This window comes from Tamandua tetradactyla, chromosome 3 (assembly GCF_023851605.1).
Source record: "Tamandua tetradactyla isolate mTamTet1 chromosome 3, mTamTet1.pri, whole genome shotgun sequence".
NCBI classification, from domain to species: Eukaryota; Metazoa; Chordata; class Mammalia; order Pilosa; family Myrmecophagidae; genus Tamandua; species Tamandua tetradactyla.
The window spans coordinates 145660275-145908346 of NC_135329.1; the positions used below are offsets into that span (position 1 = coordinate 145660275).

Sequence of the window (248072 nt, forward strand, 5' to 3'; positions counted from 1 at the left end):
ATACACACCTTATTTCTGTCTAGAGTTTCATCACAGGCAGCTTCAGAGTCGACATTTCTATCAACAGTCTCTTCAAAGCATTTGTATTAGTAAGGGTTCTCTAGAGAAACACAATCAACAGGGAATACTTGCAAATATAAAATTTGTAAAAGTGTCTCACGTGACCGCAGGAACGCAGAGTCCAAAATCCACAGGGCAGGCTGTGAAGCCGACAATTCCCATGGAGGGTTTGGACGAACTCCACAGGAGAGGCTCACCAGCCAAAGCAGGAATGGAACCTGTCTCCTCTGAGTCCTCCTTAAAAGGCTTCCCATGATTAAATTAAGCATCACTCATTGTAGAACACACCCCCCTTTGGCTGATTACAAATGGAATCAGCTGTGGATGCAGCTGACGTGATCATGATCTAATCCTATGAAATGTCCTCATTGCAACAGACAGGGCAGCACTTGCCCAATCAGATAAACAGGTACCACAACTTGGCCAAGTTGACACATGTCCCTAACCATGACAGCATTTTATGCCTTCTCTATCAAGCTTTACACACCTCCTTCAGAATCTTCCCCTTATCCATTTAAAAAGCCATTCCAACATGTTTGGTATTTGCAAACCGCAGCAGCACCCCACTCCTGGTACCATGTTGTATTAGTTAGGGTTCTCTAGAGAAACAGAATCAACAAGGAACACTCGCAAATATAAAATTTATAAAAGTGTCTCACATGACCATGGGAATGCAGAGTCCAAAATCCACAGGGCAGGCTGTGAAGCTGATGATTCCAATGGAGGTTCTGAACAAACTCCACAGGAGAGGCTCACCAGCCAATGCAGGAAGAGAACCTGTCTCCTGTGAATCCTCCTTAAAAGGCTTCTGGTGATTAGATTAAGCATCACTCATTGCAGAAGACACTCTCCTTGGCTGATTACAAATGGAATCAGCTGTGGATGCAGTTGATGTCATCATGATTTAATTCTATAAAATGTTCTCATTGCAACAGAAAGGCCAGCACTTGCCCAACCAAACAAACAGGTACCACCACTTGGCCAAGTTGACACATGAACCTGACCATGACACACCCCAAAGCACAAGGAGATGTATCCTCTGTAGTGCTCATGGAGTTAAATAACACACTCTTAAATAGCCAGTGGGTCAAAGAATAAGTTGCTAGAGAAACCAATATCTATCTGGAGATTAATGAAAATGGGAATACAACTTATCAGAACTTATGGGATGTGGCAAAGGCTATGCTGAAAGGGAAATTTATTGCCCTAAATGCCTATTTTTAAAAATAAGAAAGAGCAAAAATTGAGGACTTAGCAGCATACCTGGAGGAACTTGAGAAAGAACGGCAAACTAAGCCCAAAGCAAAGGGAAGAAGAGAAATAACAAAGATTAAAGCAGAGATAAACGAATGGGAGAGCAAAAGAACAATAGAAAAATATCAATAAAACCAAAAGTTGATTCTTTGAGAAAAATCAATAAAATTGATGGGCCACCAGCAACCCTGACCAAAAAAAAAAAAAGAGAGAGGATGCAAATAAACAAAATTAGAAATGAGAAGGGGTGCATTTTCACAGACCCTGAAGAAATAAAAGAAATCGTAAGAGGATACTAAGAACAACTATATGCCAACAAACTAGACAACTTAGATGAAATGAACAAATTTCTGGAGACACACAAACAAACTACACTGACTCAAGAAGAAATAGAAAATATCAACAAACCAATCACAAGAAAAAGAGATTCAATCAGTCATCAAAAATCTTCCTACAAAGAAAAGCCCAGGGCCAGATGGCTTACAGGGGAATATTGTCAAACATTCTAAAAAGAACTAATATCAACCCCCCTCAAACTTTTCAAAAAACTCAGGAAAAAGGAACTCTACCTAACTCATTTTATGAAGCTAATATCATTTTAATACCAAAATTGGATAAAGATGCTATAAGAAAGGAAAACTACAGGCCAATCTCCTTAATGAACATAGATGCAAATTTCTCAATAAAATATTAGCAAATTGAATCCAACAGCACATTTAAAGAATTATGCAACATGACCAAGTGGAGTTTATACCAGGAATACAAGGATGGTTCAACATAAGAAAATCAATTAACGTAAATCAGCACATAACAAATCAAAAAATTACATGATCATCGCGATTGATACTGAAAAAGCATTCGACAAAATTCAGCATCTTTTTCTGATAAAAACACTCCAAAAGATAGGAATCAAAAGTAACTACCTCAATATGATAAAGAGAATATATGAAAAAATGATAGTCAGCACTGTACTTAATGGAGAGAGACTGAAAGCTTTCCCCCTAAGATCAGGAACAAGACAAGGATGCCCACTGTCACCACTATTCAACATTGTGCTAGAAGTTCTAGCTAGAGCAATAAGGCAGGACAAAGCAATAAAGGCATCCAAACTGGAAAGGAAAAAGTAAAACTCTCATTATTTGCAGATGATATGATACACTATACTTGGAAGATTCTGAGAAATCTACAGCAAAGTTACTTGAGCTAATAAACAAATTCAGCAAGGTGGCTGGATATAAAATTAATGTGCAAAAATCAGTAACATTTCTATAAACAAGCAATGACCTAGCTGAGGAGTTAGCTAAGGAAAAAATTCCATCCAAAATAGCAACTAAAAAAAATCAAGTACTTAGGAATTAACTAAGAATGTAAAGGACTTGTACACAGAAAACTATATAACATTGCTAAAAGAAATCAAAAGAGATCTAAATAGGTGGAAAGACATTCCCTGTTCATGGATAATAAGTTAAAATGGTACCAAAGCAAAGGATATTGTTCAGCCCTGTGGAAAGTACAAAGAGAATTTCAGAGAATATGCAAGCTCATAGGTACAGAAATTAGAGTTCAGGTTGCCGGGATAGGAGGCAAGGGGAATGGGGAGTTAATGCAAAATGGGTGTGGGTTTCTGTTTTGGAGAGATGGGGAAGTTTTAGCAAGGAAAGTGGTGAGGGTACCACAACACTGTGAATGTGATTAATCCCACTGAATGGCATGCTTTGGGTGGTTGAGATGGGAAAGTTTACGCTGCATATATGTTCCCACAATTAAACAAAAAAAAGCAGCTAAAGAAACAATGACAAATGACAAGTAAATTCAATACATGGTCTTGCATGGGATCTAACAAGGGAAGAAAGAACATTATTAGAACATACAAAAAATTGGAATGTAGGCTCTAAGCTTTCTATCATTATTAACATTCTTGAACTTGATAACTGCGCTTAAGGTGGTTACATAAGTGAAAAATCCTCATTCTTAGGAAATGTACATGGGAATATTTGTGTACAAGGAGCGTGATGTATAGAACCTACACTCAAGTGTTCAGAAAATGGATTGACAGACAGATGGTTAGATAGATAGATGGACTGATAGACTGATGTATAGTTAGTACGATATGAAAATGTGACAAAATATTAAAATTGGTGGATTTGGGCATCTGGAGTTCTCTGTATGGAGTTGATATTTTTTGTAATTGTCATGTTAGTTTGAAATTGTATCAAAATAAAACATTTAAAATTTTAAAAGCAGATATTAATAAAGTAAACAAAACAAAACTAGAAAAAAGTATCCTTTGATTAATCTATGATGGGAAAAAACTTGAATGGGGTGGGGCAGAAGCGCTGGTGAGGATTGACTGGGAAGTGGCATGAAGGAACTTTCTGAGGTGATGGTAATATTCTATATTTTGATATGGGTTTGGGTTACATTTGTCAAAATTCAGCAAATACGATCTGCAGATTTGTATATCTCATTGAAGTGAATGTTATAGCCAATGGGAGGTAAACTATAAACAAAATGTTGAACTCTCACTAGTGATACGTTGTTGAAGGGTTTAAGGTGAAGTGAACTGATGCCTACAAGTTACTTTGAATTGCATAAAGAAAAATAAAAAATAAAAAAATCCAGCATGGATAAAAGGATGGATGTGTATAAAGAAAGTACAGTAAAACATCAACAGTAGAATCTAAATGCTAAGATATATAGGCTTCATCTTTGCTGTACGTTTGAAATTTTTCGTAATAAAATGTTGGGGAGGTACATGTTGAAATACTTATGGTTAAAGTTACGTGATGTCTGGAATTTGCTTCAAAGAAATGTGGGAAGAGGCTATGTGTGAGAGAGTTGAAAAGAAAGAATGACCAAGAGTTCCTAAGTGCTGAAACTGGTGATGGGCACATTTGGCTTCATTTGACTGTTCTCCCTACTTATGTGTATTTGTTTGAAATTTTCCATAAAATGTTTCGAAAATGAAAAAGAAAATATTAACACTGAATTGGAAATGATTTTTTTTTAAACTTTCTCCTAATTTCTATTTTTTGGCAGATATGACTCATATTATTTTGGGTTAAAAAAATCTTTTTAAAATAGCAATAAGCAATACATTTTACCCATTATGTTCACTACAGTAATGGGCTCCCTTTTAGAGATCAAAGTGGCAATTGTGCTATCTCATTAAATTTAACTAAAACTGTGCCTAAAATGGAGACAGCCCAGTTCCTATTTTAAAGGTTTTCTCATTATGAAGCATCTCTAAGGAGTTCCACATTATTAAATCGTACCTGACCCTGGTTTCTGAGGTGAGCGCCTAACAAGAGGATATTGCAAAGGCTGGTACTTTTGCTGTCATGGCTGAGCTCAGTTTGTGGAGTTCACCTCCCCACCTCCATTAGAGAGTACAGGGAATTGCTCCCCCACAGGAGCCCAGGTTTTCTGTCTCCAGAATCACTGCTCCTACTTCTTTCCATATTGCCTTTCTAGCAAAATCTGGACAGAACCTTTAAGCCAAAAAAAAAAAAAAAAAAAATCACACCTTTGAAATTTCTCAAAATGCAATTTCTCCTATATGTATCCTATGTAATAAAACTTGATTCAAAGAAACACCCCCACATTCTTATGTTTAGCCAAACCACCTCAGGCTTCACAATGAGGCCAAAAATACGACAAGACCCGGCTGTGCTCCAAAATCTCCTGTCCTTCCTGTTTGGCATCAAAAAGAAAAACTCCCTCCCCTCACTGCTCCTTCCCCTTGGCACTCTCCCCCCACCCCCAACTTTCTTGTGGTATTTCAAAACATTTCCTTATAAACCTGGATAAAACCTCAACAATCAAGACTATGGAAAACTGTTAGATTGCTTCCTGAAAAATTTGAAACCTAAAATGAGTTAGTCCTTGGGTGTTTGATTTGAGTTTTGGATGAAAGCCTAAAATGACTTTCTTTTGCACTTGAGCTGGTTTGTCCACACCTGTGTAAGGGAACCTCACTTCCCTTGGTGGAAATAGTATTGCTTATTGTATTGAAAGTATTTTAAGCTTTTTGATATTAAAGACCACTCTTTGAGAGGCAAGAGATGTACCTGAGCGATGGATAGCGAAGAACAAAGTGTGGGGAAAGAGTGAACAGCCAGAAAGGACTTCGTGGTTCAATGACTGAACATCCAGGGCTGGATGCAGGCACGTGGGCACCCATCTTCCTCAAGCTTGAAAAGCACCTGGTAAGAGAGTAGCCAGTAGACACAAAAAAGACAGGACCATGAGGGAGCTGCCAGAGAGGACAGGTGCAGGCCATGCCACCCAGAGACCATGGAGTTTGCCCTTAGCCCCTTGATAGCTGGTAAAGCACTGGATCAAAGAAGGGGCTCTGGGACCAGAACACCCTTAGTCTGGAATCTGGCTCCTCCGCTTTCCAGCTGGATGGCGTTGAGTAAGTAACCTGACTTCTGCAGCTGCAGTTTCCTTACCTTTATCAAGCACCTCATAAGCCAGGCCCTGCTTGCAGAACCTATATTTAATCTTCAAGACAACTATATGTGTAGATACATTACTATTCCCATGTTAAGAATTTAAGTAAGGGTCTCAAAGTCACATAGCTAAGTGGGGTCATCAGGGAAACCATGAACTTGACAGGGCGATTCCCAAGCCTGCTCACTCACCCATTCAGCTCTCCTACCTCCCTTTGGGGTTGCAGTGCAATTATGGAAGGTCATGTGGCCCTCATGTCCCCGAATGTCAGAAGACAATAGCCAAAGGAACTGGCCATGTTCATCTAAGAGTGGAACAAGAATGAACAACTTGCCCATGACTAAGTTTAAACATAAACCAAACTAAGAAGAGAGAAAAGGGCCAGGACTCAGGGCAGAGGTGGGGGGTGAGGGGAGTGGACAATGACTTCCAAAGTCTGGGACCACAGGGACCGCCGAGAGATGCCAAAGGGGTCTGCCAGACCCTAGCAAGTAGGGGCTGACAGGAAGTGCTTCTGCAGGGGGTACCTATTCAAGTCAGGAAAGGTGACCAGCAATCTCAGAAGTGGCACCAACCTAAAATTGCCTAAAATCTGAGAAGGCTGGACAGAATAAACACCACAGGCAAAAAATAGAGGTATTGTCACAATGCCTCCTAGAAGAGGGGTTTGGAGAAGAAGCCCAGCCCCATTTGTGTTTCAAGATAAAACTCAGGAAAATGTTCAAGTGCTATTTCTTGAGTCCGTGTTTCTATCTGAAGATTTGCTACCTGTGTCATCTCCCTGGAGAGACTAACATTTAAAAAGCCCTTAAAAATAAAAAATAATATGCATTTATTTCAGTGAAAGAAAGGAAAGCGGATGGATAGAAAGAGGCATCTTGCTTTGAAGACAGCTTTGGGGGAGGAAGTATTTGGAAATAAGGGAGATAAGCAGGCCAAAACCCTAGTTTACAGGATTAAAGAAATAGATGGGGAGCTTGCTGAGACTGGACGGGGGTCAGAGGGGGTGGACAGGGCCTGTGTTCCCTGACTGTTTAGGTAACCGCTGGGTGACACCCACAAGGCCTGGAAAGGACCGCCGGCAAAGCTTAGCACAGAAAGAAAGCAAAAACAGGTTGCTCTGGGTGACCACAAGCCTGGCGGAGCCAGAGCATGGTCCAGACTGAGGCTTTCCTAGGTGCACTGAGTCACGTTTTCATCTACACAGAGCCAGCCCCTGGTGCATCTCCATCCTCTCTCCACCTCCGTCCCTCTGAGGGAGATGCCAAGGAAGAGGAAAGCCTCTCTAGGTCTCTTTAAGACTAGAAGGAGATCAGAACTGGGGCCTGCACAAAGGGGGAGGTAGTTACAACTTGGATGAACCTTGAAAGCATTCTGCTGAGCTAAATAAGCTAGCCACAAAAGGATAAATATTGTATGAAATACGCTTGTATAAAATATCCAGAATAAGCAAAGTCATATAGACAGAAATAGATTACAGATTACCAGCAGCTACAGGGAGGAGGGAATGGGGAATTATTGCTTCATATGTACAGAGTTCCTGTTTTGGTTTTTGTTCACTTTTATTTCCTATTTTTTTCCTTTTTTTTTTTATTAGAGTAGTTGTAAGTTGCAGAAAAGTCATGCAGAAAGTACAGAGTTCCCATATAATTCCCCCCACACACACACAATTTTCCCTATTATTAACATTTTGCATTAGTGTGGTACCTTTGTTACCTTTTGATGAAACATTATTATAATTATTTTAACTGCCATCCCTAGTTTATATTAGGGTTCACACTTTGTGTTGTATAACTCTATTCTGAAAACATATATACTACCTAAAATTAATCATTTTAGCTACTTTTTGTATACATTTCAGTACAGAATTTCCTTTTTAGGGTGATGAAAAAGTTTTGTTAATGGATGATGGCGATGGTAGCATAGCCTTGTAAATGTAATTTATGCCACTGATTGTATGCTTAAAATGGCAAATTTTTTGTTACATGTATGATACATGTACCATAATAAACATTTTTTTTAATTGAGAAGGCAGCCTAGGGGCCTGGGGACTGACCCTAGGACCCACGCAGGGAGACCAGGGGAAGTGAGCCCACAGAGGACATGTCACCCACCAACTTCCATGCCAAACAAAGCAAGACACAACCCCCCACCCCCCAGCACTCAGGCTTACTCCAGCTACCTCTCCTGTTGGTGCCCAGCAAACTGTGCCCTTGATCAGCACGCCACTCACCACCCTCTCTGACGCTTCACTGGGAGATATTTCAGCACCCAATGAGATGGTACAGATCCATCAGCCTCCTCCATATTTCAACTTTCCTTGTGAAATCAGAGGGTACCCAGAAGCTGAAGAAGAGATGGGGAGAGAAGATGTCCCCCTGGCAGTCGACAACAACCAGTCCAAAGCCTTTGAGGTGAGTGGTTAGAGGCACCCCCAGTTTTGCCTGCAGTACTCAGTGGGAGTCAGCCTAAGTTTCATGATCTTCAGACTGAAACGACAAGACGAACTTCTCTTTGCTAATATCAATCCCCTCTCCTAGTTTGACTGTCATAACTATTATTAAAAGACCTTCACCCAACGAGGGAGGATCCCAAACAAAAGAGAGGACAGAAATCAGAAAAATCTGCCCTGCTGCATTTAAGCCATGGGTTTTAGTTTCCTAGGATGCTTTCAACTTAAACGATGGGAATTAATTTATGGTTTGAGACCAAAAAAACACAATGTCCAAATCAAGGCATCATCAAGGCATCGCTTTCTCCCCAAAGGCTGTGGAGTTCTAGGGCTGGCTGCTGGCGATCCTTGGTCCTTAGCTTGTCACAAGGCAGTGCACACGTGGCGTTTCACAGTCTCTCCCTTCTCTTTCTGGGTTTCATTGATTTCAGCTTCTGGCTGCTCTGTCTGTGGCTTTCTCTCTCATGTCTGTATTCATTCCATTTATAAAGGATTTCAGTAATAGGATTAAAACCCATCGTGATTGAGGTGGGCCCCACCTTAAATGAAGTAGCTTCATCAAAAAATTCTACATATAATGGATCCACACCCACAGGAATGGATTAACTTTAAGAACGTGCTTCTCTGGAGTACTTACAGTTCCGAAACCATCACACCATGCTTTGAAGTCAGCCTTTTTACTTGGTTATTTAGCAAATGTCAAAAACAATGTTTTACAAATACTAGCAATTACACCAAAGTTATATATTCCAATTTCTGAAATGAGGTGTAAATGCAAAGGACCAATTGAAATAAAATACAAAATGTGTTGTGTCTTCTTAGCATTTGAAGTGGTTGTTTTTGTGTAAAAGACACCACTTATTTAAAATGGATTTATATAGTGGATTTTAAGTGATTTCCCAATTCCACAATGCCAATAGAGAACTAGAAACATAGAAAAACAATGCCCACTTCTCTCTGCTTACAAAGCCTTGTTTGGGACTGATTTCTTCATCAAATATTGGAAGAATTGGAGATTTCAATGGGAGAGTTGGATAAACCTACAAAAAGAGCCAAGCAAAGATGGATCTATAAAACCCAGTGTGCAAACACTGAGATTCATACACAGGCACAGCAAAATAACCACCATCAAATGCTGAGTGTTTATTCTTGGCAAAGCAAAAAGCATCGCCTGGGCAGTGATTGCCCTCTTGGGGAAAAAGGAGAAAAATTCCATGTTGACTCTAGCCAGAAAATTTCCTTAAGGATAAATACATATATTTACATAAGTATCCATATTAATAATGTGGTTCAAATAGACAAATTCATATGAAAATTTCTACAGCAATAATTTTTGAGGCTGACTGCATTTTTCCCCCAGCCAAAAACAAAGTTCTGCCACCATTCTCCTGCCAGAAAAAAGAAGCAAATGATTAAGAATACATTTATATATATATATTTCTAGATAAAAATGCAAAATATTAGGCTAAGCTGAAAGCAAACTGACCTCTGTTGTAACAGGAGACAATTTAACATAAAATTTAAGGTCCTTAGAACTCAGAAAAACCTGCCTGGGGACCCTAGTTCTCTTCATTGTAAAACTCTGCATTAGGTCTCCTTCTGCCCTAGTTTCTTCATCTATAAAGGGGGTTGTTATGAGTTGAACTGTGTCCCCTAAAAAAATGCGTTGAAGTCTTTATCCCTGGTACCTGTGAATAAGACCTTATCTGGAAATAAAGTCTTTGCAGATATAATCATGTTAAGATGAGGTCATGCTGGAGTAGGGTCGGCCCTAATTCAATGCACCTGGTGATCTTATAAAAAGAGAAGAGACACAGACAGGGACACAGAGAGGAGGAGATCAAGTTAAGACAGCGAGGGAGAAATTGGAATTTAGGCAGCTACAAGCCAAGTAACGCCAAGGACTGTCAACTGCCACCAGAAGCTAGGAAGAGGCAAGAAAGGATTCTTCCCTGCCTAGAGCTCTCAGAGGGAGCATGGTCCTATTGACACCTTGATTTGGGACTTCTACCCTCCAGAACTGTGAGAAAATAAACTTCTGTTGTTTTAAGATGCCACGTTTGTGGTATTTTGTTATAGCAGCCCTAGAAAACTAATACAGGGAACAATGATTGTATCTTCCTCATAGAATTGCCATCAGAAGTAAGAAAGATATTCAGACCTAACACAGTGCCTCCGTGAGATACCCAGATTGAATACATGCATTTAATTCATTTCTCTCCCAAAAGAAATAAAATAGATAGAAATTCATGAGGATAAGGAATGTGAGAGAAGAGAGAATAATGGACAAGAAATGTCAACAAATTTTAGGGAGAGACAGAAGCAGACAGAGGAATGATAACTGGCTCGACAGAATTTATTTAGCAAGGGATAATGGTGAGAAGCAAGCTAACTTGCTCCCACATAAAAACTTGGGGATTGAACAAAATTTAGGGATTGACAGCCAGGGGCCTAGAAAGGCATGGGCAAGGCATGAGCTGAAAACAGGAAGATTAAGTAAAAGGCTGAGGTGGAGTAGGTGGAATGCCAGATTTCCTCCTGACCCAGGGGAGTTGGAAGCTATGATCCCTGGAGAATGAAGGCAGAGAGGCAAAAAAGAGGGTGGCAGCAAGTGATAGAGCTAAAAATGGGGATTGTAATAAAGTCTGCACGCTTATGGGCAAGTCCCAGGCTCATGTCACTGCCCTGCTCCCAGATGCCGAATGCCTGGCGTATGCTCTCATCATTTCCCCTCCAGGCCCCCCCAACCTCCCAGCAGAAGATTGAAGGACTCAAGTTTGGAGAAACTGAACAGCCTTAAAGAATAATCCTATATTTGGGAGTCCTCCCCCGACCCATAAAAACTCTACCTCACCACCCAGTCACTTTGGAGTGAACCCAATCCCATTGTCAAGCCCTAGTGCGCTCACTCAGAGGTCCCTACCAGCTTTTTTAGTGCCTCACCTTTGAATACAAATGAAGACCGAAGGACCACCAGAAACGTGAAGTGACCCTCCAGCATGAACAATAGAAAACAAAACAAATGGGAGAAAAGGAATTAGAGGGACAGGTACAAGAAGGAACCAAGGGGTTTTGTTTTTAATCCTCAGAAAAAGAGAAGATATTGTAGCCATGGAACAGTATTTAAACAATATCTCAATACTTTTTAAAGAGCAACAATTATAGAACATTTATTATGTTATATATAATAACATATATATAATATAATAACATAATAAATGTTTTATAATTTATAAATATTGTTATTCTCATTTTTGTTACCACATGCTCCCAAAATGACCGCCCACATGAAGATGTCTTTCCTCAAGTTCACACCACTTCCTTTACTCTTTTTTTTTTTGGCAATTATTTAAGACCTGTATTAACAGTGCTTGTAGTTTGTTGACTCTTTTTTTTGAAAAAACGAAGTCATAAACTTTTATTACAAATTTAAAAATGAGGCTCTTTGGGCAGGCCACGGTGGCTCAGCAGGTAAGAGTGCTTGCCTGCCATGCCCGAGGACCCAGGTTCGATTCCCGGTGCCTGCCCATGTAAAAAAAAAATGAGGCTCTTAAAAATCTCAACGTGCCCAGATACAAAACTGTTTTAAAACCTTTAAAGGTATAGTGAGAAAAAAAACAAGGCTTTTTAAAAACCACTTTTGTCAGGTAGGACATGAGATTTTGCTGTTTTGTCCAGAGTGATGTTCCGCCCGATGAATCCCAGAGTGATTCAATCAGTGAGTGGAAAAGTATCTGCAAAGCCCCCTTCGGGGAGTGGTGAGAACGGGGAGAAATTCAACTTCCCCAAGTTGAATTCTTGATATTCTCACAGCAGGGTGGACAACCAAAGCTATAGGCTGAGCCCCCAGTCTTGGGGTTTGTTCACATGAAACCTAACCTTGCAAAGGATAGGTCAAGTCTACTTAAAATTTAGGCCTAAGAGTCACCCCCAAGAGAGCCTCTTTTGTTGCTCAGATGTGGCCTCTCTCTCCAGCCAACACAACGAGCCGTCTCACCACCCTACCCCTCTCTATGTGGGACATGACTCCCAGGGGTGTGGACCTTCCTGGCAACGTGGGACAGAAATCCTAGAATGAGCAGAGACTCAGCATCAAGGGATTGAGAAAAACCCTAGAATGAACTGACACTTAGCATCAAGGAAGGGATTGAGAAAACCTTCTCCACCAAAAGGGGAAGAGGGAAATGAGACAAAGTGTCCATGGCTGAGAGATTTCAAACAGAGTCAAGAGGTTATCCTGGAGGTTATTCTTATGCATCAAGCAGATATCATCTTGTTATTCAAGATGTAATGGAGAGGCTGGAGGGAACTGCCTGAAAATGTAGAGCTGTGTTCCAGTAGCCATGTTTCTTGAGGATGATTGAATAATGATACAGCTGTCACAATGTGACTGTGTGATTGTGAAAACCTTGTGTCTGATGCTCCTTTTATCTACCTTGTCAACAGACGAGTAGAACATATGGAATAAAAATAAATAATAGGGGGAACAAATGTTAAAATAAATTTAGTTTGAAATGCTAGTGATCAGTGAAAGCAAGGGGTAAGGGGTATGGTAGGTATAATCTTTTTTTTTTCTTTCCTGTGTTCATTTTATTTCTTTTCTATTGTCTTTTTTATTTCTTTTTCTGAATTAATGCAAATGTTCTAAGAAATGATGAATATGCAACTAAGTGATGATATTGTGAATTACTGATTATGTATGTTGTTTTATTTTGTTTATTTTTTAATTAATAAGTAAATTTTTTAAAAATTCAGTAAACCTAAAAAAAAAACAAACAAACACTTTTGACCTTACCAGAAAGATGTCTTTAGGTAAAAATAATAAAAGCCCCACGCTGCATGGATAATGCAGATAATTCTAGTTATCTAGTCGATGGGCAAAAAGCAAGCACTTAACATCTTCAGCACCAAATTTTTATTCTTCACTTACTGTTGGAATTTCATATTCACTTCTTGTTGGATGACTAACCAGGATGGCGCTAGAGATGGTAATCTGGCATGGGCTCCGCACCATCCTGCTCAGCCTCAGAACCGACGAATTCTCAGCTGGTGGATCAGCTGGCTTTGTGTTTTTGCCATCTCGTGGTTTAGGGTTTCTGGGCGTCTTCCTCCAGAACTGAAGTCAGGGTAGTACCGACGTTGAGGTGGCCGCTGCTCTCGGGGCTCACTCCTTGATTTTCCGTGTTGTCATCACACTCCTCTCTTGGCTGCCTTGGGCGAGGAGCACCCCTGCGGAATGGTAGGCTGTAACCCCATAGGGTGCCTCGGCGCTCCACCTTGTTCTCCCACGCCCTGGCTGTCAGCACCTTCCATCGCTTCTCCCTGCACGGGTGGGTTGGGATACTGTGGTGGGTGTCATGGGGCCGCCGGTGGAGAGAGTGGGAATGGTCGCCTGCCATGGCGCCAGCGTGGCTGGGTCCTGTCCTTCGGGCACTCTCTCTGTTCCCTCATTCCTTTCCTACTCTCGCTATTCTGGAAACTTTGCTGGTCATTGCATGGAAGACCCCAAGAACGTGGATGCTGTCTGTGACGGTCACGGTCTGTGGCATGTCTCCTGCCTTGCACTGGATGTCCACGGGGCCTGCCACCTCTGCGCCTCCGCCTGCTTTCCTCCTTCCACGTCGCACCGCACTGTCTCTCCACCTTCCACGCTGCAAGGTACATCCTGGGGTGGGGGTGGGGGTTCCTTATTTACGGCAGTCTGCTGGACACATACCTCTTCCTCGGTGTCATTCCTGTTGATGAAACCATGCTCGCAGACATGAGGCTGCCCGGGGTGCTGGGCTTGGTGTCTGGGGCGCTGGGCTGGGCCTTGCAGCTCCTCGTTGCACAGACTGCGGCTATGGCCCCTCCCGGGGTGTGACGGTAACTAGGCTGCTGCCAGCGGTGGGGGGTCTCAAGCTCAGGGCTCTCTGGGGTCCGCTCTCTGCTCCCACTACTGATGGAACTCTTCCTTTGCTCTTCACCCTCCAGCCCCTCTGGCCTCCTCGCTGTTCCTCAAACAGCAAGCCCACGTTTGGTCCTTTTCACTTACCTCTGCCTGGAGAGCTTCGCCATTTCATTAGCACATCTCTAGCAAGAGAACTTCCCTAACAACCCTTAGCTAATTAGAACCTCCTCTTAGACTCACTCTTCACCTTCATGTTGCTTCATTTTTCCCACAGCAGTTAGCACTATATGAAATTATAGCCAGTCCTCATTATTTGCAGACTGCTTATTTGTGAATTCACCTACTCACTAAAATTGATCTGTAACCCCAAAATCGACACTTGTGGGACTTTTGCTGTCATCTGTGGACATTCATATACCAGGGAAAAATATGGGTCACCCAACACATACCTTCCCAGCTGAACAAGACAACCGTCTTCCTTCTTGCCTCAGCCCTCAAAAGACCAAGGGTCCTTTTCACAGTATATTTAGTGACATGTTTTCACATTTTTGCACTTTTTGTTGGCAATTTCACTGTTTAAAATGTCTCCCTAAGAGTCTTCCAAAGTTAAAGGTGCCGCATCACCTTATGCTGGTGGGACCTGCGGGCAGACAACCGCCATATACTGGGCAGGGTAAGAGAAACAGAGTCCAGAGACTTCACAGGAAAGTCTTTCAACCTGCTGGGTCTCACCCTCAGGGAAACTGATGCAGGTAACTCCTTCCCCCTGATAGGAGGCCAGTTTGTTTGGGAGAAACTGGCTGGGGTCTATAATACCAACGTAGACCCTCCTAAGGTGGGGGGGGGGAGGCACCATACAAGCAGGGCAAGAAACAAGAAAACAATAATTGAAAAATTCTCCTCTGTTAAACAAAACCTAAGCTAGAGATTCAGAAAAACCTGAATTGAAAGTCAAAGAACAGATAGACAACAAATAAATCCGGCAAGAAAATGCTAGGTAAGAGAAGTGAAAGCAACTCCAGAAAAAACTAATTAAGGTAATTAAATATCTAGATACCAGCAAAAAATAACAAATCACACTAGGAAAATTGAAGATATGGTTCAGTCAAGGACACAAACCAGCAATTCAAATGAGATACAGGAGCTGAAACAATTAATTCAGAATATATGAACAGATATGGAAAACCTCATCAAAAACCAAATCAATGAATTGAGGGAAGATATGAAGAAGGCAAGGAATTAACAAAAAGAAGAAATGGAAACTCTGAAAAAACAAATCACAGAACTTATGGGAATGAAAGTTACAGTAGAAGAGTTGAAAAAAAACAATGGAAACCTACAATGGTAGATTTCAAGAGACAGAGCATAGGATTTCTGAACTGGAGGATGGAACATCTGAAATCCAATAAGAAACAGAAACCATAGGGAAAAAAATGGAAAAATATGAGCAGGGACTCAGGGAATTGAATGATAATATGAAGCTCACAAATATACATGTTGTGGGTGTCCCAGAAGGAGTAGAGAAGGGAAAAGGAAGAGAAAAACTAATGGAGGAAATTATCACTGAAAATTTCCTAACTCTTATGAAAGACTTAAAATGACAGATCCAATAAGTGCAGCATACCCTAAAGAAAATAAATCCAAATAGACATACTCCAAGACACTTACTAATCAGAATGTCAGAGGTTAAAGAGAAAGAGAGGATCTTGAAAGCAGCAAGAGAAAAGCAATCCATCACATACAAGGGAAACCCAATAAGACTATGCATAGATTTCTCAGCAGAAACCATGGAGGCGAGAAGACAGGGGGATGATATATTTAAATTACTAAAAGAGAAAAACTGCCAACCAAGAATTTTATACCCAGCAAAACTGTCATTCAAAAATGAAGGAGAAATTAAAACATTTTCAGACAAAAAATCACTGAGAGAATTTGTGACCAAGAGACCAGCTCTGCAAGAAATACTAAAGGGAGCACTACAGACAGATACAAAAACACAAAAGAAAGAGGTGTGGAGAAGAGTGTAGAAAGAAGGAAAATTAGATATGACATATACAATCCAAAAGGGAAAATGGTAGAAGAAAGTAATACCCATGCAGTAATAACACTAAATGTTAATGGATTGAACTCCCCAATCAAAAGACATAGACTGGCAGAATGGATTAAAAAACAGGACCCATTTATATGCTGTCTATAGGAAACACATCTTAGACCCAAAGATAAACATAGGTTGAAAGTGAAAGTTTGGGAAAAGATATTTCATGCAAATAACAATCAGATAAAGCAGGAGTAGTTATACTAATATCCAACAAATTAGACTTCAAACGTAAAACAGTTCAAAGAGACAAAGAAGGATACTATCTATTAATAAAAGGAACAGTTAAACAAGAAGACATAACAATCATAAATATTTATGCACTGAACCAGAATGCCCCAAAATACGTGAGGAATACACTGCAAATACTGAAAAGGGAAATAGACACATCTACCATAATAGTTGGAGACTTCAATTCCCCACTCTCATCAATGGACAGAACATCTAGACAGAGGATCAATAAAGAAACAGAGAATTTGAATATTACAATAAATGAGCTAGACTTAACAGACATTTATAGGACATTACACCCCACAACAGCAGGATACACCTTTTTCTCAAGTGCTCATGGATCATTCTCAAAGATAGACCATATGCTGGGTCACAAAGCAAGTCTCAACAAATTTAAAAAGATTGAAATCATACACAACACTTTCTCAGCTCATAAAGGAATGAAGTTGGAAATCAATAATAGGCAAAGCACCAGAAAATTCACGAATATGTGGAGGCTCAACAACACACTCTTAAACAACCAGTGGGTCAAGGAAGAAATTACAAGAGAAATTAGTAAATATCTTGAGGCAAATGAAAATGAAAAAATAACATATCAAAACTTACGGAACGCAGCAAAGGCAGTGCTAAGAGGGAAATTTATTGCCCTAAATGCCTATATCAAAAAAGAAGAAAGGGAAAAAAATCCAGTAATTAACTGTCCACTTGGAAGAACTAGAGAAAGAACAGCAAACTAACCCCAAAGCAAGCAAAAGGAAAAAAATGACAAAGATTAGAGCAGAAATAAATGAAATTGAGAACATGAAAACAATTGAGAAAATCAATAAAACCAGAAGCTGGTTCTATGAGAAAATCAATAAGATTGATGGACCCTTAGCAAGATTGACAAAAAGAAGAAGAGAGAGGACACAAATAAATCAGATCAGAAATGGAAGAGGAGACATAACCACTGATCCCACAGAAATAAAGGAAGTAATAACAGGATACTATGAACAGCTTTATGCCAATAAATACAACAATGTAGATGAAATGGACAACTTCCTAGAAAGGCATGAACAACCAACTTTGACTCAAGAAGAAATAGATGACCTCGACAAACCAATCACATGTAAAGAAATTGAATCAGTCATTAAGAAGCTTCCCAAAAAGAAAAGTCCAGGGCCAGATGGCTTCACATGTGAATTCTACCAAACATTCCAGAAAGAATTAGTAGCAATCCTGCTCAAACTCTTCCAAAAAAATTGAAGAGGAGGGAAAGCTACCTAATTCATTCTACGAAGCCAACATCACCCTCATACCAAAACCAGACAAAGATATTACAAAAAAAGAAAACTACAGACCAATCTCTCTAATGAATATAGATGCAAAAATCCTTAACAAAATTCTAGCAAATCGAATCCAGCAACACATTAAAAGAATTACACATCATAACCAAGTAGGATTCGTCCCAGATATGCAAAGATGGTTCAACATAAGAAAATCAATTAATGTAATACACCATATCAACAAATCAAAGCAGAAAAATCACATGATCATCTCAATTGATGCAGAAAAGGCATTTGACAAAATTCAACATCCTTTCCTGTTGAAAACACTTCAAAGGATAGGAATACAAGGGAACTTCCTTAAAATGATAAAGGCAATATATGAAAAATCCACAGCTAATATCATCCTCAATGGGGAAAAACTGAAAACTTTCCCCCTAAGATCAGGGACAAGACAAGGATGTCCACTATCACCATGGTTATTCAACATTGTGTTGGAAGTTCTAGCCAGAGCAATTAGACAAGGAAAAGAAATACAATGCATCAAAATTGGAAAGGAAGAAGTAAAACTCTCACTGTTTGCAGATGATATGATACTATATGTTGAAAACCCTGAAAAATCCACAGCAAAACTACTAGAGCTAATAAACAAGTACAGCAAAGTGGCAGGTTACAAGGTCAACACTCAAAAATCTGTATTGTTTCTATACACTAGTAATGAACAATCTGAGGGGGAAATCAAGAAACAAATTCCATTTACAATTGCAACCAAAAGAATAAAATATTTAGGAATAAATTTAACTAAGGAGACAAAAGACCTATACAAAGCAAACTACAAGAAATTGTTAAAAGAAATCACAGAAGACCTAAATAGATGGAAGGGCATACCGTGTTCATGGATTGGAAGACTAAATATAGGTAAGATGTCAATTCTACCTAAATTCATTTACAGATTCAATGTGATACCAATCAAAATCCCAACAACTTACTTTTCAGAAATAGAAAATACAATAACCAAATTTATCTGGAAGGGCAGGGTGCCCCAAATTGCTAAAAGTATCCTGAGGAAAAAAATGAAGCTGGAGGTCTCGCGCTGCTGGACTTTAAGGCATATTATGAAGCCACAGTGGTCAAAACAGCATGGTGCTGGCATAAAGATAGATATATTGACCAATGGAATCAAATAGAGTGTTCAGATATAGACCCTCTCATCTGTGGACAATTGATCTTTGATAAGGCAGTCAAGCCAACTGGGACAGAACAGTCTCTTCAATAAATGGTGCCTAGAGAACTGGATATCCATATGCAAAAGAATGAAAGAGGACCCATATCTCACACCCTATACAAAAGTTAACTCAAAATGGATCAAAGATCTAAACATTAGGTCTAAGACCATAAAACAGTTAGAGGAAAATGTAGGGAGATAGCTTATGAATCTTACAATTGGAGGTGGTTTTATGGACCTTACACCCAAAGCAAGAGCACTGAAGAAAGAAAGAAAGAAATGGGAACTCCTCAAAATTAAACACTTTTGTGCATCAAAGAACTTCATCAAGAAAGTAAAAAGACAGCCTACACAATGGGAGACAATATTTGGAAATGACATATCAGATAAAGGTCTAGTATCCAGAATTTATAAAGAGATTGTTCAACTCAACAACAAAAAGACAGCCAATCCAATTACAAAATGGGAAAAAGACTTGAACAGACACTTTTCAGAAGAGGAACTACAAATGCCAAAAGGTACATGAAGAGATGCTCAACCTCCCTGGTCATTAGAGAAATGCAAATCAAAACCACAATGAGATATCATGTCACACCCACCAGAATGGCCATTATCAACCAAACAGAAAATGACAAGTGCTGGGGAGGATGTGGAGAAAGAGGCACACTGATCCACTGTTGGTGGTAATGTCAAATGGTGCAACCACTGTGGAAGGCAGATTGGCAGTTTCTCTAAAAGCTGAATATAGAATTGCCATATGACCCGGCAATACCATTGCTAGGTATCTACTCAAAGGACATAAGGGCAAAGACACAAATGGACGTTTGCACACCAATATTTATAGCAGCATTACTTACAATTGCAAGGAGATGGAAACAGCCAAAATGTCCATCAACAGACGAGTGGTTAAACAAATTGTGGTATATACATACGATGGAATATTATGCAGCGCTAAGACAGAATAAAGTTATGAAGTTTGTGACAACATGGATGGACCTTGAGGACATTATACTGAGTGAGATTAGTCAGAAACAAAAGGACAAATACTGTATGGTCTCACTGATATGAACTGACATTAGTGAATAAATTTGGAATATTTCGTTGGTAACAGAGACCATGGGGAGATAGAAATAGGGTAAGACATTGGGTAATTGGAGCTGAAGGGATACAGACTGTGCAACAGGACTGAATGTAAAAACCCAGAAATGGACAGCACAATACTGCAATACAATTTTGTTAAAACACTGAATGAAGCTGCATGTGAGAATGACAGAGGGAGGAGGGCTGGGGACATAAATGAAATCAGAAAGAAAGATAGACATTAAAGATTGAGATGGTATAATCTAGGAATGCCTAGAGTGTATAATAATAGAGACTAAATGTACAAATTTTAAAAATGTTTTTGCATGAGGAAGAACAAAGGAATGTCATTACTGCAGGGTGCTGAAAATAGATGGTAATTAATATTTTAAAATGTCACCTTATGTGTGAGACTAAAGCAAAAAATGTTTATTTGGTACAAAATTTATATTTTGACTAGTGCATTTCCAAATATAACTTATGTAGATAGTTTGATTGAACACCATAAGTACTTGGAATCTCAGGTAGGACATGAGATTTTGTTGGTTTGTCCAGGGTGATGCCCCGATGAATCCCAGAGTGATTCAATTAGTGAGTGGAAAAGTATCTGCAAAGCTCCCTTCAGGGAATGGTGAGAACGGGGAGAAATTCAACTTCCCCAAGTTAAATTCTTGATATTCTCACAAGCAGTGTGGACAACCAAAGCTATAGGCTGAGCCCCCAGTCTTGGGGTTTGTTCATATGAAATTTAACCCCGCAAAGGTTAGGTCAAGTCTACTTAAAATTTAGGCCTAAGAGTCACCCCCAAGAGAGCCTCTTTTGTTGCTCAGATGTGGCCTCTCTCTTCAGCCAACACAACAAGCTATCTCACCACCCTCCCCCTGTCTACATGGGACATGACTCCCAGGGGTGTGGACCTTCCTGGCAACGTGGGACAGAAATCCTAGAATGAGCTGAGACTCAGCATCAAGGGAATGAGTAAAACCCTAAAATGAGCTGAAACTGAGCATCAAGGGATTGAGAAAACCTTCTCAACCAAAAGGGGGAAGAGTGAAATGAGACAAAGTGTCAGGCTGAGAGATTCCAAACAGAGTTGAGCCGTTATCCTTACACATTGAGTAGATATCACCTTGCTATTCAATATGTAAGGGAGAGCCATGTTTCTTGAAGATGATTGTATAATGATATAGCTTTCACAATGTGGCTGTGTGATTGTGAAAACCTTGTGTCTGATGCTCCTTTTATCTACCTTGTCAACAGACAAGTATAATATATGGAATAAAAATAAATAATAGGGGGAACAAATGTTAAAATAAATTTAGTTTGAAATGCTAGTGATCAGTGAAAGCGAGGGGTAAGGGGTATGGTAGGTATAATTTTTTTTTCTGTTTTCGTTTTATTTCTTTTTCTATTGTCTTTTTATTTCTTTTTCCGAATGGATGCAAATGTTCTAAGAAATGATGAATATGCAGCTAAGTGATGATATTGTGAATTACTGATTATCTATGTTAATTTTTATTTTATTTGTTGATTTTTTTAATTAATAAATAATTTTTTTTTAATGTGCTTTGGCAAACTGCTTTTCTGAAAAAAAAAAATGTCCCCCCAGCGTCGTGCTAAAATGCTGGTTGGTGTTCCTAAGTGCTAGAAGGCGATGGTATGCCTTTTGGAGAAAATACGTGTATTAAATAAGCTATGCTCACGTATGAGATAGAGTGCTGTTAGCCATGCATTCATTGTGAATGAATCAACAATATACCTTACATAAGATGTCTTTAAACAAAAGCACACTGAAAACAAGGTTATGCATTGATTAGTTGACAAAAAGTGCCATAACCAGAGGCTCAAGAAACTAATACTGTATTTCCCCTAGGGACAGTGGTTCAGTATTCACTAATTCAGTGTTCATTGTGACTTTATCGAACATAACTAACATCAATAATGAGAGTTGATTGGATGTGATTTTTATATTGTATGTCTCTTCAAGCTCCAGGAAGGGCAAAGGGCAAGACCCAGCACTTAACACAAGCCTTATACATTGTGGGTTCTCAATAAACAGTCAGTGAATGGAGAAAATAAATAAATCTTCATTACGTTAGATGTAAAGGTATGACTGCAAAGATATTCCACGGAACACAGAATTCATCCTTTTCTCTCTTCGAGGAATCAAAAGAACCATGAACAGTGAAGATTCCACTTGGGTTGCTGCTTACAATATAAATTATAATTTATTTTTCATTTAATCTCCTGAGTTCTGGGGGAATGAAATATAAGCTCTATCATTATTTACTATTAAACATGAATGGTAAAACTGTTTATGGTCATGGTAAAAATTAATGGAAAAATGGGGAGGCAAATATTCTGATAAAATATGAAAATTATTTTCTAAATTTAAAAGAAAGTGATTTAAAGAGAGAAGTATACACTGCACACGCAGGCCTTTAATTGGGCAAGAGTTCAAATTTAAACTCCCCCTGTTTCAAAGTTGCTCAGAGGGATGGGCAGGTAAAGAAAGCCCAGTCTTTAGCAGCCTGGAGATTGATACTTTTCTATTTTTTTTTTTTTTAACACCAGCCATAACCATAAACAAATAAAAAACAACACAATTCAGGTGTTTTTTTTTTAATTGTTCCAAATTCTTCAGCTAAATCTCTTATTCAAGCTGATGTTCCCATGTAATAATCCACCACAGAATCTTTGCGCTTGGAATACATCAGTTTACGGAAGAGAAACTGAAGCATAAGGCACAAGCTGTCTAAGTTTACAGAGACTGACGTGGCCCTTTGGGTTCTCAGGACTCCCAGGCCCACTGTTGTTTCTGCTCTGCCACTGACTGGCAGGAGTTAGCTGTCCTTGGAGCCCCAGCCCACCTGGAATGGGTGTATAATGAGACATGAAAAGAGGCAGCAGGAAAACAAGACAAGATAAGGAGTCTGGAAAAACCACAGATTCAAAGCTCAGGCTCTGGCCAACCAAGAGTTGAAAATGCAGCACACCCATGACACCCTTAGCGACAAATTCTACAACCCTTTGCACCGCTAAATGTAAAAATGTTTATACAGTTCCCGAATTTCTCCTGCATCACATTTGTGCAGAGGCATGTCTTGCACATATCATCATTTCCAATTAACCACCTTCTTATTTTTCACAGAATAAAATGTTCTTTCATTTCATGGCCACTTTTAAAATATCTTTTTAATCACTTCATGAGTTCTGAATATATGCAAGGGCAATATACAGAGAAAATAAGTATGGCCAGAAACTGCCCCCTTCCTATCTCTCCAAAGCATCCATTCTTTCTCCAGTGTCCCTTCTTGAGTAAATGGTACCACCAACCCAGTGCCCAAGCCAGAAACCTGGGAGTCCTGGTTTATTACTTCCTCCTCCTCTCCCGCTAAGATGAAATCACCAAGTCCTGTCCATCTGCTAAATCCCTCTTGAATCCAGTCTCTTCTCTCCTTCTCCAAACCCAACTCTAGAACAAGCTATTATCATTACTTGCCTGGACTACTCCAATGGCCTAACCAAGACTCCCCACATTGATTTTGCCCCCTTTATTCAATTATCCACACATAGCCAAAGTGATCTTCTCAAAATAGGAATTAATTGAATCATGTCCATCCTGCTTAAAATCCCTCAGTAGATGATCATTGCATGAAATCCAGACTCCTTACAATTTCTCTAGGCCATCACAATTAGTAGGCTGGTCGGTCAGTCAACAGTTACTTGTTGAGCACCCCAATAACTGCTGAACCAACAGCCCCTGCCCTCAAGGAACTAACATTCTCATCGAAAGACAATTAACTTGGAAAGAAAAAAGATTATTTCAGTTAGTAATAATTGTAAAGTTCAGATAAATGATGGAAAGAATGACATAAGCTAAAGTCGTAGCGAATGACTGGATAGAAGATGTGAGAGAAAAGACCTCTCTGAGGAGGCAAGAATTGAAGTGAGACCTGAAAGATGAGAAAGGGCCAGGTGTGGGAAGACTTAAGGAAAGAACTACAAAGGCTCTGATGTGAATGCAATCTTGATATATTTCAGGAACAAAAGAAAGCTTAAGTCTAGTGGGAAAGGTTGGAGAGAAATGGTCTGAGATACAATGGTGGCTTGGGCCCATGCATATTTGTAGCAGTGGAGATGTTGAGAAGGATGTATTTTGGAGGTGGAGCCAATGGGAATGGCTGAAACAGTTGATGTGGAGGTGAGAAAGAAAGAGGAATCAAAGCTAAACCCTCTGTGTGTGGGTGGTGGGGCCTTACTGAGATGGGTTATGCATAGGAGAAGCATATCTGGGGAGAGAACCAACAGGTCTGTCTAGGCCAGTTAAGTGTGAAGTGTTAGCCATCACGTTATCCGCTGACTGATTTTCCCAATCGCATTCACCTCCTGCACTACATTCAGCTACGCTGACCGTCTTTCCATTCCTCAAACATGAAAAAAACTCTTTCTTGCCTCTGAGCCGTTACACATGCTGTTCCTTCTACCAGAACTCCAAATCTTGCATTATTTCCCTTTTCAACCTTCAGGACTCAGTTTAAACATCTTCTCTTCATGAAGGCCTTTTCTGACTACCTCATCTGAATTAGGACCCCCGCCCTCATTCTCTAACCTAGAACTCTGTTTCCTTCAAGGGACTTGTAATATATTATGATCATCCATTGGCTTACTTTTATAATCTGTCTTTCTATGTAGATGCAAGGCACATAATAGGTACTCAATAAAAATGTATTTAAATGAATGGAAGGAAGAATATAGGATTTGGATTGGAAAAATGGGCATTCTAAGAAGGAGCAATTTAGGCACAGAAGTGCATATGGGAGAAGGTCAGGGAACCAGCCTGACTTCTTTCCCAGCCCAGCCCTATCTCAGTCGATTCATCTTCAAGTCCACAAACTCTTCTCTAGAAATAACACGTTAGTCACCTACAAAAGTTTCAAGATCAAAGAAGGTACAAGGCTTAATTTTCCATGCCCCTGGCTTCCCAGGGTAGCCCCTCATCACCAAATTTTTCTGAAGGCCAAAAAGGCAGCACAGACAGCCTTTGGTATGCGCTGAAGTTTAAACACAGGAGTGGAGTTGCAACAGACAGCACTGAGAGGACAACAACTCCAATCACCTTAGGCCTTTGTGATTCATGCTCAAAATATCCTTCTAATAGATTTTAGCCTTTTTTTTAGATTTACAGAAAAAATAAAATAATACGGAGAGTTTCCATATACCCCACACCCAGTTTCCCCTATTACTAGCATCTTACATTAGTATGGTAAGTCATTACAATTAGTGAACCAATATTGACATGTTATTATTAACTAAAGTCTATATTTTATTCAGATTTCCTTATTTTTCACCCAATATATTTTTCTGTTCCTCTGGCCCATACAGGAGAATGCATTACATTTAGTTGTCCTGTCTCCTTAGGCTACTCTTGATGTGATGGTTTTTCAGATTTTGTTTTTGATGACCTTGACGGTTTTGAGGAGTACTGGTCAGTCTTTGGAGAATGCTCTTTTATTGGGATTTGTCTGATATTTTTTCTCATGATTAGACAGGGGTTATGGGTTTGGGGGAGGAAAATCCCAGATTTACCATTTTCAACACAATATATCAGGCCTACAAACTGTCAGCATGATACTACTGTTGATGCTGACCTTGATCACCTGGCTTAGGTAGAATTGGCCAGGCTCCTTCACCATAAAGTCTCTCATTTGCTTCCATTCCACACTGTTCTCTTTGGAAAAAAGTCATATGTAGCCCACACCTAAATAGTGGGGAGTTATGCTTCTTGTTCTTGAGGGCAAAGTATTTATTTGAATTATCTACACAGGAGATTTGTCTCTTCTCCCCATTTACATATTTACTTAATCATTAATTTATATCAATATGGACTCTAGGATTTTTATTTTTATACTTTGGGTTATGATGCAATACAACTTCATCTTATTGCTTAAATTATTCCATCTTTGGCCATTGGAAGGTCTTTCCGTGGCTCTTTTCTCCTTTTGATATACCCTATTGAAGTGGGTTGGAATTTGGTTTCTTCATTTTATTTTTTTAGCACTTCCTTACTTTCTGGCACTATATGATGAAACCTGTTTTTATATCACACCTTAAGCAGGACTTGGCTTAAGGCAGCCCCAGAAGTAATAAAAAGGGAGGCCTCTGCTCTTTATCCATGGAAAGGATATTATAAATACCCAGAAAGAGGTATTTCTGGACTGTTTGACTCTGTGATTCTATATGATTCTCTATTTTGACTCTCACACTGAGCTCTTCAGTCAGTTGCCAAAGGGGGCATGAAGCCTCAGGGCAAAAGAAGCCCTATGAGGAGCACTGAAATGGAGTCAGAAAGACTGGGCTTATCTGTGGCCTCTGCACCAGCTGAATGACCCTGAAGCAGGTCACTCCACATCTCTGAGTGGCAGTTGCTTCACGTAGCCCTTGGAGGACTTTGTGAAATTAAAGGTCACACACCTAAACACCTAGCACAGTCCTGAGCCCAAAGTAGTTGCTTAAAATCAGATTAAACACATAGAAGAGTGAGACAGCAGGTCCACTCAAAAGGAATCTCAGTGTTGGAAGGAAGAATAACTGCTCCAGTTTCTCCAAACAGCCAGCATGCCATCAATTCAAAACTGAACAAATGACTCATGAATTCTAATCCATTCTTCTAGTCTCAGCTTCACTCCTTCATGCTGGGAGGCCAAATTATAGTATTTTATTATTTTACCTATTTACTGTATATTTTATTTATCTCTATAGTGCTGCCTATTGGGGGCATTTTTATTTTCAGAAGCCCTACTTGTCCGTATCAGCTATTTGTATTCTTGGTAAAATCCCCAATGGCTCTGATATAGTGCTCCCAAATTTTGAGAAGAGTTCTAGGTTGTGTTCTTGTGACACTGCTTGCCTCATTAATCTGGAACTGAGCTTTGAAATCCCACTTACTGTTTTGGTTTATATGTTCTCTCAGTACTTTTTTTGCCAGTCTCCAGAATCAGCATTTCTGTTACTGGACAAGTGGCTGCTGTGGTGGCACCCACCTACCAGCCACCAGCTAGATAACAAAGCAGGGCTGAATAAATGAAGGTGGGTTGTATTGAACTTCTAAACCTGCCTCAAATCAGGAAGGAGCCTGTGCTGCAGTTGGCTGTCCTCCGGGTGAGCCCCTTGTACCCAGTGTGAGTTGGTGTCTGGCATTCCCTTGCTTGATCTAAACTTCAGGTAGTCAGTGCCACTTATGTCTTGCTCACTGTTATCTCCTTGGAGTCCAACACAGTGCCTGACACATAGTAGGTGCTCAGTAAATATTTGATGAATGAAAGAACAAATGAATGATTTTTTCCATAAAGCAGGCACTCCGGCTTTTCTTTCATTTCCTGGTAGGTGCAGAAGAGATGCTGTTTTCCTTACTCCAAAGATTGGCTCCATTTTATATGATCTGCCGTATTGATTGTCATCTAAAAGTGAAAGGCTAGGAAGCAGTGTTTCCAGTCAAGACCCTGGAAAGGAAAGAAGGAGAACCAAAAAGAATTTGAGTAAGAAAGAGAAATACTCTCCTCCTTCTCCATTGTACTTTCCCAGCCATCCATACCCAATATATCTTTTAAGGCCCAGCCCCTGCCCAGTGCCAAGTTGCATCTCTTCCGCAGAGCCTTTCCAGTCTCACTGACTCATCTTCCTCTAAATCTATACCATTAAAGACACATGAGGCTTATCCATACAACAGACATACTCTCTGAAGATACCACTTTGTGCTGTAACCATCTCTTTTGTAATCCAATCTTCATGATTGCTTCACTTTTTATATATTTATATCTTATCTTCCCAACTACATTATAAAGTCCTTGACAGCAGAGACTGTGTACCATATTTCTTTGTTACTTTCTCTACCGTGGAACCACCTCTGACCCTGGGTTTCCCACCTCCATTTCCAAGGCAATAGCCCAGTCGCTTCATTAGCTCTTAAAAAGTGGGATAGAGGAGAGTGAAAGAGAAGATTAGAGAAGGGAAAGAGAGAGAATTGGTCAAGGCATAGAACATAGAAAGAGAGAATCAAAATAGAAAGAATTGAGCCAAGACAAGCTCTGAAAATAGGTTATGTCAAATTTCACTGAAATATTGTGTATCAAAAACCGAGTGCTGCTAAAGAAAAAAAGGTAACCAGTTTAACAATCTCTCTTGCTGCCTTTCTCATATACATTCACTGTGGGGTAGTGGGATCCCCTTGATGCAATCTCAAAGGACCTGCCTTCTTCTGGAGTTTCATTGAGTTAAATATTATTTGAAATAAGTAGACACAATGACCTGGAAATTGAGGAACCATAGGTTTTTCAAGTTGGAAGAGACATAAGAGATATTTAAGGTTATGAAAGTAAGGTTACAAATTCTGACATCTCTGGGAATGGTATGAAAAATCTAGTATAAGCCTGTGTAAACTTCTCTGGGAAGAGAATTTATAACTCCATCAGATTCTTTAAAGGGATGATGCTGCCGAAGAATTACAGATCACTGCATGGCTAAAACCAATGGTACAGACCAGAAAGTTCTGACCCAGAAATGTTAGTTAGCTCATATGCACGAGGAAGTAGAGCCGGGTGGTAAGAAAACCGGAATTACAACCCGATTCTCCTGATTCCTGGCTGCCACTTCTTCCACTGCACTTACACCCACCCTTCACTCCCCCCACCTTTTTTGTTATAAAGAGAGTTTCTCTGTGACACTATTTGCTCTAACAGGATTTGACCTGTGCTGTACTGGAGCTTTGCTCTCTTACATTTTAAGTGTCTTCCATTTGCCAGCTTTCCTTCACCCTAACGATGCCCACAGAGATGTCATTTTCTCACTTCTCTTTTTCTATTATCACCTTATCTGGCCTTTCCCGACTCTCTTTTCTGCTGCACCAGGCGTGTCTCTGGGTGCTCTTTTGTCCCCCGTCCTGATTTTATGAGAAGTATTTATTTCCATGTTTTCTGTATTTGCCTGGATGTATTCTTACCGAGCTGATGGTAAAACTCTTCTGTCTCAGCAGGAAACTGTTGCTCACAGCAATTACACCTGCTGTCTTCCTTTTCATTTTCCTTCAGCTCTTGATGAAATTGCATTTCCAGAGACCCTATGAATTCTTTCTTCAACTCTCACATAACTCAGTGTATTCAGCCATTTCTTTTCTATCCGTTTTTTGTTGTTGTTTGGTTGGGCATTTGGCTCATTTTCTCTCCAAATCATTTGATGGCTATTTTATCTTTCATTTCTCTCGCTCTATAGATGGTCTGTTGCATCCAAATGGATGGCTTAAGACACAGTCAGATTTGGTTGGTTCATGTATCATGAACTACAGAATGAGTCTGTGAAACTGCTGGTTGTTTGTTGTTTCTGTTTTGCTGAGTTTTTGTTTGGGGGGTAATTTTTTGTTTGCTCTTTTGGAGGGAAGTGATGTTAATTAGGGCTAAAGTTTGGAATTTGTTCTTTATATCCTTTCTACCTTAAATGAGTTTTTGCCCCTTAAGTAAAACTCAAACTCTGTGAGTGTGTGTATGTGTGTGTGTGTGTGCGCGCACACGCGCATTTTCAGGAAATGATTCTGAAGAGAAATGTCCTTTGGGACTAAAACATGGGTTTCCATATTTTCTTTATAAATTAATCAACACTTCAGGATAGATTTTCAATTTTACTCCCTCCCTTCACGTACCCCCCAGCCTCACCCCTCTCCCCGTCCTACCTCTAAGGTTAAAAGTCCAGCCCCAGAGAGAAGGCTGGCAAAATTAAGGCAAAAATCAGGCCCTTGCATGCCCTGCTAGAGTTCAGAAGAGGCCAGTGAGTCATGGAAAGGGGTTAGAAGGGAGGAGTGCAGTTACTTTTGGAATGGGAAACAGCCCCAAAGTAACTCAGAAACTTAGTGGTCCTTTCTTTGGGCAATGAGACTATTGGATAGCGACTGCCTTACAGAGCAAGTAAGAACTGATCAAGTGTAGCTGAGCCACTGTTTCTTGGGACAGGGAAGAGACAACTTCATTGTAAGCCCCATCGAAGAGGCAGGGGTGTAGAGATGGAGAATACAGAGCCTTTGCTATTTTCTTGACAAGCCAGGAGATGGGGCAGGGCAGATTCCACAAGAAGATGTCACAGTGACCCCCTCTGAAAGGAATTTGGGAAAGCAGAGGCAGCAAGGCAGGGCCTAACATCCTTAGGTCCATCACTATGGCAACTATGTGCATCTCGCTCATTCTCCTCAGGTGCCATGTGCACAAGAACCTTGAACCCTGCCTGGGGGTGCCTTCAAAGTTTAATCAATGTGTAGAATGTACTTTTGCAGTAATTGAGAACACAAACTGGCAATGTATGCAGATAAAATCTTGGACTGAATGGGTCACGGTGTGCAGCCTGGAATCTGGAGCAACTTCCTGCCTGTAGGGCCTGGAGAGAAGACTAGCAGAGACCATCCTGTGCCTTCCACGTAAGAAAGAACCTCAGTGGAAAGTTAGCTGCCTTTCCTCTGAAGAACTAAGAAAATAAATCCCCTTTTATTAAAAGCCAATCTGTCTCTGGTGTGTTGCATTCCGGCAGCTAGCAAACTAGAACAGAAGCTTTGAAAGATAGCATAAGAAGCAAAAACTGGACTGGAAGTCAGAAAATGGAGCTCAGATGCAGGTCTGCTTTTCACATGGTATATGTCCTTGGGCCAATTCCTGAACTTCACTGGTTCTCAGCCACCTTATCTGTGCAATGAAATGGTTGAACCCTATCAGTGAGAGCAACCATTTTTATCGAGGGTTAGTTCAAGAAAATGAAATATGTCAATGGGCCAAATGTGTTCCTTTGTTCATTCAAAATGAAAATCGTTCTGCATTTTGTGATCCCTATGGCCATCCCCCAAAAAGTGAGTATTAGGACAGTTTTATTTTTTTAATAGAATATAAATGATAATATAACCATTGCTTTTACTCTATTAAAATATTAATATCTGAACATTTTTTAAGAAGAGGCAAATAAAGACACAATTTTATAATCTTTCAATCCTTACACCTGTGTAAATTGTACCTAAATATTCACAGAGTGCATTTCATGGCCAGCATTTCATTCCCTCCACCAAGGCACCCTGAAAGAAGAGAAAAATTATCTCTCTTCTGTTTTATACATAGAAAAATTAAGGCTAGAAGTGACTTTCTAAGGTCATTAAACTGGAAGCAGAATTGAGGCTAGAAATGAGTTCATTATATACAACATAGTATAAATGTGATTTCTACATTGTATAAAGAATTATGTCAAAATTCAGAAGATCTGCATAGCTCAGTGACCAATGTGTGGTATACAAAATTGTGCACAGGTAAGAGATTAACTCAAAGTGCAAGATACATCAATGGATTTTAATGTAACAGAATATTTAAAAGTTCACTGACATAGTTTCAGATTTCATATTGTTACTAACTTTTAAGAAACTAGTTCTTGGTGAGTTTTGGTGTGGTAGCTATGATTATCTGAAAAGACTGTTGTTTCTGTTTGCTAAAGTTGCCAGAATGCAATATACCAGAAATGGATTGGCTTATATAAAGGGAATTTATTAGGTTACGATTCTAAGGCCATGAAAATGTCCAAATTAAGGCATCAACCAGAAGATACCTTCATTCAAGAAAGGCCAATCACATCTGGGGTTTCTCTATCACACAGGAAGTTACATGGCAATGTCTGCTGTCCTTCTCTCCGGGCTTCTGGTTTCAAACACTTCTCTCCAGCATTTTCAAGTGCCTGCATTGAGGTGTCTCCAAAATGTTCCCCTCTTAAAGGACACCATTAAGCTGATTAAGACCCACCTTGAATGGGCAAGGGTCAATTACCATGGAAACAACCTAATCAAAGGCTCCACCCACAATAGGTCTGCACCCACAGGATTGGATTAGAAGAATATGGCTTTTCTGAGCCACATAACAGTTTCAAGTGAGCACAATTATTATAATACTTCTCCCTTTTGAAATTACATGTCTATGTGAGGCTGGATTTTATTCTTATATTTCAGCCAAAACAACATATCCCAACAGATGGAATGCAGAAGCAGATAAGAGAATCTAGCTGTCTTCTAATAAGCCAAACATGAAAAAGATTCACAAAAATGTAAAACAATGCCATTCTTTTCACTAATTTTTTTTTGTTTGGGAAATTAGAGCTTTTCTTATATTTAAAAATGTGTTATCTATGTTATCATGTAATGGGTTTCTTGCTGCTATTTTTAATGAATTAAAAAATAAATATTTAAAATTTTCCTTGGTTTTAATTTCTAGTATGGTAAGTATGGATAGATAGAATCCATATTAACAAAATCTCTTTGGGGTTTTCTATAATTTTAAGAGTATAAAGAGATTCTAAGACAAAAATATTTAAGAACTGCTATACAAAACACTAGCTATATTAATATTGACAAAATAGATCGCTTTTTCCTTGCAGGCTCCTTTATTGTGTCTCCTTCACCTATCTCCTCAGCCCCCATCAAATTTAAGATAAAAATCATCATGAACTATAAAGAAGGCCACCATATAATGATTAAAGATTCACTTCACCAGGAAGAGAAAACAATTCTAAATTTGTATGCACTTTAAAAAAAAATGAGGCTCAAAATATAGAAAGCAAAAATATACATAAAGTATAAAAATTGGAAAATCCATCATTGCAATGGATTTTCATTCCGTCTCTCTCAATTATTGCAAGGTCAAGCAGGCAAAAATGAGAACAGAGATTCTATTAGTCAGGGAACTGACAGAAAGGAGAAGCAATACTCCAATGAGGTGAGGGGAGAGAGTTTAAAGATGACATATTCACAAGATATGGGCAAGGTTAAGGGGCACCAAGCCAGAATGGATGGTGAAGCACCTACAGGACCAGCAACAGCAAATGTTACATCCTCCAGGCCTACAGAGCAATGAGGAAGGGGTGGTCACCAAAGCCAATGCCAGCTGCAGCTCAAGGAGGGGGTGCCTGACCAACAACATGGCATTTGACAGAGGGTTGCAAACTTTGCCAAAACGGCCGAGCAAAGAGGGAGCTGGACAAGCGCATACTCTGACCTTTCTCCCTATCTCTTACCATTGTCTCCAATTGCCTAAACCCATGGAAGCCAAGGGGGAAGGAAGTCTTTGATAAAGTCCATACAGATCAGGATTCTGAAGCACAAAGCAGGGAGGAAGTATGCAGAGTAGATCTGGAGGGACAAATGGAAAATATCCAGCACAGATACAAACAATTTGAACAATATGATTTTTAAGTTTGGTTTGCAAGACAAAAATGGAAGCCTGGATCCAACGATGAATGATTCATTCTTTCCACACACACATGGAACATTTATAAAAATTAATCTCAATTCTAATCCAACCAGCAAAAGTTTCAGCAAATTTCAAAAGCCACATTAAACAAAATCCTGTCCTCTTACCATCATACCATATTACAATTCAATTGTAGGAAATAGAAGTCAATTACAAAAAGATGGAAGCAAAACCTACAGATTTGGAAATTTTCAAAACAAATATCTAATTACTCATGGGTCAAATAAAATATTCTTGAAATTTAGATATGCTCAGAATGTAATGATAATGAAAATGCTACATTGGAAAATTTGTGGATATAGCAAAAAGGTACACAGAAGGCAATATATACCCTTAAATGCCTATGATTGAAAATAAAAAACTATCAAGCAATGAGTTAAGCATCCAATTTAAAATGTCAATAAAAACAAAGTGGAAGGAAAGTGATAAAAAGTACAAAAACAGAAATGAATAAAATGGAAAACAAAGATAGAGAGGACCAACAGAGCCAGATATGCGTTCTACAATAAAACTTAAATAAACAAACTCCTTGGGAGACTGATTTTTCAAAAGCGAGCAAGCAAGAATACACAAATTGAAAGTTTCATCTTTGTTTTCTTCTTCATGGCCTCAATTCCCACATCTCCAATCTCCAGCCAACATCTTTTTGCTTTGTGTGAGCTAAAAGGGTCCATTTGTAATTTCAGCCTAAATGAGCAAAGAACAAAACAGACTTAGTGACTGCACAGGGTCTGTTGAAATTCTGCAGTCTCCACTGCATCTCCTGAGCAGACCCTAAGCGCACTAGGTATTTATGTGAGGGGACTGGAGAGCAGGCTTTGCTATCTGTTATGGATTGAACTGTGGCGCCCAAAAGACATGTTCAAGTCCTAACCCCCAGTCCGGTGAATGTAAACAGGATCTACGAAGATGTTAATAGTTAAGATGTGGCCAAACCGCATTAGGAAAGGAAATTTGAGCACAGACAGAGTCAGGACAGACAGAGATGATAGCGGCAGAGAGTGAGTTCTATCACCACAAGCCAAGGAACGATGCCATGGATTGGCAGCCACCCACCAGGGGCCAGGGCAGAGGCATGGAACCGATTCTCCACTTTAAGAGAATGCATGACCCTGCTGGACTTCTAACCTCCAGAACCATGAGATTAAAAATTTGTTGGTTAGTTATAGTAGCTCCGGCTAACTAAGACATTATCTAACAGGGATAAAAACAAGGTAAAGGTACGCTGAGCTCCTGAAGTGGAGGAAAAATTGAAGTGAAGCCCATGGAAAAAGCCATGCCACCCAGGGAAGCTAAACAAGCAAAAGGCAGATCAGAGACCTGTGTCATTATGTTATCTATAGTCAGTCTGTCCTCACTATTCATGAGGTGTGTGAACATTGCACTCAGGTGGGATTTGGGGGTGCCGAAGGGCTCTCCATAGAGACAAAAAAATCTTTTTGTTGTGCTGTTTGAGGAATTTTCTTTTGGTTTTTGTGTTTTCCCATTTTTCTTCTGCTGCTGTATAATACCTTTTCTACAGGGATCATAAAGCCCTCACAGTGTTCAGTCATCTTTTCAAAATGGAGGACCGTTTACAGGCACTGTCACAAGATGTGTGGACCAGAAATAAAGCACTCGCCCAAATCATCCAAATCCCAGGGTTTTAGATTCATGGAAGACTGTGAAAAGTGAAAAATAAGAACTGTGAACCAGGAGCAGAGTTGTTTCCAGCTTGATCATTATAGTGGGGAAATGGCTTCTTGAAACCATGGGTATGGAATTGAGGTTGGCATAGGATGGAGGAGCTATCACACACCGTCCATTATAAATTAGGAATATTAACCTTTTAACTTTCAAATAGATCTATTTGTTGTAAATGGATCTCCAACCATCGTTGAATAAAGCCTTAAAATGGAAATACAATAGTTCATGTTTTTGAACCACAAGCGAGTTCAAATCCTTATGACGCTTGAAATGATCAGTCATTATTCTTCTGAAAGTATTCTATACAGTTGGAGAGAAATCCCTGCATTCCAATTTATTAGCAATTCAATTCCGAATATAATTGAAAACACTGATAGTCTTCATTCAAACAAACATTCTCCAAAGAACTCTTTCATTCCCAATTTTAATTAAAATAGCACTCTAAGAATTGCACGTTCTGTTACTTTACACATCCTCTTGAAAACAGAAATGGACTAAAACTGAAAAATCGATGCTATACTTATGGTTATGATTTTACAGTTCTCACCCTAGTCATTTGTAACCATCATAAATAAATGAAATATGTGTCTCTACTTATTTAACTTCTAAGGAAAGTGACCGCCTTCTTTCTCCAGTCATTTCTGCAACGTAGTAGAGCCCTGACTTTAAAAATGTGTTTTCTTCTGCTTTAATATCTGTGTATTAAAAATGGTCTCCATGGACCATTCCTAGTCTTTTCTATATTTTTATATTAAACTTGGATTATTCCGTGTATGCATAAAGCTTACTATCTATGCTTTTAAATTCTATGACACAGAAATCAGAAAAATATTTATAAATAATCTCTGAAGAACTTACTCAGTAAATATGGTGCATAATTATTTCAGTAACTGCTCTAAGATTTGTGTTATCTTGACATCTGTATTCCTACTATCTGTCAAACCTAAGGCACAGATAAGTAATGATGAACTAGGCTAAAGCTTATTACACAAGACTATAATTCTTCTAAGGAGTTACCATAAGCAAAATACGAATGTTTTCTTGTTCTGACCTATTTTTCCTCCTTCAAAGCCTGAGCTTTATTCTCATTAAAAATTGTAATGTATTTCCATGATAAGTCAAACTGCAAATGGTTAGAAATACATGTGCAGGTCTGCACTCAGGGTACAAGAGACTCATTTTATTTACATAAAAGCATGACTCCTGTGCAAGACTAATAAAGTATTTTCACCCAAAATTGCATAAGTATAGTATGTAAATGATGTGTAAATTAAGTACTCCCTGAATAGACATTAAATGGGCATTAACAGGGAAGACATAACATTCCATCATTTCAATGGTCCCAACCCAAAGGTACTTCTAAGTCACTTTGACACAACAGCATGTGACAGCTTCACATGCATTGTTTCAGGTGGCTGGGTTAAAACTCAATAGAAAAGGGCAAATGAAAATGCAAGTGGAAAAGAGCAAATGAAAATAGATGCGAGGAGTCACAGATCGCTGTAGGCCCTTAACCCCAGACAGCACAGCTCATCTCCTACCCAGATTGGGCTTGTGGACTCGGTCCACAGGAAGGAGGGAGGAATGGGTCTGGATTTTATGTGGCTTTGCTTTAAGTGAATGATGAACAACTGATATGGAAATAGGCCAATGAGTTAATTTTACGTGTAAGTCCAAATTCTGGGCAATGTTTGTCCAGACACTCACCCAAACCCAGTAGCCGCCCCTTGGGAGAGCCCAGAGGGAGCAGACTTGGGAGCTGCTGCTCCAGGCCGTGTCTCCCCTGCTGAAGGTGTGCAGGATGAATGGCTAATGATTTATCTTTCACTGCAGGGGTTCAGAATAAAGACGTCTGCCTTTTGCCAGCTAACGTCTAACACTTGTGTATTTTTTCCCAACAACAGCCCAACTTCAGTCTCAACACCTCGTTCGCACCGTGAAATGGATCCTATCTTATTGTGGCAGAAACAGAATCAGCACATATCTGGTGCCTACTAAGCCCTTGAACATGGTAGGTGCTCGGATACATTTAAACAAGTGTCCCTTGAGTTGTTAAGGAACAAATATCTAAATGTTGGCATCAAGAAACATATATCCAGGAAATTATTTCCAGGAAACATATCACACACACATACATACTCCTCAATATTAGCTTATTTTCAAAAGTAAATCTTTATTTTCATAATTTTTATGACACTTCATTTTTAACATTTAATTTAATGCTCTTTAATAGGTACATACCAACACTTAATTTCACCTTTTCTTAATGTAAGTTAATGTTCTCTCCTATAACACAGAGCTGCTCTGAGGGCGTATTAATGCAATAGCTTCCGTGTGGGTTTACCAAAACGCTTGAATTGCAGGGGGGATCTGCTTTTATTTTTAATCTGCTTTTGTTTCCTTCTTTGTTGTTTGAAGATTTCTGTCTCCCTGAATGAGAGAGCTCTTCTCCCAGCTGCTATCGCTTCTCCACATGATGTCTGCCTTTAATACTCTTCCTTCCTCCTTTCCCCAACCCTCACCCCATCATTATATTTTTCTGCTCCCAAACCCTTGTGAGAACTGCTTATTCACTCATTGTGCCATTCTACAAATCTTCAATGAGCCTCTACGATGAGACAGACACGGTCCTGGAGGAAGCCTGGAACATGTTCCTGTAGAACTCACACCCGTTGGTGGATACAGACGTCAGTCCAGGAAGCTCACAGGTGAATGTAACATCATCTCTGAGAAAAGAGGAGCGGGTGGTGTAATAAGAAACTGGAATCAATCTGGGAGGTCAGGGAACACTTCTTTGAGGAGGTGATGGTTGAGCTGACTTCATTGGAGTTAACGAGGGAATGAAGGGCATGGGGAGCTTTCCCAGCAGAGGGAAACACACATGCAAATGTCCTGTGGTAGGAAAGAACATAGAGAACCCACAGGATAGAAAGGCAAGAAGGCCCAGACTACTAGCTATTTTGCTTTCCATTTAAAGAGCAATGGGGAGCCTTTAGGGGTAAGTGGGGTGGGGGAAAGGGTGACAGCAAATTTGCATTCTGAAAACACCAACCTGTTTGCAGAGGAGGCTGTTTGGGAAACGGGCAGGTGTGAACACTCTACAGGAGTCTGTGGCAATAAATCCAGGGAGAAATGATAGTGGTTTGGACTAAGGCAGGAGTTCTCAATCAGGGCTCTCCAGAATTCTGTGAACTTGGATGGGTAAACAGATACATCTTTTCACCAACCTCTAATCAAAATTCAGTTATTTCCTCCATATGAATGTAGATAACAAACCATAGAAGTATTAGCAGCACCTGCAACTTGGTTACTAATAAGAATCACAGGTGTTTTCAGATCACATTACAGTTGCTCAAGGTTATACCAAGACATCATTTATACTCATCACCATGTCAAAATTACTGTAGTTACCAGGCCTGCCGCTGTACCTTACATAATGCATGAATAAAGAACCATAGATGACTTCAACTCAAAAATTATAATATTTATAATTGTATTTTTTTTTTAAAGTATTTTTTTATTTTATTATTTTTTGTTTGTTTGTTTGTTACATGGGCTGGGGCCGGGAATCGAACCGGGGTCCTCCGGCATGGTAGGCAAGCACTCTTGCCCGCTGAGCCACCGCGGCCCGCCCTATAATTGTATTTTAATTTAGGTTTAGGTTTCCTCCGTAATCCTACATATTTTAGTTAATGCATTTAAAAACTTTATTCTGAAAAGAGACGCATAGGCTTCACTCTTCATTGCTGAGTTTCCCATTACACAAAATAAGTTAAGAACCCCTGAGGTGAAGAGGAGTGACTGTCTGAGAGCTATTTAGAAGGTCAGCGTGGCCTGACCTGGAGATGGATGGGTGTGCCTGGGATAGTTTCTTGGGGTCTGGTTTATGCAAGTGAATGGACCATGGAGTCTTTCCCAAGGAAAGGAAACACTAAAAGTGAACCTCAAGAGCCACCAAGGATAAAGTAAAAGGCCTGCAGTGAATGAACTTGGGAATATCTTGTCTGGCCATTGAGGCCTTTTTTAACTTTTTTATTGTATAATATAATATATATACAAAGCAAAGAAATAAAAAAGCAGTAGCTTTCAAAGTACTCTTCAACAAGTAGCTACGGAATAGATCCCAGAGTTCGTCATGCGCTACCATACAATCCTCTCAACATTTTTCTTTCTAGCTGCTCCGGAATACAGGAGGCTAGAAAGCTTAGATATTTTTTTATCACCACAATTGACTTTTTTCTTTCTTATTTGTGAATAATAACACATATACAAAAAAGCAATAAATAAAAGCACAGCACCACCATTAGTTGTAGAACATATTTCAGACTTTGACATGGGTTACAATTCCACAATTTTAGGCTTTTGCTACTAGCTGCTCTAAGATACTGAGACTAAAAAGAGATATCAATTTAATGATTCAGCTATCATATTCATTTGTTAAATCCTATCTTCTCCGTATAACTCCACCATCACCTTTGATCTTTCTATCCCTCTCTTTAGGGGGTTTGGGCTATGGCCATTCTAAATGTTTCATGTTGGAAGGGACTGTCAATAATAAGGGGTAGGGAGATGGAACTATCTGATGTTCTGGAGAGGCTGGGCTAGGTTTCAGGACTTATCTGGTCCAGGGACCCATCTGGAGGTTGTAGGTGACTGAAAAGTCACCCTAGGGCATGGAAACTTCATAGAATCTTATATATTGTCCTAGGTGTTCTTTAGGATTGGCTGGAATGGTCCTGGTTTGGGGTTGGCAGGTTACGATAGGTAGCAAGTTCTAACTGAAGTTTGCATAAGAGCAACCTCCAGAGTAGCCTCTCGACTCTATTTGAACTCTCTCAACTACTGGTACTTTATTAGTTACATTTCTTTCCCCCCTTTTGGTCAGGATGGAATTGTTGATCCCCTGGTGCCAGAGTACTGAGGCCTTCTTTTTCCTCACTTTCTGGTTCTAGTCAAGTTGCGGATAGTTGAGAAATATTGGTAAGTTGCACATCACCATGAACTGACACAAACATACATGTACACACACACACACACACACACACAGGAATCATTATTCAAAAAAATTACAGGTTTCTATTCACAATTTCAGTTACAAACTATTGTTAGTATTCACAAATGAACAGTTTCTCTTTATGACATGTTCTCTGTATCACAAATTGTCTTTTTTTTTTTTTGGAAGCGCAGGCACCGGGAATTGAATTCGGGTCTCCAGCGAGAACTCTGCCACTGAGCCACTGTCACACTGCCCACAAGATTGTCTTTTGATTGAATTTCTTTTCTTGGAGAACTGCAGTTCTCATCAAAACCTTTATTTAAGCAATGGTTGTAATCACACAGTCTTCCTTCCCTGAGTCCCAGTCTACAGTCTATTTTACACCAAAAGAAATTCTACTATTGCTTCTTTGAAAAAACAGAAATGTCATCAACCCAAATATTTTCATTATTTCCATTTCTACACAAAAGCAGCATATTGACTTTGCCAAAACAATTAAACAAACTTAAAACGTGAGTCATTAGCCAAATAGTTCCCTTCATGACTTCATGCACACCTCCTGCCAGCTGTCCCATCATGCATCTGCTGAATTCTGGGCAAGGGAAGGATTACAAGCCGAGGAGTTTAAATTGAAAACCAACTTAAATTACTTTGTTTCAAAGGCCTTGTCTTCCCCCAATAAAATATGCCTTCATTGCTGTTTACTTTCAAATATGTATAAACATTCTAGATACTAATGTATTCAGGCTAAAGTTTCAATATCAGAGTCAGGGAGTTGAACTATTGGTTTACCCTGAGCTGGGCAGAACTCAATAGAAATTCTCTTATTTTCTGCCGTTTTCTTTTGTCTGTGGAAGGAACACTCGAGGCAAGAGTGAGTTCAAAGGGCTGGTAGTCGGTTTTCCTTATCCCTACCACTCTCAGGCAGACGTGCAAAATATACCAGCATTTTGACTCTTGCAATGATTTTTTTCCTGTTCTTTTTCTTTCACTAGAGCCTCAGCCCTCTCCTGCAGAAAATCCCAAAGGAATCAAAGCCTTGGCAGTTTTACTTTTTAAGCTCCTCCCCCAAGTCAAGAACTCTGTGATTTACACAATGCTGAGTGAGATCCATTTCCGATTTTCCTGCCTTCAAGTTTATAGAATTTAAAACAAAATGTAAATATTTTATTGGATTAATATACCTATTCAGTGTTCTACAAAAATGAAAAAGAAATTGTTTTCTAAAGAAAGTAACTGCTATAATAGGCTACTTATTGAGGGAGCCATTCTACTCTGTACTGCAAAACATTTCAACAAATGTTTTTGTAGCAAACTAGTTTGTTTTAAAAGATATTTTCCAGAATAAGGTCATAGGACTGCCTGGCAGCAGAACAAACTTGGGTTGCTATGCAGATTTCTCATAGTTTTTTTTCTTCTTCTTCATCTTCTTCTAATTTCTTGTTAGACAAATAATATAGAATAAATGTTGAAGAGGAGAGTATTTGGAAAAATATTGTAGAGTACTCGTAAATATTTGCCTCACACAGACAATGTGATCTACTTTCTAGGGCAGAGAAGGCACATTTGCTTAACTTGTTTTATCTAACGATAGCAAAACAAATCTGCATGTGTTAGAATTCTGTCAGCGGTTTGTTGCAAAGCTGCAAAAACTTAACCAGCAAAAAAGAAAGGAAAAGATTGTCTGATATAACCAGGCTGCAGGGGGGACAGAGCTTCGTGAACATCTGAAACTAGGACCCCTAACTTTGTCAGAGATTTCTTTCTCTCCCTCTCTTTCTCACCCCTTCTCCCCTCTGCTTCTCCCTGCCAGCTGGCTTCGTTCACTCCAATCACCTTTATTTATCTACCTAATGAGCCACTCATAACTCAAATACTTACATCTTCTTATCTTCAAGGTAAAAGAGGAAAGAACCCCTTTTTCCCAAAAATGCCAAGAAAGACCCTGCTCAGCCTTCTCAGGCCACATGCCCATTCGCAGGCCAATGATTGCTGCCAGGGAAAGTGGAGCCAGGTTTGCCCAACTCTTACTGGCAGAAACCCTGGAGGAGTGCAGTGACAGGGAGTGGAGGTCAATTAGAAAAAAAAAAGAAAAAGTGCAACTTTCTTCTGAATCGCACGTTCGATCAGCAGTTTTCCAAAACATGTTCTCAGAACAATGGAGGGGTACTAAGCAAACAAATAAACTCTCTCTCTACTTATGTAGTTTTTACTATTTTACCAGGTAAAATTTTGCCTAGGTTTGATATTTCACATGCCAGAAGAGCACCTTAAATTATTTATTTCAAAGGCCTTGTCTCCCCAAAATAAAATTATAATTGTGTGAATCGTTAATAACGATAAAACAACATATAAAGGAAGGATTCTATAGTAACATTGGGTGAACTTCCCCGCACCCCATTTCTAGCACCTATAATTCTCCGATACTCAAGTAGGTCTTTCTGGAAGTAAAACAAAACACTGATGTTTTCTTTTTCTTCTCATTTATAAGAGGCTACACTAATAATTTTGGAGTACAGTTAATGATCCTTCCACATAAAAATAACTGCTCTAAATTTGTTCTAATTCAGCAATGTAAGCAGCGCCCAGGAAACTAAATGAAAGTGCCATAAGCTTGTGTTATTAGTAGACATGGCTATTTTCTTCTTGCATAGATAACTGTGCAGATCCTTTTCTGCTCATTGTTGGGTTCCACAACCAATGAGCGCACGGGACTGTGAATCAGAGCGGCCCAGTGCCACCAAGCAAGTGGCATTTCCTTAGGCGAATTACTTCACCACAATGGACCATTATTTCCTTGGCTATAAAACATGATAGGTTTGGAGTAGATAAACTTTAAGGTGCTTTCTAGCTCTAAAATATGCTAATTCTAACAGAAAATAGCTTATCATAATTGGGACTTAAAAGAGCCATTTTTAAAATCACTTAAAGCCTCAATATAGATAATCTCACATTCATTAAATCTTTCCAGAGCCACTCACCATTCTTTGGGCTGAATGTCAGGGGTACAAGGGAGCACATTTCCGTCCTTGTGCTGGACGGGGGAACCAGGTGTGTAACCAGCTAATTCACGTGCCCTATCACACTGTAAGGGCTCTCGGGAAGTAGCCAACTGAGAAAAAGGGGGCAGTGACTAAGTCTACCTAGGGACGACCCAGAAGAGGAGTCACTGTTCAAGACAAGTCTGGAAAAATGAGTAGGAGTTCAGATCATCTTTGCAGAAGGTCAATTTGAAGGAAGAAAATCTGGGCAGGGGAGAAAGTAGGTACCAAAGGTGCCCAGAATATTCAGGAAAAAGAAGGCTGAAGGGACTTTCTTCTGTTGTCAGAAAGAGCTGCTGAAAGACGGCACCCAGGAGCTAGGCTCACCCAGACCTGCCTTATAGACAGCTCTCTCACAGCAGGGTGAAGGGCGGAAGGGGGAGGTGGGCCTGAGGGCGGGGGACTGAGCCACTGGAAGTGGATGTGTTAACAGTCCATGGAGCTGATGAGGGAAGGCCTGGTTAAGGCAGCGGCAGGAGCAAGGGAGAGAGGGGACAGGAGCTACCAAAGAAGGAGGTTTTCCAAGCCACATGTTCGGAATTACATTTACCTTGTGTGTGGTTTTGTGTTTAATGTCACTGAACCTTACTTTCCTTACCTTCATAATGGACACAAAACTTCACAGATATGCAGTTAAAAATAAAATGAAGTAATCCATTTAGACCACGCAAGACAATATAGTAAAGCTCACTAAATATAAATCACCATCATTTTTATCATCATGCACTATTACCCAATCCTCCTTGAGAGGCAAAAGGAGTGAGCTGAGCTGGCCAGTCTACCCTGTGTTGAGATGAGGTTGTGGGCTGGGGTTCAGCGGGCAAAAGGACCCTTAGTGACCAGGAGAGTCCTTTGGGTCCAAAAAGTCAAAGCTTAAAAAGCCAAAATCTGCCATCAAGGCTAAGGGACTTCAGAGCCAGAAATAAGAAGCAAAGGAGGGAAGGCCAGGCAGATGCAGGAACACAGTAGGAAGCTAAGAGGAGGTGCTGGAAGAAGAAACCAGGTCCGGTACAATTGCTGCTGAGGAGCACAGGGTTTGGGTGGCCCCAAAGGTAAGTACAGTTTCTAGGGCAAGACAGAGTAGAGCAGACCCCCTTCACCATCACCCACCAGTGACCTCAGGGACACCCCTCAACAGCAGATGGGGAAGCCTGTAAAGCACTCTTCACTTTCAAGAAAGAGAAAAACATCAAGCTTTCCCCTGAACCCTCAAGTTTCAAGGAGCAACTTTCCATTCTTCTGGTCATTCTCCTCACCTCAGACTGAAGATGTGAGGGAAGAGACCATTGATCAAACAATAACAGCCTTTGAACTGACTTACCCTGCGCCAAGCTTTGCTCTAAATGTTTTCCTGTATTGATCCTAATATTAATCCTTTAATCCCCACAAACCCTATCATCCTCCTCATTTAACACACGAGTAAAACAAAGCTCAGAGGTTATGAGTGACCTGCCGAGGCCCGGCCGTGCGATATCAGGGCCCCTCCTGAACCACCCATACTGCACAGTCTTCTGCTAGGGAGACCCTGGAGGCCCCAGGCAGGCAGTGAAACCCAGACAGAGGAGGGACACCACTGCCTCCAGGAGCAGAGGGGAACTGGGGAAAATTAGTAAGGTTGGAGTTGGGGGAGGAAGGGAGTTGAGACTCAGCCTATTCTGAAAAGACTCTGAAAAGCCATGTTCGGCTGATGTGAAAGCATTGGAGGTCCAGCAATTGGAAGGAAACATGAGGTTGAAGATTTCCTGGAAGGGAGCATGGCCCTGAGAGCCTGGGAGAAGGGTGGTGATGGGCAGTGTCCTATTCAGGACTGGGCTTCCCAGGACAAGTGCTCCTTACCTAAGAAAACCAACGTCAGGGCTCTGACCTTTTTGAATGATGAGTTTTGGGGTCCAGCACAATATTCTTGGGGTCCCATTTCAACATTTGCCTGAAGAGAGGGTGTGCACCAGTACTTGCTAATTAGAATGGCCCCATTCAGCAGCATGGACATCATCACCTGGGAGCTTGGTAAGAGACAGACTCTCAGCCCCCACTTCAGATTTACTGAATCAGAATCTGTATTTAACAAGATCCCAAGTGACTCGCCTGCACTCCAGGGTGCGGGAAGTACTGCTCTAGAAGGCAGAGGCCCAACCCCAAAGCTGCTGTTCAACCTTAAAGTTACTTTGAACTCTATTGGTCATTCTCCTTGAGGCATGAATCTCTGGAAAAAGAGAAAAATGCCCAAGTCTGGCTCAACAATCCTAGCCTTAGCCCATATTTCAAATTGGAGAATAAAAGATGAAACAGGACAGTTTCTTGATGTTCTCTGAATGGCACCAGAAGCCCATCCTAGCATGCAGCCCTGTGCAGGTGAGTGTTCCTATAACACATTCTGTGTCCTCGGGGTGGGGTTGCCTCCACCATCCAGTCATTACTGAGAGTCCCCTATGTGCCAGGCACTCTTCTAGCTGTGGGGACACCACCGTGATCAAAACAGGCAAAAATTCCTGCCTCTAAGAAGCTTACATTCTAAAGAGAGGGGAAAATAAATAGAATTAGTAAATATATATATATATATATATGTGTGTGTGTGTGTGTGTGTGTGTATATATATCTCATGCTAGATGTTTTAAGTGGTATGGAGGAAAATAAAGCAGAAAAGCATAAAGGCAATGTCAGTGGTTGTTTGCACTTGAAGACAGGGGGTGCAGGTAAGCTTCCCTGTGAGATGACATAAAATCAAGACCCAGAGATAAAAATAAATAAACAGATAGATAGTTTTGGTTTTTTGCATGGGCGGGCACTGGGAATCGAACCTGGGTCTCTGGCATGGCAGGCAAGAACTCTGCCCTAGATAGATAGATGGATAGAATAAACCAATAAATCAAGACCCAGAGTAGGTGAGGAAGCATGTGAGACAGTTATCTGGGGGAAGAATGCTACAGGCAGAGGAAACAGCCTGTGCAAGGGGCCTGGGGCAGGAGTGTGCCCAGTGCGCTGGAGGAACTAGGAGCCCTGTATGGCTGGAGAGGAATAACCAGAGGAGTAAGAGAGAGGCCAGAGAGTCAGCACAGCCCCAAAACCTTTGAGGCCATGGAGACCACAGTAAAAATATTCACTTTTACCACGAGGGTTTTAAGCAGAGGAGTGGCATGGTCCGCCTTCGGTTGTAGCGGCATCCTTCTGGCTGCTGGGTCAAGAATAAACTGAAGGAGCAAAAGGCAGAAGCAGGCAGAGCAGTTGGGAGGCTACTGAAAGGGTCCAGCCAATAAACAATGGGGACTGGGCCAGGGTGATACTAGTGGAGGTGGCGAGAAGTGGCTAGATTCTGAATCATGTGTGATGGTAGAGCCAAGAGGATTTCCTGGCCAGCTGAATGGGGGATGACGCCAGAGGTTTTGGCCTGAGTCTCTGGAAAGATGGAGCTGCCATCATGTGAAACCGGGAAGGCAGCCGGCCGAGCAGGCCAAACAAAGGGGTCTGGAGCCACAGAGGGTAGTGCTAAGTGCTCAAGGAAAAACACGTGTCATGTTTTCATTTCATATGTTCTCCAAGCAAATGGTTTTCATTTTCAGTTGGAAAGGGAAGTTAGGTGTTCCCTTCTGCCCTACTTAAAAGGATAAACTAAACGATCGGATTGCCAAATCCTTGCCAACTGGCAACAGTGAGCTGGCACCAAAAAAATTTGAGTTTGTACTTGTCCTGAACACAGAAAAACAGTTAAGATCCAGTTCACTGCAGTGGAAACTGGAGGCTGGACTGGACCACGAAATGGGTTTGAGGTGCTGCACTCTTCCCCACCCTCATCTTGATAATCTCAGTATGAGCCTTTGGTGAACGCCAGCTGGACTGGGCGTCTCTAGTCGCAGAGAAGAGCCTGCAGGGAAACCCCAGGGCACGAGGCGTCCAGGCTTCATTGGCAGTCAGGGTGAGAATTTGCTGATTCAATTTATAAAAATTCTTCATCTAACTCTTATTAAAATGTATAAGCAATATGCTGAGGCCACCTGACATGCAACATCTGGTCATTCTTTTTTAAAAAATTCACTGAATTTATACACAGCACTCTGAAGAACGTTTAGCTCATGTTAGGCAGTTTTGGGGTTGGAATCCTTAAAAATCATCCATTAAATGACTTTGCAGATGGTGAAAAAGAGTCTCTACATTAGCTGCAGTTGCACAATTAGGGGCAGAGCCGACCCAGAGAGCCCCACCTCTCCTGACGCCGTCCAAGTGGTGTCAGCCGCAGTGGGCCCGGAGAGAGTGACGCTTCAGCTGATCGGAGAGAAATGAAAGTTGAAACTCATTTCCTTAAATTCATAGTTGAAATTTTATATGAACGGGAGTTGTATCACTCTCTCTGGAAACTTCCTAAGTCCCTAATTATTATTTTGACAAGTGAGAGACTTTAGCTCTTGCATCTGCCTCCAGAGGATGGTCTAGAGTGACCGCCCTTCGCATCTGACCCCACTTGTGATACTCAAATACTGTGGGTTTTGTTTGTTTGTTTGTTTGTTTGTTTGTTTTGTCTGTGCCTTAATGTAAGAGGTGTGAAATTTCCCATTATTTTTTATGTTTTGCTTTCTGGTAATAGCCTCATAAGAACATAGACATACTGGTGACCTCACTGCCCAGCCTACCAAGACCCTGACTATTTTTCATTTTTCTCAGAAGGAAAGCTTGGCTGAGCGTTGTCTTAGAGCCAGCCTGCCTCCACTTCAGTGGCGAAGGGAAGCTGTTCAGGTTGGCAGGCCAAGAGCTCAGAGAGTGCTCTCTGTGGGAAGAAAGAGAACTTCCCTTCACTGGGCATCGGCCCCATGAGGCCCTGAGCCTGTCAGGAAGCCTCAGGTTCAGGAAGGAAGGTGACGACTTTCCAGGGATTAGATGGAGATCGATTTCCTCGTGGTCAATGGTTAAAGTTGCTCTGATGCTCAGAAATGTTTCTATTGTTTCTGAAGTTTTTCTCTTTCCTCGTTTCCATGCATTTTGTTAATCTTCTAGGTTCATTTTTTCTATCTCCTTAGATATAGAACCTGTGCAATGTTAGCGTGAAGGACATGTTCGATAAAAGTGTATTAATAAATTATTGTAGGTTAGACGTTAAAAAGCCTCGTGACAAAATTTAAAATGATCACTATCCATTGTTGGCTTTAATGAAATATTACAGAGTAATTCTCTAAGTAGTAAGAAAATAGTAATGGGTTCACCCAGTAAAAACAAAACAACAAATATTTACTAAGTTGTGGTCTTTTTTGGGGGGGGGTGCATGGTCCGGGAATCGAACCCGGGTCTTCCTCATGAAAGCCAGCGTTCCAACCACTGAACCACCCATGCACCCCTGGTCTTTTTTTTTTAAGTTTCAATTTACTGAGACTAAATGCAGCAGGTATGTCCAATGTGTATGTCCAATCAGAAAGGTGTGTATAATATATAGAATATTTGCTTAGTAACCCACAGAATGACCAAAAAGAAACAAAATGGCAGAATTCTTCAGTCACTGCTTCCCATTATATTTTTTTATCCAAGGATGATGTAAACTACACTGAAATTACTATAACATTTGGAACTCTGGCAAATCTTTCTAACTAGAAATATAAAAGCATAAATTAGATGAGTTTACATTCTTTGTACCACTATACACTCTCAAGAGATTTCAACTGTACACCAAGTATTCAATTTCCTTGTAGAATTATTTAGTTGAAAGTTTCATCTCTGCTCCTATCTGTAAGCTTCTTCTCTATCTCTTTCTTTTGGTGGCAGGGCAGGTGGGTGGGAGGTAGGGTATACAGAGAATCATGTCTGATTTCATATGGATATGCAATCAATATTAACCCAAAATAAACAGTAAGTTCTTCATTTAAAAAAAAGAAACTTCATTACTGTTCGTACTCTAAGCAGTCACATGCAAAAAAGGCACTCTAATACCCTGCACATTAACTCTATCAGTTTCTAGAAGTTTTCACCAAGACAATACCATAGGAAAAACACCAGCCTGGATTCCTGCCCCTTTTGACACACAGTCCCAACCCCAGTTTATCCCACCTACCAAATGGCTAGCTAAGTTCCTGTCAATGAGCTTCAAAGAACGTTGTGTGTGTTTATAAGTAATATTCCTGATGCTTACACAATCTCCATTTCTTCACGTGTATTGAGTTATAATAACTGTCCTTTGATATGTCACCCCTCCAGAACTGCCCAGTGAGCAATGCTGCATGCTACGCGAAGTCACAAAATTCCTTGATTGGTGTATGCAGAAAACTGCACACCTTCGCTAGCCCCTTCGCAGTTGGGCAGGGTCATGTAACTTGTCCTGGCTAATGATACTGTGCATGGAAGGGAATGTCATTTCTGGATGAAGCATAGAAACGCCCGCGTGGGATCTTCCAGGACAATGAGGAGACAGCAAACTCCAGATGGTGCAGCAACCGGAGGGCAGAGTCTCTATTATCCTGCATTCCTGAGAGACTGAGGAGCAGAGCCCCAGCCAACTTAAGTGGAACCTACAACAGGAGCTAGAAATAAATTGCTGCTGTACTAAACCACTGATCTTGGGAGGTATTGTTTGTTTCCACAAGATCCCAACATATCCAGTGGCTTTGGTTGAGGTTGTTTCTGGGCCACCTGAACCAAGTATTTTCCCTGCAAATGTTCTGCTCTGTCTCCTGCAAGCACCACTCTCTGGCCCTGGGAAAAGACACATGAATTTAGTTGCATAGACCAAGAATCTCTCCAGGAGGTGCCTTCTACTTCAAGAAACACCCCTTCTTCTGGCCCATCTTGCATAGCTTGTGTGCTCTTCCCAAATGTGTTCATGGATATTCTTGGAAGACAATTGCTGGTAATCACTGTGTAGCTGGACTCGCTTGCAGGACCTTCCCCCCAGGAAGCCCATGCCGAGACGCCAGCTCCCTCAGGAAGTCACCCTATTCTTTGCCCCCCTGGCTCCTCTCCAGCTCCTTCACTGAATTAAATTCACTGCCTGTTTTTCTAAAAGCAGACTAAGATTACCTCGGTCGTTATCAGAGATGCTTCTTTGTTCCTCTGTTCACCATTAAACATCCATAATTCTGCATTTGCTCTCTCCCGTACCATACAGGGAGCTGGCCACTTCCACTGAGAGCAGAAGCTGAAATCTGAAATTCACTCCTGCAGTCACAGAATGATTCCATATATTTTATTTCATATTTTATATATTCTATCTAACTCAGGCAATGCTTGTGCAGGCAGACGCTTCCAGCTAAAACTCTCCCATACTCCACTTCTGATTTTCCAGGGTTTTCTTGTCTATTTGTTTAAGCTTGCCCCTGCCAGTTATTTTTAGATTTGATTTTACTCCTTGGAAAAGGCGAGGGGTGGGGAGGGAATTTGTTTTCTTTTTAATTAAAAGCAGATGACAAAGACAACTCAGTCATGGAAAAGAATAGGAGCCAATCTGTCTCTCCAGCTCCCCTCCGTGTATCAGCCGGTGAGTGAGCAGAGCCACAGCGATGCTAATCGAGTCTCCCTTGCCTCTTCTGGAAGATACAGATTATCTAAGCAGATGCCTTTAGAAAGCTACACATGCTGGTCTTCCCTTGCATTCCTCTCACAGGACGATTGTATTTTAGAACTGAAAGGGAGCTTCTAGGCCTATCTGCAAATCAGCTATGAGAAGCCCAAAGTCCAGAGGAATCAAGGAATGTGAGTGAAATGCTCCAGCCTTTTGAGGCCACGCTCGTCCTACCTGCTGAGCACTGAACCTGTGCTGAATCCATGCTTCTCAGCTGCCCTCAAACTCAAAACAGACTGAGAGCTCCTTCAAGGGAGGGATCCCTGCCTTGTGTGTTCTGTTCCTCGAGTCTTCGGGAACATGGGTAATAATGCACACTAAATGTCCATGGGGAAGCACTGGGCTTTCATGCACCCTTCCATACGACTGTGAGGTTTTTTTCACCTCCTTTCCAACTACATATTATTTTGTTTTGTTTTTTCCCTCTTTCAACCAAATTCAGCCTTGTGAATTTATATGAGCTTGGGCAGCTCATTTGCTTGCCTGCTTGTTAACTCAAAGACAGTCTAATTCCAGATTTTCTTACAAGACTTCATTGAGATTCAGACTTCAAAGTTGCATTATTAAATGTGTTTACAATTAAGATGTGCTACTAGCATACATAATAATTCAAAAGGTCTGGTCTCTGCTCTCCAGGTAACTCAGACTCTGAACAAAATACAGCATTTGTTATGGTCATAACACGGAATATGACTTTACATTGTTGAACTTTTGCCTCCTTTCCTTGTTTCCCAGAATGTAGGAGGAAGGTCGAGAGGTGGGAATGGCCAGATGAAATCACTTACAGCTTATCAACGAGACTAAGCCAGGAAAAGCCTGATGAAGACAAACTCCCTTATGTCGTATGGTAGACAGAGAGAGCATGTGTCCTGGAATTTCTGTCATACTCACTGAGAAAATCAGTTACAACTCTTGACTTCAAAAGATAAACCCACCCAAACTAGCTTGAGTAAAAAGAGAAACACACTAGATGGCTCACATCCCTATATGGGAAGAGCAGGGATGCCATTGGACATCAGAAGCCGTGAGAACCAGGGACCCAAACGTCCCCAGCAGGCTGTCCCTTCCTCTCCCCTGCATTTCTCTGTGAGTTGACTTTATGTCTCCCAGGTCTGCTTTGTCCAGGTACTGAACCACAAGCCCTTCCTCAGCCCCAGCGAAACCATCAGGGAAAAATGAGCTCTCGACCCCCAATTCCAATTTCAAAAATCCCTAGGAATGACTCTGCTGACATGGTGAGGGTGAGATACCTACTCCCATCCTTGGATGTTGGGCCTTTTTCAGGAGAGGGTAAAGAATTGAGGACCCTGCAGTTGCCCTCATTCACATTTCAACAACGTGGGACAAAGAGCAAGTTTCTTAGCTTCTCTGAGCCTTGGTGTCTTCATTATTAGATTGAAAAGCCAGTAGGAGGGGGCAAAATAACACCTTTTCAAAGAGCTGTCGATCATTATACATAGATAGCCAATGTCAAAGGCCAGGGCACTATCTGGTATATATGAGGCATCAATAAATGTTCCAAAGGGAGCCTAAAGTCAAGGAAGAATTTAGCATGTAAAAATGAAGAGGAAAATTATTTGGAGCAGAGGGAACTGAATGTGAAATGCTATACAATTCAGAGTAAGAGGCACTACAGGAGTTGTTAGATGGAGGGTAATGGAGCCTTAAATCATTTCCACCATAAATCACCCACAAGATCCGCATTCTAGAAAAAGGGGCCAGCATTAGCTATTGGGAACCTGGAATGTCAAGTTGAACAATTAATTTGTAGCTGTGAGACCTTCTTTACTATCAAGGGGAAGATTATTTCAGTCAAGTAACATTTTAGGACCAACATAAAAAGAATTGTAGAAGATTTGGATTTTGATGAACTCTGAGGAGCAAAAGCTACATTTGCTCATATTCTTTATAACTCTTTGGAGGCAGGCCAATAAACATACCCAGCTGGGCAGTAGGATAACTTGAATTTACTATAAGTTCTGAAAAAAATATTCCCTATGTTGTCTTCCGTCAGACATTCATCCTTAAGTTCTATGAGAGGAAAAATAGACTTTTATATTATGCATTTCTTAGGAAAGATTACTATACCAATGGACTTTGAAATCAATAAAATTTCCAGTTTTTCCAAAGCTTGAGTTGACTTGAGTACAACTCAGATTTGGTGTTTCTACGTTTAAATCGATTTGACTCAAACTGACATTTTTCTTGATATAATAATATGGAAAGTAAGTGTTAATGGTGTCACAGACCCAAACTCCACCCCCTCTTGTGGCACTTCATCCCTGTCTTTGGTATCCCCCATGTAAATGACTGTGTTGTCTAACAACTCACCAGAATTCAGCTACCCCAAATTTCCATTTCCCTAAACACAAGTGGGCTACTGGTGGCCAGCCCCTTCACACCTGGGGTGTGTGGCACCTTATACAGTTAAACGTGACCACTTGTCAGGCTCATTCCCCCACCATGAGCTTTGACTCTACCCAAATCCTGGCTCAAAGACTCACCATCCCTCCAAGAAGTCTTCTTTTACTGCTCCAAGACACAGTTACTTTCTCCCCTAAGCTCGTACTTATTGCATCAGCACTTTGATCTTAATCGAAGCATTGAAATTTAATTTTTACATCCCTGTATCTGAGATCCTGCTATGTATTTGTTCTGCAATACCCAGTGCCATGCTGACGCATGGTAGAGACTCTATAAATACTTTTTTACTGCATACATGAATAAATGAATGCATTAATGGAATGCTTTTCCACACATCTTGGATGATTTGGTCTATGAAAATTGAGGTCTACGTCAGACTCCAGTTTAAGAGCAAACTTGGCTCAACTTTGTCAGTTATTCTTATAACAAGATTGCCTCCTGGATTTGGAGATCAGCATATGGAGACACACTGAAACAGGATATCCTTAAGGGATGACATGGAATTGTGGCCAGGCATAAGGGTAGGAGGAGGCAGGAGATAGACAAGCATCCCAAATCCCCGACCAGGGGCTGAGAGAACTACATTCTATTCTTGGTCAATCATTAAGCCTCTGTGATCCAGACCAAGTCATTCACTCTCCCTGAGCCTAAAAAAATGCATAGGTTTCTACCAATGCCTATAGAAGATCACCACCTCTTCATCAACAGAGCAAATTCCTATGGGGGCTCTGGAGGCCTATTGTAATAGGCCTATTGTTGATAAAGCACAAGACTTGCCACCTGTTCTAGTTTGCTAGCTGTCGGAATGCAACACACCAGAGACGGATTGGCTTTTAATAAAAGGGGATTTATTGTGTTGGTTCTTCAGAGGAAAGGCAGCTAACTTTCCACTGAGGTTCGTTCTTACGTGGAAGGCACAGGATGGTCTCTGCTGGTCTCCTCTGCAGGCCCCTGGGTTCCAACAACTTTCCCCGGGGTGACTTCCTTCTGCATCTCCAAAGGCCTGGGCTGAGCTACGAGTGCTGAGATGAGGAATGCCGAGCTGCTTAGGCTGTGCTACATTGTGTTCTCTCATTTAAGCACCAGCCAATTAAGTCAAACGTCACTCATTGCAGCAGACACGCCTCCTAGTTGATTGCAGATGTAATTAGCAACAGATGAGGTTCACGTACCGTTGGCTTATGTCCGCAGCAACAAGATTAGGTATGCTCACCTGGCCAAGTTGACAACTGAATCTAACTAACACACCACCCAAAGAGCAAAAACACCTGTAGACTGGAGGGCTGCTGGGATAATCATGACAACTGTGGACAAGGCCATCAAGACCACCTTCAGAATTAGGGCAACATTTACTTATAGAAAAAGAAAGATATTTTAAAGGCACATTCACGGAGTTCACTTTATCATATGCCTGAAGAGAATCAACCAACCAGAGTGGGAAATATGAGAAATTTGGTGAAATTTTTTCTCTTTAGAATCTACCCAGGAATTCTTAAACACATATGATCTTTTGGAAGAAATGGGAACAATACAAACACATATTATTATGATGGCAATATTTTTAAAAATGTTATTGGAAGTAATTTCATTCTCCTTTTATCATGACACCCCAGAGAACAGAAGGGCTTGGAATCATATGGAACAAGGAATTCATAGGGTATCAGAAGAGAAGACATGGAGGAAGTCCCAGGAGCATGGAGGAGTAGGACAAGCAGAGGGAAAGAGATGGGAGAAAAGGGAAGAGATCTAACACTTGGATACTTGTTCTCTAGTTCCCTCTTTGGGCCAAAAGGCAGGCAGGAGAGTAGATGAACTCACCAGAGCAGTTATAGGAAATTCCAGAACAGTTGTTCCAGCTCCTTCCAGGTCCCCAGGCACATAATGGAAAGACTTCAAGCTTCCCTTGGGGGAGCACTGCAGTGTAGCACCCTGAAGCAGTAGGTTCAATATCAATTGCAGTAGGACAGGTGGAGCCTAGAGAATGTCAAAGTCATACTTCCCTTTCCCTCAAAGCCAAGGTTGGTTTTGAAGGTGTCAAAGACAAGTTAGGGAGATTGATTTTGTTTAGGCTACTGTAATAGGGAAAGTACCCAAAGTCTGAAGATCAGGTCTGAAAATCAGTGTCTTTGCAGGGTGGTTTTGACTTAGACTTTTATAGAAAGGAGTAGACAGTTACATATGGGGTGATTTACAGTTGGGGCTATTTTGCAAGCAGGGGAAGTCTCAGTTATCTGAATAGAAAAGTTTTTTTCTCTTTGGTTAGCTAGTTTCAGGGGAAGAAACAGTTCTAATCTTAGCTAATCAATCATGAGATAAAGAATCAGAAGTTGGTTGGGATTGGGGAAAGGTCTCTGTCTGGCTTTGTCAGAAGATCAAGCAAAAGGGTAAAGGTCTGTGTTTGGCCTTGTCAGTAGAATCAAGCAAAAGGGTGAAGGTCCATGTTTGGCCTTGTCAAGGGGATGCTTAGACTTTCTATGGACCTTCAAAAGGCAAGAGAAGATATAGTCCAGACACAGGTTGACTCACCAGTACCCCACCTAACCTCATCTCCTGGTATATGGAGAGAGATTGCCCCAAGGACTCTCCGTAAAGAGCCTGTGGGATAGAATTGCACTAGGGCAGGGGAAGTGGCTATGCCTGTGTGCCTGAGGAAATGGCCTACCCAAGGACCTGCATAGACACCAGCTATCCCTCCCCCTATACACTATATACCCAAGTATCCTCCTACAACAGAAAGCATCTTGGCTAGAGGAAGGGAAAGGAGAGACTGAGCGTTTTTCAGTAAGAGCCTGAGTTAACTGTTTTAACCAGGAAATATGAGATTTCTGTCTCTAGCTTTCAAATTTAAATATATCCCTGGCCCTTGGATCACCTGCCAAATGGGGTTCAAGAATAAATGGAGATCAGTTATGTTCTATAAAAAGAAGCCCTGTAATGCTGGTCAAATTAGGGCAAGAGATCCACTGCTTTAGCTAAGTCATGCCACTCTGTCCATTAGAGGACCCAATTCTGCCTATCGCTTAGTTTGGGATGAAAAGAGGGGAAAGCCCTAAAATATGAGAAAAGAACACTTTCGGCATCTCTCTATAAAATATATCCATTTCACCCATTCTATTTTGATAATTACCATCTAAACCACTAGTAACCCCCAAAATCTAAACTCATGTATTTACTATTCCAACATGGACTTGTGGGTCAGGCTCTTCAATTGATATTAATTATAAGACTGCATTTTCCCCAAAACCCTGAGGATATGAACCACCAGGTACCTGTTAACAAAAATAAGTCTATAATTCTTGTGCATCAGAGGGCATTATCAAGAAAGTGAAAAGGCAATCAACAGAATGAGAGAGTATATTTGGAAACTCAGTTCTGATAAGGATTTAATTCCAGAATACACATAGAATTCCTGCAACTCAACAGCAACAGCAACAACAAAAACAAAAACAAAACAAAACAAGCAACCCAATTAAAAAATAGCCAAAGGACTTAGATAGACATCTCTCCAAAGAAGATTTACAAATTGCCAATAACCACACAAAAAGATGTTCAACATCATTCACCATTAGAGAAATGTAAATCAAAACCACGATGAGATACCACTTTAAACCTGCTAGAATGACCATTATTTTAAAAAACAGAAAATAGCAAGTGTTGACAAGGATGTGGAGAAATAGGAACTCTCTTACATTGTTGATATGAACGTAAAATGGTTCAGCTGCAGTGGAAAGCAGTTTGGTGACACCTCAAAAAGCTAAACATGGAATTACCATGGCTTGGCAATCCCACTTCTAGGTATATATCCCAAAGAATTGAAAGCAGGAATTTAAACAGATATTTGTATACCAATGTCATATCAGTATTATGGAAAGCAAAAAAAGTGGAAGTAACCCAAGTATCCATCAACAAATGAAAGGATAAACAAAAATAAACAAACACACACAGTGGAATATTATCCAGCTGTAAAAGAGGAATGAAGTTCTGATACATAAGACAACATGAATGAATCTTGAAGACATCAAGTTGCGTGAAATTAGTCAGACACAAAGGGACAGATATTGTATGATTTCACATATTAAATAGCTGGAAAATGCAAATTCTTAGAGACAGAAAGTAGATTAAAGGTTACCAGGGGCAGGGGTAGGGGATAGGGAAGAGGGAGTTAATGATTAATGGGTAGGGCCTTTCTGTTTGGGTTGATGGAATAGTTTTGGTAATGGATGGGGTGATGGTAGCACAACATTGTGAATGTAATTAACACTTCTAAATTGTATACTTGGAAGTGGTTAAAATGGGAAATTTTGTGTTGTTGTATATATGTTACCACAATAAGAACTTTAAAAGAAAAGTAAGTTCAGACTTAATCCCTAGAGAGTGTGACTCAGCAGGTTGGAATAGGATCTAAGAATCTTTGTTTTTCACACGTAACACAGGGAATGTTGGGAAACACTGTTTCAAAATAGTGGTTCTCAAAATATGGTCCCTGGATCAGCACCATCAACATCACCTAGGAACTTATTAGAAATGTAAATTCATAGACCCACCCTAGTTCTACTGAATCAGAAACCTGAGGGGTGGGGCCCAGCGATCTGTGTTTTAACAAGTCCTAGGGATGACATTCATGCACATTAAAGTTGAGAACTGAAAATGATAAGCAAGTCATGACAAAAGTTTCTTATTTTTACAACTAAATACCACTCACCAATCCACACCCCACCTACAACCAGAAAATCAGCAAGAACTTATCCAGAAGCTATCTCTGTGCCAACACTCTATTAGGTACTATGAGAGTGGTTCCCAGACATTGCTGCCTATTAGAATCACCTGGGACATTTGAAAGCTCTGGCTGCCCAGATGGCCCAGAAGATGGAGCCCTTCAGAATGTCTGGGGATGGGAACCAGGCATCAGTAATTGTTAAAGAACTCCAGGTGATTCCAATGAACAGCAAAGTGTGGGAACCATAGTCATAGTGTTTAACAGAGCCCCGGAGAGCAGACATGCCAGAAAAACTAACAGTTTAAAAATACAGAGAAGTAACAGACTGGGATAATAGACAGATGGCTCATCAAGAAGCTTGCTTCCTTTCTTTTTGGCCCAACACCCTAACGTCTTCCTTGTTCTAACAGCCTCCATGGCTTTCTTCATTTACCCACTACTTCAAAAGAAGCATTTAGGAGCATGGGCATGCAAGAAGCAATCCTTTATGAGGAATAAGACTTTTGCTTTCCCAAAAGTTGCTGAAGGTGAGGCATGCAACTAAATGAATGAACCTTGAGGAAAGTATGTTGAATTAAATAAGCCAGAAATGAAAAGATAGACATTTTAATGCCTAACCAGTATGGACTAACTATAATGTGCAAACTCTGAGAATTGAACTTGAGAGCATAGGTTATCAGGGGAAAGCTAATTGTAAAGGTTCTGAGATTGTAAGCTTTGATAGCAGTCATATCTATTCCACAGTTGTAACTGTTATTTCTAAATTCTGAGATGTTGAGCTCTTTGCGTGTAACTTGGTCATTCCCTGGAACTTCAGGTATCTGTGTGACACCTAAGACTTAGAGCTAGATTTCTGCAGCTGTGAACATCAACATTACCCCATACAGTAACTGCTGAAAAAGAGATCAGACTTCAATTAGAGAAATGAACAAAGCTGATCTGGTTAGGATGAAGGTAAACCAGACTAAAAGGTAAAGTATGATATTGACTGTATTTTAAAACTTCATCTTCTATGTGAGACCAAAGAAAGAGATGTTTATTTGATGCGAAATTTATATTTTCCATAGCACACTATCTAATTTAACTTGTACATTCAGTTTATTCAAACACCATAATTACATGGAATCTTGAATACAGAGTGATATCTTGTTGGCTTATACAGATAAATATGATGCCCTGATATATCCCAGAGTAATTTGGACAGAAAATAAAAAAGTATTTGTGAAGCCCCTTGGAGAGACTGGGGAGAAAAGAGGAAAAATTAAACTTCCTCAATTGGGGAATTCCTGATATTCTCACAAGGTTTGGGGACAACTAATTTAATAGGTCAAGCCCTCGATCTTGGAAATTGCCCCTATGAAACTTATTCCTGCAAAAGAGAAGCTAAGATTACTTACAGTTATGCCTAAGACTCACCCCCAGAGAACATCTTTTGTTGCTCAGATGTGGTCTCTCTCTCTAAGCTAATTCAGCAGGTGAACTCACTGCCCTCCTGCCTACATAGGACATGACTCTCAGGAGTATAAATCTCCCTGGCAATGAGGGACCTGACTCCCAGGGATGAGCCTGACTCTGGCATTGTGGGATTGAGAAAGCCTTCTTGACCAAAAGGGGGAAGAGTGAAATAAGACAAAATAAAGTTTCACTGGTTGAGAGATTTCGAATTGAGTTAAGAGGTCATTCTAGAGGCTGTTCTTATGCACTATATAGATATTCCTTTTCAGTTTTTGATTAGCTAGAGGAATATGCCTGAAACCATTGAACTGTAATCCCAGAGCCTTGATTCTTGAAGATTTTATAACTATATAGCTTTTAAGGTGTGACCGTGTGATTATGAAAACCTTGTGAACTGGCTCCCTTTATCCATTGCATGGACAGATGAGTAAGAAAGTAAAGTAAAAAAATGAACAACTAATAGAGAGAAATAGGGCATATGAAATTTTGGGTGTTCTTTTTTTACTTTTATTTTTGTTTTTATTCTTATTCTTATTTTATTGTTTTTGGAGTAATGAAAATGTTCAAAAATCAACATGTTCAAAAATCAACATGCAGTGTCTTCTCTACCCAGGGAGCAGTTCTGCTTCCAAAGCCCCTCACCCTCTGAAAATGTATACCTGTACATCTCCTCTCCCTCCCTGGTCAGGAGCACCTCTAAGCTGCTGAGTGGACCATTTTCTGTAGTGTTGCTGAAATAACCTGAGATACTGACAGATGAGAGCCTCAGCAGCTTGGCAGCCCCATGTTCCTTAACCTCACATATCCCCAGCAGCAGCTTCCAAACCAGCACCATTTCAAGGGATATCAACACAGCAGCAAAGTTTATTGGGGCTGTGACTGCCACAGTTCAAATGGCTGGATCTGGGGCTGGAATTGGAACTGTGTTTGGGAGACATGTAATTAATTATGACAGGAACTCTTCTCTGAAGCAGAAACTCTTCTCCTATGCCATTCTGGGCTTTGACCTCTCAGAGGATAGGGCTCTTTTGCTTGATGGTGGCTATGCCTGTTTGATCTGTTGTGTACCCCAGAAAAGCCATGTCCTTTAAACCACATTCAACATTGCTGGGTAGTATATTTTTTATTGTTTACATAGAGATTTGACCCACCTAACTGTGGGTGGTAACTTTTGATTAGAGGGTTTCTATGGAGATGTGGCTCTATCCATTCAAGGTGGAGTTGCTTACTGGAGCCCTTTAAGAGGGAGCCATTTTGGAAAAAGCTTAAGAACCATCAGACCCACAGAGCCAACAGAATGGGCAGAGCCTCAGGGAAGCCACTGAAGAAACCTGGAGAGAAAGCTAGTAGACATCACCATGTGCCTTTCCAACTGAGAGAGAATCCCCAAACATCATCAGCCTTCTTAACCAAGATATCTTTCCCTGGTTGCCTTAATTTGGACATTTTCATGGCCTTAGAACTATAAATTTGCAAGTTATTAAATTCCCCCTTTTAAAAGCCATTCAAGTTCTGGTATATCACATTCCTGCAGCTTCCAAACTAATACAAATTTTGGTACCAGAAGTGGGGTGCTGCTGTGGTTTGCAAATACCACAATGATGGAATGGTTTTTAAATGGATAAAGGGAAGTTCTGGAATAATTGTGAGGAGTTTAATAAGAAAGGCCTGAATTGATAGTTATGTTTGGCTTTACATTTTGTGAAAACCTTAATGAAATGAAGAATTCCAAAGATAATCACAAACACACACAAAAATGCTAAATTGCTTTGAAGAGATTGTTGGTAGAAATGCAGACTCTAAAGATATCTTTGATGAGGATTTAGACAGAAATGAGGAATGTTCCATTGCAAACTGGAAGGAAAGCAACCCTTGTTTAAAGTGGCACAGAGTCTTGCAAAATTGTGTACTGCTGTTGGATGAAAGTTAGAATTTAAAGGTGACAACCCAGGAATCTTAGCTGGGGAGAATTATAAATTAAATGTGGAAAGTGTGGCATGGTTTCTCCTTGCAGCTTATAGTAAAATGTGGGAGGAAAGAGATAAGTTGAGAATTGAACTCTTGGGTACAAAGAAAGCAGAAATTGATGGTCAGGAAAATTCTGGGCTTCCAAAAAGTTAGACCCCAATGAATAGGGTCCCACATGAAGATTTAAGCAAACATGAAAGCAGACAGCAATTTCAGAAAAAGCCAGGATTGAAGATTGAGTTATCCAGAAAGGATTTATGGAAAGTCCTTTTGTCTGATGGGCATCATCCCAGCATAGCATAAAAACCAACAAGAGGGCCGCGGTGGCTCAGCGGGCAAAGTGCTTGCCTGCTATGCCGGAGGACCTCGGTTCGATTCCCGGCCCCAGCCCATGTAACAAAAACGGAGAAACAGAATACAATAAAACAAGAAAATGTTTAAAAAATGTTTCCCTTTCTTCCTTCCTTCTATCCTTCCTTCCTTCTCTCTGTCTTTCCTTTAAAAAAAAAAAAAAAAAAAAAAAAAAAAAAAAAAAAAAAAAAAAAAAAAAAAAACCAACAAGAGTGTTGTGGGATCTGTATAAATGGAGCCACTGCCAGTCTGGACTAAAAGGTTCAGAAAAAGGACAAAATTAAGGAAAATGTTTTCAGAGGCAGAACCATGGAAGCTAAGGTCTAAAGCCAAGAACTTCAGAGAGTAGACTGACCCATACATGTGGAGAGGGTGAGTTGGCCCCAGAAGCAGAGGGTGGATCTTCTGCTTCATTGCTCAGGAACAGTGTGCCACCTCAGGTCTTGGAGAAGGTGGAGCTAAGAAAAAGGTGGTCTCAAGTCCCTGAAGGTTGCAAATTCCATGCCAGCATTTGGAGAGAGCAAGGCCACTGCATAGGTCCTTGGAAAGGGAGGGACTGCTGCTTTCCAAAGCCCCAAGGATATGACTCTCAAACTTTGACATCTAATGGCATTTGTCCTGCAGGTTTCCAAAACTATTTGGGTCCTGTGACCCCTGAGTCCCTTCCAATTTCTCCCTACAGAAATGGGAATATGTATTCGATGACTGTCCCTACTTTGTATGTTGGCAGCAGATAATTTGTTCTCAGTTTTACAGGTCCAGAGCCAGAGGAGAATTTTGCTTGAGGACAGACCATGCCTATAGCTGACTTTGATGAGATTTTGTATTGTTTCTGACTTTGTATTGCATTTGTGTTGTTACTGAAATAGTTTAAGGCTTTCTGATATTGTGATGGAAGGAATGTATTTTGTATTTAGAAAGAACATGTCTTTTGGGGGTCCAAAGGGTAAAATGTCCCAGTTTGAATCTGTTGTGTACCCCAGAAAAGCCATGTCCTTTAATCTTCATTCAGTATTGCTGAGTGGTATCTTTTTTATTATTTCCATAGAGATGTGACCCACCCAATTGTGGGTGGTAACTTTTGATTAGATGGTTTCATGGATATGTGTCTCCACCCATTCAAGGTGGGGTTGCCTACTAGAGCCCTTTAAGAGGGAACCATTTTGGAAAAAAATTTTAGAGCCCACACAGACAAAGACCTTTGGAGATGAAGAATGAAAATGCCCCTGGGGGAGCTTCATGAAACAAGAAGCCTGGAGAGAAAGCTAGCTGAAGTCACCATGTGCCTTTCTACCTGACAGAGAAACTCTTAACATCATCAGGCTTATTTAACAAGATATCTTTCCCTGGTTGCCTTAATTTGGACATTTCCATAGCTTCACCTCAGTTTGGACATTTTCATGTCCTTAGAACTGTAAATTTGCAACATCAAATTCCCCTTTATAAAAGCCATTCCAATTCTGGTATATTGCATTCTGGCCACTTCCAAGCTAATAGTGGCCTGTCTCATCCTCTTCACCATGTGAAGTAGCCATTTCCTCCTCCCATAATTCTTCCTTCTCCTGTGTGTTGTCTGCCCTGTGTGTTCCTTTTCCTATACCTCCCCAGGCAGCCTGGAGAAAGTGGTTGGCTCAGAAAAAGACAAATAAATACTATATTAATTTTTAAAAAATCAACTGTGATGATGAATTCACAACTATATGATGACAATGTGAATCATTAATTGCATACTTTGGATGATTATATAGTATGTGAAAACAACTCAGTAAAATTGCATTTAAAACATAACTGAAGAATTGAGAACATACCACCATCCTCTTGAATGCTCCCCAAGACTCATGTAGAAGTGGATAATTCTGAGGAAGAAGGATAAAAGAAAAGGCTCACCCAGCTCTCAATGACCTTTCAAACAAGCTTGAGTACTATTAGCATTTTAATTAACATCTGACATCTGACACCCTAATTGGGTTTGGTAAATAGCGACTGAGAGCAAGACTAGGTCCTTGATGGAGAATGATGGTGTTTAATTCTCATGCAGCAATCTCCATTTTGTAATGGATGATCTGAGGCCAAGGGAGGTGGGTTAACTTGTCCCAGGACACAGCTGTGAGTGGTGGAAATATAATTCCAGATGGAATGTGAATGGGAGGGACGAATGATGTGGGAGGGTGGGGAAGAAACTGAGAGCAGAGATTGGGGTATGTTTGAGGCCTGCTGGCATCAGAACCATAACATTGTGACGTACTTCAAAAAATGATCTCACCACTTGGTGTAATACTGGCATGATATACTGGAGCATGGGGGTGGGATGGGGGTGCCTGAAAACTAACAGCAGTCATGGTAAGGAGAAAGCAGGTAAAGAGGGAACAGAATGGGGACTTGGGCCAGTGGCCATGTACCAACCCCAGGGATGGATTTCCCCCTTGAAACAGCCATGTGCAGCTATATTTGTGTGTACTGGTGAACTAAGAGCCCCGGTGCAGATACAGAGCATTGGGTTCTTTGCGGTTTAGTAAATTTAAATTTTTAAAAGACCTTTGGCATCCACCTTAACCCATCCCCAATAAGATCCCAGATATCTCAACTTGGTCAGGAGCACAAACACATTTAACTGCTTCTGTGAGGATGAGACTCCCCAGCCCCCAAAAAGGCCATCCTCCATGCTGGATCTGGTATCTGATGCAAACCATTGCATAGCAAAAACCTGATGGGCAGTTGGCAAGCAGAGAGAGGAACAAAGTCCTAAGCCACTACAAAGATTTATCTAGAATTTCACATTTGAGCAGGGAAAAATGTACCCAAAATATAACTAGCTCATTGATTCTCTGTTTTCAGGCTGCTAAGCAAAAGTATCACAACTTCAGAGAAAAAGTCATCCAGTGAGAAGGGGGAAGGCTGCGGTGGGGGTGGAAAGGTGGTGGGAGACCTCAAGGAAGGTCCCAGGATCACCACAGAACTGGGAGTCTCAAGGGACTACAGTGAAAACAAATCAGAGGATGCAGCTTCAAACATGTTAGCCAAATTGGGGATTAAAAATTTACAAAGAAAAATATAGACTGATTATATATTGTCTATGCAACACTATGGCAATCATTTTGCACAGACATATGGAAATCAGAGAAAAAGAAAAAGGAGGGGTATCCAGTGCCAGGGACTGGATCAGGCAAGAAGTTCTGAAACACTGGTTTGAATTAAAAAAAAAAAACTTTTTATTTTGTAATAATTTCAAACTTATAGGTCAGTTTCAAAAATAATACAAAACACATGCTGAGCAAATCCCGCGAGCGGGGGTTCTGGGAGAGCGCAGAAGAGCGAGTCTTGACTTCCTGGAAGATGGCGGCTTGGTGGGACGCGCGGATCTTGGTTTCTTCTCCAGGACACCTACTAGGGGAGTAGAGGCGATGCAGAAGGCGCCCGGAGCCACGACGGGGATAAAAGAGACAGCGTACCCCATCCTGGAACGGCTGGCTGGCTGAGAGAAGCAGCTCGGGTGAGATCGCCGAGGCGCGCGGGCCTTACCGGGCGGGGTGGGAAGCGGCCGGAGTTACTCCCTTCCCCCTTCCCGGGCCGGCTGGGAGAATTGGAGAGGCGGTCCCCTGAAACAAAGACGGCTGGCGCCCACACCACACGCAGCCCCCGGACCAACTGAGAGAATTGGATCGGAAACCCCCAGGCCGCGGAGAACGGTGACGGGTGGGGGAGGCCCCTTCCAAACCCGTGACTCCCGGGGAACGTGCACTCTCTCTCGGGCGGGCCGCTGCCGCTGGCGCCCTCCCACCATGCTTGTTGCCCAGGGCCGACTAGGAAATTCGGACGGGCTCTTTCCCTGGCTGCGGCGACCAGCAACCCTCCCTGCGTTCGGACCCCGGGCCGGCTCAAGCCGTTTCGGCTAGCAAACCCCCAGGACGGCGAGAGTTTTCCAAAGTTTAAGGTCCCACAGCACCTTTTACTGGTGGGACCCGCAGACAAACGGGTGCCACAAGCGCCACCTACTGGGCAGGATAAGAAAAACAGAACCCAGAGATTTCACAGAAAAATATTACAACCTTGCTGGGTCCAACACCAAGAGAAATCTGAATAAATGCCCAGACGCCAGCAGCAGAAGATAACTGTCCACGCTCAAAAGATTGAGAATATGGCTCAGTCAAAGGAACAAACCAATAGCTCAAATGAGACACAAGAGCTGAGACAACTAATGCTGAATATACGAACAGAAATGGAAAACCTCTTCAAAAATGAAATCGATAAATTGAGGGAGGACATGAAGAGGACATGGGCTGAACATAAAGAAGAAATAGAAAAACTGAAAAAACAAATCGCAGAACTTATGGAAGTGAAGGGTAAAGTAGCAAACATAGAAAAAATAATGGATAGCTACAATGATAGATTTAAAGAGACAGAAGATAGAATTAGTGATTTGGAGGATGGAACATCTGAATTCCAAAAAGAAACAGAAACTATAGGGAAAAGAATGGAAAAATTTGAACAGGGTATCAGGGAACTCAAGGACAATATGAACCGCACAAATATACGTGTTGTGGGTGTCCCAGAAGGAGAAGAGAAGGGAAAAGGAGGAGAAAAACTAATGGAAGAAATTATCACTGAAAATTTCCCAACTCTTATGAAAGACCTAAAATTACAGATCCAAGAAGTGCAGCGCACCCCAAAGAGATTAGACCCAAATAGGTGTTCTCCAAGACACTTACTAGTTAGAATGTCAGAGGTCAAAGAGAAAGAGAAGATCTTGAAAGCAGCAAGAGAAAAACAATCCATTACATACAAGGGAAACCCAATAAGATTTTGTGTAGATTTCTCAGCAGAAACCATGGAAGCTAGAAGACAGTGGGATGATATATTTAAAATACTAAAAGAGAAAAACTGCCAACCAAGACTCCTATATCCAGCAAAATTATCCTTCAAAAATGAGGGAGCAATTAAAACATTCTCAGACAAAAAGTCACTGAAAGAATTTGTGACCAAGAGACCAGCTCTGCAAGAAATACTAAAGGGAGCACTAGAGTCAGATACAAAAAGACAGAAGAGAGAGATATGGAAAAGAGTGTAGAAAGAAGGAAAATCAGATATGATATATATAATACAAAAGGCAAAATGTTAGAGGAAAATATTATCCAAACAGTAATAACACTAAATGTCAATGGACTGAATTCCCCAATCAAAAGACATAGATTGGCAGAATGGATTAAAAAACAGGATCCTTCGATATGCTGTCTACAGGAAACACATCTTAGACCCAAAGATAAACATAGGTTGAAAGTGAAAGGTTGGGAAAAGATATTTCATGCAAATAACAACCAGAAAAGAGCAGGAGTGGCTATACTAATATCCAACAAATTAGACTTCAAATGTAAAACAGTTAAAAGAGACAAAGAAGGACACTATATACTAATAAAAGGAACAATTAAACAAGAAGACATAACAATCATAAATATTTACGCACCGAATCAGAATGCCCCAAAATACGTGAGGAATATACTGCAAACATTGAAAAGGGAAATAGACTCATATACCATAATAGTTGGAGACTTCAACTCACCACTCTCATCAAGGGACAGAACATCTAGACAGAGGATCAACAAAGAAATAGAGAATCTGAATATTACTATAAATGAACTAGACTTAATAGACATTTATAGGACATTACATCCCACAACAGCAGGATACACCTTTTTCTCAAGTGCTCATGGATCATTCTCAAAGATAGACCATATGCTGGGTCACAAAGCAAGTCTTAACAAATTTAAAAAGATTGAAATCTTACACAACACTTTCTCGGACCATAAAGGAATGATGTTGGAAATCAATAATAGGCAGAGTGCCAGAAAATTCACAAATACGTGGAGGCTCAACAACACACTCCTAAACAACGACTGGGTCAAAGAAGAAATTGCAAGGGAAATTAGCAAATACCTCGAGGCGAATGAAAATGAAAACACAACATATCAAAACTTATGGGACGCAGCAAAGGCAGTGCTAAGAGGGAAATTTATTGCTCTAAATGCCTATATCAGAAAAGAAGAAAAGGCAAAAATTCAGGAATTAACTATCCATTTGGAAGAACTGGAGAAAGAACAGCAAGCTAACCCCAAAGCAAGCAAAAGGAAAGAAATAACAAAGATTAGAGCACAAATAAATGAAATTGAAAACATGAAAACAATAGAGAAAATCAATAAGGCCAGAAGTTGGTTCTATGAGAAAATCAATAAGATTGATGGGCCCTTAGCAAGATTGACAAAAAGAAGAAGAGAGAGGATGCAAATAAATAAGATCAGAAATGGAAGAGGAGACATAACTACTGACCTCACAGAAATAAAGGAGGTAATAACAGGATACTATGAACAACTTTACGCTAATAAATACAACAATTTAGAGGAAATGGACGGGTTCCTGGAAAGACATGAACAACCAACTTTGACTCAAGAAGACATAGATGACCTCAACAAACCAATCACAAGTAAAGAAATTGAATTAGTCATTCAAAAGCTTCCTAAAAAGAAAAGTCCAGGACCAGATGGCTTCACATGTGAATTCTACCAAACGTTCCAGAAAGAATTAGTACCAATTCTCTTCAAACTCTTCAAAAAAACCGAAGTAGAGGGAAAACTACCTAATTCATTCTATGAAGCCAACATCACCCTCATACCAAAACCAGGCAAAGATATTACAAAAAAAGAAAACTACAGACCAATCTCTCTAATGAATACAGATGCAAAAATCCTCAATAAAATTCTAGCAAATCGTATCCAACAGCACATTAAAAGAATTATACATCATGACCAAGTAGGATTCATCCCAGGTATGCAAGGATGGTTCAACATAAGAAAATCAATTAATGTAATACACCATATCAACAAATCAAAGCAGAAAAATCACATGATCATCTCAATTGATGCAGAGAAGGCATTCGACAAGATTCAACATCCTTTCCTGTTGAAAACACTTCAAAAGATAGGAATACAAGGGAACTTCCTTAAAATGATAGAGGGAATATATGAAAAACCCACAGCTAATATCATCCTCAATGGGGAAAAATTGAAAACTTTCCCCCTAAGATCAGGAACAAGACGAGGATGTCCACTATCACCACTATTATTCAACATTGTGTTGGAGGTTCTAGCCAGAGCAATTAGACAAGAAAAAGAAATACAAGGCATCAAAATTGGAAAGGAAGAAGTAAAACTATCACTGTTTGCAGACGATATGATACTATACGTCGAAAACCCGGAAAAATCCACAACAAAACTACTAGAGCTAATAAATGAGTACAGCAAAGTAGCAGGTTACAAGATCAACATTCAAAAATCTGTAGCATTTCTATACACTAGTAATGAACAAGCTGAGGGGGAAATCAAGAAACGAATCCCATTTACAATTGCAACTAAAAGAATAAAATACCTAGGAATAAATTTAACTAAAGAGACAAAAAACCTATATAAAGAAAACTACAAAAAACTGCTAAAAGAAATCACAGAAGACCTAAATAGATGGAAGGGCATACCGTGTTCATGGATTGGAAGACTAAATATAGTTAAGATGTCAATCCTACCTAAATTGATTTACAGATTCAATGCAATACCAATCAAAATCCCAACAACTTATTTTTCAGAAATAGAAAAACCAATAAGCAAATTTATCTGGAAGGGCAGGGTGCCCCAAATTGCTAAAAACATCTTGAGGAAAAAAAACGAAGCTGGAGGTCTCGCGCTGCCTGACTTTAAGGCATATTATGAAGCCACAGTGGTCAAAACAGCATGGTATTGGCATAAAGATAGATATATCGACCAATGGAATCGAATAGAGTGCTCAGATATAGACCCTCTCATCTATGGACATTTGATTTTTGATAAGGCAGTCAAGCCAACTCACCTGGGACAGAGCAGTCTCTTCAATAAATGGTGCCTAGAGAACTGGATATTCATATGCAAAAGAATGAAAGAAGACCCATCTCTCACACCCTATACAAAAGTTAACTCAAAATGGATCAAAGATCTAAACATTAGGTCTAAGACCATAAAACAGTTAGAGGAAAATGTTGGGAGATATCTTATGGATCTTACAACTGGAGGCGGTTTTATGGACCTTAAACCTAAAGCAAGAGCACTGAAGAAGGAAATAAATAAATGGGAACTCCTCAAAATTAAACACTTTTGTGCATCAAAGAACTTCATCAAGAAAGTAGAAAGACAGCCTTCACAATGGGAGACAATATTTGGAAATGATATATCAGATAAAGGTCTAGTATCCAGAATTTATAAAGAGATTGTTCATCTCAACAACAAAAAGACAGCTAACCCAATTACAAAATGGGAAAAAGACTTGAACAGACACCTCTCAGAAGAGGAAATACGGATGGCCAAGAGGCACATGAAGAGATGCTCAATGTCCCTGGCCATTAGAGAAATGCAAATCAAAACCACAATGAGATATCATCTCACACCCACCAGAATGGCCATTATCAACAAAACAGAAAATGACAAGTGCTGGAGAGGATGCGGAGAAAGAGGCACACTTATCCACTGTTGGTGGGAATGTCAAAGGGTGCAACCACTGTGGAAGGCAGTTTGGCGGTTCCTCAAAAAGCTGAATATAGAACTGCCATACGACCCAGCAATACCATTGCTAGGTATCTACTCAAAGGACTTAAGGGCAAAGACACAAACGGACATTTGCACACCAATGTTTATAGCAGCATTATTTACAATTGCAAAGAGATGGAAACAGCCAAAATCTCCATCAACAGAAGAGTGGCTAAACAAACTGTGGTATATACATACGATGGAATATTATGCAGCTTTAAGACAAGATAAACTTAAGAACCATGTAATAACATGGATGGACCTAGAGAATACTATGCTGAGTGAATCCAGCCAAAAACTAAAGGACAAATACTGTATGGTCCCACTGATGTGAACGGACATTCGAGAATAAACTTGAAATATGTCATTGGTAACAGAGTTCAGCAGGAGTTAGAAACAGGGTAAGACAATGGGTAATTGAAGCTGAAGGGATACAGACTGTGCAACAGGACTAGATACAAAAACTCAAAAATGGACAGCACAATAATACCTAATTGTAAAGTAATCATGTTAAAACACTGAATGAAGCTGCATCTGAGCTATAGGTTTTTGTTTTGTTTTGTTTTGTTTTGTTTTGTTTTGATTTTACTATTATTACTTTTATTTTTTTCTCTATATTAACATTCTATATCTTTTTCGGTTATGTTGCTAGTTCTTCTAAACCAATGCAAATGTACTAAGAAATGATGATCATGCATCTATGTGATGATGTTAAGAATTAATGATTGCATGTGTAGAATGGTATGATCTCTAAATGTTGGGTTAATTTCTTTTTTTCCGTTAATTAAAAAAAAAAAAAAAAGAGAAGGGATAATTGGAGATGAAGGGATACAGACTGTACAACGGGACTGGATATAATAACTCAGAAATGGACAGCACAATACTACCCAATTGTAATGCAATTATGTTAAAACACTGAATGAAGCTGCATGTGAGGTATAGGTTTTTTGTTTTTGTTTTTTTTTTGTTTTTTTTCTTTCTATTATTGTTTTAATTCTTATTCTGTTGTCTTTTTATTTCTTTTTCTAAATCGATGCAAATGTACTAAGAAATGATGAATATGCAACTATGTGATGTTATTAAGAATTACTGATTGTACATGTAGATTGGAATGATTTCTAATTGTTTTGTTAATTCTTTTTTTAATTAATAAAAAAAAAAAAAAAAACACATGCTGAGAACTCCAACATATCCTCCCCTCTCAGAAAACCACACTGACCAAGTTTACTACTTTGCTACATTTGCAGTATCATTCTATCTGTCCATCTATTTTCTAAACATTTGAGACTAGATTATAGATATATATTCTGTTCTTTGAGCACATACTTCCATTTACATTTCCTAAGATCAAGGCTATGCTTTGATACCAACGTAACTTCAGTACTAAATACAAACTGTGCTCCTATACCCCTCTGTCTCTTCACTGTTTTGTAGTTGTCAAAAATTGCATATTTATATAATATGAGTCTCAAAACACTTATTTCTCATAGCATTTTATGCATTTGCCTTTTAGATCCTGTAGGAAGTAAAAAGTGGAGGTACAAACTAAAGATACCTTTGTCAGTACCCTTACCAAAGATCTTTATTTCTTCATGTGACTTTAATCAATTAACTAGTGTCCTTTCCCTTCAAGTCAGAACTCTCTTTAGCATCTCTTGTAGGATTGGTCTAGTGGTGATGAAGTCCCTCAGCTCTTGTTTATCTGAAAATGTCTTAATCCCTCCCTCATTTCTTAAGGACTGTTTTGTCAGATGTAGAATTCTTGATTGGTAGTTCTTTGCTTTCAGTGCTTTAAATATGCCATTCCACCGCATTCTTGCCCCCACAGTTTCTCATGAGAAATTGGCACTTGCTTTTACTGAGGTCCCCTTGTACATGATGTGTTGCTTCTCTCTTGTAGCTTTCAGAATTTCCTCTTTCTCTTCGGTATCTGACAGTTTGATTATAATATGCCATTGCATAGGTCTGTTTGGTTTATCCTGTATGGAGTTCTTTAAGAATCTTGGATGTGTATATCCATGTCTTTTGTTAAATTTGGGAAGGTTTCAGCCAGTAATTCTTTGACTATTCTCAGCCCCTTTCCTTCTTTCTCTCCGTCTGGGACTCCCACAGTGTGTATATTGATATACTTTATGGTGTCCCACAGATTTCTCAGGTTCAGTTCACCTTTCTTCATTTTTTCTTCTTTCTGCTCCTCAGACTGGATGATTTCAATTGTCTTATCTCCAAGTTCACTGATTCTTTCTTCTGCCATCTCTAATCTGCTGCTGAACTTCTACAGGGAATTTTAAAATTTTCTTTACTATGGTCTTCAGCTGTATTTGATTCCTTTTCATAATTTCCATCTCTATAATGATATTCTGTTTGTATTCATCTATCATTTTCTTGATTTCATTTAGTTCCTTGTCCATGTTTTCCTTTAGCTCTTTGAACATATTTAAGATCATTATTAAGTCTTTGGTATGTCCCAGTTCAGGTCTTTCTCACTGATGGTTTCTAATGCTTTAATGTTCTCCTTTGCCTGGTCCATCACCTCTCATTTCTTTACATGTTATATAATCCTTTGATGAAACCTGTACATTTTTATATCTTAATGTGTTATTGCTGGAATTTAGTCTCTGAAACATCTGTTCTCTAAGCTTCTATCCAGCTACTGTTATGATAGAACTTCACCGAAATGTCAGTAGCTAAGGAAGAAAAAAGAAACAAAGAGAGAGAAAACACTGTTCCCAGTCTTTGCAGATTGACCTGTGCAAGTGCTTTCCTTCAGGGCTTACCCATACAATGAGTTTAGAGACTACCTCAAAGACAGAGCATAGGCCTCTCCCATCTTTTCTGCACATTTGCTTTTGCCTTGGGCATATGCATGTGGCCTTGGGAATTCCCCTGTTTACATAGAATGTCCTCTTTTCTCTAGAAAACAGTTCCCTCACACTCCCAGGCACTGCACTATATGTCCTATAACCATCAATCCCTTGTCCCAGGCAGCCATTTGACTGTTGTGCTCCCACAGTGTTTTGTAGGAGTATTCAGTGAGCTGCCTTCTACATTTAAGATAAGTTCTGGGATGGTGACTTCCTCATGTCACCACCACACAGATTTGGCTAGACATACATGCTCTCAGTATGCGCACAAGTGTTACTGTGTTCCCTGCTCTGCATTTCTCTGAGAGTACACCAAAATAAGCTGGTGAGGGGTGGAGGAGGTTTCCACCAGGTACTACAAGACCCTCTCACTTTTAAGTAGCCCTCTCCTTGATTTGGTACTTGCCCTTTTACTATGATCCCTTAACTGTGTTCTGGAGCTTTGAGAAAGATGTTTCTGCCAGTTCCTACTTGTTGTTCAACGGTTCTGTCTGATGACAGAGTTCTGAAGCTTCTCACTCCACTGTCTTGATAAGGGAAGTGTCTCAAGATGAGCCTTTATCTTTCTACATGTGAGGACACTGAAGCACAGAGAGGAGAGGTAAGTAGCACCTGACTGTATATTTAATAAGTGGTGGAGCCAGGGTCAAAACTAGATAGTCCGGCTCTGGGCCTCATGTTCCTAGCCAGTCACTACTGCCTAAGAAACTCATATCTTAGGGTTAAGGGAAATCATTCTATGAGATCTGAAGCATTCAAATAACACTTCCCCAAAATGATGAAGATAATAGGTGGGGGAAATTTTCCAACTCATTGCCCATACTAATGGACATAGTGTATTGTAGCATTAGAAGATAAACTGGCTGGTCCGAAGGTAGTGAGTTAAAACCAGCACCATACGTGATTGTGGTGCTCACTCAGCTGGGGTGGTGCTCTGAGACAGTCCACCCACAGAGGCTGGTAGAGTCACCTTCCTGGTGTGGTGGGTTGCTTGGTTGAATTTGGTGGGCAGTGACATCTTCTAGTACACGCGTGTCTGGTTGCATAGATTTCTGATTAATATTAGCCATATTTAAATATATTCACCCAAAAGGAGGGTAGCAGCTTAAAAATATTCCTGCACAGAAACTGCTAATTGTACTTTTCATAATAGAATTAACTTCAAGTGATTAAGAAAATGCCAAAGCTGGTACTTCTTCTTCTAGGACAAGCTCTTGTCAGCCACATTACAAGAAACTGTAAAGACAGTCCTATCTAGTTGGGTCTGAAAGAAGAAGGCAAAACAATTTTGAAATTATTATAAAATCCTTTGAATCATGGATTTCAGCATTACAGTGACTCTTGAACTGATAATGCTCTAAAAGTATTAAGGAATAATAGAGGTACAGGTATCTAATTTATATATAAGTAAATTAATAAACAAACATTCATTAGAGGGTTGTCCTTAAATTTTTCATTATGAGGATGGCTAAATGAAAAAAAATTGAGTTCCCTGGATTAAGTGACAAAGGTCTATATATTTGAATTTCAAGTGTGACTTTGAGCTTCCTAGCAGCTTTCAAAAATGAGGGAAGGCAAGAAGAATGAGAAGTGCACAGTTAGTACATAGTTCTTATGCTGAGAAAGGACAAAAATATTTCCTCAAGTTAAGTATTTCTCAGCTTAAAAAAATTTTTTTTTAATGGGGTCTTTCCTATGGGGCCCAGGTTGATATAGTGGACAGTAGCCTCAAAAATTTTCCCATTACACGTGCTGCATGAGTGTCATATGACTGTTTCACAAAAGATTTTGATCAATGTTAAGGGCAAAATGTCCAAATGCAACTTGGGGGTAACAGTTCAGCAAGGGACCCGGACAACTTAATCCATGGTATTCAGCTTCCTGATGGTTCAACCAAATTCAATTCAATAGGAATATCCTTCCACAAATTTCACTTTTCTCTCAGTGGGGATTTTGATGGGAGTCAGCTAGCAATTGTTTAGCTTACATTCTCTGATGAGAATGTGGAGTGTTGATTATCTGAGTTGCTAGCTGGGGGTATAGTCTCATGTTAAGAAATTAAACAGAGAGATAGTCTTTTTGAGAAAACAATGTTGTTCAGGGATGCCTTTGACTTGGGTGGAGAATCATCCCACCTCTGCCTGGAGGAAGTACTCAGGGCAAAGCCAAGTTTGCACAACCTGGAGCCAACAATAGTACTAACTTTGCTTACAACAGAGTCAGTTTATCTTCTGTAACTGACTGTGAACAATCAATTGAGATAACTCACTACCTTCGGACCAGCCAGTTTATCTTCTAATGCTACAATACACTATGTCCGTTAGTATGGGCAATGAGTTGGAAAATTTCCCCCACCTATTATCTTCATCATTTTGGGGAAGTGTTATTTGAATGCTTCAGATCTCATAGAATGATTTCCCTTAACCCTAAGATATGAGTTTCTTAGGCAGTAGTGACTGGCTAGGAACATGAGGCCCAGAGCCGGACTATCTAGTTTTGACCCTGGCTCCACCACTTATTAAATATACAGTCAGGTGCTACTTACCTCTCCTCTCTGTGCTTCAGTGTCCTCACATGTAGAAAGATAAAGGCTCATCTTGAGACACTTCCCTTATCAAGGATTTGTATCCCTTAGAAAAGCCATGTTTTTATCCTTATTCCACTTTGTAAAGGTAACCATTTCTTCTAATCCCTATTCAGTACTTTAGGTTGGAAACTTGATTAGGTTATCTCCATGGAGATGACTTGCCCTCTTGTGGGTATTAAGCTTTCATCAGATATAGATGTGACTTCACCCATTCAGATGGATCTTGATCAGTTTACTGGAATCCTTTAAAAGAGGAAGCATTTCAGAGAAGTCTTGAGAAGGACATAGCCAGGAGAAGCAGAGAGTTCACAGCCAGTGACCTTTGGAGATGAAGAAGAATGCCCCTGGGGGAACTTCATGAGGCAAGAGGCCTGGAGAGAAAGCTAGCAGACGTTGCCATGTTTACCATGTGCTTTCCCAGTTGAGAGAGAAACCCTGAACTTCATTGGCCTTCTTGAATGAAACTATCTTTCCCTGATGCCTTAGATTGGACATTTTTTAGCCTTGCTTTAATTGGGAGATTTTCATGGACTTAGAACTGTAAACTTGCAACTTACTACATTTCCCTTTTTAAAAGCCATTCCATTTCAGGTACATTGCATTCTGGCAGCTAGCAAACTAGAACACATATTAAGTATCACTAAATCTTAACTCCTCTCATTTTAGGATGAGAAACAACTAAGTAAACTTTCTGATGTGTTTTTATACCATGATTTCACGTACACATTCCACTTTGGATCTCATCCATCTGTACCTCTGTCTGTTTTTACCTTTTCCTGGTCCTGCCCTCCTATATTTATGGTTTTCTTTGCCCTCCTCTTTATTCTTATTCATATTAACCTTTTTTTTTTTTTAATCTGGGTTCTCATTAAATCATTTATGGAATGAGAGTATACTATCCTACATGTTGGGAACAGAATGGATATGTGAAACTGAACAAGACTCTTTCTATTAATATGTGCATTGTTACTTTAGCTGATAACTTAATTGAAAATCTGTAGTTTGGGAATCTTCCATGCACCAATGTCTCCAAACATTTCTAATTCATGTTCATTGATTAACTAGTGAAACAGAAAAATTTAGACTTTAATAAGATGGTAAGTATCTACTGAATCAAGACTGAAATTGGTGGAGTAATTAGGATTAGTTTTTGTGATAGAAACCTTCAGAAAACTGTGACCTTAACATACTAGGTGTTATTCTTTCATGTAAAAAAGTCCAGAAGAAGGCACTCTAGAGCTCCATGAAATTGTCTGAGATTCAGCCACCTTCTGGTTATGCCTGGGGTGTGATCTTCATCCTTGTGAAGATGGCAGCTGGAGCTCCAATTACCATGTCCATTTTCAAGGCTGAAAGCAAGAAGGAGGAAGGGGGATGGCACCCTAAGGAGGCACCCCTCAGAAAACACCCCTGGAATGGCCATGCAATATCCATTCCCCTCACATCACTTTGGCCAGAATATGGTCAAAGGGGGGGCTGGAAATGTAGGCACTAAAAATCAGGGGAGAATGGATATTGAGATAACAACCAACAGCCTTTGCCATGTAAGCTTTAATATTGAGATTTCCATTAGCAAAGTATAGGGATCCAATATTACAGATACACTCAGGAGAATTCTGATTCTAGGCCATCAGGTTATAACTTGTTACTAATCTTTTTTTTTTTTTCTATTCAAGGACCCTTTGTCTATCACTACCCAGAGGTATTTAAAACAAAAATCACCTCAGAAATGCATCAGACATTGCACCCATTCTGGAAACCATCTCTGTAAATGACAGTTAATATTAGCCACACTATTAGGCCACACTGAAAGGCAGACTTTTTCAGTCTAAAAGAAACTGCCATTGCTTTGTACAATAGGTGTCTTCCTAAGAAGTTGTTATATATCAGGTTTTATTAACCTTATCTTTCTTCAAAAGCCATAGGAAAGTTAGCTATTTAAAGAAACCTACAGAGAACTTTGAGGGGTAGACTTCCTCCTTATAATATGAATAATTGCACCCAAATAAACCTGTCTCTGAAGTCAAAAGTTTTTCACTTACCAGATTTTTCTAAGGTAGGACAGTCTCACTGACAATTTCAGTGGACTAAAAGCCCCTTAAACAAACCCAAAGTGCAATTCTGATAACAGATCATCATTTCCCTTTTTGAAGTCCCATTTCAGTCACTGTCATGTGTTCCCTAGTGGAGATCCTATCAGGAAGATAGTCAATGGGTTTTTGCTTTTTTCCCACAGAACTGACTTCATCAGCAGGAGATGTGAGCAGACACTGAGTGATGATATTGCTTCTGCTGCTGAACGTGAGTCAGGGAGAGAATCCATTGTGCAATGACACACATTTCTTAACTTTCAGATGGCAAATGTTCAAAGTTTAAGAACACTCAGCTGTCACTCTCCAGAGTAAGATGGGCAGTGATCCAGTGATGAGCTCATGCTACATCAGTGACTTCGCATTCAAACCAGGTAAGGCTGTGCAGTTTATAACTAATCAGCAAGGGTGCTTCAAATAAACAGGTTCTCTTATTCTGGGCCTCATCCTCTCTTACCAAACTGGAATGCTTATTTGCTTGCAGTTACCAAAAAGCCCAAGAATCTGGATAGTTTCACTGAGCTGAAAAGTAAAACATGCTGGGTGTGTGTGCATATTTGAGCATGAGTAATGGAATTGCCACACCAAAAGGTGTTGTTCTGGAAAGTTGCCATGTGAGCACAATCACGCACACCACAAGCCATACCTCTAGCCCACAAGTCGGAGAGAGAAGGACCTCTTCCTCTGTTTTATTTTATTTTTCCTCTCTGAATTTTAAAGGAAAGAGGAAAATTATAAAATCAGGAACCTCATATCCCCCGGGACATTTAAACTTAAGCTGGCCCAAGGATACCCATGTATCATGGGCAACAATTTCACCCTGGCAGGGAAATAGACTGAGTGACTTAATGGATATTTTCCATCTCTAATTTCCATGATTAAAAGAAAGAGGTTGAGAGGGGTACATGTGGAGCCTATTGTGAGTTTGCCAATGAATCCTAATTTAGATCAAAGAGAGTCTATGTGACACTGAACCATAAACACCCTAGCTTGCGTTACTTCAAGGAAGTTGTTAGTGTGTCCCCGGTGGCTATTACGTGACGCAGCTGAGCTCTATAGCCTGCACCCTTTAATTACTAATATAGAAGAAAATCCCATATAAGAGGGAGGAATGTAAATGAGACCTCTGCTCTTTTGAACATTTTATGCATTAGCCAAATTAAAATTTGCTGTGGACTTTGGTTTCCCCTGATCACTGTTGATAGTGATCATTTGGCTCTTGGGATTAAACCTGTCTTTCCAAAAATTATTTCCGATCAGTGCCCAGGTTTCAGATCTTTATGTATGGTTTGCATGAGACATGGATCATCAGAACCAGATTGGAACAATTTCTTTGAAGTTTTCAAAGGTAGGAAAGAAATCCTCTTTCATTCTCATCTTTCTTTGTGCTGATCGTGGCTAAACAGCAGGTTGAGGGGGCTGCGACTGAGAGAGGGGTACCTGGAGGCCAGAAGCACAAGAATCCCACCACACTCATGCAAATGGACATAAAGCTTCTGTGCAAAGAGGGCCATGGTTTAGGGACGTGGGTCCGGAACAGTGAGCATGACCACACACGTTGAAGTGGGGGTGCCCATACTGGGTTTTGAAGCATAGTTTCAAGATGAGGAGAAGCAACATGTCAAGCTGAGCAGCACAACCTTTTTTTTTTTTTAAGTTAGAAAAGGTTTTGTTGTAACTTCTTAAATTTTTTTTGTGAAAAATAACAGATACACAAAAAAAACCAATAAATTTCAAAACACATTGCAAAAAATCAGTTGTAGAGCAGATTTCAGAATTTGGTGTAGGTTACAATTCCACAATTTTAGGTTTTTACTTTTAGCTGCTCTAAGATACTGGAAACTAAAGGAAAGATCAATATAATGAGTCAGCTATATAACCCCACCATCACCTTTGATCTTTCTCCCACTCTTTAGGGGTATTTGGGCTATGCCCATTCTAGCTTTTTTATATTGGAAGGGGCTGTCAATGATATGGGGTGGGGGATGGAACTAGTTGATTGAACAGCACAACTTTTATGATACTTTCTTCTCTAGGATTCATCTGCCTTGTGGCCCATGCATAGGAGAAAAAAAAGAATTAATAACAGCTTTGCATAAAAATTAAGAGCCGAGTTTAGGCCAAGCTCTGTACAAAGGCAGAGATGCTCATGAGACAGAACAACTACTGAAGATATTAACCATTCAGGGAAATTTGCCATCGTCAATATTGCATTTTGTTCAGTAAATCAAACTCCTTCGTTGCCATCTGTCTTATACTACAAAGAGATAATAATAATAAAATCATTGCTTAATGAGTAAACTCAGTAGAGGATAATTCCCTGGCAGATCATATTGGTGTTCTTCTCTGAAGGATGCCATATTCTCAATGAGGCAGAGAACACAGGGGAGACAGCATGATCATGCACAAATGGGGGTGCCTAAAATAAAATTTAAAAAAAGGAACAGTGCCGCATATGTCAGTATTTAAAGCTCCATCAAAGAAACATCGAACTTTTCAGCTGTAACTCAAATATAAATTTTCCTTACCCTGTCAATTAGCAGATTACAAAACTTCTGTAGCAGGAAGACCATTCTGCCAGCAAAGCCGTTGTGTTTGGAATTGATCCAGGTCAGACAGATGGTGTGGAAAAGGGGTGCAATGAGACATTCCATATCTGGAAAGTCGACTGTTCTTCCAAGAGGCAAATGTAACCTTTGAAGGGCTGAAGAGGTGAAGGTCACCAGCCCCCCCACACAGCTGGAGATGCGTACAGATGTCTAGACAAACTGAAATAGACAATGAAAAGTACAGCCATGGACTAGCTTTAAGGAAAGCCTTTAGAGAAGGGAAATATGCAAAACATTAAATAACAGGAAACCTTGTTGGTTGGCACCTAAAAGTGCCAACCCTAAGCCAATGAGCATGAAAAGCAGAGTTATATCTTCTCCAAAACAAAATACGATTGTTCAAGTCAGTGTAATAAAGAGTTCTTGCTTTCTTTGGAATGCTTACTCTACCACAAAGTCAGGTGCTATAACCATGGGGGGAAACAAAGGAAATCTGCTATACTATCATCAAATACCCCTGTACATATCACAGTTGATTTGTAAAACGAGCTCACTTACCAACAGCACCTTCCCAGCTGCAGAGAAAAGCCTCATTCAGGAGTCAATGATTAATGAAATTTTATGCATAGGAACAATAATCACAGGAAGCCACTGAATTTAGATGTGAATTTTTAAATGTAAGCACTAACTGATGACTTTTTTAAAAAATGAAAACTTTTTAAATTCCCTTTCATCAAGATCAAAAAGCAAAATGACTTTATTAATCTAGGTATTTTAAGTTAGCGAAAGAGTAATGGTTGCTTTCTCTTTAAATGGTAATGGCCACCCAACTGTTATCCCAACAATGCAAGAGGCACTGCATGCACATCTTACTTAATGCTCTAACCAGGATTCTAATTCACCATTTTAGAGGTAAGAAATGAAAGACTCAGGAAAAGAAACTGGCTACACTCTGGCAGTAACTCACAGTGAACTCCCTCAACTGGCTTAAAAGCCTGCTCTCTCTCCACTGCATCACAATACTCCCCAAGGAGGTCAGTGGCAATTTGTTGTTGCAGATCCCTTGGCCTAAATGCAAAGGGATTCGTGTCATATTTCCTTTTAGCTGCTCCAGATCTTTTCTAGGGAAAGTGGACTTTGTGCAATGTCGTGTTTTGTGCCCACCCAGAAGTTGTAGTCCTTCCTTTAGGTGGTTATCCCCGTAGGTGTCCAACGGAACCAGGAACCTGGCTCCACCCTGATGTCAGGGAGAAAGGTGTGAAAACATAAGGTGGTCCTGGCACTGTTGATCTTCTCAGTGGTCTTCCGCATGAACTCCCGATTCTTTTTCCTTCTGCTATTTTTGGTCCAGCCACCCTCAGAGGCTGGGGAGTACGCTCTATTTGAAATAGAGTAGAGAGGAAGACACTGAGGCCGTTATCCTGATGATGCTTGGCTAAATACTGTTCAGCTGCTTTAGCAAAAACATAATCTGCCTTCATACAATGGCTTGGTTTTCTTTGATATGAACTTGATGGAACAAAGTAGGAGAGAGCTAACATGTCATGCTCTGTCAACATTAGTCCCCGATTAAAGAGAATATAGACTTTGCATCAAATTTGATGCTATAGGGAGCTCAGAACCAAGGCAGAGTTGACCTGCCAAGCTGGAATGGAATTTTATGACTAGCACTGCTGTTTTCACTTCAGAACAACCCATAAGAAAGATGATCCAATGATTAAAACAACAGTTAACTCGGTCATCCGATTAAACTTTTCAACCCAAGCTCCTGCCCTATATCCACACCCTGTATAGGGGGAAAAAAAGGGGGGGGGGGGAGCACAAAAGCCTCATAGAAATAACAATTGCTTATTTTAATGTTGGCAATTTATAACTGACAATTATGTTGTTAATTGATAGCTATTTCAATGAGTTGTCACCCTTGTAGATTGTTCAGATCAGCAGTGTTGTTTTTGCATTGTGATTAAACCATTGGGTAACTGCATAAAAACTGTTGTATTCTATTATAGATACATTCTAACATTTCAGAAGAGAAAAAGAGTTAAGCCCCTTTAAAAACGCAGATGATTTTTTTAAAAAGCTAGGAATTGTAAAGTCTCGTTAAGGCAGAATTCTAGATTAATGAAATGCAATGTTTAATTAAAGAAATCCCTTCCTATGTAAATGAAGCATTAATTAGAAGGAAAGAAGAGAGGGGGTGATGGTCACTGAATAGGCCAAGAGAAATATTCCTCCCTCCTAGAACGAGGCTAGCACAGAGACCTCAGGTTTGTCCTTGGGCCTCTCTCCAACATCGGACAGCTGGCTAAGTAAAGGATATAGCTGGTTTCTTTTTAAGGATGGAGCTCGGAGCAAGTAAAACCTTTCCTTCTGACCTGAAGGAAAGATTTAGAATAAGTTCACAGCCCAAGGTAAACAGAAATGGACTCTACATCTTTAAAACAAAACAAAACAAAACCAACTCTACATTTCCCTTCAGAGTTTTCTGTGGCTTTTAAATCTTGTGACAACAGATTGAATTTCTAAGTTTTTCTACTGTACAGAAACTTTAAACCACAGTTGTTTTAGTAGCAACATTAAAAGGTGACCCCAGACACCAGCTGGCGGCCACTCGAGAAGGACTTCCAGGCCCCTCCCAGCCTATGGGGCTGTCTTGGCCACAAGGTGGCCCCGGCCCAAATCTTGGGCAGTGTGACCCTGTTGGAACTAAACCAAGTCTAGAGGGCATGTTGCAGAGTTTCTGCATGAACTTGGACAAATAGCATTAAAGTTATACTTCATCTTAAACTAGGTCAAGCTAACAAGCCCAGCAACAACTCTTATTAAACTGGGGCAATATTCCTTTTCATATCAACTGTCCATCTATCTTTTCATCACTTCCTCTGTTTTAATTGACATCTGTACAGTATATCCTACACATGACCCCCGGCCCTGCCCCACTAGTAGCAACACACCCTCCATCAGCCTTGCCCACTGGACATCTGTGTTTTAACCAGCATGAAGCAATTTCCCTTTCTTTTGATAATAGGACCCTAGTTTTCCTTTGCAGAATCACCCCTCATTTGCACTCTGTCCCTGTGGTTCTGGTAGGACAGTCCCCACCACCCAGGCCCCTGGGGCAGGCATGTGTCTCAGGTTTGACCGTGCAGGTTACTCCCTTTATCTGGAAACAATAACTGGGTCAGGGACAGCAAGGCAGTTCAAGAAGATCCTGTCCTGGACATTTTTCTGGAACTCCTGGAATGTGAAAAGAAGCTCCCTCTTTTCAAGGGTTGCTAACCCAAGGGATTGTAAGCTTAGAGATGCTGGGGGCCACCACATGGAGAGAGAGATTGGTTGAAAATGAGGCTTAACACCAAGCAAAGTAGAACCGGACCTGGGATATGCTTTCTCACAGGCTAGCAAATCAGTAATGGCTTTATGTTTAAACTAGAGTTGCACAAATAAGTAAATATATTGCAGATAAAGAGAGCCAGTTTGCTCACTCTCTGAGAAAGAAGTTAAAATTAAGGAAAGAGTGGGGTCTAGAAGGAACCTTGAAGTTCTGAATTTGAATGGAGGTATCAGTATGAATTCATGATCTTTAAATAAAAGCAGAAAGAGATAGATACAGAAATAAATATAAATGTGTGTGCATGCATGGGTTACTAGATCTCCTGGCTGTCGCTAAGAAGAGCTAGATGCAGTAGCACCCAGTAGTGATAAGCACACTATCCCTGAATAAAAGAAATACCAGCTCCTTGGAGGACATGATTGATTCCAGGGCTGGGGTAGAGAAGATATGAGTCTGCAGTACAGGGGTGGTTACTTTCTGGTGCCAGAAAGTAGGAATGAGCTCAGAACAAAGAGCAGGGCACCTCAAAGGAATGAAAGCACTCCCAATAGCCAAAACTGGAACAATCTGAGCAACAAAATAAATAATGAGATCACTTGATTATAATCTACCATATAAAATAAAAATCCACGAGTCCATAATAATATCAATAAATAATTGAAAAAATAAATAATTGGGGGAAAAGGGATAATTTCCTTATAAAAAATTACATTGAATAAATATAGAAGGGATGAGGGAAATAGTTATTAGAGTAACATAGTAATAATTGTTGTAAGCAAGATCTGTCGATAGTTTTAAGATTAGTAGGCACAAATTTGAAGAGAAATAAGATATTTGCATAGTCTCAGAATATCTCCCCCAAAATATTCATTAATTACAAAGACAAAAATAGTAACTTCTCACTAGAGAAACCTGGCAGACACCACTTTAAATGAAATTACTAGTAATAAGAATAACATCATATACCCCCAATATGATGTGTTGACATGAGAACATCATTTCTGAAGTATTCTTACCAAAAATGAATAACTTCACTCTAATTATTGGAAAACCCAAACTGAGGGATGTTCTACAAAATAACTAGCCATTACTTATAAAAACTGTGAAGTTTATAAAGCAGAAACGGTCACAGAATGGAGAAGATCAAGGAGACGTGACAACTAAGTGTGGTAAGACCCTAGACTGGATTCTGGAACAGGAAAAGGACATTAGCGGAAAATCTGGTGAAATTCAAATAAAGTTTTTACTTAATTGTATTGAACCAGTGTATTGACGATCAAAACTAAGACATACAAATATAAATATAAAATACAAAAACTGTTGTTTCACAGGATGTAAATCTTAGGGGAAGCTGACAATGGACATAAAGGAAATCTCTGTACTATTTTTGCAACTTCTCTGTAAATTCAAAATTATTTCAAAATAGTTTTCAAAAATATATAGGGGTAAAAAAAAAGAAAAAAGAAATAAAGGTGGAAATAGAGGGTCACTAAAGATTAAAGGGCAATCAAGAAGGAAGAAAGAAGACCGGGGGCCAATGACATCCTAGAGTTACTGGACCAAGCTATGACTGATGCTGGTTTACTTCAGGGCTTTTCAGTTGTTCCTGGACAAGTGTGCACATAAATTTACTTTACCTAACTGTGTCCATTTGAAAAGATTATGTACCCTAGAAAAGCCATGTTTTAATCCTGATCCATCTTGTGGAGACAGCCTTTTCTTTTAATCCCTATTCAGCACTATAGGTTGTGGACTTGATTAGATTATCTCCATGAGATATGACTCACAAATTGTGGATATTAACCTTGTTTAGAGGGAGATGTGACTCCATCCATTCCAGGTGGGTCTTGATTAGTATACTGGAATCCTTTAAAAAAGGAAGCATTTTGGAAAAAGTTTGAGAATGGCAAGAGAGCCACAAGAACTACAAGAGCCCACGCAGCCAAAGACTTTTGGAGATGAAGAAGGAAAATGCCCCTGTGGGAGCTTCATGAAACAAGAAGCCTGAAGAGAAAGCTAGCAGATGTTGCCATGTTCACCATGTGCCTTTCCAAGTGAGAGAGTAAACTTGAACTTCATCAGCCTATCTTGAGTGAAGTTACCCTCTTGTTGGTCTCTAAATTTGGACATTTTTATAGACTTGCTTTAATCGGGACATTTTCATGGCCTTGAAACTGTAAACTTGAAACTTAATAAATTCCCCCTTTTAAAAAGCTGTTCTGGTTCTGGTATATCACATTCTGGCAGCTAGCAAACTAGCAACAACTATATACAAAAGTTAGATAAATATAGTAAATTCAAAGACCACTGAGAATAAATAAGGGGAAAAGGATACAGAAAGGAAAGCAGATAAGAATTGCATTCTATGAAATAGTACTACAAGAAAAGTCTAGCAATTTTTGTAATTATGCCTCTCCAATTTGCCCAACACTTCTGAATGTCACTTTGCTCTATCAACTGAATTCACTTTTTGCATAGGGAGACTACCTACCTAGATAGTGTGCCTGAGAAATGCGAGAAAATTCAGCCCTGGCCATGCCTTAGGACACAAAATTCACAAATTCCCCTCCTTTTAGGTTAAAGTCTTGAAGTTCTCTGTTAAAATGTAAAAGTTGCCTCTCACCTTTCTCACCTAGTCTTTGCAAGAGTACCCACATGTCCTCTCACACTTGTTCTCAATAAATTTTCTATCTGCTTACTTTTGGCCTGTGCCTTTGAATTCTTTCTCGCAGCATGTCCAAGAATCTGGAAGCTCAAATACAGCAACATATTTTGGCAAACATGGCTATTGACTGGTAGGCTTGACTACAGGCTTTTGCTCTTTCCTTCCTTCTTAGCTCACTGTACTCCTTCCCTATGTCCTCATGCAACTCTGTTTCTCTAGGAATCTAGGGGTTCTGTTCTGGCTCCCCCAGGATGTAAACTTGGCTCACTCTGAACCTCTGGCTCATTCCTCAGAGGTGGCAGGAGCCCATCTCCATGCCATGTAGATGCAAGCAGTCTCAGGGTAGCTGGTGATACTGCCCCTTGGAACCTGCCTGCGGGCTTCTCCCTGTGCCAAGCAAGAATCAGTGGGAGCCAAATCAAGTCCCCCTATTTCTCCCCACCATTCTCTCTCCTTGGCTCTCCAAGACTTCCCCACTCTCTCCTTTCCTTCCCTCTGAGGACCCAGACCCTTCCCCCTACTGAATCTGTTCCTCTTTTTCCCTCTTTGACAGTAATCTCTCCCCTGCTTCCATAAGAATCTCCCTCTTTCTCCTCTATCTGGCTTTCAAAGCCTTCTGAGACTTTCCATCTCTTGTAACACAGGATTCTGGGCTAAAGATTCTTGTACCAAACAAGGTGTTCTCTTTAATATTCTAGGGAGTCACTTCTGGGTTTATAGCCATGGGAATTAGGTATTTTCCAACATAAGTGTCTCCCCTCCAGGGCCTAATTGTTTAGTCTATGTTGAGACCCTTTAAAGCCAAATATAAAGCTCCCCTTCATGAGTATGCTTGCTTTTTAGCCCTCAGGAAACTTAAGAGGACAAAGGCATTCCTGGGAGTGTTGTCCTAGACTTCTTTCAGGTAGGGGCAGGGACACATCCTTAGGAGTGTAGGTCTAGACATCTCCCAGGGAGGAATGTCCCAGAAACAGCTGGCAACTTCACCCCCCACCCCCGACCCTGTATTCCTAAAGCACTGGGCCAGTGGAGAGACAGGACAGGGTTAGAGTCCTGACCTGCATTTGGAAACTCCTCTATTTCCTTTTCCAGAGAAAATGAGAAATGCCAACAGTTAATATAAGCTAAATGATGGGGAAGAATAGCCCTCCAATGGGACTCATAGTTATAATCCGTAAAAGACAGGGAAAGTAGTAAAAAATTCCTTACGTTCAGATGTTTATGGCTCTCTACCAAGGCAAAGACCTGAGAGGGTCTTGTCATTTGTGTTATGCCCATGTCTCAGTTTCTATTAGAAAAAAAATCCTAATAATCCTCTTTTAAAATCTGTTTACTAAAAGACATGAGAAAATGTACAACCAATACCTAATAACCTAAGGGAAATCACCCAGAAGAAGGAGGAAAACCTGGATCTGTTCCAGCAGGGGCTAGTGGAAAAAAATGTGTTGGACGCTCATTTCATCAGCCAGTCTACCCTAATATTTTGAGAAAGCTGCAAAAGCTCTCCATGGGCCTGCAAAGTTCCACTAATAACCTGTTAAACTGCCTTTTCTATCTTTAACAATCAGGACAAGCCTGAGGAGAAAGAGAAGGCAGAAATGTAAGCAGAGAACCAGGGAACAGACTCAGCTTATTGCAGTTGCTGTTAAAAGTGCCCTGCCCTCTTGAGGTTACCTGAATCCTGGCTCCAGGCCTCAAGGGTGTTGTTTCAACTGTGGGTCAGGGGGCCAATGGCGGAAAGTGTGCCAGAACCTCGAGACAACCCTTGACCTTGGGACACACCAGGGTCTTGCCCCAAGTGCCACCAACATGGGCATGGGGCCCAGAGACTGCACCATTTCCCAAAGGAGGTGCTCACGGCAGGTGAAGAAGACTGAGGGTGCCCAAGGCCACTTATGGCTCTGCCAACTTCACATCTGGCCATCACGTAGAGGAGCCTCTGGTGACACTTAGCGTGACAGGTAAAATTATTAATTTCTTAAGCAAACAATAAAGCCACTTATTCTGTTCCAAATTGCCACTGTAGCCTACCTCCACTTGGACTTGCCTAGTTATGGGAGTTGACAGTAAAGCCAAAACTAAGACCATTGCTACCCCTCTCTTTTGCAAGCTTGAGGACATTCTAGTGACCCATCAATTTCTCATTGTCCCTGAATGCCCCACCCCCTTCTAGGGAGGGCTTTTCTTCACTTCCTCCCAGGTGGGGGGGTGGGGGGGCACCTTAAGACTAGTAAACCTAGCTGGTGTCTACCCCTTGTTTGCCCTGAGGCATCTGCTAAATCAAGGCCACTTAGCATCTCAAAGGAAATCCTTAAACAAATTAACTCATATTTATTGGATGAAAGTATCCCAGGGAGAGCCGCTGAATAGCCCCTATCTCCATTCAAATATACAGTCTTAGATCTTAAAAATGCATTTTTGGGGGCTCACTGGTGGCTCAGCAGGGAGAGTTCTTGCTGCCATGCTGGAGACCTGGGTTCGACTCCTGGTGTCTGCCCATGCCAAAAAGCAATGCATTTTTTTATATCTCTCTTCACCCTGACTCTCAATCTTTTAGATGGCACTTAAGGATAATATTCCCACACTGCTCAATTAGTGCTGCCCCGAGGGTTTCAAAATAGTCCCTCTCCTCTCCCTACCACATATTAGTGACAGACCCTTCCAATATGAAAAATTTAGAATGGTCATGGCCCAAACACCCCTAAAGAGAGGGATGGAAAGATCAAAGGTGATGGTGGAGTTATACAGAGAAGATAGGATTTAATAAATGAATATGAATGCTGAATCGTTAAATTGATACCTCTTTTAGTCTCCAGTATTTTAGAGCAGTTAGAAGTAGAAAACTAAAATTGTGAAATTGTAACCCACGCCAAACTCTGAAATATGTTCTACAACAAATTGTGGTGCTGTGTTTGAAGTGCACAGGTTTTTGTATATATGTTATTTTCACAAAAAAAAAAAAAAGAAGGGAAAAAAGTTGATTGTGATGATAAAAAAATATTTAAGCCCTCTAGCTTCCTATATTCTGGAGCAGCTAGAAGGAAAAATCTGAGAGGATCATATGGTAACCCATGACAAACTCTGGGATCTGACCTGTAACTACCTATTGAAGAGTGTTTTGCAAATTACTGCAGTTTTATTTCTTTGCTTTGTATATATTTTATACTATATGATAAAAAAGTTTAAAAAAAACAAAACAGTCCCTCCCCATATCCTTAAGAATGCCTTAGCAGCAGCCCTTACTCACTTCCAACTCCTCAGCACAGTCTTGCAATATGTTTTGTCTCTGTCAAAATAATGTAAATTGTTGATATGCTGTTAATGAAAAACTACAAAAAGTTTTCCTTAACCACCTAAGTGCTGTGTCTAAAACATAAAAAATGTGTATTGTATCAAAATAATGTTTATATTGACCTTCTCATCCTTTATTTCAGAAGACAAAGTCTTCACACTCTTAAAGGACAACTGTTACAAAGGATTTCTTCTCTCACCTTGTAAAAGTAAGGTGCTAAAATAGTTTTATATAAAGTGTTTAAAAAATATTATAATAATTAAGAGAAATTTTCTATCCTTTTGTTAAACTAAAATTTATCATATATTTAGAAATTGTATAAAATTCCCAAAACTTAATATTTAGAAATTGTATAATATTCTCACTGTCCATGTTATATTCTAATACTTGTCTGTATAATAACCAAATTTATTTGATTGTCAATTATACTACTTTAAGTCTTCTCTGAAAGTTCATGTAGTTGACTATAAGTCAGAATTTCATATTCAACAAAAAGGATTTTAAAAGAGAAACAGGGCAAGTATAGAAATTATGTTCTGTTAATTAAAGTAACCCTAGTAAATGTAAAGGTAAAACAGGACAGAACTTCAACTGTAGTTTGTCAAATATTTTTATTTCAAAAAGTATTTTCATTAACCAAAAAACAAAGAAGGAAAAATATGTGATAGTCAGCCAAACTAGAGTGAAGCCAAAGCCTTGCCTCCCGGGACTTTAGTTCAAAAAACAGAACTAAGTGCCCTCATCTGCTCTAGAACTAGGACCAGGGAAAAGGCTAAATCTCTACACCATACCAGGTATGCTCACACAGGAGTGTGGAAAGAGTGAGACTATTTCACAAAAGGCAGAACTCCCATTAAACACTGCTAAAAGATACACAATCTCTTAAATGCCATACCCTTACCAACAGGAAAATAGTAGTAATTCATTGTCTTGGCCATCAAAGAAATAATACTAACATCTTTCATAGGAATAACCAGGCTGATGCAGTAGCTAAGGCCGCAGTCAAATCAATCGAGCCCCTTGTAAGCCTCATTCTGGTACCTCTTTCTGGCACATGCACCCTCTTATTCCCCAGTGAGGTGGGAACGAGCCGCCCAGCTAGGATTCACTCTTGGACCTGAGGAATGGTCTTTTCCTTCCCTCTTCCCCAGTCTTTCTTGGCTAAAGCATCTCCTAGGCCCACTCACGTCTATCCTCCTCTAGCTATTGATTGGCCCTTGCCAACTTTAAACTTCTCACCGAGTTTATTTCTTCCAGACTAGAAGCCTTTCATCAAATGAACTCAGATGCAAGGATTTTCAGCTGTTCCAACTGCCCCCTGCAGACTCCTCCCCTCTCAACTTAAATGAGATAGCCAGAAAGTTCTACCCTGTCACGCAGTTCCTACAACCCCTGACAAGCAGGAAGCAGTTACAGAAAACAGACCCTCATCCCTCAGCAGTCCTTAAGATTAAGGGGTGAGAACTCTCTGAGGGAGAATTTGAGGCAGGCTGGAACAGGGAGAGGGGAAAGAGGAAAATATTGTGTAGCGCCCTTGAGCAAGGATGGTTAGTCAAGATCAGGAGGCCCGTGTCCTGCTTACACACCCTGTCTGGGGGCTACACACTGGAAACATCTGACAGCAGCCAAACAACCCCCACTGGAGTGAGTCATTTATGGAGAAAGGTGGAGGTGACCAACCTACCCCAATGTGCTGTCTACCACCAGGCACCACCTGGACAGAAGGGAGGGCGGGAGGAAGAGCCCAAATGAGGAGGGAGGGTGGGTGTAAGTAAAACTAATCTGCAAAAACAAATGGCCCCACAGTGTTGGGACCTCTCGCTTTCTCACCTCAGCCTTTGTGAGAGTTTACACATATTCTCTCACATGTGTTCCCAATAAATTTTCTGTCTGCTTACAAAAAAAATTTAAAAATTTAAAAAAAAATGTAAATGCTGACCAAATCTATAAATATTTTTCCATGGTCTATCTAGAGGACTAGTATATTATTGATCTATTTTCAACCATTAGCAAATTAGCATCAGTTTATTAACCAGAATAATTTCTGCCCTCTGGAGGAATGGGACATTGGGTGGGTGATTTTTAATGGAGGACTCAGGGGTGGGGTCATGTAGGAAGGAGTGGAAAGGAAAGGTTTAAAGTCCAAGAGTAGAAAATTGGATAGTGTGCTGACTTTGGGAGTTCAGCTAGAAGGCATCAGGTGAAAAGAAGAGAGAATAACAAAGAAAAAAGTAGAGAAAGAAGAATGGCATAGTCATATTTTCAAACTTCAACCTTTGTGCAAGACCAAAGGGAGAGAGGTTTATGTGGTGCAAAATTTTTATTTGGGGTAGCACATTATTGAATTTAACTTGCGTGGTCATTTTACTTAAACAGCATAAGTACGTGGAATCTTGAACAGGGCATGAGACCTTGTTGGTTTGTACAGGTTACTGTGATGCCCCAATATATCCCAGACTGATTTGGGCAGAGAATAAACTTACTGATAATTATGCCTAAAAGACACCCCCAAAAACCTCTTTGTTGCTCAGATGTGGCTTCTCTCTCTAAGCCAACTTGGCAGGTGAATTCACTGCCTTCCCCTCTATGTGGGACATGACTCCATGGGGTGTAAAGCTCTCTGGCAAAATGGGACCTGACTCCTGGGGATGAGTCAGGACCCAGCATCATGAGATTGAGAAAGCCTTCTTGATCAAAGGAGGAAGAGAAAATTGAGTGTAAATAAAATCTCAGTGATTAAGAGATTTCAAACAAAGTCGAGAGGTTATCCTGGAGTTATTTTTTTGCATTTTACAGATATCACTTTTTAGTTTATAGTGTATTGGTGGCTGGAGGGAAGTACCTGAAACAGTTGAGCTATGTTCCAATAGCCTTGATCCTTGAAGAAGACTGTAAAACTGTAGTTTTTACAATGTGACTGTGTGATTGTGAAAACCTTGTGTCTGATGCTCCTTTTATCCACTGTATGGACAGATAAGTTTTTTTAAAAAAAGGAAAAAATAAATAATAGGGGAAGATAATGGGTAAAAATTGGGTAAACTGAAATATATGGGTCAATGAGAGGGAGGGATAAGGGGCATTTGGGATGTATGTGTTCTTTTTTTCTTTTTATTTCTTTTTCTGGAGTGATGCAAATGTTCTAAAAATGATCGTGGTGAAGAATGCACAACTATGTGAGGATGGTATAGTATGGTTGGACAGTGTGTGTGTGTGTATTTCTCAATAAAAACATTAAAAAAAAAAAAAGAATGGCACACTGCCAATGGCAAATTTGCCAGAGATTCCTGTCTGCAGCTGCCATTTTCAGTGATAACATCAGCATTGTTTAAGATGAGCATCAGAAAAGGGCCACCATGCAATGATATGCAGGTTGCTCCTAGACAAGGGCACAAGAAACTACTAAAATCTAGCCTAGGTTTCCCTTGCCAATCCCTAAGCAACACCTTTCCCTAATTCACCCAAAAGCAAAGCAATGGCAGCAATGCACCAAAACAACTTTGAAGCCTTTTCACGCTTGGATGGACAACAGCGTGTTGATGCTTTCTGGTCTGCACAACACATCCTCTTCCACTTTGTGGAATGTGATAAGGAACCTTGTTGCTTTCCACCTCAACTGTGGGTCCTGGTCACCATCAGCCTAGTCACCCTTCTGACTCTTTGGATTGTTTTTGAAGGTGGTAGAAGACACATAACAGGAGCCTGTTGCTCAGAAGAGAACTTTGCAGCAGTCATCAAATTCTTTTCAATGACAAAGCCAAAGCCACTGCACCAAAAGAGAAGGACAATGAAGGAAAGCTTCCATTCTACTAGAATTCTGCTCAATGAAAATCACAAATGAAGCATCATTACCTCTTCCCTTTTCTGCTAAGTTGCTTACTGCAAAAATCCTAGAGTTAGAGATTAAGGAAAATCACCGTGCCCTCTAATCCTTTCTCCCTACTGCTTTCAGGACAGTGTTAATTTGCAGGACTGCTTCTAACATATTTTGACAAGGTAAAAGTAGCAAATTAGCACATTTTCTCTTTAGAGCAGACATATTAGCTCCTACCTGTTATTTTACTAACACAGAGGCTCAGAGAAAATCTCATTTGGCCTTACAGAATTACCTGATGGAGGTGACAAGCAAATGCTCCTTTAGATTTTGCCTAAACTCTTTTCTGAGGCTTTTTTTCTCTGTTGAAGCTGAGGCTTACTTTGGACCAGTGGTCACCTGGCATCTCTCCCAGATTGCCGCCACCTCCATAAAGCATCATGCACCCTTGGCAAGCCCAGAAGAGAGCCCAAATTCTACTCGTAAAGGAAGCTCTGGTGATCATCATAAGCATTTACCTCTTTGGTTTTTCTTTCGGTATTCAATGTTATAATGCAGGTGTTGAAAATAGAGGGACAGCCACCTAGGAGTACATTAATAGCCCTTTCCCCAATTGTCTGATAAATATTTATTGACTGCCTACTATACCTAAGCAGGTCCTCTGCTAAGGCCTTTGGACAGAGTGGTAACCAAAACAGACGTGGGGAATTCCCTGTCTAATCTACCATTTTCTATCTATTCAACTCTTTTTCACCTTCATTTCCCATCACACCTCCAGGAAGCTTTCCATGAACCCTACCTCTTACTGAGATGAACTCCACCCCTCTATTCTCCATAATAGTCTGCATACCCCTCCAGCACTTAGCACTAATGGGAATTCCCCATTCCAAGAATTTGAAATAAGGACAGAAGTTAGCTTACGCCATTTTCAGTTTAGCTATAAAGGACCAGATAAAATAACTCTTAAACTGGCTTTAGCACTTCTCAGAAGGAGGGAAAAATTGATATTCATTGTACAAAATCTGGAAAAAGTAAAGTCCTCATTGCTCATAATAGCAAATGTGGTTGTGGGCCATGAATCTGGTCTAAATCACTAAAATCCATAAAAATAGTTACAACTTGTTCCATAAAACACCTCTTGCGAGACTTTCCATTAGAAATTTTAGAAGGTAATGAAACATCAGATAATGGGAGAGCTAATTAACTCTGCAAAGCCTTGATAGGTGCTGCTTTATTATCTTAATTAGCTACATGATGAACACTGTACCCATGGACACACCTTCTTCACCCAAATTCCCAATATTGATGGGCCAAAGAAGTAGAGCTCTTCTTGCCACCACACATACATAGCCCAGATTCTATTTTTTGAGTTTTATGATGTACCTTCTTATAGGTCTCCTGGCACATTCCTGGGCCCCCACGCATGCTTTCAGTAAGCAGATACTATAATTTAGAACTAAGACTCTTAAGGGCCCAAGTCCCTTCTTCAAAACTTGAAATTAAAACCAGACTTATAAATCATAATGAAAGACATAAAAAAAAAACCAACATGAAACTACAGTAGAAGAGAGAAAATGACCATGCAGACATACTTTTATGTCTGGTTTTTCTCAACAATTATAAAAGTTTTGGGAAAATTCACAGTATTTTGGATTTAGAAAGTCCTTCCATTCCTTTTCTCACTTGACTTTTTTTTTTTAATCCCTGATTGTCTTGGCTTAAATTCTCAGATTTCCAAGAACTGTTCACCATTCTATATTAACATGGTATTTACTATCCTCTTGAGCTCTTGACGAAAGTAGAGAGACAATTTTCTAGCACTGTGAAACATTTGCTAAGAAATGACAAATACAATTTGTACATCTCCAAATGGAAATAATTTTTACCAGCTGAGTATCTATGATTCAAAATAACCATTTGATATCACAAATAACTCAAAGGAAAGTAGGGAAATCCATGGAATACTGTCACAGTATATTAAGGGGCATCATAGTCAGCATAAAAGTTTGTAGGTTAATCTCTGGAAACTGTATTTTCTCCGGATATTCCCTTCCAATTTTCTAGTCAATACTTACTCTGTTGACAGTACCCATTAATGCCTAAGAACTGCCTTAATAATCTTAGGAATGGAAAAAAATAATTAGCATACATTTGTAACAAAAAGTATGTAAAACAATTATATATTATAATAAAGAATAGAATTCAATGTCCTAAAAGACAGCTTGCCTGAAAACACATAGATGATTTGGGGACATATTCAAGGATGTAGTAATTTGATAGTTGGAAAATAATTTAGGCAGCAAGCAAGTGGTCGGCTTACCCAAACTACAGAGCAAATGTAACTAAAAGGGGAGATGGAAAATATTGTGGGTTTGACTAAAAAAGACTGGATAGGGACTTTTCCTGACAATAATCTTCTCTTGTTACAAATGTCAGCACAGGGAATTATTGTGTTCATGCAAAGAACATGAAACAATGGCACATCAGCCCAGATCTTTCCATCTAATCACCTGGTATAAAGATAAATTCTGTGAAAGACAGAAATAATTCTAGAATGTAAGTTCTGGTAAATTTACAATCTTCCTCCCCTTTGATAAAGTCCTCTACAAGTCCCTTTTCAGCCTGTCAGCTTAATTAACATGCAAGAAAAAGAAGGAAAGAAAAGGAAAATAAAGATGTTTCAGAATAATATAAAAAGAAAGAATATTGTTCGAACAAAATATGTTTTTTTCTCCCCTTTCTGCTACTGTTGGGTTGCTGCAGAAATGCCAGTAGAGGTTTGCTCGCACCTTCTCAGAGAATGAAGACCATTCTCAGCAACCAGACTGTCACTATTCGAGAAAATGTCGACATCACACTGCAGGAACATACTTGTATTCTACCTCATCAATGTAGAACTCTGTTTCCTTGGGCAGAAAAAGAAGAGGGTTGGGGTTGACAAATAGTGGGAAAACAGAACAGTTCACATTAGCCGTAGTCATTCGAAGAAAAAACATGAAGTGTGTTGTACTAGGCTTCCATTACAGGATGAGGTCTGTGTGTGCTCACTTTCCGTCAACATCATTATTCAGGAGAGGGGTCTCTCATTGAAATAATAATTTTCTTGGGTGAAACATACACCCACAGGGTTCCGATAAGGTCAGGTGTTGTTTGTTCTGTCATCTCAAGCCCAGAGAGATGAATAAATTCTGAAAAAAATTAATTTCATGATGGAAATGACATTGAATTTGTATCAAATTCAGCTGGTTTGATTCAGCAAGCCCCAACATTAAAAGCAAGGATATTGACTTCTGGGTCAAGATGGGGGCTTAACAACCTGCACATTATAGTTTTTCCTCCAGAACAACTACTAAATAACCAAAAAACAGTACAGAACAGCTCCTGGGACCACTTCAGTGACCGGACACACAGCGTACCCCAGTCCGGACCAGCTGGATCGGCTGCGAGCACCCCCAGAACCATGAGTTCCCAAAGCTACAGCAGCCGGTGTCCCTTCCCCACAGGCTGCTTCCCAGAGGGGAAAGGAAAGGACTTTACCAGCAGCAGGGACTGGGCACAATCAAACGCCAGTTGTGGAACTAATTAACAAATTCTGACTACTAAAAATAGGCCCCCAGCTTAGGTGAACCTGATCAAAGCGGAGGTTGCTCATCTTTGCTCTGGCGCCAAGGGGCAGGACTGACAGAAAAAGGGGGGAAAAAAAGAGAAGGAAACAGAGGTTTTTGTGGCTGTGTATCTACAAAGGCTTGACTGCCTCTGGATACAGCAGCAGGACTTCTCAGGCTGCAACTGCCCCAGGCATAGGCAGAAGTAAGCTCTTTTGGGGGCTCGTCTGGAGCCTGTGCCTTCCCCAGGGGAGGGGTGAAGCCCAACTCAGGTGGAATCCCTCCCTCAAGGAATTCAGACCCCAGGGCTTGGTAATTTGAAGCCATTAAAATCAGCCTACAACCTCTCCTCTGTCTCCACTATGCCCCCAGCAGGGAGAGTCTGCCAAAGTTAAAGGTACAACATCATCTTATACTGCTGGGACCTGCAGTCAAGCAAGCGCCACAGACAGGGCAGGATAAGAAAAACAGAGTCCAGAGACTTCACAGGAAAGTCTTTCAACCTGCTGGGTCTCACCCTCAGGGAAAACCGACACAGGCGACTCTTTCCTCCTGATAGGAGGCCAGTTTGGTCTGGGAAAATCTGGCTGGGGTATATAATATCTAAGTAGACCCTCCTAAGTGTGGTGGTGGTGGTGGGGGAGGCACCACACAAGCAGGGCAAGAAACAAGAAAACAAGAACTGAAAAATTCTCCTCTGTTAAACAAAACTTAAGCTAAAGTTCCAGATAGCTGAACTGAATGTCAAAGAACAGATAGACAACAAATTCATCCAGCAAAAAACCCTAGATAAAAGAAGTGAAAGCAATCTCCAGAATAAACTAATTAAGGTAATTAAATGCCTAGATGCCAGCAAAAAATAACAAATCACACTAGGAAAATTGAAGATATGGCTCAGTCAAAGGAACAAACCAACCATTCAAATGACATACAGGAGCTGAAACAATTAATTCAGAATGTACGAACAGACATGGAAAATCTCATCAAAAACCAAATCAAAGAACTGAGGGAGAATATAAGAAGGCAAGGAAAGAACAAGAAGAAGAAACTGAAAGTCTGAAAAAACAAATCACAGGACTTATGGGAATGAAAAACACAGTAGAAGAGATGAAAAAAACAATGGAAACCTACAATGGTAGATTTCCAGAGACAGAACATAGGATTTCTAAACTGGAGGATGGAACATCTGAAATCTGACAAGAAACAGAAACTATAGGGAAGAAAAAGGAAAAATATGAGCAGGGAATTGAAAGACAATATGAAGCGCACGAATATATGTGTTGTGGGTGTCCCAGAAGGAGAAGAGAAGGGAAAAGGAGGAGAAAAACTAATCAAGGAAATTATCACTGAAAATTTCCCAACTCTTATGAAAGACTTAAAATTACAGATCCAAGAAGTGCAGCTACCCCAAAGAGAATAGATCCAAATAGACATACTCCAAGACATTTACTGATCAGAATGTCAGAGGTCAAAGAGAAAGAGAGGATCTTGAAAGCAGCAAGAGAAAAGCAATCCATCACATACAAGGGAAGCCCAATAAGACTATGTGCAGATCTCTCAACAGAAACCATGGAGACAAGAAGACAGTGGGATAATATGTTTAAATTATTAAAAGAGAAAAACTGCCAACCAAGAATTCTATATCCAGCAAAATTGTCCTTCAAAAATGAGGGAGAAATTAAAACATTTTCAGACAAAAAATCACTGAGAGAATTTGTGAGCAAGAGACCAGCTCTGGACTTCCAGAGAAGATGGCGGCTTAGTAAGGCACGCGAGTCTTAGTTCCTCCTCCAGAACAACTACTAAAGAACTAGAAACAGTACAGAACAGCTCCTGGAGCCACGACAGAGACCAGACACACAGCGTACCCCATTCTGGAATGGCTGGACTGGCTAAGAGACTCTGCTGCGGTGAGGTCCCCGAGAGGTGCGCGCTTCCCTGGGCCGCAGCGGCTGGTGGCCAGAGCCCCTCCGTCCTTCCCAGGCCGGCTGAGAGCTTTGGATCGGTGGTTCCCCAAGCCACAGCGGCCAGTGCCCCTCCCCCATGCGCGGCTTCCCGGGCCAGCTGGGAGCCTTGGATCGGCAGTTCCCCAAGCCACGGCGGTCGGTGCCCCTCCCCCATGCATGGCTTCCCAGGCCAGCTGGGAGCCTCAGAACAGCAGTTTCCCAAGCCGTGGTGGCTGGCGACCACAGCCCCTTCCACACACGTGGCTTCCCGGGCCGGCTGGGAGCCTCGGAACAGCGGTTCCCCAACCCGCAGCGGCTGGCAACCCTCCCCCACAGGCGACTTCCTGGAGGGAAAGGAAAGAGTCTCCAACAGTAGTAGAGACTGAGCCCAACCTAACACCAATAGTGGCATTAATGAACAACTTCTGACTACTAAAAATAGGCCCTCAGCTCAGGCGAAACTGATCAAGGTGGAAGTTGCCGATTGGGCTAACTGAAAAAGAGGAAAGGGGGCGAAACAGAGCCTTCTGCGGCTGTTTCTATGGAGGCTTCGTTGCCTCTGGGCTCAGCACTGGGATTACACAGGTTGCAACTGCCCCGAACGTAGAAACAGGCTGCTTTCAGGGCTCTCTACTACCTGAACCTTCCCCGCGGGAGGGGTGAAACGCAACTCAGGTGGAATCCCTCTCTCAAGGAATTCAGATCCCAGGACATCACAATTTGAAGCCATTAAAACCAACCTACAACCTTTCCTCTGTCTCCACCACACACCCAGCAGCGAGAGTCTTCAAAAGTTAAAGGAGCCACAACATCTTTTGCTGGTGGGACCCGCAGACAGACAAGCACCACATACTGGACAGGATAAGAAAAACAGAGCCCAGAGACTTCACAGGAAAGTCTTTCAAACTGCTGGGTCCCACACTCAGGGAAATCTGATTAAATGCCCAGATGCCAGCAAAAAATTACAGATCACACCAGGAAAATTGAAGATATGGCCCAGTCAAAGGAACAAACCAATAGCTCAAATGAGATGCAGGAACTGAGACAACTAATTCTGAATAGAAATGGAAAACCTTTTCAAAAACAAAATCATTAAATTGAAGGAGGACATGAAGAAGGCATGGGATTAACAAAAAGAAGAAATGGAAAGTCTGAAAAACAAATCACAGAACTTATGGGATTGAAAGACACAGTAGAAGAGATGAAAAAAACAATGGAAACCTACAATGGTAGATTTAAAGAGACAGAGGCTAGAATCAGTGAACTGGAGGATGGAACATCTGAATTCCAAAAAGAAACAGAAACTATAGGGAAAAGAATGGAAAAATTTGAGCAGGGGCTCTGGGAATTGAATGATAATATGAAGCGCACAAATATACGTGTTGTGGGTGTCCCAGAAGGAGAAGAGAAGGGAAAAGGAGGAGAAAAACTTATGGAAGAAATTATCACTGAAAATTTCCCAACTCTTATGAAAGACCTAAAATTACAGATCCAAGAAGTGCAGCACACCCCAAAGAGATTAGACCCAAATAGGCGTTCTCCAAGACACTTACTAGTTAGAATGTCAGAGGTCAAAGAGAAAGAGAGGATCTTGAAAGCAGCAAGAGAAAAACAATCCATCACATACAAGGGAAACCCAATAAGACAATGTGTAGATTTCTTAGCATAAACCATGGAAGCTAGAAGACAGTGGGATGATATATTTAAATTACTAAAAGAGAAAAACTGCCAACCAAGAATTCTATATCCAGCAAAATTGTCCTTCAAAAATGAGGGAGAAATTAAAACAGTTTCAGACAAAAAGTCACTGAGAGAATTTGTGACCAAGAGACCAGCTCTGCAAGAAATACTAAAGGGAGCACTAGAGTCAGATACGAAAAGACAGAAGAGAGAGGTATGGAGAAGAGTGTAAAAAGAAGGAAAATCAGATACGATATATATAATACAAAAGGCAAAATGGTAGAGGAAAGTATTACCCAAACAGCAATAACACTAAATGTTAATGGACTGAAATCCCCAATCAAAAGACATAGAATGGCAGAATGGATTAAAAAACAGGATCCTTCTATATGCTGTCTACAGGAAACACATCTTAGACCCGAAGATAAACATAGGTTGAAAATGAAAGTTTGGGAAAAGATATTTCATGCAAATAACAACCAGAAAAGAGCAGGAGTAGCTATACTAATATCCAACAAATTAGACTTCAAATGTAAAACGGTTAAAAGAGACAAAGAAGGATACTATCTACTAATAAAAGGAACAATTAAACAAGAAGACATAACAATAATAAATATTTATGCACCAAATCAGAATGCCCCAAAATACGTGAGGAATACACTGCAATCACTGAAAAGGGAAATAGACACATCTACCATAATAGTTGGAGACTTCAATTCGCCACTCTCATCAATGGAGAGAACATCTAGACAGAGGATCAATAAAGAAACAGAGAATTTGAATATTACAGTAAATGAGCTACACTTAACAGACATTTACAGGACATTACACCCCACAACAGCAGGATACACCTTTTTCTCAAGTGCTCATGGATCATTCTCAAAGATAGACCATATGCTGGGTCACAAAGCAAGTCTCAACAAATTTAAAAAGATTGAAATCATACACAACACTTTCTCGGATTATAAAGGAATGAAGTTGGAAATCAATAATAGGCAGAGTGCCAGAAAATTCACAAATACGTAGAGGCTCAATAACACACTCTTAAACAACGAGTGGGTCAAGGAAGAAATTACAAGAGAAATTAGTAAATATCTCGAGGCGAGTGAAAATGAAAACACAACATATCAAAACCTATGGGATGCAGCAAAGGCAGTGCTAAGAGGGAAATTTATTGCCCTAAATGCCTATATCAGAAAAGAAAAAAAGGCAAAAATTCAGGAATTAACTGTCCACTTGGAAGAACTGGAGAAAGAACAGCAAACTAACCCCAAAGCAAGCAAAAGGAAAGAAATAACAAAGATTAGAGCAGAAATAAATGAAATTGAGAACATGAAAACAATAGAGAAAATCAATAAGACCAGAAGTTGGTTCTATGAGAAAATCAATAAGATTGATGGGCCCTTAGCAAGATTGACAAAAAGAAGAAGAGAGAGGATGCAAATAAATAAGATCAGAAATGGAAGAGGAGACATAACCACTGACCTCACAGAAATAAAGGAGGTAATAACAGGATACTATGAACAACTTTACGCTAATAAATACAACAATGTAGATGAAATGGACAGGTTCCTGGAAAGGCATGAACAACCAACTTTGACTCAAGAAGAAATAGATGACCTCAACAAACCAATCACAAGTAAAGAAATTGAATCAGTCATTCAAAAGCTTCCCAAAAGAAAAGTCCAGGACCAGACAGCTTCACATGTGAATTCTACCAAGCATTCTAGAAAAAATTAGTACCAACACTGCTCAAACTCTTCAAAAAATTTTTTTATTAATTAATAAAAAAAAAGAGAGAGAGACCAGCTCTGCAAGAAATACTAAAGGGAGGACTAGAGACAGATACGAAGACAGAAGAGAGAGGTGTGGAGAAGAGTGTAGAAAGGAAGACTATGAGTAAAGGTAAAAAGAAGGAAAATTAGATATGACAAATAAAATCCAGAAGGCAAAATAGTAGAAGAAAGTACTACCCATGCAGTAATAACACTGAATGTTAAGGGATTAAACTCTCCAATCAAAAGGACACAAATGGACATTTACACACCAATGTTTATAGCAGCATTATTAACAATTACCAAGAGATGGAAACAGCCAAAATGTCCATCAACAGACAGTTGATTAAACAAACTGTGACATTTACATAAGATGGAATATTATGCAGCTGTAAGACAGAATAAAGTTATGAAGTATGTAACAACATGAATGGACCTTAAGGACATTATGCTGAGTGTGATTAGCCAGAAACAAAAGAACAAATACTGTATGGTCTCACTGATATGAAATGACATTAGTGAATAAACTTGGAATATTCCATCGGTAACAGAGACCATCAGGAGATAGAAATAGGGTAAGATATTGGGTAATTGGAGCTGAAGGGATACAGATTGTGCAACAGGCCTGAATATAAAATCTCAGAAATGGACAGCACAATATTACCTAACTGTAATACAATTATGTTAAAACACTGAATGAAATTGCATATGAGAATGATAGAGGGAGGAGGGCTGGGGCATAAATGAAATCACAAAGAAAGATAGACAATAAAAATTGAGATGGTGTAATCTAGGAATGCCTAGAGTGTATAATGATAGTGACTAAATGTACAAATTTAAAAATGTTTTTGCATGAGGAAGAATAAAAGAATGTCATTACTGCAGGGTGCTGAAAATAGATGGTACTTAATAGTTTAAAATTTCAACTAATGTGTGAGACCAAAGCAAAAAATGTTTATTTGGTACAAATCTATACTTTGACTAGTGTGTCTCCTAATATAACTTATGTAGATAGTTGATTGAATACCTTAAGTACATGGAACTTTGTATAGGACATGAGATTTTGTTGGTTTATCCAGGTGATGCCCTGATGAATCCAGAGTGATTTGATCAGTGAGTGGAAAAGTATTTGCAAAGTTCCCTTTGGGGAATGGTGAGAACGGGGGAAAATTCAACTCCCCCAGGTTGAATTCTTGATATTCTCACAAGCAGTGTGGACAACCAAAGCTATAGGCTGAGCCCCCAGTCTTGGGGTTTGTTCATATGAAACTTAACCCCAAAAGGATAGGTCAAGCCTACTTAAAATTAAGCCTAAGAGTCACCCCCAAGAGAACCTCTTTTGTTGCTCAGATGTGGCCTCTCTCTCCAGCCAATACAGCAAGCAGATTCACCACCCTCCCTCTGTCTACATGGGACATGACTCCCAGGGGTTCGGATCTTCCTGACAGTGTGGGACAGAAATCCCAGAATGAGCTGAGATTCAGCATCAAGGGATTGAGAAAAACTCTAGAATGAGCTGAGACCCAGCATCAAGGGATTGAGAAAACCTTCTCGACCAAAAGGGGGAAGAGAGGAATGAGACAAAGTGTCAATGGCTGAGAGATTCTAAACAGAGTGAGAGGTTATCCTGGAGGTTATTCTTATGCATTAAGTAGATATCACCTTGTTATCCAAGATGTAATGGAGAGGCTGGAGGGAACTGCCTGAAAATGTAGAGCTGTGTTCCTGTAGTCATGTTTCTTGATGATGATTGTATAATGATATAGCTTTCACAATGTGACTGTGTGATTGTGAAAACCTTGTGTCTGATGCTCCTTTTACCTACCTTGTCAACAGATGAGAGGAACATATGGAATAAAAATAAATAATAGGGGGAACAAATGTTAAAATAGATTTAGTTTGAAACGCTAGTGATCAATGAAAGGGATCAGTAATGGGTATGGCCTGTAAATTTTTTTTTTCTGTTTGTTATATTTTTCTGTTGTCTTTTATTTCTTTTTCTGAATTGATGCTAATGTTCTGGTAAATGATCATGATGATGAATATGCAACTATGTGATGATATTGTGAATTGCTGAGTGTATGTGTTGGGAATGTTTGTGTTTCTTGTAATTTTTTTAATTAATAAAAAATTTAAAAGAAAAAAATTTTTTTAATTTAAAAAAAAGCAAGGATATCAGAAAATTCTGGGGTGGTATCTATGTCTCTGGAAAAGGAAAAGTTCAGCAGGATGATGAATAAAATCTAAGAGTTGTCCAGCTATGAAAACAACAAGATGCCACACCTAGTTGTGACATCTGAAAGATGCAATAAAATCCATCTATTGATTTAAGGAAAGGAAGGGGGAAAAAACACCAGAGGAGATAAACAATAGCATGCTAGGGAAATCACCATGCCCTGTACTATAATTTATACTACTTGAAATTTCTTTCATAAAGTTCAAAATTTACTAGCAACTTTCCAATTAATGTGAGCAAATAATGCAAGGTCTTTTTTTTTTACATGGGCAGGCACCGAGAATCGAACCCGGGTCCCCTGGCATCGCAGGCAAGCATTCCTGCCTGCTGAGCCACCGTGGCCCGCCCATAATGCAAGGTCTTGAACAAAAATCAGGTCAACATAACTTGGCTATATTTCACTTTCTAACACCACCAGTGTTATCCTTAAGACTAGAGGAATCAGTTATTTTCCTTCTTTTAAGGTCAGTCTTGTGGGACGAGGTGGCTGCGTGGTTAAGGCGATGGACTGCTAAGGTCAGTCTCTGCCAAGTGGAGGTAGCTGAGGTGGGTGAAATGCACATCAGAACCAAGAGCTAGCCAGTAGCTGGAGGGTGGAAGCATGGTAGGGATCAGGGGGCTGGCTCTCCACCCTCATATTGCAGTTGAGGAAGCAGATAGTGAACTGATTATGCAGACAGGCAAAGCTGTTCTTGTTTTGACCTCAGATGATTGCAATCCATTCATATTTCTCCTTGGGTTGGGACCTGAGACTAGATCCACTCTCTACCTTACTCACACAGACTCATCTACACTCCGAGGCACAGTAGATCTTTCCAATTGACACTTTGTTAGCTGGGGCTACCCCTGTCCTTATATAGTGAAGGTACAAAGGAAGCATTTCAGGCTGAAGGAATAGAGGGCATGGTCAATTTAACCATCAGGAAGAGCAGGCATAGTCCTAGGGCACTGATATTTTTAGGAGCCCATGAAAATGTTTTCATTTCTTTTAAAATTGGAAGAAAAATGAACACACAATGAATCCAGCCTGGATTATATTCTTTATACTAATGCAGTCATAAATTAAAAAAAAAAAAAAAATGAAGGGAACCAGAAAGGCAAAAGTGCCTAGAGCTCATAAAAGTCATAATGCAATCCTGACAGAATGTACAAAGCCCAGAGGCAAACACGGAGGAATGTGAGATATCTGAGGAAGTGAGAGCAGGCCACTGTGGAGCATAGCAGAAGAGAGACGGACTCATCTCAGAGGAGGCTGGCAAAATCAGCAGAAGCCAGGCCATGGCAAAGACCCAGGATGTTAGTTTAAGTGCCAATAAAGAGTTTTAAGGAGACTGATATTTGAAACCATCACTCTGCTCTGCTGTTTGAAGAATAAACTTGAAGGGAGGTCAACAAGAGTGGTTATAAGATATTGCAGTAATCCAGGCAAAACATCATGGCCACTTGCTAGGATGCTGGCTGGGGAGAAAAATGGAAGGCTTTGAGGCATCTGGGAAGTAAGCAGGACCTTGTGATTAAAGTGATATGAGGGATGAGGAGTAGAGGAGTGTCGAGGTTAAGTTTCATGTTTCCAGCACAACATATGTATATGATGATGCTATTCATTGAGAAATATTGATTGTCCAGGTTTAGGGGCAGACATTCATAAATTGAGTTTTGAACATATGAAATATGAGGTTCCTGTGAAATTTCCAATAGAAGAGCCAAATAGGTAATTAAATTTCTTGATTGCAAGTCAAGTGGTCAGTGGAGAAGCTGTGGAAAATTTGGGAGCTGTCCTTTCTAAAGTAAAAGGAAATTCCCAGAATGAAAGACATCACCCAGTAAGAGTACAGAGTAAGAAATCAGTGTAGGAGCAAGCTTGAAAAAAAAATCCAACATTTAAGTGTCAAGTAGGAGAAGGAGGACTGGCAAAGAGTGAAAGGAGGAGTGGAAAACAGAGGGAGGAAATTGGGAAGAGCATGGCTGTCAAGGGAAGAGACTGTTTCAAGAAGGGGAGAACAAACTGAGCTGGACCCTCTTAGGTCATGCAGGAGATGGATATTTAAAAGTTCCATGGATTAGTAACACAGAGGTCCATGCTAACCTTTTCAGGAGTATTTTCAGTGGAGTGGTGCAGCAGAAACCAAAGGAGAACAGTAGAGAAGAGAGCGGGCCATGAGGAAGTGCAAAAGGTATTGGGCAACTTCTCCAAAAACTTGATTGGGAAGGTGTTGTGGTCAGGTTCATGTGTCAACTTGGCCAAGTGGTGGTACCTGTTAGGTTGGGCAAGTGCTGGCCTGTCTGTTGTATGAGGGCATTTCATAAAATTAAGTCATGATCATGTTGGCTACATCCACAGCTGATTCCATTTGTAATCAGCCAAGGAGAGTGTCTTCTGTAATGAGTGATGCTTAATATAATCACTGGAAGCCTTTTAAGGAGAATTCAAAGGAGATGGGTTCTTTTCCTGGTTTGGACGGTGAGCTTCTCCTGCGGAGTTCATCCAGACCCTCCGTTGGAATTGTCAGCTTCACACCTTACCCTGTGGATTTTGGACTCTATGTTCCCATGACTACATGAGGCACTTTTATAAATTTTATATTTATGAATATTTCCTCTTGATTCTGTTTCTCTAGAGAACCCTAACTAATACAACTTGGTACCAGGAGTGGTTCTTAAGAAGCAGAATCTTAAAAATGGGTTTTTATGAATCGTTTTCTACTCTGACTGGACTCAAAGGCACTAAGGACTCTGATTCCCATAATCAGAATGACATTGCCAATCCATGGAGTTGGCAAAAGAGATAGTCAAAATATCACCATTCAATTCTTCTAATGCTTCACTTGTACGAAGCCAGGCTCTAGGGGATAATGTTTTTGACACCTTTACGGAGTTTTGTGGAAATAGGAAGTATGGAGGTGTTGGCTGGTTGTTGTTAGATACACTGTATACATTAGTGAGTGAAAGGGATGAGCTTAAGGCTTCAAACGAGAAGCTTAAGCGCCGTCTGACAGACGTAGACATTTCTGTAGGAATGTTCTGAAGGAAAATCTTATTTTCTGTAGCCATAGACTTGAGATCTCTGAAAATCAGACTCAGAATCTTATTGTTAGAGTAGCAACTTTACAACATAAATTGAAATCTCAATCTTGGATGGTGTGTGCCATTAAAGTGAGGGCATAGATTGGAAAGGAGTGGGACCCTGACATATGGATGGATAATGATTATGGTAGTGAGGTTGAAATCCTAGATTATGCTGAGTATTCTCTAGATAACCCTGTAATAGTCTGCCCTGAGGACATAGCTGCCCCACCTCCAGCCTGCCTTGAGGAGTTGGCCACCCAAACTCCACCTGAAAAGATTAGCCCTAGAGTGATTAATCCTGTTTCACCAGATGAAACTGCAAATGAAAGCCCTGAAGCAAAAGGCTTAGATGAGACTTTTAATTCTTTTCATCACCCACCCTCACCATCCCTCATTTCTTCCAGACCTATAACTAGATTAAAATCCCAACAGGCTGGTGGGAATGTCAAATGGTGCAACCGCTGTGGAAAGCAGTTTGGCAGTTCCTCAAAAAATGGAATATAAAATTGCCATGTGACCTGGCAATACCATTGCTAGGTATCTACTCAAAGGACAAAAGGGCAAAAACACAAATGGATATTTGCACACCAATGTTTATAGCAGCATTATTTACAATTGTGAAGAGATGGAAACAGCCAAATGTCCATCAACAGACGAGTGGCTAAACAAACTGTGATGGAATATTATGCAGCTGTAAGACAGAATAAAGTTATGAAGTACGTAACAACACGGATGGACCTTGAGGACATTATGCTGAGTGAGATTAGCCAGAAACAAAAGGACAAATACTGTATGGTCTTACTGATATGAACTGACATGAGTGAATAAACTTGGAATATTTCGTTGGTAGCAGAGACCATCAGGAGACAGAAATAGGGCAAGATATTGGGTAATTGGAACTGAAGGGATACAGATTGTGCAATAGGACTGAATATAAAAACTCAGAAATGGACAGCACAATACTACCTAACTGTAATACAATTATGTTAAAACGCAGAATGAAGCTGCATGTGAGAATAATAGAGGGAGGACAGCTGGGGGCATAAATCAGATAGAAAGACAGATGTTAAAGATTGAGATGGCATAATCTAGGAATGCCTAGAGTGTATAATAATAGTGACTAAATGTACAGATTTTAAAAATGTTTTTGCATGAGGAAGAACAAAGGAATGTCATTACTGCAGGGTGCTGAAAATAGATGGTAATTAATATTTAAAAATGTCACCTTATGTGTGAGACTAAAACAAAAAAATGTTTATTTGGTACAAAATTTATATTTTGACTAGTGCATTTCCTAATATGACTTACGTAGATAGTTTGATTGAACACCATAAGTACTTGGAATCTTGGGTAGGACATGAGATTTTGTTGGTTTGTCCACAGTGATGCCCCGATGAATCCCAGAGTGATTTGATCAGTGAGTGGAACAGTATTTGCAGAGTCCCCTTCGGGGAATGGTGAGAATGGGGAGAAAGTCAACTTCCCCAAGTTGAATTCTTGATATTCTCACAAGCAGTGTGGACAACCAAAGCTATAGGCCTAGCTCCTAGTCTTGGGGTTTGTTCATATGGAACCTAACCCAACAAAGGATAAGTCAAGTCTACTTAAAATTTAGGCCTAAGAGTCACCCCCAAGAGAGCCTCTTTTGTTACTCAGATGTGGCCTCTCTCTCCAGTCAACACAACAAGCAAACTCACCACCCTCCCCCTTTCTACATGGGACATGACTCCCAGGGGTGTGGACCTTCCTGGCAACGTGGGACAGAAATCCCAGAATGAGCTGAGACTCAGCACCAAGGGATTGAGAAAACCTTCTCAACCAAAAGGGGAAAGAGTGAAATCAGACAAAGTGTCAATGGCTGAGAGATTCCAGAGTCGAGAGGTTATCCTGGAGGTTATTCTTATGCATTCAATAGATATCACCTTGTTATTCAAAATGTAATGGAGAGAGTTCGCGAGGCGGCCATGATGGACTGAAGATGGGGACGGTGGTCATAGCTCTGAATAAACTAAGGAGATAAACTTCAACAATGAGAGAAACCTCATCCAATGTGTGAAAGGCCTTAAAAGGAGAACACATGATGTCAGCACTCAGAAGGAAGAAATCCCATCTCTACTTCAGCCATCCAGATTCTCCTGAGAAATTCATCAAAAATCTTCATCAGAGTTCCCAGCACGTGACATATGGAATTTGGACTTGCCCATCCCCACAGTATCAATGAAGATAGCTTGGGTATCAGAATCTGCAATTCCAGTTGCTCATCCGTGTATTTCTTCTGGCAGTTTTACCAGTTTTGCCTCATGTAATTTGTCTCTGTTTGAAACATGAAAAGGTGTTTGTACTGCATACATACAACATGCTGAACCAAAATAAAACAAATGCAGAAGTGTGGAAGAAGTACAATATAAGATTTCTGGAATGTTCTACTGGACCCTTCTGGAGAACCCTACATCCAGCTTTGGATTCTCATGGTTGTCATATGAACAGAGAGAAGATGAAAGGAGACATTTGAGGTCCAGGCTACCAGAGGAAAGGGGGGTTGAGACCCAAGCCAGGTTCCAATGGTTCTGTCTGGCAGCCAACAGTCTGCCAGGTGTTCCATGCCAGTTTGAAGCTGTTATGTATCCAAAAAAGCCAAATTCTATCATCCTAATTCCATATTGCTGGATGAGAGCTTTTATATTGTTCCCATGGAGATGTGATCTACCCAATCATGGGTGGTACCTTTTATTTAGATGGTTTCCATGGAGATGTGTCTCCATTTATTCAAGGTAAGGTTGCTTATTAGAGCCTTTTAAGAAGAAATCACTTTGGAAAAACTCAGAGCCAAAAGAGCCCACACAGCCAGAGACTTTTGGAGATGAAGAAGGAAAATGCTCCAAGGAATAAGTTGAAGCCTGAAGAGGAAACTAGAAAACATCACCATGTGCTTTGCCAGCTGAGAAAAAAAATCAAACATCCCTCTTGAGCTTCCCTGAATCCCTTAGTTTGGACATTTTTATTGCTTTGCCTTAATTTGGATATTTTTCATGGCCTTAGGACTGTAAATTTGCAACTTAATAAATTCCCTTTCTAAAAAGCAAAAAAAGATGTAATGGAGAGGCTGGAGGGAACTGCCTGAAAAGATAGAGCTGTGTTCCAGTAGCCATGTTTCTTGATGATGATTGAATAATGATATACCTTTCACATTGTGACTGTGTGATTGTGAAAACCTTGTATCTGATTGTCCTTTTATCTACCTTGTCAACAGACGAGTAGAATATATGGACTAAAAATAAATAACAGGGGGAACAAATGTTAAAATAAATTTAGTTTGAAATGCTAGTGATCAATGAAAGCAAGGGGTAAGGGGTGCGGTATGTATAATACATTTTTTTCTGTTTTTGTTTTATTTCTTTCTCTGTTGTCTTTTTATTTCTTTTTCTGAATTGATGCAAATGTTCTAAGAAATGATGGTCATACATCTATGTGATGATATTAAGAATTACTGATTGTATATGTAGAATGGAATGATTTCTAAATGTTGTGTTAATTTCTTTTTTTTATTTAATTAATAAAAAAATTTTAAAAATGTTCTAAGAAATGATGAATATGCAACTAAGTGATGATATTGTGAATTACTGATTATATATGTAGAACCAATGATCACATGTTAATGTTTTAGTTCTTTTGTTAATTTTTTTAATAAATAAATAAATAAATAATCTCAACAGGCCCCTAAAGGTGAGGTACACATGAGGAAGTATGTTATACTCCAAAAGAACTGTGTGAGTTTTCCAATTTATATAGACAGAAATCAGGGAATTATGTGTGGCAATGGATTTTAAGGTTGTGGGATTATGGTGGGAGGAATATAAGGCTGGATCAGGCTGAATTTATTGATATAGGCCCACTAAGTAGAGATTGTGCATTCAATGTTGTAGCTCAAGTGGTTAGAAAAGGCATTAACAGTTTGTTTGAATGGTTGTTTGAAACATGGATCAAAAGGTGGCCGACATTACCTGAGGTTGAAATGCCAGAACTGCCCTGGTATAATGTAGATGAGGGGATCCAGAGGCTTAGAGAGATTGGATTGTTAGAGTGGATTTATCATGCAAAGCCTGCTCTTACACACCAGGAATGTCCAGAGGATGTGCTTCTTACCAGAACAGTGAGAAATAAATTTGTGAGACTAGCGCCATCATCCCTGAAGAACTCTGTAGTTGCACTTCTCTGTAGGTCAGATATTACTGTGGGAATTGCTGTCCCTGAGCTGGAATTCTTAAACACAATGGGAATGACCAGATCTCAAGTTGGCAGAAGTCAGGTGGCAGCACTAAATCACCAAAGACAGGGTGGACCTGGCTATTATAATAGACAGCAAACTCAAAGCAGGACTCAAAATAATCTGACTCGCAGAGATTAGTGGCATCGGCTAGTAAATCATGGGGTACCTAGAAATGCAATAGATGGGTAGTCTACTAAATTCTTGCTTGAGTTGTATAAGCAAAAGAGTCCTAGGTCAAGTGAACAGAAGTTTACTTGAATTAGAAGAAGTCAGAGTCACGGCCCCTTAATCAATTTCCAGACTTGAAACAGTTTACAGATCCAAAATCCCTTGAATGAAGGGGAGGCCAGGTCCCTTTGGGGCAGAACCCTGTCACACAGCCACAAATCTATACTGTTAATCTTCCTCCAAATCTTCCCCCAAGGAGACCAAAAGCCTTTTACCAGGGTAACTGCATTAGGGAAAAGGAAATCATCAGATATTTCGGGGATTAATAGACACTGCTTCAGAAGTGACATTAATTCCAGGGGACCAAAACATCACTCTGGTCCATCAGTCAGAGTGGAGGCTTATAGGGTCAGGTGATCAATGGAGTTTTAGCTCAGGCATGTCCATAGTGGGTCCAGTAGGGCCCTGGACCCATTCTGTAGTTATTTCCATAGTTCCAGAATAATTGGAATAGACATACTGAGAAACTGGCAGAATCCCCATATTGGCTTTTTAACTCATGCAGTGAGGGCTATTATTGTGGGAAAAGCCAAGTGGAAGCCACTAAAACTGCTCTTACCTAGCAAGATAGTAAATCAGAAGCAATACTGGATTCCTGGAGGGATTGCAGAGATTACTGCCACTCTTAAGGACTTGAAGGATGCAGAGGTGGTGATTCCCACCACATCCCCGTTCAACTCTCCTATTTGGCCTGTGCAGAAAACAGATGGGTCTTGGAGGATTACTGTGGATTATTGTAGGCTCATCCAGGTGGTAACTCCAATTGCAGCTGCTGTTCCAGATGTGGTATCATCGCTTGAGCAAATCAATACATGCCCTGGTACCTGGTATGCAGCTATTGATCTGGCAAATGCTTTTTTCTCAATAGCTATTAGTAAGGACCACCAGAAAGTGCTTCCAGCAGGCAAAGTCAACAATATATTTTCACTGTCTTACCTCAGGAGTATATCAATATCCAACCCTATCAATATCCAAGATTATGTCATAATCTTGTCTGCAAGGACCTTGATTGTTTCTCCCTCCCACAAGACATCACACTGGTCCATTATGTTGATGATATCATATTGACTAGTAGCAACTACTCTAGACTTACTGGTAAGAAATTTGCATGTCAGAGGATGGGAGATAAATCCAAAAATACAGGGGCTTTCCACCTCAGTGAAATTTCTAAGTGTCCAGTGGTGTGGGGCATGTCGAGATATCCCTTCTAAGGTGAAGGATAAGTTGCTGCATCTGGCCTCTCCTACGACCAAAAAAGAGGCACAGCACCTAGTTGGTCTCTTTGGATTCTGGTGACAATATATTCCTCATTTGGGTGTGCTACTCTGGCCCATTTATCTAGTGACCAGAAAAGCTGCTAATTTTGAGTGGGGCTCTGAAGAAGAGGAGGCTCTGCAATAGGTCCAGGCTGCTGTACAAGCTGCTCTGCCACTTGGGCCATATGATCCAGCAGATCCAATGGTGCTGGAAGTGTCAGTGGCAAATAGAGATGCTGTCTGGAGCCTTTGGCAGGCCCCTATAGGAGAATCACAACACAGACCATTAGGATTTTGGAGCAAAGCCTTACCATCTGCTGCAGATAACTACTGTCCTTTTGAGAAACAACTTTTGGCCTGCTACTGGGCTTTAGTAGAGACTGAACACTTAACCTTGGGCTACCAAGTTACCATGAGACCTGAGATGCCTATCACGAGCTGGGTGTTCTCTGACCCACAAGTTAGGCATGGGCAGCAGCACTCCATCATAAAATGGAAATGGTATATAAGAGATAGGGCCAGAGCAGGTCCTGAAGGCAACAAGTAAGTTACATGAGGAAGTGGCCCAAATACCCATGGTCTCCACTCCTGCCACATTACCTTCTCTTACCCAGACCAGAGCTATGGCCTCTTGGGGAGATCCTTACAGTGAATTGATAGAGGAAGAAAAAACTTGGACCTGGTTTACAGATGGTTCAACACGATATGCAGGTACCACCCGAAAGTGGACAGCTGCAGCACTACAACCCCTTTCTGGGGTATTCTTGAAGGACAGTGGTGAAGGAAAATCCTCCCAGTGGGCAGAACTTCAAGCAGTGCACCTGGTTGTTCATTTTGCTTGGGAGGAGAACTGGCCAGAGGTGTATTTGTATACTGACTCATGGGCTGTTGCTAATGGTTTGGCTGGATGGCCAGGGACTTGGAAAGACCATAATTGGAAAATTGGTGACAAAGAGGTATGTGGATAGACCTTTCTGAGTGGGCTAAAAACATGAAGATATTTGTGTCCCATGTGAATGCACATCAGAGGGTGACTTCAGCAGAGGAAGGTTTTAACAACCAAGTGGATAAGATGACCCGTTCTGTGGATACCAGTCAGCCTCTTGCCCCAGCAACTCCTGTCATTGTCCAATGGGCTCATGAACAAAGTGGTCATGGTGGTAGGGATGGAGATTATGTATGGGCTCAGCAGCATGGACTTCCACTCACCAAGGCTGACCTGGCTATAGCCACTGTTGAGTGCTCAATCTGCCAGCAGCAAAGACCCACACTTAGCCCCAGATATGGCACCATTCTCTGAGGTCACCAGCCAGCTACATGGTGGCAGGTTGATTACATTGGACCACTCCCTTCATGGAAGGGGCAGCGATTTGTTCTAACTGGAATAGACCCATCTCTGGATATGGGTTTGCTTTCCCTGCACTCAATGCTTCTGCCAAAACTACCATCCATGGGCTCACAGCATGCCTTATACATTGTCATGGTATTCTGCACAGCATTGCTTCTGATCAGGGGACACATTTCACAGCCAATGAAGTGTGGGAATGGGCACATGCTCATGGAATTCTCTGGTCTTACCATGTTCCCCATCATCCAGAAGCAGCTGGATTGATAGAATCCAGCTTTTGAAAACTCAATTACAGTGCCAACTAGGTGGCAATACCTTGAATGGCTGGGGTAATGTTCTCCAGAAAGCTGTGTATGCTCTGAATCAGCATCCACTGTATAGTGCTGTTTCTCCAATAGCCAGGATCCATGGGTGCAAAAACAAAGAGGTGGAAATGAGAGTGGCGCGACACACTATTACCCCTAGTTATCCACTAGGAAAATTTTTGCTTCCAGTCCCTGTGACCCTGAGTTCTGCTGGTCTACAGGTTTTAGTTCCAAAAGGGGGAGTTCTTCCACCAGGAGAAACAACAATGATTCTATTGAACTGGAATCTCAGACTGCCACCTTGTCACTTTGGGCTATTCATGCCCTGAATCAACAAGCCAAGAAGAGGATTACATTACTGGCTGGGGTGATTGACCCTGAATATCAGGGGAAATAGGACTGCAACTACATAGTGGAGGTAAAGAAGAGTTTTCCTGGAATATAGGGGATCCCCTAGGGCATCCTTTATTATTACCATGCCCTGTGATTAAAATCAATGGAAAACTGTAATAACCCAGTCCCAGCAGGACTACCAATGGCTCTGAAACTTAAAGAGTGAAGGTTCGAGTCACCCCACCAGGCAAAGAACCACGGCCAGCTGAAGTGCTTGCTGAGAGTAAAGGGAACATGGAATGGGTAGTGGAAGAAGGTAGTGATAAATATGAACTATGGCCACGTGAACAGTTACAGAAATGAGGACAGTGATGCTGTTTCATTCATGTTATACTATTTAAGTTGTAAGATATCAAGTTTAAGAATGAATATTACCCAAGGACTTGCACCCTATTCTGGAGAGATTTAATGTGTTTCCAGTTATATGCAGGACAGCTGAGTATTGTTAGGAGAGAAAAAAAAGTGTCTTATTGTTTTCTATTTAGAAATTAGGTATGGTTTAAGGTGATGAGTATAGCTGCCAAGTTGACAAGGGGTGGACTGTCACGGTCAGGTTCATGTGTCAACTTGACCAAGTGGTGGTACCTGTTTGTCTGGTTGGGCAAGTGCTGGCCTGTCTTTTGCTATGAGGACATTTCATAGAATTAAGTCATGATCATGTCAACTACATCCACAGCTGATTCCATTTGTAATCAGCCAAGAGGGTTGTCTTCTGTAATGAGTGATGCTTAATCTAATCACTGGAAGCCTTTTAAGGAGGATTCAGAAGAGACAAGTTCTCTTCCTGCATCAGCCGGCAAGCCTCTCCTGTGGAGTTCATCCAGACCCTCCATCAGAGTTGTCAGCTTTACAGCCTGCCCTATGGATTTTGGACTCTATGTTCCCATGGTTACGTGAGACACTTTTATAAATTTTATATTTACGAATATTTCCTCTTGATTCTGTTTCTAACTAATACAGAAGGTAATAGTGAGAGAAGCCAAACCCCTATTTCAGTCAGCCTAGCTGCCTGCAGAACAAAAGGGAAACTAAGGCAGAAGAAACTTTGTCAAAAACAAAGACATTACTTCAACAAATGGTGCTGGGCAACCTGGGTGTCCATGTGCAAAAGAATGAAGGTGGACCCCTACCTCACTCTATATACAAAAATTAATTCTAAATGGTTCAAAGATGCACAACTTTATGATGATACTGGGAACCACTGATTTTACATTTTGAGTGATTATGTGGTGTGTGAATATATCTCAATAAAATTGCATTTAAAAAAGTTGAACTACAGAAATCTTGGGCTTTTCCAAGTGATCTTTTACTTTTTTAGTTTTTAGAAATGGTACAGCCTTTCTTTTGACCATTTCCAGGAAATAAAATATCAAACCACCAAAAAAAATTATCAAAGGACTAAATATAAGAACCAACACTATAAAAATCCTAGAAGAAAGCATGGAGAAACATTTCAAGGCCTTGTTTTAGGTAATGATTTCCAAGATTTTATACCAGCAGCATGAAAAATGAAAGAAAAAAATAGATCAATGAGACTTCAACAAAATTTAAAACTTTTGTGCATTGAAAGACATAAACATGAAAGTAAAAAGACAACACTCAGAATGGGAAAAAATATTTGGAAACCACATATCTACTAACAAGCATTTAATTTTCAGAAATCCTACAGTTCAACAACAAAAAGACAAACAACCCAATTTAAAAAATGGGTAAAAGACTTGAACAGACATTTCTCCAAAGAAGAAATACAAATGGCCAATAAGCATATGAAAAAATGCTCAACATCATTATCCATTAGGAAGATCAAAATCACAATGATATACCATTCCACACCCACTATAATGGCTGCTATTCAAGAAAATAGAAAATAACAGTGTTAGAGAGGATGTGGAGAAATAGGAACAGGTTCATTTTTGGTAGGAACGTAAATGGCTTAGCTGCTGTGAAAGACCGTTTGGCTGTTCCTCAGAAAGTACCAATGACCAATCCCACTTTTAAGTCTATACTCCAAAAAATTGAGAGCAGGGACTTGAACAGATGTTTGCACACCCATGTTCATAGTGGCATTACTCACAGTTGCCAAAAGAATGGATTTAGGCCACATGTCCATCAATTAATGAATGGATAAACAAAAAAAGGTATATACATACAATGGAATATAATTCAGTTACAAAAAGGAAAGAAGTCCTGACACATGTGACAACATGAATGAAACTCGAAGACATCATATTGAATGAAATAAGCCAGACACAAAAGGACAAATATTGTGTGATTTCATTGATATGAAATAATTGGAATACACAAATTCTTAGAGTTGGAGAAAGAATGCAGGTTGCCAGGGGGCAGAGGTGGGGTGGGGAATGGGGAGTTAATGCTTAATTGGGACAGAATTTTCTGTTTGTGGTGATGGAAAAGTTTTGGTGAGGGATAGAGGTGATGGTAGCACAACATTATGAATGTAATTAACACCACTGAATTATATATTGGAATGTGGTTAAAAGGGGAAATTTTGGGTTGTATATGTTATTTGAATATATACGTTTTTTAAAAAACATAGGACTATACAACACTGTGAACTCCAATATAAATTATAGACAACATTTAACAGTCTAATTATAATAATATAATTTCTCATTTGTAACAAAGATACCTTACTAATACAAAGTGTTTAAAGTGGGGAAAATTGCATGTTTGAGGGTGTTATATGGGAAGTCTGTATTTTTCTGTAGATCTACAACTTCTCCAATTAAAAAAAAAGATAAACAAACAAAACAAAGCAGTTAGCGACCTGGTATGACTAATGGCCAGCACAAGCCCTTGGCAGCTGGCTACCTGATTGTCTAGCAGCTTAGTAGATGTCACACTGTGGCCTTGTTAACTTTATGACAGCTACCACAGAGCGAAAGGAGAGAGGAATTTAAGTTTGCAGAAGGTGTGATCACATTAGATAGGAGTCCAGAAAGCCAGCTTCATATAATATGAAGACTACAGGAGTAGTTGCGACCTATGAATGCTTTTGAAGACTCTTTATGTATATATTGTTAAGAGGAACCCAGCACCAACCTGAGGGCTAAGCCCTGCCCCTAAGCCTCTCCTGAAAAATCCACAGTTGTCTATTTTGCTGTTCATTGCAAACTGCTCACTTCTTTCCCCCAAGCCTCTCCTCCCTGTGTCCTAAATTTAAGTTCTTTGCCAGTTGAAAAGGAACCAACCCCACAGAGAGGAGCTCAGGTGACACAAGACCCCTGGTTTGGTGGTGGGGGGTTCACACCTACTGCCCCTGCCATTGTGCTTCATCATTCAAATCATGAATTTATGGGGCAGAATATTACTTATTCCCTTTTCATCTACTGTGATTATAAAGTTGGTTCTGTTCATGTGTTGCTGCTTTGAAGTCTCTAGCTTCCATATCATGGTTCACTCACTGTCTCCAATATTAAAGTGTATCTGAGGAGACTTTTCCCAGAAAGACAAGCCACATAAGCAACTTTTCTTACCTTAATTTTTTTCTATCCTGAATTGGCTAGTAAGTAAGCCTTAAACTTAACACTAGGACATAAGCAAATAAGCCCCTTTGTTCCTTCTTCCAATGTCATAAAAGATTTATTAGGTGCCCTCCTGAGCTAACCCTGTGCCAAGCTAAGGCTCGGCACTCAGGCTCTCACATGCCTGAGGATGCAATGTTCCAGGTGTTATATCTGTCAATATTTAGAAGGGATATGTTGTACCTTTTGGAGGAACATGTTGTTGGGTTTATTATTTTTTTGGGGGGTGGGGAAGTTAACTCTGAAATAAACTTTGAAATAAAGGAAGTATTTTATTACAATTGAGAATTATAGGAAAATTGAGAAACCAGACACATTTTTAAAAGTTAGAAAGGTGACTGTAGTCAAAATGTCATCAGTCTTTTTAACAAAATCCTGCAGGGCAAACTGAATCAATCAACATTTTAGTCCTGGTACAGAGCATATAGCAAGCACTCAACAATTTGTGGAAAAGATAAATGTATCAATCCTATACATTCTATGAAGACAACTGTGCTACTTGGAAAAATCACTCAGGATTTGAAATCAGAAGATCTGGATCTGAGTCTGCATTCTGAAATTTCCTAGGTATGTGAATTTGAGTGATATTTACATGTCCAAACTATAAATGGAGATAACAACAATTCTGCTTCATAATAAGAATCAAATGAGATTACATATGAAAAAGGAAAAGTAAATGATAGTCAGAAATAAGGCAGAGATATCTGTCACTGCCATTTCTATTTAATATTAAATTGCCAATACAATAAGATAAAAAATGAAAGGAGGTATAAGAACTGGAAAAGAAACAAATCTTTTCATATTTGAAACAAAATGACTGTCTCCATAGAATATGTCATAGAATCTATAGGCAAACAACTAGAACTAGTAAAATACAAATTATGTAAATGTGTTAGACAAAATCAATTTGTAAAACTCAAGAACACTAATCAATTTCAACATTAAGTTAAAAAAGCCTATTCCCCATAGCAAAAACAAACAAAAAATAAGCTACATGGGAATAAATCTAATAAAATACATATAAGACCTTTTAAAGAGGAAATAATAATTTATATAATGTCATTAAAGAGGACATGAAAGAACTGAGAGATACGGAATGTTCATGGGAAGGAAGATTCCATTGTCTGTCCAAATTAATAATGAATTAAAAGGAATTCCAATAAAAAGGCTAACAGGAGTTTTTCTTAATGGTGCTTGATAATTTAGTCCTAAAATTCACAGAAAGAGCAAGGGATCAACCATTTTGAAGAATGAGTGAGTGGGATGTGAGGCTGGGGTTGGATGGGGAAGCAGACCTGCCTACCTGATATCAAGACTTTAAAGCCATGTAATTGAGAGTGTGATCTCAGGATAGGGATAGACAGAATGGAGACAAGGAATCAACCACACACAAATGGAAACTTGATATTTAACAGACATAGCGAAAAGGATGGGCAGCTTAATAAATTGTGTGAGGATGACTGGTTATCCACATGGAAAATATGGAAGACTTCATACCATGAACAAAATCATTCAAGGTAGATTAGTAAGCCAAATTGAAAGGCAAAAAATAATAATAAAAAAAAAAAAGATCGAGGGAAAAATGTTTTTTATGATATGAGGTAGAGAATTTCTTGAGAAAACAAAACCACAAATTATATATACAATAAAACTTCTGCAAAATGACACATATACAAAACAAGATGCCATAAACAAAGTTATAAGATAAGCCCCCAAACAGGGAAAAGATATTATCAGCCCATTTATGTTTGAAAGAATATGTATATAGAATTTAAGAAATGTGAAAAAATCAATGCAAAAAAGCATGATAACCCAATGAAGAAAATGGCAAAGCATTCAAATAGAAAGTCCCCTCAGAAGAAACATGAATGGATTATAAAATTATGAAAATATGTCCAACCTCACCAAAAGCAGGGAAATAAAAATTAAAACCAATGATGGGGAGCAAGATGGCAGCTTAGTGAAGTGTGGAATTTAGTTCATTATCCAGAGCAGCTAGTAAATAGCCAGGAACAGTACAGAACAACTGCTGCAGCTACATCAGCAACTGGACACACAGCATATACCAGTCTGGACAAACTGGACCAGCTAAGAACCCACACAGAACTGTAAGTCCCCCAAGCCGTGGAGGCCAGTGACCCTCCCCCACAGGCATGGCAGGCTGGTTTTCCAAGGGGAAAGGAAACAGAATTTACTAGAAGCAAGGGCTTAGCTCAACCAAGATCCACTCATGGAATTAATTAATAAATTTTGACTACTGAAAATAGGCTCCCAGCATAGAGAAACCTAGAATACACATTAAAGGTACTAGGAGTTTTGCCCCAGCAGAGGCGGGCAGGGCTGTTGGAGAAAAACAAACAAAACAAAACACCTGAGGCTTTTTTGAGTCAGACAGCACAAAATACTGCAAAAGGGCTGGACCCACAGTTCCAGGAAGACAGCAGAATAGGAGAGGTTGAGTTCACCCCTGCTCCAAGGAACAGCTAGAGAAGGGATGGGAAGGTGACTGAGATGGTGATTCCAGGGTGTAAGTGATGCAGGAGGGTCTTCTACACCACGTAGGGAGACCCTGGTTACAAAAGCTGAAGAATTGAGACACAGAGAACTGGAGACTGTCCAGCTGGTCAAACATCCTAATGCACCTCTTTCCAAATGGAAGCCCAGAGCCCTCAGGAGTGCATGGACAAGGAGACTGGGTCTAGGAATGCTCTACCTCTGTGTCTCCATTGCTGCACTCTGCTCTTGCACTCCAAGATCTGCCTGAGCTATACCACATATCCACAGCCGCTGCACCACCCCTCTACAACCCTGTGACACACACCCCATGCTCAAAGGCACCAGTGAAGTGTCCCCAACCTGTGCTGCAAGGCATCACCATACTGTTGTGTTCCACCCTGCACCCCTCAAGATATTAACATGCCATGAAGACCACAGAAGATCACTAAGCATGTCATTATGCAGACAGATATAACCCAGCCTAACGACCAAATGAAAACACCAGAGGATACACAGACTTTGGAACATCTAATCAAAGATGTTCATATAACTCTACTAAATAAAATAAATGGATGGCCAATGACATAAAGGAGATCAAGAAGACACTACAAAAGCATAAAAAAGGAATTTGAAAGAATAAATATCAAAATAGCAGATATTACAGAGATTAAAGATGCTGTAGACCAAATAAAAGATATACTCAAGACACACAACAGCAGATTTGAAGAGGCAGAAGAAAGAATGAGTGAACTATAGGGCAGGACAACTGATTTTGAACACTCAAAACAGCAAATGGCAAAAAAAGATGGAAAATTTGAATTGGATCTCAGGGAAATGATGGACAAAACAAAGTTCACAAATACAAGAATCATTGGTGTCCCAAAAGGAGAAGAGAAGAGTAAAAGACTAGGAAGACTAGTTGAGGATATAATGGGGAAAACTTCCCAACTCTTATAAAGGACATGAATATGCAAATTAAGGAAGCCCAATGAACCCCAAATAGAATAAATCCAAATAAGTCTAGCCCAGGAAACATACTAATTAGTCTCTCAAATGTTGAAGAGAAGCAGAAAATCCTGAAAGCAGCAAGAGAAAAACAATCAACTATATACAAGGAAAACCACATAAGACTGAGTTTGGGTTTCTCACTGGCACTATGTAGTCCAGAAGGCAGTGGTATAATACATTTAAGATCCTGAAAGAGAATGACTTCCAGTCAAGAATTCTGTACCCAGCCAAATTGTCCTTCAAAGCTGAGAAAGATGTTAAATTTTTCACAGACAAACAAATGCTGAGAGAATATGTCAACAAGAGACTTCCCTACAAGAAATTCTAAAGGGAGTTCATCAGTTGAAAAAAAAGACAGGAGAGGGAGGCAGGAGGAGGGCACAGAATTGAAGAGTACCAATAAGGGTAACTTAAAGGACAAAAAGAGATAGAGGGAAAAGAATATATTGATCTGATAAACAAAATCCAAAGGATAAGATGGCAGATTCAAGAAATGCCTTTTCAGCAATAATTTTGAATGCTAATGGACTAAACTTAAAAGATCCAGATTGGTAGAACAGACTAAGAAATATAATTCAAATATATGCTGATTACAAGAGACTCATCTTAGATTGTATGAAGATATAATGTTTACATTGTGACTGTGTGATTGTGGAAATCTTGTATCTGATGTTCCCTTTATCTAGGGTATGGACACATGAGTAAAAAATATGGATGAAAAAATAAACAAATAATAAGGGGAACAAAAGTTAAAATATATTAGGGATATGGAAATACTAGTGGTCAATGAGAGGGAGGGATAAAGGATATGGTATGTATGAGTTTTTTCTTTTTTCTTTTTATTAATTTTTCTGGAGTGATGCAAATATTCTAAAAAATGATCCTAGTGATGAATATACAAATATGTGATGATATCATGATACATGTGACCATGTATGAAATATTTGTATGTTAAGAATGTCTGTGTTTGTATGTTGTTCTGTCAATAAAAACATTTTAAAAAAACAGAGACTCATCTTAGACACAAGGGTACAAATGCATTGGAAGTGAAAGAATGGAAAAAGATTTTCCACACAAGCTATAACCAGAAGAAAGCAGGGGTAGCTATACTAACATGGGACAAAATAGACTTTAAATGTAAAGACATTACAAGACACAAAGATTTAATGTTTATTAAAATATTAATAAAAGGGACAATTCACCAAGAAGAATAACAGTCATGAATGTTTATGCTCCTAATCAAGGAGCTCCTAAGTACATGAGACAGTCATTGGCAAAACTGAAGTGAGAGATAGATATTTCAACAATAACAGTAGGAGACCACTCTTCTCTATAGATACACTGCTCTCCTCTATAGACAGAACAACCAGACAGAAGATCAACAAGGAAATAGAGAACTTAATTTGATAAATGAATTAGACCTAACAGACATATATAGGTCATTACACCCCAAACACCAGGATGTACATTCTTCTCTAATGCTCATGGAACATTCTCCATGATAAATAATATACTGGAGCACAAAACAGGTCTTTATAAATTTTAAAACATTGAAATTATTCAAAGCATCTTCTCTGATAACAATGGAATGAAGCCAGATATCAATATCTGCTAAAGAATGAGAACTTTCAGAAATATATGGAGATTAAATAACACACTCTTAAATAACCAGCGGGTCAAAGAAGAAATTGCAAGAGAAATCAGTAGCTATCTGGAGACTAATGAAAATGAGGTTACAATATATCAGAACTTGTGGGCTACAGCAAAGACTGTACTGAGTGGGAAATTTATTGCCTTAAATGCCTATACTACAAAATAAGAAAGCAAAAATCAGGGACTTAACTGTTCACCTGGAAGAACTTGAGAAAAAATAGCAGATTAACCCCAAGGCAAATAGAAGACAAGAAACAGCAAAGATTAAAGCAGACTTAAATAAACTGGAGAACAAAAGAACAATAGAAAGAATCAATAAAACCAAAAGTTGGTTCTTTGAGAAAATCAATACAATTGATGGGCCACTAGCAAGGCAGACAAAGAAAAAGACAGAGGATGCAAATAAACAAAATCAGAATGAGAGGGGCATCATTACCAGAGATCCTGAAGAAATAAAAGAAATCAAGAGGATACTATTAATAACAATATGCTCACAAACTAGACATTTAGATGAAATGGACAAATTCCTGGAAACACAAAAACAATCTACACTGATTCAGGAAAAAATAGAAGATCTCGACAAACCAATCACAAGTAAAGAGATTCAACCAGTCATCAAAAATCTTCCTACAAAGAAAAACCCCAGACAAGATGGCTTCCCAAGGGAATTTCATCAAATATTCCAAAAAGAACTAAAACCAATTCTGCTTAAATTTTCCAAAACATTAAGGAAAAAAGGAACTCTACCTAACTCATTTTATGAAGCTAACATCATTTTAATACCAAAACCAGGTAAAGATGCTATAGGAAAGGAAAACTATAGACCAATCTCCTAATGAATATAGATGCCAAAATTCTCAACAAAATACTAGCAAATCGAATCCAACAACACATGAAAAAGAATTATACACCGTGACAAGTGGGTTTAACCAGGAATGCAAGGATGGTTCAACATAGGAAAATCAACTAATGTAATACAGCACCCTAACAAACAGAAAGGGAAAAATTACATGATCATCTTAATTGATGCTGGAAAAAGCATTTGATAAATGTCAACATCCTTTTCTAATAAAGACACTTCAAAACATAGGACTCAAAGGTAATTTCTTCAATATGATAAAGGACATATTTGAAAACCTGTAGCCAGCATCATTCTCAATGGAGAGAGACTGAAACCTTTCCCTCTAAGAACTGGGAACAAGACAAGGATGACCTCTGTCACCACTATTATTCAACATTGTACTAGAATTTCTAGCTAGAGCAATCAGGTAGGGCATAGAAACAAAAGGTATCCAAATTGGAAAGGAAGAAGTAAAACTTTCATTATTTGCAGATGACATGATACTATACTTGGAAAATCCTGAGAAATCTACAACAAAGTTACTTGAGCTAATAAACAAATTCAGCAAGGTGGCAGGATATAAAATTAATGTGCAAAAATCATAACGATTCTTTAACTTGTATAATCAGTTTAGTTGAACATATGTACATGGAATCTTAAATAGAGCATGATATTTTGTTCATTTATCCAGGTTAGTGTGATGCTGTGATATATCCCAGAGTGATTTGGGCAGTGAATAAAGAAGTATTTGCAAGGTCTCCTTGGGGCACTGGGAAGAAAGGAGGAAATATTCAACTTCCCCATCTGGAGAATTTCTGATATTCTCACAAGCAGTGGAGACAACCAAATCAATAGGCCAAGCCCTCAATCTTGGGATTCACCCCCATGAAAGCTATTTCTGCAAAGGATAGGCTAAGCCTACTTAAATTAGACCTAAGAGTCACCCCCCAGAAAACCTCCTTTTTTTTTGCTCAGATGTGGCCTCTCTCTCTAAGCCAACATGGCACATGAACTCACTGTCCATCCTTCTTCATGGGACATGACTCCCAGGGGTGTAAATCTCCCTAGCAACATGGAACAGAAATCTTGAGATGAGCCAGAACCCGGCATCAAGGGATTGAGAAAGCCTTCTTGACTAAAAGGGGGAAGAGAGAAATGAGACAAAACAAAATTTCAGTGGTTGAGTGACTTCAAAAAGATTTAAGAGGTTATGCTGGAGGTTATTCTTACACATTATATAAATATTCTTTTTAAGATTATGGTGTATTGGAGTGGATAGAGGGAAATACCTTAAAATATTGAGTTGTGTTCCAGTAGTCTTGATTCTTGAAGATGATCATATAATGATATAGTTTTTGCACTGTGATTGTGTGAAAAACCTTATATCTGATGCTCCTTTTATCTAAGGTATGAACAAATGAGTAGAAAGTATGGATAAAAAGTAAACAAATATTAGGGAGGACAAAGGTTAAAATAAACTGGGTATATGGAAATACTACTGGTCAATGAGAGGGAGGGGAAGGGGTATGGTATGAATGAGTTTTTTTTCTTTTTACTTCATTTTCTGGAGTGATGCAAATGTTCTAAAAAATGACCATCAAGATGAATACACAACTATGTGAGCTACTGATTGTACACCATGTATGGAATGTTTGTGTGGTAAGATTTATCGATAAAAATATTTTCAGACAGAGGTTCCAAGATGGTGGCTTAGTGAGGTGTGGAATTTAGTTCATCCTCCAGAGCAGCTAGCAAATAACCAGGAACAGTACAGAACAACTGCTGGGCCCACATCAGTGACTGGACACACAATGTACACCAGTCTGGACAAGCTCGACCAACTGCAATCCTACCCAGAACTGTAAGTCCCCCAAGCCACAGAGCCCAGCACCCCTCCCACACAGGCAGGCTGCCAGAAGGGAAAGGAAAGAGACTTTATTAGCAGCAGGGGCTGAGCTCAACCAATCTCCAATGGTGGAATTAATTAACAAATTCTGACTACTGAGAATAGGCCCCAGCTGAGATAAACTTCAAATAAGAGCTAAAGGTACTAGTTTTTGCCCCAGCATAGAGGGGGCAGGACTGACAGAAAAAAACAAACAAACAACAAACAAACAAACAAAAAAGAGGTTTTTTGGATTGCACAACACAAAATACTTGAAAAGATGTGGACCCTAAAAAAGAGGGGAGGGGGGACACATAGGACCTGGAGATACATAGAGCAACAAACCAACTTAAGCTCTTGATTAACAAACCTAGGAATGGGGGTCCTGCATTGAAAAGGATTTTTTTGTTTGGGTTTGTTTCTACTGCTTAACTGCTCTTTGATAAACTGCAAGTCTTCTCAGGCTCCAACTGCTCCAGGCAAAGGCAGAATTATGCTTATCTGAGAGACAAAGAGGCTGGTCAGGTGAAAGCAGTTAATTCCCTGAAGGCTGTGCCTTTCCCAAGAGAGGGATGGGGCCCAGCTCTGGTGAAATCCCTCTGTCAAGGAATTCAGACCCCAGGGATGGGGAAACTGAAGCAATTAAAGCCAGCCTACAAACGCTCCTCTGTCTCAACCACACCCCCAGCACAGAGAGTCTGCTAAAGTTAAAGGTAATGCATCACTTTATGCTGGTGGGAATGACAGGCCACATACCAGAGAGAACAGGAAAAGCACACAGTTTAGAGGCTCCATAAGAAAGTCTGTCAACCTGCTGGGTCTCATCCGCAGGAAAAACTGATGCAGATGACTCTTTCCTCCTGAGAGGAGGACCATCTCATCTGGAAAAATCTGAATGGGGTCTATAATATCAAAGTAGCCCTTCCTAAGGAAAAAAAAGGGGGGGCTCCATACAGGCAGGGCAAGAAACTAGAAAAGAAGAACTGAAAAACTCTGATCAGTTAAACAAAACCTATGCTAGAGGTCTAGAATAAGCTGAACTGAATGTCAATGAACAGATAGAAAAGAAAGCCATCCAGCAAGAAAACCTAGGTAAAAGAGTGAACACAATCTCCAGAATAAATTAATTAAGGAAATTAAATGCCTAAATGCCAGCAAAAAAATAATGAGTTTCATACTAGGAAAATTGAAGTTATAGACCAGTCAAAGGAACAAACCAACAATTCAAATAAGATACAGGAGTTGAAGCAATTACTTCAAGATATTCAAACAGACATGGAAAACCTCATCAAAAATCAAATCAGTGAGTTGAGAGAGGTCATAAGGAAGGCAATGGGTGAACAAAAAGAAGAAATCAAAGTCTGAAAAAGCAAATCATAGAACTTATGGGAATGAAAGACACAGTAGAAGAGATAAAAAAAAAAAAACAAGCAATGGAAACCTACAATGTTAGATTTCAAGAGGCAGAAGAAAGGATTAGTGAACTGGAGGATGGGACATCTGAAATCTGACAAGCAAAAGAAAATATAGAGAAAACAATGGAAAAACATGAGTTGGGACTCAGGGAATTGAATGAAAACATGAAGTGCATGAATATATGTATTGTGGTTGTTCCAGAAGGAGAAATAATGGAAAAGGAGGAGAAAAACTAATAGAGGAAATTATTACTGAATATTTCCCAACTCTTATGAAAGACTTAAAAGTATAGATCCAAGAAGTGTAGCATATCCTAAACAGAATAGATCTAAATGCACATACTCCAAGATATTTACTAATCAGACTGTCAAATGTCAAAGAAAAAGAGAGAATTTTTAAAGCAGAAAAAGAAGAGCAATCCATTACATACAAGGGAAGCCCAATAGATTTCTTATCAGAAACCATGGAGGCGAGAAGACAGTGTTATGATTTATTTAAGACTCTAAAAGAGAAAAAATAACAATGAAGAATTCTATATCCAGCAAAATTGTCCATCAAAAATGAGGGGGGAAGTTAAAATATTTTCACACAAAAAAATCATTGAGAGAATTTGTCTCCAAGAGATAAGCTCTGAATCTAAAAGGAACACTAAAGGCAGATAGGAAAAGACAGGAGGGAGAGGTATGAAGAAGAGTGTAAAAATGAAGACTATCAGTAAAGGTAAAAAGAGAAAAAAAATAGATATGACATATTAAATCCAAAAGGCAAAATGGTAGAAGAAAGTACTGCCCTTACAATAATAACGATAAAAGTTAATGGATTGAACCCCCCAATCAAAAGGCATAGACTGGCAGTATGGATTAAAAAAATAGGACCCATCTATATGCTGTCTACAGGAGATGCATTTTAGACCCAAGGACAAACATAGGTTGAAAGTGAACGGTTGGGAAAAGATATTTCATGCAAACAACAATCAGAAAATAGCAGGAGTAGCTATGCTAATATGCAACAAATTAGACTTTCAAATGTAAAACAATTAAAAGAAACAGAGGACACAATGCATTAATAAAAGGAACAATTCAACAAGAAGATGTAACAATCATAAATATTTATGCACCAAGACAGAGTGCTCCAAAATACATGAGGCAAACACTGAAAATGCTGAAAAGAGAAATAGACACCTCTCCATAGTAGTTGGAGACTTCAATTCCCTGCTCTCATCAATGGACAGAACATCTAGATAGACGATCAATAAAGAAACGGAGAATTTGAATAATACAATAAACAAACTAGACTTAACAGACATTTATAGAACATTTACACTCCACAACAAAGGATACAACTTTATCTCAAGTGCTCATGGATAATTTTCAAGGATAGACCATGTGCTGGGTCACAAAGCAAGTCTCAATAAATTTTAAGGGATTGAAATAATACAAAACACTTTCTTGGATCATAAAGAAATGAAGATGAAAATCAATAACAAGGAGAGGGCCAGAAAATCACAAACATATGGAGGCTCAACAACACAGTTTTAAACAACCAGTGGGTCAAGGAAGAAATTACAAGGGAAATGAGCAAATATCTCAAGGCAAATGAAAATGAAAACACAACATATCAAAATTTATGGGATGCAGCAAAGAGAGTGCTAAGATGGAAATTTATTGCCTTAAATGCCTATATCAAAAAAGAAGAAAGAGCAAAAATCGAGGAATTAACTGTTCACTTGGAAGAACTAGAGCAAAAGAACATTAAACTAATACCAAAGAAAGGAAAAGGAAAGAAATAATGAAGAGTAGAGCAGAAATAAATGAAATTGAGAACAAGAAAACAATTGAGAAAATCAACAAAACTGGAAGTTGGTTCTTGGAGAAAATCAATAAAATTGATGGACCCTTAGCAAGTTTGACAAAAGGAAAAACAGAGGGGATGCAAATAAAAACAGAAATGGGACAACCCAAGCAATAGGCTGAGGCCCCAGTCTTGGGGTTTGTACATGTGAAACTTAACCCCACAAAGGACATGCTAAGCCTACTTAAAATTAAACCTAAGAGTCACCCCCAACGGAAACTCTTTTGTTGCTCAGATGTGGCCTCTCTCTCTCTCAGCCAACATGACAAGCAAGCTCACTGCCCTCCCCCTCTGTATGTGGGACATGACTCCCAGGGGTGTGGACCTTCCTGGCTATGTGGAACAGAAGTCCTAGAATGAGATGGGACTTGGCATCAAGGGATTGAGAAAACCTTCTCGACAAAAAAGGGTAAGAGAGAAATGAGACAAAATAAAATGTCAATGGCTGAGAAATTCCAAACAGAGTCAAGAGGTTATCCCGGAGGTTATTCTTATGCATTAAATAGATATCACCTATTTTTTAGCTAAGGTGTAATGGAGAAGCTGGTGGAAACTGCCTGAAAATGTAGAGCTGTGTTCCAGTAGCCATGTTTCTTGAAAATGATTGTATGATGATATAGCTTTTGCAAAGTGACTGTGAGATTGTGAAAACCTTGCGTCTGATGCTCCTTTTATCTATGTTATCAACGGATGAGTAAAACATATGGATTAAAAATAAATAAATAATAGTGGGAACAAATGTTAAAATAAATTTAGTAGATTGAAATGCTAGTGATCAATGAAAGGGAGGGATAAGGGGTATGATACAGATGAATTTTTCTGTTTTCTTTTTATTTCTTTTTCTGAATTGATGCACATGTTCTAAGAAATGATCATGATGATGCATATACAACTATGTGATGATACTGTGAGTTATTGATTATATATCAAGAATGGAATGATCATATGGTAAGAGTGTTGGTATTTGTATGTTGTCATGTTTAATAAATAAATAAATAAAGAGATAACAAGAACAACAAAAAATATGACAGGTTCCTAAGAATTTGTGCCCCTTAATAGGACCTTTGCTAACACAGAAGAAACCTCTCTGCTTAATCTCTCTCTCTGTCTCTTTCTTTTTCTGTGCATCTGTGTGTATAGCATTTGATATTCCCTAAAATCTGCTGATGAAGAAAATGTATTAATCAGTTATTATTCACTGAGTACTGATCAACTCACACAGTTCTTTCAAAAGTCTCCTTCCATAGTAATTGATCAATAGTTCGCCAGTAAATGGCATGCCTGTCTAATTAACTGCATTGACTAGGATAGAAAAACCAGATGGCTATATAGCCTGGATCAGTAACAGCAGATAGGCTGTCATTTAATATTTAAATCAAATGCAGCACTTATTTCCCCCTGAACTTTTGTCAGGACGAGAAAAAAAATGTGATTGAACAACTTTGTGATGTGTTTGTTCTCTAGAAGACTATTCTATTTCTGAAAAAAAGTTTACTAATTAGCATATAATGATCATTACACCCAGTGCCCACCACAACTACCATCCAAAGCAATCAGAGCAATTTTTCTTAGGAATTGGTCAAGACATAGATTATTTATTTTATTTATACATTTATTTGTGGTAAGAGAAATGGAATTTCATTGGCTCCCAATAAAAGCACACAAATATGCATGCCCATAAGATTAACACTATTTTTGTATAAGTCACATAATTCTCGCATTTCTTAATCATTTGCCATTTTAGCTCCATTAGACTCCTTTGGTTTATTAAAATTACCAACCTTTACAGTCTCTAAGTAGGAAAAATTCTATTAATAAAGAAAAGTTCCATTAAGACAGCCAATAACTCATATAATCAGTAGAGAAGGAAAAGAAAAAAAATCAGAAATGGAAGCAGAGACATAAGCACTGACCCCGCAGAAATAAAGGAGGTAATGAGAGGATACTATGAACAACTTTATGCTAATAAACTAGACAAGGTAGATGAAACTGACAACTTTCTAGAAAGGCATGAACAACCAACATTGTCTTGAGAACAAATAGATGACCTCAACAAACCAATCACAAGTAAAGAAATTGAATCAGTCATTAAGAAGCTCCCCCCAAAAAAAGAAAAGCCCAGGACAAGATGGCTTCACATATGAATTCTACCCGGCATTCAAGAATTGAATAAAAAAAAAAATTGAAGAGGAAGGGAGGCTACCTAACTCATTCTATGAAGCCAACATCACCCTCATACCAAAGCCAGACAAAGATACTACGAGAAAAGAAAATTGCAGACCAATCTCTGCAATGAATATAGGTGCAAAAGTCCTCAACAAAATTCTTGCAAATTGAATCCAACAGCACATTAAAAAAATTATACACCATGATCAAGTTGGATTCATCCCAAGTATGCAAGGATGGTTCAACATAAGAAAATCAATTAATGTAATACACCATATCAACAAATCAAAGCAGAAAAACCACATGAGCACCTCAATTGGTGCAGAAAAGGCATTCAACAAAATTCAACATTCTTTCTTGCTTGAAACGCTTCAAAGGATAGGAATAGAAGGGAACTTCCTCAACATGATAAAGGGAATAAATGAAAAACCCACAGCTAACATCATCTTCAATGCAGATAGACTGAAAGTTTTTCCCCTAAAATCAGGAACAAGACAAGAATGTCCACTGTCACCACTGTTATTCAACAGTGTGTTGGAAGTTCTATCAGAGCAATTAGACAAGAAAAAGAAATACAAGTCATCAAAATTGGAAAGGAAGAAGAAAACTCTCACTGTTTGCAGATGATATGATACTATATGTCAACCGCTCAAAAAAATCCACAGCAAAATTACTAGAGCTAATAAATAAGTACAGCAAAGTGCTAGGTTACAAGATCAACACTGAAAAATCTGGGGTGGGAAATCAAGAAAAAAAATTCCGTTTACAATTGCAACCAAAAGAATAAAATATTTAGGAATAAACTTAACTAAGGAAACAAACAACCTATCAAAGAAAACTACAAGAAATTGTTAAAAGAAATCAACAAAGATAAATAAATGGAAGGGCATACTGTGTTCATGGACTGGAATACTAGTTAAGTTAAGATGTCAATTCTACCTAAATTGATTTGTAGATTCAATGCAATAGCAATTAAAATCCCAAAAACTTATTTTTCAGAAATAGAGAAACACCAATAACCAAATTTATCTAGAAGGGCAGGGTGCCCCCAATAGCCAAAAATATCTTAAGAAAAATGAAGTCAGAGGTCTCATGTTACCTGACTTAAGGCATATTACAAAAGCTACAGTGATCAAAACAGCATGGTACTGGCATAAAGATAGATATACTGACCAATGGAATTGAATAGAGTGTTCAGAAATAGACCCTCACATCTATGGACAACTGATATTTGATAAGGCAGTCAAGTCAACTCACCTGGGACAGAACAGTCTCTTCAATAAACATGCAAAAGAATGAAAGAGGATCCATACCTCACACCTATACAAAAATTAACTCAAAATGGATCAAAGACCTAAACTTTAGAGCTAAGAGCATAAAGCTTTTAGAAGAAAATATAGGGAAACATAAAGTTTGTAATAGAAGGCAGTTTCCTAGATCTTCCACCCAAAGCATAAACGTTGAAGAAAGAAATAGACAAATGGGAATTCCTTAAAGTTAAACACTTTTATGCATTAAAGTACTTTGTCAAGAAAGTAAAAAGCACCCTATACAATGGGAGACAATATTTGGAAACGATATATCAGATAAAGGTCTAGTATCCAGAATATATAAAGAAATTGTTCAACTCAACAAAAAAAGACAAACAACCCAATTTAAAAATGGGCAAAAGGCATGAACAGACACTTCACAGAAGAGGAAATACAAATGGCTAAAAGGCACATGAAAAGATTTCTCAACTTCCCTGGCCATTAAGGAAATGCAAATCAAAACCACAATGAGATATCATCTCACACCTACCAGAATGGCCATAATCAAAAAATGACAAGTGCTGGAGAGGATGTGGAGAAAGACACACACTCCACTGTTTGTGGGGATATAAAATGGTACAACCACTGTGGAAGGCAGTTTGGTGGTTCCTCAGGAAGCTAAGTATAGGATTGTCATATGATCCAGCAATACCATTGCTAGGTATCTGTTCAGAGGACATCAGGGCAAAGACACAGCAGACATTTGCACACCAACGTTTACAGCAGCATTATTTACAGTTGCCAAGAGATGGAAACAGCCTAAATGCCCATCAACCTATGTGTGGCTAAACAAGCTGTGGTATATATATATATATATATGATGGAATATTACACAGTTGTAAGACAGAATAAAGTCATGAAGCATGTAACAATGTGGATGGACCTTAAGGACATTATGCTGAGTGAGATTAGCCAGAAACAAAAGGACAAATACTGTATGGTCTCATTGATATTAACTAACATTAATGAGTGAACTTGGAGAATTTCAGCTAAGAGCAGAGGTCATCAGGAGATAGAAATAAGGTAGAGATTGAGGATTTGGAGCTGAAGGAATACAGATTGTGCAACAGGATTGATTGTAAAAATTCAGAAATGGATATCACAATACTACCTGACTGTAGCACAATAATGTAAGTACACTGAATGAAGCTGAATATGAGAAGGATAGAGGTAGGAGGGCTGGGGCCACATATGAAACCAGAAGGAAAAATAGACGATAAAGACTGAGATGATATAATCTAGGAATGCCTAGAGTGTACATGACAGTGATTAAATGTATAAATTAAAAAATGTTTTTGCATGAGGAAGAACAAAAGAATGTCAATATTGCAGTGTGTTGAAAATAGATGTGTTTCATATTTTAAAAATTCAATTTCTGTGTGAGACTAAAGCAAGAAATGTTTATTTGGTACAAAATTTATATTTTGACTAGTGTGTTTCATGATTTAACTTACATGGGCAGTTTAATTGAACATCATAAGTACATGGAACCTTGAATAGGGCATGAGATTTTGTAAGTTTGTCCAGGTTAGTGTGATGCCCCGATAAATCCCAGAGTGATTTGATCAGTGAATAAAGAAGTATTTGCAAAGTCCCCTTGGGGAAATGAGAAGGGGAAAATTCAACTTCCCCATTTGGAGAATTCCTGATATTCTCGCAGCAGTAGGGACAATTAAATCAATAGGCCAAGCCCTCAATCTTGGGGTTTTTTCCTATGAAACTTGTCCCCACAAAGAATAGGCTAAGCCTACTTAAAATTAGGCTTAGGAGTCACTGCCAGAGAACCTCTTTCGTTACTCAGATGTGGCCTCTCGCTCTCTCTGAGCCAACACAGCAAGCAAACTCACCACCCTCCCCCCTCTCTACATGTGACGTGACCCCCAGGGGTGTAACTCTTCCTGGCAATGTGGGACAGAAATCCTAGAATGAGCTGGGACTCAGCACCAAGGGATTGAGAACATCTCAACTGAAAGGGGGAAGAGAGAAATGAGACAAAATAAAGTGTCAGTGGCTGAAAGATTTCAGAGTCAAGAGGCTATCCTAGAGGTTATTCTAATGCTTTATATAGATATCTCCTTTTTAGTTCCTGGTGTATTAGAGTGGCTAGAGAGAAGTGCCTGTAACTGTAGAGCTGAGTTCCAGTAGCCATGTTTTTGAAGATGATTGTATAATGATACCCCTTTCGCAGTGTGACTGTGTGATTATGAAAACCTTGTGTCTGATGTTCCTTTTTATCTACAGTATGGACAGATGAGTAGAATATGTGGATAAAAAATAAGCAAATAATAGGGGGAACAAAGGTTAAAATTAATTGAGTATATTGAAATAGTAGTAGTCAATGAAAGGGAGTGGTAGGGGGGTATGACATGTATGAGTTTTTTCTTTTTTCTTTCTTTCTCTGGAGAGATGCAAATGTTCAAAAAAATGATCATGGTGATGAATACACAACTACATGATGATATTGTGAGCCATTGACTGTAACCATATCAGGAATGTTCATATATCAAGAATAATTATTTGTCAAGAATAATTGTCAAGAATAATTGTGAAATAATTGTGTCATATGTCAAGAATAATTGTGAAAACCTTGTGTCTGATGCTCCTTTTATCTACCTTGTCAACACATGAGTAGAACATATGGAATAAAAATAAATAATAGGGGGAACAAATGTTAAAATAAATTTAGTTTGAAATGCTAGCGATCAATGAAAGGGAGGGGTAAGGGGTATGGTATGTATGATTTTTTTCTGTCTTCATTTTATTTCTTTTTCTGAATTGATGCAAATGTTCTAAGAAATTATCATGATGATGAATATGCAACTATGTGATGATATTGTGAATTACTGATTATATATGTAGAACGGAATGATCATATGTTAAGAATGTTTGTGTTTCTTTCTTGTCATTTTTTTTTAAAACTTAAACATGAAGGAAAAAAATATATAGTGGGTTCCCAGTACCTGCCTATAAAAAATAAAGAAAGAAAGAAAGAAAGAAGATTGATGTGTAGGTTCATTGTTTAAAATAAAAATTTCAAAAAATACATATTTTAATGCTCTAAGAAATTATCATGATAAAGAATATACAACTATGTGATGATATTGTGAGTTATTGATAATATACCAAGAATGGATGATCATATGGTAAGATTGTTCGTGTTTGTATATGTTTAAAAAGAAAATTAAAAAATAAAAAAAAATATATATTTTTAAAAAATCAGTAACATTTCTATGCACAAACAATGACCTAACTGAGGAGTCAAAGAAAAAATTCCATTTAAAATAGCAACTAAAAGAATCAAGTACCTAGGAATGAACTTAACTAGAGATGTAAAGAACTTGTACACAGAAAACGACATAACATTGCTAAAAGAAATCAAAATAGATCTAAATAGGTGGAAAGGCATTCCCTGCTCATAGATAGGTAGGTTAAATATAGTTAAGATGTCAATTCTACCCAAATTGATCTACAGATTCAACATAGTACCAATCAAAATTCTAACAACTTAATTTGAAGGCTTGGAAAAGCTAGTTGCCAAATTCATATGAAAGGAAAGAGACCCTGAATAGCTAAAAGCATCTAAAAAAGAAGAATGAAGTGGGAAGATTAACACTTCTTGATTTTAAAACTTATTATAAAGCCACAGTTAAAATAGCATGATACTGGCACAAAGATAGAAGTATTGACCAATGGAATAGAATTGAGAGTACCAAAATAGACCATCAAATCTATGGTCAACTGATTTTTCACAAGGCCCCCAAATCCAATGAACTAGGACAAAATATTCTTTTCAATAAATGGGCATGGGAGAACTAGAAATCAATAGCCAAAAGAATGAAAGAGGACACTTACCTCACACCCTATACAAAAATTAACACAAAGTGGAAGAAACACCTATATATAAGAACTAGTACCATAAAGCTTATAGAAAGAAAATGTAGGAAAATATCTTCAAGACCTAGTAATAGGAGGTAGCTTCTTAAACTTTACACCCAAAGCACAAGCAACAAAATAAAAAATAGATAAGTGGGAACTTCTCAAACCCAAATGCTTTTGCACCTCAAAAGACAGTCAAAAATGTGAAGAGGCAGCCAACTCAATGGGAGAAAATATTTAGAATGTACAGATCGGACAAAGGTTTGATATCTTGCATAAATAAAGAAATCACATTACTCAACAATGAAAGAACAAACAATCCGATTATAAAATAGGCTAAAGATTTGAATAGGCATTTTTCTGAAGAGCAAATACAGATGGCTCGAAAACACATGAAAAGATGCTCATTTCCATTAGCTATTAGGGAAATGCAGATCAAGACTACAACCACCTCACACCTAAAAGACTCACTATTAACAAACAGGAAACTACAAATGTTGGAGTGGATGTGGAGAAATTGGGACACATATGGTGTGCTGGTTGGTGGGAATGAGAATGGTACAACCACTATGGAAGACAGTTTGCCAGTTCCTTAGGAAACTAAATATAGTGTTGCCCTATGATCCAGCAATAGCACTACTCGCTATATACCCAGAAGTGCTGAAAGCAGTGGCACAAACAGACATTCACACACTGATGTTCATAGCAGCATTATTCACAACTGCCAAAAGATGGAAACACTCCAAGTACTCATAAGCGGATGAACAAAATGTGATATATATGTATGATGGAACATTATGCAGCCATAAGATGAAATGATGTCCTGAAGAACCTAAGATAGATGAGCCTTGAGGATATAATGCTGAGTGAAATAAGCCAGACAGATTCTGTACGACTCCACTTTTATGACCATGGTAAAGGTAAAATCAGAAGCTTATAATACAGATCACAGGGGATTTAGAGATGCACAGAAGCTAGAGATGGGTGAATGGTTAGCTAATGAGTTTGAGCTCAAATGTAAGGGAATATATAGAAGTGAAGGCAGTTCACCAGTGGGTCTATAAGTAATAGTACTGTATTGAAGGTAAACATGATTGAAAGGAGTTGTATACCTATGGGTCCCACTGATTAACACTACAAATATAAATGAGTTCTTGCATGAACTACTTCAAAGGTATGATTCTTATACAAAGAGTGTTTAAATTGAGGGTATAGGGGGACAACCGTTATTGTATGCTATGGGTTACATAGCATCAGTATCCCATAGCATACATAAGTAGTACCACAGCAACACCAGGGGTAAAAATTGGGAGCAAGGACAAGAGTTAAGGGGAGATTTAGATTTCCTACTTTAGTGAGGGTGTGTTCATTGGTTATCTTTCTCTTGGGAACAATGAAATTATCTAAAATTGAAGGTGTTGATGGGCTGTGGACTTTGGACATCATACATGATGCCTAATGAATGCAGGGGGCTGAAGGATGCACTGACTGAGAAGTAGATTGGCAAATGATGATGTATACATATGATCACATACTGCACTACTACAAAAAAGAAATAAAATTGTTAGGCATGCAATATTGTGAGTGAACCTGTGGGACATTTGGTGAAGCAGAATAAGCCAGAAACAAAAGAGCAATTATTGTATGGTCTCATTTACAAAATGTTTATGAGAAAACATTCTTATAATTCTAGCTTGAAAGCTCCTGTAGCAGTCACATTTTGTACAGGGTGGTAATGATTGATTACAGATTTTTAGAGGCTGTTTTATATATGTATAAACTCATATTCAGAGATAAGAACGAAGGTGATCAGGTCAGGATTAAGCTAATTCAGAACACAGGGGTTAGGAAGACATTGTATTTTAGGACCTCACCTACTAGTTGTAACCAAAGGAAGAAAGGTTTGTTTTGTCCAGAACCTAAATTTTCTGTAGCACACAATCTAACTCAACCTATCTGGATAGCTCATTTAAACAATCAAAGCACAGGAGGCCCAGAATAAAAATGAAGGTCTTTAATCCTGTATAGTTTAATGCAATGCCTGGATATATCCTAGAATATATTAAGCAAATAATCAAAAACTATTGACATAGTTCCTTGAGGGATGGGAGAAAATATAAGGAACTATTAAAATTTACCATGGGGAAACCCCTGATACTGTGCCAGACATTTGAGACACCCAAATCAATAGGCCAAGCCCTTGATCTTGAGGCTTACTCTTGTGAAGCTTATTTATGTAGTGGAAAAACTTAGCCTACCTACAGGTGTGCCTAAGAGTCACCACCAGAGAACCTCTTTTGTTGCTCAGATGTGGCCTCACTCTTTCTAAGCCCAATTCGGCAAGTGAAATCACTGCCCTCCACTCTACATGGGGCATGACATCCAGGGTGAAGCATGGCAAATGACATGGGAAATGACTCCCAGGGATGAGTCTGGCCCTGGCACCATGGGATCAATAATGCCATCCTGACCAAAAGGAGAAAAACAAATGTAACAAAAATGGTATCAGTGGCTGAGAGAGTTCAAATAGAATCAGGAGGCTACTCTGGAGGTTGCTCTTACGCAAACTTCAGATACACATTGTTACCTATCATAACTTACCAAACCCTATCCAAAACCATTCCAGCCAATCCTGAAGAACACCTAGGGCAATATATGATTCTACAAAGGTTTCATGCACTAGGGTAACATTCCAGAAACCTACAACATCCAGATGGGTCTCTGGACCAGGTAAACCTAGAAGGCCCAGCCTTTCCAGAACATCAGCTAGTTTCATCTCCCTACCCCTCATAACTGACAGCCCTTCCAATATGAAAAAAGGAGAATGGGCATATCCCAAGTACTCCTTAAAGAGTGGGAGAAGTATCAAAGATGACGGTGGAGTTACACAGAGAAAGTAGGGTTTAACAAACAAGATTGACTGCTGAATCATTATATTGATATTTCTTTTAATCTCCAATGTCTTAGAGCAGCTAGGAGTAAAAACTTAAAATTGTGGAATTGTAACCCATACCAAATTTTGAAATCTATTCTACAACTAATTGTTGTGTTGTGCTTAGAAATTTAGTGCTTTTTTGCATGTTATTTTTCACACACACACAAAAAATACCTTCTTAGTGTCCAACGTTCTGGAGCTGCTAAAAGAAAAAATCTGAGATAATGGTATGGTAACCCTTGACAAACTCTGGGATCTGTCCTGTAACTACTTGTGGAAGAGTGCTTTGAAAACTATTGTTTTTTCTCTCTTTGCTTTGTATATATATCATACAATAATAAAGTTTTAAAATTTTAAAAGGAAAAAACCAGTATTATTTCACATGTTGGCAAAATATAAATGATACCAGTGTCCCTGTAAGACAGGTTCTGCAATTTAGTCTGCATAAGCAGACAAATCAATGTCTGTTTGAGCCTGGGGACAGATATGCACTATTAACTTACTTCCAGACCTATTCTGCATCCAAATGTATAATGAAACGGTAAGACCATGTGGAACGAGGTATGAGCTACAACACTAATACTGGCAGGAAATAAATATCCCTTAAGACTAAACAGACACAGCCCTCTGTGTACCAAGACAGTATACTAGAGCTTTTTAACCATGGTTCTTGGGTGCATTTTATTGGCCCTTCAGTGCTCATCTTTCTGACTCATCTTGCTCTGTGTAAGCTCTCCCTCATCTAAACTTGACTTACCCATCACAAAGCATGACTTTCTGTTGGTAGTTTTTTCAGGACCAAGTCACCAACTTTTTCAAAACCATCGTTCATTTTGTGCAAGAAGGAACCATATCTCAGATGTTTTAGTTGGCACTATTTAGTAGCTAGAAAGAAACTGTGAAAATGCTTAAAGAAAAGGTAAGGGTGGAGAAGTGAAGTCTCACTGTGTTTTAAAGGGTATCTCATGGAACCCTAGAGTAGGAAACACACACACACAACATTGGAACAAAAACTGCAGTTATCAGGAATCAAGGCAGCCATTCTTTTCATTTTTTTCTTCTGGTGTGTACAGTTGTTCATCTTCACTTTTTATTCTTGTTTGCTACTGCACAGGTACCTTCCAAATGTTCCAAGACATCAGTTTTCCAATGCCAAATTCCCAGGAGAAAATAATCTAATTGGCTCAATTTTGACCAGATGCCCAATGCTTGTCCCATCATCCAAACAATCCATTCCTGAAGATGGCAGGAATATTCAGTAAAAGTAGATACGTTGGATAGATTTCTTAAAAGATACCTAACTCCAACCTTTCCTCAATTTCCATTTATTAATTATAGGCCTTTATCTATATCTATATTTTTTTTGAGAAATAAGCTGCACTTCTTTGATGGTCTTTTCCAACCTTAAAACTACTAAACGCTAAATTTTATTTTCAATCAAAATGAACCTAAAGATTCTTTGGCTGGTTCCTAGAAATGTTAAAATAGGATAGAATTGTACATCAGGGTATTATCTCAAGAAAAGATGCTTCCATGCTGCCTATTGCTTTCTATTCCATCCTTTCTCATGGGGCAGCCTCTTCAGACACATTGTCCACTATTAATCCAGATTCTAAATTACCTCTTTTCATGATTTTGTATTAAAAAACAAAAATTCCTCTCATTCCAGAGAAAGATTAATGCATAAACCATATCCAAACAGTTGGTGTCCAAAGAATAGTCTCTTCACTACAACAAAATGCAATTTCCAAAGATTAATAAACACATGTAAAGGGGGGGGGTGCAAGAGACCCCATCCACCAAGTCTCTACTACAAGCCAGGCATTGTGCTAAATGTTTACCTTTTAATCCTCACAACCACCATATTAGGAAACATATCATTAGTTATCCCCTTCATGGAAGATAGGAATTAAGTTTTAAGAGGGTAAGAAATCTAACCTATATCACATATCTAATATGTTGCTTTCTTAGAAGAGAAATAAGAGTTAAATGGTGGGGAGCAGGGAGGGAAGAAGGGATGAAGATCAAGGAGACCCTCTTTTAGCATACCATTTTAACACTGAAAACAACTGTAACAAAATAGACAGTAATGAAAGGACATGAATAATTTGTGCTACTATGTACCTTTTAAAAAAAATTCATCATTGAGAAAATACTATTTTGTAACAGCAAACGAAAACTGGAGAAAAAGTCTGCTTATCTTCTAAGTCCCAATTTTATGTTATATTTAAAAAGGAAATAATGCTTTTCTCTAGATAGCTCAGAGGTAATTTGAGTTCTTTTATATTTTTACTTTCTTAATATTGTTATTATTCAAAATATATCACATTCATAATCAGGAAATCCTTCCCCAAACCTTCTTCAATCCAAACATAAGCCCACCTTTATCTCCACCACAAAAACAAGCCTAGTTTCTTCTCCTGTGCCCTCAACTGACCACTTTGCTTCAAAGACCAACAGGCACTTCCTTATTGCAACAGCCTTTTCTCACTCTTCTTCCGACTTACCTCTCTAGTGCATTTCACTTTCGTAGCCACCATGACTTTCTATATCTTCTATGACAGCCTCCATGACTCCTGCTCCTTTCCCTCCATCAGTTTCTTTGAGTGTTACTGTTTTCCTAGGTTCAGTCCCTAGCACACACAATTTCTCATGCAATGTTTGAACCTGGAATTGAATGAATTTAATGTACATTCTTCTGGGGAGAAGGTCCATGATCTCAAAAGGATTTAGGCCTCCATAGTTAATGACTAAATTCTGAACTCCTTTGCAATTTGACAGCCCCTCCTCCATTCCACCTCTTACTAATTTCCCTATCACCCATAACAAATCATACTATACTTTTGCTAATGCCATTTCCTCTATCGGGCAATTTCCCTGAACTTCTCCAAGCAAATTCTCCCTTCTCTACATTTCTATAGCACTTTCTATCTGCCACTAGTATACATTAACCACATTCTATTAGATTATATCCAAATGTGTTGAACAAGACAAGGGATCCAACCAATACATCTTAGTCTTTCCAAAACTAAATAAAGGAGAGTGATTGATTTCACTAAAATATTAAATTTTGTTTCCCAAACCTAATCAACCAATTTGTTTTGGATTCAGACAACAAAATACCTAATATTCATTCATGGTTACAAGTTTTAAACATAATATTTATGAAAACCAGTTCTTTTATATTGAAACAATTATTACCAACTTCACATAATTAAAATTATTTCTATTAGTAGTTAGATAGCATGATAAACATGTCTACTTACATATTTTAAAGACAAATGTTACTAGTAAACTCATTTACATAAAAACCCCAAAGTTCAAACAATACTAAAAGCAAACATGAATATACCAAAATCTTTGAGCTCCTGAGTAAAGTAGTCTTAAGCTTTGAACTAATCATAGATCCTAAGGTATGCTTGCTCTATTCAAGTGATTCTTACCCAGGAATATTTATCAGTCCACTTGAGGAACCATTTTAAAATATATCACATCCCTACAAATTTTGATTTAGGTCGATTATGGAGGGATAGATAGACCTGAGGATTTTTAAAAATGGTCCCCAACATTTTGTTATGAACAATACTGGTTAAGAGCTATTCTGTTTGAATTATTTAACCTGCCTTCAACTTATATGTTACTTCTATGTATTTTTAAATATCTTATGCGCCTTCACTATTTTGAAAGTCATTTACAAGGGCACCTGACTTTTTGCAATAGGTATTGCTCCTTTGAAGTTTTATTTTTCTGTATTTGGGTTATCTGAATTATTTCAAAGTCAAGCGATCATTTGATTTGAAGTATAGAGTACAGACCCTAATCCATTAGTATGATTACTCAAAATAAATAGGAATTATTTGTATACAAATATACTAGACATGCACTGATCAGGATCTTTACAAAGATAAAGCAACTGTTAAAACACATACTTAGTTCAAGCATACTTAAACTTAGAAATATTATAATTATATACAACACTAACAGATTTTTTTTAACATGTCCAGACACCAGAAATTGAATCTGGGTTTCTGGCGTGGCAGGCAAGACCTCTGTACTGAGCCACTGCTGCCCGCTCAAGATTTTATAACTGGAAAAAATGATTTCAGACTAATTCTTCAAATAAAACTTTCCAGAGTATATCAACATTTTAAAAATATAAAAATATAAATATTTAAAAATCACCTGCACTGAGATTAAGTAGTAACTCTCATTTCTTTGCTAGATGAAAGATCTAATTCACTTTTCTATTCCTAATGAGCACTCAAAAATCTAAAAACTTAAATGATTTTCAAGACTACTTACTTTTTTCATTGCATTCATGTTCTAAGAACAGATACAATTTGTTGGAGAACCCATGAATGGAAAATGCTTGATGAACTCTAAAATTTCAACATTATTTCAAAACACCTCTACTATCAAATTCAGTTTTTATCACCTGACTTAATATTTTGATCAAATGAAAAATCTCACACAATTCTAAAAAGAAAAATTTCTACAATCTAAAGGACTTTGAAGATTCAAACTCTATAACTTTCAATATTATTGAACATTCTATTGACTCATTTCTGTCATTTCAAGCAATAGCTTCTATTTCACATCACAAGCTTATGCCTCACACATTTAAAAAAAATTTGCCTGTGTTAACATGTCTCTCACATTCAGAGAAATTCTGTTCATGCTTATGTGTATTAGTCTATAGTTGTCCAATGCATTCAAAGAAATCATTGCCAGTGTTTATGCAGATGGGGCTTGGAAAAAAGACAGTGGAAATCTTTAACCCCACTGGGTATCTGTGGAAAAGAATTTGATTTTTTTACTTTGGAATAATTAAAATGCAGTCAGACTGTATCAATATGGCAGTCTAATTTTTCCCTTTCTCCAACCTGATCCTTATCATGATAATTTACACAAATTCAAAACAGAACCTTTTCTAATAATTCTTGCTATGGTTACTAAAGTTCGTCATATCTTTTTTAGGAGTTATCATGTAGATTCAGGTTTTTGAAATATTCTACATTGCTTTAACAAGTGAAATGAATATAAAAAGTTTAGTAAAACAGTACTGATAAAATTGATATGAATAAATACGGGCTGAGGGTTAACAGATTTTTTTAAAGTTATTATTTAATAATTAGTATAAACTGCCAGTACCTCTGCACATCTTTTTTAAAATGAATATATCTGTTTACAATAATTTCAGTGTCTGATATACAGGCCCTCAAGAATCTGAAAATTAAGAGCTGGGTTGAACAAAAATAAACCACAGAGATATTCTTACCCAATACCACTGAAATATTTTAAATGCATAGGAATACGACAAACTCAAAAGAAAAAAAAATAGTGTTTTATTAACTACCACACTGTTATAATACACTTTAAACGTACATTAAGGTAGCCTTTAAATTTGAGGTGGTCTTAAGAATAACAAATGAACAGAATTCCAAGTTTTTGAAATAGGTGAACTGCTGCAGTTATAGGTATACATTTAGGAAAATTGTATAGCTCTTACAAGACCAGCAATGTAACTTTGTTTTGTACACTTAATAATTGAAAATATAAACAATAATTAAAAAATAAAAAGAAAATACAGTGGAATAAAAAACATACAATTCTCAATTAAATGTACTGGATACATATAAATTTTAAGGGAAGAAGCAAAAAAGGAAAATGGCTGATATTTAAGTACGGACTACCTAGACCAAAGGAAAAAAAAAGCAACTTAAAAAAATATCATAAAACCTCTAGCTTTCTATGACTAATATCCATATGGTTGGAGTATCGTCACTATGGAAGTGATTTTGTTATGTTTGCATATGTTATACTTTACTGGTAATTTACATGATGGCTTTTAAGGCCCTGGCAGACATACGGTATTTGAAAACAAGATTGGATAAAAATCACTGCTAAGATGCAATACACCTTATTATTTTTTTTTTTTTGGTCCTCCAATATTCAAGAAAAGGGATAATTCACTATTACACTTTTTCTTACCACCCAAATGCCTCAACCTATACATTTGAAACTTTAAACATTGGTTATATTGCCCAACTTCATTATTGAAAGGATATTAACAAGACATTATTTTGGCAAATTAAATCTTAAACATGGCTTTTTCAATAGGATTTAAAAGGTGACTATCCCTAGAGTTCCATGTTAAAATGTAGTTTTCAAAATCTTACAAGAGTAATGCTTAAAATATTGTACAGTTAACCTAATTAAAATAATTAGCTTCAAAATGACAAATTGATAAGCTAAGTAAAGCCTACACTATGTAACATTTGCTTGGAAACTTGATTTGTCAGTTATGCATAATAAAAATTCCAGTCATCAAGAAAATTACAAAAATTTTTATCATAACATGATTTCTTTCACCCACCAACTTTTTTATCTTACAATAGATAAATACCAACATGTTCTCATTTTTACACTAAACCACACAGGATTGATGCATTTGGTTAGACTACCATTCGCATTGTTAAATTCAATTTTCTCTTTATATAACTTGGTAAAATTTCATTTCTTCTAGATTCCAAAAGTACCTACAAAACCCATGCAATTTTACCATTTTTAATATACTATGGAATATCATACAAAGTAAGGCATTTCAGTGTCATGTATAACCAAGTTACTGTCAATCCAAAAATTTTTGCACATCAATAAAAAGATATCTAAGAACTTAGGAACAATATTTTTCTCACTACTGTATAAAAATAACCACAATGAATAAGTATTTGTGTAATATTTACTCCATTGTCTCATTTCCAGAAACTGTGACAAGCTGTAAAGGTATTTCAGTGTTGGTAAGGATATCTTGATTGCTGGTGGCGGAAGTATTAACAGTTCCTATCCCTGAAACAGAACCTTGTTGAATATTTGCAAGGATAAGTGTTGTTCCTCCTGCAGTAATCAAAGTATCATCTCGCGCAGCTTCCACAGATGCCAGCACTGTACTGCTAGAGTGAATACCTTTTTTATTCTGATGTGTTTTAATATGTTTGGCAAGGTGGTCACTTCTCATAAAGCGTTTTGAACATTCTGGACAAACAAATTTCTTCTCACCTGTTAGGAAAAAAATTAAGTGCATTAATTTTTAAAGTTTAACATCACTAGACCAATCATAGCCCCAAAACAGAAAGCAAACCAACACTAATGGTTGGGGTATCTGTTAAAATCGTATTAGTTTCATGAGTTGCCCTTACAAGATTTCTCTCATAAGATAGCATTTCCTCAAAATAAACGTCACCTTTAGTTTTCAATGAAAAGCAATCTTCAAACTTATTAAATGTATAGATTGATTTTCAAATAAGACTACTACCTCAACTATGCCAACAGATTATTTTCAAACACCTGTGTTACAAGATATCAGCTTTAAAAAAAAATCTTCTGTAAGTTCTGCCAATCTACCTTAGTCTTCTGACCTCCAGAATCCTAAGGAAAATTAAAAAAAAAAAAATCTATCATCTGTAATAGCATAATTCTTTAAAGACTAAATAAAAGTAAATTGCTTTAAACTATATTTAAGATAATATTAACATGTCATATGCATACTAAATCTTGAACTCTTAAATCTGAATTCAAGTAACTATCTACAGTACTTCTGGATTAAAGCAAAGGGGCAAGCTTTAGATCCAGTCAAAGTTGAATAATCCTAAGAATATTAACAGAGATGCTAACTGACTTGATTTCAACTGAAATAACTAAGAGCAAGCCTATATATCAAGATGTTAAAGTTAGTATTAAGACTGTAGTGCATAAGTTTACTTCCCAGTATGAGCAATTTTTTTTTAAATACAAAAGACAGGCTGAACTTCTGATATGTTGATGACCTACTGTGCAAGAGGATTACTGGAAGAGAAGGCAAAGGCCAACCTAAAAAGAATTCAGAGAGAAAGCAATCAAACAGATCTAGTGGATATTTTCTTAGTTTTTTTCTCAACATGTCTTAGCTCCTGTTCCAGCACTTCTACTCTAGAGAGGTCCTCATACCTAAACTAATGCAGTGATATCATAGTCTTTCTCTCTCCAATCCAAAAATCATGCGAGACAAATATATTCCTTAAAAACACCAAATTTTATCACATTATGAAATTTCAGCATTGTATAAGTGCTACAAGGATAACCTGCAGACAACCAAATGGTGTAGATGTTTTGCTACCTAACTTATAAGGACTTATATAACATGGCTCAAACCTACTTAAAAGAAATGTGTTATGAAATATCCCATCTTCACTCATATCATTACCATCACAAAGTGTTCTGTCATCTCTTCTAGTCACATATCACCGATTTTCTAGGAGAGTGTTTCCTAAAGTTTTTCTTGGAACATTAGTGCCTCAGAAATGCTCCATGGTAAATGGCAGAATGATCAAATGAGGCTGGGAAAAGCTACATACTCCATACTCTACTTCACTCAAAGATCCACAATATTCATTAGCATTCAGCTAAAAATCCTGACTAAGGTGCTACAGGTACTTACAATCCTTTAATCCACACTTATTTGATCATGGACCTTTTCTTTCTCCTTTTATTCTATTACTTCTTGCATATGATAAAACTCCACAAAAGGAAATTCTGTTACGAGACCATCTCAAGGTATACTCTATCTGCCAAACAACCACCTCCCCCCAACCCAAAGAAGCATTTTATAATCATTCCAGGCTATAACCATCTTCTGCCTCTGAGCATATACAAGAGCACACACTATAATACAAAAATCTTTTACTTTATCATACACTTTTTCTTATATTTTTTGTTGCAGCTTGATTCAAGTTAATCTTAACTATCAAAGCTATCTGATGAAAGAGAAAGAAATTAAAACGGAAGAACCTTAATATGTGGACTACTATACATTTCACAGGTTAACTCATATAATGCTTAAAGCCAACATAAGAGATTTGAAAGCAGGAGTGAGCTTATTTGCTTAAGCTAAAAGAGAACTTGGATTTGAATCCAGATCTGGAAGACTTCAAAATCCATATTTTCCATTTCAGCAGGCTTCTCCTTTTAAGCACTTTAGGGACTGTAAATACATTATATATTTTTCAATTCTCCAGTGTTTGACATAGACTAGCGAACACTTCAATCATTTACATGGTAGCCAGAGAAAAATACCTCTAAGTTACCATAAGTTAAGCTTCAGTTTAGGTCAGTCCTAAGTCCATTTCATATAACAACTACATAGCACTGTGTTAAACTGAAGGAAAAAGTCTTAACATCAACAGTGCTTAGTTATTTCTTAATGAAATGGAAGTAATGTCTTTCCTTTAACCTCAGAGATAATTTTAAAGTGAAAAGTATGAAATACTTGAATTTATAAAAGGTAATTCTTTGTGCTACAGGGAGGAAGAAAGAACAGGAAAGATCAAAAAGTACACGGAGACCAGTTAAAAATGTTAACAGAACAAAAACAGCATAAATGTGGCTCAAAGATTCAACGTCTACAAAAGCTAACCAAAGTCTGCATACAGACACATGTGCACACACCTTTATAAGACAAGCCATGTTGACCTGTTCTTTGGAATTAGTTTTAAAACTAGTATAACAAAGACGACAATGTGATGTAACTAGCTATTTTTAAAAAATGCTAAAAGGAAATTTTAAGGATGTAGCCTTCTACTATTCATTTTCATCTGTTAAAAGTAAATATTAGTAACCTGTATGTGTTCTTCTGTGCCTCTGTAATTCATCACTTCGAGTAAATCTTTTACCACAGAACATCCAGTTACAAACAAAAGGGCGCTCCCCAGAATGCCAACGCAGATGAGCTCTCAGATGTGAGGTCTTCCCATAGACTTTACCACATCCTGGTATATGACAAATGTGCTGCTTCTTTTTCCCAAGATTGGTACCTCTAAAAAAACACACAGAATAATATATACTTACGTGAAAATATTCAAATGAAAATGGCCACTTATAGATAGCCCCATGTTGAATTTTAAATAGAGGACATTCTCACCACGGAGTCAATCAGAAACCAAGATCATTTAAAATCAACTTCCATGAAAGTTTATTTAAAATTTTATATTAATTTTACTCAAAAAATTAATGTGACTGCTAAATGAATGTAAATATACTAAGAATCATGTAATTTAAAGAATTTTTCAAACATAAAGAATGGATAATAAGCTATTTTAACTATTCCATCAGAACCACTGACAAAGTCTATGCACAGGCCCAATCCAATTAAGAAGTTAGCTGTATGGGAACCTTTATTCAAAAGTCATGATGCCAGCCAATTAAAAAATAAAAAGCCAAAGACTAAATGTGTAAGTCATCAAAGTACAATTAAAAGGTAGACAGGCAGCTTGAGTAGATTTTAAATTAATATGATTTAAGCAAATTTATTAATATATTATATGGCCACACTGAATATAAACAGACTTGGAGAAAGTCAAAGCAAAAAATCTACTAAAAGTTATGGCTCTAGCTCCTTTAACACCACATGGGATAAATATAAATCAATATTATCTTTACAGTTAAAATTGCCTTCACATTAACCATGCAAAGAAATTACACGAAAGAGATACGTGAACAACTTTACTGTGCGTAATATAGTTTTCTTCACGTCCCAGAATATAACATTTGCTATATTTCAGTATTTGATACCAAGAATAGGGTTTGGGAAATAAGTGCTGGGGGTGAGATGGGGGGTGGGGTGAAAACCTAAGCAAAAAAAATTTTATTTTAGAACTGATATTCAAAAATATTAAACTGTCTGAGAAAATGTTATTTCACAAGTTTTTAAAAGCAAAATAAGGCTAGTTACTGAATAAAATGTTTTTAAAATACTGACATTTTTGTCACACAAATATATTGTATACACTTTACAATGGTTTTGAGATTTTAAAAAGGGTACATTTTAAAAGCCCAACTCCCCCTCCCCCAAACTCACAATCTCAGTATAGCCTATAAACTTTCCATAGCCTGCAAATCCTCCTATATACAATACACCTATGTTTATCGAATTTTACTGGAAAAATCCATATTTCCCCCATGTATATTTTAATGTACTCACACTCAGTAGCATGTGAAATTGCCATAGGACAAACAGTGCTAAACGGTGCAGTGCTGGCTGTTAGATGCCATAGGTGTTCTGAACAGGGAGACATCAATGTGGGCTCCAGTAGTTAGAGAAGGCTTCATGGAGGAGGTGGGTAGGATTTAGATAGAAAGGAGGGAAGGCATTCCAGGCAGAGGAATAGCATAAGTAAAGACAAGGAGGAGTCATGCTGTTGTTTCAAGGGCAAGGATGTCATAATCTAACACAATCCTAGTTTCTGCTCCAGTCCACCCCCAATTTCTACAACTCTTCAAAGAGCCGAGTCGAGTGAAACAGGTTTTTCTGGCTCATTTGCAATGCCAATGTCTTAACCAAAGCACCTATTGTTTCTATTTAATTTAGTTTTTTTAATTTTACTTTATTCTTAAAGAGACCTAAGAAAAAAGAGCAATGTTATTCTTAAATAGACCTAAGAAAAACAGCAGTATTTGTAGCTATTGGTGTACAAAATTTTACATATTATGTTCACCATAGCAATTTCACAGAAAAACCAATTCAATTCATTCTTGTACTCATGACTTCTTGCCCTTCTTCTAAGCCTACCAGCTGGGTGCATCAATGTGCTTTTTATAAACACAGAAGCGCTATTTCACAAATTTAGCAAAACTTAGCTTGGGAGCACTAACAAGGCACAAAGACTGTAACAAACAATTTACAGCAACAAATCTGGGTTTTCAAATAATCCAGAAGCTAGGGAAAGATACTTTCAACTGAATTATAAGAAAAAATAGAAATATTCAGAGCTTGAAAGTGTTAAAGACATCTAAAAAGGAGAAAAAATGGAGGGGAGGGCAGGGCACCAAAAAAAAAAAAACAAAAACCAAAGTCTTTATTTAACATGTGATGTAAAGAAAGGGAAAGAACTGAAGTGAATTTCTCAACAAATTTAAGGAAATATTTAGTCCTAAATTTTCTTGATAAACATAATCACACCATTAATAACTATTATGTAATCTGGAAAACCTAACAACTTTAGGTTTTAATACTCGAGTGCCTAAATTTGCTCTTAATGATTTAATAATAAGATAGTATGATAAAGAATAAGTAAAGCTAAACTCTGGGTAGAGGATTTAAGGAAAGCAAGTAAATATTTTTGCTAATTCCTTCTTTGGTGTGGGTGGGGTAAATGGGACACAACTGAAATAATGATGAACAAAGCAGATTTTGAAAAATAGCTTAATTCTAAAAATACGGATTGATGTTTAAGCCATAAAAAACCTATATAATAATAATGCCTTTAGAATTTACTTCACTTTATTATAATTATTTGTCTCCTCCACTAGATTAATACCTCTTAGAAGACTGATACTGAGCCAGTAAATATCGATTAAATGGCCAAATTGTGACATGGATACAATTTTTAAAATATATACTTACATTTTACCTTGCTCAAAAAAGTAAACAACCAAAATTTAGCCCTCTAAAAAAATAAATGATGGAATGTAGTTATCTAAATTAATTTATCTTCCCAGTATTCTTTTCTTTTTAAAAAGAAAATGCCAAGAAAAAAGGCTAATATTCTAAATATGTTTTAAAATAGCAACAAACTCATCTTTGCAGAACAACTTTGGAATATTTTGAATTTATCATATATGGTATATTTCTCCTAATAAGATGCAGCAATTGTCATTGATACAATTGTGCTTATAGTACATACAAGTTAAATTTTTTTCAAATGAGCTCTAAGAAACACAAGACATCTCAATAGGAATGACAAACACGTGCTGAAACAAAAAGGTTTGCAAATTCTAAGTGATGGAATCCTTTCTTTACTTCTGTAACAATGCATTTTGCAAACCAATAATATAAAAAGTTGAAAGGCAATGAAAAATATTTAACATATTTAAGAGATTCACAAGACATAAAGAAACTCACAAAGAAGCTTTAAAATGGCAAAATAACACAACAAAAAGTTCAGTCTCACAAAGTAATAAAAAATATACCAAATCAAACAATATTGAGACATTAATTTCATCTGTCAAACTTTTTTCTTTTTTTTTTTGGGGGGGGGGGGTGTTGCATGGTCCAGGAATTGAACCTGAGTCTCCCATACAGAAGATGAGCACTCCACCACTGAACCACCCATGCATCCTCATCTGTCATACTTTTAAAGGTAAAATTCACAGTTGGCACGAGTATGAGAAGGCAGATAACTCTCAGAACTGCCAATGGGAGTATAAATTAATAGTTTTTCTAGCAGACCATTCCCTTTGACCCAACAATTCCACTTCTGCCAATTTATACTAATGAAACAATCAGAAAAATGTGCGAAGATGTATGTGTAAAGATATTATGACAATAAACAACCTAAATGCCCAATAAAATGAGATGTTAAAATACTGTAAAAAAAAAAAAGAATATTGTACAGCCATAGCAGACAGTATATAGACTTAGAAATATGGCTACAAAATTTTTCTAAACAAGAAGAGTAGACACGAAAAACAAGATGATTCTAACTAAAATATATGCAAAGTCTAGAAAGATATGTATAAAAATGCTGCAATGGTTACCTTGAAGTGGGATAGGATTTGAGTGCTTTTTAAAATACTCTTCATATTTCTGAATTTTTAGGAGCACAAATGTTAATTTTATAAAATAAGGTTTTCATTTTAAAGAAAAAAATAAGTGAAAAGGGCTGGCTTTGATCTTCTATTAGATCTGGCTTCATGAATTATGTATCTTGAAAGCTTCTCTAAAATGATCAGTAAATTTCAGAAAAGTTATTGCCTAACCATAATTTAAATTGACCAAAACATTTCAAAGTACAGATTAAAATTTTAAACAATTCAATAATTACCAGTAAAGTTGATCAGCTAAGGATCAGATACAGAAGCAGATGCATTTGGGAGGCAATACAAATAATGGTTAAAGAACCTCAAATAAGAAATTGGGTCCAAATCCCAGTTGTGCACATTAAGACTGTCAATCAATCTTACTATACCTCACTTACAAGAACTGTCTTATAATGTAGAGTTAGCACTTATCAGCCTTAACCATTAATATTATTGCACATGGGTGACTGGTGTACAAACGAGCTAATAAGAGCAAATCAAAGCCAGAAAGAAAAGCTCTATCAAATCAACTTGCTTAACTGTATGAAGCAGTACCACCATTAGCATCTTTGCTTTTATTTGAGTGAAAAACAGCGTTCTGGTAAAATACTCACTTAGCGCTATTTGAAAATGGCCATAAAATCTGTTTCTTAACTGTGTTAGGGAAGTAGATCCTTATTAATTTTTGGTCTATTTAAATTTTTGGAGAGGTATATTAAAGCCTTTCACTATGAATCTGATAAGTATATCTTTAGAGTTCTATCAGTTTTTGCTCTCTATATTTCAAAGCTTGGTCAAAGGGACTATAACTATTAACTTGGTGAAAATAACATAATAATAATAACAAGAAATATAACCCTTTCTGTCCATCTGATGCTTTTCACTTTACTTCTATACTTTGCACATTAAAATTTTTATCCAAGCTTTCTTTTAAAACAGTTGCCTAATAAATATTTTTCTATTTCTTTATCTTCATTATTTCTGTACCAAAACTGGTATCTGAGATGGTCTTCATAATCAACGTAAGTCTGGATTTAAAAATAATATGATCTGAGAGTATCAATCTCTTAATTAAGATTAATCTATTTGCTTTCACAAAAAAAGCTGCTCTGTTTTGAGTTTATTCCTGTCATGTTATTCTGCCTTAAAGCTTATTTTTAAAACAATGAATTGAAATACCACAATCCCACTCTTTAAAAGAAATTTCAACATTAAGACTTATTATTCATTTCTGTAGAAAATGGATGTTTGTGTTTTTCAACTATTTCTGAACTTATTTCCATACAACTGCTATTTTCAAACTAAGAGTCAACTTTTTATCTGTCTTTAGGCAAATCCCATGGTGGCTTACACACAGGCTAAATTCTGAAACGGACAGGTTAAATGGCACCTATTACCACTGTCTAAAAAAAAAACACACTAAATAATTTTAGTTAAAAAAAAGGCATTTAAAGCTGAAAATTTAATTTCATGTATCTTGTTCTCTAATCTTTTCTGCCACACTTATACAGACACACACCTAAAATGAGTAATTTTACATATTAAATGACATGGCATGCAATATTTCAAATATTACAGTAATAATATCAGCACTCTTTGAAAAAATTAATGTGCATACCTCCCACCACCTTCTTTACAGTTGGGACAGGTACAAGCTACCCTTCGAAGTCTTTTTCCTTCTTGATGTTGTTGGTCCCCTTCTTCATCTACCACCTGTACTCTTAAATGTGTTAAATCATTGGTATTCAATGTTGAATCACCACTGAGCTGCCACTCTTCAGGATCAGGTTCCTCTTCCTTGATCCTAATATCTAAAGAAACAAAACAAATAAAATATATATAAATGAGCAGCAGCTCACTGGCCCAAAAAGACAGCATGAGATCTGAATCTCTCTGAGGCAAAGATTAAATAAGAGCCCAAAACCATCTGTTTGTGGAACATAAAAATCATCGCTTCTCACAGTGACTTATTCCTTACAAAATACCTATTTTATTCTAAACATCAGAGAATAAGCCAGAAAGTGAATAAAGTTGGTATGAGAGTTTACTTTTTAAAAGATTCAGTGAGAAAAAATAGGTAATGTTTTTTGAGCAAAGTGAGTTAATAAACTGAAAGCAATCTGAGACTTCAATTACAGTTGTTCAATGAGTTAATAAATCCATTTGCAAATTCAGATTGGGACAAATTCTAATGTCTTAAACCTTAAACCTCTCTTTCACAACCTACATCAATTACGCCTATCTGCAGATACCATATGATTGCAAAAGAAGGTGGTTTCCCTTGAAACTGTTCCTCATAAACTTAGATTTTAAGTTAATCATCACCAAAGCATCTATAAAGGCCACATCATCACTGTAGGAGGAGATACAGACATATTAAAGATGGCTTCTATTTTCAAGGAGTTTTATTACAAACCAGAATGGGAAAACAGAAGGAAAAGCACAGGTGAAGAAGGGAGGATATGGCAGGAGGTTAGGTCATTTTACTCAGCAAAACCAAACATCTTTATTTATACTGATGATGATACATCATTTCCTAAGTGAAACTAAAATAACAGATCAATTGAGCTTTTCTCATCCCAGAATAGTGACTTTTCTGAAGAAACAATAAATACTTTAGAACAAACAATGAACAACCTGTGAGTATAATCTCTTTGGTAAAACAAATTGCTATAACTTTTCATTTTGATTTACATAAACTAAAAATCTTAATTGATTAATTTAGATCTATATTAGTCACTAATAATTTAGGGCAAAAATAGCCTTAAAAATCAAATGTGCCTAATTCTTGAATTTAAACCAATGAGAACTAGAAGCAATAATCAGGACAACTGCCTCAAATACCTTAAAACTAGTTTATCATTAACCCCAGAGTGATTTGAATAGTGAGTAAAAAAGTATTTGTGACATCCCCTTGGGGGAATGGCGAGAAACGGGGAAAATTCAACCTCCCCAAGTGGAGAATTCCTGATATTCTCACAAGCAGTGAGTAGGGACAACCAAAGCAATAGGCTGAGCCCCTAATCTTGGAGTTTGTTCATATGAAACTTAACCCCACAAAGGATAGGCTAAGCCTACTTAAAATTGGCCTAAGAGTCACCCCCAAGAGAACCTCTTCTGTTGATCAGATGTGGCCTCTCTCTCTCAGCCAACACGACAAGCAAACTCACTGCCCTCCCCCTCTCTACATGGGACATGACTCTGAGGCGGTGGGCCTTTCTGGCAACATGGGACAGAAATCCTAGAATGAGCTAGGACTCAGCATCAAGGGATTGAGAAAACCTTTTCGACCAAAAGAGGGAAGAGAGAAATGAGACAAAATAAGTGTCAATGGCTGAGAGATTCCAAACAGAGTTGACAGGTTATCCTGGAGGTTATGCTTACACATAATATAGATATCACCTTTTTAGTTGAGGCGTAATGGAGAAGCTGGTGGGAACTGCCTGAAAACGTAGAGCTGCGTTCCAATAGCTGTGTTTCTTGAAGATGACTGCATAATGATATAGCTTTCACAATGTGACTATGTGATTGTGAAAACCTTGAGTTTGATGCTCCTTTTATCTAAAATGCTCCTTTTATCTAACTTATCGACAGACGAGTAAAACATATGGATTAAAAATAAATAAATAATAGGGGGAACAAATGTTAAAATAAATTCAGTAGATTGAAATGTTAGGGTTCAATGAAAGGGAGGGGTAAGGGGTATGGTATGTATGAATTTTTTTCTCGGTTTTCTTTTTATTTCTTTTTCTGAACTGATGCAAATGTTCTAAGAAATGATCATGATGATGAATATACTACAACTATGTGATGAAAAAAAAGAATGAGTGATATAAATATGGCAGTAGAAGCTAAAAGAGAGTTGGAGAAAGGGATGATTTATTTTGTTTATAAAGGCATGAAAGACTTGAACATGTTTAAATACTTATTCTGATAAACATTTACCCATTCCAGAAGGAAAAGTTGAAGACAAAGAAGGGAAGAACTGTATTATCATAATAAAATATTTAAGTACCTGCACAAATATTGCATAGTACTAGTTTTATACAACTTAAAACTTAATGCAAATTAAGTAAAAGACATAGCATATGGAAATCACGTATCAAGTCCATAGAGAACTTTATCCGATGTTTTAAAAACTACTTGTTTTGCAATGTAATTTTCAAATTTTAATGTTCATTTATTTAACAGTGTTTTGTGATAAGACAGAGAAATAAGGGAAAAGGTACTAATATCAAGAATGGATGAAGACCTGCGAAGAATAGGCTAAACGTACTTAAAATTAGGCCTAAAGAGTCACTCTTGTTGTTCAATATAGCCTCTTTCTCTCTAAGCTAACTCGGAAAAAGAACTCACTGCCCTCCCTCCTACATGGGACAAGACTTCCAGGGGTGTAAATCTTCTTGGCAACATAGGACAGAAATCCCAGATGAGCCAGGACTGGCATCAAGGGATTGAGAACGATTTCTTGATTAAAAGGGTTAAGAAAGAAATGAGAAAAAATAAAGTTTCAGTGGCTGAGAGATTTCAAACAGAGTTGAGAGGTTATATCCTGGAGGGTATTATGTATTATACAGATATCCCTCCTAGTATATGGTGTAATGGAGTGGATAGAGAGAAGTACCTGAAACTGTTCAGCTGTGTTCCAGTAGCCTTGATTCTTGAAAACGATTGCATAAAGATATAACTTTTACAATATGACTGTGTGACTGTGAAAACCTCGTGTCTGATGCTTCTTTTATCCAGGGTATGGTCAGATGAATTAAAAAATAGGGGTAAAAACATAAGCAAATAATAATGGGGGGACAAAGGGTAAAATAAATTGGGTAGATGGAAATACTAGTGGTCAATGAGAAGGAGGTAAGGTGTATAGTAGGTATGAATTTTCTCTTTTTTCTTTTTCTGGAGTGATACAAATGTTCAAAAAAATGATCATGGTTGTGAATACACAACTATGCAATGATATTGTGAGCCACTGATTGTATACCATGTAGGGAATGTATGTGTGTGAAGATTTCTCAATAAAAATGTTTTAAAAATAAAAAATAAAAAGAATGGATGAACAGAACTTTCCCATTGAGAAGGCAGTGCGCCTTCAACTATTTTCAGTGAAATACTCATCACAGATACAGACTTCCTAGCGGTCAACCCCTCTTCCTTGTATATAAATGATAACTAGCAGCTCTTCACCAAGTTCGCTTCCTCCCTTTCTCACTTTCCCCAGTTTCTATGTAGTATATTTATCTTTCAAAAGTTCTCTTTATTCTTTGAGAAAATTTAACAGGAGAAGGGGGAAAAAGGCAAAAATTCTGAAAACTTAACTATTAATACCTGTATTAGTTAGGGTTCTCTAGAGAAACAGAATCAACAGGGAACACTCACAAATATAAAATTTGTAAGTGTCTCACGTGACCCTGGGAACACAGTCTGAAATACACAGGGCAGGCTGTGTATTTTAAAATTCTAAAAAAATTTTTAAAATACACAGCCTGTCCTGTGTATTTTTTTAAAATTTAAAAAATATCAGCCAATCACAATGTGTCAATCTTATTTGGATCCTGATTTAAACAAGTAGCAGATTGTAAAAAAAAAATTATGACATTTATGAGATGATTGGAAATTGGATCTTAAGGCATTATGTTAATTATTTGAGGTATCATAATGGTGTCGTGACAGTCAGGTTCATGTGTCAACTTGGCCAAGTAGTGGTACCTGTTTGCATGGTTGGGCAAGTGTTGGCCTGTCTGTTGCAATGAGGACATTTCATAGAATTTCAATCATGATCATGTCAGCTGTAACCACAGTTGATTCCATTTATAATCAGCCAAGGGGAGTGTCTTCTGCAATGAGTGATGCTTAATCTAATCACTGGAAACCTTTTAAGGGGGATTCAGAAGAGACAGGCTCTCTTCTTGCTTCGGCTGGCAAGCCTCTCCTGTGGAGCTCGTCCAGACCCTCCATCGGAATCGTTGGCTTCACAGCCTGCCCTGTGTATTTCAGACTTTGAGTTCCCGGGGTCACGTGAGACACTTTTATAAATTTTATATTTGTGAGTGTTCCCTGTTGATTCTGTTTCTCTAGAGAACCTTAATTAACACAGGTATTAAAGTTTTCAGAATAGTCTTTATCCTTTAGAGACACAAATATTTACTGCTGAAATGACACAATGCTGGAGATTTCCTTGCAAACTATTTGGGGACAGTTAGTGAGTGGGGGATATAGATGAAACAAGTTTGGCTTTAAGTTGATTACTGAAACTGAATGATGAGTATATATACTGGTTAATTATACTCTTCTATCTACTTTTGTATAAATTTTATACGCTGAATAATAAAAAGTGTAACCTAAAAAAAAAATGAAGAAATCCAGAGACAGGACTTACAAGAATAAAGATTTAAAAGACAACACAGAGAACAAAAAAACAACTGATGGAAGAGGTAAAGAGTGAAATAAATGCAACCCAACTGAGGGAATGGAGGTACATGACATACCTGAGCTTCCCTATTGCTAATTCTCTTACTGAAACTTATAAAATATGTTTAAAGAAGTCAAATGTGTAATGGACATGGCTACTTAGGCTTAGTTTTCTTTCTTACTGTATCACAAAAGACCACAGGCACAAAGAACAAGTTTCAAATTGATCACATCTTATCTCTCCCACCAAACCTTCTCTTTAAATCCTCTTAATTAACAGCACAAAGATTCACCTAATTGCTCAAATTATCAACTTCAGATGAGTCCTGTTAGTTCATTCCCAATTTCTCCCATTCATCTTCTACAGCTAGACTTTTCTTTCCACATAAAAATCTAATCACATTACTTTCCTGATTGAAAACTTGTACTAATTCCCTATTTTCTGTGGGATAAAGTCTAAACTCTTTTAGAGATCTCAATCTAGCCCTTCAATATTAAAGCATTGAAATTCTCATCATTTTCAGAATATGCACTGTTCTTTCCCAACAGCACACTCAGGATATGCTACTCCTTTTGCCTGGACTGTTCTCTAGCTCTACCCTTCTCTATCTAACCTCTATTTAACCATCAAGACTAGTTCGTGTCAGCTCCTTTATTCATATTTATGAAAATAATTATATTTATTGGCATATAGATCGCTTTAGATAATGAATGCTGTACTCAAAAGTACTCAGAAAATACAATCTCACTAAACGAACACACTTCCTTTAGGAGGAGCTTCCAAGACAATACACTTGAAAAAGCTTTATCCTCGACTATTCTACTCTCTATCTGCAAATAATACGTAAACAGAGTATCTAAGATTAAAACCCAATTCATATAACATAGGACCACAAAGGACTCATTAAAGATAGTAAATTAAACCAACAAACATTACAACTAATTTTTAATCACTGCACTTACTCATACACATCTGGTTATATTTTAGAATTCTAATCATCAAATTAGCTAATCCAGTAAATCCCCTTTACCAACACAGATACCTTAAAAATAAATCTTCAGCCTGCCATGCATGAGACCCAGGTTTGATTCCCGGCCCATGCACTCCCACCCCCCCCAAAAAAGAACAAGAAAAAAAGTGAACAAAATTCCTTATGGTATATAAATTACATATCTGCCTCTCTGTGTGTATGTGTATAGATATAGCTATACATATATATGTAGGGAGACACATCAAAAAATAAACAAATCTTCAGTTTCAGGTGGTAAAATCTGCATCTTTCTCATCATCTTAGCATAGAGGATAGGAAAACACTTCTTATCAGGTCGTATTAGTGTCTTTATATGGGACCTAGTTATCTTACTATTCTTATAAATCTACTATTTATAATACTCAAGAGAAGAGGAAGCAGTAATCCACCAAATAGCCCATAAAATATGAAAGAGCACTCAGCATTATTTGATATGGGGGAAATTAAGTTAAAATAATGAGATACCATACTATATGCTCACCAGAATACTAAAATTAAAAAAAAAAAACAAAAAAAAACAGACCATACCATATATTGCTGGCAAAGCAATATATGAAACTTTTCCACATTGCTGGTAGATATGTAAATTAGTAAAATTACTTTGATAAACATTTGGCTGTATCTTCTAAAGCTGAACTTACCGTGCTCTATAATCTGATCAATTTCACTCCTGGGTATACACTCAATAGGAACATATACATGTGACATCAAAGGACAAGTTCAAAAATCCTCAGCAGCATTATTCGCAATTTGCCCTAAACTGGAAATAACCCATTTATCCACTAGTAATAGAATGGAAAAATAAAACATGGTACATGTTAAAATAATGAAAATCAGCAACTCTTACATGTGATGACAGAAATGAATTTCATTAACAAAATTTTGACAAAAGGAAGCCTGAGTCTTTTCTATGTCTGTGTGTGTGCGTGTTTGTGTGTTTGTGTGTGTGTGAATCTGATTCCATTTATACAAAGTTCAAACACAATAGATAAAACTGCTCTATGTGACAGAAGAATGGTAATTGCCTACCTTTGAGGGGGGTATTGACTGGGTACAAGGGAGACTTCTGGATTGCTGGAAATATCCTACTTTCTTGATCTGGGTGGTGGTTATACCTATGTGTTCATTTTGTAAAAATTCATCAAGTTATACACATATGATTCACACATTTCTATGAATGTATACATTTCAATATAAAGTTATTCTAAACAAAATTTTTTTAAGTAATCTTTAGGAGAGTACTTAAACATTCTGTTAAAGATAGTTTACTTCCACTGTTTTGGCTTAATTTGATCTCTAAGTCCCATAAAGGCACCCCTTTCCCAACCATAAAAATAACTGACAACAAAAGTACCTTAAGATATGCTCCAAAAATTAAATCCATGGCTTAAAGTTTAGAATATAATTTTTTTCACTCAATATGTGGGTGATTACAATTTATCACTCACTATGAGAGGCTCTAAGGAAAAAGGAGTGAATATATTAAGTTCGCACCTTTATCAAGTTTACCTTTAGTCGGGAGAAAATACAACAAATGACACAGTATTTTAGATGGTGATTAAGTGTTATGAGGAAAAAAGCAAAGACAGGGAGGAAATGAAAGAGGGGAGTAGTTGCTATTATAGGTAGAGAAAACTTCACTGATTAGGTAACATCTGACCCTGAAGGAAGGAAAAACAAGTTGGATATGTGCTCAGGAAAAAGCAAGGAGGCCCAAGTAGCGAGAAGAGAATGAATGCGGAGGCAGAGTAGTAGGTGATAAGATCATAGACTCTTTTAAAATATGAAAGGGTGGAAGGGGAGAATAAAATCATGTATGATATTATAGGTCACTGTGTATTAGCATGTAGGTGATTATAAAGATTTTATATTTCATTTTTAGTAAGAAAAGCCAGTGAAGGGTTAAGAGTAGAGAGGATATCTAATTCACACTGCATTTTATTTACGTAGGTCACTGGATGGTGCATTAAAGAGATTATTGGAAGACAAGGGCAGAAGTAGGGAGACTAAAAGGGTACCGTAATTATCAATGCAATAAATGATAATGGCCTACAACAAGGACATTGTGGTGGCGGAGATGAGTAGTAGTCTGAAGTCAAGAAATATTTTGAAGGTAGAACCCAAAACACTTAAATTTGCTAAGATTTGATAACAAATTTCACTATGAGGGGTGAGAACAAGAAAGGGTTTAAAGATAATTCCAAGTTTTGTCCTGAACAACTAAAATGGTCCTGAGCAACCAGAAAGTTGCCAACACCTGAATTAGGGTAGAGAATGGAGGTGGCGCAGGTTAGTGGGGAAGGAGTGTCAAGCAGGGGCCCATTTCAGGAATGAAAGGTTTAGATGTTATTACATATCCAAATGAAGGCACTGGTTAGGTAGCTGGAGTTCAGCTAATGGGTCTGCAGTTCAGCTAAAAGTTTGGCCTGCACATGCAAATTTTGGCATTAGCAGCAGATATAGCTGGTATCAAGAGTCACCTGGAATGGAGTGCAGATAGTAAGAAACGCCAGGGCACTCCAAAAGTAACAAATAAGGAAGATTAAAAACAACCAGCAAGATCCAGGCTCAAGGAGGCAGAATGAGAAGATTCAGTGCTCCATCCCCCTACAGAAGCTTACAAACCACACACAAAAACTGGCAAAACATCTTTCTCAAAGCTCTCGAAAAGAGTTAAAGGATTGCAGTGAAAGGACAACTGCAGAAACAAGAAAAAGGCTACTTAAAAGTGGTAGTATCTCAGTGAAGCGCCTACTCACACTTCCCTTACAAACCGCTGGTCCTAGTTCCAGAAGGAGCAGAGTAAACCTTACACACATACTGGGAGCATGTGTGATGGCCCATTCTGCTCGGTGGTGGTGTGAGGGGCTTGTTGTCCCAGAACATGCCCTGCATGTAAAATGTGGCTCACAGAGCTCTCCTACGAAAAGGTGTGTAAGAGCAGTCAAGTCGCTGCCTGAGACAAGAGAATGCTAGCTGTAGGAAATAAAGGGTAGTGCCCAGGACTTTGGTGAAACTGCGTCTTAAGGAAGAAAGGGATATTCAGAACCATGTAAATACAAGAAGTCTAGGGCTAAACATGTATACCCAAAAGAAGACGTATGCTCATGCACAAAAAGGCCCAAGGAAGCCCCTATATTTTGGCCTGGAGCTATTTTATAAACTCCATTGTACGGATAAGCCTCAAAAAAGAGCACTTCCACAGGTCAATCTTCCACAGGTCAATCTTCATTATCCTTCTAATTTGTTGTTGTTAGCTCCTGGCAGTCAAGAAAAGCTCTGTCAAAACACTAAACTAGATACAATCTTAAGGAACAGATAGATGCCCCAGAGTCTAAATTCCAGTGGTAACATTACAATATCAAAATGTTCAGGTTTCAACAAAAGATTACAAACAGGATGTGATGTTTCAGGCAAAGGAGAAGACTAGAGCATTACAAACCATCAATGAGGAGGGCCAGGCCTGGGACATTCCAGACAAACTTTTAAAAAACGGTCCTAAATATGCTCAAAGAGCTAAAGAAAAACACAGATAAAGAAAATGCTACATGAACAAAAAGAGAGTATCAACAGAGAGAATGAAATCACAAAAAAGGAACCAAACATAACCAAGAGCATGGTAACAGAACTGTGGAATTTCAAAGATAAAGAGAAAATTCTGAAAGCCGCAAAAGAGAAGCAATGTGTTACATACAAGGGAGCCTCAATAAAAGTAAGTGCCAATTTCTCACTAGAAACCATGTAGGCAAGTGCTGGAAGCAAAAAAATGTCAAATGCTATATCCAGCAAAACTGTCTTTCAAAAATGAGAGCATGACATTGCCAGACAAACAAAAGCTGAGGGACTCTGTCAATACTAGACTGGCCCTATAAGAGTTCTGCAAATTGAAGGGAAAGGACACCAGACAATAGGATAAAGCCATATGAAGAAATAAATATCTATGGTAAGGGTAACGGCGTTGGTGATTATAAATGTGAGTGCTATTGTATCTTTGCTTTGTAACTCTACTTTTTACTTCCCACAAGATCTAAAAGGCAAATGCAGAAAAAGTAATGGTAAATCAATGGTTTGGAACTCAAGAATGAATAAATATGTAATATGTGACAAGAACTCCATAAGTGAGTAGATGGAGGGTACAGTAACATAGTTTATGTATGCTATTGAACTTAAGTTCACTTCAAAACAAATGAGATTGTTATAGATTAAGACGTTAATTTAAACCCCATGGTAACTATGAAAAAAAGATCAGAGAACATGAAAGCTCATAGAGACAGAAAGTAGAATACAGGATACAAGGGGTTGGGAGTAAGGGCAATGGAGAGTTAATTTTTAAAAAATGATACAGGGTTTCTGTTTGGGATGAATGGAAGGTGCTAGTAACGGATGGTTGTAAGAATATGCAACATTATGAATGATTAAATTTCACAAGATGGAATGCTTGGGAGGGGGGTTGGGATGGGAAGGTTTATGTTGTATATATGTTTCCACAATTAAAAAGAAACTAAAGAAATAATGACAATTAAATGCAATACATTATACTGGATGGGCTCTAAGAATGAAGACAAGGCTCAAAAGAACATTATTAGGACATAATAAAATACAGAATGCAAGCTATATATTAATGTAAAATTTCTTGCACTTGATAACTGAACTTAAGATGATTATATAAATAACCTTGTTCATAGTAAACATACATGGAAGTATTGTTTGTTCAAGGATTATCAAGTGTGAAATCTGCTCTCAAATGTTCAGAAAACAGACAAATACAGACAGAATGGAAGGATGGACGGATGGGAAGGATGAAAGAAAGGGAAGGAAGGACAGAAGGATAAAAAGAAAGACCGATGAAGGTAAGAACAGGTTAAAATCAGTAGATTTGGGTCTTGGGAGTTTATGATAGAATTCTCTGTATGGGGTTTGTATTATTGCTGCAACTGTCCTGTAAGTTTGAAATCATTTCAAAATAAAAGTTAAAAAAAAAAACAAAAAAACCCAGAAGAGTTAGGAAACCGGTATTGGGAAGCCAAGAAAAAATCATTTTAAGTTCATAACTAATCATACTGAATGTTACTATAAGTTAAGAGGAGGACCAAGAAATGACTTGGAAGTAACAATGTAATAACCACTGGTGATCCTGACTAGAGGTGTTTCAGTGGAGAAGTGAGGACAAAGGCCTGCTTAGGGTAGATTCAAAAGAATGGAAAGAGATGGTTTGGAGTTATGTTTAGGCAACGCTCTCCTAAAAGTCTGCTGTGAAAGCAAGCATCATAAAATGGCTAAAACTCTTAGGCTAGCCTAAAAAGGTAGATATAACACATAATAATACTCTGAAATTGTATAAATGAAACCATTTTCAGTAACAATCCCTGTAAAATAAATGAATAATTTTTAAAATGAATAAATTTATTTAAATTTGATGTTGGGCATTTGAAGAAAAGCTAATTTAAATGCAAAAAGAATATTAAGAAATGGAAAAGGAATTCAAGGAAATCTGCATATATTTTCCAGAACTTGACAAACAGCACTGGTTTTTTATAGGTCTACTATCTACCTCAAAATGTGCAAATTTCTTTTTCATCTGGCCTGGTACATCACTGACAATATCTTGGTCAGTCATGATTACTGTTGAACCATGATTTTTGTTATTTTCAGGCCTACCAAAACAACATTCGTAAGGGATAAAGAAAAAATATTCCTGCATACCTAAGTAAGAGTAGAAGGAAAAGAGAGGGAAGCAAAGAATTTAAAATGATGAACTATATTTTTAAACATGATATGGTTACAAAGATAAAGACAATTTTCTTATATGGTCAATGGGCAAATAACTATAGTGGCACAAAATGACAGAAAGATACTGTTTAACATGTGACTAAAATACTAAGAGGAGAAATACCAAAGAAAGGATAAAAAAATGAAATGTAAGCATAATTTCCTTGAGTATACTAGTAATGGTTGTAAGGATTCTGATGGAACTACTTTTCATATCCACCACTAAACAGTCCTTTGGCTCTGAAAAAACTGTTTGCTTTTGTGGATGAGGAAGAGAATGAAGCCTCCAAATTTTTCTGACTGCTTGATACTATCACTAAAGTTTGAACATACACCCCACCTCCATAAATGCACGTACATTTATTAACTAACCATATATATATATATATATCTACTCTGATTATGAGGTAATTATAAGACACACAAATAGAAATATAAACATTTTTAATTGTATGATGAACTGTAAAGCTAGTATGAGATAGCAAGCTAAAACAAAATATGTAAGGTAAAGTTCAATATATCAACAGCAGATAAAAAACTGCTCTGACATTTTACTGCTGCTCAGTAGTACTTGCACTTTTTTTATTCTGTTCAACCCATGGTTTCTTTACAGGAGTATTAAAGCTACTTGTCCACTTTAAAGATTATCCAGTTAAAAATGTTTTGAAGTTGTGAATTGTTTGATTTTTTCTCTCCTCTCTTTCCCCCAATAATGACAAATTAAACATTGAAATCCAAAAAAAAAAAAGATTATCCAGTTAAAATCAGATAATATAAATCCACTTAATTCAAATGTACTTTTAGCATGCTAAAAGTAAGCAAAAACTGAGGGAGTAAGCAGGCATATAAAATGTAACAAACAATGGCAAAAGAGAAACCAGTGAAGGCACTAATGATAGTCTGTATAATCAATATTAGTTAAGCATTAATCATGCAGGGCATGTCTAAGTTTCTACTAAAAATATTATTAGAAAAAATGCTAAATACCTTCCTCAATAGAGCTAACAATATTTAAGATAAGTCCTTAATGATTTATCATGTCTGGAGTATTCATACTTAATTTAAATAACACTTGATAAATATGAATTAGAATATTGTTGATAAAATGAGACATTCTCCTTATCAATAGTGTATCATTAGGAATCTGTTGTTCTTATCAAAGTCTTTCATAATCCCTGCCTTCAGTTTTTTTAACCACTGATGAAATTACTTCATTTGATTCTAAAAGTTTATCTTATTTACATTTTCCCTTTAATCAGTTTCACCTGCAATATAAATCACCAAAATAAAATTACAGGATAATCCAACCAGATCTCCTATTATCTTAATTAGATTTTCAGTCATAACTATTCAGATTCCTACGGTCATTTCAGAGCCTTATCCTCCCAATTTTTTTGGGGGGGGGGGGGGAGAGTTCCTAATTGTAGACATGGGTTCCTTAAAAGATGTAACTTCACTGGTTCATTCAAAAGGATTTAAAAATTTAGTGGCAGATTTAAAAACTAATAGAACTATCCTATTATATTGAGATAATGCAAGCATTTATAGGATACAGAACACACATACAAACATAAATGGAGAAGATTGATTTTCTAATATACCTTATGTAAAACCTCATTTATAATCATACCACAAATATACGGGGAAAAGACTATGTGAGCTGCAATCAATATACCGTGAAGTGAAAGATTTAATCTGAAGGACTAAATAATAAATAAGTTCTTATTAAGGGAACAGTGTTCACCTCTATCATATGATGACAGATGACAGATGATAGTGGCTAGAACATAAAATTTACTACTCGTCAGGTATTCTGCTAGAAGAACAACACATTTCGTGCTCCCAACTATTCTGAAGTTAGTATTATTTTTTCCCCTATTTTCTAGATGAGAAAACAGAGAAGTTAGGTAGTTTGTCTGAGGTCACATAGTTAATAATGTATGGAACTAGGATATAAGACAAAGAATTGCACACAATCATAATACAAATATTGCTAAAGATCAGTTCCTTATCAGGGCCAGTTCACAGAAAAAGCAGTTTGAATTAGCTTCCCCTTCATATAAATATTTTCTTCAAATTGCAATTTGATCAAATCATATTAATGTGACTTTAAAAATCCAGAAGTCTCCCATTTCCCACTTCCATAAAGGGCTTCTTGTTTTAGGAAAATAAGAGATAAAATCTTCAATTTCACAGGTAAGAAGTTCTGAATATCCATGAAGGATACACTATCAATATATTACTACAGACAGTGCTCTTCCTAAGGCTCCTCCCTTCCTCCATAAGCTATAGGGGGCAGTTTTCTCTCTTCTTCATATTAAAAAAATTAAAAGGCTGACTACCTTAAAGCTACTATAAAGAGTAAAAAGAACATCACAACTCACAACTCTCACTTCAAATCACTATTCAATCACAACTCACAGCTCTCACTATTCAAATCCAAAAAGTACTGAACATTCATCTGTTAAGTAGATTTGGTTTTTAGAGACAGCTGAAGATGACCAGAAGCCACATTTATAAATAAGATAAATATTTAAACTAGATGAAATAATTTTTTTCTTGAATCAAAACAAACTACATAAGCTTCTAGGCAAGATGGCAGAGTTGGGAGGTACAGGACAAATTCCCCCAACTAGAGGATAAAACCAACTAGAGGATAGGCAAAAACTGCCTGAACCAATAGTTTCTGGCACTCCAGAGGCCAGAGGAGCATCACATAGCATCAAGGAAAGAGCAGGACCAGGAGATGAAGAAGCTACAGCAAAAAGTGTACCACTACCACCTGCCACATGAGACAAGACACCCAGGGTGTAAATCTCCCTGGCAATATGAGACATCACTCCTGGGGGTGAGCCAGGACCTGGCATCATAGAATTGAGAAAGTCTTTTCAATCAAAAGGGGGAAGGGAGAAATGAGACAAAATAAAGTTTCAGTGACTAAAAGATTTAAAATAGTCCAGAGGTGTTTCTTATGTGGCATATAGATATCCCTTTTTGGTTTTCAGTGTATTAGAATAGCTAGAAGGAAATACCTGGAACTGTTGAACTGCATTCTAGTGGCCTTCATTCTTGAAGAATATTGTGTAACTATATAGCTTTTACAGTGTGACCGTGCAACTGTGAAAACCTTGTGGCTGATGCTTCTTTTCTATGGGTTATTGATAGATGAGTAAAAAAATAAGGACCAATAAACAAATAACGGGGAGGGGGATATAGGGTTAAAAAAATTGGGTAGACTGCAATATGTCAAAAAGAGGGAGGGTAAGGGGTATGGGATGTATGGGGTTTTGTTTTTGTCTTTTTCTTTTTCTGGAGTGATGCACATGTCCTAAGAATGATTATGGTGATGAATACACAACTATGTGATGATATTTTGAGTTACTGATTGTTTACTTTGGATGGACTGTTGAGAGGGAAATGTATAGCCCTAAATACCTACATTAAAAAAAAGATGAAAGAGCTAAAAATCAAAGACTTAACTGCATACCCCAGAAATAAATAACAAAGATTAGAGCAGAAATGAATGAAATTGAGAACAAAAGAATAGAAAGAATCAACAAAACCAAATGTGGGTTCTTTGAAAAGAGCAACAGAATTGGCCAAAAAAAAAATAGAGAAAATGCAAATAAAATCAGAAATGAGAGGGGGCACATTACTACTGACCCCACAGAAATAAAAAAGATCATAAGAGGATACTATGAACAACTGTATGCCCACATATAAGACAACCTAGATGAAGCAGAATTTTCCAGAAACACGAACAACCTACACTGACTCTAGAAGAAACAGAAAACCTCAACAAAGCAAGTAAAGAGATTGAGTAAGTCATCAAAAACCTCCCAAAAAAGTAAAGCCCAGGACCAAATGTCTTTGAAGGAGATTCTACCAATCATTCCAAGAAGAGTCAATACTAATTCTGCTTAAACTATTCCAAAAAACTGAAGAGGAGGGGACACTATCTCATTCCTTGAAGCCAACATCACCTGATACCAAAACGAACTATGTATGACTTTAATATAAATCAGATCCTAAAGTGGTTCACAATCTCCTCCCTCCCAAATCACTAAATCTTCTAAACATTATATTATTAAAATAAGCAAAAACACTCTTAGGCTAAGTACTAGAAGAAATAAAACACACTATTCCTTTCTATTTAAAGTCTCCTTCTTAACATCAGTAAGACCAAAGGAGGACATATACAAAAACAGCAATGTCATGCATCATTTTTTTTAACTTCACCTCTCATAATCCTACTCTCAGACTTCATATCTTCTAACCCAGCAGGTAAACATTTTTTTTTCTAGGTTCCACTAAATATGTGTTTATGATACACACTAATAAAGCAAAAATGGTTCCTATGTTAATTCTATTACTAATTCACTCTAATTGCAGGTTGCAAGAAAAACTTTTTTCAAATTGGATGGCTGCAGTTATCTCTTAAAATTCTCTTTAAGGGTAGGCAATGGTGGCTCAGTGGCAGAATTTTCGCCTGCCATGCTGGAGATCCGGGTTCAATTTCTGGTGCCTACCCATGTAAAAACAAACAAGCAAACAAACAAAAAAATTCTCTTTAAAAAATAGCCATGATGGGGGTGTAAGGGCAATTCAGTGGTAGAATTTTCACCTGCCATGTGGGAGACCCAGGTTTGATTCCTGCCCCATTCACTTCTCCTCAAACCCCCAAAGTCAACAAATGGTGCTGCAATAACAGTATAGTCACATGGAAAATGAATGAAGTGTGACCCCCACCATACAGCATACAAAAAAGAAAAGAAAAAATAGCCATGATACTTGCTCTATGAAACTTATTTTTGTAGCAAATATGCTAAGTCTACCTATAATTATGCCTAAGGTTACTTCCAGAAAACCTCCTTTGCTTCTCAGTGTGACCCAACTCTGCAAGGAAAATCATTACCCTCCCCCCTACCTGGAGGGAACTTCCGGAGAAGATGGTGGCTTAGTAAGACGCGTGGATCTTAGTTTCTCCTCCAGAACAGCTACTAGGGGAGTAGAAACGATACAGAACAGCTCCCAGAGCCACAACAAAGATCAAAAAGACAGCGTACCCCATCCTGGAACGGCTGACTGGCTGAGAGAACCCGCTCCGGCGAGATCGCCGAGGGGCGCGGGCTTCACCGGGCGGGGCGGCAAGCAGTCGGAGTTCCTCCCTTCCCCCTTCCTGGGCCGGCTGGGAGAACTGGACAGGCGGTCCCCTCAAGCCGCGGCAGCTGGCGCCCACACCACGCGCGGCCCCCTGGACCAACTGAGAGAATTGGATCGGAAATCCCCAGGCCGCGGAGAACGGTGACGGGCGGGGGCCCCTTCCAAACACGTGACTCCCCGGGAACGGTGCACTCTCCCGGGCGGGCAGCGGCGGCTGGCGCCCTCCTGCCGTGCTTGGCGCCCCGGGCCGACTAGGAAATTTGGACGGGCGTTCTCCCGGGCTGTGGCGGCCGGCAACCCTCCCCGCGTTCGGACCCTGGGCCAGCTGGCACTCTTCCAAGCCGCTTCGGCTGGCGAACCTCCCCCACGGCGAGAGTTTTCCAAAGTTAAAGGACCCACAGCACCTTTTACTGGTGGGACCCGCAGACAAACGTGTGCCACGAGCGCCACCTACTGGGCAGGATAAGAAAAACAGAACCCAGAGATTTCACAGAAAAATCTTCCAAATTGTTGGGTCCAGCACCCAGGGAAATCTGACTAAATGCCCAGACACCAGCAGAAGATAACGGATCACGCTCAAAAAATTGAAAATATGGCCCAGTCAAAGGAACAAACCAATAGTCCAAATGAGATACAGGAGCTGAGACAACTAATGCTGAATATACGAACAGAAATGGAAAACCTCTTCAAAAACGAAATCGATAAATTGAGGGAGGACATGAAGAAGACATGGGCTGAACAAAAAGAAGAAATAGAAAAACTGAAAAAACAAATCACAGAACTTATGGAAGTGAAGGATAAAGTAGAAAAGATGGAAAAAACAATGGATACCTACAATGATAGATTTAAAGAGACAGAAGATAGAATTAGTGATTTGGAGGATGGAACATCTGAATTCCAAAAAGAAACAGAAACTATCGGGAAAAGATTGGAAAAATTTGAACAGGGTATCAGGGAACTCAAGGACAATATGAACCGCACAAATATACGTGTTGTGGGTGTCCCAGAAGGAGAAGAGAAGGGAAAAGGAGGAGAAAAACTAATGGAAGAAATTATCACTGAAAACTTCCCAACTCTTATGAAAGACCTAAAATTACAGATCCAAGAAGTTTAGCGCACCCCAAAGAGATTAGACCCAAATAGGCATTCTCCAAGACACTTACTAGTTAGAATGTCAGAGGTCAAAGAGAAAGAGAGGATCTTGAAAGCAGCAAGAGAAAAACAATCCATCACATACAAGGGAAACCCAATAAGACTATGTGTAGATTTCTCAGCAGAAACCATGGAGGCTAGAAGACAGTGGGATGATATATTTAATTTACTAAAAGAGAAAAACTGCCAACCAAGACTCCTATATCCAGCAAAATTGTCCTCCCCCCTACCTGGAGTATGACATCCAGGGGTGAAATTCTCCCTGGCAACGTGGGATATGACTCTCAGGGATGAGCCTGGCCCTAGCACAGTGGGATGAACAATATCTTCCGGATCAAAAGGGGGAAAAGAAATGTAACAAAATAAGGTATCAGTGTCTAAAAGAGTTCAAACAGAGCCAAGAGGCTACTCTGGAGGCTACTCCTACACAAGCTTCAGCTGGATTTTGCTAATTGTCAGGGTTTGCCAACCCCCAACCAACACCATGCCTTTGAATCCCAAAGAATATATCTAGAGCTCTAAGATTCTACAAAAGTTTCATGTACATAAGTTTACTTTCCAGAGATCTATAATCTCCAGATGGTTCCTAGGCCAGATAAGTCCTGAAACCCAGAGGGGTCAGCCTCTCCCAAGAACATCAACTAGTTCCATCCCCCTATCCTATACTATAAACACCCCTTTTCAACATGAAAAACTTAGAATGGGCCTAGCCTAAAGATTAGGAGAAAGATCAAAGGAGAAAGAGGAGTTATAACAGAAAATACAGGATTTAACAATTGAGTATGACTGCTGAGTAATTATATTAATATTTCTTTTAGTCTCCAGTGTCTTGGAGCAGTTAGAAGGAAACATCAGAAAACTCTGGTGTAGAACTGTAATCCACACCAAATCAGAAATGTGTTCTATAACTACTTGTTAAAATGTACTTGGAAACATGTTACTTTATATCTATATATATATATGTTGTATTTCACGATGAAAAATGTTTAAAAAAAGAAAAGAAAAGAAAAGAAAAAAACCGTAACAGATTTCAGTTCAGCTTTTTCAATAACCGCAGATCAATTATTCTTAAAATAACCTGGAACTCTTTCCCTTAAGTTTTAATTTTCTTAAATTAAATTTTGGAAAGCGTATCATTTATAACTCCAATGTTTAATTATTTGTATTTCCCTTCAAAATAAATTCTGAAAATTTCTAAAATTCAAAATGTTCAGGGCATGAGTTATTCGGGTCAGTAATTTCCTAGATACTTACAGTTTAAAATACTTTGAGGGGAAATCTCTCCAGGAAGAATTAGACAAGGCTTAGAATACTGCACTGACTATAAAAACAAAACCTCCAGAAATCTTGGTTTTGAGGTCTTATATCAGCCTTTTCAGTTTTTCTGCTTCTCTCATCTTTGGTGATATCAATCTTCTCTATCCCCCACCTCCAGGGCTACCACACCCAACACCCTTTCTGCTGTACATCTTCCAAGTCGGTTTTAAACTTGGAAATTAGCCAGGATTTAAAAACAGGATGTAAAAATTGGGTTTCTTCTCCCAACCCTCCAAAATGAAGATGGCCACAGTGGCTACACCTGCTCCAGAATAGGGATCTTCAAACTCCTTCCACAAAGCAGTCTTCTGATGTCAGCAGAAAAGATGAACGCGTGGAGTTCCAAGGTACTCATATAAATCAGAGCAGAACCACTAGGATCAGTTTATACACCAGGATTCTCCACTTAGAGCTTCACTTCAGGAAAGGGCTCAAACTCTAGCACTAGACTAAAACTGTTACTGTTACTGCCATTGCTACTATGACTAGACAAAATTAAAGTTTGAATTTTTCCTCTCTCATTTAAACAAAAAAAAAGACTCCCTTAAAACAAAATAAAGATTCCCTTTCCTCCCTCAAGCCTGTGTTAGAAAGAATTATTTACAACACTTTCTCTAGATGATCTACAATCATAACTTGGGTTGATACAGCCAGTTACGGGATAAGCTTTAAATGATTCAGTAAACTACACCAACGTTCAGCTCTGAACAGTTCTTTCTTACTATAACACTGCAAAGCTTCAATTTTTTTCTACTTTTCCTGTGTCTTCTACCTAAGTAATCTCTTTTCATAATATATAATACATAAGAGGGTACTTAGTTAATGTGGTCAGTGTGTGGGTTAGGTACTGTGAGGAATATAAGCCAAAAAGCTCAATGTCGGCAGTTTCAGAAGTTGTACATTTTCCTTCTGCCCCCAAATTTCAATGCATTCAATTCTAACATTTATTGAGCACCTACCATGGCTAAAATTATAATTCAACAAATCAATCTGGAATAGTGAGATTGTGCTACAGTAACAAACAATTTCAAAATCTCAATGGCTTGACACCCAAAAGTTTCTCACTAATTTTACATATCCAATTCAGGTTAGCAGGAGGAATTTGCTAGTCAGTCCCTCAGGAACCTAGACTCCACCTGACACATGCTTCCAAGACTGCCTTTTTCAAGGAAAGTAAAAGAGAATGTGGTAAATCACATCTTGTTCTTGAACTTCCACTCAATTTTATTGGCCACAATTAAGTCACATGGCCACACATGGCTTCAAAAATGACAGGAAAATACAATCTTATCATGTGCTTGAAAAGAAGTGGACTACCTGTGAAGAATCACAGTGATTCCCAAGTCTCCCTGCTGGTCAAATCTTTTCACATGCAGGATTCATGCCCCATCCCTGCAGAAGATGGCCCAAAACCCCATCTAGTCATACCATCAAGTTCAAATGCCAGGACCTGTAAGTGATGTAGAAATAGCCTCTCCATCAAGTTCAGATGCAGCTCTTCTTAACTCAAAGACCCATTTACTTAAAAGACAAGCTATTCTACTACCTCATATACAACAATGACAGAACAAGGTAAGGAGAACCATAAAAAACTATCACTGATAATTCAGTATAGCTTAAAATAATGCTAGGATATATCCCAGAGCATGGTGAACAGGTAATTAAAAAGTACTAGCAAATTCCCTTGTGGAACTGGAGAAAAAATATGAACTATTAAACTTTACCACCGGGGAAACCCCTGATACTGTGTCAAACATCAGGGATTCCCAACTCAATAGGCCAAGCCCTTAATCTCGAGAATTGCTCTTGTGAAGCTTACTTATATAACAGAGAAGCTAAGCCCACCTATAGCTATGTTGAAGAGCTACTTCCAGAAGACCTCTTTTGTTGCTCAGACATGGCCCCCCTCTCTCTCTAAGTCCAACTCTGCAAGTAAAATCATTACCCTCTCCCACTACATGGAACATGACATCCAGAGGTGAAAATCCCCTTGGCACCATGGGATCAACAATGCCATCTGACCAAAAGGAGGGAAAGAATTGTAACAAAGAAGGTATCAGTGGTGAAGAGAGTTCAAATAGAGTCGAGAGGCTACTCTGGAAGCTACTCATATGCAAGTTTCAGCTAAATACTGCTATTTACCATGGTTTGCCAACACCCCATCAAAACCATCCCTGTCAACCCTAAAGAACACCTAGGCCTTTAGCTGAGATTCTACCAAGATTCCATGCACTATGATTACTTTCCAGAAACCTATAACCTGTAAATGGGTTCCTAGGCCAGTAAGTCCTGAAACCCAGAGAAGCCAACCTCTCCAGAACATCAACTAGTCACATCCTACCTATCCCATATTATTATTTTTGTTATTAATTAAAAATTTTTTTTAAATAGCAAAAAACACCAAACGCAAACATTCATAACTTTTGATCATTCCGTTCTACATATATAATCAGTAATTCACAATATCATCACATAGTTGTATATTCATCATCATGATCATTTCTTGGAACATCTGCATCTATTCAGAAAAAGAAATAAAAAGAAAACAGAAAAAAATTCATACATACCATACCCCCTCCCCCCCTCCCCGATCACCAGCATTTCACTAACTTTATTTTAACATCTGTTCCCCCTATTAGCCATCTTTCTTCTATATGTTTTACTCATCTGTTGATAAGGTAGATAAAAGGAGCATCAGACACAAGGTTTTCACAATCACACAGTCACATTGTGAAACCTATATCATTATGCAATCACCTTTAAGAAACATGGCTACTGGAACACAGCTCCACATTTTCAGGCAGTTTCCTCCAGCCTCTCCACTACATCTCAACTAACAACGTGATAGCTATTTAATGCGTAAGAATAACCTCCAGGATAACCTCTTGACTCTCTCTGGAATCTCTCAGCCATTGACACTTTATTTTGTCTCATTTCACTCTTTCCCCTTTTGGTCAAGAAGGTTTTCTCAATTCCTTGATGCTGAATCTCAGTTCATTCCAGGATTTTCATCCACGTTGCCAGGAAGGTCCACACCCCTGGGAGTCATGTCCCACGTAGACAGGGGAGGGTGGTGAGTTTGCTTGTTGTGCTGGCTGGAGAGAGGCCACATCTGAGCAACAAAAGAGGTTCTCTTGGGGGTAACTCTTAGGCCTAATTTTAAGTAAGCTTGACTTATCCTTTGTCGGGTTAAGTTTCATATGAACAAACCCCAAGATCGGGGGCTCAGCCTATAGCTTTGATTGCCTGCACTGCTTGTGAGAATATCAAGAATTCAACTTGGTGAAGTTGAATTTTCCCCCTTTCTCACCATTCCCCGAAGGGGACTTTGCAAGTACTTTTTTATTCATTGTTCAAATCACTCTAGGATTTACTGGGGCATCACTCTGGACAAACCAACAAAATCTCATGTCCTACTCAAGGTTCCACGTACTTAGCCACCTATCCCATATTATTTTCCAACATGAAAAAGTCAGAATGGGAATAGCTCAAATACCCCCTAAAGTACAGGAGAAAGATCAAAGGAAAACGGAGAGTTATAACAGAGAAGATAGGATTTAACAAATGAGTATGACTCCTGAATCATTATATTGATATTTCTTTTAATCCCCAGTGCCTTAGAGCAGCCAGAAGGAAAAACCTAAAATTGTGGAATTGTAACCCATACCAAACTCTGAAATCTGTTCTATACCTAAGTATTATGGTATGTTTTGAAATTTATTATTTTGCATATATATTACTTTTCACAATAAAAAGAATATTTTGAAAAACTACTCGCATTCAAAAAGAATGGAAAATACAATAGTCATTGGTTCACAGCAATTCCTAAACCCAGATGAACAGTCAGTCCAAGAACCCTCTGTCCTGGGGGTAAGGAATACTCTGACTCTTCCTTGGGAGGTACATTTTTCATTCCATTATTCTCTGGATCTCTTGGCTCTATTCTCTACAGACTGTTCCTAGTCTGTTATCCTCCTCAAGTGAAACTGTCATCAGAAATCATACCTTTCTCAGATGAGCAGCTTTCTCAGTCCTCTTACAGAAAGCTGGGGAAGTGGGGCGGAGACCAAGACCATTGAGTCGCAGTTACGCTTTCTTCAGACTTTTTCTCATGCTTTGATTTCTTTCACTGTACGAGTCCCTGAAAAACTCAGATTTCTCATCTATGTGGTTCTAGCCAGTTCCAAGTGAACATGTCCAGAACAACAGCTTTTTTTCTGGATGATTCTTAGATTTGCTACATTGCTTTGCTTTCTCACACTATGAGACCGTACACATCTTTCTATATCTCACTACTCAATTGTGGGTATATCTTTAGTTTACCTGGTTTTACCTTTAGTCTCTTTTCTTTGACCCAGCAAAAGGAAGTACCACTTTAGTTAAGACTTTACTCCAAGTCACCTTAATTCATTCAGAAGTTTAACAATGGAAGTTATGGTCATAAAATCTTGATTTGAACCTTGCCATAAGACTGAGTTTAATTATCTGCTTGAACTCCTGGGATTCACCAGAACCCAGCACTATGGGATTGAGAAAGCCTTCTTGACCAAAAGGGGGAAGAAGAAAATGAGACAACGTAAAGTTTCAGTGTCTGAGAGTGTTCAAACAGAGTTGAGAGGCTGTTCTGGAGGCTATTCTTATACAATATACAGATATCCCTTTTTAGTTTATGATGTGTTAGAGTGGCTGGAGAGTGTACCTGAAACTGTTGAGCTGTGTTCCAGTAGCCTTGACTCTTGAAGACAATTGTATAATGATGAAGACAATTGTATAATGATATAACTTTAACAGTGTGACTATGTGATTGTGAAAACCTTGTGTCTAATGCTCCTTTTGTCCAGGGTTTGGACAGATGAATGGAAGAATATGGATAAAACATAAGTAAATAGTAGGGAGGCTTAGGGGTGAAGTAAGTTTGTTGGATTGAGATGAAGTAGTCAGTGAGAGGGAGGGGTGAGGGGTATGGGATGTATGAGTTTTTCCTTTTTGTTTCTTTTTCCGGAGTAATACAAATGTTCTAGGGATGATCATGGTGATGAATACACAGCTAGGTGATGATATTGTGAGTCACTGATCACATACCGTGTATGGACTGTATTTGTGTGAAGAACTGTCAATAAAAACATAAAATAATAATAGTTAACTGCTCAAAGACCTTTCCAATTTCATTTCTAACCTACTGGAAATGAGAAGCAGAAGCAGCTGCCCTATAAATCCCCAAATTTCTGGACTCAAACTTTATTGCTTCTCATTTCTACCTGCAAACCAGCCAATTCTTTTCTCAACTCATCTTTTTCTTATAATATCCTGTCAAAGTGAGCTAAAAGCAGCACAGTACAGCTTTGTTTTCCAACCTCTTTCCCCAAGAGCTACAAATGCATTAGCTTGCGTTACTTGCCTTTCAAATTACTGACAGCAAGTTTTACCAAATACTTCTCCTCTGCATTGTTGTCTTACTAGCCTCTAAAATAAGTGTCCTTGTTTTCCAGTTTCCATAACTTTCCATCACATCTGAGATTTTTTCAGTATAGTACCTATTCTTGGTACCGGTGCTATCCAATAGAAATATATTACACATGTAATTTAAAATTTTCTGATAGCCACATCTAAAAAGTAAAAAAAAAAAAGCAAATCAAATTAAATAGTATTTTTCATTTAATCCAATATATCCAAAATAATCACCATTTCAATAATAAAAATTAATGAGATACTTTACATTCTTTTTTTCATATTTAACCCTTCAAAATCCAGTTTATATTTATATATACAGTACACCTCAATCTGAATTAGCCGTATTTCATGTGTTCAAGGGCATCACGGAGCTATAAACTACTGTATCAGACAGTGCAGGGCAAAATTAAGTTGCAGTAACAAACGATCCCTGAAATCTCAGTGACTTAAAACAACAAAGGTTTATTTTTCATTCATGTCCATCATGGGTTAGCTGACGGCATACTGCATGTTTTCCTTAGTCAGGTATTAAAGTTAAGACACCAATCCCTATGGCATATTTCATAGCCAAATCAAGTTACACAGCTATATCTAACTTGAATGACCCCAGGAAAAGAACCAGAATTAGGTAGATGGCACTAGTAACTACCACACTGACTTTTTAGTCATGATGGTTAACTTTCAAACTTTGTCTTCAAATAAATATATCTTTTTTAGCTTCCTTTTGTTCAGATATAAACCTGTTTCAAAATGCGAATCAAATTATAAAGTAGGTTTAAGAAGACAGGGTTACAATAAGTAAGTAAATTGCTTCTGCAACTAGTTAGATAAAACTAGACCACTGAAATAAAAGAAACTTCTTTACTATGGAACAAAATTTTCCCTTCCACAAAGTTTCTGAAGAATGATAAAAGCCATTAAAATGATGTAAGAAAAGCTCAAACACTATTACTTTTGGCAAGGAAGTACTTCAATTCCTCTTTAATGTCTCTTACCAAGCATTTCAGAGTTGTTATTGCTGCTGAAACAAGTTCAGGCTGAAGAAAAATTAAGTGGAGTGGAAAAGCCACCATTATTCCTCAATAGTGGGATGAAAAAGAGGAAAAGGAGGGAAACAATGTTAATCAAAATTAGACATTTTCTACTTTTTAAAAAGATTTCTTAATAATTAACTTTCTATCAATTATCACTGTAACATAAAAATCAGCTGTCTATCCAAAATATAAGGTGTTATGTCAAACCCTAAAGCTTTGTTTTCACAAGTCTAAAGCTGAAATCCATTTCTTCAAAAAGTAAATGTTTACATTCCATTCCATCTGCATTTAAACATTTAAAATGTTTAAATTTCTTTGAGGACTGATGATAATGGCTGAATTATATGAAGTGTTGGGAATTAAAGGGTGTCACAGTGAGGTATAAGTGGTAAGCAATAAAAAAGCATCACTGGGAGGGCCTAATGTATGTATAAATAGCACAACTCTTTAGGGAATAAATGTACTGGTTTATATGTGGATTGTTTTCACACAGAAATTAATTCCTCTCTACAAAATCTTTATTCTGAAGTTGGGTGTTCTAGCTTTTTACTTATCAATCTGAAATAAAACAGGCTCTTAGAAATAAAGGAGAGGCGATAACATCTAGATATAATAGGCAATCCATGTATACGCTTTTATGAGGAAAAATAATAAGACAAAACAAAACAAAAAAATCAACCAACAAAACAGCCAAAATCAAAATCAGCCACTCAGTTCAAACTTAATTTTCCAATGGCAGACATCAGGGGAAAGAGAAATACCTGTTTTCCTATTACTCAGAGAAACATCTTCTCTGCTAAAGTTTTACCTTTCTAAGACTACCTTGTTTATGGGAGAAAATAGACACATTTTCCTGCATGTTTTATTGATTTTAACTTGTTATAGCTTATTAACTTATACCCCTCTCTCCCCCTCAAATTCCTAAAACTTTCTTTTCCAACCCATTTCAACCTAGCACCACAAATTCAATCCATGAAGGCCTGGTACCAATTTGCCTCCCTCAGACAGTTACTCCTTAGAACTCAGTCAATTATATGGACTCATCTTTTATTTCTAATAGCCAATCATCAAATCTTGTCCATTCATCCTTCAAAATAAACTTCTAGAATTATTACTTTATCCCTGTATGACTGAAGTAGCATCCCATCTTCTTCAATGCTAGTTTCTCCCCATTCCAATCTATTCCTGAAGTATATGTCTTCCAAAGCATTCACTTATTCACATTATTCCTCTATTTAAAAACCTTCAAGGGGTCCTAAAGTCAAGTAAAAGTATTAAAATACTAGCAAAATTCTGAGTCTCCACACTCTCTCACTATACTTATCCAAACAGTCCTATCAGCCGCTAGTCCACAAACATCCCAGCTTTCTATTCAGGTTGTTACAGTATTTCACAAAGTATCCTCACAATTAACCCAATGAAAATACTAATCTCTACAACTGTTTAATCTAAAAGAGGACAGGGATACTGCTTTCTTTCCTTAAAGGGTCAGGGGTTTATTTTTCATAGGATTTCTCACAAACTAATGTGCTGATTGACATTCTCATATTTAATAACACATAATATCTAACAAATCATTTTGGGGAAATGTTGGGCTATTAAATTGTCTACAGGACAGGTGGTCTCTACTCTCACTTGTATTGCTTTTTACGTCATTAGTAAACATCTTTCCTTTATCTCCCTACCCATCTGAATTCAAATCCCTTTTTCAAGTACCCCCTTCTCTAAAGTCTTTCCCAACAACTAGAGCCCTATTTATCCCCCACTCCTTTGACCTTCTACACAATTAATTATCTGTGTAGAAGATAACCATAAAATTTGGAACTTATTACATTGATACACACTGCCAACTATACATTGACTTATAGTCAATTACTGTTTCATGTATCTGCTTTAAATACCGCCCCCCCTCCCAAATCTATAAGCTCCTTAAGAACATGCACATACTTGCAGAGACATCACAACATCAAGAAAAGTACTACTTGACTAAATCGAAATCCTGTTTCACTCTAAGGAACTTAATTCACCTCTTTTATTTTTTAAGAAGATTCTTGAGTGTTCACTATCCTTTAGCCCAAATGAGGACCAAACAAAATTTTAAGAACCAGCACCATTTAGAAAAAATGATTCTGAGAAGCCTAAAATAGGGAATGAGATCTTGTTATTCTCTGTAGCTTAATGTAATACCCTGAGTACTGGGAAAATAAAATAAAAATTTGAAAAATAAAAAAGTATTTGCAAAGTCCCATGAGGGACTGGAGAATAAATACTAAACTTCCCCACTTGGGAAATTCCTGATATTCTCTTAAGTATCAAGTACTCTCAATTTAATAAGCCAAGCCCTCGATCTTGAGGTTTGCCCTTAAGAAACTTATTCCTGTAATGGTGAATTATAAGCCTACTTATAATTATGCTAAGAGTCACCCTACCTACCCCTGAGAACCTCTTTTGTTGCTGGGATGTGACCTCTCTCTCAGCCAAACTTTCTACAAATACACTCATAACCCAACCCCACATGGGACATGACTTTCCAGGGGTATAAGTTTCCCTGGCAACGAGGGACACAAGTCCCATGGATGAGCCTTGCCCTGGCATCCTGAGATTAACAATTATTTCTTAATCAAAAGGGGGGGAAAGAAATGAAACAAAGGATTCTAAAGCTAATAGATTTCAAATAGAGTTGAGAGGTTACTCTTATACAAGCTTCAGCCAGATATCGCAAAATTGCCACAGTATGCCAAGCCCCAACCAACAGTATTCTTGAAAACACTAAAGAATACCCATGGCTCTACCTAAGATTTTATAAAAGTTTTACTTAAGTTTATTTTTCCAGAAACGTAAAACCTCCAGTTTGTTCTTATGCCAGATAAGCCCTGAAAACCAGAGTTACCAGTCTCTCCAGGAACATCAATTAGTTGCCTTCCCCTACCCCAGAATGCTGACACCTTTTCTCAGCATGAAGAAGTTAGAAGAATCATTGCCCAAAGACCCCTGAAAACTTTGGGCAATGATTAAATAAGATGGAGAAGTTAGGATTTAACAAACGACTATAACTACTGAATCATTATATAGATATTTCTTTTTAGTTTCTAGTGTATTAGAACAGCCAGAAGGAAATACCTGAAACTGGTGAACCCTTACCATACTTTGAAATCTGCTCTATAACTACTTATTAAACTATATATAATTTGAGGCTTATAATGATGTTATTTTCCAACTTCTTCTGTACCTATATTATTTCCTTACTAAGTAATTCTCAAACCAGCTTCACTTCAGAATCACTTGGGAACTTTTAAAGAACATTTTTTTCCCTAGGCCCACTACTAAGTATGTACTCAAGAATTGAAAATAGGGACACAGACATTTGCCTACTGATGTTCATTGCCACATTATTCACAAACGCCAAAAAATGGAAACTGCACCCCAAGTGTGCATCAATTGATGAATGGATAACAAAATGTAGCAGATAAAACGTGGCACATACGTTCAATGGAATATTATTCAGCAGTAAGAATACAGTTCTGAAGCATGAGAGAACATGGATGAATCTTGAGGAAATTATGTTGAGTAATATAAGTCAGACACAATGGGACAAATGTATGATCTTATTAATATCAACTAATTATAATAAATATTAAATTGAGAGTTAAAATCTAGAATAAGGAGTTTCCAGGAGACAGAATGAGATTAGAGAATGGGGAGTAGATGTTTAATGTGTACAGAATTTTTAACTAGGTTGAGTATAAATGTTTAGAAATGGACAGAGGTGATGGTAGCACATTATGGTGAGTAATTAACAGCAATGAATTATGTGTGATTGTGGCTGAAAGGGGAAGTTTAGAGTCATCTATGTCACTAGAAGGAAAGCTAGAGGATAAAACATGGGACTGAATAACACAGCGAACCCTGTGGTAGATATGACTGTGATTATAGAATAAATATAAAAATGTGCTTTCATGACTTAGAACAAATGCATGTCATTGTTACAAAGAGTTAATAATAGAGTGTTATATGGGGGAAAAATGCACCTAATGTAAACCATGAACTATAGTTAGCAGTAATATTTTAATATTGTTTCATTAAAAAATATACCACACCAATACTTAAGGGTCAATAATGGGGGGGGTGGCGGTAAGGGCTTTTTTTTTTTGCAGGGGAGGTAATGGAAATGTTCTAAGATTGAATGTGGTATTGAATGCATAACTATATAGGGAAAAAAATGGGGTAGTTTGCACTACTCATGGTCAGTGAGAGGGAAAGATAAGGGGTATAGGATGTATGGGTTTTCTTTCTTCTTTTTATTTCTTCTTCTAGAGTGATTCAAATGTTCTAAAAATGGTCACGATGATGAATACACAACTAGGTGATGATATTGTGCACCACTGATTGCATACTTTGGATGGACTGTATGGTGTGTGAAGATACATCTCAATTAAAATATTAATTAAAAAAGACCTCTTAAAAATTAGCAGCGGGTAAGAAACAAGCAAAAAAGTAAAACGGGTAAAAAACATCAAAGGCAATTTACCAAAGAAACACAAATATCCATAGACATGTAAAAATGCACAACTTTCCTAATAATCATATGAATGTATAAGTCTATTTTCACTCCCCAAATTTTGTACATTTGATAAAATATCTCAATGTTGATGAAATACACAAAAACCTGTTCTCATACTATTGTTGGTAAGAGGGCAACAGGTATAAAAACCTTAAATAGTGACACTTTTTAACTCAACAATTAAATTATTCTGCTGAATAACTGAAATAATAAGGAAATAATTAATGTAAGCATAAATGAGAAATACCCTAACACATAACAAAAGAGGATTAGATAATAAATCATTGAGCAGCCATATAACAATATTTCCTAATGTAACCAAATAAGCCTATTGTAGAAAATCACTCATGTGGGAAAAGCACAGTTGAAAACAAAGTTATAAAACTGTTGTGTGTATGTAGTATATGATACAGAGTTTATAAAAAGGCTTTTAATATACATACAAAAAAGATTGGAAGACTATATATATAGTGTAATACCAGCATACAATTTACCAAGGTTGCTTGGCTGTGGATTTATTTAGATTATTTTTTTTCCTGTTTCCTTTTCAGGGCTTTCCTGAACTTCTATACCTGTCATTATTACTCTTTTACTTTCCTGCATTTCTTCTTCCCTATTTTCTGTTAGATTGATAATTTTCTACCTCCTGTCTCAACTTAGAAGATAAAATTTGCATTTTTATTTTTTTGATAAGTTACTATATCCAATCTATAAATTTCTCTAAGAGTAATACTATCCTCATGATTTCCCTCCTAAAAATGGCAAAAACCGTTTAGACACAGGCCAAGGCCTCATGAGTCTCCACTTTAATTTCTTTGTTTTTTCATGGTAGTATTCCTTTATAACACTATAAAAATCAACTACCAAGAATAATGATTGCAATGGATTAAAACACAAAATATTAAAAAACACGAGTTCATAATAGTACCCCCCAAAAAATAAAGAAAATCTGACAGTTGCCAAGATATCAATTCAATCTGAAAATAAGATAAATAAAAGGAACGAATTTAGTAGTTTACTCTGCTCTTTCTTTATAAACTGTATTTTGGGGCAATCAGATAAAAGTTCTTTATAAAAGAATCAGAACTATAAATACACAAGGAATGAGAGAATTAGAAAAATCACCATTTTGCAACTCAAAATAATGAACCCAAATGAGAACAATGGAAAATTGCTAAAACCATTAGGTGATAAAGGTGAGACATGAGGATACATCAAAGTTCTTGTCTGAATCCTAAATGATAGGTTCTTATTTGAATCATAATTTAAACTAACTTTAAAGACAACAATTCCTTTAACTCTTAAAAATTATTGAAGGCTGCCATGGAGCCACCACCTCCAGCTTGCTGAGCTGCAGCCAGAAGAAGGGGATAGTAAGGAGGTCTCTGTACCATGGGCTTGTACAAAGCAGACTGCCCCCACTCCCACTGGCAGTACAATACCCAGGAAACAACTGGCTACAAAAGCCACTCACAAGAGTGTGCCCTCTACTGGAGGCGTGAAGAAACCTCATCGTTAACAGCCCTGGTACTGTGGCACTCCTTGAAATTAGACCTTATCAGGAGTCCACCGAAAGTCTAATTGGCAAAATTCCAAGGTCTGGTGTGAGAAATTGCTCAGAACCTCCAAACAGATCTGCACTTCCAGAGCACAGCTATCGGTACTATGCAGGAGGGAAGGGAGACCTATCTGCTTGGCCTTTCTGAAGATACCAACCTGTGTGCTATCCATGCCAAACGTGTAACAAAAATGCCAAAAGACATCCAACTAGTACACTGCATAAGTGCAGAAATGTGTTTAAGAATCCATTCTGATGGGAAACATTTCATTCTCAAAAAAAAAAAAGTTCTTTTTCTCTTCTTCCTGTAGTTCTAATTGTTAGATATTTTTTTCCACGGGGTCTAAAGGCACCTAAGTATATGACTATGAAGGGAAGATAGGGAACAGAAATCAGATATTGGGAGATTTTTCCATTTTCATTTGTATGTGGATTTTTAATATAAATGCAGGGAGACAAAGCATAAGGCTAAGTCAAGATGTTTCAGTGAACAATTTTCAACAGTTCAACTTTATAACAAATTATAAATAAACCTGTTAAATTTTTCTGGATAATGCCAGCATTTAGATTTTTTCAAAACAAGTAAATTTCTTATTGATGGGCAACTAGTGTTTGTAGCATTTTTATCATACAGTAGATTCCATCCATTCACTATACTTCTCGGAGTTGTCCTACAAACAAGTATATGTTTTTAATGTTGTTTCTGTAAGTTTGCTATTAAAATACATTAAACTACAAAAAAAATTTACTGAGGACCTCAAAGAAGCTTTTATGTGTACTTACACATATCTGCCAGAGACTAGGGGTGGGAGAGAAGCAGTGACTACAAAGTGGTATAAGGGAACTGGGGAGACAGGGTGTTATCAGGAAATGATACTATACCTTGACTGGAATGGTAACTATGCAACAGTGTGTATATGTCAAAACATGTAAAATTGAGCACTAAAAAGGGTGAACTTTACGTAAATTATACCTTTATTAAAAATGAAAAAAAAATTTCTTAAAAACTTGACTACTCCAAATGGCCTTTGTTTACATAAACACATCTATCAATACTTACTATGTAGAGAATCAAACCTGGGAAATTTTTAAATGTGTGTTAGTTCATTTAAAAATAATAGTAAATGTTAACATAAATAACATCTTTATGAAAACCATATTTTCAAACAAACTTAAGAGTTTGACATTTTTGCAATCTCTTTAATATGTGGCTTATTAGAATACAGCTGGATTTTCTCATCTACTTCGCATTAAACTGTTGTGTTATTCACATGTCTTGTAGCCTCTGAAGAACTCAACTTTATACTATTTGCCTACCTCACTCTCATCTCATTGGTAACATCTTGGTATTATTATGAAAATGTAATATTTTATTTTCACAATAATAATACTGACTGCACATATCTCATGAAAAGATCTCAGGTATACCTAAGGGTCCCACACTACGAGATTATTCCATGAAAATTATTCCATTGAGTATTTGGGGATAAAACTATGCATGTTGCAAATGTGCTTTAAAATGCTCCAGCAAAAATAAAGTTAAAACCATGGTATGCTAAACCCTAATCAAAGCCATTCCTGTTAACCCTAAAGAACACATAGGACTGTACCTGACATTCTACAAAAATTTCACGTACTAAGATTATTTTGCAAACCTACAACCTTCAAATGGGTTCCTAGGCCAGATAAGTCCTGAAAACCAGAGGAGCCAGCCTCTCCAAGAACATTAACTAGTTTCATCCCTCATTCCATCTTATTGATACCCCTTTCCAACATGAAAAAGTTAGAATGGGCATAGTCCAAATACCCCCTTTAAAGACTGGGAGAAGGATCAAAGTAGGAGGAATTAAAACAGAGAAGTTAGGACTTAACAAATGAGTATGACTGCTGAATCATTATATTGATATTTCTTTTAGTCTCCAGTATCTTGGAGCAGCTAGAAGGAAAAATTTTAAATTGTATAAGAGTAATCCATACCAAACTCTGAAATCTGTTCTATAATTGTTTGTTACAATATACTATGAAATTGTTTTGTGTAATGTTATACTTCACAAGAAAAAATGTTTTTCAAAAAATAAAGTTAAAAATGGTGGGGACAAAAAAAAAAAAAAAAAAACTAAAATAAAGGACGGCCAAGGTAGCTCAGCAGGTAGATTTCTCACCTGCCATGCGAGAGGGTTTGATTCTCAATGCCTGCCCTTGCAAAAACAAAAATCTAAAAAATGGTGGGAACAGAGGAAACAAAAATGACATAATGACAGAGTGCTATAAACTGCTGAAACTAATAGTTTGGGTATGTGGTTGTTCGTTATACATTTCTCTGCTTTTGTGTATTTTTAAAATTTCTAGAACTTTTTTTTAATTACCAGCATTTTACAGTCAAATTATCAACTTTCAATCCTCTGTGATAACCATTATCTCTTGCATCCCCCTCATTTCCTCTGGATTCATTTTTCTACTTAATTACTTAATCCCTCAGTAGTTATATATCAGTAAGGATCTTTACATAATAAATTCTCAGTCCCTTAAATGAACATATTAAACCCCAAATCTTGAACAGTAATTTAACTGAATATAGATTTCTGGGTTATTTCCTCCCAGCACACTGAAGACATGTGTGGGAATTCAGAGAAGCTGTAGGTTTGTAATTTATTTGTTAATGATCTGTCTTTTCTCTTTTTTAAGATGATTTCATTTCAGATGATTTCTTTCTCTATAATTTCATTGTAAGTCAGGACTAGACTTATCTTACTTATTTTACTTGATACGTGGAAGTAAAATTTTGATCTGGAGACTACTTAAACACAAAATTCTGTCATCTCATCAAATATTGCATCTCTGCCATTCAATCCATTCTCTAAGATTCCTATGTTGGTGGCTCTCGTTCTGTCTTCTATGGCTATTAACTGCTCTTTAATTATCTCTGTGCTTTATTCTGAGTGAACTCCTCCATTTATTAATATCCACTAATTTTCTTTTTTCTATGTCTATACTAAAGGTTGTTCTGGGGACCCTCCATCCCCCACAAAAAAATTTTGTGTTTCAACGAATCTAAGACAATAGTCATAAAAGCCATCACTACCAATAAAAAAGAAATGGCAATTTCATTTCCAGAACTCCTGATTCTTTTCATATCTAACTTTTCCTGATTTACAAGTACTTTTTTTTAGAGTCTATTACTTTCTCCATCTTATTAGCAATGGTAAACATACTGACTTTAATGTCTTCAGATTTTTCTATCTTCTTTACTTTGATACGAAATATTCTAATTGTTCACTTTATTGACTTTCATTGATTTTGTTTTTTTCATGTATTTAGGGATCTTAGTTTAGAAGCTCATCTTGAATATGGAGAACAATTTTTCTTCCTTTCTCTATATTCATGTCTCTTGAGTCTAAGAGTTTTTTAAGTGCCTCAAAGGGGCCCTACCACACCGCTTTAGTGGTAATATTAGAATATCACAAATCCAGACACTAGAGCTAACGGCTCAGTATTTCAGATTGGCTCAGATGCTAGCTAGAAGACTGTTGATATTCTACTATCTCTGAGTTGCTCTTTGCATCCCTGTAAGTTATATAGTGTTATTTAAGCTGTACCACTGAGTACAGCTTATTTTCAACAACCTTTTTTTTGTTTTTAGCTTCCCTTTAACAATTTAATTTATATTAAATAGGATATAATTCCTGACCTAAATGCTTACCATGTATTTTCACCCTACTACAATAAAAATGACTAAAAATTAAGCAGTACAAGTAACTGTGTAATTGATAGCATTAAAAAATGCATGTGATGTCACTTAGTCCTGAGAGACGAAATTAGAGAGACTTTCACTTTCTACATTAAATATTTCCATAAGTTTTATTATCCATTATCAAATATGTATTACTTTTGTAAGGAGATAAAAACAAATTTTAATAAAGTACAGAAAAGTACATAATTATGATGACTCAAAAAGAATAAACCAAAAAAGGAACTGAATGATTTTTCTAAGCTTTTTCTAATGCATTACTACTCAATTTTAAAATAAAATACAAATTTAAGACCTCCGGAAATTTTTTGAAACATCTTGGCATGCATATATACATGCATCCCACTCATTTCTTCTAAATCCATTGTTATGTTTAATTACTTAACCCTTCAATAGTTACTTCAGTAAGGTTTGGATACAGATTCCCAAATTAAAAGAACTCAGACATAGAAACAAAGCTGAGTTTAATATGTAATACTAAAAAATCACCCTGAGGTTATGGTTAATATGACAACTTTAAGGTCTAGTAAAAACCGTAGCTACGTCGATCACTTATTTGTATATCAGTGCCAAAAGTGAGATCTACCAATTATTTAAAAACCGAATGGATCAAAATCGTTCACACTTTTTCTATTCTTTTTTAAACACTTTAAGGACTATATTTCTACCACACACTCTGCTTTTTAAGCAAAAGACTTGACCTATTAGCAGTATTTGTGCATTTCTATAATGTCAGTTATACTGGGTAAAACCAATAAAGATTGCTACTTTTATTTTGTAAAAAATGTTTACAAAGGTATGCCCCCCACTTAGCATGAAAAAATACTTAAGAAGGCTAGTTTCTTTCCCTGAAAAAGAAAAAGAAGTCTAAAACAAAACTAACATAAGAACAAAATAGGAAGAAAAATACAGTATTGATGTAAATTAAATACTAAAATACCAAGCTAAGGTTGAGTAGTGAAAAGAACATATGCTAGCTGTGAAGCTTTGAGCTAGTTTTCTTTCCTATCCAATTATCAATTATTGAAAGAAAGAATTATATAAGATAATATATCTAAAAACCTAGAACAGTATCTGACACAGTAAGAGCACATAGGAGATCGTTCCTCTGTCCTTAAAAACTTATTAAGTTTAAAAATTCAACTTTTTGTAGTACTTCCATTCTCTCATTGCGCCAAGTGCAGTTTAACATAACCATCCAGTTTTTCGGGAAAGTCTAAACATTAAATCATTTGCTTTAAAGAATAATGCCTTAAACCTTTCTTCAGAACTCAACATCTGTTTTTCAAATATGTTCCATTTTGAAGGATAGAACTGTATTTAAGATAACACAAAATCTGGGAGACTGGAGAAAAAATGAAATTATAAAGACAGAGGTTCTCTAAAACAGCATCCATTTCTCATTGGATCAGAAATGACAGAAATATAAGCTGGGGTGGGTCCTGATATGCTCTATGCGCCAAGAATGAAGAGGAGTAGCTTCTAAGGGATATCAGCACTAAAAGTGTCCCACATGAGCAGGGGCCCAGAGTTAGACTGACTACTTAAATGAGCTGGAATAAGGTTCCTTTTATTAAAAGGGAAGCTAAAAAAGGATCAAATAAATCCTAGCACCCTGATAAAAATGTGTTTCCTCATTTTTCTCATTTACATTAATGCCATAACTTGCCAAATGTAAAAATGTAAACCAAGGATGTCAAAGTTTTAATAATTTTCATCCAGCCATACTAGAGGTGACACGGTTAAAAAGTTTGCTGACTTTCAGGTAAGATAAAACATCCTAAAATAATTTATTTCTCGTCTTGCTAATTAAAAAGACATTACCAGGCTGAGCCCCCAATCTTGGGGTTTGTTCATATGAAACTTAACCCCACAAAGGTTATGCTAAGCCTACTTAAAATTAGGCCTAAGAGTCACCCCCCAAGAGAACCTCTTTTGTTGCTCAGATGTGGCCTTACTCTCTCAGCCAACATGACAAACAAACTCACTGTCCTCCCCCTCTCTATGTGGGACATGACTTCTAGGGGTGTGGATCTTCCTGTCAACATGGGAGAGAAATCCTAGAATGAGCTGGGACTCAGTACCAAGGGATTGAGAAAACGTTCTCGGCAAAAGGAGGGAAGAGAGAAATGAGACAAAATAAAGTGTCAATGGCTGAGAGATTCCAAACAGAGCTGAGAGGTTATCCTGGAGGTTATTCTTACATATAATATAGACATCATCTTTTTAGTTAAGGTGTAATGGGGAGGCTGGAGGGAACTGCCTGAAAATGCAGAACTGTGTTCCATAAGCATGTTTCTTGAAGATGATTGTGTAACGATATAGGTTTCGCAATGTGACCGAGTGATTGTGAAAACCTTGTGTGTGATGCTCCTTTTGTCTACCTTATAGACAGACAAGTAAACCATGGATTAAAAATAAATAAATAATAGGGGGAACAAAGGTTAAAATAAATTTAGTAGATTGAAATGCTAGTGATCAATGAAAGGGAGAGCTAAGGCATGGTACGTATGAATTTTTTTTCTGTTTTCTCTTTATTTCTTTTTCAGAATTGATGCAAATGTTCTAAGAAATGATCATAATGATGAACATACAACTATGTGATGATATTGTGAGTTACTGATTATATATGAAGAATGGAATGATCAGTTGGTAAGAATGTTTGTGTTTGTACGTTGGTATGCGCTAAAAAAAAAAAAAAAAAGACATATACCGCTTTCTCCGCCGGCGCTCCGGCCGCCATTCAGCCCTCCTCTTCCTCTTTCTCCGCCGGCGCTCCCGCCGCCATCTAGGCCTCCTCTTCCTCTTTCACCGCCGGCGGCACTCCTGCCGCCATTCAGCCCTCCTCTTCCTCTTTCTCTGCCGGCGGCACTCCCGCCACCATTCAGACCTCCTCTTCCCTCTTTCTCCGCCGGTGGCGCTCCCGCCGCCATCTTGCCCTTCTCTTTCCCCTTCTGCTCCGGCGGCGCTCCGTCCGCCATCTTATCCTTCCCTTTCTCCTCCTACTCCAGTGGCTCTCCAACCACCACCGTGCCTTCTTCTGACTTCACTGGCTCCTCCGCCACCGTCCTCGACAGCCTTGCCACCCTCACCTTTCCTCCTCCAGAACAGCTACTAGGGGAGTAGAAACGATACAGAACAGCTCCCAGAGCCAAGACAGAGATCAAAAAGACAGCGTACCCCATCTTGGAACGGCTGACTGTCTGGGAGAACCAGCTCCGATGAGATCGCCAAGGGGCGCGGGCTTTCCCGGGCGGGGTGGCAAGCAGCCAGAGTCCCTCCTTTCATCCTTCCCGGGCCGCTGGCAGAACTGGGTAGGAGGTCACCTCAAGCTGCGGCGGCTGGCGCCCCCACCACGCAAGGCCCCCCGGACCAACTCAGAGAATTGGATCGGAAATCCCCAGACCGCGGAGAACGGTGACCAGGGGGGTCCCTTCCAAACAAGTGACTCCCCGGTCCGGCTGCGAACGGTGCACTCTCCCGGGCTGCGGCGGTTGGCGCCCTCCCGCCACGCTTGGTGCCCCGGGCCAACTAGGAAATTCGGTCGGGCGCTCTCCAGGGTTGCGGTGGCCGGCGACCCTCCCCGCATTCGGACCCCCGGGCCAGCTGGCACTCTTCCAAGCCGCTTCGGCTGGCGAACCTCCCCCACGGCGAGAGTTTTCCAAAGTTAAAGGACCCACAGCACCCTTTACTGGTGGGACCCTCAGACAAACGTGTGCCACAAGCGCCACCTACTGGGCAGGATAAGAAAAACAGAACCCAGAGATTTCACAGAAAAATCTTTCAACCTGTTGGGTCCAACACCCAGGGAAATCGGACTAAATGCCCAGACGCCGGCAGAAGATAACAGATCACGCTCAGAAAATTGAAAATATGGCCCAGTCAAAGGAACAAACCAATACTCCAAATGAGATACAGGAGCTGAGACAACTAATGCTGAATATACGAACAGAAATGGAAAACCTCTTCAAAAACGAAATCGATAAATTGAGGGAGGACATGAAGAAGACATGGGCTGAACACAAAGAAGAAATAGAAAAACTGAAAAAACAAATCACAGAGCTTATGGAAGTGAAGGATAAAGTAGAAAAGATGGAAAAAACAATGGATACCTACAATGATAGATTTAAAGAGACAGAAAATAGAATTAGTGATTTGGAGGATGGAACATCTGAATTCCAAAAACAAACAGAAACTATCGGGAAAAGAATGGAAAACTCTGAACAGGGTATTAGGGAACTCAAGGACAATATGAACCGCACAAATATACGTGTTGCGGGTGTCCCAGAAGGAGAAGAGGAGGGAAAAGGAGGAGAAAAACTAATGGAAGAAATTATCACTGAAAATTTCCCAACTCTTATGAAAGACCTAAAATTACAGATCCAAGAAGTGCAGCGCACCCCAAAGAGATTAGACCCAAATAGGCGTTCTCCAAGACACTTACTAGTTAGAATGTCAGAAGTCAAAGAGAAAGAGAGGATCTTGAAAGCAGCAAGAGAAAACAATCCATCACATACAAGGGAAACCCAATAAGACTATGTGTAGATTTCTCAGCATAAACCATGGAAGCTAGAAGACAGTGGGATGATATATTTAAATTACTAAAAGAGAAAAACTGCCAACCAAGACTCCTATATCCAGCAAAATTGTCTTTCAAAAATAAGGGAGAAATTAAAACATTCTCAGACAAAAAATCACTGAGAGAATTTGTGACCAAGAGACCAGCTCTCCAAGAAATACTAAAGGGAGCACTAGAGTCATATACGAAAAGACAGAAGAGAGAAGTATGGAGAAGAGTGTAGAAAGAAGGAAAGTCAGATATGATATATATAATACAAAAGGCAAAATGTTAGAGGAAAACATTATCCAAACAGCAATAACACTAAATGTTAATGGACTGAATTCCCCAATCAAAAGACATAGACTGGCAGAATGAATTAAAAAACAGGATCCTTCTACATGCTGTCTACAGGAAACACATCTTAGACCCAAAGAGAAACAGAGGTTGAAAGTGAAAGTTTGGGAAAAGATATTTCATGCAAATAACAACCAGAAAAGAGCAGGAGTGGCTATACTAATATCCAAAAAATTAGACTTCAAATGTGAAACAGTTAAAAGAGACAAAGAAGGACACTATCTACTAATAAAAGGAACAATTCAACAAGAAGACATAACAATCATAAATATTTACACACCGAACAAGAATGCCCCAAAATACGTGAGGAATACACTGCAAACACTGAAAAGGGAAATAGACACATATACCATAATAGTTGGAGACTTCAATTCACCACTCTCATCAATGGACAGAACATCTAGACAGAGGATCAATAAAGAAATAGAGAATCTGAATATTACTATAAATGAGAAACACTGAAAAGGGAAATAGACACATATACCATAATAGTTGGAGACTTCAATTCACCACTCTCATCAATGGACAGAACATCTAGACAGAGGATCAATAAAGAAATAGAGAATCTGAATATTACTATAAATGAGCTAGACTTAACAGATATTTATAGGACATTACATCCCACAACAGCAGGATACACCTTTTTCTCAAGTGCTCATGGATCATTCTCAAAGATAGACCATATGCTGGGTCACAAAGCAAGTCTTAACAAATTTAAAAAGATTGAAATCATACACAACACTTTCTCGGACCATAAAGGAATGAAGTTGGAAATCAATAATAGGCGGAGTGCCAGAAAATTCACAAATACGTGGAGGCTCAACAACACACTCTTAAACAACAAGTGGGTCAAAGAAGAAATTACAAGAGAAATTAGTAAATACCTCAAGGCGAATGAAAATGAAAACACAACATATCAAAACTTATGGGATACAGCAAAGGCAGTGCTAAGAGGGAAATTTATTGCCCTAAATGCCTATATCAGAAAAGAAAAAAAGGCAAAAATGCAGTAATTAACTGTCCACTTCGAAGAACTGGAGAAAGAACAGCAAACTAATCCCAAAGCAAGCAAAAGGAAAGAAATAACTAAGATTAGAGCAGAAATAAATGAAATTGAAAACATGAAAACAATAGAGAAAATCAATAAGACCAGAAGTTGCTTCTATGAGAAAATCAATAAGATTGATGGGCCCTTAGCAAGACTGACAAAAAGAAGAAGAGAGAGGATGCAAATAAATAAGATCAGAAATGGAAGAGGAGACATAACTACTGACCTCACAGAAATAAAGGAGGTAATAACAGGATACTATGAACAACTTTACGCTAATAAATACAACAATTTAGATGAAATGGACGGGTTCCTGGAAAGACATGAACAACCAACTTTGACTCAAGAAGACATAGATGACCTCAACAAACCAATCACAAGTAAAGAAATTGAATTAGTCATTCAAAAGCATCCAAAAAAAAAAGTCCAGGACCAGACGGCTTCACATGTGAATTCTATCAAACATTCCAGAAAGAATTAGTACCAACTCTCCTCAAACTCTTCAAAAAAATCGAAGTGGAGGGAAAACTACCTAATTCATTCTATGAAGCCAACATCACCCTCATACCAAAACCAGGCAAAGATATTACAAAAAAAGAAAACTACAGACCAATCTCTCTAATGAATATAGATGCAAAAATCCTCAATAAAATTCTAGCAAATCTTATCCAACAACACATTAAAAGAATTATACATCATGACCAAGTGGATTCATCCCAGGTATGCAAGGATGGTTCAACATAAGAAAATCAATTAATGTAATACACCATATCAACAAATCAAAGCAGAAAAATCACATGATCATCTCAATTGATGCAGAAAAGGCATTTGACAAGATTCAACATCCTTTCCTGTTGAAAACACTTCAAAAGATAGGAATACAAGGGAACTTCCTTAAAATGATAGAGGGAATATATGAAAAACCCACAGCTAATATCATCCTCAATGGGGAAAAATTGAAAACTTTCCCCCTAAGATCAGGAACAAGACAAGGATGTCCACTATCACCACTATTATTCAACACTGTGTTGGAGGTTCTAGCCAGAGCAATTAGACAAGAAAAAGAAATACAAGGCATCAAAATTGGAAAGGAAGAAGTAAAACTATCACTGTGTGCAGACGATACGATACTATACGTCGAAAACCCGGAAAAATCCACAACAAAACTACTAGAGCTAATAAATGAGTACAGCAAAGTAGCAGGTTACAAGGTCAACATTCAAAAATCTGTAGCATTTCTATACACTAGTAATGAATAAGCTGAGGGGGAAATCAAGAAACGAATCCCATTTACAATTGCAACTAAAAGAATAAAATACCTAGGAATAAACTTAACTAAAGAGACAAAAAACCTATATTAAGAAAAGTACAAAAAACTGTTAAAAGAAATCACAGAACACCTAAATAGATGGAAAGGCATACCGTGTTCATGGATTGGAAGACTAAATATAGTTAAGATGTCAATCCTACCTAAATTGATTTACAGATTCAATGCAATACCAATCAAAATCCCAACAACTTATTTTTCAGAAATAGAAAAACCAATAAGCAAATTTATCTGGAAGGGCAGGGTGCCCCGAATTGCTAAAAACATCTTGAGGAAAAAAAACGAAGCTGGAGGTTTGCGCTGCTGGACTTTAAGGCATATTATGAAGCCACAGTGGTCAAAACAGCATGGTATTGGCATAAAGATAGATATATCGACCAATGGAATCAAATAGAGTGCTCAGATATAGACCCTCTCATCTATGGACATTTGATCTTTGATAAGGCAGTCAAGCCAACTCACCTGGGACAGAACAGTCTCTTCAATAAATGGTGCCTAGAGAACTGGATATCCATGTGCAAAAGAATGAAAGAAGACCCATATCTCACACCCTATACAAAAGTTAACTCAAAATGGATCAAAGATCTAAACATTAGGTCTAAGACCATAAAACAGTGAGAGGAAAATGTAGGGAGATATCTTATGAATCTTACAATTGGAGGCGGTTTTATGGACCTTAAACCTAAAGCAAGAGCACTGAAGAAGGAAATAAATAAATGGGAGCTCCTCAAAATTAAACACTTTTGTGCATCAAAGAACTTCATCAAGAAAGTAGAAAGACAGCCTACGCAATGGGAGACAATATTTGGAAATGATATATCAGATAAAGGTCTAGTATCCAGAATTTATAGAGAGATTGTTCAACTCAACAACAAAAAGACAGCCAACCCAATTACAAAATGGGAAAAAGACTTGAACAGACACCTCTCAGAAGAGGAAATACAAATGGCCAAAAGGCACATGAAGAGATGCTCAAGGTCCCTGGCCATTAGAGAAATGCAAATCAAAACCACAATGAGAGATCATCTCACACCCACCAGAATGGCCATTATCAACAAAACAGAAAATGACAAGTGCTGGAGAGGATGCGGAGAAAGAGGCACACTTATCCACTGTTGGTGGGAATGTCAAATGGTGCAACCACTGTGGAAGGCAGTTTGGCAGTTCCTCAAAAAGCTGAATATAGAATTGCCATAAGACGCAGCAATACCATTGCTGGGTATCTACTCAAAGGACTTAAGGGCAAAGACACAAACGGACATTTGCACACCAATGTTTATAGCAGCGTTATTTACAATTGCAAAGAGATGGAAACAGCCAAAATGTCCATCAACAGAAGAATGGCTAAACAAACTGTGGCATATACATACGATGGAATATTATGCAGCTTTAAGACAGGATAAACTTATGAAGCATGTAATAACATGGATGGACCTAGAGAACATTATGCTGAGTGAGTCTAGCCAAAAACTAAAGGACAAATACTGTATGGTCCCACTGATGTGAATGGACATTCGAAAATAAACTTGGAATATGTCATTGGTAACAGCGTCCAGCAGGAGGTAGAAACAGGGTAAGATAATGGGTAATTGGAGCTGAAGGGATACAGACTGTGCAACAGGACTAGATACAAAAACTCAAAAATGGACAGCACAATAATACCTAATTGTAAAGTAATCATGTTAAAACACTGAATAAAGCTGCATCTCAGCTATAGGGGGTTTTTTTGTTTTTTTTTTTTACTATTATTATTTTTATTTCTTTTCTCTATATTAACATTCTATATCTTTTTCTGTTGTGTTGCTAGTTCTTCTAAACCGATGCAAATGTACTAAGAAACGATGATCATGCATCTATGTGATGATGTTAAGAATTACTGATTGCATATGTAGAATGGTATGATTTCTAAATGTTGGGTTAATTTCTTTTTTTCCATTAATTAATAATAAAAAAAAAATACATACCAAAGAATAGTTTTCCTATTACTAGATATTCCCAAAATGAAAACTTCCAGGTTTTTATTACTAAAATGCTGTGTTCTAGCTGGCATTTTGATTCTCAAACTCTCTCCCTATTTCTTTGAAATCAGGCCAAAACTCAAACTTAATGGCATTCCGGAGTGCTTCTTTATTTTACTCTTCATTGCCATTCACTATTCATTAAACTGAATTACGTGTTTGAGAAAATTTTTTTTAAATAGAACAGAATTTTTTTTTCTTTTTTTCACTTGGGCAGGCACCAGGAAATGAACCCGGCTCTCCCGCATGGTAGGCAAGAACTCTGCCACTGAGCCACTGTTGTCTGCCCACAACAGAATTTTTAAAAGAAGAAAATGCTGAAAAATAAACAGAACTACCACTTTAACATTCCACTTTGCATTTGGTTCATACAATTTCAGAAATATCTGACTATGAAAGCCTTTGTAGTGCTTTCTAACAAACTATTTTCAGAACCAACTTTCTAACAAATTATTTTCAGAACCAACAAAAATCCACAAATTCATAAGTTATCTTAAGACGTTTTTCTAATACTTCACTTCTAAATTTCATTACTGATTATCTTTGTGCAAGCATTAAGAAACTGGTTTCCAAAACTATCTGTTCTGGCTTCAGAAGTATGTCACATGACCAAGTGAGTGGTTCTCAAACTCTTTGGTATCAAGACTCACTTTAAATTCTTAAGTAATACTGAATATGAGCAAAAAGCTTTGTTTATAGAAGTTATATATATAGACAATTCCTGTATGAGAAAATACAACAAATTTCCATTTATTATTTCATTTTAAAATGATAAATGACATATTAACATAAATTAACACTTTATGAAAAACAACTATTTCTCCAAATTAAAAAAAAAGTTAATGACAAAGAGACGTTATGTTTTACGTTTTTCCAAATCTTTTTAAGCATCTATAAAAAAAGACAGGCAGAGTCTCACATCTGCTTATGCATTCAATCTGTTGCAAAATATGGTGTGAGTTGAAGAATATGAAAAAACATCTAGTCTCACAAAGATATGTAGGAGTAACTTAATAAGCCTTTTCAGCCAATTGTGGATATTCTTTGATACTACACCAAATTTGACAAGCAGCAGTTTCTTAAAGGTTAGTTGTGCACTGTGAAATCCAATCAGTAAAACTTTCTAAACTTTGCTACTGGTTTATGTCACACTTTGAATGGATCTTTTACCCATGTATGAGCACATAAAATAATGAGCTGACAATGTGAAAAAACCTATCTTCTAATATTTCATTAGAATACATTATCAAAAAACTTCTATTTATTAATACCACCATCCATCTCATCATAAAGAGTATTCAAGTATCAGGTTATTAAGCTCATGATAGTAGATTCAAGTATTCCAAAACTTTAATTTTCACTTGAAAGCCTAAATTTTATCATTGGCAGCAAATAGTCAGGTTTTTTTCCTTTAAGTGACAACTCATTTTGCTGGCTGGTTAGAGAAAATATCTATTATTTAATAAATACAAAAGGTGAGTCTTAACCATATTTTGTCAATTGTTATTTTAAGTAAAAACAGTGTTCCATGAAAATAACATCTAGCTCAGCATGTAACTCACACAAATGTACAACTGGGCAAAAGTGTTTTTCAAAGACAGTTATCTTATTTCTGCATGTAGAATGCTTTATTAAGCACATTTCCCATTTTATCAAAAAATTATTCAAGAGACATGGAATGGGAAATGCAAATCAAAACCACAATATGCTACCATTTCACACCAACTACGATGAGTATAATTAAAATTTTGTTAGAGATACCCAGAAATTGTAACCCTTATACATTTCAGGTTAGAATGTAAAACGGTAGGCATTTTGGAAAATAATTTAGCAGTTCCTCAAAAAGTTAAAGAGTTACCATATAACCCAGCAATTCCACTCCTAGATAGATATATGCCCAAGAAATTTAAACCATATGTCCAAAAAAATTTGTATGCAAATGGTCATAGCAGCATTATGCATGATAGCCAAAAGTGGAAACAAAACAAATGTCCATCAACTGACGAATGGATAAATAAATGCCGCATATCCATACAAAGGAATTCTTTTCAACCATGAAAAGGAATGAGGTACAGGATACATACTACACTATGGACAAACCTTTAAACATTAAGCTAAATGAAAGAAGTCAGAGACAAAAGACCACAAATTGTGTGATTCCATTTATATGAAACAGGATTATAATCCAAAATATCCAAAGAGAGAGAAAGTAATTAGTGGTTACAAGGGGCTGAGGGAAAGGGGGAAGGAGAAAGGGGTAGTGATTTCTAATGGGTATGGAGTTTCTTTTGGGGATGATGAAAACGCACTAAAAATTAGATGGTGGCGATGGCTGCACAATTCTGTGACTATACTAAAAATTGTTAAATTACATACTTTAAAAGGGTGAATTTATGGTATGAGAATTTTATCTTAAAGGTGTTATTTTAAAAATAAGACATGCAGCATTCAAAAGTTAAGATTTAGTTAAAAACTTATTTTTACTGGATTATCAAGGATATTCTTCAGTGAAATTGGCATTTTAAAAACTGCTAGTGATGGTCATGAAGAATACGAAGACTACTAGTATGGTTGGTCTGGTGACACTACCTTTATTTGTACTAAGATGCCAACAGTTTTATCCACCACTGCTTTTGCACATTTAGTGCAAATATCACCACAGTGAAAAAGTAAATAACTTCTCATATTATTATGAAAATAGTTTTGAAATCAAGGACCTCTGAGAGGAACCTCCAAGCATGCCAGTACTGCATTTTTGACAACTACTGCTCTAAACTCTAGCTTCAAAAGGCTCAAATGAAATTAAAGGACTTCCAAATCCAGATCAAAAGCTTGAGGACAATTCCAATTATATAAACATATAACACAAATTTCTCAAAAGAAAAAAATTAAACTTTAAAGGGTGATAGTTGTTTTAATAAATTAAACTCAAGTGCCCCCTATTTAAAGGTTTAGAGACACAATCTCAGTGGAAGGCTGTACAATCTCCACAAAAACCCAAATACAAAGTAGAATAGTGAAAGCAATGACATTGAGGAATCAGTACCCAACAAAATATTCAACAAAATGTTATCCAGATGAATAATATTAATAAGATAAGTGATATCTCTTTTAAAACTGTATTACTTAATTCTAACACAATATTCAAAGAGACAAAATTTCTACCCATACTATCAATAACAGTATTTCTGCATGAATAAGCTTAATGACACTGCACACTAATAAAAATAAACGATCACAGAATCCCAGAACTATAGGTCTGGAAGCAATCTTAGAATAGTTACCTACCCAACAACCCCATCTTACATGATGAGGAAACTGAGATCACAAGCGGAAAAATGACAGCCAAAATCAAACAGCTAGCTGGTAGCTAAAAGCATATATAGGTTTTTACTCCCAGTACCATGTTTTCAGTATGCCATCCTGATTCCCCAACCAAATATAATACATAAAATGTTTAACACATACATCACACACCCAGACCAACCAAGAAATCCTACTTGCCAAATAAATATTTTGTTAAGGCTGGACAATTCTAATCAGATGTGAACATGAACAGAAAATATATGAGGGAGGGGTAAGCCTGCAGATGTAATTGGTTGGTGAAATAGAAAAACGAGTCCTTAACTTCAAAAATTACAAACTTTCAATGGAGAACAATTTGTAAATTTTGTCATCCCTTTCATATAAACATAGGAAAATGTATCATCACCTTTAAAGAGAGCCAAATGCTGTTGAACATATAAAGCAAAAAATTTCCTTACCCATCACCAAGAATTTATCTATGGTGTGATGTGACTTAAGCCTTAAAATTTATATTTTTCTAACATATGTTGTGTTAAAATAAACATACCTGCAGGACTGTCAGCATTCTCTCCTGGGTGTAGCTGTATACCTGTAGAATCTATAGAGTTCACTGTAACTGTCTGTAGATTTGGCAACTGACCAGTGCTTAGACTAACTGGAGTTGAAGTCAAGGCTCCACCTGCTGCAACTTGACCAAGTGTGAGGGTCTGAACAGGCGTCAAAGTTATTTGCTGGGCAGCAGTATTCTGTATTTGCAAATTCTGCAAGTTCTGGACCCCTTGTACTTGAAATGTTTGCCAAGTTATCTGTCCAGAAGGGGTCACTGTCTGTGCCTGAATTAAAAAGGTTCCAGGATTCAGCTGCAACTGAAGATTTTGCAAAGCTTGTTGTGATATATTTTGACCACTGGCTTGCACACCATGGATTGTCTGTGGTGTAATACCTTGCACAATTTGGGCTTGACTGGTTGGCTGCTGAGACTCTTGAAGTTGTAGATGTTGTACAGCAGGCTGTGCTGCAGAAACCTGAATATTCTGAGCCTGTGTCTCTTCAGAAACAGGCGACTGGATATAATTTCCCTGAAGATCTGAAGAATGGACTTGTCCACTAGAAGTGGTCAAGCTATTTGTGTTTTGCTGTAATATACCTGTACTATCTATGGTAACAGGTAATTGTGACGAAGAGGACGTTGGCACAAATAAATCTGTATCAGTATTAGTTTCATTGATATCAGGAGAAACTCGCTCACCAGTCCTTTCTGAATTGTCTGAACTATCCATAGCTTGTCCTGTGTTTATCAAATGTCCATCTGCATTAATGCCTGCAGTCATTGTCTGAGAACTGCCCGAGAGTCCCAAAGAATCTAGATCAACACTATTGATTGGTACAAAGGTAATATTTCCTGGCAGACCAAGAGGCACATTAGCAACTACTTGGGTTTGGCCAGGAAAAGATGAACCACCAATTGCAACTCCCTGAACCTGGACTTGACCAGTCTGTGGTATGAGATTCTGGATATTAGCAGGAGGAGTTCCAGAGGCAAGTAAGGTTTGATTAGAGCCAGGAATGATCTGAATTTGACCACTTTCTTGATTTATGCCCCCATTATCTGAAGAGCCTGGGAAACCAATCTGAACCTGCTGACCATCCGCTGACTGAATCTGTGGTATTACTTGATACTGAACATTGGACACTGTACCATTTGATGAATCTGATCCTGGTGCAACTGAAAATATCTGCTGATTCTGCAAATTCTGAAGGGGAAGGACATACTGCCCACTGGTAGTAGCAGCACTTGGAATCTGTACTAGATTACCAGCTTCATCTTTTATAGTTGTAGGTGTGGCTGACAAAACCTCCCATCGATTTGGTGCTCCTCCTAACTGTGCAGAAGCCAAATCACCTGTCTGAAGGAAGAAAACAAAAAAATGTTACATGATATACTTTTGGTATATTTAAATGAATCCTCAAGAAATTCTAAAAATTTTGTATACGTCCTACCTGAAAAAAAATTATCATAACACAAAAGGATTTCAAATGCAGAAGCAGTAATATATAAACTACATTAACTATCACTTCCAGGTTTGTTCATTATTACAAAGATAACCCATTCAAATTCTACTTCTGTGGGGGAGGGCGTGGGGGGGCATCTCAATCAGAATAGTTTTTTACAACAAACTGATCTCCTAAACTCTGATATATGATCTCTAATGCTATTTAGTCAAAAAAAAAAAAAAAAAAAAGTAGCGATGGCTATTAAAGATTATGGGAGAGCTCAAACCAAATATACCTCAATTACTGAAAAGAGTTCAAAAAGCATACAGATATATCATTAAATCAGGTGCACTGTATTTGTCCATAAAAAAGGACCTTTATCAGTGCAATGTTAACTAGTAATCCAATTTAGGAAAATAAGATTTATATGCTACTGTCAAAATCTTTAATCATTAAAGCTACTCTTTTGTGACTTGGAATAATGTGGAGTAAACTCATGGATAAGGCTAATCCATTAGTAAGCCATAAAACAACCCTTTACCTTTTCCACAAACTAGTAGAAAAATAAGAGACCTTAAAATAATTTCATGAGGAAAGATTTTTTTCTGTGATCACAGCAAAGCAGCCCTTTCTGAAAGGTTTATCTAGGGTCTAAAAGCCAGAGGATAGTCTGTGACTTTATCTACTTTTCTATTTTAAGTTTGCAGTAGAATGCAACACACTTTGCATTATATTACCTGCTAGAATCTCAGATACCATGGTTTACTGATTAGGCCAGAATGGAAAAATACTAAATTAAGAAAGCAGAATACAAAAAAAGCCTACATGTGGATGTCAAAGGGTAAAAAATTTTTTTTTACAGGTTTAACATTAATGTCCAATATTTGAGCTTTTCTTTTGCATGACAAGTACTATGGTAGGGATTTATATTATATCATTTACTCCTTACAATTCATGAGATAATTTATTAACCCCCATTTCACAGATAAGAAAACTGAGGGACAAGATGGCATAGTCATCAAATGGCCAAGGCAGGATATAAAACTAAGACAAGTTTGATTCCACAACCCAGACCTCAGCTTGTCTCCCACTAAAGCAGGGATAAATACACAGGGAATGATATCCTATATGAATTAGTCACCATCAAAATACAGCCTTCCCTATCTCATTTTTTTCTAGACCTATCTATGATTACCTATAACTTAACATAAACTAATCAATTAGAATGTAAACACATATACCCCAGAATTCTGAACTTAGGATCCATGACTATGATTCAAGAGATCTATGAACACTCTAAAAAGACATCCTCACTTTGGGGGGGGGGGGGGGGGGGTAGGCAATTTGAGGGAAGAAGATGACCTAAGGCTTTTGTCATACTCTTAAAAGGATCTGTAACACTAAAAATGGTTAAGCCAAACACTGTTTCCCAAATATAAATCATTCCATAAATTTATTATAGCAACAAAAGATCTTAAAAGTTCTTGAAGAAATTCACTGCCTGATTTTCATGTAGACTCATAGTTTAGAAGTATATTATTTCAATGAACAAACCACCATTTAATGATTCAATTTAAACATCTGAGCATATTGGCCAAGATTAAATAAGCATGTGAGCAGACACATGAGATACATAATACCTATCTTCAAATGATTCACAATGTATTCAAGCAGATGTACATGTGCTAATACAAAGTGAAAAGTGATGTACACTAGCCATATGATCAGGACACTATGTGGGAACATAAAAGGCTAGAACAACAACAAAAAGACTTCACTGAAGACATATTTGAAGTACTCTGAGAATAAAATATAAGATTACAATGTGGGCAGCTGGGAAATAAAGATAGATAAATAGAGACATTAATAAAGATATAGAAACAATAAAGTAACAAACAAAAAGAAACCCTCAAGAAGAATATATAGTTGCAATACAAGAGAAAATCTAGAAAAGACTCAAATTCAGAGAGTAATATGGAACAGGACCAAACATCCTTATCAGGGCCTGTAAATGGCTTCATAGATCTTGCTAAGGAGTTTGGACTTTATCCTTCAGATGGAGAATGAAAGCTATAAAAGGTTTTTAAGCAAGTGAGTGGTACAATCAGATCTGTATTTCATAAAGATAAACTAAGGCCCAGTGAAGGAGACCATAAGGCAGAAGAGTCTAAAAGCAGAAAAAAAGGTTAAGACAATACGAATGTCTAGGCCTGAACTAAAATATGCCTTTCAATTATAAACACTTAAATTATTAAAATGAAGCACCAGACTTTAAAGTCATGTGTCATTATCCTATCTGGTATAAAAACTAAAAGCTTAAGTCATCGTTCCCAATATCACAGTAACAATTCATGTTTCATTTCAATCTCTTGATATTTTAAGTAAAGTAAATATATTCAGCTCTATATAGTAAAATCTGCACTATAATGTCTAAAACCCAATCTTTGTCTTATTAAGATTATTGTTCATCACTGAAGAATCAACTGTTCAACTTTTTCTGACCAGTATTAAGTTTACAATTACTCAACTTACAACAAAGAATATAGGATCTCAGGTACAAACTAATTTACAATACTAACATTTTGCCCCTTTTTCTTCCTTTCAAAAAAGTTAAGTTTATGTTATCCCCAAAAGTTCTTTACAAAATAGTATTAAAGGCAAATTAATAACAGCTTTCTTCTAATCAAGAGATTCCTTGCAAATAAATACAACTTCTCAAAACTAAGTAAATACTGCCCAAGTTATTTCTTCTCCAGAGGATAAACAGAAATAAATTCTTAGCAATGAGGCCATTAACTGAAGGAAAACCCCAGACAAAATCATATATTCTGAACAAAGCATTTTGTAAAAATATCTATGAAACACAAACTTGGGGAAAAAGCAGCAATTTTTTTTAAATGAAATTTTAAAACTTTCATGATTTAAGATGCAACTATGCTAGGAGAGAGGTGGGGTGGGGTGGGAAGGTATATTATAGTAGAAAGGAAAACTCAGAACTGACTTTAAGCTAGAACTGTGTGTGATTTGGAGCAAGTTTCAATTTCTTCATGCTAAAAACGAGGGAAAATATCATCTTACAGCTCATTAAAATCAAAAGAAAATGCTAAGCTTTATAAACTGTAAAGCACTGTGCAATCCTATTAGTACAATTGGTACTAAGTACTAAGATTATGTTAACAAATTTGAAAAACATCCATTAGGTAAGTGCCTAGCATAATTTCTGACACAAAGTAAGATAGATAGTAACTTACTGAATGAATAGTTTTTAAATGTTTATTTTTAAGCGATTGCCAAAATATGACAGAATGGATCAATAAAACTGACTCTGAAGTATTAGAGCCTTCTTATAAAAGAAACTCTAAAACAATTTTTAATCAATTTATTTCCATAGTTCCACACTGAATAAGGCCCAAATATTTCAAAACTGCAAAGCCTACTTACTGAGCCAATTTGTAAAAGATAAATTCAAACACAGCACACCACTAAAAGCACCAGAGTACACTAAATACCAAATGGAAAAAGGATAAATTAAAAACCTGAAAAAAAGTTATAAAAATGTCTGACGCTAGGCTATTAGAAACACTACACAAACAAAGGAAGTAAGACATAAAACTACATAAACCAGACAAGAACTAGTATTTGGTTTATTTTGTTTCCTCAAGAATAGTTTGCTAAGTAAGCCCGGAAATGTTAAGGCTGCAAGATGACCCTCTATATAAACTTACAAGCCAAAAGAAAAAAATCCACCTGTGTTCAGTATCTGTCAATATTTTTACTGGACAATTAACAAAACAAAAACAAATAAGCAAACAAAAATTTAACATGAAGTTGGCATTATGTAAAAAGTTGTATTTGAAGACACTATAAGTCTCCTTGTATATAAAACCATATAGCCACCTGATGAAAAGAACCACAGCCTAAAGTAGCCCTGGGGTGGCACCAACAGTGATGATGCTATAGCAATTCATTGCAAGGGCATTCTTCATTATTGGTGAGGGGAAAGGAGTTGGGAGGAAAGAAAAAGGTTTACTTTCTCAGATAATACCTGTGGAAAGGGAAAAAGAAAAAACACTCATACCACTTAATTGGATAGTATTTAGAAATGATTAACTTCTTTCTCAGTTCCCACAAACAGCTTTTTGAAAGCCAGAAATGCAAAGAAAAAGTATACTGAAAACAAGAACAAGTGTGAAGCTAAGATGGAAATAAACTAAGAACTAAGCTTAGGCAAATACTAAAGTTTTCTTAAAACTTTCCACAAACACTAATAGAATTCAAAGTTTTCAAATAAAACACAATTAGCCAATGAATTAGTTACAATGAGTCTATAGGTCTTATTTTAAATAATAACAAAAATGACCTTTTTTGAAACAAGCTTTTCATATTTTAGCTCCAACAATGACATGCTAAATTAATGAATACTAATTTTATAACTTAAAATGACGATCAGGGCACTTTATTACACTAAATTAAAGAACAAATTGAATAAGCAAACAAATAATCCACAAGGTCACGCAAATGTAGGACACATTAATATTTACATGGTCTACTTTATTCTATTTTCTGATTACCAAAATTAGCTAAACAACTTTTGGTGAGAAAAATACACAGGAGCCTTGCTATAAAACCATTTTGGTGAGTACATGTTGTGTACCCACATTACAGGTGAGATACTTTCATAATTATATCTATTCTGTACTGTACTTAGGGTAACCAAACACCCTTAAGCCAGGATTCAAGATGAACTCATAACAAATTTCAGATTGCATTTAAACAAATCTCTAGTGTAGCTGATTGGCTTTTCAAGGCCCTTTTAGTCTTAAACTACCAAACTAAGTTGGCACAAAGTTGAATTTTCTGCATATATTTCCACAGATTTTAAACACAACAATAACAAACACAACACGGTGTCTTGCCTTGGAACCTGGAACAGAAAAAGGGTATTAGTGGAATAACTGAAGTCCAAATAAAGTCTGTAGTTTAGTTACTATCACACCAATATCAATTTTCTAGTTTTGACAAACGTACTACTGTGATGTTAAATTAACATTAGGGGAAGCTGGGTGAAGGGTACACAGGAACTCAGTACCATCTTTGCAACTTTTCTGTACATGTAAAATTCTTCCAAAATTAATTTATATTAAAAAAACACAACTACAGAAAAGCTCACTTAGAGTGAGTTCATTATTCCCAGTAATTTGAGTGATTAAAATAAGATCATCTATACATGTTTTCAAATGGGGGAAAAAAATCGCCGAGTGCACCTAAATTTATTCCTTTTTAATTTCCTGAGAATCAAATATCTGAAATCCATTTTTGAACTGGAAAAATAATTTCCCTATTTGTTAAAACAATTCAAGTCAGCCTTAACAATTTTACTCAAAATGAAAATTTTTATGTACACATCCCAAAGATACAAAGAAAAAAACTACTCAAGCCAATTCTAGTTGATGTTCATCTGGGGGGAAATATCTATCAGTAGTGATTTGGCAGTCCAGAGGAGGAGCTACTTCAGGATTTGAGGCAGAGACATGGAAACAACTTTCCTATAAGTAGATGGTCATAGGGGGCTAAGGTTGGAGACAGAATCTATTCCTGGGGTTGAGACTCACATATGTGTTATATATATGTACACACACACATACACATATTTTTCACACATAACTTCCTCCTTCATTTCTTCCCCTCCCCCATCCCTTCCCCCATCTGTGAGCTTGATAACTAAACTTGGGAAGTTTCACCCTCAAGAAATTTTTGTTCTATTTTAAAAACCTAAAAACACACAAGTAGAAGCAATTTACTTTGCAATTTTACTTCTGCAGTGATTTTCTAAGATAACAGTTAATCTGTTTTGGCATTGTGGGGCTGGAAGGATATAGCTCATAAAATAAGGTTTACCAATCCATAAATTTGTCTTTCAGAGTAACAATTTCTCTCACAAATGTATTTTATATTTTTTACATTTTAATCTGGTTACAAAGCAGAAACCTAAAATCATACTTTTAAGGCATTAAAACTGTTCAACATTCTAAGAAGCACTAAAATTACAAATATATTTAACAATAGCATGGCTCAATTTTAGTATAGCATTAACTTTTTTAATGTCTACATTAAGCATTCGCTGCAGAATATACCAAATGTCCAACTTTTTTGCCTACAGTAACTGTTTCAAACATCACTACACTATCAATTCCTATAACCCACCTCAAAAAAAAAAGAATGGAAACGTTTCAATCAATTTAATAAGTGGAAGTATTTACCTGTTAAACTAATGCAACAAAAATAATTCAAACAAATATAAAGTTTCCAATAAGCAGCCTAAAAACTGTTGCTAGTTAATCTGCATTAAATCCTTATATCACACCGGCCTGTTCTTCCTCTCTGCCCCAGACACACTAAAAACACTACAAAAAGAATCCCATCAGACCAGCAGTCATAATACAATAAAAATACAGCTTTGCCAGCCAAAATCAGCTGTAAGTATTCCATGTATTAGCATGCATGCAGATATAATTCCTTACATAGTACTTTGTTTCTAACATTGGTATTCACGTTCAATGTCAAAAGCCAAAATAATACCTAAGTAATTCAGTCGATCTCAACTGTCCCTAATTAAATGTTTCAGTTAGTTCACTTAAGAAAAATTATTGCAAATTTAAGTAGTCATTTGCAAAAAACCAAAATTCAACAATGTTGAATAGTCACTAAAAAGCACTCAAAAAGTGTTCATATATGCATTCAAAAGGGTAATTCAAACGGTAACGCTTCATTCTTATATTCTTGATGATTTAAGAACTCAATCAGCAAAATCTAATAAATTCCTGCAGAAAGAGATCCAGGTTCAAAAATACTAAAAACTAAAGACCAGTGCGCCTCTGTAGTTGATACTATGGCCGATAGGCTGTGCTTGACAATTTTGTAGTGTCCAGAGAAGGAGTTTTCAGCACTGATATGAATTCTCAAACATCCATTTTGAAGTCCTCACCCCCGCCTTTTCAGGCTTCATTTTGTAGTGAATTTTGAGAGAGGTGCCGCGGTGTCAATTCAGAGAAAGCCTGGGCTGGCTTCTGATCTAAACAGGCATGCGAAAGCGCAGGAATGGGGTACCCTGGCTCCGCAACTCGCCTGCTTGGGCGAAGACGCGGGCGCCGGGAAGGCCTTTTGGGCGGGCACGCCACAGGCCCGGGATGGCGGGCGCAGGGCCTCGGCGGGGGCTGGCCGCGCGCGCGGGACTTACCGCTCCGGCGGCAGCGGCGGGGACCCCGGCTGCGGCAGCCGCCTCCTCCTCGTCGTCGCCTGGCGATGGCGGCCCTATCTTGCTGCAGGTAGCGGCCAGCAGAGCGAGCGGTGACGGCTGAGTGTCCTACCCCCGATGGGCGGGTTCAGAGAGGGAGACAGGGGGAGGGGGTGGCGGTTAGGGCCGGGCCGCCGCTCGCACAGGAAGTGCGACTCCGTCCTCGCAGGCTGCGCCCGGGTGAGCGCCAGCCCGCGCTCTCACTCTCGCTCTCGCTCTCCACCTCTACTCGGGATGGCGTCCTCTAGCTCGCTCGCACGCACACAAGCACCACCGTCCTCGGGAAGGCGGGCGGCGGGCTGCGCGCGGGGGCCTCCACCTTCCGTCCGGAACCCACCCCGGGAGGGCGCACAGACTCGCACACACACACAAAAAGGCGCCGGGCGGGGGGGAGCGCGGGCGGGGTCGAGAGCGTTGGCGCCTCCGGCGGGCAGCTCCCGGGGCGGGGGGAGGGGAGGAGGGAGGGGAGAGGCGAGGGGAGGAGAAAGCAGCACGAGGGGGGAGCCCGGCCGGGACTCAGCCGCTCCTCACCTGGGCCGCCGCCGCCGCCGCCGCCACCGCGCCGTTTCCGTGCTGCTGCTGCTGCTGCAGATACTCGCCGTGGCCGCCGCCGCCACTGTCCACGTCCAAGGCAGCCATTTCCTCTTGTTTCACGGGCTTTTCGGGAGCTGCAGGCACAGCGCGGGGGGGAGGGGGAGGAAGAGGGGTGGAGGAGAGGGAGGGGGCCCGCGGGCAGAGGCGAAATTACTCCGAAAGCCCGGACAGAGTCCCCTTCCCCTCCCCCACCCGCCCCCCGGCGGCGGCGGCGGCGGCAGCTCCCTCCTCCCCTCCTGCTGCTGCCCCCGCCCGCCGCTGTAACCCTCCTCCTCCTCCTCTTTCCCTCCTCCTCCTCCTCCTCCTCCTCCCCGCGCTGCCCCTGCCCCCTCTCCTCTCCTCCCCTTTCCCTTCGCGCCGCTCGCTCTCACTCGCGCTCGCTCCTCTCGCACCGTCAGTCACACACGCCTGCCCGCCGCCTGCGTCCGCACACAGGGGGATGCGCTCCCGGCGGACCGGGCCGCCTGCCCCGGGGCCCAGCGGGGAGACGGCGTTGCTGGGGCTTGAGGGGTGGACGGTGGCTGGCGGGGAAGGAAGGGAAGCGGAGGGGAGTGCGGCTTTCTGTCTCTCGCAGACACTCGGTCGCCCACACGGAGCCAGGAGCCGGCGGCGGTGGCGGCCCCGAGCTGACAGTGGTCGGCGGCAGCGGCAGCAACAGTAGAGGTTGCTCTCTCTCGGTTTTACGTACCGGTCATAGTGTGTTTTGGGCACCTCAGGCGGGGCTCCCCGCCGCCTTACACATGGTGAGGAGCGAAGGCGGCGGCGGCGGGAGAGGATGCGGGAAGCGGCGGTGGACACGGCCGGAGCGGTCCGGGGATTTTTTTTTCCTATTTTGATTGACTGTGCGGGAAACACAAAAGGTGGAGCCTCCAGCCCAGAGGGGGGAAGAGGGTGACAGCCCGCCCGGAAGTTCCGCCCCTCTTCTTCTCGCTCATTTGCCGCCACACTTTCCGTCGAGTGTGCTCATTGGTCCGAGCACCCGTCCGTCGTTCGGTCAGGCGGCGCGCTTCCTGTTTGCCCCCCGGGTGGAAGTGGAGAGACAATGAGCGGCCAAGGCGGCGTAGGTTCCCGAGAGCGGCTACGGCTTGCCGGTTACCCCGCTGTGCCTGCCTAGCTCATCGGCCGCCGCTGCCAAACCGGAGGCGCAGGCTTCTTCCACCTCGCAGACGCTCGGAACAGGCCCCGACACGCTTTGTGGGGGCTGAGCTGGGGAGGAAATCCGTCCCCGGTGGCTCCGGCTCCGCTCGATGCTTGCTTCATCCTGGCGGCAGCCTCTGCCGGATCTCCCCTGGGCCTCGCGCTCTCGCAGCCGCCGCTTCCCTGCCCTGCCAAGAGGCCGCCGCCGCTCATCCCCCGGGCTACTGCTGCGTCCGCTGATGCTACTGAGCAAACCAGACCCGCCCCACGAGCCCGGGGGGAGGGAGCTGGTATTGGGGGAGACACCCCCTCCGAGGCTGGAGGAGGATTTTCTCTCACACTTTCAGTTCTTGGATTCACAGTAGGAGCCATCTCATTCCCATCCTCTTTAGCCCCAGGCTTCTAAACAGTCTCCCACTTTTACATACCCTTGAGACAGGCATCTGAAAAAAAGAAATCTCAAAGTCTCTACACACATTAGGAGGACAGCTTTAATTCTGGCCAGTGGCACCAAAATGAAGTTTCGAAGTATATTAAGCTTCATAGGTGGTGTGTATGTATTCAATTGGGCAAAGTCCTAAAAAAAAAAAAAGTCCAATCATATATTCGTTTTGCTACACAAACGTATTGTCCATTTCTTAATTCTCTTGGTACCAAGTCAAGTATCTCCCGAAGAAACCCATCAATAATTGCCAACACTTTAAATAGTGAATTTCAGCGAAGTACATTTTTTTTCTTGGAACATTTTAATTATATTCTAAGTCTCGTCTCATTTGTTGGATTGGGTTAACACTCCTTTGGTCATTGGCATTTTTAATATCTTGCTGTCGTACTAGGGGAAAAAATCCGTTTTTTTTTGCCAGCTAAGAGACATCCCTGCCTATTACCTTTAGCTCTAGTTGCCAAGAAAGGTTAGATGAAAAGTGAAAACGCTGTTCATGGTAACTTTTTATTAGAAATGTGCCTTAAGAATCAGTGTTCCAATTATTGTGACTTTTATATTTTGTGTGATAAATGAAGTTGTGTTGGGGCATGGGAGGGGCGTGGGGATACTACTGAGTTGTGAAGTTCATGCACTTGAATTAGATTTTGTGTGTAACTAAAAAAAAAAAATTCTTAATCCATTTGTGAGGGATTCACTTCCACATTGATGACCAGTTAACAAATGGCATGAACAAATGGTTTGCAAACTTTTTGGTCTGTAGATCATTCTGATAGGGTGCAAACATTTCATCTAATCTTTCTGAAATGAGAAAATAACCCATCAGCACTAACTATTCTGCTTTTGATGTAATACTTTTAAAATACAGGTATAATGAAAGCACCACCACTAACTACATAATCAGCCTTCAAAGAGTTATTATCATAAGATGACTAGAAATAAAGTCAGTTTCTGGAGGAAAAAACACCTTTTCTTAGCTGTTTCACTAGGTAATCAGCTCTTCAAATACTTTTTTAATTAGTTCATTAAAACGTATTTGTTTTCTTAGTAGAAGGCAGCCTCTGAAAGGCAACTGCTGCATTACATCGTACGAATCCAGAATTGCAGTTGTCTAACACGAAAGGAAGTGGAATTCTGAATATTATTTATACTTTCCCCTTTCCAAGAAAATGAACTGAGAAAGCTGTGTGTAGTCCACTGTTTACATTACATTAAGAGATCTGGTTATCACTTTATTTGCCTTTATCCTCAATTTCCTCACTTTAAAAAACGTCTTGTGTGTATTTTTTGTAAACTCTCTTAAATCCTTTGGAAACATTTTAATGACGGTCAAAAGGCCTTAAAGCCTTCTATAGACCTACTGGCATGGAATCTTTCACTTATCTTCAATCCTTTTTTCTCTACAAAGAGCAGAGGTCTTCAAATATTGCTTGATCCACATCTGTAAGAGCTCAGCCATTCTGTATTAAAAACAGTGTTAACAGTATCACCTGAAAAACTATCCCCTTTCCTTCATAGTTCCTACTTCTCTTTTCTTCCCTTCTGAACATCTATTACATGGACCATAGTAAGTGGACCAATATTCAACCTTTTTTTTTAATCTAAAATGGTGGCAATTTTCTACTTAAAAGCCTAAGTCAGTATCTCTTTAACATAACATTTTGCCATGAATTATGACTCTCCTTTCACCTGCTCCTGGACCTCTAACCTGTTCACCTCTGATGGCAAGAATCTTCGTTTGTTCTACTTATTTCGCTATCATATTTCAGAAGCATTCCCTTCACGTTTCATATCTTCCCTGTGTTCTCAAAAATAAACCTTAAAAGCCAAGAAGTAACATTTTTTAACTTTTCCTATGTGCAAGCCCTTCACATCTTTAACCTTATTTAATCCTCACAGCCCTATGAGATAACTATTATAGGCTTCTCATTTTACAGATGAGGAAACAGAGGCTCAGCAAGATTACATAACTTGCCCAGTGTCACTTTGAAATAATAAGTAGAGTCAGGATTCAGACCTGAATGCATGTTCCTCCAATCAATATATTGAGTCTTAAATGGTCAATTTAAGAGCTTCATCTACCCATTAAATGAATAATAAAGAAAAGATAAAAGAAGACACATTAAAGTAGATAAAATAGATACCTGTTTATAAGGAAGGTCATTTTTAAAGCAAATCTTCAGTAGAATGTGAGCTTCTTGTGTTAGGGGTCATATATTTTGAATGCTCTAACCAATAGCTAACCCATTGTGCATGTTTAATTAATATTAAACAGATAGATTGTCAAGACAATTATCTTGTAGGAAAATGAATGATGACTAAAAAATTACAATTGACCAATAAATACTGTATGATAAAATTTCTTTGACCTTATAATAGTTCACCTCTTTCAAGATGACCTTCCCCAAATGAGTTAGAACGTCATCACCATACCAATAATATTATTATGGTACAAAAGAACTGATGTCCTTATAATTCAAGGGAATCCCATTCTCTTTGCTCAGGAATTTAGAATTCCTTGGTATTCTAAAAATTTTAAATATTCACAATACTTCTAAAGCCATCTTCATGTTAGTGAAGCTTACTTAGTCCACTCACATTGAATTTCTGTTATTGCAATTTTTCTGAGAAAATATGGTTTATGTATTTACACTTTGTTAATAATCTGTCCCAGAAGAATATAGAATACGAGAAATTCTCTTGGGAGCAAATTAGAAAACTTATGAGCTAGCTTACTGACTTTACTAAACAAACAAAATAATGATAATAAATAACCTGATACACTGAAGTGGTGTACTTAAATGATGAGCAACAACATTCAGCATGAAGTGTATTCATACATTATTTGATGATTTGATCTTTATCGTAAATTGGATTTTTTTTCTTTCCTTTAATCACAGAATCCAGAACATATATCAGTTATTCCCAAAAGAGGCAATCATAGCCAAGGCCTAGCCAGAGAAGGTAAGAGGAAGGGGGGATTAAGAGAGAATGAAGTGGTGGGGAGAAGGTTGGATAAACTAGAAAATATTGAAAACAGCTTTTACCTGCCTTGAAGGAATCAAATTTTTCATTCTTCCTAAAATGGCTGAACTGCTACACCATATCACTCCATTTCAAGTCAAGAGCTAGAGTAAAAAACAAATTTAATTATGCACACACATATATACATCTATGAGTATACATGTATGTGTGTGTATATATATATATATATATATATATATATATATATATATATATTTCAGAATGGCTTTTTAAAGTAATGTTATTTTATGATATAATAGCAGAAGCACTGAAGGATTATTAAAAGGGGTTGAGCTTTGACTTTAGAAAGCTACCTGTCTCTGGAAACAGTGTGAAAGAGAGAGAAGAGGAACCAGAAAGTGGAGACAAGGAGACTGTCTTTTAAGGAGTTATTGCAATAGGCTAGTAAAAGAGAAAGGAAAGGGGAGTGTCAAATGCCTGCTTTACTTACTTTCCTGATTATATGTTAGGCTTCTCCAAGACAGCAACTTCTTTACTCTTTTTTATATCCCCATAGCTAGTACAGTACCCAGCAGATGTAGAAGTACATACCCAATTAACTAGTGTGGGGGCAGAACAATGGCTCCCAGAGATATCCACATCCTAATCACTGGAACCCGTGAATATAGTACCTTATGTGGCAAAAGAGAATTAAGATTGCAGATGGAATTGAAGTTCCTAGTATGCTGCCCTTAATAAAGGAGGTTATCCTGGATTATCCAGGCAGGCCCAATGGAATCACCAGGGTCCTTAAAAATAGATGAGGCTGGGTGGGCCACGGTGTCTCAGTGGCAGAGTTCTTGCCTGCCATGCCAAAACCCAGGTTCGTATCCCAGTGCCTGTCCATGTGAAAAAAAATAAAAAAAAGAATGAGGCTATATATGTACAGTGGCATATTATTCAACCTTAAAAGAGAATACTTATGATACGTGCTACTATATGAATGAACCTTGAAGACTTCATATAGAGTGAAATAAGTCAGACACAAAAGGATAAATATTTTTTGATCCCACTGGAAATAGTTAGAATATGCAAATTCTTGAGACAGAAAGTAGACTACAGATTACCAGGGGTAGAGGAGTAGGGAGAATGGGGAGCTAATCATAGTGGGTGTAGGCTTTCTGTTTGGAGATGGGAAAGTTTTGGTAACAGATGAGAAAAGGTACCACAACATAGTATGATTAATCCCACCAGAACGAATGCTTGGGAGTAGTTCACATGGGAAAGTTCATGTTGCATATATGTTTCCATAGTTTAAAAAAGAGATTAAAAAGACAATCACAATTAAAGGTAATACATGATCCCAGTCTAGGTCTAATAATGGAGGAGAAAATATCCAAAAAGACATTATTGGGACATATGAAGATACTGGAGTATAGATTCTAAGTTTTCTGTCAATATTAAATTTCTTGAACTTGTAACTATACTTAAGGTGGTTACACAAGTGAATAGCTGTATATTCCTAATGTTCTTAGGAAGTATTAACTGTTCAAGAAGCATGATATATACCACCTACTCTCAAATATTTAGAAAATACATGACTAGATAGAAAGATGGAAAGAAGGAAGGGATGGAGAGAGGGAGGGAAGGAGGGAAGGAAAGAAGGAAGGAAGGACATGGCAAAGAAAGTGAAATAAGCATGCCCAGGAAGGAAGGGAGGGAGGGGGATAGAGAAAGAGAGGAGGAAGTACATGGCAGAGGAAGTAAAATAAGCATGCCCAGGCAAATGATTGACTAAACACTGGAGGAGAGGGAGAGGAATGATTCAAATGACTGTTTTCCAGCTTTAGTTACTAGAAAAATTAACTGAAATAAGACACGTAAAACTGGATGCGGGTGTGGGATGAAAGATATGATTTTGGTTTAGATGTGTTGAGTTGGAGGTACTAGCAGGGCATACATGAGACATCTAACAGACTGTTGGAAATTTGAATGTAGAGCTAAAAAGCGAAGCAAGAGCAGAGTATAGAGTTGGGAACCCTTACTATTTTCACAGATCTCATTTATCTTCAAACATGAGCAAGTCTCCCCATCCTTCAAAATCCTCCAAAGCAATCTGCAGTTCTCTCTAGCTGTTGTCCTCTTTCATTCTTCCCTTTCCTTGTCCAAGGGCTCAATACTTTTCTCTGTATGCACTGCCTTCCTAATTTAATGGTTCACCCAATTTCTCTCCCCACCACACTACCTGAAATTGCTGTCTTGAAGCTCTCCAACGACTTTCTTATCTCCATATCCAGGAATTCCTTCCCCACCCCCACCCCAACCCTAGGTTTTCATTCTTTTTCATCTCTTTTCAGCATTTAACACTGTAAACATTCCTTCCTTAAATCTCCTGCCTTGAAACATCAGCTGCACTCTGGTTTTCTTTCAAAAGAGTATTTCTCTGTATCCCTGCGATGTTGTCCAATGGAACTATCTGCAATGATGGAAATATCCAATGTTTGCACAGTCCGTTACAGTATCCACTAACCACATGTGAGTATTGAGCACTTGAAGTGTGGCTGGTACAACTAAGGAACTGAATTTTTTAATTAATTTAAATTCAAATAGACACAAGTAGCTAATGGCTACCATATTAGGCACTGAAGCTTTAGTTTCATTTCCTCCTTTTGGCATCTCAATATGAATATTACTTCAAGCTTGGTTTCTGATCCATAAGCTTTTCTTTAGAAGCTCTTCCTCGTCCTCAGATGCCCATACATGAAATTACCTTTGACATATATCTCTGCTTCCTTTCCCATAGGCAGCTGATTGCCAGGTGCTGCAGGTTTTCTTCAGAGTGTCTCAGGGACCCATTTATTGAAACCACCAAATTTATGGAACCTCATTCTGTAAGACACCATAGCAGGCACAGTCCCTACCATCAAAAAGCGTATAACCCAGTTAAAAAAAACAAAACATAAACATATAAAATTCAAATAATGTAGCCATGAAATAACAAAATCTAAAGTTCATGAGATGTATTGCCAAGGAAATGCCCTCTGAATTCAGAAATCACTAGGGTCAGCAAGCTCCAGCTGAAAGAAATCAAAGCATACTTTGTCCTGGCCAGACTTCTGCAATCCTTCAGACTTTCTTGTTCCTTTCTGTTGTGCATCTCCACCACACTAATCTCCCTTTACCTTGCTCAAAAACCTTCAGCAATTCCCATGATTTAACATATGCCATGGTATCTCTCGCACTTCTTCACTGCCCCCTCTCTGTGCCGGTTTGAAACTTTTGTGTACCTCAGAAAAACCATGTTCAAGTCTCATTCAAAACTGCTGGGTGGGATCTTTTGATTAGGTGGTTTCTATGGAGATGTGTCTCCACCCATTCAAAGGGGGAGTTGCTCACTGGAGTCCTTTAAGAGGGACCCATTTTGGAAAAGGCTTCAGAGCCCTCGCAGTCAGAGACCTTTTGGAGATGAAAAAAGAAACACCCCCAGGAAAGATGTTTGAAAGGAGAAGCCGACCACTCCAACAGATGCCAGCCACGTGCCCTCCCAGCTGACAGGTGTTTCAGACCCATCAGCTTTTCTTGAATCAAGGTATCTTTGTCTGGACACTTCAATTTGGACATTTTTATAACCTTAGAACTGTAAACTTGCAACTTAATAAATTTCCTTTTTAAAAGCCATTCCATTTCTGGTATATTGCATTCTGTCAGCTTTAACAAACTAAAACAACCTCTTTCCATAAAACAATTACTTCCAGTTATTACTAATTCCCTCACCAATGACTTTCCATTACACTTAGAGTGTGTATCCCTCAATATTACACTTTAATTCATGACTATTAGCATATCACCCGAATTAAAATCATAGGCATTTTATGCACAAGTGTGGTTTTTACCCTTTTTCTGTACTTCTTAACCAGTGATTCTCAAGGAAGTCCCATTGGGACAAATGAAGAGAGGTACAGTTTGAAAACAAAATAGCTCTTCATTTGTCTCATTGGGACTTCTTTTAAAGTTTTATCATTTAACTTTAATTCTGAATTTCAAATATTAAAGGAAAATGTGAGATTTTTGCTTTATAAAAAAGTCATGTTTAATAAAGGAGGTCATGAAACAATTGTACAGTAATGATGAACAAGAAGATAAACATTGATTCATTGATTCCAGTTAGCCATGGATTTGGATTCTTTTAGAAGTAAAGGTTCAGGTTTTTTATTTTAATGGAGAAACTGTTAGTCATTAGACCTGCTGATTGTAAAGGAGCCACACAACTAGTATTCACCAGCTGAACAAATCATCAAAAATTTATAAGGACAGCGTAGGCGTTGCAGTCCTCGGGGAGTTGGGTGTGGCGGTCCCCGCAGCAACCACGGCACCTCTTTGCTGGGCCAAAGCGGTCCCGACTCGATGGCCCCCTGCTGCTCAGTGACCAGCAGACCGTGGCCCTGCGTGCTTGGGATGCAAGCGCTGTGCCAGGGCCACAGCAAGACGCACCAGTTCCCGGTGCATAGTGCCAAGGTGTACTCAGTGGCCTGGAGCTGCGGTGGGTGCCGCCTGGCCTCAGAGTCCTTCGACAAGGCGGCCAGCGTCTTCTTGGTGGAGAAGAACCTGTCAAAGAAAACAATAATCGGGGACATGTGGATAGAGTGAATGAGCTTTGTTGGTATACAAGTAATCCCGGCCTCTTTGCCACCGCATCCGGGAATAAAACCATCCGCACTTGGGATGTGAGGACTATGAAAGGCATCACCACTGTGAACACTAAAAGAGAGAGCGTTAGTATCTGCAGGAGTCCTGATGAACAGACCATTGCCATAGGTAACAAGGGTGACGTGGTGACCTTCATTGATGCGGAGACACACACCGTTCTAAAGTAGAGGAGCAATTCAAGTTTGAGGACAACGAAATCTCCTGGAACAATGAAAATAACATATTCTTTCTGACAGATGTCAGTGATCAACCTCAGGTGAGCGAATTCTAACAGAGGGGACTGCCATGCCTTTTATTTTTATTTTATAACTTTTTTTTTAATGAGAGAAGTAGAGGGTTTAACGAAAAATAGTGCACAAAATAAAGGGTTCCCTGGGGTGCCAGGATAGTTCAGTGGTAGAATTCTTGCCTGCCATGCAGGAGACCCGGTTCGATTCCCTGCCCATGCATTTTCTCAAACAAACTAAGAAACCAACAAAAACAAACTACCAGAATTCAACAAATAGTGCTGCAATAACCGGATATTAACAGGGAGAAAGAATGAAATGGGACCATGCCATACAGCATACCAAATAAATAAATAAAGAGTTCCCATTACCACTCTGTGTTTTTTTTTTTATGATCACAAGCAACATTTTTAAAATTGACATTAGAATCTCTACACACATACAGTATTGCACAAATCACAAGTGGATTAACAATTATATTAATGATACAAACTCATGAGCATTTACAGAAAGCTGCCCTTCCAGGTTTGGTGCATTTTGTGCCAGGTACTTTAGTGAATATCACAAATAAAGAAACTTGGGTGCTACTCCAATTCATGAGAATTAGCTTTCAAAACAAAGCACTATTTGCCACTTCACTGACTTTGTCAAACCAAGGAAAATCGATAGCTAAATGACAAAAATGTACACTGTTAAATAAAATTTAGTGATAAAAACTTTAGGTTAAAATGTTGGGCTTAAAACTTTAGCAATTGGATTTAAGGTCCAGAAAGTAAAACACATTGAGAATTTTAAGAAAAGATCCCCAAGTTCTGCTTCACAATTACTACTTTTTTGTTGTTGTTGTTGTTGTTGTTGTTTTGCATGGGCAGGCACCAGAAATCGAACCCGGCTCTCCAGCATGGCAGGTGAGATTCTACCTGCTGAGCCACCATTCACAGCACCCACTACTACATTTTAAAAGAATAATTCTGGACTACCAGTATATCTTCCCTGCTAGTGTAAATCATTGTTTCATGGTTTCACAGAATAAACGTTGTAATTCACATAAATGGGTTTTACCATTCAAAATAAAATAAAAACTTAATTCACCATCAAATTACTAAAACATTTTATCAAAATGTTGACCAGACAGAGAAGCCATATCATCATTTAACTGTCCTGACTGCCTGAGAGCACAGGGAATGCATAACCTATGGTGTCAGAAGACCTGAGGTTGAGTCCTGGCACTGCCCTAACTTGCAGTGAGATTGGATAAGACTTCAGTTTCCCTGGGGTTCTGTTTACTCAGCTATAGAATTGAGTGGAGACTGGGCTAGATGGCTTTTTAGAGATCTTTCAACTAAAAGAATCTAAGTGAGCTCCAGACTCCATTTTGAGCAGACACTTAGGGTAGCAAAAGATATGGATTAAGAAATAGGTGGTGGATGATACTGTGAGCCAGTGATTGTATACTTCAGATGGTCTGTACGGTGTGTGAATGTATCTCAATAAAACTGCACTTAAAAAAAAGAGAAGAAATAGGTGGTGGAATATTTTCTATCTTTCGGACCATCATTCAGTTCCAGGAAATTGTTGCCTAAAACCTTTCATCTAACGGCTGACACTGTTAAAGGGCAGACAAATGAGACATTCAGTAATGATATTTTAAAATTAAGATGTAAAAAGGCCATGACAAATTTGGCCAGAAAAGCAATGCACTACCACATTACTATAAGCAGTCAGGATTTCTTGCCTCTGAATTTCAAGAGCCATCAGTCTGGTTGGGAAAATGCCAAGGGGGTTGGACAATTCAAGCCATTTGACACAGATCTACCTGAATTCCTACCACTAAGGCAACTTCAGTGAAACAGGTTCTAACAAAAAACAGTTGAGAGAGTTAAGTGTAGGGTAGGATTTTTCTCTTTCTTTACAGAACAGAAAAATGATCCAAAGAGAGTATTGGCTTCTCATTTTTCATCTTCTAAAAAGAATACAAATATCATTTCTTGAATTCAACACACTGGCCTCATTTTCAAAATCCATATATTTCCTCATAAGGCAGCCATACAATAGAAACCTTGAGAACATGACAGTCACATTATTTCTTTAGGAAGCATTTAGGAAGCAAGTCTTCCAGGAGCATCCCTGAAGCCTACAGCTGAAGGAGGAGTCCTGGGGTGTCAGATATTAAAACTTTCTCCACAACCACAAGTTCCTTTGATGTTTGGGTTATTGAGCACAAACTCACTAGATAATTTGTCTTCTACATAGTCCATTTCTGCTCCTAAAAGAGTTAGCTGTGCTTTATTTTCAATGCACACTCTGACTCCATCTTGAACATCTTCTTCATTAGAATCTCCTTTTATCATCATATGCTCTAGAATATAAGAATATTACATGAAGCTGATCTGGATAGGACTAAGGTATATCAGAAGACTGGGTAAAGGATGATATCATCTGTATGTTAAAACTTCAACTTCTCTGTGTGAGACTAAAGGGAGAGATGTTTATTTGGTGCAAAATTTATATTTTGGATAGTGTATTTCCTAATTTAACTTACATGATAAGTTTAGTTGAACACCATAAGTACAGGGCATCTTGAATAGGGCATGAGATTTTGTTAGTTTGTCCAGGTCAGTGTGATGCCCCGATAAATCCCAGAGTGATGTGGACAGTGAATAAAGAAATATTGGCAGGGGGATGGGAAGAAAGGGGGAAAGGGTCAATGCCCCCATGTGGAGAATTTCTAATTCTCTTGCAAGCAGTAGGGACCACCAAATCAATAGACTGAGCCCCCAGTCTTAGGGTTCACCCTATGAAACTTATTCCTGCAAAAGATAGGCTAAGTCGACTTAAAACCAGGCCTAAGAGTCACTCCCAGAGAACCTCATTTGTTGCTCAGATGTGGCCTCTCTCTCTAATCTGACTTGGCAAGTGAACCCACTCCCCTCCCTCACCCCATGTGGGAACCTGACTCCCAGGAGTGTGAATCTCCCTGGCCACGTGAGACAGAAATCCCAGGGTGAGCTGGAACCCAGCATCAAGGGATTGAGAAAACTTTCTTGACCAAAAGGGGGAAAAGAGAAATGAGACAAAATCAAGTGTCCAGGGCTGAAAGATTTCAAACAGAGTGGAGAGGTTATCCTGGAGGTTATTCTTAGACATTATATAGATATCCATTTTCAGTTTAGGGTGTAATTGAGTGGCTAAAGGAAAGTACCTGAAACTGCAGAACTGTGTTCTAGTAGCCTTGTTTCTTGAAGATAATTGTTTAAAGATTTAACGTTTATAATGTGACTGTGTGATTGTGAAAACCTTGTATTCGATGCTCCCTTTTTCTAGGATATGGACAGATGAGTAAAGAATATGGGAAAAAATATATATAAACAAATAATAGGGGGAACAAAGTTAAAATCTGTTGAGTAGAGGGAGATACTAGTGGTCAATGAGAGGAAGGGGTAAGGGTATAGTGTATATGAGTTTTTTCTTTTTTTCTTTTTCTTTCTTTTCCTGGACTGATGCAAATGTTCTAAAAAATTATCATGGTGATGAATATACAACTATGTGTTGATATTGTGAACCATTGATTTTACACCATGTATGAAATGTTTATATGTTAAGAATGTTTGTGCTTGTATGTTATTTATCAATAAAAATCTTTAAAAAAAAAAAAAGTTGAACCAGTGTACCTGAGGGAAGTCTTAATTTTCCATGTCTGATTAGAGACCACTGGAGTGATAAGGATGCTCTTTAGTAGCAGTAGCTTTTCCAGATAAAGAAACACATTTTCTTCTTTTGGGGCTAATTCATTTATGTTGAGAAACAATTTGGGAACTGAATTAGTCCCAGAACTTTCTTTCCAGACCAAGAATTTACAGGTGGAGTGAAAATGTGCTAATTTTATAAGCAGTTGTTTTAGGATTCTAATGTTATAAGCAGAGTGAAATATTCAAAAATTTAAACAATTTTTGCTTTGAAAATGATGATGTGGGGAATATACTCATACCCTTATACTGTTGGTGAAAGCATTTGTTGATCCAGCCTTTTTAGTAAAGAAAATTTTATATATTTGTACTTTTTGATCCACTAGTTATAATTTTTGGATCTTATCCTGTGCATTCAAGTAGCCATCAGTAGGAGGTTAGCATGCATCCGTAAAATGAAATACCCTGTACTTGCTAAAAATGATGAGGCCAAAAAGAGCCAATGAATGTTAAAAAAAAATGATGCGGTCATACTGTATATCCTGATGTAGAAGGATATATAAGATATATAAAATGAAAAACAAATCATGCAGCAGTTTTTTATGTTAATGCTATTTATATTTTCCTTAAAAACACATTTAAATATTAGCATTATGCATAGAAAAGAAAGTGAGGCTGTAAATACCAAACAGCTGTTAATATTGGTTATCTCTGGGAAGGATAATAGATATATCTACATTATGTATTTCTGTAATGTTTGAATTTTTTTACAGTGAGCCTGTATTATTTTTGTAAGTAGAAAAAAACAAGATAAAAGTCTGTTCAGTTTAAACATGTGCATTTCATATTTCAATCTAAAATGTTTAAATTTTAAAATCTATATACTCATTTTATTAAAGCAGTTATGCACAAATGTCATTGAAGGATATATCGTATAATAAGCTTGGGTTTTTTTGTTTAGCAGTAATAGGACATAAAAATATTTCTCACAAATCCATGGTTAACTTGTTGAATTTGAGATGATTTATTTTCTAATATCTTCAAAAATATTTCCTTGGTTAGCTTGGATAAATAAAATGTTTTTGATACTTTCTAAAGTATGAAAAAGGAGAAAGGCCATTACAACCCTGGTTTGGACACCACCTTTCACACCTACATGTTCAGGCTTATCTTTAAGAAGCTGCTTATCTTGTTTACTGCTGAAGGTGGGGGTGAGGGCGGCCCGGGTGGGCTGCCTTTTCCTTTTGCTCCCAGCCGGAACAATGGCCCAGACTAAGGAAGCTGACATCTTGGCCGTCCCAGTTGCTCTCGTGTCTCGGGCTGGAGCTCGGTCACCTCAGCCTCTCTCCAAGGACATAGCATGTGCATTCACCACCCTATTATTAATACTTTGCATTAGTTTGGTACATTTTTTAAAAATCTATGAAAGCACATTTTTATAATTATATTATTAACTTTAGTCTATGTTAGAGTTAATGTTACTGTTGTTTAGTCCCATGGATTTTTTTTTTTATGATGGTAATATATGCAATCTAAACTTTATCTATTTAACCACTTTCAAATACATAATTCAGTGCTGTTAACGACATTCCCATTGCTGTGCTTCCGTCACCACCATCCATTACCAGAAGTTCTCCAACATCCCAAATAGAAACTCTGCAATTTCAGCACTGATACCCCATGCCCTTCCCCGCCCCCATCCCCTGGTAACCCATGTTCTGCATTCTGGCTGAGTTTGCTTGTTCTAATTTCGAGTGGGCTCATTCAGTGTTTGTCCTTTTGTGTCTGGTTTATTTTGCTCAGCATGATGTCTTCAAGGTTCATGTCATGTTGTCTCATGTATCAGAACTTCATTCCTTTTCATGGCTGAATAATATTCCATGTGCATATATACCACATTTTGTTTATCCATTTAGCAGTTGATGGACACTTGGTTTGCTTCCATCTTTTGACAACTGTGAATGTTGCTGCTGTGAACTTCAGTGTGCAAATAAATATCTAGGTGAGAAAAAAACTTCTAAGGAAATCTTTAAATGTTCTTATGTACTATTTGATACATATAAAAGAACAAGTGCAGTGTATATGTAAATTACAAAGCATAATAAATAAATTAAATGAACCCACACCTAATTTAAGACATGGGTGATACTGATAGACCACCCATAATTTAAGTTTATCCTCTTTAACAAGTGTCCTTATTTTTGCTCTAATTGCATATATTTCAGTGAGTTATTTTCACTGTATAGCATATTTAAAATATGACATTTATATGGATTATATGTGTGTGAAGATTTGTCAAAAAATATTTTAAAAAACAAATGTGGGGCGGGCCGCGGTGGCTCAGCGGGCAAGAGTGCTTGCCTGCCATGCCGGAGGACCTCGGTTCGATTCCCGGCCCTAGCCCATGTAAAAAACAAACAAACAAACAAAATATAATAAAACAAGAAAATGTTTCCCTTTCTTCCTCCCTTCCTTCCTTCCATCCTTCCTTCCTTCTCTCTGTCTTTCCTTCCCTTCCTTCCTCTCTCTTAAAAAAAAAAAAAAAAAAAACAAATGTGGTATTTAACTTCTATAGTCAATATTTTGTCTCACTTACGGCATTTGAATTGTTTTCTTTCTAGTGTGCCTATTTACTCATTTCATGAGTTTTCACTTTTTTTAACTATTTTGAACACCCTGATTTCACATTACTGTGAGATAATCTTTCTACTTCATATTTCCTCCACGCCAAACTGAGTAAACCACTTATCTGCTTATGTTCCTAGTCTACTCAAGTGATTTCATTCCGTCTTTGTATTGACTGTCCCTCCCTCTAGTTTTGTATAACAAGCTTACTGCATGTTCCTTCTTCCAAATCATTGACATATCAAATGAATAAAATTGGTCCTAACATTGATCCCTGGAGCTTTGTAACCCATCCATTCCAAACTGTTCCACACTTTGATGTCAAAGTCAGTGTTTAATCTACTTAAGTAGTTCATCCCTATACCATACGTATCTAACTTCTAAATTAGTTGTCTCTATAGTGTTCTTTTCATTATACTTTATCCTGAAGTCCAAGTAATCGGTTCATGGCTTCCATCAGCTGATATTTATCATTAGGCCAGAAGTTATTTCAAATCACTGAGGCAGATATGAAGTGAATACATGACTGCTCTCTCTTCTTTAAAACAGCAGAATTTTATTGTCTCGTGATTATGGAAGCTAAAAGTCCAAAATCAAGGTATCAGCAGGGCCATGCTTTTCTTAAAGGGGGAGTCTGTTCCACGCCTTGCTCCTGGCTTCAAGTGGGTGGCCAGCAATCAATAGTATTCCTTGGCTGCTTGTGGCAGGATAACTCAATCTCTGCCTCAGCACAAGGCTGTCTCTCTCTCATTCCTCTCTCTCTCTCCCTCTGTCCCCTTCTCCCCCGGTTCACCATTGTCTCTGTCTGTGTTCAAATCTATGTCCTTATAAAGGGAGCAATCTTATTGGACTAAGGCCCACCATAATCCAATTTGGCCTCTTCTTAATTAATGACATCTTCAAAGGTCCTATTTACAGTCAAGTTCACATTCACAGGATGGGGAGTTAGGACCTGAAAATGTCTTTTTGGGGGACACAATTCAATCCATAACAGACTATGTGCGGTGAGTGTCAACCATATACATGTGTTTGTGAGAGTGCTGAGCTGTGGGCCTAAAGAGATGATATGGTTTAGGTAAATCTGCATGACAAATAATCCTTGGTATTTAAATGAATGCAACATCCTTGGTATTTAAATAAATACATTGCTATCATATCTTCAATATACCTGTATGCACTGTGATTCCTGGTTTCCTTTATACACTTTGTTTAATCAATCATCCTCTTCCTAAGCATGCTGTACATTAATTCCCACCATAAGAAAGAACCACCAGAGTATAAGTTTAGGAAATTCACAAGGAAATAAGACAAGGTCTATGCTTGTGGGTTTTATGATGGGGGATTGGAAGGCTAGGGGGAGAGCATGCTGGCTCTTTTTAAGTTAAGTCATGACATTTTGTTATTTCCAAAGGTGGATTTCCTACGAAACCTACCAATATCTTGTCCTCCATGGAAGTTAACTTAATAATTTTAAATCTTGTACTTAGGAGAAAAGGGATATTTAGAGAATGAAAAATAATTTAGTGAGGGTTTTTATTTATAATAAATGATATAGACATAGTCAAAGGTGTCTTTTAAGCCATCTCTACCTTTACAAATGAATTCAAACATCTGTAAAGAATCAAGAAGAATACATTTGAATTACAATACTCAAAATCTAGTAGACTAGTAAAAAATTGTAAAACTCTACCTTAAAAAGGTGAGTTTTACTACATGTGCATTATACCTTAATTTTTTTAATGAAGGGAAAAATAGATAGAACCTTCACTTTAAAAAATCTGGTAGACAACACAACCTCAAAATGGGAGAAAATATTTAGAAATCATAGTTCTGATGAGGTTTTATTTCCAGAATACATAAAGAACTCCTATACTTCAACAACGAAAAGGCAAACAATCAAATTTTTAAGTGGTCTAAGTACTTTGTACAGATGTTTATCCAAGAAGATCTACAAATGGCCGATAAGCCTATGAGAAGCCGATAAGCCTATGAAAAGATGTTCACATCATTGGCCATTAGGGCAATGCAAATCAAAACCACAATAAGATACTAACTAACACCCACTAGAAAGACTACTGTTTTAAAAAATGGAGTATAACAATTGTTGGAGATGATGTGGAAAAATAGGAACACTTGTCCATTGTTGATGGGGTGAATGTAAAATGGTGCCATCACCACTACCCTTGTGCATGATTTCCCCCATACCCCAAGCACCTGAATGCTACAAAGGCCCCTCCAATGTGCTCCAAGCAAGCCTGCCACATCCCCCTCCCCATGCATCCTTACCCCACACCCCTGCCCCACGCATGCATGCAAGCCTGTCCCAGCCCAACCCACCACTCCAATACAAGCGCACAGTCTTGCCCACCCCTCTTCTGAGACCTCGAAACTGCATCCAGCCCCATGATCCCCACGCTCCCCACATCCCACCCCCTGCCCCCTGTGGTCACCTGCACATGTGGGCTACAGGCACTCACCTTCATACCCTGGCCACTCCTGCACCCAGTCTATATAGTAGGGCAACTCTGCACCAAACCCCTAAACTCTGCACACGCGCACACATGTCAGCATCCAGTCCCACGGACATGTACACACGCATACCCCCACTCCTGCCACACCTCCTCAACTCTGGGCAAGCACTGACCTGAGCATCTGGGCCATACTAGCCCCCAGCCCACACAGGGGCAATCCAGCTCCGCTGCCAATGAGCTCTGCTCGCGCGCACACCAGAGCCCTGCCCCCCACCCCCCCAACGGACCCAACCATGACCTCCTTCTGGGCACCCATGATTCCATGCACTGACCTCTTGAACCCTGCACTCTACAACTCCTGTCCCGCACACGTGCACACCATTGCCACATCCCCCCACACAAGTGCCCTTCTCCCACACCTAGCAGTGTGCCGCATAGCCGCCACCCTACACACACATGCACCCCTAACCTAGCTCCACCGCTGCACCTGTGCCAGGGCCCTGCCCACCTGACATCATCCACCCCTGACACACATCCTGCAACCTGTGCAACCCATGCCCAGCCCGTACACACTTGTGCATCCACATCCCAGCCCCCCTGAACCCCTCTCTCTGCACAAAGACACAGCCGCACCCCACCCTCCCTGTGCCCCAGCTCATGTGCCATGTAGCCCACACCCTGACACCCACAACCCACATGCTCCACATGCCCAGCTACACCCAGCCCATGTACCAGCCCCAGCACATCCACTCAGCCCCCCATCCGCATCCCGCCATGCCCTACCTCTGTGTCCCCCTCGCTGCACCCTGTTCCTGCGTTTCAAGTCCTGTCTGAGCTGCACCTCACCGCCACAGCACCCCCACCTCACCTCCACAACACTGTGACCTGCACCCCATGCTCACAGTCACCAATGTAGCATCCCCGACCCAGGTGTATGCCTGTGCCCTTCCCCAGACCCCACATACTGCTCCACACCCATCCCTCAAATACAAAGCTTTAGACTACTGAAGGGAATCAACTTCTAAAGTAACACTATCAAGGTATTTAGATGTCGCAAAGACAGAAGATCAATAACTATATGAAGATGCAGACAGATATAGCCCAGTCGAATGACCAAATTAAAACACTGGAGGAGACACAGACTGGAATAACTAATCAAAGATGTTCATACAACTCTGTTAAATAAAATCAGTGAGATGGCTAATGAAATAAAAGAGATCAAGAAGACACTAGAATGTACTAAGAAATGATGAATATGCAACTATGTGATGTTATTAAGAATTACTGATTGTACATGTAGAATGGAATGATTTCTAATTGTTTTGTTAATTCTTTTTTTTAATTAATTAAAAAAAAAAAAAAAGAAGATACTAGAGCCCTGTATCCATGGCGCCCTGTCCCCTGCCTGGGCCACGGAGCCCTCTGGAGGCGGAAATGGTTGCTGGCACAGAGAGGGGAAAGACAGATGATTCCTGCCTTATGGTTTCTCACAGACTGAAGATGAGAAAAAAATAACTCAGCAAGGGGGTATGATATCCTGCAAAGCAAATTGCACGGCAGACCCAGGGGTCAGTGACTTTTGAGGATGTGGCTGTGAGCTTCACCCTGGAGGAGTGGGCTTTGCTGGATTCTTCTCAGAGGAGCCTCTACAGAGAGGTGATACTGGAAACCCTCAGGAACCTCTCTTCAGTAGATGATGAGGTATTAAAGCCAATGGGTCAGTTTCTCAGGGGAATATTTTTGGGCAAAACAAGTCCAAAGAACAGATAATAGCAAAGTTCACAAAAAATGATTCCTGGGTTTGTATTTTAGGGAAAAAATGGAAAGACCATAACTGTGAAAATCAGCACAAAAACAAGGGGAGACATCTGAGCAGAAATCGTGTGGTGCAGAGACTAAGCAATAAAGGTAATCAATGTAAAGAAACCTTGAGTCAGATTTCAAACCTTAATCTGTACAAGAAAACTCCTGGAATACATACATATGAATGCAGTGATTGTGTAAAAGCATTCACACATCATGCATTCCTTAAATGGCACATCAAATCTCATATTGGATACAAACCATATGAATATCAAGAATGTGGACAGGTCTGCAGTTCTCCCTCCTACTTGAGAATACCTGGGGGAACTCACAGTGAAAAGAAATCCTATGTCTGTAAATTTTGTGGAAAATCTTTATTCATTTCTATTGGTTCACTCGACATATAAAAACTCACACTGTATATAAAACCTACGCTTGCAAGAAGCATGCAAAAGTCTTCAATGAGTTCAGCAGTCTTACTAGATGCTGGAAGAATCATAGTGGAGAGAAACCATATAAATGTAAGGAATGTGGGAAAGAGTGTATTTATCCTTCATCCTTAGGAAGACATATGATAACACACACTGGAGAGAAACTGTATGAATGTAAACAATGTGCTAAAGCCTTTATTTGTACCACTTCCTTTTGAAGACATGAAAGGATTCACACTGGAGAGAAACCATATGAATGTAAACAATGTGGAAAAGCTTTCAGTTATTCCCATTCCTTTTGACGACATGAAAGAACTCACACTAGAGAAAAACCCCATGCATGTAAGTACTGCGGAAAAGCCTTCAGTTGGCTTGAATCTTTTCAAAGACACGTGAGAATACACACTGGAGAGAAACTCCACCAGTGTAAAAAATGTGGGAAAGCCTTCAGTTGTCCCAGTTCATTACAAAGACATGAAAGAACTCATACTGGCGAGAAACCCTATGAATGCAAGTATTGTGGGAAAACCTTTAGTTGGCTAGAATCTTTTCAAGGACATGTGAGAAGGCACAATGGAGAGAAACGTTATGAGTGTAAACAGTGTGGTAAAGCATTCAGTTGTCCCACTTCCATTCAAAGACATGAAAGGACTCACACTAGAGAGAAACCCTATGAATGTAAAAAAATTTAGGAAAGCATTCAGTTATCCTCAATCACTTAGAATACATGAAAGAATTCACACTGGGGAGAAACCCTAGGAATGTAAAGAATGTGGGAAATACTTAAATTGTTTGTCAGCTTTTAGAAGACACATGATAACGCACACCGGAGAAAAACCCTACAAATATAAACAATGTGGTAAAGCCTTCAGTTGTCCCAGTTCAGTGTGAAGACATGAAAGGGCTCACAGTGGAGAAAAGCCCTATGAATGTAAGTTTTGTGGGAAGGCCTTCCGTTGACTTGCATATTTTCAAGGGCATTTGAGAATGCATGCTGGAGAGAAACCTTATGAATGTAAACAATGTGGGCAAGTCTTCAGTAGTCCTAGTTCACTTCGAAATCATGAAAGGACTCACACTGGAGAGAAACCCTATGTATTAAGTATTGTGGGAAAGCTTTTTGTTGGCTTGCATCCTTTCGAGGACATGTGAGAATACACACTGGAGAGAAGTTATATAAATGTGAAAAAATGCGGGAAAGCTTTCAGTTGGTCCTCTTCCTTGCTGAAACATGTGAGAACACACAGTGGAGAGAAACTCTATGAATGTAACCAATGTGGGGAAACCTTCAAGTGACCTTCATCTTTACAAAAGCATATGAGGGTTCATACTTGATAAAAGATCTGTAAGTGTTAAAAATACAAAAGGAAAGCCTTTAATTCTTATTCTTACAAGAACATCTGAGAACTCACACTGGTGGGAATCCCTGCAAATAAAAGCAATGTGGCAAAAAAGAAAGGTAATGTGGGGGTGCCTCATGTTAATTAATTCATGTATAATTGTCCAGAAATTTCAAACCATGACAGAAATCTTATGAAATTTATAAATGACATAGTCTTGACATAGTACTTCATTTTAAAAATTTTTTATTAATTTAAAAAATATTACAAGAAAGAAACACAAACATTCTTAATATATGCTCATTCCATTCTACATATATAATCAGTAATTCACAATATCATCACACAGTTGCATATTCATCATCATGATCATTTCTTAGAACATTTGCATCAATTCAGAAAAAGAAATAAAAAGACAACAGAAAAATAAAACAAAAACAGAAAAAAATATTTACATACCATACCCCTTACCCCTCCCTTTCATTGATCACTAGCAATTCAAACTAAATTTATTTTAACATTTGCTCCCCCTATTATTTATTTTTATTCCATATGTTCTACTCGTCTGTTGACAAGGTAGATAAAAGGAACATCAGACACAAGGTTTTCACAATCACACAGTCACATTGTGAAAGCTTATCATTATACAATCATCATCAAGAAACATGGCTACTGGAACACAGCTCTACATTTTCAGGAAGTTCCCTTCAGCCTCTCCATTACATCTTGGATAACAAGGTAATATCTACTTAATGCGTAAGAATAACCTCCAGGATAACCTCTCAACTCTGTTGGAAACTCTCAGCCATTGACACTTTGTCTCATTTCACTCTTCCCCCTTTTGGTCTAGAAGGTTTTCTCAGTCCCTTGATGCTGGGTCTCAGCTCATCCTAGAGTTTTGCTCAATCCCTTGATGCTGAGTCTCAGCTCATTCTGGGATTTCTGTCCCACGTTGCCAGGAAGGTCCACACTCCTGGGAGTCATGTCCCACGTAGCCAGGGCAAGGGTGGTGAGTTTGCTTGTTGTTTTGGCTGGAGAGAGAGGCCACATCTGAGCAACAAAAGAGGCTCTCTTGGGGGTGACTCTTAGGCTTAAATTTTAAGTAGACTTGATCTATTCTTTGTGGGGTTAAGTTTCATATGAACAAACCCTAAGACTGGGGACTCAGCCTATAGCTTTGGTTGTCCACACTGCTTGTGAGAATATCAAGAATTCAACTTGGGGAGGTTGAATTTCCCCCCACTCTCACCATTCCCTGAAGGGGACTTTGCAAATACTTTTCCACTCACACAGTACTTCCTGTGAAAAGTGAATTCCTAGACTGAGTTTCCAATTCTTTTGGAAATAAAGTATTGATATGACAAAATACTTCTTTAAATGATCTTTTACCAGTACTACAAATGTTTTAATGAGTAGGGTTTATTTTTTATAACTTAAATAACCAAAAATTTAATCTATCTATTGGTAATAATAAAGTGTATTTTAATATGCAAAGTGGACTTAATTTTTTAAATCACTTTTAATTGCCCCGTAAATAAGGAGACATGGGAAAATTACATTTGGTATTTGTTGAAATTTTATTACTGGTCTCATATGGTAGGTATTAGATATCATTTATGAATTATATATGTATATTCTATCCTTTCTTACTGAGAAAAGCTGTTTTTCCCTTTCTTTTCTCCTCTTCTTTCTTCTTTCTTTCTTTCTTTTTTCTTTTCTTTTTTTTTTTTTTGCTAGAAGACCCTTATTCTACTTTCCTTGTAGTAAGTAAATTGCCTGAAATTATAAGTATGAAAAACTTATCAGAGTCACATGTGCATTGTTATTTTCATCTTTGGCCCTTTTGCCTTTATCTTTGCTTCTGGCTGGGATTCAAATCATATTGTTAAGTGAGTACGACAATAAAGTCTAGTGTTAAATATGGTCTTCTGGATGATATGTCTACATGGTTAATGTTGGAAACCAGTTTCCAGAATTTAATTCCTTTGTGGTTTCATGTTAGAATTCACCAATGTCCTAATTTAGGTAAGTTTGGGAAGGCAGAAGTAAGAAAGCCATTACTCAGGTTTTGAGCCACCATAAAGGGAGACAACACAGATGCATAGGCATATCATGGATAGGCATGTCATGGATACCATCTTCCTGCTAATTTTCCTGATTCTTGGCTCTACCAATCAAGAGCTTCCTCAAAACTCAACACCAACTACTTGCATTTTCTCAGAAGTAGTTTCCACAGACATCTGCAAAAACTCCACATCAGTAATAAATCCCAAAGTTCAGAAGCGCTAATGTGTCTATGAGCCCACTGATTTTGACTGTTACAGTTGGGAATATTTTCTGTTTCTGGTGCCTTTATTTTTAGATTGTAATTGTATGGTGTCTAATTTGTATAATAAACATTACATTCTGTTAAGAAAAAAAAAGAAGTCACTAGAAGAGCATAAAGAGGAATTTGAAAGAATAAGTAGAAAAATAGCAGATATCACAGAGATTAAAGAGGCTATAGACCAAATAAAAAATATACTAGAGACACACAACAGCAGATTTGAAGAGGCAGAAGAAAGAATAAGCAAACTAGAGGACAGGACAACTGATTTTGAACACACAAAAGAGCAAATAACAAAAAAAGATGGAAAAATTTGAATTGGATCTCAGGGAAATGATGGATCTTTATAAAAGATATAGATATGCAAATCAAAGAATCCCAATGAACTCCAAAAGAATAAATCCAAGTATGACACATACTAATCAGTCTGTTAAATGTTGAAGAGAAAGCAGAAAATCATGAAAGCAGGAAGAGAAATCTACTACATTCAAGGAAAACCACAGAAGACTGATTTGGACTACTCAACTGGCACTATGGAGTCCAGAAGGCAGTGGTATGATATATTTAAGATCCTGAAAGAGAAAGACTTCCAGCAAAGAATTCTGTACAAATTGTCCTTCAAAACTGAGGGAGAGATTAAAATGTTCACAAAGACTGAGAGAATATGTCAACAGACCAGCGATATATGAAATACTAAAGAGAATTCTACCAGCTGAAAAAAAAAAGACAGGAGCAGGGGGTCTGGAGGAGGGCACAGAGTTGAGATCACCAGTAAGTGTAACATAAAGGATTAAAAGGGAAAGGCAGAAAAGATTATATAGATCTGACAAAATCCAAAAGATAAGATAATGGATTGAAGAAATACCTTCACAGTAATAACTTTGAATGTTAACAGACTAAATTTACCAATTAAAAGATACAAATCGGCAGAGTGGATTGAGAAATATAATCCAGCTATATGCTGCTTACAAGAGGCTCATCTTTCTTTGCAATCAAAAGAAAGCAGGAGTAGCTATACTAATATCAGATAAAATAGATTTTAAATGTAAAGACATCATGAGAGACAAAGAAGGACACTATGTATTAGTAAAAGGGACAATTAACCAAAGAGGAAATAACAATCATAAACGTTTATGTTCACAATCAAGGAGCTCCAAAATACATGAGAAAGACATTGGCAAAACTAAAGGGAGTGATAGACATTTCAACAATAAGAGTAGGAGACTTCAATACGTCACTCTCCTCTATAGATAGAACAACCAGACAGAGGATCAACAAGGTAATAGAGAACTTAAACAGTTTGATAAATGAACTAGACCTAACAGATATATAGAGATCATCACACCCCAAAACACCAGGATATACATTTTTCTCTAGTGCTCATGGAACATTCTCCAGGATAGATCACATACTAGGGCACAAAACAGGTCTTTATAAATTAAATAACATTGAAACTACTCAAAGCACTTTCTCTGATCACAATGGAATGAAACTGGAAGTCAATAATCACAAAAGAACAAGAACTTTCACAAATACATGGGGATTGAATAACACACTCTTAAACAATGAGTGGATCTAAGAAGAAATTGCTAGAGAAATCAGTAGCTATCTGAAGATGAGTGAAAATGAGAATACAATATATCAGAACTTATGATATGTGCAAAGGCTGTGCTGAGAGGGAAATTTATTGCCCTAAATGTCTATATTAAAAAAGAAGAAAAAGCAAAAATCAAGGACTTAATTGCTCACTTGAAGGACCTTGTGAAAGAACAGCAAACTAACCCCAAAACAAATAGAAGAAGAGAAATAACAAAGATTAAGGCTGAGTTAGATGATTGGAAGAGCAAAAGAACAATAGAAAGAATCAATAAAACCAAAAGCTGGTTCTTTGAGAAAAATCAATAAAATCGATGGGCCACAAGCAAGTCTAACAAATAAAAAAGGGAGAGGATGCAAATAAATGAAATCAGAAATGAGAAGGGGTGCATTAACACAGACCTTGAAGAAATTTTTCTAAAAGTCCATGAGGATGCTAGGAATAACTATAACCAACAAACTAGACAACTTAGATGAAATGGACAAATTCCTGGAAATACACGAACAAACCAAACGGACTCAAGAAGAAATAGAAATCTCAATAAACCAATCACAAGTAAAGAGATTCAATTAGTCATCAAAAATCTTCCTACAAATAAAAGCCCAGGGCAAGATGGCTTCACGGGGGAATTTTACCAAACATTCCAAAAAGAATTAATGCCAATCCTGCTCAGACTTTTCAAAAAAATTGAGGAAGGAACACCACCTAACACATTTTATAAAGCTAACATCACTTTAATACCAAAACCGGGTAAAGATGCTATAAGAAAGAAAAACTACAGGCCAATCTCCCTAATGAATTTAGATGCAAAAATTCTCAACAAAACATTAACAAATTGAATCCTACCGCACATTAAGAAAAGTTATACACCATGATCAAGTGGGGTTTATACCAGAAATGCAAGGATGGTTCAACACAAGAAAATCAGTTAATGTAATTCAGCACATTAACAAATTGAAAGAGAAAAGTCATATGATCATCTCGATTGATGCTGATAAAAGCATGCAACAAAAATTCAACATCCTTTTCTAACAAAAACATTTCAAAAGATAGGAATCAAAGGTAACTTCCTCAATATGATAAAGGGCATATCTACCTGTACGTAGTTTTGTACAGAGGATGTATAATTTCAGGGTATAGGGAGAAATGCTATTGCATAATATGGACTACTTAAACAATTAAACATTAACAGTATCCCAGCAAATCAAGGGGTACATAAAGGGGTGACGGATAAGAGTTAGGGGGAGAATTGGATTTTCTATTTGGTGAGAGTGGGTTTATTGGTTATCTTTCCTTGGAAACAATGAAAGTATCTGAAATTGAGAATGTTGATGGACTGTTGACTTTGGACATTATACATGAGGCCCAGAAGATGGAGGTGGCTGAAAGTTGCACTGACTGAAAGGCAGGATTGGCAAATGATGGTAAATATGTACGATCATGCTGCTACAAAAAGAAATGAAATTGTGAGGCATGCAACAATGTGAATGAACCTGTGGGACATTTGGTGAGGCAAAATAATGCAGAAACAAAAGAGCAAATATTGTATGATCTCATTTAGAAAATATTTATAAGAAAACTAAGGTCCAGGTTGTAAGCTCTTACAGCAGTCACATTTAGTCCAAAGCAGTAATTGTTATTTCTGGAGTTTGAAAGGCTGTTTTACATATGCATAACCTGGTATTTAGAGATAAGAATGAAGCTGACCAGTTGGGATTAAGGTAATTCAGAATACGGAGATAAGGAAGACATTGTCTGTATTTTAGAAATTCATCTACTTCTTGAGACCAAAGGAAGAAAGTCTTCTTTTGCATAGAACCTAAATTTTCTGTAGCACATAATCTAACTCAACCTATCTGGATAGATCATATAAACAACCCAAACACAGGGAGCCCAGAATAAGAATGAGAGCCTTTAATCCTGTATAATTTAATGTAATGCCTGGATATATCCCAGAGTATATTAAGCAGGTAGTCAAAAAGTATTGGCAACCTCCCTTGAGGGATGGGAGAAAAAAATATGGAAACATTAAACTTTACCACCAGGGAAACCCCGATACTATGTCAAACATTAGGGACACACAAAACAATAGGCCAAGCTCTTTTATTGAGGCTTGCTCTCTTGAGGCTTATGTATGTAACAGAGAAGCTTAGCCTACATATAGATATGCCTAAGGGTCAACTCTGGAGGACCTCTTTTTTTGCGCAGATGTGGTCTTTTTCTCTATAAGCCCAACTCTGCAAGTGAAACTATGCTCCTCCTACATGACATCCAGGGGTGAAAGTCTCTCTGGAGGCATGGGAGATGACTCCTAGGGATGAGTCTGGCCTTGGCACTGTGGGATCAACAATGCCATCCTGGTCAAAAGGGGGGAAAGGAGTGTAACAAATAAGATATCAGTGGCTGAGAGAGTTCAAATAGAGTCAAGAGGCTAATCTAGAGGTCACTCTTAAGCAAGCTTCAGTTACACATTGCTACCTATTGTAACTTGCCAAACCACAACCAGAACCATTCCAGTCATTACTAAAGAATACTTAGGGTATTATATAAGATTCTACAAAGGTTCCATGCATTAGGGTAACTTTCAAGAAATCTACAACCTCCAGATGTGTCCCTGGACCAGTTAAGTCCTGAAATACAGAGGACCCAACCTCTCTAGAACATGCACTAGTTCCATCCCCCTATCCCATATTATTAACAGCCTCTTTCAACATGAAAAATCTAGAAGGGGCATAGCCCAAATATCCCTATAGAGTGGGAGAAAGAGCTAAAGGTGTAATAGAGAGGCTGGAGGGAGCAACTTGAAAATGCAGAGCTGTGTTCCCATAGCTGTGTTTCTTGAAGATTGTGTAATGATATAGCTTTTGCAATGTGACTGTGTGATTGTGAAAACCTTGCATCTGATGCTCCTTTTTTAAAAAATTTTTTATTAATTAAAAAAAAATTACAAGAAGCACAAACATTCCCAACACATACACTCAGTAATTCACAATATCATCACATAGTTGCATATTCATCATCATGATCATTTCCCACACATTTGCATTAATTCAGAAAAAGGCATAAAAAGACAACAGAAAAATAAAACAAAAACAGAAAAAAAAAATTTTGCATACCATATCCCTTACCCCTTGCTTTCATTGATCACTAGCATTTCAAACTAAATTTATTTTAACATTTGTTCCCCCTATTATTTATTTTTATTCCATATATTCTACTCATCTGATGCTCCTTTTATCTACCTTATGGACAGATGAGTAAAACATATGGATTAAAAATTAATAAATAATAGGTGAAACAAATGCTAAAATAAATTTAGTAGATTGAAATGCTAGTGATCAATGAAAGGGAAGGGTAAGGGGTATGGTATGGATGAATATTTTTCCTGTTTTCTTTTTATTTCTTTTTCTGAGTTGATGCAAATGTTCTAAGAAATGATCATGATGATGAATATACAACTATGTGATGAAAAAATGTTCATATTGTATGTTGATTAGTTTTATTAATACAAATTTAAAAAAAAGAATTACTGATCTCCATGGTGAAAAATAAATAAATAAATAATGGGGGAACAAACGTTAAAATAAATTTAGTAGATTGAAATGCTGGTGATCGGTGAGGGGAAGGGGGAGGGTGTAAGGTATGTGTGAATTTTTTCCTTTTTTCTTTTTCTGGATTGATGCAAATGTTCTGAGAGGTGATCATGGTGTTGAATACACAACTGTGTGATGATATTGTGGGTTATTGTTTATATACCTAGAATGAAATGATCATATGGTAAGAATGTTCATGTTTGTATGTTTTTATGTTTAAAAATAAATAAATAAATAAATAAATAAAATAAAAGTGATGGTGGAGTTATACAGCAAAGGAAAGGTCTAGCATGAGTATGAGTGCTGAGTAATTATTTTGATATTTCTTTTAGTCTCTGATACCTTATAGCAGCTAGAAGTAAAAATCTAAAATTGTGGAATTTTAACCCATACCAAACTCTGAAATCTGTTCTACAACTAATTATTGCGATATGCTTTGAAATTTATTGCTTTTTTGAACATATGTTATTTTTCACGAAAAAGAAAAAAAAAGAGAAGGAGGAGTATAACAGAGAGAATAAGATTTAACAAATGACTATGACGCTGAATCATTATATTGACGTTTCTTTTAGTCTCCAGTGTCTTGGAGTAGCTAGAAGAAAAAAATGAAAAACCGTGGCACTGTAACCCATACCAAACTTTGAAATCTGTTCTGTAACTACTTGTTAAAATGTACTTGTTAATTTATTGGGCTTTTTGATATATATGTTATATTTCACAATTAAAAAAACTGTACAATTAGATAAATGATATCTAATAGAGTAAAAGTGAAAGACTATATGAGATAGCATAAGGGATGATGTACAGTCCTGTATATATATAGGGGTTTAACATTTCTTGATTAATTGTGGAAGCTTTTTTGAGGAGGAAATGAAAAATATTAATACAGCTTTAGAAAAGGATATTTAATTGTAGGCAAAATCATTGGATAAAATAATGGAATGGAAAAAGGACAAACTTTTTAAAGATTAATGTATCTTAAAAGTAAATGCATTTTTAAAAAGGCTAAATGAATAAACCTACAGAGTTTACCACAAACACATTTATCTCTGAAAATATAACAAGAGAAAGAAAAGGAGTGTCCATTTGTATGTATGTGCATCATCCATTTGAAAGTAGAGACCAGCAGAGAACTTAGTATATAGTGGGAATTTCATCACATTTATTGAATAGATGGATATTTAACTTCTTTTAGCCCTACCATCCCATTTTGGTCACCCGTTCCCAATTTGTTTTATGTTTTGCTTTGGTCTTAATTTATGTATGTTATTTTTTTAAATACACATTTCATTTGGGAATAATTTTAGATTTACAACAAAGTTACAAAAATGACACAGAGTTCCTGTGTACCTTTGTCACAGTTTCCCCTAGTACTAGATTACCCAGCATTCTAGTTTGCCCAAGACTGTGTAATGGTTTTACCACTCAAAGTCTGAATCCCACAAAACTCCTGTCCTGGGCAAACTGTGATGGTTGGTTACCCTACAATGTTAACACTATACATGAACATAGTACATTTGTCAAAACTAAGAAATCAACACTAATATATTACTATTAACTAAACTCCAGATTTCATTTGTATTTGATCGATTTTCCCACTAATGTCCTTTTTCTGTTACAGGATCTAATTCAGGTACCAGACTGTATTCTCGTCATCATGTATTCTTAGTATTTTCTTAATGTCCTCTGACTGGCAGGGTTTCTCGATCTTTTCTTATTTCTCATGACCCTGAATATTTTGAGGAGTACTGGTCAAAGATTTTGTAGAATGTCCCTCAATTTGTGTTTGCCTGATGTTTTTCTCTGATTAGATTGAGATTGTGGAATTTAGGGCCTGTTTTTATGACTACGTTAACTATTGTCACCTTTAAATTCCACAGAATTCCCAATTTAATTTAAAGAGGATTAGGCCACTTGTCCGAGATCATACAGTAGGTCAGAATGTGTTTTCTGGTTCTAGATGTAGCTCTCAGATTACTGTTCCACAAAAGGCAAAATCAAATTGCTTCAGATTCAAGAAATTCTTATTGAAGATGACAGAGCTTATTGTCCAAGCCACCTCCGAAGCCATGGTTCTCCTGCAGCATCATCCTGAAAGGGTAGGAGTAGATTACCAGTTGGCTAAATAAAAAAGAAATACAACTATGAGAGTTTGTTTTTCGACCTGTGAGAAGAAAATATATTCTCTGTTGAAAATAAAGATAACTAAAAAAATAAAATTACCTTTAAGTCCTCCGTCCTAGAAAAACCACTGGTTATAACTGTTAACCCTTTTCTTTATATCCTTTTCATCTTTCTTCCATCTACACACATTTCCTTTTTCAAAAATTGGATTATACTGTTATATGCAAATTTTAATCAACTTTTAAAATCGGATATGTGTTATGACTATCTTTTTATATTATTAAACACTCTATTACATAATTTTTAATGACTGCATAAAAATTCATAGTTTTAGTATGAAAATAAACATATTGTTCAACATCCTTGTAGTTAAATCTTTGCACAGATCCACGATAATTCCGGAAGGTTAAATTCCTTTAAGTGGTATACACAGTTTAGGCCACATTGACAGATTTCCCTACAAAGTGGTTTTACCAATTTATATATTCAATGCCAATATATAAAAGTATCCATTTCCCCACACACTCACCAGCTCTGTGTTCTTATTTTTAATCTTTGCCAATTTGATCATATTAAAGAACGGGTTTTGGGGTGCAAGGGTAGTTCAGAGGTTAGAATGCCTGCCTTTCATGTGGGAGACCCAGGATCGATTCCCGGACCACGCACCCCCCAAAAAAAAATTCACAAAAAATGGCTTTTTGTTGTTTTAAGTTGGACTTTTTGATTGCCTGTAAAGGTGAGCATTTTTATGTTTCATGCCATCGTTTTTCTTATACTGTGAATTACTAGTTTATACCCTTTTTCCAATTTTTCATTGGCACCCATCTTTTCATTATTGATTTGACAGTATATATTGATAATATTAAACTTTTTCTCTCATATACATTTCAAGTATTTTTCCCAGTTCCTCATTTGCTATCTAGTGATGATTTGATGTTCAGAGGTGCGAAGCATTCTCAATTGCTTTCAGCCTTTGGTAGCTCTCTTTGTTTTTTATTATGTTTTGTTTTATTTTGTTTTCTTTTCATATTGTGCTCAATTCTGAATCCTGGCTGTTCCTTTTCAGGGCAGTCCACAAGAGTCCATCAATTTCTATAGTGCAATATTTCATCACAGATTGAAAGTGCTCCTTTCTTACTGAGGCAATACACCTAAACCCTCACAGTCCTAAGCTTTAGAAGATAAAAAAGAAATGCAAGCAAATTCAAAAGCACACCGCCCTGTATGCTGTCAAATTCAGGCTGCCATTGAATGCCAAGGAAAAAAAACTCCAAAGGGTGCTAAAAACCCTCAGTTAAAAGACAAAAAAAAAAAAAGCCCATCTTTTACCACAATTCAGCTCCAAAACCTCAGTCCCATCAGTCTCAATGGTGGCAGTGCAGGACAGAGGAGGAATCCCCAACAGCCCTGCCATTGAGCTCTCTGATCCGAGGAACCTGGGCTCACAAGCCAACCTCAGGGAGGCCAGAATTTCTCTTCCTGCTTCCCTTTCTCCTTGTCTCCACTTTAGGGCATATATGGGATATGTTAATTTCAGGTAAAATTCAGGACAGAAAGTTAGCAGAAAGAAGCCAAAGGATTAAAATGCCTTCTTCACCATCCCCCTCCTTCCCCTGCCCAGCCCCATGAAATTATTTAAGATGACAGAAGTTTTATATTAAATTTAAGCCAAGAAAAAATAAGAAAAATTTTACGGCAAGGTTACTGTTCACAGACAGTACAAAGAGTTGCTTATGTGGTATAAATCAAGGGGCCTCATATCCCCCTGCCAGAAACTCGTCATAAATGATTCATTTCTGAAGTGCCTGACCTAATATCCAGAAAGAATGGGTATTTATAAACAACAGTTAGAAATAGAATAATTCTTGGAAAGTACTGAAGTCTATAAACTGCATATTTTACCTCAAGCCTACAGAGATGCAGCTTGCCCTCTTGAAATAAAGGGGCACCCATCATTACATCTAGATTTCTCTTTCTAGTTGAGGAGGGGGGTCCTGATGGAGAAAAGAACCCCTATAGCCTTGATTAAGGTGAGAGTGGAAAAAAATGGGAGGGGAACCTACTCACTACTCCCAGAAGCTGGTCTCACTCAAGCTGCAGATCGGAACAACTTAACATTCAGCCAACAGCCCTGGGTCCCATCCCTGATTCCAACAGTCTCCAGCCCCATTCCTGCTCAAAGAAGCTGTGTTATAAGAATATTTTCTTTAACACTTGTGGACTGCCTGCTTTCTGGAGTTTCCTTCTTGGTAACCTTATTTTGCCATCCAGCTTCAATATTAATGCAGCATGGAAGGGGAGTGGGAGGGATATCCCAGCTTGAGCCTAAACTGGGCTCACAGCCAGGATACAGATTCGTCTGGGCATGCTTTATGAGCTTGCCAGGAGTCTCCCAGCATGTGGGATCGAGAAACCTCACAGAAAATAACATCCTGAGGCAGTGGGTATGAAGGGACACATCATAAGTATCAGAATCACTGAGGAAACTTTGAAAAATATGTACAGTCTCCACCTTCTGACTGTGTGTGTGCATGTGAGCACACGTGCCCCTGCACAGAGCACTGCTCTGGCACCAAAATTGGCCCTCAGAATTATGCATCTCTGCCTGCACCAGGGGCACTGAGGACTCCAGAGACCTCAGTGTGGCTTCAGTATGTGGTCTTGTTACCTGAACACTAATGGCTGTGGGGTTCCGGGACATCTGCAGCAGGAAATATTCTTAAACTAAGGGCCATGGACCCCTGAGAGCCCCAAAACAGGCTTCACTGGTCCACGACTTCCTGAAAGCTGTATGCAAATTATTGAGCGTCTATGTTTCTCCTGAACGAAGTTCCCTAAGTTTCATCAAATTCTCAAAAGACAACATGATCCTCAAGAGGTTAAGAACTATTCCCTGGAGACTGCCAAAAACATAGGGGTGAGCAGATTTTGTAG

The 248072-nt window shown here is 38.3% G+C and overlaps 1 protein-coding gene, 4 long non-coding RNA genes and 3 pseudogenes across 7 annotated transcripts; 4 read left to right on the top strand and 4 right to left on the bottom strand.

Annotated features, from left to right (window-relative positions):
- The first annotated feature begins 63749 nt into the window (after positions 1–63749).
- Positions 63750–80564, top strand: LOC143677768 (uncharacterized). Of its 2 annotated transcripts, none has more exons than XR_013172860.1 (4): positions 63750–63826; positions 77886–77995; positions 78882–78969; positions 79658–80561. It is a non-coding gene; the product is annotated as an uncharacterized LOC143677768 (long non-coding RNA). The 2 variants fall into 2 exon arrangements; XR_013172861.1 differs by having other exon boundaries at positions 63777–63841; positions 79658–80564.
- Positions 80565–81028: 464 nt separating this feature from the next.
- On the top strand, positions 81029–149781 carry LOC143677771 (uncharacterized). Its single transcript, XR_013172864.1, has 3 exons — positions 81029–81082; positions 89604–89669; positions 149698–149781. It is a non-coding gene; the product is annotated as an uncharacterized LOC143677771 (long non-coding RNA).
- SP3 (Sp3 transcription factor) lies at positions 147088–214663 on the bottom strand. The gene is made up of 7 exons (XM_077154176.1): positions 214354–214663; positions 213603–213739; positions 213015–213140; positions 204330–205689; positions 155589–155781; positions 150013–150209; positions 147088–147418 (listed from the first exon to the last, which is right to left on the bottom strand). The coding sequence occupies exons 1-7, from the start codon at positions 214358–214360 to the stop codon at positions 147102–147104; spliced, it is 2337 nt and encodes a 778-aa protein (XP_077010291.1). The 5' UTR covers positions 214361–214663; the 3' UTR covers positions 147088–147101.
- Positions 161546–166034, bottom strand: LOC143677770 (uncharacterized). Its single transcript, XR_013172863.1, has 4 exons — positions 164858–166034; positions 162770–162874; positions 162445–162530; positions 161546–162197 (listed from the first exon to the last, which is right to left on the bottom strand). It is a non-coding gene; the product is annotated as an uncharacterized LOC143677770 (long non-coding RNA).
- Positions 214664–215274: 611 nt separating the features above from the next.
- LOC143677769 (uncharacterized) lies at positions 215275–217729 on the bottom strand. Its single transcript, XR_013172862.1, has 3 exons — positions 217389–217729; positions 216606–216704; positions 215275–215379 (listed from the first exon to the last, which is right to left on the bottom strand). It is a non-coding gene; the product is annotated as an uncharacterized LOC143677769 (long non-coding RNA).
- Positions 217730–222378: 4649 nt separating this feature from the next.
- LOC143675787 (THO complex subunit 3 pseudogene) lies at positions 222379–233609 on the top strand (annotated as a pseudogene). Its single transcript, XR_013171674.1, has 3 exons — positions 222379–222400; positions 222518–223171; positions 233289–233609. The product of XR_013171674.1 is annotated as a THO complex subunit 3 pseudogene (transcript).
- Positions 225305–228116, bottom strand: LOC143676388 (iron-sulfur cluster assembly 1 homolog, mitochondrial-like; annotated as a pseudogene).
- LOC143676389 (uncharacterized) lies at positions 233458–235493 on the top strand (annotated as a pseudogene).
- Positions 235494–248072: the final 12579 nt, after the last annotated feature.

Bases quoted from the DNA above. Each gene is read 5' to 3' on its own strand.
- SP3 (XM_077154176.1), bottom strand. The intron at 205,690-213,014 runs GTAAGTCCCGCG...TTCTTCCTTCAG, and splicing joins CCGCCGCTGCCGCCGGAGCG to ACAGGTGATTTGGCTTCTGC. The intron at 155,782-204,329 runs GTATGTTTATTT...TTGTTTCTTTAG, and splicing joins GAATGCTGACAGTCCTGCAG to ATATTAGGATCAAGGAAGAG.